General features: G+C 50.4%; 10 protein-coding genes across 11 annotated transcripts in view; 6 read left to right on the forward strand and 4 right to left on the reverse strand.

Annotated features, from left to right (window-relative positions):
- The first annotated feature begins 1,309 nt into the window (after nt 1–1,309).
- On the forward strand, nt 1,310–189,803 carry DIS3L2 (DIS3 like 3'-5' exoribonuclease 2). Its single transcript, XM_032193590.1, has 22 exons — nt 1,310–1,349; nt 3,578–4,287; nt 21,295–21,453; nt 21,752–21,894; nt 27,541–27,594; nt 31,705–31,806; nt 62,554–62,788; nt 75,452–75,558; nt 76,765–77,012; nt 84,518–84,691; nt 99,968–100,047; nt 116,784–116,896; nt 123,734–123,841; nt 128,756–128,989; nt 154,207–154,286; nt 179,344–179,527; nt 180,830–180,916; nt 185,436–185,583; nt 185,838–185,968; nt 186,211–186,315; nt 186,815–186,916; nt 189,293–189,803. The coding sequence occupies exons 2-22, from the start codon at nt 3,597–3,599 to the stop codon at nt 189,389–189,391; spliced, it is 3,384 nt and encodes a 1,127-aa protein (XP_032049481.1). The 5' UTR covers nt 1,310–1,349; nt 3,578–3,596; the 3' UTR covers nt 189,392–189,803.
- A 1,847-nt stretch (nt 189,804–191,650) lies between these two features.
- On the forward strand, nt 191,651–194,284 carry LOC116492509 (intestinal-type alkaline phosphatase-like). The gene is made up of 10 exons (XM_032193278.1): nt 191,651–191,810; nt 192,142–192,257; nt 192,325–192,499; nt 192,590–192,762; nt 192,840–192,974; nt 193,058–193,127; nt 193,214–193,346; nt 193,462–193,655; nt 193,746–193,862; nt 193,998–194,284. Exons 1-10 carry the CDS (start codon nt 191,651–191,653, stop codon nt 194,282–194,284), a joined length of 1,560 nt encoding a protein of 519 aa, XP_032049169.1.
- Nucleotides 194,285–194,921: 637 nt separating this feature from the next.
- Nucleotides 194,922–197,910, forward strand: LOC116492742 (intestinal-type alkaline phosphatase-like). The gene is made up of 11 exons (XM_032193694.1): nt 194,922–194,991; nt 195,513–195,629; nt 195,749–195,864; nt 195,981–196,155; nt 196,263–196,435; nt 196,529–196,663; nt 196,755–196,827; nt 196,915–197,049; nt 197,152–197,343; nt 197,453–197,567; nt 197,652–197,910. Exons 1-11 carry the CDS (start codon nt 194,922–194,924, stop codon nt 197,908–197,910), a joined length of 1,560 nt encoding a protein of 519 aa, XP_032049585.1.
- Nucleotides 197,911–198,176: 266 nt separating this feature from the next.
- On the reverse strand, nt 198,177–207,020 carry ECEL1 (endothelin converting enzyme like 1). The gene is made up of 18 exons (XM_032193693.1): nt 206,939–207,020; nt 204,551–205,404; nt 203,248–203,316; nt 203,066–203,176; nt 202,515–202,607; nt 202,077–202,201; nt 201,539–201,761; nt 201,339–201,437; nt 201,173–201,247; nt 200,657–200,760; nt 200,482–200,540; nt 200,299–200,350; nt 200,108–200,175; nt 199,902–200,026; nt 199,678–199,743; nt 199,426–199,521; nt 198,897–198,973; nt 198,177–198,725 (listed from the first exon to the last, which is right to left on the reverse strand). Exons 2-18 carry the CDS (start codon nt 205,292–205,294, stop codon nt 198,626–198,628), a joined length of 2,286 nt encoding a protein of 761 aa, XP_032049584.1. The 5' UTR covers nt 205,295–205,404; nt 206,939–207,020; the 3' UTR covers nt 198,177–198,625.
- Nucleotides 207,021–212,086: 5,066 nt separating this feature from the next.
- SLC12A9 (solute carrier family 12 member 9) lies at nt 212,087–221,122 on the reverse strand. The gene is made up of 13 exons (XM_032192837.1): nt 220,854–221,122; nt 218,814–218,948; nt 218,557–218,694; nt 218,109–218,408; nt 217,728–217,835; nt 217,513–217,624; nt 217,266–217,423; nt 216,821–216,903; nt 216,568–216,692; nt 214,924–215,116; nt 214,615–214,789; nt 213,650–213,796; nt 212,087–213,280 (listed from the first exon to the last, which is right to left on the reverse strand). The coding sequence occupies exons 1-13, from the start codon at nt 221,083–221,085 to the stop codon at nt 212,442–212,444; spliced, it is 2,745 nt and encodes a 914-aa protein (XP_032048728.1). The 5' UTR covers nt 221,086–221,122; the 3' UTR covers nt 212,087–212,441.
- Nucleotides 221,123–225,781: 4,659 nt separating this feature from the next.
- PRSS56 (serine protease 56) lies at nt 225,782–229,829 on the forward strand. The gene is made up of 10 exons (XM_032193280.1): nt 225,782–225,788; nt 226,072–226,261; nt 226,370–226,478; nt 226,570–226,729; nt 226,922–227,064; nt 227,192–227,351; nt 227,458–227,646; nt 227,755–227,916; nt 229,204–229,310; nt 229,412–229,829. Exons 1-10 carry the CDS (start codon nt 225,782–225,784, stop codon nt 229,583–229,585), a joined length of 1,401 nt encoding a protein of 466 aa, XP_032049171.1. The 3' UTR covers nt 229,586–229,829.
- Nucleotides 229,830–230,374: 545 nt separating this feature from the next.
- On the forward strand, nt 230,375–233,722 carry CHRND (cholinergic receptor nicotinic delta subunit). Its single transcript, XM_032193281.1, has 12 exons — nt 230,375–230,426; nt 230,980–231,125; nt 231,238–231,282; nt 231,424–231,533; nt 231,658–231,813; nt 231,963–232,078; nt 232,199–232,399; nt 232,639–232,750; nt 232,845–232,959; nt 233,056–233,257; nt 233,342–233,454; nt 233,540–233,722. Exons 1-12 carry the CDS (start codon nt 230,375–230,377, stop codon nt 233,720–233,722), a joined length of 1,551 nt encoding a protein of 516 aa, XP_032049172.1.
- Nucleotides 233,723–234,590: 868 nt separating this feature from the next.
- Nucleotides 234,591–238,755, forward strand: CHRNG (cholinergic receptor nicotinic gamma subunit). Its single transcript, XM_032193282.1, has 12 exons — nt 234,591–234,627; nt 234,910–235,049; nt 235,206–235,250; nt 235,413–235,522; nt 235,610–235,765; nt 235,984–236,081; nt 236,845–237,048; nt 237,265–237,379; nt 237,680–237,794; nt 238,077–238,281; nt 238,372–238,505; nt 238,588–238,755. The coding sequence occupies exons 1-12, from the start codon at nt 234,591–234,593 to the stop codon at nt 238,753–238,755; spliced, it is 1,527 nt and encodes a 508-aa protein (XP_032049173.1).
- Nucleotides 238,756–241,961: 3,206 nt separating this feature from the next.
- On the reverse strand, nt 241,962–260,170 carry EIF4E2 (eukaryotic translation initiation factor 4E family member 2). Of its 2 annotated transcripts, XM_032193519.1 has the most exons (8): nt 260,100–260,170; nt 259,521–259,635; nt 258,082–258,216; nt 255,611–255,715; nt 253,001–253,153; nt 252,775–252,911; nt 245,048–245,126; nt 241,962–242,449 (listed from the first exon to the last, which is right to left on the reverse strand). In XM_032193519.1, exons 1-7 carry the CDS (start codon nt 260,117–260,119, stop codon nt 245,081–245,083), a joined length of 711 nt encoding a protein of 236 aa, XP_032049410.1. In that variant the 5' UTR covers nt 260,120–260,170; the 3' UTR covers nt 241,962–242,449; nt 245,048–245,080. The 2 variants fall into 2 exon arrangements, with proteins under 2 accessions (XP_032049410.1, XP_032049411.1); XM_032193520.1 differs by lacking the exon at nt 245,048–245,126.
- A 16,369-nt stretch (nt 260,171–276,539) lies between these two features.
- The window catches only part of LOC116492601 (cytochrome P450 2J6-like), an 8,045-nt gene continuing 4,711 nt past the window's right edge, over nt 276,540–279,873 (reverse strand). Inside the window, exons 7-9 of the mRNA XM_032193425.1 lie at nt 279,395–279,582; nt 278,352–278,493; nt 276,540–277,211 (exon numbers count right to left, since the gene is read on the reverse strand). Coding sequence (XP_032049316.1) covers nt 277,033–277,211; nt 278,352–278,493; nt 279,395–279,582 — 509 coding nt within the window. The 3' untranslated portion in view covers nt 276,540–277,032. The remainder of the gene's footprint in view (nt 277,212–278,351; nt 278,494–279,394; nt 279,583–279,873) is intronic.

The following is a 279,873-nucleotide window of genomic DNA, read 5'->3' on the forward strand; positions in this document are numbered from 1 at the left end:
TCTGGTCCTTCTGAGTGGGATGCTGCCTTTGCTGATGGCATCCCAGCATGTGGGGCGATGTGATGGTCCTACTGAAGGCGTGTTTCTGCCCGCCTCCTGTGGTCCCCACAGCAAAAGCCCTCTGCTTTTGGGCAGCTCCCTCAACCAACCCAATGGCAGGACACAGAGCAGTCTGTGTCTGCGTGACTACCATTGGGGCTTCCCCTTGAGCAGCTCCACCTCAGCGCTATCACCACGGCTTCGTGGGGCTCAGCATGCTGTAAGCAGGGCCTTGGGTGTGGTGTATCTGCAGGAGGAGTGGGACTGGCACTCGTGGGTTGTGCATTGCAATTGGCCTCTAGAGGGGACCAATGCCAGGTGCTGCGGGCACCAGTTGTCCCCTTCCCAAGTGAAGGAGCAGCACGGCCTGCTCAGACCAAGGTTCCTGCTGAAGAGAAGACTGAGCAGAGCCTTTCTACATCAGCCCCTGCTTGCAGACACGCTTGAGGTCCCTTTGGACCACCCTGTGCGTGCTCTAAGGGGCTGCTCCAGGCAGACAGCTCAAACAGCAGGCACTGGGGGTGCCAGTCTTGCTCAGAAAGACTGGTTTCTCTCCAGATTTTCATCGGACTGCAGTTCTCTAGCAAGCCCGGTGTGATTTTCAGGTAACAACAGGATGACCGAATCACCTCTTCCCAGTCAGGGAGACGCTGGCTCTCCCTCTGCTACAAAACCCTGCGGCATCAGGAAGAGGAGGGAAGCGGATGAGCTCCTGGCCTCATCCTTTAAGTGCTTATCCTTGAAGTGCTGCTCCTGGCCTCATCCTTTAAGTGCTGTCCCCCCCCTGCGCGAAGCTCTGCCCCATCCTGGTGAGGTGCCCATTTGCTTGGGTGCTGTGGTGCTGTGGGGCTGGGGGGCTCAAGGACGGTGTGGGGAGCTGGGATCGGCTTCTCCTCACAGATAAATAGTGATAGGGCTACAGGGAATGGCCTCGAGTTGTGTTGGGGGGGGGGGGTCAGGTTGGAAACGAGGAGACATTTATTGTAAAAATGAGCGGCTGGGCACTGAGATGGGTTGCCAGGGGAGCTGGTGGTGGCGTTGCCGACAGCGGGGGCGTTTCGGAACGGCTGGACGCGGTGCTTGGGGCCACGTTTGAGCGGGTGACACTGACACGAGGGGGACACTTGGACCAAATGCTCTGCGAGGCTTCCTGAGGCCCCGTTCCCAAGCCCGCTTCGCTGGGCGAGGCCTTGTGAGCCGCGCCGCGGCCCGTAGGCCGCCTCCGACCCGGAAGAGGACGGCGGGGGAGGGAGGGGAGGGGGGGGGGGCGTCGGGACATTTAAACGGCGCGGAGCGGCGCGGGGCGGCCGGTGAGTGCCGGGAGCGGGCGGGGGGCTCGGGACGGGGCCCCCCTCCTCACCCCGAGGGGCTGGGCACGGAGAAGGGCCCGGAGCCGCTTCCCCGGGGGCTGTCGGGTGCTGCGAGCCCGGTGGCGGAGCCGTCCCGGCCGCCCCCCCCCCCCCCCCCCCAGGTGGCTCCCTCAGGGGTGCGAGGCCGGGCCCTTAAGGGGGGGTCCAGGCAGGGCCCTCAGGAGCCCCCCACCAGGTTTTTGGGGGAGTTGTGGGGATGGGGTCAGCGTGGGGGGGCTCCACAGCCAGCCTGGAGCCCCCCCTGCTGCCCCTATGGGTGCTCCTCGCCCCCCTCTGCCCTCCCTCCCTGCCCTGGGTGGCTGCCCTTGGGAAGCAAATAGCCCAAATGTGATGTGCAGGGGGTGACCCCCCCCCTTTTTTATGTCTGTGCTCCATTTACGTGGCTAACGCTGCGGAGGCGAGAGGCAGGTGTTTGCTCTTTGGTGATAGATAAAGGTGGCAAAGTGCTGTCCGCCCCAGCCTGTGTTTGGAGAGTAGGCTCGCAGGCCCTCGTCAATGTTATCTGCCTCTGCTCGGCTGGCAGCTGGTGAAGGTGACGTTAGAAAGAGGGCCCTGCCGGAGACCTCCCCGCGCGAGGGTTTTGTAACAGCAGGTCAGTCTCTGAGAAGAGTTTAGCTATTGGCCAGCGCCGATGGAAAATCTTAGGAGCGAGAAGCACAAACCACACAAAGAATTTTTCCTATTGATTCAGGGATTTTTAATTTCTGCTTTGTATTGTGAAGGCCATTCACATCCGTGCTCAATTACTTCAGCAAATCGAGGCGTAACTCGCGCTGCTTCGCTGGAAGGGCCAGAGCAGGCAGCGAGGAGGAGGAGGCAGCTCCACAACCCTTCATCTCCGCCAGGTGCCCTGTTCCCAGGCAGTGTGTGTCCACAAGAGGCTGCGTGGGGGCTCGTCCTCCGTGCAACTGCAGCAAAAGGGAGCTGAGAGCTGGCTGAGGGCGAAGAAAAATTCCACCGTGGTGGGAGTAAGGAAGGGAACATAAATTTCTCTTCTGCTGAACTCTGCGTTCTGTCCTGCCAACGCTCCTGTGCTCGGAGAAGTGAAGAAAGAAAGGTTTCATGGGCAGTGTCCTTTAGTTTAGCTCTGAGCCCGGTGCCTTTCAGTTTTGGCATAGAAAAGGTGACAGCGCGGCCTCGAAGTTCTCGCCGTAACAGCTGGGGTGAAATTCAGCTGTTCGGCTTCAAACGTGCCTCGAAGGGAAAAAGGCATTTTTATGGAGCCCTGCAGGAGACAACAGTTGCACTGGTGTACATTAACCGTGTATTTTATATTCCTCTTTGGTGTTAGGTACAGCAGAGATCATTGATATGTCCTATCCGCGCTTATAATTTACATTAATAGGAGCTGAGGACAATTTACTAGATTGTTTCACTCCGAGAGCTTAAAAGCTAAAGCAGCTCAAAGGGGATTGAAAGCCTGATCTACTTAAGCTCCGTACTCATGCTGCAAAGGTGGAGGGCTTAACATCCCCTGCAGGTACGAGAGCTGAGAATCACTGAGAATTATGGGCTCTTGCAAGGTCCTTAGTGGTGTGAGGGAGTTTAGTTTATATCAGTCACAGGGGGAACAAGTTTTTGGCAAGAAAGACAGGCTGAAATGGTCAGTGTTGGTTTTCGGAGCACATGTTCTGTATAATCCACTAGAGTTCCCCACTGTGCAGGTGAGCTAACAAGCGATACCTGATTTTTACCGCAACCTGTAGGTACCTCAGCGAGGCTGCAGTTATTTTCGAAGGCTTCAAGTTGGACATGACAAGGTTTTAGTTCTGACAACCACTGCACTGGCACATCTGGCTGGCTGTCAGTTACTCCCTTAATTTAGCTGGGCTGTTGAAAGGCAAGGAGGGGAGGATTAAAGGAATCAGTCGTATTTGGGGTGTCAGCACTGGGACAAAAGTCCCCGTTTTGTGAGGCTTGTGGGCAGCTATGGCTTGCAGGCTGCGGACACTCAGTTACCAACAGTGGCTTGGTACAGGGCAGGTGTTGGCTGCAGTGTGAAACCCCGTCCCCGCAGCGGAGCAGTTTATCACCCTGTGGGATTTCTGTGAAGGCCAACACGTTCTCACTCACTAAACATTTGCCTCTTATAGCGTAGGCAATTATTTGTCATTCTGTTTCGAGAAAATGACCCTTCTTTTCCCCTGTGTTTGTTTATAACTCTGAAGTCTGGCCCTTTGCTGCGCTATGGATCCTCAGGGGCACGTGCGAAGCGCTTCTGCCCAAGGTGCCAAGGAAGGAGTAAGCAAGCCCGCCGTGCCGCAGAAGAACGCGTACGCTCGGCTCGTGCAGAAGCACCACAGCGGCCGATTCCGGTCTTACATGAATCACGTCGCGCAGAAAATGCAGCTGGAAGACGGCACCTGCAACGACCTCAGCTTGGACCTGGACCCACCCCTGAGGAGAGGACTGGCGAAGGAGAACCTGGCCAGGAACGGGTTGAAAGCGCACAGCTATTCACCAGGCAGAGCGCCTCACCTGGAACAGCCCGGGCCTGGGGGACTGGAGAACGAGAAATCCGTCCTCAACAGGTGTTCTCATCGAAAAAATGCCAACGTTCACCTAGAAGGAGACTTGGAGGCAGAGGAAGACTGCTACGTGCACCAGCGTGGAGCTGCAGGCGACTTGTTAAACGCGAGCGACGCCCCGGGTGGGAGAGCGTCGACCGGCCCGAGGCACGGCGCAGCTCTGCAGAGGTCGTCTGGTTCTGACGAGAAGGATGAGGAGGACACGTGGAGGAAGAAAAACAAGAAACGAGGCAGGTGTCCTGCCAACACGGACCCGGCAGCTGGGCACTCGGGGACTGAGCAGTCTGGCGGGGATGTGCTGGCAGCAAATGCCAGGAAAAGCAGTCACTTGTCTGCAGGCCACGTCCACGGTGAGTTCGATCTAATGACCTGCTTGGTCCGTGTGCTGCAATTACCCTGGAATTGAATGTGATGGTTTAGTCATGAGGGAGTTAACGCGAGCCAGTTGTGCTCTGTCTGAGTTAGTCAGCCCTTAGTTACCTGGGGGTGGCTTCGTCCTGCTTTACAAGTCAGCCATGCTGCATGTGCAAATGGCTTCGCGTGGAGCCAGCCTGGCGCTGGCAGGGCCTGGTCCCCTGGCACAGGCTCTGTGAATGTGGCTGTGCTGCTTCCAGGACCAGCGCAGGACTAGGAGAGCCCAATTTCTGTGGGGCAGGGTCCAAATTAATAAGGCTGCTGGATCTGAGCTGGCTCAAGGCGAAGTCACAGTTCCCTCTGCGTCGCTTCGTTGGATCTGGAGTGCTGCTTAGCCTCTGTAGAGCGTCCAAGCCTGTCTAATACTCAGGGGCTAAGATGCCTGTATAATATCTAATTCCTGATACAGGGTGTTGACTCTAGTAAATTTTACTGGTAGTAACAAAGAGAATACATCTTGCAATCGTACAGCGAGTGCCTCTTAAATGCAACGGTCAGGGCAAAAAGCCAACTTACAGAGATAAAATTCTTTATTAAAAAAAATTCACAGCATTTACAAGCAGCCGAAGCCAGGCAGTTTAAATTTGATCTCCTGATGTAATGGGTTAAAACTTCCTCTGAATGATATTTACGGTGAAATACTTGAAATAGCCTGATCTTATGAACTACTACTGGAGGAACTCATAAATGTCACTGCATTAAATTCTCTGTAACAAGTAGAAGAGATCAATTTCTCAGCTGGGTACGAGGGGCCCGAGGTCTATCACAACGTTTGGATTTGAAATCAAGTAAATGTTTAACTGAATCACTGGCAAATCTGTGCCCCATCAGTCAGGAGTGGCAAGTAATACGCTTTTTACAGGGCTTGCTGTATTTTTGGAGGCTGTGACAGCAGAATTATGTGCTAGATTATGTGCTAAAGTTGGTAAACTTTCATGAGTTCTTTCAAGACGGATCATAATTAGACACTTAACACAAGCAGATTGCTGACATTTATGGAAGAGCCTCATTTTTGGGAGGGTTTTTCTGGTATGTCTCATGGTAACAATTCTGTGCTTGTTATGCTGGCTGTTGTACGGGACTCGGCTGCCTTTTACCCTGCCGCGAACTAGTAGAGACTTACTTTTGGACAGTAGGGAAGAGCAGCTAAGAGATTCCATGCTGATGTTAATTAAGACTAGTTAGTTTGTTGGTGTGAGGTGCTGCACTTCTCAGAAATCGAATTTGACGCTGTGCCAGCTAATTGCACGGGTACGGCCGGTGGCCTGAGGTGCGGTCCCAGAGCTGTCCGAGCTGATCTAAATCAGGGCTGCTGTGGGTCCAGGCTGCTCTTCCTTCCATTCTCTTCCCTCTGCTGGTTCAGGGAATCAAAGCCAGCAGAAAACGACCTGCCAGGAGAAAAGTAAATAGCTTCTGCGGTGAAGCTTGCCTGCTGGTGGCACGGGCTGTCACTTCTGTGGGAAGGCGTGACCTGATGGCACCTTGCCTGGAGTATCCCCCTGATGGAAAGGGTCTGGGCACCTCTGTCCAGCTGTTACTCTGCTGTGAGAGCTGTGTGCTGCAGCCACTCCGTGCTAGATAGACGGGCTGCTCCCTGGAGACAGCCTTGCTTTAGGTGCTGCAGCTTTGAGAAGTGTCCTCAGGCTCGTCTGGTTTTCTTGGTTCCTCATCCAAAGTCAAGCCTGGCCCCTGGAGAGGGCATCAGGTCCTCCTGGAGTAAATGCAGGGCTTATGTCCAACGCATCACCACATGTTGATGCACTAATCCTTGGTGAGGATTTCTGCAGGAATACGTGCATTGTAAATCTCACCAGCCACAAGGTTTTGTATTTTTAGTGTCCTTGCCACCCTGAAGGATCAAAGTAAACTTCTAAACCAACTCTGAAAGTTGGCCCGAATCAAGAAGTGTATTCAATGGGACATGTCTTTCATGGATTCATTCTGTTCAGAGCAAACTTCGGTGGTTTGTGCATTATTTTCTGTGATTCTTTGAAGCTGCTTTTTAAATTTCTGTCTTTCTGCTGTGAGAGAAGTGATGTGATCAACCCTTCCTACCCCTCGGGTATTAAGAAAACAGAAACACCTGTCTAAAGAGGAGAAGCATAAAAAGATATTTCAGTGGATCAGAAAGGCTGCCCACCACAAGTAGAGGAATCCCAAGTCTTAAGAAAATGCTTTTGTAAATCAAAAGTCCAAAAGACTTACAGCTGTAACAAAGAAAATGATAGTCGTCTACGTGGATTTTCATTTAAAATAAAAGTACCCTGGCTTTCCGAAGTCAGCACCTGCAGTTCCCTCCTGCTTTTCTGTAGAGTGAGGTTTACAACCCCTTTGAAAAGCAGCTATTTAGAAACTTGGTGTGGAGACCGAGAGCAGAAAATGTTGGCCATCGTGTGTTTGACCTCTCAGGTGGAAAACTCACACTGCTGGGAAGATTATTGGGAAATTATTTGCTTAAGTGACACCCTTCCTTTTCTTTTCCTTGCGTGCCTCCCGAGCCACCCTCCTGTGTAAGTTGAGACTGGTCACACTCCAGAACACTTGCAGGGGCATGAAAACAGTTTCCTGGGGAGGAAAGAAAGAGGAAAAAATAGATGTAATTTGATTCGGACAGATGTCTTTTCTGCTCAGTGTGAGTATATTTTAGTACTCCCGTTGAAGTGAAATAAAGGTTTAATGCAGGCATTTAAGTAGAAGATCTCACACATCACAGTGCCAGATTAATATTTTCCCACTTCAAAGCTCGTCTGTTTCTCTTGATGCCGATATAAGTCAGATTCCTTTGCAGAGGCAGGTGTCTGGTTTGATCAGTTTAAATCAAGGCTTGTGAAACTCTGGGGGCAAGAATTGCTTCTGTCACAGCAGCGAGGCGTATCACCTTTTCAGCAGTGACATTTCCTCACAAATTAACTCTGCTGGGCTGTAGTAGGCTTACCAAAAGGCTCTTTGAGCTAATCTCAAAGCCAAGCATCCCTCTTTAGATTGCTTTGTTTCATTGTCCTCTTCTTAACAGCTCTTCAGCTCAGGTTTAGCCGTGGCCTAAAACTGAAAGCGCTAAAATTTAAGGAGGAGAAGGGCTGAAAAACCCCTTTGAGTGCTCTGTAGAAGGCTTCAGGCAGCGAGGAGCAGGTCCCTGTTGATGTCCTTCCAGTGGCGCAGCAGTTCCTGCGGCCCTGGGGGCAAGCAGAGAGGTTTGTGCAGCCCCAGCAAATGTCACGGACCCTGGAGCTCGCTGCTGGCGATGTCCCTGCTAATTCCAACACCTTGTCTTATTTGGGGGAAAACCCTGAGGTATAAACTGGTCAGAACTGCTCTCTGGCTCTCCCAGAGGGAGCTTGCCTTGTTTACGATCCCCCTGGTGCTTTTCTCCGCTCGCCCAGAAGCGAAGCCCACGAGTGCCTCTGGAGGGCTGCTTTGCAGGAGGAGCTCATTTGAAATTGCACTTGGTTTTATTCCCTGTCGTGATTGCCGTTGTCATTCCGCACTGTAAGGTCCCCAGCCCTGTCTTGGAGGACAGAAATAATTCTGCAGCAGGTAATTAGGAGGCTGGCCATGGCAGTCCCTCCTGGCGTTGCAGATCGTGCCTGTTTTTACAGAGTGCTGCTCTGTCAGCTGCTCGTCCGGCTGTCCTGACATATCGCCCTTAAAAAGTAATGAATGGTGGGGGAAAAGGCTGACTTGGGAGCTCTGGCTTTGGGTGAACTTGAGGAGCAACATGCTGAAAACTTGCAAATAGCCCTGTCCTGGTGGGAGCTGTAATTAGCAAATGGAACCTGCCACTTATCAGCGAGGATGCTTCGTCACAGCAGGCTGAGACATCCTGTTACTCATGAGGCTGGCTCCTTCTGCACCAGGCCTGCTGTTTTTTCTTCAAATCACTCTTTTCCTCCACCTCGTCTGGTGCTCAGGAGGTGGTTTCCCAGCTGTGGAGCTGGGATGCAGGCTTAGAGAAGCATCATCTGGCTTTGTGCAGTTGTGTGTCCTCAGGATCTGCTGCATAGCTCCTACTGGCGTGTGTGTGTGTATTTGTGTACGGGTCTCCTATAATTGCTGTAAGATGTTGCATTTCTCAGAGCTGCCTGAAAACAAAGCATACTTTGGGCTTTGTAAAAATCCCAAAATAACTTTGTGGGATGAAGCAAGAAATGCAGATTGAAGCAACACACCAAAATGGATGTGGGCACCCCTGCGCCTCGTTTTCGTCTCTGTTCGGAGAAATTCAGGATCCGTCCTCTCCTACATGGCCAATTTATTTTTCCTTGGTTAAGAGATGTCTCTGCTGTGACAGCATGCCCCTTGCCTGCTTTCCTGCTTTTGGGGCTTTCAGCAGAAAGTCCTGCTGAGCTCCCACTGGCTTTGTAGTTTTTAAGCTTCTGTACCAAGAGCTAAACTTTGCTCTTCTTTTGGAGCTTTTCCACCTCTCCCTGCCCCAGCTCCTCAGCGTTGTGCAGAGATTTAGCGGAGGTTGTCACCATCTGGATTGCCCAAAGAGCTTTGCGTTGGGAGCTCTGGGTTTGAACCACCCTTGTCTGAAAGGTGGCACAGCGGTGGAGCTCACCTGGGGTTCACTGTAGGGGACCAGCAGTCTGCCTTGCTGCATGTAGGCACAGATCGCAGCTCCAACCTCTGCGAGCATAATTGCTGTGAAGCCTCCTGTTCTGAAGTTTCTGAAACCATAACGAAGCAGAAAATCAGTCAAAAGCGTCACTTTATATTATGATGCTTATAGATTTTCATCTCATGCGATTTCCCTGCTTTTTTTTTCCCTCAGTCTCCAATCCTTTAGGGTCTTTGGGTGTTAAGATTTCCCTAACAAAAAGTTCCCTTAACAGAACGTCTTTCATGAAGTCCTCTGGGTTGTTTTCTGTTTTTTTGATCAAAGGCTCTAAGGGTTTTCCCACTTCAATCTGGCATTAGTCATCAAAATCTCTTTTCAGACAGACCACTGCCTGATGTTTCTGTCATAAAAGAGCTCAAAACCCCCCTTTTCCTTGAGGACAGAAGCGCTGATTCTTCCTGCAGCATCTGTCTGTCACATGCCGGTGGTTGAGATTTGTATGGCTGCTAAGTGAAACTTCGTCTGAAATACCTGTGATGCATCATGTTATTGGTGAGTCCTTTAGAACAAGCCCTGTTTTAGTAGGGGCAGGAAGGCTGCGGCCGCTTTCTGAGTTCATGTGCTCCTCAGCCTGTTTGTGGGGGAACGCTACTGATAGTCTGCTGGTCTGCTGGAAAAATCCCCCCAAAAAACACACCAAAAATCAAGTGTCTGCGTAAGAGAAGTGCCCTCCGAAGGTGGGTGCAGGGGGATCTTTGGGAACGCCGTCCCCTGACCACGCTCAGTTTCAAAGGACGTCAGGAGCTGCAAGAGCTGAGAGGGGGGCGGCTGTCGGTGCTGAAAGCTGGGGTGGGACAGGACGCTGGTGCTCCTTTGAAGGCTGATCGCTCTGAAATGAGTTCAGATTTTTCAGATACACCGTCTCCAGCTGTACCTGCTGCCGTCCTCCTTGGGAAGAAGACCCCCACCGACCACCAGGTAGCCTCCTGCAGCTGCCCTCACAAAAAGCTTTGATGTAGTAGGCACCTTGCCTGTCTGTCAGCGTCAGCAGCCCCCCGAGAGGGAACAGCCAGCTCCTGGGTCACGGCATGCTTTGTCTGAGACCGTGCAAGATTCCCGTGGCCCCTTCTGATTTACTGTTTGTCTGACGCTTGGCATTTATTTGCCTGGGCTGTGATATTTAACCAGCTTGGGCAGCTTCCACAGAGGAGTGTCTCTGGCAAGCAGGCTGGTGTTTAGCGTCGTAGCTTGAAAAAAAAACCCAACGATTGTTGCTGTTGGATGGAGTTGTTGTGTTTGTGGCTGCAACCCTGACATTTGCAAGGTTCAGCACAGGTGAAGGAAATGTCTTGGAATGGCTTTCCTGCAGGCTCGATGGGCACAGCTGATCAAGAAATACCGGGCTTAATAAGATGCCAAAATCCCAGGGCTTTTGTCTTGCCATCATCCAATGCAGCACATTTTGTATTTGCCTTTGTTTCTCTGCTGGAGCTTTGAAGGAAAAACGATAGCTGGGAAACCTTGCAAGGCAAATTTCAGAGCGTTGCTTTTTAGCGGCGAGCCTTCCAGTTCTTGCGTGGAGAAATTCAGAGCTCAAGAATGCTGCTATCTCCCTGTCTGGCACCCGTAAATGTGAGCCAGCGATGGAGCAAAGGCCGGAGAATCAGCTCAATAAATGGAGAATGCTGGTTGCTGTGGAAATCTCTTAAATGCAGCTAATCTTGCCAAGTCTAATGTAGTGTTTAGGTGATGTTAATCATCGTAATAGGATATGGGAGGGAAGGGAAAGCTGGATTTACGGTATTGCCCCATCTGAGAAGCACTGGAGAGATAGGATGCTCCTTTCTCTAATGGTTCAGCAACGTCATCGCGAACATAAATTTGGGCTGCTTTTGATAGGAAAAATGCTGCATTCCTGAAGCTTGTGCAACGAGCATTTTTGGCTAACATCAGCTCTAGTATGTGAGTTAATATCTGATGCATCCTCTCCTGGGGAGATGAGATCCTGCCGTGTAGAGTCTGTGGGTTTGGGATCCCATCTGATAATCGCTGTCTGTGCCCGTCACCAGAGCCCTGAGCGCGCCGAGCTGCAGCGGGACCAAATTCTGTGGCAGGAGCCCTCGCATCCAGCAGCAAAGCCTTTATCTCCCTGCAGCAGCATCCTTCACATGCCAGTGTTCATCAGCAGAGATGCTTCTTACTGTTGACTTGCTTTTTTAAACTGTTTTTTCCTTCTCTAGCTCCAATCTCTGAAATTAGGTGTCCATCGTGTAGCTCAGACTACTGGGTCTGTCCGCGTGATGTCACTCCCAGGAAAAAAACCCACAGTGGGTGACTCCAGGAACTGATTTTAAATTTTAATTAGTTTTCAAACCGTTATTCAACTTTGTCATCGTTTTCTGTAGCCAAGGTTGTGTTGAGTTCCCTCGGTGTCAGTTCCTTCTGGGCTGGAGCTTGGTAGAATCACAGCCTGGGTGTAATGGCTTGGGAGCTGCTTGGCTGCACTAATTACCAGTTCTCAATTTATAGCCGTGTTTACCAACAGGTGTGGCCGGTTCCTACATGGTCGCGTTCTGCCCTGTGCTGTTTCATACTTCTGTCGATGATCAGGAAGAAACCACGCCAGCATGGCCGAGAGTTTCTTGGGAGCGTTGAGTAATGGGGGCGGTCACTGGCAGCAGGCAGAAGAAAATCCATGTCCCGGGCCTGCGCAGAGCCATGCGAGCGGTGTGAGGAGCCCAGTGTGGGAAGCAACAGCTTGGAAAAAAAAAAAAAAAAAAAAAGAAGTTTGGAGCTTTTTGATGGATTCATCAGCTGAACATCCCCCTCCTGTGAAATGTGGCCAAGAGGGTAATGTACGAGCATGGGAATTGCAAGATGGAGTAGGGGCTGCGTGTGTCTTTGGCACGGCAGCAGCAGCAGCTTCGGGAGCGCTGCGTCCTGTGGTGATGCCCTCTGTTCGGGGAGGATGGTGATGAATTGATGAATACTCCGAGGAGGGCCACGAGGAAGATTAAAACGCCGGGATCACGAGTGACTGATGTGAGGAACCCTGCTTTACTTATCAAAGAGATGCTTGGGGGAAGGGAGCTCTCAGCAAATTGCCTACATGGGGAACAGATGTTCAATAATAGGCTACTCAGTTGAGCGGATTATGATATAATGCATCTGAGGCTAAACAAATCCAGGCTGGAAATAAAGCACAATTTAGCAGGGAGGGTAAATGACCACTGGAACGGTTTTACCAAGGCTTATGCGATGCGGGCTCTTGCTGGCACGTTTAAAAGCCTTGATAAGAAACGCTCCCCACCCACACCCCAAAGCGTGCTGCAGTTCAAACATGACTTAATTTCGGAAAGCCCTCTGTCCTCTGCTATCCATGGGGTCAGCCAGCCACACACCCCAATCAGCTCCGGCCTCTTCAGACCATCTCCAAACCATCTTTACCTCGGGTCCTGAGGCAGGACACGCGCTTTGCAGCAGCCATCAGCAGCTGATTGTGATTCCTCTGCAGGCCCTGCTACTGCCCAGCTCTCCGACCACTGCTTGTGGCTCCCGTGGCCGGCGTGTTGGTGGCCAGCCCTCGCCCTCCCACCTCCAGCCCCTGCTCCGCGAGGTGCTGTGGGCTGCATGTCCCTAACTCCCTCTTGTGGGGAAATCCAGGCTGTGGAGAGCTGTAGCTTGGCTGGGGCAGGATGGAAAAGATGCTGGGATCCACCGCGTAAAATGATGTCTTCAGCGACAAAAATAAAAACTTGCAGGGTGCTGAAGGAAGATGTCAACGCTGCAACCCACAGATGTTTGGGGCAGCTCATGCCTTGGAGACTACGTCCGGCTTTCTATAGATAAAAGCTGGCAGCAATAATGCATTTTGTTCCGTTTGTATGTTTTTTAAACGTTTTTTTCTTCCATAATATTAAGGGCCATGAACTCCGTACCTAATACATCAAGCGGGCAGCACGGGGAATGGTTCCTCAGCAGGTTGTTTTATTCTGCAGCACATACGGTAACCTCGGGATATGCATGGAGCTGAAAGCAGTCCTTTCATTTTCGGCTGTTAACATCTCCTAGTGCATTAGCACCTCCCGACAGGTGCCTTTCAAAGCCTCTTGACTTCTTCTGATCTTCGAGGAGCTCGCTTGAAGCCCGGGGAAATCAAAGGGAGAACTTCCGCGATATTATGTTTTCGAAGCGTTTTTTTTTTTTTTTTCTTGAAGCGTTGAAGGAGCCTGTTCGCGTCGTAGCTGGACGAAACAAAGAGCCAAATGTCTTGTGGAAGACGATTTGGGCGAAGGGGAGGATTGGGGGCCGTGGAAGCAGCCCTGACCCACATCCCGAGGCAGGAGTGGAAGCCTGGAGGAGCGCAGTCATCAGGCGGGGTAAGGTGGTGAGGAGGTCACGGGCAGGGTGGAGCAGGTTCACAGAGAGTCCTGAAAACCAGAAGAGCTGTATCCCCTCCCTGACAACGCCGCTGAGCTGCCGCACACAGCTGGAGCACAGTAACTATTTTGATAAACTTTTAGTCTATTGCTACTAAATGAGTTTCGTCACCAACCCCCAGTTCAGAGCCTGGAATGGTTTCTTTGGCTCTCGCGCTCGTAGTATTCCTACAACACAAACCTCGCTGAGGAATTGGATAAAGCTGCAATTACTGCCTGAGTTACCGAAGGCAGAGTCTTGCAGGCATGAGGATGCTTGGAAGTGTTTTGCGAGAGGAAGCACAGTGTCGCGGGCACATGATCTTGGCAGGCGGGAGCAGTTTCCACAGCATTGTTTTCTGCAGCAGAAAGAATCCATTGTGCATTTTTCTTCACTTCATTTTTTTTTTTTTTTTTTTTTTTTTCCCCCTCAGAGCACGGGCCCTTTCAGAAAGCCAAAGTCAGCAACACCATTTTTCATTTTCCCTAGGTCCATATTGAAACCGAAGGGCGTACAACACAATAGCTGCGACTAAGCCCGTGCAGCTTAAAGCAAAGCAGCGGTGGCAACGGGAGCTTCCCACCACGCAGAGTGAGCTGGGCACGAGTCTGGAAATGGGCTGCTGTCTCTGCTCCTCTCTCCTTCGTATCCATGCATGTGCCACTTCGTTTTTTGCTACCTCCGTCTCTCAGTGGGGATGTTTCATCAACCACAGCCTGTGGTTCTCCAGCCTGTTGGTCACCGGCTGGGGTGCAGGACACTTTGACCCCACGGGGCCAGGATTTGCTTTGTGCTTTTTCCTTCCACCCTTCTGTGCAGATTTTGGCAGACTTCCTGCCGAAAATATTGGGAGAATCACCCTTTCCAGGGAGGCAGGACGAGAGCATGCTCCAGCTTTGTTCCCGGGTGTGCAGATGGCCGATGGTTGGACCACATCCCGGCACGTTAGTGCAGTCGTGCTGGTGGGTGAGCTGCTGGCCAGCACGGCTGGGGCTGCTCTTACTGGTGACCAGTTGGGCTGTTGCTGCAGGAACTGGTTTGCTTTGAATGGCTTCTGAAATCATGTTTCAGAGGTGTGAGCACGGGCTGTCTTCTCGCTTTGTTTTGATTTGTCTAGACTCTGGGAAGCTTGGGTTTCTGCCGTGGCTGGGCCCCAGTGGCCCGTCGTAATGGGTCAATTAGTGCAAACTGGTGGGCATGGGAGCGAGGCCTGGCAGCCGAATTTCAATACATCATCCCCTCAGTTCAGGACATTTGCATATGATTTGCATTTTGGCCGAGCCCACGCATGTAAATGTAGGGCTGCATTGTTTCTCTTCTTTGAATGACTGTTTAATTAACTTTAAACTTAATTATGCAATCCGCCATCTGCCCAAATCCCTATAGTGCTGCTGTGTCACCGTCCTCTTCTGCCACGATACCCCCTTTCCTGGAAATTTACCTACTTTTAAATGAAGATAACATCAGATCTCCTACATCCTCACCACTTTAGGAGGACCTGTGGTCGTGTTGTAGGATCTCCCTTCAGCTCTGTGGCGCAGTCCTGGATTTTTTTGGATTGCAGTGCAGCACGGGAGTGTTGCAGAACCATCAGTTCGGGATTATTTGGGTTTGCTTCATCAGAGATCTTTATTTTTTTGTGGTAAGGAGAACGTGCTCTCAGCCTTTCTCTTAGCCCACAGGTTGAACATTTGACATACTGCCTAGCAGGCTTATCTCCAGAAGGTCTTTGCTGCAACGGAACCTCACCGAACTGATACCGTATCTCCAAGCCTTTCCACTCCTAAATCTCGAATGAATTCTTTCCCATGACATCCTCCTTTCTCCCTATTGCTTTGTCTTTCATCTTGAACCTTGAACCATCGGCTTTATTTAACCTGTTGCTGTAAATGCATCGAGGTGGCTGTGGTTCGAGGCTCTCGGGGAGCTGAGCTCCCTCCGATCCCGAGCACGGGCTGGAGTGGAGCTGAGCTCACGGGGAGCGTGGTGGGTGGGTTTGGGTCCTGTTTGTGTTGCTGGGCCACTCGCTTGGCATTTTGCTCAAGATGCCGTCCAAGGAGTATCCTTTTTCTTCCTGGTACAGAAGTCTTTCTCTGAACAACTACACTAACAGCTGTCTTTGTGTTTTTCCTTCTAAAACGAAACAGAACAAAAAAGTACTTGGCTGTTACCATTCGCGGGACATTTAATCTCTTAAATCCACAAAATATTTTTGAAAACATAAATAGCTGGTTGCTTGTGACCTGTCTGCGACCAGTGTTTTTATTGTTGTAGCTCGCGTTTGAGATCTCTCTGCTGGTGTTTGTTGTTTTTGCCCGTGTGAGGTCATCTGCTCCTGGATGTTGTAGTGGTCATTGAAGTGCCTGGGGTATGAGTTAGTCAGTTCTATGAAATGGCACGTACTGGATGTTGCTGGTGCATTAGAAGCTAAAAACAATTTAACAAATGTGTTTCAGCTTTTGAATGTTGAGAGGGGAGGGAGCTCTTTCGGAGGCCCCGTTGAGCAGCAGAATATATCAAATAGCTTTTACGTTGCCTGTTTACACCTAGGAAAGGGGAAGATGTGGGGATCCTAGCAAAACCTCCCCGATGTTAAGGCACTTTGTACCGACAAAATATGCTTTTGCTGGTAGAATTTGTTTGATTTTGGAGAAAGAAATGAGTAGTTGCCTGGTACAGCTGCATCAGCACTGGGATCTGGGATTTTTGGGTCGCTAGATGTCTTCAAAACCAGGCAGGGTTTCTGTAGGCTGAACTTTCATTCTGGGATTGTTAATGTGCCTGGATACCCATCAGCTTCCATAGTGAAATAAAGTTGCGGGCAGGACTTCCTGGCGAGTAGCAAAAAGCATTCGTTTGCTAAAAGACAGAATTTGGCTTCTAAAACTTGGTTTGCAAGCTCTGCCAGGAGCCCAGGGGCCAGCTTGCACTTGGCAGTTTGTGAGCTGGTGCTTGGGGTTGTGGCGTGGCTGGATTCTTTTCTTGGGGTCCCTACTGGGGATGGGAAGGAACACGCTTTGTTTAGCTTAACTGGGCTGAGACAGGAGCACAGGGTTAGGCAGGGGCTGGCGTTGGAGCAGTTCTCCTTGCCTTTAGTGGGTTAATCCCTGAGTTTTGGGGTGGGCAATGCCTGGGTCACCACGGGTAGCCTCCGTGCCGTGCCTTCTGGCTCATGGGTGTATCCTTCCAGTGGCTTAGTAACTGCATAGCTGGGCTCTCTTGAAGAATTAAATGTCAGGGAACCTCTTGGAAGGTTTGAAGGAAATTGGCTTAAGTCATCCCAACGTGTCAGCTCTGAAGCGAACCATTGGAGGAACACGGACAAATATTTAGTAACCATGTGTTGAGAGCATCTCATTAACTGATAACAGATTGTTCTATTGCATGTTATCAGTTCTGGGCTACGCTTCTGCTTCTTTTCATGCTCATACTGACTGGATAAGCGATGGTATTTGAAAGATTCCTTTGCACATGCAGATGATGATCTAACACCGGGGAGCAATGGAAAATCCCCTTAGCGATGGCAGAGCCAGCAGGAGTGGTGATGCCCACTCCTGGGTGATAACATAAGTAGTAGGCAGAAGTATTTAGTGCTGAAAAAGTTCATAATAATGGGGAATATAGTTCCCTTCAACACCACGTCTTTTTTCTTAAAAAGGGACACATCGAGGTGGCTGTAGGTGGGGTGGGACCCCTGAACCCATGGGGCAGTTTCCAGCTAATGCCGACGTTTTGGCGCTCTCAGGTGCTCCTGTCCTTGCCAGGAGAGCTGGGTTGGGGACAGCTGGATGTGCAACAGGAGGTAAAAATGGCGAGTGAAAGTAGATGCCCTTTGACAGGAGCGGGATTGCCATACAGAGGTGACTATGTTGGGATTTACCTTGGGTTTTCAGGTAAAACCAGTTGATGCTGGATCCTGGCTGAGCTGCATCCGAGGAGTCATGCATGTGCTAATGAAAATTCAGTAAGAAACACTTTCCATCTCTGTTGGCAGTAGTCAAACAGCTTGCCACGTGTTAGAGGGCAGTTGGAAGCGTTTTAGTTTTGGCAAGTCTCATTTAGGATCTTGATTGTTTCTTATAGGAAGTAATATGCAAATTTTAGTATAATAATTAAAGACTCCCTGGCCTTGCTAAGTTCACGTTTAGTTGAACATATCAGTTGATTTAGTTGACCATCTAGTTGATCAACTGACTAATATAGATGTGAAATTAAATGCAGTAATTTCCTAAACCTAAGCTATAGAGCGATTTTGCCAGAATTATGTCAAAATAAGCTAAACTGAACCATCTAACCGCCTCTTTTCCTGTAAGGCTGATCAGATCATTCTGGGAATCTGCCGTGTGCAGTTTTTTCCCCAAGATGAGATGAATAGATAGGCTGAAAGATCAAAAAGCTCTGTTGCACAATGTCGCTGCGCTGAAGTGGAGATGTGGTGAGTGGGGCTTGGGTTCTGGGTCCCAGCTGGAGCCAGCCTCTGGCTCCATCCCTTCTGCTCCTCTTGTGGTGCCTGCATCAGAGTAAAAAGGGAGTCACTGGTTGTGGGCCAGTCTTCAAGCCACCCACTTCTTGTGCCTCTCCTGCCATGAAGGTGGGAGCTGTTTGTTTCTCAGAGTGCTCCCTCTGGGCTAGATTTTGGTGTTTCCTTGCTGTGCGTGTAGAACTGCTGCCTCCTCCTTAGGTGCTCCTCTGCCACCCTTTGTAGGGAGCCTCCGTGCCCGGTATCTAGGCTGTCACAGCTAAAATCTCCCCCCAAGAGGACTTGAGGTAGGGAACAGTCTGTCCCCTTCCCTCAGATTGTAACTCCTGGTAATTCCTGCTGACGGCATCACGCCTCTAGAAGTCCTGGGGACTGCAGCCCCAGAGCAGCTCCGAGCCATCCGCGCAGCCAGAAGCTCGTACCCAACCACCTTGTATTTGCTGTGCTGTGGGGGCATTCGTGTTTTGGGTTAGCACTGCATGCACTCATGCTCTGCACTCCAGCTTTGAGTGGTTCTGCACGTGCACAGTTTGGTGCTTCACCACCCCAGTTGGGATCTATCAACCACCCCCAGCTTCTCCACTTCAGTCTCACTTCTACTGAAGTTTAAAAAAAAAAATTGTATGGTATTTGTTTCCTTATTTTTTAAGCCATCGAATATTTAATGCCTAGAATGCACTACTGCTTCGTGTGACATCTCCTTATCCTAAACTTTATCTTACAAATCACACGACTGTAACAAGGCAGAAAAAGCAGGCATCCTGCCACACCTGCTGCTGGAATAGAGTTGTACCAACTCCATCCCTGCAGTAATTTCGGGAAGGATATTCTCAGTGTACCCCACACTATCTATCGAGTTTTGTCCAGTTACGTTTTGCATTGTAGGATGATGTCTGGTTGTCCATCAGAATATTAATGCTGGGCAGCAGGAAAGCTCATGGTGAGAAATATTTCTAAGTTGCAGTGTGAAGGGACAGGTGTATAAAAGAGGGAAATACTGAGTCTGGTTGAAACAGATGGCAACCTGTGGTTTTCTTTCCCCTTTAAAAGGAGAAACACGAGCAGTGACACTGGTGGGGAATCAGAGGCGTTCCAGTTGAGTGCTAATTGTGACAGTTGTCTGTGGCTTTGTAACAGGGCTGGTTTTGTTTAGCTCTAAATGTCGAGGCCAACGCGGTCAGATATTTATCCAAAGTGGCTGCGTGTGAGCCGGCTTTCAAGCCAGCTCCGTTGAAGCACAACTTGGTCGTTGGAGCACATTTTTTCTCTGGATTCGTGTCCAAGCCTGAGTGAATGAAGAAGAAGACTGCTGAAGAGCAAACCAAAGGCTGAGCGTTGGAAGTGTGCGAGTGCCTCTGGTGTCTCCTCTGGTCTGGTGTTTCCCCTTGGCACAGAGAGGAGCTGCTCCGTGTCTTGCTGTGGTGCACCGCTTGTGGCAGTAGTGGCCCAGGATTTTGGGAAGTGACAATCCTCGGCCACCTCTGGCTCTCAGCTCACTTGCAAACTTACTAGATATTCCTGCATTTTAATTTTCTTGTTTTTTTTTTTTTTTTTTTTTTTTTTTTCTCCAGCTCCTCCATAATTACCTTCTAAGATGTAGCCTTCTCTTTACCCCAAGTTCTCTAATCTGTAATAGTATTTTTGGCGACTCGCTCTCATAGAAACAAGGGCTGGAGAGGACCTTGAGAGCTCGTGTAGCCTCCTACCTCAAGGAAAAAAACGCTCTTTCAGATGGGCTCTGACACACATCTGCCTCACCTATTTTTAAGGACCTCCAGTGGGGCAGGCTGCGTGACCTCGGTGGGTCTAGGGCCTTGCTTTTTTCAGAGTTTGCCTAAGATCCTGCTTCCTGTTCTCTTTGCGGTATTTAGGTGAGGTTCCTTCATCAAAATGTCTCTGAAAAGCTTCTCCAGAGCCAGCCGTGTTGCCAATTCAAATGCTCTTCTCCTCAGATCCCTCCAGCCTCTGCTTTTATTTTAAGTTTCTGTTATTGAACCTAATCCCTTGGCCCTTAGGGCAGCTGCAAATCAGGCGTTTGCAAATCAAATGGTTTTAGTTCCGTGTAACGGGGTCTGCACAGGTAGCATCGCCTCTCGGGCACCCGTTGAAGCCTAAATCTGCAGTTGTGTTCCTGTCCTGTCACAGCTGCGGCCTCCCTCGTGTCCTCTGTGAGAGCACATGCAGGGAGAGTGCAGCGGCTGATCACGTACAGAGACCAGGCTACGCTGCCCTTATCCTTATCCTTACTCAACACGTAGGTTCCCTCTTTATTTCAGCATCCCGTCTGAGCTCCTGCTGTGGCATTTGATCATTTTGGTGGGCTGGCCTGAGCCAGCACCTCACGCTGTCCCGCTTCTTGTCTTGGTCTCTCTTGAGTTAGGAGGATCCCTCCCTCCTCCTGCTGATTTCCCCGTTGTTGTATGTGGAAGTTGCTTTGTCTGTGACCCGGTGAAGTAGCAGATTTCTCTTATTGTGCTGTATATTTAAACCTCTCTGCTGAAGTAGTGTTTTGTTTACCCTTTCTTCCCGCTGCTTCAGCTTAATTCCATAAAGCGATTTCTGGTTTAGTTTTTGAAGGGTATTGTGCGTTTTAAAAAAAAAAAAAAAAAAAAAAAGAAATTAAAATAAATTGCCTTGTAACTTGGCTAGCCCCTTAGCAAATAAGTTGGCATTGCACGTTTTCTGACTTGCAGGTACAAGCTTGGACCCAGGGAGCGTAGCCAGGAGGGGCTGGAAGGCAAAGCTGTGATGACATGTTCAGTATCCAGGTGGAGGGCCAAGAGGGCAGCTGCACGGCGCTGGGTTGCATTCCAATGTGCTGATCCGTGGAACAGCGTTGGCATACGCTTTGGAAGCTGCTGCTTGCTCTCCTGGCTGTAGGGAAGGGTCTGAGGTGATGGCAGGGAAGGAAGGGGTGAGTCTTTGCAGAATATTTTCATACGATCGCGGCCTGTTCTGAGCAGGCTGGGCATTCGGAGCCCTGGCATTTCTTTGCGGTGTCATCGTGTGCATTGCTGCCTCTGGTAGCTCGAAAGTTAATTAGTACAGGGTGGGTTGTTGTGATTTTTTTTTTCTCCTTTTTCCCTGAACTACGTAATTTTAAATGCAAGTTGCAGGGAAGTTGTATTTTCTCACTATTTGGGGGCTTAATGGGGTGGAGGCAGGGGCTTTGGAAACAGTTTAACAATTTCACATTTTATACGCTCTAATGAATTTCCCAGGATTTTGGAAGGGTTGTATCCAACTTGAATATCGTAATTTCCAGAGGTTCGTTTGTGCTAAAGTTGGTGGTGGATTAAGAGGCACGAAGAGCCAACAGATTACAAATGAGCTAATGAAGACATCGTTTCTTTTGGATAAAGAGCATGACTCACAATTGTGACTTGTACTGAAGCACTGCAGACCACGAGGTTCACGAGGACCGTGAGTTGGCAGTGGGCTTCTTCCCTCTGTCCTCTGTTATTTCAAACTTTTGTTTGATTTCAGGTGCAGAAAAGAGAGGGTTTGCAAGGACCAGAAACAACTCTGAATCTGCAAGAGCTCCACAGAACTTCGATAGGAAGAGACAACTCTCTGAATCGCAGACAGAAACAATGAGCAATTCAGACAGCAGAATAAATCCTAGACAACTGGGAACTCCCAGAGGTATTAAAGAGTGCGTACATGCTTCAGGAATAAGCTGCCTTGAAGCATGTGCTAAGCGCTATTAAAAGATGGGCTGGGATGAATGCTCTTAACTCTAAAATGAGCTGTAAAAGGCTTAATTATTTGTAAAATGTGATCATTCCAGGATTTTCGGTGCTCTGAAGTCGGGTGCCAGTATTTCTAGGCAAACCCTTTGCAAAAAAGTTCAAGCTCGAGTACAGAGCCCTTGTACAGCTGCTGTTAAGATACGTAGATAAGTTTGAAGGACAAGATAACTCTTATGAATTTCTGTTTGCAGGAGGATCCTATGCTGCTGCCCCGACATCAAGCGATAGAAAGAATCGAAATAAACCCACCCGAGGGAGGAAGAAGAGTATATTTGAAGCCTACATGTCAAAGGAGGATGTTTCAGCGGGACTGAAAAGGGGAGAGCTAATTCAGGTGCCTAGAACATAGAATGACCATGCTCATGTGATAAGTCTGTGGAAATCACAGGCAATTGTTGGAAGTGAATGCCAGCTAATTGCATGACAGGGAATTGATACACCGCTTGTACCTGCTTTCTCTGGAGGTTCTAGAAATGGGGTGAACCTTTTTATGACCAGCTGCAGTACAGTTTTTGATTTGATTGCAGATGTTCTGTAAAATTCCGGATCCACAGTCTCAATGAATCGGGGGGATGAGCTGCTAGCCACAGTAGTGGTTGTTGTGGAGACTGTTACTTTTACCAATGACAATCAAAAACATAGCAGATGCTCGCAGCCTCTATCTTTGTCAGTGTAAGTGAAAATGAATAGCCTTAGCAAGATACTTCTTGCTGAAATTCCTCACAAAGTCATTAATTAGTCCTTGGCAGTGAGGTGCAGATGCCTTTTCTTCCAGATGTACTCTTGTCAATCTGTTTCTACCAAATCTTCCCAGAAGTCTCCCTCCCACAAAAAAAAGGGAGATATGCAGGTAATGCTGTGGTCCCTGAGGTCTCGTGGGGCTGTACTTACCACAGCATTATGGTAAAGGGTTATAAACTATGATACAGCCGCCTAAATTAATATCAAATGGGCATAATTTCCTATGTGCTCCATTAAGGTCATAGGGCTGCCCCAACCTCTGATGACAGCATGGTTACTGAAGTGAGGCACAGATAGTAGATGAAGCAGAAGAGCACATCACTATTAGAAAATCAGTTGCCTGTGTCGTTTTGGTTCTTTGCCTTGAACAGCTAGCAAGTTCCCATTTTTCAGATTCTGTGCCCATCAAAGATTGGATTTGTTGCTTCCATTTGGAGCAGCACAATTGAAGCCATAAGTAGGCAGCAAAATGTGGGGTTGGACCTGCCATTTCTGTGATCCAGCTTACCCACAAGAGTTTTGCATAAAAGCAGGCAGGACTGAGGTTCACTGAGGTGCAGGAGAAGAGGAGTCTCCTACAACAGCAGCTGTAATGGTCTTCATCATGATGTAATGCTCAAGACACACCCTGCACCCCAGTGAGGTCAGATTGGCTGGGGAAAAGGCAGGTGGAAGTCAGCGAGGGCATGACAGACACTCATGCTGAGGCATCATTTACCCAAACACCCACTGGTGCACTGACATTTAATTTGTGTTGTAATGCTGGTGAGGTTGATATTTTCAGAGCTGCAAATGGCATTACCTACCTTTTTGTTTGATTTCTTATTATAATTGTGTAGTAATTCTTGCATAATAACATAATGGTGTGATTTCTGCTGTGTTTTGAGGATTCCACATTTAAGATAGCCTAATTCCCTCCTGAAGAACAATCTGATCAACTCTTAGCTTTCAGAAAAATGACTACACAGCATATCCCTGCTAATTATCAGTGTGCCCCTCTGGGCTGCCCTGGCCCCAGGTCAGTGCCTTTTAAAAAAATCTTGTGGGCATCCACACTGGGAAGCAAATGGTGAGGGAAGAAATGGCAGCCTTGAGCTGGGACTTCCTCTCATTTGATTTGAGATGGCTGCAGTGGCATACAGCAATGACTAAAGGTTTTGCTTCACCATCAGGAGTGCTTTTGGTACCTGTTTGGTAATGCAGCCTGACAGCATTAAGTGCAAATAAGAGTGTGTAGACTGCTGGGAAGGTCGACTGCAGCTGCAGATGAGGCACATCAGACTATGGCTAGCACCTGAGAATCCCAGCGGGGTACTAGGTCCCATGAGACCTGTGACTGCATGTTATCTGGCAAAAGAATCCCCAATTCTTGGAATTGAGTGGTGTCTACTCCAGGTCATGTGCTGTGTGACTCTAAGAGTCATATGTACTTTCTTAGGCTGTAGCTGTTTTCCTTTCACCCAGTTCCATGTCTCAGGGAAACAGCTGAAGCTCTACGATTTGTATGTAATCATTTAGGGCTGAGTGTCACATCATGGGCATCCCAGCTCTGTATCTCTCATTTTTAACTCATTCATCCTCATCATCTCATCAAGACCATTCATCACTGCCACTCTGAAGAGGATATGTGAGATCTTGAAAGTACTTTTAGTGAATGGACAAATATTCAGCACTGCTCTGTACAGTGGCAAGAGACAGTCAATAAATGCCCGTTGCATTAATCCCCAAATGCAGGGCATTCATCTGGCATGGTAGCCTGCAAAAATGCTCCATGAGAACCTGCAGAAGAAACGAAACCTACTGGCCTGAATATGATGGTCCTGAGCAAGCTTGAGTGCTAGCCAGTCAGAAGCACCACTCTGAGCAGGGGAGTCCCCTGGAACATCCTGGAAACACTGGGTCTGGCTGGTGTGAGAACATCAGAGGTGTCTTAGAGAGGAGAGGCCCTACTGTGAGCTCTGAGGATGCTGCTGTGCCCTGGCAATGGAGCAGTGCAGCTAAATGTGCCTGAAAGCCCAAACTGCTGGCAGATATGGGAGATCTCTTAGATGAAACACAAGTGCCATGAAGATTAAGCAGCCCTAAATAAGGAAGAACAAAAGTGTATCTTTATGGGCACCGATGTCTGTCAATAGTAATAGTCTTAATGACTTCTGGTACCGTATCTGACATAATTCAGTTTTCAGTAAGTTGCACGGAGAATTGTGCCCTGCGGGATTCGTGGATTCATTTAATCAACGGACATGTGCAGAAGTGTCCTTCCACAAGATAAGGGGATCTGAGCACAGGTGCTTAGGAGCGCCTGGACTTCCCACTTCCCTGCCCATAAAGCTGTCTGCAGTGAGCAAACACCAAGCGTATCAGGCTAATTGCAATCACAGAGGCTGCTCTGAAGGCAAACAAGATTGAATAACTTCTGCGTAGTTACGTAAGCGGATGGTGTTGGCCGTGCACAACAGATGAAGTCAAGTTGTGCATTAAGGAACGTTGACCCAAAGGACCGTGATCATCTTGCGATGCGCCAGCCAGAACCTCATGTCTGCTCCACGCCTCCAGTGTCTCCCAGACCCTCCCTGCCGGGCTGCTGGGGTCAGGCGGAGTGAGTACACACCATGCAGAGGCTCTTGGGCTGTGTTGCCATCAAGAGGATGTTTTTTTTCTTGGAGAGCTGTTCCTTTGTGCGTACGGATGCTGGGGTTTCCCTGATTTTTGTGGGTTATTTTTTCCACGTTGGCCTTGGTAGCAGGCAGGTACTTGAACCCTGACTTTTTTTTTTTTTTTTGACACACAAAAAACATTTGAAGCATGTGTGTTACAATACCTCTTACAATCTGCTTGATTTGAGATGCTTGAAGCTTAGTCTGAGTATTGCCTGTCCTGGTTCTAGCAGAGGAACTTGAGAAATCATGACCTTTTTGTATCTTGCTGGAGAAAGTTGAGGTTAGAAACTTTTTTTGGCAACTCTTTGTGAAGCTGACTGGAATCATCAGAAAGTGTTTTAGAAACCTTCCTCCAAACCTTTTTCTTCCTTTTCAAAACAAAGGCCCTACTGACATAAAAACACTGATAAATATAGCAGCTATTATTCGTGAGCTATTGTAAAATAATATAACATTAGTGTGACATCATGAGACTCTGCAGCCAGATCCTCACCCCCGAATACACATATGAGAACAGTTGTTCGTTACAGATGGGGAGAGTGACTGGTTCCAGATATGATATCACAGCGTGAAATGTACAACATTGTAAATAGGATTTTCATAGGCACAGATAATAGGGCCCATCTGCTTTCTAAGATAAATTTTGGGAGTTCCTTGCTTAAAGGAAAGGGCTGAAGTATTTTAATGCTACATGACGTAAGAATTCTAATGCTGATCATAATTAGGCAGTGGTGCATATAAAATACAGAGAAACCCACTAAGCTGTAAGCACGGTAACACATTTTTGTGTGTGTTTGCCTGAGCTGTGCGTCCGTGTTCATGTAGCTCCTTTGGTGCCTTCTGGGCCACGGGCACAAAATGTGATTTTTCACGGGCATAGTGGGCATTTGCACCTGGCTGATTGACAGCTGTCCCAAACTATTCAGCTGGGTTCTCCAGAGTAACACAAGATATCCCCTCGTCTGCTTTGTGCTGTTGGGTAGATGCTGGCGATGGGAATTATTTGACTCACTGTCAAGCAGAGCAACCACCCGTGTTCATTTTCTCCTTTCTCTCCATAGCAGCTTCTGTTACTAAGAGAGTGTTGGTTTTGATAGCTGATTGTGGGAAATAATGGGGGAAAAGACCATGGGGAGATTTTTGTAAAGTATCATGAGGCATCAAGTATCCCCATGGTTGTTCCTAATGTGTTTTTTTTTTTGTTTGGTTGGTTGTTTCTTGTTCTGGGTTGTGCTTGCCATGTGGCTAGTGTGCTCATTAGTATTAGTTACATAAGGCAAAAATTAAAACATCACAGCAAAGTACTCAAATAATGCCTCAAGAATATAGAATATACAGTGCTAGCATTAAAACTTAAGCAAACTTAAGCAAATAAAAACAATTTAACCAAACTTAAGTAAATAAAAACAATGAAAATCTTCCTAAATCTGCAAATTCCTTTTCAAGGCAGCAAAACTTTCACATGTAATCAGTTTTATTTTCCTGTTGTCTGAGTGTTTCCCAGAATAAAAAAAAATAATTCCTGGGAGAGGTTCCTATGATTGCTTAACTCAGAAGCACAAATGGATGGAAACTGCTCATACAACAAATTGGCTGGTGTTATTTCAAATACACAGATGGAGAAAGTTTTAACTTTTCATCACAAAGCAAACACCTGCATGAAGGCAGCTATCTAGTTAACAAAGCTCTATTTCCATAAGAATTAAATACCGTCAGTTTTAACTGCAGCCACCTGAATCTCAGCTCCCAGGACCCTCTTAGGATGGGAATCACACTTGCATAGCTTGTGACTCCTTGTTTGGCTCTCCCTTTCTCTTGGGTGGGCCTGACTGCGAGGAACTGCTTGGTTTACTTTGGAGGGATGATATGAATTTGTTGCAGGTGACTTGAACTTTGAGCTGGAAGGTAATAAAGACAAAATGGACAGATGAGAGTTTCAAATGTGGTTAAGATAGACTGACTTTGAAAGCGTTTAAGCAGAATTTAATGCTCTAGACCTGAAATGTTTGGTTTTAGAAAATTATTTTGATTCATCTATGAAAATGTTCTTTATCATGGAGTTATTGCTAGTGTCTGTCTGCAGGAACTGCCTAAACAGCCAGAGCCTCAGAAGGCTCGCACCTGCTGCCATGCAACCTCAGCAGGTCAGCTTTTCCCTTTACCTCCTATTCTCCAAAAAAAAGCAAAGCCAACGCGCTCCTTTTCCAAAGCAGGGCAAAACAAATGGTTTCGATTGTCTGATTTTAAATGAAGTTGGTGGATGCTTGGCAGAAAATATGTGAAGGGAGCAGGAGGGCTTGGATCCTGAGTTCATCCAGTAGCAGCAACAGCTAATGATTCAACATCTCTTCCATGACAGACTGTAGTAGATCAGCTTAAGCCTATCATGAAACTGCCTTTTGGCTAGAAATTGCTTGGATGCTAAGTTGTCAAGACCTGAAATGTATAATGGAAATTTAGATGTATCTCTCGTGTTTCTCAGTAGATGTATTACCCACAGCTCTCTAATTTAACTGATCTTATATAAAATTAATAAGATTCAGGCATAATCTTTCTCCTTCTCTTTTTTTTTTTTTAAGGGACCCTTGAGAATAAATCCTAAGAAGTACCATGAAGCCTTCATTCCATCTCCAGTAAGTGTAATTTTATAATGCTTTAAAGTTCATAAGTAAAGGTGCATTAATACAGGAGTTATGCTGTGTATGAAAGGTCACTCGGAGGTGAATGTGTTGGAATAAATGAACATGATCTGGATTTTCTTTTAAATCAGATATTCCCAAACAAATTTTGCTTTTTCGTACCTCAAAGAACTACTTACTTGTGCCGAAACTGGGGATACCACTGGGTCCCACAGACACCAGCTGAACTCAGATTTGAGGACCACCACATAGCGTAATTGTAAACCCTCACTTTATGGCTACAGAAGTTTTATAGTCTTTCCACTGATTTAAGTTAATCTTCCCTAAACAAATATGCTCTCCATTTTCGATCTGCTGCATGAGCTAATTTGAAAAGTCATTCCAGAAATAATATGCGTGATTCTCTTTCATGTGCACGCTTTTGCACTAACTGTATATTGGTTGGCTTAGGATGTACTTCTGTCACACGGGACTGGTTTGTGCCTCTTCTCTCTTCTTTCTTTTATTTTTGTTTTTTATTTTTGACAGAAAAGAGGGGCTCTCACAATTTCAAGGACTTCCAGTAAGGAAGGTGACATCACAGCTGGCACAGTCAAAAAGCTTTTTATCTGGAACTGACTTGGTCAAAGTGTTACTATCAACGAGAGAGAGAATTTCATATTAAAATGTTTTGTTGGTGTGGGGGAGAGAAGGCAGGGCCTGCACCAAGGCAGTGAGACACTGACCCTGTTGTTGCCCCTGCTACTGACAGCACTATTGTGCTGGAGCTTGTACTCAAAGCCTTGAAATTTGTGGCAGTGTCAGTTCACTTTATTCATTGGAGATAATGTTTTGGAGCCCCCTGTGTTAGAGAAGAGTGGTGTTACAGAGGTGGAGAAAGGTCAGGGGTGCATGAAGTAGATTAACGTGACCTAGAGGAAGTACGGAGCAGCTCTCTAGTACATCAGTAAAGCAGGACCGAGTGTGTCAGTGAGCAAGGAACTGTGATACTTTCTTTATGGGTGGCCTCAGAGGTGTGATAAGTGTAAGCTGTTAAATATATTCTCTGAAATTACAAAATACTTGGTTCAGTGTGAAATCCAGCTACTCCTGTGAGTTTAATTGCATGTGAAGCTTTACCCTTAATTGCCCCTGGTGCCTTGTGCAGTAAGATTGCCCGCTGTTCTGCAGGGGAAGGTTAGCTGAGGTTATCTCACTTCTCTTTCTACTTTATTTCTCTTTGTGGACCTGGATCCTAGAATCTGCCTTGTCCTGCTAACAAGCAGAATCACACCCAGATAGAGTTGACTGGCTGGTGTGGGCATGGTCCTCTCTTCAGCGGATGCTTTAGGAAGCTTATCGGTCATATAACAGCAGTGGCCAGGGAGGGTAGCAGGAGGGTTTGCAGCCTTAGCATTCTGCAGGACTTCCCATCGTTGCCAGATGCTGCAAGAGCTACAGCTGTGAAAAATCACCCTTTCTCTCCTGCTGTTGACTCGGGCACTGTACCCCTTTCCCTTCAGCTCTCATTTGGCTACGGCTTCATGGAGTTCAAATGCAACAGCTGTTCACCTTTTAACAGCAAAAGTCCCAGGGTATTTCTTGCTGCAAATGTGCTCTGTCCGTCTCATTGTTGTGTGAAGAGTTGAGGCGTAGGTCCAGAGCCTTTCTCTTTAAAAAAAACCTCCTGGAGAATGGGCATGAGCATTTAAATCTCTGCCTCCTATCTTGTGCCATGGTGTGATGTCTGAAATGATGACACTGTCAAGCCAAAGAACGGTACTTCTGAGCACGAGTGGTGGAGTGTATCTTTGGCTGGGCTGTGTTTGTGGAACATTTCTAGAGCAGATGGAAGGGTAGCAGATCTTCCTCTTGTCTGGTGGAGGCAGTGGCACCTGCCACTGATACTCACAGGTGGCCACCGAGTAGTACCAGTGCCCTGCTCCACTGCACCTGGAGGGCGGTTGAGATTTTTGCAAGGGGTTGGGTTCTGATGTAGTGTGGTTCCATCTTAACTTTGTTAGTGATCGGAAGTGCCAGCTGTGTGGAGCTCAAGACAGTAAAGGAAAAAGTGGGATATACAAGGTTCTTGGAGGTATGGAAGTTCATCCGAGTCATGGGCCTGGAGCTACAGGAGTGGTTTTGCCCCGAGGCAAGAAACAAAGCTGATGGCAAATCTAAATACACCTGTTGGTGTAGGCACTGAAATTGACTGCTGTAAAACAGGTGTGTGTATGTATGTGTATATATGTATATTAACTGAGAGTGGCTGTAATTCAAGATCAGGCTTCTGACACAGTATGGAGATGAAGCTTTAAGTGGTGTGATACATCAGGCACTTTTATACAGAGTAGAGGAAAGGCTCTGCCTTCCGTTTTCTTGGACACAGGAGAAAGAAAACAGGAAAAAAGTGTAGAACAATCATCATGAATACCAGCTTGTGTTTGTAGTATAGAGCAGCTGCTTGTACAGACAAAAAAAAAAAAAAAGGCATTTTCCTTAAAAAGTGACTTTGAACTTTTCTTTTTATACGTGTAGTGGATTTAGGTAAGGAGCTTGGGCAGAAAGAAGGGGGTGGGGAGAAATGACGAATAAGACCATGTGTAAAAAATCTGGCTTTTTTGAAAAGAACGGTTTCCAATTTGAATTATGTTGGTCCAAGAGGCTTTGCAATTTTTCTGCATCTTGTCATGGGAGGCAGCTTTCACACAGCTGTTGAGCTGCTGCTGCTTTTCTTTCTAAGAGTAATTTGGTCTCTTGGAGGACGGCCTTAGTTTCACATCATGGCAGGTTTCTGCCGTTTTATTGTTTTGGTATCTAAGCAGAGTAAGATATTTGTGATATTAAGGCTTCATGTTTTCAGGTTATAAAAGAAGTTTTTCTTGGAGACTGAATATACTCGTAGGTCTGATTGGATTTACTTGAGCATTTGAGATTCAGGAGCGTGTATCTGAGAAGGCAGTGAAGTTGTGATGGAGATTTTAATTCCTGTGAGGCTGTTTTTTCATTGAAGGACAATGAAGTTCTAATCTGAAGAAACGCATCCTCTTTTTTGTACTTCAAAATGATGAAAAGTTTTCTCTGTAGAAAAACTGTGGTGACTGCCCACGTTGAAACTAAATGCTCACATTGTTTGACACGTTCATGGTACTGTAAGCAGATGCACGGACTTCTTCATATACTGAATTATGGGGGAATAGGAATGAGAGCAGCAAGAATGCTATAGGTAATAAATCAAAAAGGACAAAATCAGCAAACCTTTAAAAATTAAAACCTCCACATTAGCATCTTTGGAAAACTTCATCTTTATTCACCCCATGAGGAAAATCTTCCAATCCAAATCTAGATGAGCAGAATGCCAAACATGTCTGGCATGGGTAATCAGTGTCTACAATTAGTAGAGGCTCTTGTGCAAGGATGTTAACAAAGAGTTTTGTGAGAAGGTGTCCTAACATGCCTGTTACAGTAAATGATCTTCTGGCTTGCACTTGGCATCTGTAGTCGTAATTTTTTTGAATCTGTTCTAACATTAGTTACACCAAATAATATATGTGGAATATGTGGTGTTAGTTCATTTAAAGAATAAACTACATCCTCAGCCTCTGTCCATGCCACCTTCACAGACTGTTTTGCTTGTCCTGCACTGCTTGTCCTTCCTCCCTTGCTTTCCCATCTCACCCAGGAGAGCAGCAGGCAGCTCTGCACGGGGCACATTGCAGGGACTGTCTTGTAAGCATGTTCTGTGCAATAGCTTTTGCAGTGCTTGAACTGGGAACTTAATACTTGAAGAACTGCGACTGCAGAAAACTCTCTACCCGTTCCCAAGAGTAATTGTAGAGGAACTAAACAGAATTTGCAGACAATACATTTTGAGGGCTTGGCTCTGTCTTGTGTAAATACTGTGCAACTACTGTGCTGGCACATACTTACGAAGGAACTTATTTGCTGAAAGATATTGCATATTGAAGAGCATCTGGTGAATCCATTTCATTTTTGTGCACCACTGCAGGATGTTTGTCTCACCAAGGTGTCTTTTTTTTTTTTTTTTTTTTTTTTGGATGATAGTATTTTAAACCTCATACCAACTCATGTTTTGCTGTGGCATTTTTCTTCCTCTTTGACTAGGATGGGACTCGTGATATCTTTATTGATGGAGTGGTTGCTCGCAACAGAGCCCTGAACGGTGACATCGTGGTAGTGAGACTGCTGCCAAAGGAGCAATGGAAGGTCAGTCCAGTATATTTTTGTGATTTGATGGAAAAAGCTAATTACTGTTTTCACTAAAATTAAGGCCTAAGACTAGAGAACTTCCTATAAATCAGGTTAGCTATATTGTGGTTTATGCTGCTATAGAATAAAATATTGTATTACAACGCTTGGAAGAAGCAACACCTAAAATGGTGAAGCCCCACTCTTTGCATGGATTGTTCTTTATCAATGCATGAAGCTTAATGACGAGGCTGTTTCAAAGCACAATGTTAGAAGTAACTTTTGATATCTGCTATTTAGCTGTCTTCATGCTGTAGTGCTGGATAGCTCTGATTAGGTATTTGCAATTGTTCATGTATTTGACAAGTACTACTCACAAAGCTTTAGTAACGATGACCTCTCTCTACTTTGTGGGTCCTCAGTCCATGGAGAGCTCATCTTGATACAGCTCCAGATTTTGTGGCAATACCTATCTTTGCGTGACTTAGGGTGTAAAATAGCTGGAGCGATTCAAATATGGGAAAATTGTTTTTTCATTTTAATGTTTCAGAATTTCTCTATGCTCTCTTTGTATTTTTTTCTTTCAATGATTAAGGCGAAAGTCCTTTCGAACATCTAAATGATCTTATTTTGTTTGCAGGTAGGTTTTATAACACCTTTATGTAAGGAAAGTTCATACTTTTCTAGAGATGTAGGCTCTGGGATGTGTAAGATACTGTCAGCACTTGTAATTTGGGTTTTTACAAGTGAGCATGACCTAACTGTCAAATTGCTTTCCAGACACACGTTTTCGAATTCTTTGAATGTAAAGACTACTGTATATTGTTTGGACAAAAGTAATAATGAGGGTGATCCAGCAGGGTGGAGACTAGTCTGAACTATTTTGGGCTGGTGCTTTTTGCTCATTCTAGCTAGCTTCTCTGCCTGTTTGAAGCTGAGTTATGATTTTTAGGCTTGCAAATGCAAGGTCTGCAATCTGGTCGTTCATGGAACTTATCTCCTCTGTTTAAATCTACGAGCAATTGGAGTGATGTTTGGAAACCCTTTGAAACTTTTCTGTTCTTTTTAAAGGTGCACACAATGTGTTAATTATGTATTATATATTGACATGCAACTGCAAAACTACCTTCTGCAAAAGGTGATCCTAAGTGGGAACTAAAGCATTACAGGTATATCCACATGCAAACATAGAAAAGAGGTCTGCTGCTATCTGTGCAACCTCTGAAAACCAACACTGAGGATCAAAGCAAAAGTTCTTTGATATCTATTCAAGAGTCCAAATCAGAGTTCAGAAAGGCTGCGATGATTACCGTAAATTTGGAGCACCGAATGCCTATATATAAATTATATTTAGTTTTAGATCGTGTCATATAGTTGCAAAAGTGGAATAGCTTGAGTACTTAGATCCTCTGCCAGGATCTGCCAGCACAAGGGTTTCTTTGTAGTCTTGATACAGGTTGCCTGGACTGGAAGCTTTTTCTGCAGTTGTAGAGTTATATCACTGGCTCTGAAGAAAGATAATGCCCCTCTCTTATATCCTCGTACCCTCATATGTTGAACAGTAATACTCTTTTGTGAATAGGTGAGTGATTTTTATAAGAGGAAGAGTTCAGAATATTCTATCCGTTCTGGGCAAATGCTGAAATAAAACTTCTGGAGAAATGGTGTCTGGAGAATGGTGCGAGGAGGCAATTCAGAAGACTTCAGTGTTTTGTAGTATGGTTGTGATTCTTCTGTGGTGAATTTAACCTTGCCAAATGAAGTAGCTGGAACATGCCAGTCATGTTTTTCAGCCACACAGGTGCTACCCTATGCAGTGTTATTTTTTTTGTTTCTTGCCATCAGCAACTTAATCAGCGATGACATCCCTTTTCCCCTGTTCCCTGAATCTCTCGCTATGCACTCCTGTTTGTATTAGTTCTTTGGGAAAGGTGCCACAAAGTTGCACTGAAAGATACTGCATTCTGCCAAGTAATTCATACTGATTAATGATAAACCGTCGCAAGCTATTTTAGGTTTTTCCATTTGTTTAGTCTCATGCTGCTGCAAAGCTGCCACATAGGTATCTTGAGGGTTTTCTCCTTCCCATTGGGCCTTTGGAGCAAGCTGAACAGCTTCAATTATTTCCTTGAAAAATGTAAATCAGCTGTATGGTATAACTGATGCTCTCTGAAGAGCCTTTATAGACTCTGTACACATTGGCTTGTTAGGATTGAGATGTGCGTGCTGATCATTTTTATGGTTTGCTATTCCCATCCCATTAGTCTGTACTCCACTGAGAACTGAGCTGCCTTTTTTGCTGGTAAACCTGTGTCTTGCACAAAATTACAGGCTGTAAGCCTGACAGGTCTGTGCCTCTCATGTTTTAAGCACCCTGGATGGCCCTTGGATGCTCTGGGGGAGATTTTCCCTTAACTAGTGCAGCTCAGATCTTCTGAGTGCAAAGTTGGTGTGATGCTGTCTCTCAGTAAAGGCAGGGCTTGCCTTACCAAGAACCTCAGTTCAGCTTATGTGTAACCTCGAAAAAGGGGGAAAACCTTGTGGGCTGGTAAAGTGGCAGGTTTTGGCTACGGAAATCTGCGTGTTTGCTTGAAGAGCTGAGAAAGCTGGGAGCTGCCCTGTACCCAGTGAGTCAGTTTTTGTGGGTCAAGTGCCAGTGGGAGGAAAAACTCAGGAGGTAAGTGTCTCTAGGGATGTATTGTGTTCTTCTGAGCCCGTAATGGGTGGTGCCACTGAGAAATGCAAGGGAATGCTGAAGTATTCTAGACGTGTGGTTATACTTTATGCAATACCTTCTTGAGTGGCAAGCGTTATTTTCTTCCTCCAGCCCTCCGCTTCCTGGCTCGGTGGTGGGAAATTTATCAGGCTTGAATTTCTCAACATCGTGTCCTTCCCAGCGCGTGTATCAAGTGGTTGGATGAGCTACCGTGGTCCTCCCCCGTGCTTAATTTGTCTGGTCTGAAAGCTCCTTTTCTTCATACGTCCCCCGGGAGGGCTGCGTGGTGTTCGGTGATGATCCGTTTGTCAGTTCATATTTCTGTGCTCGCTATGAGTTTGGACCAAGAGCCAACAATTTCAGTGGGGCACCGCTTGTTGGGGGAGAGATGTTTTGTCTCAATTTTGGTTATCTTGTGCTCCAGAAAAGAAGGTAGCCGTTGGCTCCGTACCAGGCTAGAGCGGTGTGTGCTGCAGTGACCACATTTGGAGGCGGTATTTCAGAAGTTCCTCTCTTGTCCTCTTGTGTTACATCTTGGGAATATCGAGGTGCTATGGTAACTTTCAAATATTTAGCTGTTGCAAAGTAAGGTATTTGACTTAGACTGTTTTTCCAGGTACTTAACCTACTCTTAGCAAATGAAGTCAGAGTATCATTGCAGTCAGCTAGCCTGTCCCCCTCTTAATTCAGGCTGTAGGGCTTCCCTGAATCTGCGCCTTCAGTCTGTGGAAGAACGTCATGATAAAAGATAACCAGTGATGGAGAACTTACCTCAGACCTTGTCAATTGCTCTGATAAAGAAGAAAAACAGTGCTTTTATTTCTTGACTGATTTTCACTACTTTAAGTTCCACCTGTGGGTTTTTATTATGTTTTATAGGCTTGTGCTTACATCAATTTCAGGAGCTTCAATTATACAGTGACATAATTACTGGAAGGCAAAAAATGTTGATATGATGATTACAGCAATATTTCTCAAGCTCATCAAGGAGGGAAGCAAAGTGTCAGTATAAAGGATAAACCTAACCCATCTTTCCTCACAGCCTCTTTTTGCTCTTTTACCTTCTGCTTAATTGCCAGAGAGAATTTATTCTATTTCGGATATCTGTTTTGGTTTTTCTTGCGAGATGTAATTTCTTTGGTAGAAGGAAATAGCATAATAAGTCACTTGATATCACTTGGGGCTTGGATTCCTGGCCCAATCTCTGGTGCTTTTAGAATAGTAGTTTATAATGTGGAATGTTTTTCATGACAACCGTCTCACGCATTGCATGCTATGGGTGAACTTTTAGAGTCTTAGTCTGAAAATAGCACTCATAAGGACTTTATGCTGCATATTTGACTTGTTCTGCTCAAGACTGTCTGAAAGGAATCTTGGGGGCCAACCTCCTCTTGCTTCCTCCTATCGCTTGCTACAACACACAGGAGAGGTCTCTGGTTCTACATCCTCTTGCAGCAGTGGTATATTCAAATGATAATACATACTACATATATAGAAATGTGTATAAAATAGTATAATAAGAGATTAATCTACCAATTTCTCCAAAAATCAGTGCCTGCACATGGTATCTTTTGTTGCTGTTGTTTCGTGAATTATTTCCTCCTTGGCTTTGCGTTACTTTGTGGTATTTTCAGGTGGTGCATTTGGTCCTGTCAGAAGGTCTCCACGGCCAGGGCTGTAGGACTGCTGGTTTACATACGGTGTATGCTGCTGGGTGGTAGGTCCCGTGTTTTAGTCATGAAGTGTCTGAGGGATGGCAGTAGTCATTCTTTGTAGTTCAGGGGAGTATATTCTGTTCGACGGAAGTGTCAGATGAAATTCAACGCAGCAGGAGATCTTAGAACTGCCTCTTTTAAGGCCGTACATCTGATAAATATTTAAACACCTTCTGTAGAGAAGATATATGCTACAATTCATTTCTCCCAGCTGCGACTGTTGTTGGCATAATTACAAACAAATGGAGAAGGAACAATTTGATTCAAACAAGTCACAAATATCACCGTGTATAACTTGAACAGAGCTACGTATCCTGGCAAGCCACCACCTCCAACTGTTGGTGTAAACCTATGAACCATCAGTTGTTGAGAGGGGATGCTAGCTTTGAATTTGCCCTAGTGAATAATGATTTGTTTCAACCAAATTCTTCTGAGAGTCAGTTTCTTCTCAAAATCTCCCAGCTAATGTAAGGATAACAGTAACTCAGGAGGAGATAGGGTTCTTACAGGGTTATCACAGCAATACTGTTTGAGTCTCAAAGTATGTTGTTTGGAAACATTACATTCATAATAATAAAAAAAAAAGTTCTGGAGAAGTCATTATTGAAATAGTAAGTGTTCTGGCACGCTAAAAGCGTTCAAATGGAATTCATGATATCCAGGAGTAGAGTGGGAAGCTTAAGAAGCCAGCTAGGAAGATGTCCAGAAAAGCAGAGCTTTAACAAATCTGAAAGGTTGATGGATGCTGTAGGGAGAAAGGGCAGCTGTTTTTTTGTTTTGCTGTAGACTTTGCGGAGAGGGCTATAAGCTGATGGCTGTACCTGTGAATGTGCACCCACCTCCCTGGAAAACTGGAGGATGCTGGAGAAGCTTTATTACATAGTTTATGATTGTGCCATTTGTTGGATGACCACGGTTTGTTCCACAATGCTGGGGCTGGTAGACCTTCACTGAGCTGGCATGGCTCTTTCCAGGCTTTGTTTAGCTTTGTTTAGGCTGGGTATGGAACAATAATATTGTAGACTGACAGCAAAAATACTGAGAAAATAGGAAGTGTTGCTCACTGAGAGATACGCAGCATTAAATTTGTTGATCTTCCAGATGTTGCTTTCACAATTTCTTAATCAAATACCACTCGAGGTGAATCAAAGTCTTAATGCAGTGAGTTTTAATAGCAAGATCTGGCATGCTTTTTATGGCGTATAACGATAGAGTTACTAAATTGATATGGGTTGAATGAGATTGCTGTGACCAAGTGCTGATTTTATTCCCTTGCCTCCCCCAAACCTGTAAAACAAGGAGGCAGAAATGCCAGCTTTTGGGATGTTGCAAGCAACCTTACCTTCCTGAGAAAGACTTTTCCTGTCAATACCTGCCTCTGTCTGATGGGAAAGCCAAAACCAGGACCCCAAATAATGAAATCACACAAACAGTTTTGAACACCCTAGTGTCCTTTTAATCCTTCCTCTTTCTGTGCTGGATGAGAGTGATATTAGAATGCAAAATGTTTAGGTAGGGAAGAAGGCAAGCTTCTTGTTATTAACTACATCCTGTTTTACCAGCACAGAATTACATCACAGATGTGGTTTGGCTGCATAGATGCATATAACAGGACAAAAATGTTACCTTTAGGTGAACAGTCAAGCATTAAATAATTATTCACCTCGCATGCAGACAGTTGCTATATTCCCAGTGGAATAAAGGCAGGTAAGCCCCAAGTGATAGGGGTGATTTCAAGCTGAATTAGACACCACAAAATTTCACTGTGCTCCTGGAGGAGCTGCATCTTGAATGGGAGGAAGGGCTCGTGGGAGCATCCGATCTTTAGAACAGGAGTCGAGCCAACGTTTAATACCTGATCTCTTTTACTGCTCTATTTTTTTTTCTCTTGGTCACATGAATATAATCTAGTACAGCAAATTGTTTCCTTTAACAACTAACTTTTCTTCAAATGATTGTTTTAAACTCTATTCTTCCAAGTCTTCTGTAAATATCCACACATCACTGTAGATTATTCTTAATCCAATCTCTTATATAACTACTATCATTTTGGATTTTTCTTAGTCCTTGGTTCCTGTGGAATTAGTATTTCTTAGAACTGTTTGCTTTTTGCCAGTTTGGAGACGTATTTGATGATATCACATGAGTATTTGGAGCCCGCACCTTATAAGAATGTCAGGATACCTGTTGTTGTGATGGTGTTGGTTTTGGGAACGTCACGCACGTTAAACTCACTTAACTTTTTTATAAACGTTCTCTTGAAAGCCTGTCCAGATTTGCAGTAGTCTGGGTTTCTTTCAGTTCCACATAAAAAGACTTAAGTTTAAATAAAGCATAATGATGATAAAAGTCCTATCTGGCCTAAAGTTTGTACAATGAAGAAATTTTTTCTATGAAGAAAGGCCTCGAGCAAACAAGATTTTTTTTTCCTTTTTTTTTTAGGGAGATTGCATCCCCAATTTAATTTGGTAGCCGGAGAAATGAAGAACTTCTATGGCACTTTAAAATATGTTGATTTTTTAAAGTCCCTTAGATGAGGTGCTTTGGACAGTATCCTAGGCTCTGAAGAGAAGGAAGAGTGCTATGTATCTATCTGCATGTTTGTTCTTGTTATTGGCTGGCAGAAAAAAGGCAACTGGCTGCAGTATTTGCATGTGGTCAAAGCTGTTAAGGTTGGCTCATTAACTCTTTTCTCTGATTTCCTTAACTTGTGTTTGTTTTTCTTTAAAGCCATAAATCAGAGGGACAGGGGATCTAAAATAGAGATGATTTATGTAAATGAAGAATTGCAGCAGCCGCCGGTATGGGAGAGAGGGATTTTTCTACAACAGGTTATGTGGGCAAGATGTGGGACCTTGTTTATAACCAAGTGGTTCTTGGAGATAAGGAAGATATTTGTCATCAGGAATGGAATGCCTTAAATTTGTTGACAGAAAGAAATTTGTAACACGCTAGGATGAAGTTATTTCTAGTCTAATAGGTTTAGAATCGGCATGCTGCTAGCTGCAGAGGGCCAGGACGGTTGTGCCTTCCCCAAAACACCATTCCTGTTTTCTTCCAGGTGAGACAAAGTGCAGCCAGGCTGAGGAGAACTCCTGGCCTCCCACTGCTCTGCTACCTCCCTGACATCATTTGCTGTTGGGGGGATTCCCTTCTGCTCAGAGTTTGAAAGCAATGCCCTAACTGTAGGCACGTCACAAGAACAGGGAATGAGTCTGTTCTTGGTGCGCTACCAAACAGTAGGAGGTGGCCACTAAGGCTCGTGCATCAACAGCAGTTTTCTTAAGAGTTTCTGCTAACGCAAGGAGTCTTATTTCAGCAGCTACTTGGGATTATCCTTAATCCAATTAACATACAAATCAATGCCCTGGAGTCTGTATCTGGCAGCATCTTTCTGCAACACCTTTGAAGAATTGCAAGTGATTCTTTTAATCAAATTTCTTGTTGGAGGTGCCACTCAAAACACTGAAAGATAAATTAAAATGCTTCCTGATTATCTCTCCTAACAAATTCCTCACTGCTGCAGTAGTTGTGCACTTGACATCATTTCTCAGCATGTGCTCACTGATAAGACAGCTGGTGTGCATTTTTGAAGGTCCCAGATTCTATCTGAGCTTTGCAGTTTTTGTTCCAGCCTCAACTACACAGAGGCATTAAAAAAGATTTGGTAATGACTCTAGGAAAATATGGCAGGACAGACTGCTCATCTTCTAACTATGCTGGAAAAGGCATCACTTTTGTTTCCTGGCTTTCTCATTGTTTATATAGGTTTATTTTTGTTTTCTCTCAGGTAAGGCAATAAATGGTTCATAAAAGCCAGTCTGTCTTGTTTTGATTTAATTTTTTTTTAAGGTTTCCGGTATGCTAATGGTTCAGCCATATTTGGTTTTATTGTCTCCTGGGGCCGAAGCATTTCTTTGTTTTTTAGCTTTGTCTATATTATTTTAAAACACAAAGCAGTGCCAAAATACATACTGCTTAATTGAGCAGCTTTGGAAGTGTGAGAATGAAGACTTGGCACGATCTAGCTAGCACTTGTGTATTTTGGTTACAAAAGTGACTGAAGAATTCCCCAGACGTCATTCTCGGTTCTGTCTGGAAATATCCTCTTCTGTGTTCTCACATAAAGGTGTATATCCTGCATAGTGCTTGTTGGTGCTTGGAAATCCCAACTGTGATGTTTTGACTAATTAGCTTGCTGTCAGGACATCCCTTCTTGTGGTGTTCTCCTTGCTTTTTGCTCGTTTGTTGGAACGAGCGTTGACCGCTTTGTTTGTACCCTGTGTAGAAATTGGCATCTTTCACTATGGTCTCTAAATCCCTCGTGGCATTGTGTTCGCTGGGTTGTGCCTGGCTGGGGAAAGGAGCTGTGTGCAGTGGGAAGGCCGTGTCAGCAGCTTTTCCCAATTCCTGAAATACTGGCACCAGGGGAGTAGGATGGCGTGGGGGGTTCTGCGTTATAGTACAGTGGCTGCATGCCCACCTCTCAGTTTTCCTCAATTTATTTATTTTCTTTAAAGTGAGTTTCCTCCAAGGCTTTATCACTTCTTTTGAGGTCAGATTGCCGGACTGTCTCTTTTTTTTCTGTGCTGACCACGTCTCTCTTGTAGTAACTACAGCTGGCTTAGCTTCAGGCTCAACTCTTTTCCCCTCAGGCACGAAGACAAGAGGTTTTTCAGTGACAGACATCTTCTCCAAGGGCTCCCATCCACAACAAACCAGGGCAGAGCCCAGCCCTGTGTGACAATCCTATGGGACCCATGGCCTTCATAGTCTGACTGCCTTGGACACAGCTCGATGTCTTTCTAACCAAGTGACATCCCCTCATCTTCAGGCTCGCGGCCTTGGCGGAGTGGCCCAACAATGGCGGAGCTTGGTGAAGGCCTTTCAGCTCAGCCATCGCCTCGCGGCTGCGCCTTGAATGTCTTTGTCCCTTAAATGCCTAATTGGTGGCTGTGTTTAGAGAGGCAGTGTAGGGCCTCCCTGCTAATTTCTTTCAGCCTCTCCATATTCGAGCAGTGCCCAGGCGGCGTAGCAGCGATCCGTTGCAGTGAGTGTGCCCTGCTGCGTCACCCGGCAGCGTGCCTCAGCCACTGACGAGCTGCACAGCATCACCACCCCTGCCTCCTGGGCGAGCAGAATAGTGCTCGTGCCTGGCTCTAGTTTGTTTATCCAGCCCAGAAGGGGCTCTAATGCCATGGGTGAGTGCTGTGTTGGCAAGCCATCTGGTACTTGAGCTCACCTCTTCGGGCCTGTGCTGCACCATGCAGACATACCCAAGTTAAACGCATGGCCATTAGTTTAATCTGATTTAGTTCAGTCGTTGTGCTTCATACATAGCCAGGGCAGTGTTTTGACAGCGTGGCATTACATTATCTACCCTTCCTGTTTTTTCCCCCCATATTCTTGAAGTTTTCTCTAAAGCTGTTTATCCTTTTTAGTTTTTGCACAGTTGTTGAACTATGGGTGTAATGTGTTTATCAGCTTAGATTCACGTCTTGGAAACTTAGTTTACCTTTTTATGTAATGCTTTATCACTAATGCATGGTAATGTTTCCTGGCAGGATATGCATTGTTAAAATTTGTTAGCAGAGGAACAAAAAAAAATAACTGTAGAAGCGGATGGCTACACTTCTGTAAGGTTCAAAAGTTTGTGAAGCAAAAAGGGAAAATGTTCTTCATGGTACCTGACATCATTTTAGTCCCACCGTCCTTCTTTCCCATGGGGGAACTCGTATCAGTGGCTAAGATATAACGGAGCCCAAAGACTAGGTGTGGTGGCAGCCGTAACTGTCAAATAAAGGAAAGACTGGGAGGGGAAGGCTGGCCTTGTCAGGGCAGTGTCTCCATCTGTACAGTAATTTCCTATGAGCTGCCTGAGACCTTGGGCGGACTTTTCGCTAGTGCTAACAAAACCAAGAGCATGCATCAAAATTGATTTTTTTTTTTTTTTCCCCTATTGTTTTTTGTCATTGAAGTGGTTGACGTTGTCCAGTAGGCAGTTATTAGCTGACTGCCCTTCTGCTCCAGCGAAGCCACTTGAGCAGGTTAATGACATGGGGTGCTTGGGACTGAGTGGCAGATCACTAAAACAGCCAACTTTATTGACATGGGAATGGTCCCGGGGCCTGAGGGTTGTCTTTGAGAAATCAGCTGCTATGATCGTAAATAAACTATCATACTGTGCTTCAGAGCTCCAGTTTCCAAGCACTGATTTCTGTTAAGTGCTTTGTGAGAGCAAAAAGAAAAATAATCTGCAGTTAAACTAATCTCCTCTAACAATGTATAATGTATTCTGAGGATCAGTGCTTGAGGGAAGGGCATTGTACAAAACAGAAGACAACAAAATATACATAACTCTGTGCTGGGCTGTTGTGGTAGTAGGAAACGGAGCTTGTGTATCAGCCTCGCTGATTAAACACTGTGGTTTCCCCGGCCAGGGATCGATCACTGTAGAAAGCCAGAAGTATTTGTCAAATATTCTTCATTAAAAAATTTCACATCCTGTTCTTTTTGTCTTTGTGGACTTGCCTCAACACCTCTGTTGCTCAGCAGGCAGGGATTGTTCCCTCCTGCCCCATCTCAGGGATTAAGGGTCATATTGTGTACCTCTTCTTCTTAGCCCTGGCTTCATACAGAAGCAGCTGATTGTATGGTGAGTCTGTGTCGCTTGAGGGAGATGAGGGACCAGGATGAGAATAAATGCTTGGCCTCTACTGAGCAGCTCTGCGTCCTAGTGTCTGTTAAAGAACTTCTCTTCCCTTTGTAGAAGCAGTGTGAAGGAGGTATAGAGAGTGGTTCCTGAGTTGTGGCTGGCAAGAAACCTTAGGAAATGCTCTTTGTTTAGATTGCATTAACCATTTTTAGGGTCAAGTGTTTTTCTAGCTGCATCCATAGTTGGACGTGCTGTACAGTATAGGATTATGATATAAAAAAAGCAATGAAACATCAATGTGGTATTTTATATTTGCTTTGTTCTGCTTTATTAATTGCTACCACCTTTTCAAAATTTTCAAGTCTTTTTCAGAAAGAAGGACATCAGAATAAATGTCTTCCTGCCTGCTTTGCATCCCTTCAGCTCTGAAATGTAAAACAATGCAGGCTTATCAAAAACTCCATTCTTTTCCAGGCCAAAGCCAGGGAAGCTTTAGGTCTTTAGCAATGTATACATAACCTTTTTTTCAGAATAAAAAAGCCCCTATCTCCAAACAGAATGAATTATCTTTGATGCATGTTGTGAAAAAAAAATCTACCCCAGAACAGTGGGATTTTTCTACTCCAATCTTCCTGATATTATGACCGTGACGAAGCAAATATAATGGAGTGAGTTTAAAATGAAAAGCCCAGTTCATGTGTCTTTGATAAATGACAGTGAATACAGACAAGGAGGACTTTTTAAAGCTTTCTCTGAAAAACTGCTTAAATTGTGCCTTAATATATTGCACATTACGTTATATTTACACTTTTGTAAACACTGCAGTTAAAGTTGAGGTTAGTCAACCTTTCTGTGTTACAAGCTTAGAAAATTGAGTGCAACTCTACAGTAAAACTTGATCTGGGCAGAAAACTAGCTTTAGAGGTTTGTTTTGAAGCCAATGCTTTATGGACAAAATTTGGTAAGTCTGTTTAGTGATTTTTTCCAAATTAAAGTAAAATGTGCGTGTCGAAGTGGTTTCATATCACTTTGTACCTGTGGAAGGACTTAACTAAAAGTATTTTCTTCTAGAATGGAGCTGGGTAACTGGTGACTCCAGGATAACAACTCAATGTGTTTGCTGCCATTTGGATACAGGAGGAGGGGAGAGGAAAAATAGGAAAGACCCAGAGTTTTCAGGATACGTTTGAGCTTTTGGTAGTTTGGGGTTTTCTTTGGAAAAGCTAACTATTCATTAAAAGTGAATACCTCTAGAATCTAGTAAATCATACAAGTGCACGTGACTCTTCTGATGTGATAGATGAGCACGTTAGGGCACTGATGGGGAAACTTCATCTTCAGTAGTTGTTGGCTTGTTGGACAGGAATGAGCCGCTCCCTGTGGAGGTCATGAGTACAGTAGTACTTGTGTGGCAATTTTTGACTGTTCAAAAGGAACAAGAGTGCTTTAAATTCCCAAGTAATACGTAGTTACACGAACTGTAGCCTGCGAAGTTTCCAGCTAATAAGTTTGAGTAACTTAGACTTGTAAAAGTTCTGTATTTTATCATTAAAGAAAAATAAGACAGAGTACTTTTTGTATCGGAGGGCTGCAGCATGCTTGTTTCACTGTAGCTGTCATATCCATATGTTTCATGTGACTCGATGCAAAATATTTATACAGGTGAGAACAGTGTCTGTAGTGAGACTGATTTGTATATTAATTTACCTTGATTCCTAATTTCAAACAATCATGGCAACTTGGTTTTTCCTTTAGAGATCTGGTTGATTCTGAGTGCTTGTAGGTCTTGCTGATCCTAGCTCATTCTTTTATATCGTTGGCAATTTACAAATTCATAACTTTCTCCAGTATCATTTGAAGGGGAATTTGATGTGAGCAGCTCCTAAAGCCATGATGAGAAGACAGAATAAGAGATACATGGCTGAATGTGTAAGAACTGAAACTGGTTTTCATCCAGTTCTTGAAGTATTAGCCTTATTTTTAATTTGTCTAGAGTGAGGCTTTGAAAAACTGTGGGTGTACAAATTGTTCTGGGCAAGGAAAGCAAAACTGTTTTAAGACATTATGAAAACCATCCATATGGTAAAGTTTGGGTAGAACATTTTAATGGTACTTGCAGGACTGTGCATAATGCAGTGAAATAACTTCTGGGAGGCTTTAAGACAACTTTACAAAGTGGTCAAATTAGAAAGAAAATTATTAGCTAAGAATTCAGTAACTGAAGTTTTATTATGATGGAGCCTTATAAAGTTTTTACAAGGAAGCAGGTTTGATCGCATACTTGGTTTGAAGTCAAGTTTGCGTTGCACATAATCTTTGTTCTTCAAGAGCCTTTCTCACTTGATATGACTGTGCTCCTGAAAGGAAGGATGCCTTTGGGGGAGGTGACTGGCTGTATTTGCTCATGGCAAGCTGCACAGGTGCATTGGTGTGGAGTGGGGAACGGTCCTTCCACGGAGCTGGAAGAAGTGGTGTGAACCGGTAGGTTATCGATAACCTTTTGTATGTTCAACAAGACAAATCCTTCCGGGCAATTGTTTCACTGTGAGCACACGCTTATCACCGGATGTTTTTGGACTTGTATCCCTTTTAATTTGTTTTGGATCGGGGACTGCAGAAGTCATTTAATCATCTGCCAACAGGCAGCAAAAGCATTAACTTCTGAAAATGGCAGGGCAGGGAGTGGGGGTTTGAGGCGTGCTGCCTCAGCAGTGTGCCCACGGAGCTGTGGATGCCACCGAAAGGTGTGTGTGTGCAGGAGGGTGTCACAGGGCATGGAGCAAGCATCCCCCAGCTTGTTGCAATTCTTAAGCAAGAATCGCAGCTGCTCCTAGTGCATAGTGTGCAGCCTCCTGGTGTCATTTGCCATCCCCTGGTGCTGTACAATTTGGGGGGCTAGGGGTCATAAAGATACTTTTTATTTAGCAGTCTGGGGGTAGAATAGCACAGGAGGGTGTGTGCGTGCTTCAACACTTAGCAGTGCCCCTCTCTGCCCCAAAACCACCTTTGTCATTTACCTTCTCCATATGCACACTCTGTCCCCGCAGTGCCTGGGCCCAACAAAGCCCAGCTGTGGAGGTAGAAATGGTGACTTTGGGTGACAAATGAAGAAGAGGGACTTGGATTCGGATTCCCAGCAGCCCAAGAACAAACTGCTGTGTGAAGTGTTTTCCTCAGATAAAGCTGTGATTGGTAAAATAACACATTAGCTCGAAGGGTGAATAGCCACTGCATTGAATCACAGAATTATATATAATTATTTAGGTTGGAAGAGACTTTCAAGATCATCACGTCCAGCTTTCAAAACATGTTGGAATATTTATGGAGGCATTTAATTAAAAAAAAAAAAAAGTGGAGGACTTCATGTTTCACTTCTGAGGGTATGGCTTTTCACATGTCCCTTGCTTTCCAGACAATGTAGATACTTAGGGCACTAACAGTCTTTGGGATGGCTATCTGATAGTGATAGTATGGGAGCAGGCAAGTGGAAAAATTGCCTTGTCAGAGCCAGCAAATACACTGGTTTTACTGGTGAGAAAGCAAATGGAAGGGGTTTCCTAAAGCTGTGAGCTGCCTGGGTAGGATCTGAGAACTTTGTCCTTCTTCCTTTCCTGTGTTATCAGCTCAAGATGAATGTTGAATCATTGTTAGCTACAAGTCATGTTTCGTTATTGGAGACCTGTCAGAAGATTTGATTAATAACCCAGAGCGTTTGGATTCAGTGTGATAAAACTAATCATAACAAAGGGCTCTCGTGCCTAACTTAAGCTGTGAAGAAAATCCTGGTATCTTAGGAGTGAGTATATATAAAAGGGCTAACTTTTTTTTGCTTTTTTACAACATAAACATAAACTCACTTGGTGAGTTGCAGACTTCTGGTGCTGTTTCTAGAGGCTGTTATCCAAACTTTCCTGCAACGAAGCTGAGATTTAGTCCTACCATTTGTAGAGTTTCAAGAAAAATATTCCTTGAGACCTCTTAGCTTGTACAATGGAAGTTTATATGGAAACAGCCTATTTAATTGATGTAGATAATAGTAATGAACACAAATTTAGTTTCTCCCTAGTTCTATGGAAAGCCCTGACTTTTTGCTGGGTGCAGATCTTTGATTTTTTTTTTATTTTTTAAGTTGCTTAAATATTAGATCAGTAACACATTTTCTATAATACAGTTTCCCTGTGGTGGATATTCTTGAAGTAATTTCTTCTGAAAGCTGTTAAGTGTTATCCCATAGAGACTTTTACCCAGAGAAGAAAATCAATCCAGTGAAGGATGCTTTGAGTTCAGCAGAACCGTACGAAGCAGCTTTGAATTTACCCGGCTTGTTTAACTAGTGTGTTGAAAGACCAATGTGGTTGCCTCTCTGACTCAAAGCAATTCCGTGCAATGTAGTAGAAGGGAGAAATATTTCCTTCCTTTCTGGTAAAAAGGCCTGGCAGGCTGTAATCTTTAATAATGAATGTTTGCAGGTAGCACGGCCCAGATGTCCTGTTTGAGCTGGCTACCTTGCAAAGGTCTGATTTGGTGTCCTTGTTCTGTGATTTCCAGCGTTGAAGTGCGAGCTCTTGTTGGATGACTAACGCATTTCAACAGCGGTCAGTGCTTTTGAAGACCGAGTGTTCTTAATATATTAAATATTTCATTAATGACATAAGCAGGTGTCAAGGCTGGTTCACAGTCACATGTCTTTGAGCCATGCTTCTGAATTTTGTCATTCGCCGATTAATTTTGCAGGAGTGTCAAATGGGGTTAACACTTGACATTGCAGAGCTCAGGCTGTGGCACTTTTCCCACATGGCCTGTTAGCAGCTTGGCTTTGTAGCTCTTAACACAACCAAGCGCATATTTTTTTTCTTGTATTTCTACTTCCCTTTGCATTTTGTTGCAGCGTTTCCTGTGTATGCGTTAAAAGAGGCGGAGGGGTGTTCAAAATATTAAGAGGAGTGCATTGCTACAGGTGGGCACTGCTCCGGTGTTTGAGGTAAATCTCTTCTAGCGACTGTAGCCACACAGCTCATCACCACCTTTATACAGCCTGCGAGATTTGCTTTGTTACAGGATGCAGCCGTGCATTTCTTAGTGGAAAGCCAAGTTTATCTCGAGGGGGAATTTCATGGCAAGTTGCAGTACAGAGGTGTAGGCTGTCAGCAAGAAGGAGCTGGTGTGACCGTATGAGCTGTATCAGCCTGGTGGTGGGCTTCGTCAGACTGAGCCAAAAGGTAAAACAGATGCAGCTGAATATAGATCAGTGTATTAATCATTTCTGGGAATGGCTAAGGTATTGGAATTTGGAAGCATAATTCAAAGATTTGCCAAGTTAGCCTGTGATGATCACTAGGAGAAGAGTTTGCCCAGGAGGAATGAGTTATAAAGTAATTCAGGATGCTCTTAAAAGTAATAATAATAAAAAAAAACACATGCACAAGCAAACTTTAATGACCAAGGTGTAATGGCTTTGTGCTGCCATCAGCAATGTTTAAATCTGCAGGCTTTTTTTGTTTGCACCTGTTTTTTTTTTTCCTGATCTCATAACTGGCCATTGTAACAGAAGTGGAATTTGATTGAGAGACCAACTTTTCCTTTTGGATGGGGTAGGAGCTACCTACCACAATAATGTTTCTGTACTTGTGATCATGGGCACTGTCACTATTTCCATTATAAATTTCTGGATTTTTTTTAAAAGGAGCTTAAAACTCAGTTGTAAAAATTTGTTCTTGGCAGAGGACTTGTATACAAGATCTCAGCTTGAATAAGGCTTTTTAATGAATTTTGGGAGAGAAGGAAAACCTGGACTTCTCTGTAAGTTGAGGTTACAGAAAAGAAACACGCACAGAAATCTCATGTTAGAGGTCATTTGTAGAGAAGTAGAAGAGAAATCCTCCAGCATTTGTCCCTTGCCCTTCATTCAGTTTTAATTTGAATTATAACAATTGGGCTTAACTTCTGGTTCATTCTGTGGAAGAGTTTGCTAGAACAGCATCCACTGCCACGCAGGAAAATCACACCAGAAGGTGCCTGGCATTAAAAAAGTGAACTCTGTGGTGGCTTCTTCATGCTCGCTGTAGGGAAAAGCTATATGAATTGCTGGTCGTGAAGGTGGGATGGGATATATCTTGTTCATGGTAAATCTTGTTTTGAAGGAAAGAAGCAGAACTAGGCTTTTCCTATTTACCAAATTTTTCAGTGCTGTGGGAGTTGCTCTGAGACCACGTTCAGTCAATGTATATTTTCACTGGGTTAAATAAACCTGGATGCTGATGTCATGAAAATTAGCCGAGGAGCCTGGTGGAGGATGCTGATGCATTTTACTCTTCTAATAAACACTGTTTCGAAATGTAATGAAGCATACCATATTGCTAAAGGTAAATGCAAGCAAACTGGCTGTGGGCATTTAGCCTGAAGTGCTTGCTTTTTAATAAGATTCATCGCTCCGTAATTTGAGCAGATCCATATGACGCAAATGCCAGCAGTCGTTTCCCTGTCTCCATTTCAAGAGGAAACCTGGTGATACTGATTGTTTGCACTAGACGGAGAGAAAACACTGCAGCAAGACAGGTCCTCAGCAAAATGCTGAGCATCACCCATTTGAACAAAAATGCTGAGCATCACCCATCTGAGTCGAGAAGTGTCTTTGCTGTACCTTGGGTCCCTGGTTGCAAGCGCAAACTGAAGCGAGTTTGCTTCAGCTCCTGTTAAGGTGGGCTCCTTTCCAAGGCAGTCTGCGCCTAGCCTTATTGTTCTCATCTATTCCCTCCTGTTCATGTGTTTTATCTTTAATAAAAACTCCCTAAAAGTTTTATGTGGCAATGTTGGATGTGTTTTGGTACAGGACCCAGTACGTTGTGTCCCTGGTTCTGCCTGGGGGAACTGAGCACAGCTAGAAAACAAATACCCCTGGGAAGGATGCATTTTGCCAAGGAATAGTGAGAAACCCATGCTTTTAATGGACAGTTCCTTTCCTTCCAAAAGGAAAAGAAAGGTGTACCTATTCCCTGGAGACATACCAGCTACTGTGCTGTTGTGCCACTCCTTGTTTCACGTCTCCTGTTGTGGCAGGCTTTTGTCTCCCTTCTTCGAGAGGTTAGTTCTTTGGTACTTCTGCTCTTGTGTGTGTATAGGTGAAGCTACGTAATAAGGAAAAGCCACAGCAGAACTGAATATCTGGAGAGCACCTTGGTGAACTGGTTTTGTTGCTGTATGTTTGGTGAAGGTGTTGCAACTTCAGTTCTCTTGTATAGGCATTCTCACATTGTAAGAAATTTCAGAATCGGATTTGGTTCTAAACTAGTTGAAGTTTCAGTTTTAAATATCGTGACCAAGGTATGAATTAGTTTTGGATAGATGTGGAGAAACAAATTGTGAAAAATTCTTTTTAGTAAATGCCGGACGCTTATGAACAGGTAGCTGTGCTGTGGTTATAACTGTAGTCATTCATAATTTTGCTTCTGTTTTGCTATTCTAATGATACTCCCAAATGTGATACAATAGAAGGATGTCTCAGGTCAGCTTTAAATAGAAATTCAATAATTGCTCTGAGTGTTAAGCCTCAGAGCACGAGCCTGTTCGCTCTGTGTGTGGAAGTAAGGATCTGCATTCTCCCAAATACAAGAGGTGCTTCTTTTTTTGGAACTGTGGGACATTTCTTTCCATCCTGGTTTACTAATCTCTACTAGCAGCTGTAAAAAAAACTGACAGTGTCCTTCAATCATGTGAGTACCTACTATGAAAGTCTGCTCTGTAGCTGTGAACACCTGGATGCCTTCTGTGGGGTTAAGCCTTAGTCCCTGGAAGCCTCCCTCAGTTAACAGAAAGCCAACTGGTGTGTTAGTGTTTCTGATAAGCCCTAAGCATAACATAATGCTTTGAACCTAGGTGAAGTATTTGGAAACGTTAATCCTCATGCTTGCATGTAAACCAAATTTCATCCCCATTTTCTGAGTGGAGAAATACCCTTCTTGTTTTATCTTGTGACACCTGCCCTACCCAGCTGGCTTAAATGCTTTTCTCTGACTTCTTGTTCTTGCTTTGCCCATGAAGCAGAACAACCCAGGATATTTAATTTATGAAAACTGATCGAGTATTTATATTTGTGGCTTTCCCACGTATCCGTGCAGCTGCTTAGCTATTTTCAACCTTCTTTTTGCACTTGGACTCTGCCTTACTAGCAGTGTGAAATTCAGCTCTAATGTCTTTGGGACAGAATATGCAGATCTGCCCAGCACGATGGCAAGCAGTGCGAAATGGGCAAAATGGTTTGAATGACTTACCCAAAAGACATGGGTAATTGAGAGCAGGATTGCTTTCCTTGTGCACTTCAGTAAGGAACCTGTTGTAAGTGTAAGACAGATACAGAGGTCAGGGCTTTCCTGGCTGCAGTAATGATTTAATGTGAGCGCAGTCAGTCCCGTCTGCACTTTTGAACTAGGCATTGAAAAACTCAGTCATCTGTGTGCTTGGGTGAAATGGTCTCTAAGTCAGGAAGCCCAAAGAAATGGATTTGTTGTAGGTTTAGGTCACAGTCTGAAAACCAACCCTGTGTATTTGCAGGAATCCGTGCTGCTGTCATCATCCTCCTCTTGTCCGCAGGCACTTGGTGCTTTGTGTCGCAGTGAGATGCTGTCCAGAGTCACAATTTGCTGGTATCAGGTGTGAAAGAGTATGTTTGGCTCACAGCTTGTCTTCTGGACGCAGAAAGCTCTCAACATTAGAGGAGGCTGTTATCTTTTTATCCTCATTTAATCATCTGAATTTCCCCCCTCCCTTCTTACCATGCCCACAGGAATTACCTCTTTCAACTCATTTCCTCTGCAGGTGGTTCTCCTCTTCAGCCAGGGCTGTTCCTGTTCTGCCACAGCTGCCTCTGAGCCGGTTCAGTGCCTGTCTGAGGGTGATGGGAAGCGTACTGGATCCACAGTGATCTTGCTGCCATTTCCAGTCATGCACACCAGTGCAGCACGCAGAAACAACTGACCTGGGGCTTGGTTGATGTCTCAACCCATTAATTTCCTAGAGGCTGGAGCTGCTCAGTGAGAAGCCACGCTGGTAGATGGTACCTGCTGACTCCTGTGTAGAAAACAAAGTTAAAGTAGACTTTCAATCTTTTTTAACTAAAAGTCTCTGAGTTTCCTGGGATACCCCTCCAGCACCTGTTCTGAAATGCTTTTACCTTCACACCAAAGAGTGGGTATCTTCATAGGAAGTACTGGCTGCATGCGTGCAGTTTAATAGTATCATACTGGCTCCAGATGAGACTTGTTCTTGGTTGGAGCCCTATTTTGATGTGATTGAAATCTGATTCAGGAATCGATGTAGGTGCCAGTTTCCTTGGTGAGACAGGGTAGAGGCTGTGGGAGTAGGATTTAATTTTGCCATGCTTGTCTGATGGGATTGAGGCAAGCATGGCAGGGTGCAGGCAGCCCCAAGCAGCTGTGTTTTGCCTTCCTTGTCCTCAGAGGAGCGGCTGATGACAATGTATATGCAGGAATGTTTCTGCAGAAAATGAAATGAAACAAAGATGGGGCAGCCAAGCTGTTGACTGAATGCAGCCATAAAGATGAATGACTGAGAAGACGAAGAAGCGAAGAACTATTTGAAGCACTCCTAGAGTGGGAGTCTCGGTGACGCTTCAGTGATGACTTGTTTAGGTTCCTGATGCTCTTCTTCCACTGCATGAATAAATAAGCAGACCTGGGCCGATGGAACACATCAAAGGAGGCTCCCACTGGGACATATATACTCTGAAAACTTCCATAAATTGTTCTGTAATATGACAGTTTCCAATTATGGGTTTTCATAATAAGAGGCTTATTGGCAAACAGTAATGCGAGTTAGCTGTGGAAATTTCTATTGCTTTTCTTGGCCCCGGCGTGCTTCCTGAACAGTGTGTGCTTTGTCCCAGGTGTACCATTCTGGGCTTTGAAAGTGTGTCAAAACATGTGCAGGGCTGAGACCCCTGGGAACTGGCACTCGGAACCCAATCAAAAGGAGTGAAACAAGAAAGTGAGGGGCTTAAGGCACAAGCTCTGACGTGTTAATTCTCGGTTGATTTGTTTCCTGCCGTGATAAGTTAAAGTGCTGATCACCAGTAAGAGATTTTCGTAGACGCGTACGAAATCATTTTTACAGAATTTGGAGAGAAGTTTCAAACCTATATAGCCTTGGGAGGTATAGATATGCAAATATCTTGGATAGCCCTTGCGGTACATTTCGATTAGTTTGCATTGTCAACCTACTTTTCTCTTACGGGCACGTGCGGGTGCAGGCTTGTTCGGTTTGAAATGTTGAATGTGCCTTCAAAGGGTATCATTGTTTCCAGGAAATATGTTTTTCATACATACTTAAAAAAAAGAAAAAAAAAGAAAAAAGGCAGCAGTGGATAATACTTTGGGTTTGTGTGAGCCAGTGGTGTGGATTTGCTTGGCATGGAAGCTCTCAAACGATACACTCGGCACAAGTAGATTCTTTTCTGATTACATGCGAGCACTATGTAATAATTACATCTTTTAAAATATATTGATTCAGGGTATTGTTGTTTTGAAGCTGCAAATGATCCAAAAGCCTGTCTGCTTCTTTACATCAGCTGCAAGCTGGATATCTTTCTGCAACAGTTTGCTGAAAATGCAGTGATTTCAGAGAATCGTATCGTTGAAGATGTAACCTTACGTTGCTCTCTTTCTCTAATCCACCCCTCTTGAGTGATTTATTCGAGGGACTGTGCATCATAGGTTTTGTCCTGGCACCCATTCCTGTAGTGTTGCAGTGCCTGTCCACATTACCAGAAAAAGATGGCTGGGAGACAGTTTTTAAAAAAGAAGTTAAACCAAAAAGAAAAGAACACACACACAAAGAAAAGAAAACCAGTTCCAGTTAGCAGAGAGGGTTTTGCTGCCAGTGTGGATGGGGCATAATTTGATTTAAATGACTTTTGAAAAACAGTTCTCAAAATTGTTCCATGCATTTTCTTCCTGGCTACTGTTGAAAATATGGAGCCGAATATTTTCTGTGATGTTTCAAACCAATATGTTCTGGCAACCTCATAGCTGGGCCCTGTGCATTACACTCTCGTTTCCAGTTCGCTGTGGCCTGGAGTGCAACACACAGCTCATGAGATGCACCAAAGTGGGAGGTCTTGCGAGGAGCAGGCAATACAAAGACCCAAGGTACAAGGAACATTTCGCTGGGGTCCAGCAGGGAGGCTGCCAGCGTGAAGGGCCTCTTTTATGAAAAGAGTTTGTTTGTAGGAGATGGAGGAACTGCGTGTGCCTGGTTGGATTTTGTGAGCCTGACTGTGGGATGAGCGTGTAGGAGAAGGTTGAGTCCTGCGTGTGCTAAAGGTTGGATGCTGAACCAGATCTTCTGCACCTCCCCGGGGTCAAACTTTTCTCACCAGGGAGGCTTGCCATACAGATGAGATGATGGGATATTGCTAAATATTCATCCCTGTTTAAAATGTGACAATACACAGCTGTCCAGGAGAGCGGTGTGTGGGTTGGGAGCCTGCGGCTGGGATATGAGGTGTCTGCTGTATCTCTTCTGCTCCAGGGACTCCTGTGTTTTGGGGAATGTGTGTGGGAAGGTCAGAGCAATAGCCATAGGTATTCTGAAAATAGAGGCTTAGCTTTAAGCCTAGCACCAAATCAAATCCTGGGGGCGGTAGCTGGAGTGGAAAGTGTGGAACAAGTTTGTTGATCCGGCTATAATAATACACAGCTCTTTGTAATGCTGTTGGGAATCCTTCACAGGTTGGCTTGTCTACCGAGGGGATCGTAGTGTTCCCTGCGAGCAGGCACAGGGACGCTTTGCTTCCCCACGTCGTCTCTCTTCTTAACACTCTCACCTCGAGGGGTCTAAATATCACACAGCAGCTGTGACGTGTGAATCCCCTCATGCCCGGAGGTCTCCGTCACAGGTATTCCCAACTAATCCTTGGGGAAGGTTGCACAAGATGTATCATGGGGTCCCCAGGATCTTTAGCAGCTTTGTTTTTAAAGCAGTTTGTGGGTAAGGGGCCTGATATGAGCTTGGATATTTCCTCTGAAGTCCACAGATGAGTTTTTTTCTTGGAGTTTTGGAGTGCTGTGATCCCAGGCGCTGGTGCTGTGGCAGCATGGGGTGCCTGTGCTGTGCAGGGAGAGACTGTTTGGACTTTCCTGCCTTTTTAAGCAAGTGTTAGAGGATGCAAAAGGCAGGAGCATACAGACAGGGCTGTCTAATTTTGTGTTACAGGACAATCAGATGAAGTGAACTTGGGGAACGTGTTCTGATCGTTGGACCCTGCATCCTACTGGCAGGGACACAAGAGCCGGAGCTGGGTGAGGTGGGCCAGGGGAGACCAGAGATGCCACAGGAAGGGGCTGAAGGGCAGGAGTAGCTTCAGGAGAGGCAAGTGTCTCCTGCTTGGTGATAATGAAATGTTGCTGAACACGTGTGGAAGCAGAGCAGAGGTGTGGGACAAGGGCCAGGGCACTGTGAGTGTGGAGCTCTGAGGCAAATGATAGGTCGGAGACCAGGCGGGGAGTGGGGACGCCTGGTGAGGAGGCAGCTCTTGTTTTGGCTCGGGGATTCAGAAAGGTCAGGCTTGAGAATTTTCCCTGTTGATGCTTTTCCACTTGGCACTAGTTATTTGTGCGAGGGGGTAGGAGAAGGACTTGGGGAGGACATGCTAACCTGTGATGTCTAAGTACAGACCGAAGCACAGAGAGAAGACGGGAGACCAGCTCAGGAATAAGGGTTACTAATGGGAACAGGATAAGCAGTGAGGAAAGGTGGCCATTTGGAGATAACGTTCTTTGCAGTTAATTCTGCTCCTTAGGTTATCAGTCGCTTCCTCTGACCAGATTCAGTGCTTGTTTCAGGCAGGGCTGACAAGCTTCCTGGGGTGCTGGAGGCGACGTGGAGGTGCCTTGTAGCACTGCTGGCCTGCCACCTACCACGGTGCGTAGGCTCAAATCCCCTGTGCTGTGCGAGCCATGCTCAGGATAGACAAGCCCTGATTGAACTGTACAGCGGGGCTCTCTTTTGGGGCTGGACTAACCCTGCACACCGTCTGATTTCCTCAATTAACTGCAGCAAGCACTGGCTTTGCTGAGGGTTAGTCTGAGAGGAGAGGATGCAGGATTCTGGGGAGGATGGGAGGAGATGAGCGTATTGCAGAGCCGTCTCTGCATTTTGTTTTGAAAATGCATGTGCTGTATTGCATTTGTTTCTCTCCCACCTCCTGCAGTGGGAACAAGTCAGAGAAGAGCTCTGAAAACGCTCGGTAATTAATCGTGCTGTCTCCCCTCCGCAGCTGGTGTCGGCTGCTTCTAAAAAGCCTCTGCGTACTCGGATAGTTTGCCCCTTTGAATCCACAAGCTGGATGGCTTCTGGGGGACACCTGGTAACAACGGAGCCCACTGGGCAGCGAGTAGCCTTCTGCTAGGCAGGAGGAGAGGTTTTGGTTTGGATGTTTGTACGATTATTGCGTCCAATGTGATGTGTCTGGAATGTAAACTATAACGTGCTGTATAATATAAAATAGCTATCCTGCTGGCTGTTAGCAAGTGTTTCCAGTCACTTAGAATTTAAGATTGTTTTTTTAAAAAAAAAAAAAACTAAAAACACGCACAGCAAAAACACACAAAAAAGCAACCTGAACACTAGCATTATCGCTATTTTAAAAGTAATGCCATGATTGCTCCTACCGAGTTGTCCTTGCCAGAGCTGTTTGATGTGTGTGAGATTACAAAGAGCAGGAGAGGTGGCTGGGACAGGTGGTTTTTCTCTTATTGGAAGTACCATCCTTTCTTTAGCCAAGAAGGAGCTAGAGTGAGCCAGCCTTTGTTGGGTTGCCCTTTTCAGAAAAGCAAAGGTCTTCCTTGTTAATATTTATGGTATCTTGGCTCTAGCATGTATGTATGAGCTGTGACAGCATCCTCATGCTAGCCAGGCTCCATTCCTACTCCCTTGTGAGCGAACATTAGGGAACCAGGTTTAAGTGAAGCCTGTTTAATATGGCAAAAGCTGGGAGGCGAACAGATGCAGGTGTTCGCAGAATTGGTATGAAATGAGGAGTTTGTATTAGTGTTGTGGTGGCAACGGTCTTTTTAAGTGTGAGATTGCAATTTGGTCCAAAGCGCCTGTTTTCAGCTGTCTCCCTTTCAAAATAACCCCTTTCAACCTGTTTCTATTTCTCAAACTTATTGCTTAACCAAGGCTCAGCACCAGAGAAGACCAAGGGCTCTGACCTCAACTTTGCCTCCCTACCCAGCATTGCTCATAACTTGTCTACAGCTAAAGCAGAACTTGTGTTTAACCAGTCTTTATTTTTTGGAAGAAAGGCATCTTGCCTTGATTTGCAGACCTCAGGAGATAGGTTGGGGCTGAAGACCTTATTCTCCTTGTAGCTGTCCCTATGTTTCATCCTCCCTGCTCAAGGCGTTTCCTGCCTGCCGTGAGTCTGTCCTCAGCTCCTGCTTGCTCGTGTATCTGCAGCACCTTGAGGAGCCCCTTTGGACCCGTTTGCCCCACTGGAGGTAGTTACCACAAATGACTCGTCACGTCGGAAATCTTTTGGATAAGTTGCACATTTGGGGTTTGATTACTCATGAGGCGTTTTGCCAGGTTTTGACTGACTTAGTGTAGAAAGCTGTACTATATCGCTTCTGACTTTTCTACAATGTCTTTATGAAAATATGCACTGCACAAGCCTAGTGTCTCCCACTGGTGCAGCGTTACAAACCCAAGATTACTTTTACTGTGTATAATAGCACTCTTTATAACAAAGGGGATCCTCCTGCTGAGATTTTTGTTCATTTAGAAGCCTTTCACATTCCCTTCAGTCAGTGATTTCCAAGGCAGGCCCATTTGCAGGCATGTGTTGCATATTCTTAGATATTTGAGTTTACTTTTGGCTATTCTCAAGCGTCCTGGATTCAGATCAGCCTCGTTCACCAATTGGACTTGACTGCTCCGCCAGTCTTTGTCATCCGTGAGTTTTATTACCAGTGACTTAATATTTAGTTTCCGATTGTTTTGAAGGCTTGGCCTACTGCAGGCCTCTGTGGAATCCCACCAGAAACCGAAATCCCAGTGGGATGTTTTGTGTACTTGTGGGTTTCCTACTGCACGTTCGCGGCAAGGCCTTTGGGGGACTTTGGTGAATTCTGGAGTGGCAGAAAGCTGCCTCCCAGGGCTTCTAAATGACCTACTTGAGCTAATATGATAAATGCCATAAGCGTCCTCCTTCGCTGTCAAATCTAAACACAGTTAAACACTTTACGAATGAGTCATGTATCTATTTGTTGTTGCTTTTTTAAGTGAAAGCAAATGCTGTCTTTGAGTTTTTGAAACAGTTCGGCTGTGGAAAAGGACAGCGATTTTAGAAAACCGAGCACAATTAGATGTTTAAAGAACAATTTAAGGTGTTCTCTGCTTGAAGTAACGGTGATGTCCCAGAGCTTGGTGGACAAGTTTTACCTGAAAAATCTCAACAATAGGGTGCTCTGGTGGAAATGTCTAAAACTTGATATCATAGTCCCTCATTTTAATACAAGCACGTTGAGAGAAATTTCAGTCTTCGATTCTGTGTCCAAAATACCTGTAGTGAAGATTTTCCTACTTCCTTACCTGCAAGACCCTATCAGTGAAGGGGAGCTTTTTGCATGAGCCTCTGTTGAAACCAATGGCCCTATGTGGAAAGCTTTTAGGCATGCAAGGTGTGTACATCCAGCTGTGTCTAGTCTAGCAGTCACCCACATCTCCTGGTCAGTGCGGATCCATGTGTGGCTTGTAAGGATCACAGTTGGGTGAGGAATTAAAACAAATCTATTAGGATCGGGGTTATAAACTTTGAGGGTTTGGTACATCTATCGGAAAAAGCCTGGGGGTTAACAGCTCAAAGGAGATTGCAAGGCCCTGGTCTAGTTCAGTAGTTTGAGAGAGATGAAAGCCCTGTATGAGTTGCTGCTTCCTCAATGGCAACAGTTAACATCAGAAAAACCATACCTGATGTGAGAATAAACAGACCTGGGGTTTGTCCTAGGGTGGATGGGAGGCTTAAGTGGAAAGTCTGTGAAAAGCCTGGAACTAACAGGGCGGAGAGAAGATTGCTTCTGGCAGAGAAAGCAGTTTCTCCTGTAGCTCTGAAGGTAACCCGTGGTGCTTTCAGATGCACGGCTTCCCGGTTCAGTTTTCTGTTGGAACAAATTCCTCCCAAGTAAGGACAATCGTTCATTTGATGGCTACTTCAAGGCTGGGCTGAATGCAGCGAGGTAATCGCTCCGCTGTCCAGATTGTGCAGATTCGTGCCAGGATGCACTTGCCCACTAGCTGTTTTTTATTACGTTTATGGTTGAGATGGGATTTTCATTCAAAGATCTTGTGTTCAGTCAGCTGTGACTTTACAAACCAATCACTGTGGGGCAGAAACTTGATGCTTGTTCAGCTATGGATGTTTGTTTAAAGTTGGAAGAAAATTTATTCAGCCGCTATCTTGAGGATCAGACATTCAAATAAGCAATCGACTTTCAAGAAAATGCTTCCTACGAGGTATTTTTTTGATTAAGGAGCATATGAAAATAATATAACCGTGGGGCTGACATTTGACTTCCCGGGTCAGGAAGCTAAGGTTCTTCAGTGGGCTTTGACCATGCACCCGGGGACGTTTGCACAATAGCAGGGTCACACACGTCATCCATGTGCAGCGATGGGGAATGCCCTCCTTGGTGAGCTGCACTGGCAAAGAGTTGTGCTCTGCACCACACATGACTGTAACAAAATTACATAATTGTGTATTTGATTTGCTCTGCTTTTCTGATTAAATTCTGATATATTTATTCTGTCTGTATGCATCATTTCATGTATGAGCTTCAATTGCACAATAAGAAATAGAGTACAATATCATAAATTTACGTTTTCCAAAATGCTGTGTGTAAGAAAAGGTTAATCTGATGATTCAATACCCTGCTGTTTGATACAGCAGCATCCTGCGTTTGGAATCTGTGTGGTGAGCTCATGTTGGCCAGCACCAAGGAGATCATCTTAACGGGAATAATTGTATCCATTGAGCTCCTGATTTCGTGAATCCTTACGCAGCTTTCCAGTCCTGTGATGTACAGCTTCCCTAGATTCCTGGTGTGATGTAAGCATTTTTGGGTGAAATTCCCTGCTCTGGTATGGATGAGGTCAGCCTAACTGATCGGTCTTGGCCTTGAGAAAAAAGACAAATCCTATCACCCATGCTTGACAGCATCTGGACATCTTGTAGCTCTGCTGTGTGTGGAGGTCGTGATTTCGTGGACTCTGGAAAACTTTACTTAAAAATCCATTTGCAAATCTGTAAGGAAATGTGTGACTGGGGGCTTAGGTAGTCCCAGCTGGCGTATCGTGCTAGCTAGTGGCAGCAGGGTGTATCCTAGCTTGGGGGAAGCATGCTAATTTTATTGCATGGCATTTAAAAAGAAATGAGTATTTGCTGCCTTCTTTAATGCAACATAAACTCTTCAAGCATAAGCTTTTCAGTGCTGCGTCTTTGGAGAAGCGCTTCCTATCATTCAAATATATTTGATGTTGTTAGCTGCATTAGATATAGAAAGATTTGCGATTTAGCACCAGAAACACATCCCACGCTTCCAAAGAACGACTTGAAAAGAAAAAAAAAAATCAGGCAAAGCCTGAAGGGATTGGAGAAAATGAACTCCTGCTGCAGTTGCACACTTGCACACATCTGGTGCAATTGAAATTTAAGAGCTGAATACATCCATATCTGACCATGGGAGGGTCCAAGCATTACTGTTGACACTAGTTTGCTTTTTTGGATAGGCACACTGGCAGAGTCGCTAGCATGTGGAGCCTTGTCAGCTCTCTAATCTAATAGACTGTTCTTGCCCAGACCATCGTGTGTCAGTATTTTATGTACTGAATGTAGCCAGCTTTAATAATCGGCCATTTTCCCACCTTCTGCCAAACTTTTCCCTTTTTTTTTTTCTTCACAATTTAATGTTTGACTCAAAATCTGCTATGGTAACAAATTATATACATATTAAAAGGAAAAGATGGAAAGCAGAGTCACAAAAGGTAACAAGAGTTCAGAATAATGTCATCTCAGGGCTTTTTTTAAAGGCTTGAATTCAACCCGGTGTTAAAATTGATTTTGTTGCGTATTGAGAAGAGATTACAAAGAAGCGGGTACTGCTTGAAAGCACTGATGTAGCTTTGTATGCTTCAAGTTGTGAAATTCTTGCCTGTACAGGTCTGATTTGCTTTTTATTTACAAAAAAAAAAATAAATTATGGAGCCTTTTGAATTGTGTTTTTCCTCCTTTGGAATGGTTGCCTTCAGTGAGGACCTGTCACAGCTACTTATGCTTATTTCTAATGACTCCACCAATCATTTGAAATGCAGTACTGGAAAGGATTTTTTTTTTCTTTCTTTTTTTTTTTTTTTTTTAAGGTCCCTTTGCTTGCCTTTCTGGTGGTGGGAGTTGCAGTGGTCATGTACTGGGGTAGTGATGCTGGGAACCACAGGGGAGCATTTCAAGCAGTGAACACCAGCTGGAGAGGAGCTCAGTCACCAGGAGGGCATTGGAATGGGGTCACCCCACTTCTTTGTGGTTATAGCAGCTGGTGATCTTATCACCTTAACCCATGCTGATCAGTGTCTCACACCAAAGTACTGCAGCTTGAAGGAAACTTAAGCACTGCTTTAGAAACCAAAACCTGGACCTAGGTTCCAGGACCTTGAGGGTGCTTGCAGCTTGCTCTTGGTTGCATGGAAGATGCTTGTAAAAGTGTGTTTATCCAAGGTGTGAGCCATTGTGATCAATACAGCCTGAGATGGAGCCGTTCCCGCGTCTGTCATGTGCGAAGAGGGATGCCATCCAGGTCTGGGCTCTGCTTTATTTGGACAGGGGTTGTGTGTGATTGCATTTGATGTGATTGTGTGTGTGGTTCCTCCTCCTCGTGCCCCATTGCTGCACTAAAACGGGGACGAGTCTGCAGCAATGGTCCGAGGTGCTTGTCTGAACTGGTGTTTATGTACGGAGTTTCTACTTCTCAGTAACTCATTTGGGAGGTTTACGTAGGTAGCAGCAATAACTGTGTGCCTTTAACAAACAGAAGCCTAAAATAAATGTAGACATCGGTGCCTTACCAAGCTGCCCCAGTCCGGTTCCTCCTCGGATCACAGGGTGCAGCGTTCTCTGGTCTGAACTTGTTCAGTCCATTCCCAACAGTGATGTTGGGAATGAGATGTGCTTTGAGATGATCTTGGCATTCACTGGGACTCCTGGAGTTCGGGACTCCCCAGGATGGCTCAGTGCGTGGCAGCAAACAACGGCCTCGGCAGCTCGCTAGGCTGTGGGGTGTCCTCCTCCATCCCTCTGCTTACTCCCAACTTCTGGAGAGCTGATTAGAGGCTTGGCAGGAGCAGTCTGGTTATGCTCTAGATACGCTTTGGATACATTTATTGTCACAGTTGAGGTACTGCAAAAGCCATGCTGTTCCCATCGTTATCCTAGCGAGGTACTTCTTTTGATTGTGCAATATCTGTGGCTAATTACATGGCAATTGAAGTGTGCCACCAGCCACCCACAATTCATTGTCAGCTCCTGGGGGATGCAGATGAAAACAGAAAGATAACGTTTTCATTCTTCAGTCCAGCGATTTAGCTTGCCTCTTTTTTTTAATTCCTTGCTCCTTCAGGTAATAAAGCCAGATGGTAGTGACAAAGAAACAGAAGCCACGCGTGAATCAGATGTCCCTGAGGATATGCTGGGGACTTGCGTTCCTCGAGAGACGGCAAAAGACGATGCTAAAAGTCCGGATGTCATTATAGAAGCTCAGTTTGATGATAATGAGGCAGAGCATGGACAAGACCACTTGCAGGATATGTTGGCTGATGACATTAAGAAACTTTCCCTGGATGCTGGCGAAAAGGGTGAGTAGATCAGAGTGTTGATTTAAACCTTTATTTGAGCAAACCATCGAAGTATTACTTTGTTGCCTTGCTTTGCTGCAAGATATAAAATACAAGCATAAAAGCTTAATGCCTTATCGCTTCTATCCCTTTCTGCTAAACTGCCTTCGTAGTTCTGAATGGATATTAAGGACTGGGTTTTATGTAGTTTTGATTGATGCAAAGTAAATCTGTGAAACAGGAGTCACACCTTTTAGATTTGCAATTCTCAGGGCTGTCTGGGGACTGCTGGTTGCTGTTTTCTTCAAAATGCTGCTGTAGCAGTTTCCTTCATCGCAGCTTGGCTGGCCAATCTATGCGTCTCAGTTTGGGGATAGGAATATATTTCCTTGGGGGCAGTTAGGTTTGTTGCTGTTTTCAAACAGTTGAGTTATGAGCAACTTAAAGATTTGGTCCATTTAAAAAGAAAATTGCTCTAAAACCTAAAGCCAATTATGTGATCTGTTTTGAAGGCAAACCTATTTCATTCCGAATCTGAATTCCATCCAAACCATCAAGTGTTGCTTAAGGCAAAATAAAATAGGCTCCCCTGTTCCAGACTATACTATGCTGCTCTTCACATGTCCTTTCTGGTACTAAATCTCCTAAGATTTCCTCTCCTGAAGAACCGTGCGTTGAAAGGATTCTGACAATTGGAGCATTTAACGTGTGCCTTCAGCTGCTGGTGAAAGATTTGCCAGGACAGATATTCTGGTGCATTCCTGATGCATGTCCCAGTCATCCAGAAAAGACAGCAGCAACTTAGGATATAAGTAGTTGTTGGTCTCTGACGAATCATGGCGGTGGTTGTAAAGCTGCTCTGTTTAATACCTCGTATTTTCCTGAGGGATTGCTTTTGAGGATGTACAGACCTCTGCCTATACTGTTGGTAGATTTCCATTTTTCACACCCATCTATTAATAAAAATGGAAATAGCACTTGTGTAGAAGTGTTGTAGCTTTTATGACAAAACGTTGGTTTCAGTTCATGAATGGATTCGCCACCTCACCAGTTCATGATGCTATTTCCTTCTGGTACCTCCACTGTCTTTGAGTTACTGCCAAGGTACATGAACCAACTTCCATCTTGTTCTGTTACTTTCCAATGTAAGGAAATGTTGGGAGTTATTTGTGTTGCCCACAGATGTTTTATGTAGCTAGTAATTAACCCCATCTTTTTTTTTTTTTTTTTTTTCGGTCTTGGACACCATGTTATAGCTGCATGCTGTCAAGCTGCTGCTTTGGCTTGGCAATTCTAAATCTCCTAATGTGCTCCTGAGTCACGTGTCTGTAGCATCTCTATTTTCTGCTTCTCATAGCAATGGCAAATTAAAAGTCAGAGGAATACACTCTAGTTTGACACCAGCAGTTAAAATAAATACAGATCTGTATAACTGTGCTTTCGTGTGAAGGCTTGATGGGAGTTACTTCTCTTGGTGTATCAGTTCCTCAAGATGCTCTGGAGTGACCTGTGTTGGAGGCTCTCAAATCATCTCTTAAAATCTGTGCCATCTGAGTGGTTTTTGCCATTTAGCTCTGTCTTTGGAGAATACTTGTATGGCAAATGTTAGACCAGCTTGCTGTCTACATGGTGGAAATCCAACTTATTTCTCCATTGCAGTTGTGTTAGCCAACTGTTTTCTTTTATTTCCGAGGCCTTTCCTTGTTCATCCTGCACAGGCCTTGTGGCTGGTGTGATTGTGCCAGTTAGATTTCTGCTGAGTTTGTATTTTGCTATCAACTCTTTCAATAGCTGCTTCAGCTTCTTTGGCTATACAATTCACATGGATTTTTCTCCAGTTTCTTCTTGCTCTGCTGCTTAATGCCCTCCTTTCTTTACACATATAAACTTTATGATGCTGCATTTTCTTAAGGTGTTTTTGAGCAGCTGATGATTGCTTTGGCTTGTTTCCTGTCTTTCATACCATTTTTCATATCATCGCTTATCCAGATTTTTAAGACTTGCCTGGAAAATAGCAATAGTTGCTCTAGCATCAGTGATAACTGTCATGAAAAAAGAAGAGATCCTGCCAAATTCTGCCCTCAGGACGGCCAGGTGTGGCTCAAAATGCTTTTTGAAAGGACCGAATGTGCACTTTTTCACAGAATTCAGCCTCAGGGGGTAATACCCGATGCACTTCCTAGGGCATCCACTGGAACAGGACATCAGGAGGCAGAGTGCTTGGCAGCGGGTGGAAGTGGCCTTCCCTGCATGATGTGGGCCTCCCCTGGCAGCACTGCTTGGCTGCTGCTGCCCGCTGTGCTTGTTTCAAGCTAAATGTCTGAGAGCCTTTAGGTTACATCCCTTCTGCTGGAAACAGCTGCCGCAGCAAAACAGAATTGGATGGGAGATGAGACCCTACACTGGGGGAATTTCTTGCTGACACACCAAAACCGGTGCTTTATTTACTTTCTATGAGAATGTTGCATTGTGGGATTTATTAAACTGTAGGATTTATTACACAGTCATTGCGTGGCCTCATGTGAAGAAGGGAGCAGGAGAAATAATTTGTGGCCAGTGCAACTTTGAAACGAACACTTGCAGGCTTTCCTCTTTTCCCCCAACACAGGGAAGTCGGAAGGCTTCAAGCTGAACAAAGATGCCATCAAAGATACTGTGTAATAAAATCAAGAACTATTCCACTGTGTTCTCATGTGTACTTCTATGTATGTGTGTATATATACATACATAAAAAGTCCCATTTATCTATGGGACTTATATGTAAATAAATAAAAAAATAAAAAATCCAAACCAAACAAACCCACAGGTTTCTAGAGGTGAAATATAACCAGAACTACCTTACTACAATAAAAAACACTTTTTAATCGCCTGGGGCAGGGAGGGGGGAGGAAGGTCTGGTGGGAAATGGCAAAGCCACAGTAGCTCTGCACGTTACTAGTGATTGCTCAGCTCTCCGTGCACACACAGAAGCTCTGCAGATTGCTGCTTCTCAGTTGCAAGACATCTTTCTTCCTTTCTGACGGCAGAGTAGAATTACACAACATCTCTGTTGGCTCACTTACTCTGCTGCTGCTGATCAGAATGAACCATGAAGAATAGAAGTAGACGAGTCGTTCAAATTAGAGCACTCTGGGTCATGCTGGAAGTGCGGGCTAGTTTTGATATCTTTTCTTCACTGGCCTGGGTCCCATCCCTTACTGTGGCTCTGCTCTTCTTCAGAGCTCAGTCCCCTGTCCATCTCTAATTACCATCACTAATTACACGCTGGGGTAAAGAATTTTGGCTTGGCCCTTGCTGTCAGAAGCTCTGAAGCGTGAAGCTTTACGTGCGTTGATTGTGGCCCAGGTCTGAGTGGGCTGAATTCCTTGAAGGTGTTGTGCTTGGGGCTTACTGCGCTTCCACGGGACTTACCCCAAGCTGGTAGGAAGGGTTAGGCATGGTGTGCTGCAGGCTGAGAGCCGGGTGTTGGGTCTGTCTCCCTGGAGTGCTGCAGGGCTGTGCTTGCTGCCCTTCCCACCCGAAGACTCAAGAAGGGATGGGATGAACAATAGGGAAGTGCACAGGACTGAAGAGATGATCGCATTCAGCCTGTCAGCCTGCCTAATTTCTGAATGTTCTCATGCTCATAAAAGCGTCTCGGTATTGCCTCGCTCAAGGATCTTTAAATAAAAGTTCATAACCGGTGTCGCTGTGCCAGAAGCTGTCCTGGTTAAACTAGTTCACGCTGCTTTTCTGAACCTTTCTTGCTGAGAAGTTGGGTTAAAGATTATCTTCAGAAAGGTCTCTGATCGGGGAAGTGATGAGCCCTTTTCCTCTCCTGCAAGCTGTTCCACACAAAAAGCAATATTACTTTGTTCCAAAGTTAGATTTTCTTAATGTTAAGTTCTGGTAGTTGGATGTAGATCTTTTTTAGCAAAGATGGAAATCCCTTTCCTCTAGCACATTACAATTTCAACTGTATTTCCACAGCAATAATACTTTTACATGCTGAAAAAAAAGAGTTCTCTTTGTTCTTTCCTTACAAAGACAGCAAGAACGAGCACCCTGAGTGTCAAATCTGAAGAAGGTTTCTCAGCTCACTCACTAGTGTCCTTTAAACCCTCTCTGGAGTTCCTGTGTCCTCTTGAAATGCAGGCAAAGAGCAAGGCATAATATCCTGGCACGAGTCTGAACAATGCTGTATACAGAGAAAACATTAATTCTCCGTGCTGCTTGGTATCTCCTGACATGTGAGTCCTTTGTGTTTTATCCTGAGACCTCAGCTTGTTCTGTGTCGCTGCTATCCAAAGAAGTCAGCCACCAGCGGGCACAGCCTCTGCCAGATCTGTAATTCTTTTCCTTAATCGTCATTCTCATTCCCTACTGGAACAGAGGTAGTGTAACTTTTATTCCAGCCCGGTGCTAAATGATAGGTTATTTCTATGACTTTTCACCGCTGTAAAAGGATTTTCCTTGTGCTGCATGTCAATACGTAATAAAAAATAGAAACTTTTCTGTATCCTCCCAGCCCAGGAAAAGTGCAAGATGTTCTGTACAGAATACTTTATGATGGTGTATCCCTATATAGACCTGTGTCACATGAGTTTCGTACAAACGTGAGCTGTCTCTTGTTAAATATTGGAATTGGTTCACTCTGATAAAGAGAAATCAGCAACTGAACAGTAGCAACTACTCGTCCTCTGGAGAATGGCAGCTGTGCTCATAAAAGCGCTTCAGCCTTTCTTTCTGAAAGGATATTCAAATAAAAGTTTGTAAAACTGTGTCACTGTGCCAAAAGCTATCTTTGTCAAACTAGTTTGCTTAGCTTTTTTTTTTTTTTTTCAGCTCTTCTCATGAGAGATCTTACTTTACCAGATACACAGAATATCCTGCTTCCCACGGGGTGGCTCGCAGCGGTAATCAGGTTGGGGGACTGGCTGCCCTGGCAGTAATCAGCGAGCTGTGTTTGTTCAGGATTTCCCCTCGCAGCTACACTTCTGCAGATCAGGGTTTGAATGTGTGAATGTCCGAGGCTCGCTCGCTGCCTTGACGTAACGAAGCTTGAATAGAAAGAGCTCGTTTATGGGCAGAGTGAACTGACAGCTGACTCGACCAATTGTGCGATGGAAAATGGAATCAAATAGCTGGTGGTTAATAAGTAGGGTCAACAGAATTTGGGTTGTAGCTGCTACACAGCCCAGTTCTGGCTCCCTGCGTGTTCAGCGCTGGCCAGGTGAGCTCTGGTCAGTCCCTTTTCAAGTCAAATGTGACTGATCAGTCACTGGTAAGCTTGGTAAGGTTAGACGTAACCTAAAATTGTGCCTTCCTCTTGCAGCCTGGAGCCTTTGTGCAGTTAATGCTGTCTCCTGTTGGTGTAGGAGTTTAGGTGATATTGCTATTTCTTTACTTGGCCAAGCCTGATGGTAAGGACTGGATGATGGTGACGAGAATCTGGACAGTCTGCTTGTCCTGCCACTCTGCTCGGGTCCCCCTTCTTTCAGTTTTGCTGCCATGAATTTTGTGACAGACTTGGAGCCTCCCAACCTCACTGGCTGCTAGAAGGAATAAATGTCCTCCCTCCTCTTCAGAGGCTCCTGTTTACTCTGAGCGCTCTTGAAGAGACTTCATGCTTCTTTCCTAGCCTGCAGCTTTCTGGAGACGGATCGTCTCCACTGCATAGCTCTCAACATTTCTAGGCCACAGCAGAGTGAAAGCTCACCAGGAAATCTTCTCAGTTACACGGCTTTTAATAGAAATCCTTGAGGTGGAACTGTCAAAAATCAGATCAGTTTCACTCTGCTGAAGTCTGGAAAACCAGCAGAGAAGCTGGAGCTGTTTCAGCTGCTCAAGACAGCTCTGTATTCGTTTATCCTAAGTTCACGTTTGTGGGTCTCTGGATCTATAACTTTTTGTAAATGAGAGCATAGATTTCTTGAAGAATAAACAGTACGACTTCAGAAAAGTGTTCAATCGGTGTTGAACAAATTGGGCTTTATGGTAGCATTGATTAAATGATACAGGCTGACTAAGCCTCAGTTATTCTTTTGTTGCACAGCTGAAGCCTGCAATGGAAGTTAATGTTGTGAAAGCTTCGTATACTGTTCTTTCCTAGTAAGTTATCTTGACCCCCAAATGACTTCTTAAGCAAGGAAAAGAAAAAAAAAAAAACAAAACACACAAAACCACAACACTTATGCAATTGCGTAAGCTGAATTAGATTAAGTTCAGCATATTACCATATGTTCCTGAATTCACCTGTGTTTCTCCTTTGAGTTACAAGTTTAGGTCAAGTAAAGTGAGAGGGCATGATACTGAGAATGAATGGTGGGTGTGAAGATAAACATATTAGAGTATGGTCATTGTTAGCAGCAAGATTTCCAGGATGAATCAGATTAGGATTCATTCAGCTAACATATTTTCCATGCAATAGTAAAATTGGACACACACACTTTAGGAACAAATGCACATGCAGGAAGGAAGAACATTAAGTAGGCAAAACGGTTAATGGAAATGTTTTTGTAACTTTTTAATTTTACTTTTAATAATATAATAAAACCGCATTTGTGTAGACTGCAACACTACCTGATTTTTTGGATATTTATTTCTGTTGCAATAAAGCTTTCAGCCCCCTTGTTGACTGGCAGCTTCTCAAGGATGGAAGGGGGTCAGAGGTCCGAACAGCAGTGCTGTGGTTGTAGGAATGTTTCACGGCTGCAGAGACAGATACGATTTGATCTGTTGGGGTAGATGGCAGCTTCCCAAAATGATGCTGTCTTTGTTGGTCAGGCTTGGAGGGTTCTGAGGAACAGTGATAATTCTGTCTCGTCATTCTGCCACCTCCCCCGTCCTCCCTTGTGGAGGTGGCTAAATACAAGTAAAGAGTTACGTGCTTGGCTGCATTGCATGTGTAAGGAAGCCAGCTACACTCACCTCTTTGCATTGCCTTTGCTCTGTGTTATTGCAGATGCTTGTGTTTTTGTTGTACACATCTGTTATTGTGCCTTTCCTTTCCCTCTCTGAGGGTCTCCTCCCATCTGTGCGTCTTCAAAAATCTCCCTGCTAATCATCTGAGTCTCCCGGTCCTTGCCTTCAGTGAGCCATTGGGCGTGCAGATGTGTGAGTTCAGGTGTTTAGACATGAACAGCTGTGGCAGGGTGAGTCGTCGTACTCAAAACATCTCCGAGAAGTTACTCTTGTTCCTTTGTCACGCAGTTCTGTGATGAGACTGCTCGGCCGTGCCGTGTGGTTTGGGGCTGCTCTGCTCTTATACCTGCGGAGCCTTCTTGCATTGCACACGGGAGCTGCTAGGCTGATTTTGGACAGGCTGCACTTGTTGAATTCCAAAGCTGTTGGCTTACCAGGCGTGTCACAGTCAACTGTGCTCCCTCCAGCACAGGTGGAAAGCTCTGTGTGTGTAATGCTCACAGGATACCGCTTCGTGTGTGGTATTTTCCCGGCCTATTTAAAGCAAGTTCTAGTTCTGGATAGTGTTGGGTGCCAAGTGAAATGGCCCTTTCGCTGCCCGAGTAGTAAGAGGGTTTCAGGTCAAACAGTGTTGTGCTGGTGCTGTTCCTGCTGAGCTGCTAACGCTGAGCACACCTCTAACCTCAAACAGAGGAGGTACAGCTGAAGAGGGCACCTTGTCACCTAAAGTACACGTGGCTTGTGTGATAATGCTGGCTGGCCCTCTCTCTCAACTTCTGAACCCGTTGTTGCTTTTAAATTGAAATTCAAATTGTGTAGAAGAGAAGCAGCCTCAGAGAAGGGGCAGCGGGTGGTTGGGAGGGTGAAGAGGCTTTGCAGTCTGCTGGGCAAGACTTCAGAGAGGTCTCGTACCTGTGGGCTGCAGGCTTCACGCAGGAGAAATCTGCCGGGATCAGGAGGAGCTCAGAGCTCCTACCTCTGTAGGTACTGAAATAACTTTTTAGGAGCTGAAGTCATCTGACCAGGGACAGGTGTTTTTAAGAAACTGGATTCTTTTGCTTGTCTCTCAGAAAATTACATTTTGGTTTATCTGGTGATGGAGTATGCATGTGAACCATTAGTTAGTACCAGTAATTTTGCATTCTGGAGGAAGAACCTGTTCTGAGCCAATAAATAATCAGTGACACAATGCAAAGAGCCCACATACCATCTTCAGGAGCAACATGTTTTATTCTTGTTATTGCTCAAATTAAGATCATGCCACAATAGCTCTGTGCATGTAGGGTAAACACGCGCGGGTGTTTGAATGTGTTCCTTTTTGGTTTAAGGGAGTTTTCATTTCCATACGTCTCCTGTGTTGGTATAGAGAAGTTCCAAGAACACACCCTGTTGAGTGTGACGCACAACCTTTGAGATGATATTTTTAATCAATTGAATTGTCTTACATTGTTTTCTGCGTGCTTGGTACTACAACATAATCTGCTGAAAACTGCTTATTGAAGACAACCTAGGTGTTGTTGCTTGGTTAGGAATAGGCTTTGCTCTTCAAAGGTTTACAGTTGTTCTGGTACTTGAGCACTAAACTGAAAAGTAGCATTTTATTTTTTTAAAAAAGCTTCATACCACTAACATTGCCTGATTTTTTTTTTTTTTTCAGAAATGCCCATGTAGAGTAAGCCAACTAACTTCTCAAGTAGATTTTTTTCTAGCTGAAGTAGCAAGCTTTGAACTTTTTTTTTTTTTTTTAAATTGTTTCTTTCCATCCAGGGAGAGAAGATTTTTTTCCAGTGAGTTGTTTTTGAGATCTGAAACTGTGATATATTTTCATTTTCAAGTGGATATTGCATCTTTAATTATATTCTTTTTGGACAGAATTGCACATTTCCACAGTGACCAATGCAAACCCAGTGAAAATAATTTTGCATCTGTCACAAGTAATCAGAATTGTAGTTTGAATTTTGGTCACCTTTTAATGTCATGGTAATTTAATTGTAAAAGGAAATTTGGGGGGCTTTAGAAAAAAAAAGTTTGACTAGGAAAGCCTGTCAGAAAATGTAACTGTGTTGAAGCTGCCTCAACTGATCTCTTACAGAGGGAGGCAAATTCCACAATGTTCTGGATCTACTTTGTTGGTAATAACATAACTAATTTGAGTTACTTTTTGTATCTAGTGCCTATTTTTTTTTTTTTGAAAGTAAGACTATTACCGTTTTGGTTTGTCAGATAATCGCTGAAAGGAAAACACTGAGATTATAATGCAGTTTCACTGGATCCTAGTTGCTGAAGTGTTTTCACTGTAAGATAAGCTTATGAAGTATTGCCCAAGCTAACATAGTAAATCTTTCTCAGAAAACATGTCTTTGCCCAGGGTGGAAATATTGAATGGTCATTGGATAACCACTACGGTAAAGGGGTCAGAATAATTCATTTTTAGTTTGGCGTAATGCAAGGAGTTTCTTCCCACCTCCCCTGCTCAAAACCCTGCTCCTCTCTCAAGTCAGCTCTCCTTCAGGACTGCCTGCGTGGCTCTGCCCATTGTGGGAGATGTTTGTGTCTTCCAGCTCAGATCTTCTAGACCACCGGCATCTGCAGGGGCCCTGCCACCTCGACTCTGCACCCACCTACACATCAAATTCCAGCTTCACTGAGGATCAGGCAGATGTGCAGTGAAGGAGAGGCACTTTCAGACCGCTTTTAGGAGACTCAGGTGGCAGACTTGTGGCAGCTTCTCTGTCATGATACTTCAGTTGAGACTGAGGTCTCTGTGCAGTAACTTCACAACTGAGCCAGGAGGCTTTTGTGGATATGGGTAGTTCTTTCTGAGCAGAGGGGTTTGTCACAGGGAGCCCTCACTGCTGATGGAGACCTTCATTAGATGCAGCCCTGGTACCAACAGAATTTTGACCTCAAAAAGAGCAGCTGCAAGCTATAAGAAAAGTCCACCTCTCTTGGCCCCAAAAGTAGAGTTCCTTGGGTGTCTGCTTTCCTGTCCCTAGTTTCAGGAGCGTTGCCCGTCAGTAAATGTATGTGATGACCTTTTAGATACTAAAGTTGATGAAGAAAGATGGGTAGGAATAAGTAGATGGCTGGGATTTACTTTCTTTTCTTTCTGTTGATGGTATAGTTGTAGATCCCAGCCTCTGTCTGATGGAGTTAGTAGAAACTCCAGGATTTTTTGGGAGGGATGCTGAAATTGGAGAGACCCCTGAGGAAGAAGGTATTCTCCAGTCAGCCAAAAAAGGCCCGTGGTTGATTTTGGCTGTGAAGGAAAAAGGCAAGCTCTACCATGTGTTGCAGCGAGACTTCAGATGCCTTCTGGTACCTGTCCTGAGTTCACATGGGGCTCAGCTTCAGCCCAGCAGGGTGAAATGCTGCCTGCTCTTTGTCCTGAGCAAAAGACACGCCGGTGACCCATTTGTGGTGCTCCCAGCGACAGCCCCTCCTGGTGGTTCTGCGCTTTTGTATGCGTGTATGTGATACCTCCCAAGGATGCAGCTGCTGGCTCCTTTTTTGACTGCTTCTGTGAAAAAAAATGCAAGCAACTTTCTGGAGAGATGGGAATTGGAAGGAAAAGTGGAAAGAAGTCAGTGTTAATAAGGCCGTATTCCTCGAGCATGGTGCTTTTCTCATTCTTGTCTGTTGTGCCTCGAGTCGGTGCTGTCATTCTGCTGGGCTGGGAAAGCAGTGAGTGCAAGTCTTGCTTTTTCCAGACACGTTTAGATCTGGTTCCTCTCCCAACCAGTATGTGCCGTGCAGTGGGGCAGTTCATTCCAGTAAAGCCCTGGGCTTGTGTCAGGTGTGTCTGCGTGCCCGGCCTTTGGAAGGCTACCAAGCTCTCATTGCCCTCTGTGCCTGCCAATGTTTCTTTGTCTCAGATCGTCCCGTTCTTTGTCCGAGCTCTCTTTATGGCTGGCACACCATAAACCCTTGACTAGTAACTGATGGCTTGAAAATTTTTAAGAAAACAGAACGGCTCCTTGCTCTTTATTTTTTACTAACCAGTTTCCTGGTACAACCTTTAGCTGACAGTGATCTTAGAGGAGGTAAGCAATGAGGTGTGTAACTTGGATATCTCCGCTTTTTAAACTGTTTATAATTGTCCAAACAATTTTATTTCCATCTTGTTTGTCACTGTGAAACTCTGTGGGGGATTTATCCCTTAGTAACCCCCGTTTTGGCAAACCTGAGTTCATTCCAGCAGGAAGAGTGCGAGAGAAAGGGGTTTGCTGCTGTTACTGCTCCTTGCTTTTGGGGAAAGTAGATTTTTATTTTAAAACCGCTGAAATATCTGCCTGCTCTCTTCTCATCCTTGCCAGAAAGACAGTAAAGATGAAATAAATATAAACAGAGTCACTCAGATACTTCATAAAAAGATGATCTCAGAGGAGAGCCCGAGTCTGAGGAGCTCCACATCAGAAGGCAAGGCTGGGGGTAATTAGCAGCATATGAGAACCGGAGTTTGTCATTAGTGCGGTAGCTGTCGCTGTCAACCGACTGCTGCTGCAGCATTGCCCCAAGGCAATCCAGGCCGTCCATGACGGCGGGACCATCTGCGAGCGTGCCCTCGTGAGGGGGCTCCGCAGCCGTCCCCCTCGGGGCTCCACACGGGCCCCTAGTGCTGCCGGCAGCTGCTCCTTCCCCTCCCGGAGCCATGAGGCCTTCATCCGTCATGTCACCGGCAGCTCCCCGCCAGGGTCCCTGCGGGACAGATGGGCGTCATCTGGGGGCCTGGGTGTCACCGCTGCTCTCCTCGAGGCCTTCTGGCGTGCGTGTGGTACGCGGTCTTCAGCGAAAGCTTGCTTTATCTCGTGGCTTCTGAGGGAAGCAGTGACAGCTACGTCCCTTGAAACTCGCAGCTGGTGACGCTTTTTAAGAAAGCGAGCTTCTTCTGAACGCTCGGGGCCTGATTTTAGCACGTGCGTGCACCGCATCTGCCTCGAGCACAAGTGGAAAATGGCAGCCATCCTCCAGGAGCCCTCCAGAGAAGAGCACGTCTTAAAACCACTGCCAGACCAGTAACAACCATGGGCTCTCAGAAGTCATTTGGCTCACACAGGGCTGGTTCCAGCCCTCTCCGTGGCGAAGATCGCTTTGGCTGTTTGTAAATACAAAAAGCATTCGGTGTGCCAGCAGCCAGATACTCTCATTGTGAAAATTGTGAGCTACAATTTAGTTGGCAGTTGATTTAAATACTCCTGGTATCTGCTGAGGGAGTTTCAGGGGGAAGGAGTGTGGCTGTTTATCATACACAGCAATTACTTTCGTAAGACTTTATAATAATCCTGTTCCACAGCTGCAGAGGGGCAGCTTCGTAGATGTGGCTTCAGCTTCTAAGATAAACATGCACTTTATAACCTTGCATAACATTTGTTAAGGAAATTAAATATTAAATGAATGTATGTACTTAAAGGACTATTTATATAACGTTAATGACTCCAACTAAGAAATGCCAGGAAATTAATACAGTTCTTAGTATTTAAGAAATAGAATGACTTTTTCCGCCATTTTCTTTATTATGGCTGATATATTATGTTTGTGAAGTTTGGGTTTGTTTTGAATCTTGTTTTTCAGCAGATCTGCATGATAAGTGAACATATATCTATTTTTTTTCTAGTCTGGAGATATAATTGCTTAATCCTCAGTTATTCAAGCACTTAAGATCTTTCTCCTTTCAGATGAGTCTAATGCATGCACCTTGTATTGTAATTTAAAGAAAAAGTCTAATGTAAATGTATGAAGGAAATGTTCTACAGTAACTGTTGTGTTTCTAATTTGATGCAGTGAAGGCTGTTGGGATTGGTGCTGTGCAGAAAACAAAACAAGATGATGCACCCAAGGTGAATGATCCCAGGCTCCTCCCGGATAAGTTTCTTCAAAGGACAGCTAAGGTAACTCCGTGGGGAGTGGCAAGCATATGTGTGTGCTCCCAAAGCCTGAAGGAGACCAGCATTGGCCTCCCTGTAGCCTCCATTTGTTGATCTTTGAATCACATTCTCTGTTTCAAAGAGAGTAATTGTCCAATCTGATAAAACTCAAATGTCTTGTTATTTTTACTGATTATGCTAGTTTAAATTCCCTTTGTTTGTTAGGCAAAATTACTTAGCAAGATTCAGGAAAAAAAAAAAAAAAATTGGATACTAATATGAGTGTCAGAATATCCAGAGTTGTCAGAACTAATTCTTACAGACTTTGGAAAGGCTGTTAGTGCTGTTGGTTCAAGATTTGAGCCAATCTTTGAATGTTAAGAGACCAGAAAAAGACTACTGGGTCAGGTTGGGTCAGGTCTTTTCCACGTCTTGTGCTTTCCTTTGCAGCTTCTCATTCTGGTCCCTGTTCTGGGCTGGGCTGCCCGCTGGTCTCATCCAGCGTGGCAATTCCAGTGCTCAGAATTGCACAGAGGTGCAGCTCCTGTAACCTTCTGGAAGGACTCATCTGTATAAGTTTAGGAAATCAGCTATAATATTTCTGTTATCCAGTGATTTATTATGGTCTACAAAAATATAGCCTGGATGAACACCTCTCTGGAACAATTATTTAATGATATTGTAATTTATTATTCTTTTCAAAGCTGTCTTGTATAAAGGTAAAATAACCCCTAACTTCAGAAAGCACAGAGGAGAGAACTGCCAAATTCCCCACAGCACATCCTTTCCTGTGGTTAGCATTGGATCCGCCAGAGGCACCGTTTTTGGACTGGCCTGTTCTGCACTGAATGTTGAAATCACAGGCCGAGGATACAAATGAAAGATTTTACAGGAGTTGCTTGTATGTTGTGGCTAATTCCCTGCATTTGGAAGCATCTGCTTCGTGTCTGGTTTTGTTCTGTAATCAAGAAAATTGCTGTGGAGAGCTAGCACTTGGAAGGCACTTAGCTCTTCTATAGCCATGAGCAAGATAGCAAGGAAAATACATTGTAAATAGGGGCTCAATTAAAAAAATGCATGCACGCACATACACACAGACAGTGAAATATAGGATATAGGCCATGTGATTTCTTTTCCAGCTATGCTGCTGAGGCTCTGTGTATTCCTATTGTGCTGCAGAAAGTAAGTTTCTCTGAACGTACTAACTATAGAAAGCTTTGTCTCTTCCAGGTGGTCTATATTTTAGAAAAGAAGCATTCCCGAGCAGCTACAGGTTTCATCAAGCTTCTGGCAGACAAGAATAGCGAACTCTTCAGGAAGTGTGCCATGTTCTCACCTGTGGACCACAGAGTGCCAAGGGCCTACGTGTCTTTAGCTGATTGCCCTTCAGACTTTGTGGCCAGACCTGAGGACTATTCAAATATGCTCTTCATCTGCCGGATAGTGGACTGGAAAGAAGACAGCAACTTCGCAACAGGGTATGTCACTGCCGTTGGAAGTAGACATAAATGAGATTTTTAGTCAAGAGTTCTTGGTCTCACTTACTTTACATACAATAGAGACATGAATCTGTTAACAAGATACTTGTGTGTCTCTTGTAGTTAGTGGACGAGCTCAGATGAGGCTAAGGATAGCTTGTTGCTAGTTATGTCTCATGGCTATGTAACATTAACTTCTTTCAGTGCTTGCTTCAGTGTGTTGGCACGTCACAGCAGTAATGAGTTGTATGGTCTTTGCTCAGACAGCTTGCAGACTAAAGGGAGCACACTCAGGTACTTAGCTTGACCGGCACAAGCTTTGTAGGGTGCTGGCATCCTTTCAGTTTTTCATGCTTTATATAAGAAGAGTACAAAGTGTATAAGCATTTCACTGCCAGAGCAAGAAGGTCAGTAGCAGCAAGGCTCATCTGTTTTTCAAGCCTTTGCTGTTAAATAGAAAAGTCCCAAATTTTGTGGTATTTTAATTTGCATTGCTTCAAGGAACGGTGTTAGAAATCAAGAATCTTATCTGCTCCTGAAGAACTCTGTGCTTTTCAGGAGGCACTGTAAAGCCATTGCTGTCAAGAGTTCAAAACACAGGCACTGCTGTGAAGGAGGAGGTTTTAAGCCAGGTTACTCAAATAGCCTGTGCTGAGCTGGATCCAGATTGCAAGTTCATTTTGTCTTTCCTTCATGAAGACTGTGTAGTTCTCAACTTTTTTACTCTTTCTTGGGAACAGCTGCTGTGTGCCAAGCACCCACCTGGAGCAGCCACACAGTTTCCTATTGAGAGGGCCTCAATAAGTAATGGTGGACATTAATAAATCTTTTCAGTTATCTTGGAAAAAAACTGATTTAGTTGGTGATCCAGAGTAGTTAGCTCTGACCTGTGGCAGTGCTGTGGCCAAATTTTAAAGGTGGTTGAGATCTGGATGTAATCTGGAATATATACAGTAGTGGGAGTTGGGCATAAAGCCACTTTCTCTTCCTCTTGCAAAACTGTTGTGACGGGGTAGCACAGATGATGTACAGTGTCAGCACAGTAGTGTTTAGAGTCCTCAACTCAAACTGCTGGTAAAACTTAAAACTTACATAAAGCTTCTTTTTTTTTTTTTTTTTTAATTAACTGTGTTGGCAGGGACCTATCAGCCCTAAGACGAAAAGTAAAGTAAACTAAACTGAAGTCCCTGTTTCCCCGAGGGTTGTTTTTGTTTTGTTTTTTGAGTTCGTTATCATTTGTGGCTGCTTTGTGTGCCCAGTAATAGCAAGTTTCACATGTGCTTCTTGAGAGCCACATGAGCGGTTAGGTCACTCCGTATTTCCTAGCTAAACTGCTGTGCATGAACTGAAGTGGCCTCCCTTTCAGCCCCACTTAACTCGGGGCTGGCTGTGCTGTGAACTTCACTGTGACTAAGTTTCATACTGGCAGAGGTTTTTTGTCGTCTGACTCCAACGGAGAAAAGGCTGGAGGGTGATTGTACTGCTTGACATCTTGTCATGAACAACCCCCTTTTCTAGCAGAAACAGGGGAAATTAGGAGGATGGGCTAATGTCTTTCTTCTTTGGCTAACATGCGTTTCTTTATTTTGAGCTTCTGACAGCATCGTATATTCTCATCTGGATGTTTTGGTAGTTTCCAAGATGTAAAGGGTGTTGTCAGGAAAAAAAACTTCCATGATTGTCTTCATACATAGTCGTTTCCTTTGGGACTCAGTTGCACTCCAGTAAGTGCCTTGTCGAGATGGGAGCATAAAACCTTGGTGACCCGTTTTGTTTTTTTCTTTAAGCTGTAAACATGTGCTTGTGTAGACACTGCAACACAAGGAAACCTCTTGAAGGTCCCAAAAGTTCATGTTTGTTTTTTGAGCTCATTTATAAGCTGGCTGTCTTGCAACTCACGGCCCACCTGAAGGAGAAGTGAGCAGGTGACCAGCAGCTCATTGCATGCTTGGTTTTCTGAACTTTCATGGCCTGGTGGCTAGGTAAGGAAGCTGAAGCCCCAGCCTCAGTTTTGTTGACTGGAGAGCTGTCACCACATCCTCCTGGGTCTGTTTCTTCTTCTCTGATACAGGCACAGCCAATTCTGCAAAGTTGTTATGGCTTGTTTGATAGAATGGGCCATTAACATAATGGTTCCTGAGCAGGCAGTCAAGTGAGTTTTCCTTCCTGTTCTTGTTGCCCCTTGTAGCACTGTCATGCTGTTTGGGTTCAAATGCTCCTATCCCCACTGTCTGCACTAGGGGAATTGGAAGGATGAGGCACTTGTAGCTCCTTGTAGCTCTGGGGACAGTCCCTGCTGTGACAGTGTGCCCCTTAGTTCTGCCCACAGACTTCATGTTATGCCTTTGGTGGTACCACCATGGTTTTGAAGGTGTCTGGACTAAAGGAGCCTGTGGATCTTCATGCTGTGCCATGGAAGTCTACTGGCAGTGCAACAAGGAAAACTCCCGCTGAAGTTGGCAGTAATTTCTCCTGGATGTTTTGGGTGTTTTCAGGTACTTTCCATCCTGCAGCTGAATTCCCACAGGCTGGTTGTGCACCTTCCTCGCTTTCCTTTTCCCTTGGGAACTTGAGCTGTGTTTCCATACACATACTGTCTGTGTCCTAGTCTTCAATTTGGCCGTGTGTGGCTGGAGTAGTGGGTTGGCCTAGCCAAGGGCTTCCATGACACTGGCCACCCCAGGGGGGTCACCTGCACAGGGGGAAACCTGGCAGCCCCTTGGAGGTCCCCTTGGGGAGGGGGTGTGTTTCTGTGTCGTGATTGCCACCTGGTGGTCACCAGTGAGACATGGTCCCCTCTGAAGGCCACCCTGTCACCCTGACCACGCTGTGGGAAGGAGCAGGGAGGACCCAGTGGCTCCATGTCCCGCTGGCGATGCCATGAGCATGTGCTGCCGTGCTCCTTTCTGCATGCGATGTGATTTTACTGTGTCTGTGAAATGCCATTTAACTCTACCTGCCTCAGGTAGCAGATAAAGCAGAACAGCTCCAAAATAGTCTCCTTTTTCAGATAAATATTACAGGTACTGCCACATACAGTTGTTTTTCTGGGAACCTTTTGTCAGTGATGGAGTCCAAGGCTGTTTGGAGTGTTAGTCCAGACATCTCCACACTTTTGGAGATGGCTAAGGTAGAGTCTTTACTTCTCGCCACCACGGTATGATGATGGATTAAACTATTTAAAAATAAATAAAAAATTGGATCACAGACTCCCTTTGTGTAGCTTTTCATCAAAGTGATGCATGGGTTTCGTGGCTGCTCTTGCTCAGGGCCTTGGATATTGGTCTGTCAAGGTGACATGATTTGTCACGGGATTTGCAATAAAATGAAACATTGCAGGATGCTGTTTCACTCATTGCTCTTCCCAAAACCATCCAGGCAGCTTCAATTCCCTCCATTTCTGGGCATTTTATTCCATTCTTTTTGAAATCCAGAAGGATTTTGCTGTGAGGGGCAATGACTAGATACCTTGGGCAGCTCACGGTGAGGCAGGAGCGAAGGTGTGACCCCTGAGCAGTATAGCTCTGTTGGAAAAACACCTTTCAGAAGTGGGTTGTCTGTGAGGAAAGCTGTTCCCTTGGGGCAGCTGATCACCACCCTGATCTGCAGCGTGGGACGATGGCCCTGCCAGTGTGGGGAGCACGATGCCGCTCTGGTGGCGGGTGGCCTGGTGGCTGAAGTGGAGCTGGAGGTGCTGACAGCTTGGGGACACAGCTCTGTAGCTCCATCACCCTGCAGCCACCTTCGACTGGGAGCTTAGGGCTTTCTCAGCCCTGTGCAGCTCAGCCTGTGAGCGCCGGGACCTGGAGGGCCTTCCTTGGTGGCCTTTCTTGCTGTCCTCTCTCCCACACAAAACTACCCATAGGAGTGATGACTTACTGACATGTGGGATGTTCAGAGGGCTGGAGCACCTCTCCTTTGATGACATGTTGAGAGAGCTGGGGTTGTTCAGCCTGGAGAAGGGAAAACTCTAGGGAGACCTCACTGTGGCCTTTGGGTTCCTAACGGGGGCCTACAGGAAAGATAGGGGTGTGTAGGATAGGAGGTGATGGTTTTAAACTGGAAAAAAAAAAAAAAAAAGCAGATTTAGATGAGATAAAAAGAAGAAGTTCTTTACTCAGAGGGTGGTGAGGCACTGGGACAGGCTGCCAGAGAAGCTGTGGATGCCCCATCCCTGGAGGTGCTCAGGACCAGGCTGGATGGGGCTTTGGGCAGCCTGGTGGGAGGCGTTAGAACTGGGTGGTCTTTAAGGTCCCTTCCAACCCATTCCATGATTCTGTGATTCTCCCAGTGCTGAAAGAAGCCCTCTGTGTACGATGACTGTGGACAAGTGTGCTCTAGGGACAGACTCAGTAAGGTTTTTAAATCGTTACTGAAGTTATTCTCTCCCGTTTGGGAGCCTGCCTGGCTTTCAGAAAGAATCAAACCTTATATAATTACGTGTGGTCTTTTTGGAGAGTTCTTATCACGTAACCTTTGACCACATTGGCAAGTTTCAGCAGAATCTGGGGAACGGAGAGGGCTCAAATGGACGTTTGTGGCAAGGGCTGGCTGCATAGACTCCATCGGTGTCACCGCTCAGGGGCAGATGGCAGTGGGAGGGTGGCTCTGCCCCAGGCGTACTCCCAAGGGAGATCAAGCTGTGGTGAGCTGGCAGCTCAGAGCAGCTCATTGAGCTTGCAGATACAGCTGGTACCCTTCACTTCATGCCTCCCAAAGCCCCAACTGCAGCACGTTCCTGTCGGTGCTTTCCCTGCCTGCGTACTACCTGTGCCTGACGTCAGCACGAGGGTATTAAAGCGGCCCTCCAGGGTGCTCTAATACCCTCCCATCAACGTCAAAGAAAAAGAAATGTTTACGTCTGTAACCATCATCATTTTTTTTACATTCTAACATTTTGGAGAAGAAAAAACACACTCAGGCCTGGGGTGTCGCAGACACCGTGACTCCTGGGGAGTGAGTGTCTGACCGCCCCTGGGCCCTGTGCCTCTTGTTGTTTATAAGCCTCTTGAACTATTCTTGCTACCCTTGGTGGCCGCAGAGCCCCATGAGCGAGCCTGGCTGTTACTCCGGGGCCGTCGATGATCCTATATGCGTTACCTTTGATCACATGCTATCCTGTCAGCTTTTTGCTCTGATGCAAGTCATCATGTCTGTGTGACTGTAACATGGCCCCAATTAAAGTCTGCTGTACACTTCTTGTTTCAAGGCACTTGGGAAATGTTCCCTGGAACACTGTAAATCAAATGTTAATTACTATTAAACAATATTAGTCCTATATCAAACCTCTGGGTAAACCCCTTATGGTTCATAATCTAATTTCAGTAAACGGATCAAGAGAACATGGGTTTCAAAACTGAGCTGGAAAGCACTCTGGCGTTAAAAGGCGCTTTCCATGACTTGTTGTATGGACCTCCAGCCACCCTCTGAGTGTGCTGCCCTTCCGAGAGAAGGGGCACCCAGAGTTCAAGCATATGCCATTTCTTTTTGATAGGGCACTGTGTCCTTTTTTTTTTTTTCTTTCCAAAAATTAATAATAATAATAAAAAATCTGATCCATCTGGTCAGGGAAGTTTTCTGAGTCAAATTTCTTCTTTTGCATTATGGAGTTTGGTGCAAGGCACGAGGTTGAAGCGCAGGCCCCGTGCTCGTGGTGCTGGTGAGGGTGCTCCTGGGGGGCAGCAGACTCATCCTTCCAAAGTCTCCCAGCTCTGCATTAAAAGTTGGAAATGAAGTGGTAATTTCTCTGGTTTATTGTTACTGCTGAGAGAGAGGGAGATAAAACTGATGCCTCGTTTATTTACATTAAAATAAGGATCAGACTGGGACCGAGCTGGAGAAACGGAGAATTAAGCCTGGATGCCAAATGCGCACGTATTTCTGCCATACAGTTTGTACATAAAATTGAAACAATGGAGGGAAATATCTTTTATCCTTGTTTTCATTTTTATTTTAAAGCTGGGCAATGTGAACTCTACAATTTACCACACCACAAAGCGCACAATCCTTTTCAGCATATTACCCAACGTGACAGGTTTATTACGCAGCCCTTCCCGGCGTGAAGAGAGATAGCTTTGCTCCCATAAAGAAGATGGGCTTGCTTGCGCTGCACGGATGGGGTTTGTTCTGTGGCTTTATGGCACATTTGAAGCCCTGAGAGCATCTTGCTCGTCCAAATGACAAGCACACTGTTTTGGCCCCAATTTTGGAAAGCAATTAGTGCCTGTTCTCACTCATTAGAATTAAAGCAGAAGGATCAATATCATGATTGTGTATTTTATGCAGTGGAAAAACACTTATTAGAGTGGCTGTGTTTGCACTGTGTTATTACCCCTCTCTTTTGTCATATTTTGATGGATTTGCCTTAATTTCAGTTGTAATTTTCTCGGACCAGGAGCATTATCTCTATTGCCTGTAATGTGCCATTCACCCTAATGGAAGTATATTTAAGAAAAAAACTGTTAAAAAAAAATAAAAAATCATTACCTCTGTGTACTGTAGAGCAATCTGGGGATGAGAAAGGGGAGAAGAACCACCATGGGATAGGTTCTCCTGCAATGCTTGTAACCAGGAAGGGAAGGAGCAAATGCCCCACTCCTTGGTAGCCCAGGTTTGCACGGTGCATCCAGAACCAAACGCTTGTCAGACACCAGAGCTCGCAGGGAGATGAGTAGTGGGGTCTGCACTGGGCCAGATGGGAACTTTCTGTGAGCATCACAGAGCAGCAGAAGCATCTGCACACATGCAGAATACTGCAGCAAAGGCTGTCAGCACGTGGGACAGTTTCCCTTGTCTACGACTTGCTTCTAAATCGTTGTCTCCTCTACAGTTTGATAGTGATTCAGAGGCTTCTGCTTAGCTAGGAGCCAAGGAACGAACTACAAAGAGCATTTAGGTCCTGAAAAGAGACTGGAAATGGATGGAATGACAAACTGGGGACATGTCCGCTTGCATGGGTTCTTCACGCCTCTGTCTTCACAGGGCATCTCTTTGCCTAGGCAGGGCAATGTTTCTTTTGGGATGGAGAGCAGCAAGCGGAGCTCCCCAGCAGCTCTCTTCTGCAGAGCTGTCTGGGGTTGGGTGGGAACCTGTTCTCCATCGCAGGTGGTGGGGCTCAGCCACGTTTAAAGTGGTGAGGGAAGGAAGATCTCAAGGGAAGAAGCCTTTGTAAAGCCAGAGCTGCACTTTTCTTGTCCCTGTTGAATGTGGTTGTTTTCTAAAATTTGACACTTTTACCTCTGCGAGAACCTGGTAATGTAAAACATCTCCTTAAAATGAAATACACAAAACAGTCCAGGGTACTGTCTGGCTCATGTTTTGCATCTCCAGCAGACGTAAGTCATGGTATGGTCTGAATTCCTGCCAAGTCCTCTGCCAAAACAAAGGGAGAAGCGAATGGGTGAAGGAGCATGTTTTAGGGCTCGGCAACCTCTCTGCAGAGATGGTAACAATGCAAGAGTTGTGATTACACACTTAAAAAAGCAACCCTTTCCTTCTTTTTGCAGGCAGCTGGCCAAAAGTCTTGGTCAAGCAGGGGAGATCGAGCCGGAAACAGAAGGAATCCTGACAGAGTACGGAGTGGATTTCTCGGACTTTTCCCCCGAAGCCCTGGAATGTCTTCCCCAAAGCCTTCCCTGGTCTATCTCACCAAGAGAGCTGGCCAAAAGAAGAGATTTAAGGTAACAGCAAAAAGCCTGGTCTGTCAATCTTCCTTGGGTTGTTGCAGCATTCTTTTGTTTTGATTTGTTTTGATTTCATCACACTTTGGAGAGGCACAGACTTTATTACATGTACTGTGTTACGTGTTACCTGTGCTAACTTGGAAAAAAATGCTTTTGAAACTACCTACAAACCCCCAGAATCAGTTGTTTGAAGAAGTATTTTTTGAGGGAAAGAGACTTTTTCTCAAAAAGAACTATTGAAAACTGAAAATTTGGTGTTTGGCACCTAATCTGAAAGCTTTATGTTTTTGTCTGGAATGTATTATGTATTTTAGTGGTCGTTTTATAGCAGATATTTTCTGAATGCCTGGCAGATCGAATGACTTTGGGCATTGTTACTTTGAAACTTAAGCACAGGTAGAGACTGTCCTGCGTTTTCCTGTCTAGTCTCCGCATTGTTCTCTGTTTTGAAGAGCTGGTGTCACGGGGAGCTTGATGGCTCTTGATCAGGTTAGCAGCTGGCAGACTTAGTCCTGGCATCTTCATGCTGTGCACCCACCTCACATTACCCATCCCTGCAACTTTGTGATGCTCCCGTTGGCTTTTGGAAACTCCACGGCGGTGGATGCTGTGACATTGATGGTCTGCTCAAATAATAATACTAATAATTTGTTGTGCTCAGAGACCTCTCTGCTAGAAAAGATTTAAAGACAAAAGAAGAGTAGTTTGTTTCAAACCTCCATTTGCAGTAAAGGAAGGAAGCTGCAAGAAAGCAAAACAATAAATGTGTTATTAGGATGATACGGTGTGTTCCACTCCCACACGGATAATTGAGCATCCTGTCTCGGTTGGCAGGTCTCATTGTGTCATGGCTAACAGATTCAGCAGCTCAGGATAATGTTGCTTTCTTGCATGTCCTCAGGGTGAAACAAGCCCATGAGCATGACCCCTCAAGACACTGTGTGCAGTGGTTAAAGCTCTTCTCCTTACTTTATCTGTTGTTGGCATGGGAGCTAGCAATTGGAGTGGGTAAGCTGATCAGCTGCAGCCGTTTGTGTCTGTACCTGGACTCCAGATGTTACTTTGGACCTAATCCTGCACTGCGGCCTGTGACCTTCCCACTGCTTCAGCTTCACTGGAGTTCACTTGCCAAACAGTGGAATAATTCAAGGGAGGATTGTGTTCCTGATGGACTAGTGGCCACACTCAGGTACCAGATCCAGACTGGAGACTCCAACTAGCTTAAAAAAAAAAAAAAAAAAAAGATACTGAAAGCTGCAGTTCAGAAGCCACTGGAAAGTGCTTATTTTTATATTCTTGACTACATTTCAGTAGCTTTCGCTGTTTCTTCTGACCAAGTTCTTTCAAGCAAATAAAGAGCTTGACTTGTCTCCAGTCAGACAATCATTTTTGGAAACAAATTCCAAGTGCATTTGTTCCTTTTATTGCTGAATTATTGCACTGGGACTTATCAAGGTGATAACAGTTTTGCAGTTAAGCCATTTAAATCCCTTTCTGCCCCTTCCCGACCGCAGTGCACACTACAAAGAAGATTGCCTTTTGATCCTCTCAAATATAAACATTTAACAGTCAAGATTTTTAAGACAATTATTTGAGCTTAGTGTACTAATCCTTTTCATGTCAACTGCCCCACTGCTGACTAACTAGTTTGTGGTGTAAACACATAGGAAGATAACATGAGGCTTCTAGCTATGAAAAGTAAAATACAGATGGATCTTACTTGTTTCATGATAGGGAGAGGTTTGTCTACCCAGAAAAGCTGAGTTTTATGAGTAGATGTAGCGTGAACTGAGTGGAGCCCTGCAGCTGGAGACCTCGCTGCCTTCTCTTCTGGTCTCTCCCATGAGATGTTGAGAGACTTCCTGACACATCTAAGTGCTCAGCTTTACCTTGGTATTAAATGTTAGCGTTCATATTGTTGTCAGTAAGTGCCTTGTGGTCTGTGGTGTGGTACAAATGGCTGCTACACGCTGGCCCAAGACAGCATCCAGAGGCCAGGCACCTGAGCTGGATGTACGTGGGAGCTGTGCCTTGCTTTCCAGGGGTGCTCATGCACTGCTCAACACCACCTGCCTCTGAGCGCCCAGCTTTACTTCGTGCATGTTGATCTCCCAGGCTACTGTACAGCACTGTAAATATTCTGAGAGGATATTATTAGATAAATTATAGTGAAGTAAAGGCCTCCTGAAATGGTCATGTTAACACTTCTAAATAGCTCGTCCTAATCCAGTTTACACGTTGTTCACCTGACTACGGTAAACATAAATTTGACTTTGGCTTAAAATACTCTTGTTCGTAGTAAATCCTTTCTGGTTTTGTAAAACAGTAATGTAAATTTTCTAACGTTATTAATTAAGCCTTTGGGATATGGAGCTGAGACCTGAGCAAAGTTTCAGGTTGTTGGTATTCCCTCTTCCTGAGATAAATTTTTGTAGTTTCTTTTCACCACGTGAAATGACTCTCTCCTCCTCGAAAGGCAATTTCTGTGTTCTGCTGAGCCGTGTCCTTGGTGTGGTCAGGTCTGCGTGCGAGCCAGCGTGCAGAGCACTGAGGCAGAGGTTCTGTACCAGAGGCATTCATGAGAGTGGTTTTAGATGAAAGCAAGGCAATGTGTTTCACTGATCTGCTGAGGCTGGGCAAGAGGAGGGAAGGATATTTTGGCCATGCCATCTTGTAAATACGTTCCTTGATCTTCTGCAAGTCTTTCAGTTTTACAGGAAGCGTGTTCTTGCCATGCATAGTCTGTTTGGATAGCAACTGTGATCTCACCTACATAGCCTCTGCAGAACTGCTTCCAGGAGATCTTTTTTTCATCGTTTCTCCAGTAATGGCTCACAAAGAAAGGTTTACATAATATTTTAATATTACTTAAGGCAGAAAAGATCCAAACCTCGTGGATGGCTTTGAAACCTTTCCGCTGATTTAACTCTCTGCTCTGCCAGTTATGCTCACTTTTGTCATGGACATCTGCTTTTTACCTGGATGGTTTTATCTATTTGTGAAATGAGGCAGGTATTTCATGGGCACTCCCAGCTTAATTGTTTGTAAGGAACACTGAAAATTTCTAATGAAGAGCACCAGGCAAATATTAGATATCTCTATTACATACCACAGTTGTATTGTACAGAGAGCGTGAAGTTTCATTGAAGTATCAGAATGGCCTGGTTGAGGAAACTTGCCTTCCAGAGACATTAAATGTGATAATACAGATGGGACTGGACTATCTTATTATTCAGGTTGACCGGAGTTGGTATTCTTCTCATTAGAAGTGTGAGAAATGTTTGGTTTCTGCTTTTAGAGAAATGCTGGAGGATTAGTGTTACAGGGACAAATTTTGATGGGTGCAAAGTTTCGACCATTTTCCCATCGTTTCCAGTGTTTCAACATGTAATATTCATTTCCTTGTTTGCTTTGCTTTGCACTTAGTGTTTCAGTGGTACGGGACAAAGCACAGCCTGTGAACAGAAGAGGGTCAGTGCAAAGGAGGAAATGCAAATTTCAGAGGTGGGCGCAGCAGATGGGGGACTGGAGGAGGAAGCCACTTGAAGAGGTGTAGCCAGGAATCCAAGAAACCCAAAAGCTATTTCTAAGACTTGTTCCAAATGTTTCTAATTTCATTCATATCTTTTTGTTTCCTTTACTGCTTAACTGGGACAAGAAACTAAAGCCAGGAAAGTCCGATCATAGTGGGAAACAAAAACCTAAATATTGGAGAGAGAAAAAAGGCCGTTCTTTGCAAAGCAGTTCTGCCTTTTTGCATGTCTCCCATTGTTGGTGTTACTGTGGAAAATGTATAACATCACTCTTTTGGAAAGCACTAGAGCCTGTTCAAGTGGAGATGGTTTATATAGTCTAACATGGAAGAACTTGAGGATATCTATTTCTTTACCATTTGCCTAATAATAAGTGAGCCTGTTGACCTCCGCTGGACTATTACAAATGTGAAACTTGGCACTCAAAATTGCTTGCTCTAAATTTTCCAGTTGCTTTCTCTTTTTCCATTTGATGTCATCCTGCCAACTAGTGATTTTATTATTATAAACAGGACATTGTATTCACTTTTAAGAAGAAATATGAAGCTGAAGGTAAAATTACAAACTGCAGTTTCTCAGCTGGCAAAATACAAAACAATGAGCTAAAAATACTGAGCAGAGAAAGGGTGCTGTGGCAAGAAACTCTGAAATATCTACAAGATGGATGTGGTCTGAGGAGCAGAAACTGATTGACTTCAGATGAAAGGCTCTGAACTTTAAGAACTCATGAGAATCACTGGTGATGGGGGTCAGAAGGAACCTCTGGAGATCATCTACTGCAACCCTGGTTGCTCAAGGCTGTGTCAAGCTTGTTTCTGAGTATTTCCAGAGATGGAGATTCTACAACCTCTCTGAACAACTTATTCTGAGGTTTGAGCATGTTTATGGTAAAAAGGTGTTTTTTTTTTTTTTTTTTTTTTTCCAATTCTGTGTTTTGTGCCCATTGCCTCTCATCCTGTCGCTAGATACACTGAGAAGAATTGGGCTCTGTTTACTTAGTCATCTGTGCTCCTTCTCATCAAATATTTCTTGACATGGGTAAGATGTCCCCACCTGAGCTTTCTCTTCTCGAAGCTGAGCAGTCCCAGCTCTCAGCCTGTCCTCTGAAGTCGCACACTCCAATCCAGTGATCATCACTGAGGCCCTTCAGCAGACTTGCTCCAGTATTTTGATGTCTTCCTGGTACTGGTGAGCCCCGAAATTGCCAGCCAGGCAGCCCCCAGCCTATACTGGTGTGTGGTGTTATCCCTCCCCAGGTGCAGGACTTTGCTTTTCCCTTTGAGCTTTGTGACATTCCCATCAACATATTTCTCTACTGAGATCTCTGAAAAGCAGCAAAACTCTATTCCTCCTGTATGGAGCATGAGCTGTTTTTATTTAGCAGCCTTCTGGCTGCTGACAGGCCTGGAGGGCATCACACTGGGGCTCAGCAAGGATCCACAGCATTGGCAGGGGACAATTAATGCTCACTTGCTTCCTTGCTAGTGCAGAGTTAATGAACTTTGCTTTTGCAGACAAAGAGTGCAATGAAGCTTTCAGCTAAAGTTTGCATCTTGATATTTCAATACGCCGTGACCTAAATTGCAACTGACCTAAAGCTATCAAAGCTATTAAAGGCTAAATGGTAATTTGGGCTGCCCATTCAGAAATGTAGCATCCTTCCTTTGGTTGATAAGGGGGGAAAAGCGCTGGGCTGTGTCTCTGCGTCCTGCTGCGGGGGGAAGCTCGGTGGTTGGCACTGTTTGTCAGGGGGAAGCTCTGGCAGCAGGGCAGTACCTGCACCGTGGTTCTTCCTGCCAATTCTTCCTCGAGGTGTGGTGCAGCTATTAACAGGGATTAGCCCTGCTTATAGGAAAGGGTTGACAGCGTGTTCTTTGCTGTAGTTACCCAAGCAGGTTATTGGCTGATAAAATGAGAGGTGCTGGTTAAATAAATAAAAATAAAAAATGGCAGCCTTGAGCTGAGCAAGGAGTTGGAGGAAAGCAATCAGCCTCTGAAACAGATGTCTTTGCAAGGCAGGTGGAATACTTTAGTTTGAAATGAGTGCAAGTCAGATAAAACGTCATTAAACAGCTTGTTTCCTGGAGATTTTCCACTACAAAAAGCTAGTGTTAAGTAGAGCAAGACTTACTCAGCTATAATAGGATATGTAAAAATGCTCTGGTTTCTGATGGAAACTGAGAAATGGCTTGTTTAGCAAATGTATAAGCAACATTGCTGCAGACCTGACTGTTATCTTGGCGTGGAGCAGAGCCACAAACAGGGCCAGATTATGATCTCTGCCCTCTCGCTGGGCACCGAGCTGTTCTGTGACTAATTCAATGTTCTCCATAGGGAGAAAGAAGGCACACAAAGGATTACTCAGCGGTGTCTAAGGATGTCAGATCTAGTCCCTCTCTAGCAGGACCGAGTCCAGAAGTGTGACGATGTCCGTACCTGCTCTGGTACTTCTGCTGTCCGGGCAGCCGGGGGAACAGAGCCCTTGGATCGGTGAGGAGAGCTAGCGTTAGCACAGTACTCACCCATTAGCTGAGTAAGTAAATCCGAACAAAACAGCGCTCCTGTCAGAGTGATGTGATTCAGCTCCCTGCTCCTGACACTCAGTTGGCTTCCTCAGGTCCTCCGCTCTGTTTTCATAACATTTTCTACTACACTATAGCTACAGCAATTGTGGTGACACTGTTTTGTGCAAAATGATGCATGGTGTTTGCTGTCAGATGCTGCTGTTACCAGTGGCTGGTGTGCAGACACACTGGCAACACCACGGGTGTTTTTCCTTACAGGAAGGCGCGTGTGGTCATTGGAAGCGCAGCTTGAAGTGGAATCAGTGGTGTGCAGTTGGACAGGGTTCTTGTGTGCTGATATTGCAGGCCATCAAAACCAAGCTTGCTTAGTTAAGAGTGTTTCGCTGTGGAAAACAGTAATAACTTTTGCAACTAGGCTGCTATATATACAGTCTTGTTCCTGTCTGGCTGCTTATTTTATAGAGGGAATAACAGGGAGAAGAGGATAAAAAGCTTAAATCAGTTTGGGAACATGTCCATTTCTTGTTGGATTTTAGTGGGTCACAAGGTGGGCTTTAAGTGCATGCAGTTTGCAGAAGAGTGCCCCATCCTGTCACATTTTCTAATTCTGTGATTAGAAATTCTGTGATTTGTCTGTGTGAGGTGGCCTGCCCAGTTCAGAGGTACTGGATACTGCCACTTTCCCTGATCCCACAGATGCTGTTCTCTCACTACAGGTCGGATACCACGTACATAGACACAAGTAGAGAGATCCAAGACTTGCTGTCAGCCAGGGCATGTCTCTGGTGCTGTAGATGAAGAACTGAAGTAGGTGAGGCTGTATATCCCATCGTGGTATTTCAGGGCCAGTCACTGATACTAGAACAGTCTGGTCATTACAAGGAACAACGTTTTCTTCATGGCTTCATTCTGATCCCAGATACTAGGAGACGTATTTACACCTTTACAGAACGTGGTGTTCGCAGTGGGGTCTCATCTCAGCCCTCCTTTCATGTCTTTGCAGAGCTCTTTCTTTCCACATCTTGTCTGGCCTTTGTGAGCGGGGTTTTGTCATCTGTATAGGAAATGGTGCCTGTAAGACAGCGTACCATAGTCATTGTCCCAGTTTCATGGTTCATAGAGTGGCTCAGGTTTGAAGGGACCTTAAAAATCATCTAGCTCCAGCTCCCCTGGTTCCTTGTGCTTCAGGAGAGAAGGACACTTTTGTCATCAAAGCTGAGAAAACATTTGTTTTCTTGAAAAATAAATCCTTTTTTTTTCAAGGTCTGTGCTGTAAGCTGTTGAGTGAGCAATGTATGCTCTCTGACCTGTCTGCCCTGAAGGTTTTGGTTGATGGATCCTTGTTCCCAGGTTATTCTCAGATCCTCACTCTCCAAAAAGACAGAAACAAGCATAATGCAGGTGGCACACCTGAAGGTATTTTCTGTGTGAAGCAGAATTGTCCTGGAGACATCACAGCACGGTTAAGAAGTGGGGCAGTCCAGAGAAGACTAACTAAGGTATTTTGGGAGCTGAGGGACTGGCTTGAAAGGAAGGATTAACCGCACAGTGTCTGTTTGCCAACACTGAAACTAGAAGTTTGTGAAAGACGTAGTTAACGGTTAAAATACGTGGACGAAAAAGAAGCGAGAATCACTCAAGGTGGTGGGAGGACACAAAGGGGTGTTATGAGGACAACTAAGGTAAGACAAAGAGGAAACCTTTCCTGTCCAACCTAAAATAGAATGTAGCTTGCAGTGCTAAAGAAAGTACTGGAAACTCCATCACGAAAGATGCTTAATACTATACTGGAGAAAGTTCTCGCAAATGTATTGTCAAGTGTAGCCCAGCTCTGACCTATGGGGGTTGGATGACCTAACGTCTCTTCCATTTCTAGCTCGGTGCATCTATGATTAAGGTAGTTTATATAATGCAAGTGCATTTTCAATTACACTCCACCTTCTTGCGTGGGATAGTGGTGGTGCAGAGACCTCATTATATTTGTGGCACAATTACAGCATGACTTGTAGGAAGTATTGCTGGTGCTAGGTCTCTCAGACACTCTGATCTCTGTTATATATATGTTGGCTTTTCAAACCATTTTGTTATGTTCCAAGACTGCAGTGCTCTTTTTTTACCTTCTTCCTCCTTACTTTGAGGCCGTAAATACACAGGAGGAATAATTGATTCCGGTTCGGCAATCCAGCGAGCAGCCCTTGGTGAAAATGTAAATGTTTATTGTTGTAGAAGCACAATACATCAGGAGCCATTGTTAGCCGCTCTCTTGGACCAAGGTCTGTTTGCTGAACCAGAACAAGATGTTAGCTAAAACATAAACACAGAGAAATTAAAAAGAACAGCACAGGTTTGATGTATAAAGTTGGGCTTTTGATGCATTTTATGGTGTGCTGGAGTTCTGTGGGATTTGTATAATTAGTGTTTGGAGGGGGCAGTTTTTGCTTCCAATTATTTTATAATTTCACTTTGTTTTGAAATTTATGCTCCCTGCAAAGAGAGTTTTGTGGTGCGTCATGTGTCTTTGTCAGCGTGTTGCAGGGCACTCAGAGTGCCTTCAGAGATTTGTCAGGGCAATTCTACTGCGTGCGTATTTTTTAATATATTCCTTTTAAGCATTCATCTTGGAAGCAGCCACTCCAGGGCTTTAACTGAAATATCCACATCAAGTGTGACAAATGTGGTAGACACCACACGTAATAGATGACTTTGGGAGTGGGATGTCGAAATCCCGATGTTCAGGCACTGATTGTTCTCTGTGATTTCTCTCTGCAAATTGTTTCATACCCATCTGAGTGATGAACATCGGTGGAACGGGTCCCATGCTTATTGGCACTTCATAGCGAACCTGCGCAGACAGCGTGGTCAAGTTGGGTTTACTTGGGATTGAGGAATGAGATTTGATTTTTGCAGTTGCCATAACAATTGGGCTGTTGTGTGAAAAAACGTTTGTAGCTCTCGCTGGAGTGAGTTGACAGCTCTAGGATGCCTATTTCCAAATTAAAACAACTCTTTCCAGCTCTGAGAAATGATGTCTGTTTAGCTTTTCCATGATAGAGCTCAGCAGCTTCTTAGAAATGACCTGAAGAGCCTAAGGACTCTAAAAGTGCCTTCGTTGCTTAATTCTAAAAAGCCAGCTTCGAGGTGAAGTTAATAAGGGTAAACCAGGCTGTGGAGCTCTCGGTCCCACCCAGCTATTGTCTGCACTCACAAAGTGAAGCGAACAGGACAATCTGAAGAGGCCCTAGAAGAATGTAAATGCATTGCAAGTGTCTAGACGTGCAGTCACTCTTACTGTAAATGTCTCAGCACTGACATAGTCAACTTGAAAGGAGGCTCGTGATGCTCGTAATGCCTCTAAACAATAAACAAAACGCTGGTCATTGCCGTCTCCTCTCCAGCTGCAGCAGCGTGGGTGCTGGAAATCGGGTGATGCTTCTGCGAAAGATTTCAGGAGGTGCTTCAGGAGCAAGTGGTGGGACTGCGGGCTGGCAGCAGGAGCCGGGGCAGGACGGGAGGTCAGCATTTGGTGGTCACCCAGCTGGTTGAATCTGCAGCCACGCGCTGTTTGCCTGTCGGGGATTCACAGCCAGCAGGTTGCAGCCACCTTCTCCCTGCTAGCGGATGCTGTGGCTTCTGGTGGATTCCTTGTCTTTTGTAGTCATTTCGGATGCTTTACTTTTGGTGAATGACCCCTGATCGCTGCACGAGGCTGCCTCAGGGAGACAGTCAGGGCAGGGAGGTAAGTAAGGTGTTTAGGCATCTTAATTCCACCTCAGCCTCTTTGTCCTGTTGGGAGAAAATTGATGGTTCCCTGCTCAGCCCCTTCCTTAGGTGCTCGGGCTTGCTGTCAGAGGCACCAGCCCTCCCTGGATCCCGAACAGCCGGTGTCTGCTCCCTTCTTTAGGGCTCTGCCTCCTGAGAAAGGACAATTTGTCTGGTAAGGGCAACATCTTGCTTCATCGAGGGCTTTCCGATGTCCCGGCGGGTACACGCAGTTCCCTGAACTGTTTCACGGTTTGTTGGCGTCTGTTAGCGTGGTGCAGATCTGGGCTCAGCATCTCCGCTGGCACGCCGCTGCCTGGGGAGGCCGTCCAGTTGTGCTAGCAGGGTTTGCACGGCTGCTTGGCGCTGCTTTGTGCACAAACCATCGCTCTCCTGCATTAGCAGCATCGAGCTGCTTTCACCAAAAATCACACAGGTAACCCCCAGCCTTCACCCAACCACCGGCCACACGGGGAACCTCGCCTCTGCTGCAGCTTACAAATGCAGTGCTTCGTCGTGGGGCAAGCAGGCTTCCACTCGAGCGACGATGGAGCACTGACCACTGGGACTTGTGAGCTCCTTGTGCTGTATTTTACGGCGAGCTCCAACTGATTCATTGACTTTTTGAATGATTTCAGCTGGCAAAAAGCTGTACTGATGTATTGTAGCTAACCTTGCAGCACCGACTGTACGCTGTTTTCTCTGCTGACTCTCGTGAATACCTTTGCATGGATGGACTTATTTACACAGAGAAAAACAAACTGCCGTTGCAGTCCTGTGACCTGCGAGCATTTTAATTACCGTGATGGTAATTCTAGCTCACTAACAGACTGTTTGTCTTACCTCTCCTGCTGCAATAGCCATTTATTTTAGGTTCTGTTAAAGGTAAGAAGACCAACTGCTCTGCAGATACGCTCGTCCACTTTAATTAGGCTTCCTTAAGGTGTACAAAGAGAAACGGCACTTAATTAGCTTTCCTTAAATTAGGATTGATATTCCAGCTTGTAGATGTGCACGCTGTCGTCGCCGTCTAATAAACGGAGCACTTTGCTCTGCACATTTTTTCCCCAGAGGGTCGATTTGAAAGATGGCAGCCGGGGCCAGCGTGCGAGCTGTGCCTGCAGCGGTGCTGAAGGGGCTTCTGCAGGGTGTGGGCAGCAGGAGAGGCATGTGCGGGTCCACTGCGCTCCGTGCGAGCCATTCCCCCAAAACTCTCCTAGGCGCAGCCCAGATCCAGTGCACAAATCCTCTGGCCACCAGGAGGAGGGAGAAGAAGATTTTCTTCTTCCATCAGCAGAAACTCCATGCCAGAGCAAGTGCACCTCTGCAGACCCGCGTTAACCATGGGTTTCGGACAAAGAAGCTCCTGTAAGAAGTGGAAGTTTGCACACTGAAATGTTTCCTTTTGATTAGCGTGCGGAGGCTGGGGGTTTCTTACAGGACACACCTTTATCTCCAGCCCTTTTCAGCATGAAGACCGGAAAATCTCTTAACTCTGTGTGCGTCTCTATCTCCTAAACCAGTTTCCTTTCACTAACCAACTCGTGTGTTTGTTGGAACGAACGGACTTGGAACATCTCATTACTTTTACAAAGTATGTTTTGACAATTTTAAATGAATAAAACAGATTTTTATTAGGTGCAATGACAATGAGAGATGGCTCCTACGGGGCTTTTAAAGCAAGGGGGGGGGAGAGGAATGATCGGGCTGCTTAATCCACAAGGTCACCTTGGCAGCCCTCCAGAAGCCGGCGACAGCTGCCAATTTGTATTTACCTGTGGTCAATGCAAATATGCCTGCGTGCAGCCGGGATATTTGCTTGTGCTTAAGCAACGTCTTTGTTAGCAGGTGCATGAGAAGTGCTGTTGCCTCGAGGTTCAGCCATACAACCCACGGCAGGTTGGGTTTGTTATTGGTTACGCTCAGAAATGTGGTCTGATCTCCCCTGGATCTTTGTGTAGCCTTTGGGGTATTGTGCAGCCGGGCAGCATGGCCAGTGGAGGAATTTGAGTGGCTCCTTCCTCCTCTCTGAGCACACTTGCAGCATAGCCGGGAGCAATGTTATTTCTTCACCCAGCTGGGTTTTGTCAGCCTGCCTCTGGGGTGCACCCAGGGGACCTGGGCTGGAGCAGGTGCCAAGGGAAAGGGACAATTTGTGGGGCAGGGGGCGGCTGCGCTGCCCACCCCCAGCCTTTCCTCCTGTCCCTTGTCTCTGCCTGCTGCTGGTGTGCCCTGGGACTGGAGGAGGCTCTGAAGACGTCCAGAGATAAAAGGTGACAGTGGCAGGGCTGGAGGAAAAGCAAGAGGTGACAGCTGAGCCCTGGGCCTTCCTGAGAGCTTGCCTGGAGGAGCACACGTGGGGGTGCTGCACTCGTGCCCGGCGCTGCAGTCCCGTTGCTCGTCGGATTGTTTTCTTTCCCACATGCCAGCCCCGGTTCCTGTAGCCATCTGAAACCTCTCCAGTAATAAAAGCTGAAAACCAGAAATATAATTCATCACACTTAATAATGCAATTACTGGTAAGCAGAATTCACTTAGAAAATTTTAGTCAGGTGTACTCCTTTGTGCCAGAATTATCTCGCTGCCACGGATTTTCAGCTCTGCTTGCAAATCAGCGTCTCTTGTCCCACCGACTACCTGGCCTGCAACGTTTCTGCAGGGCCCTTGTGCCAAGGAGTATCGTTCCCTGTGTTACTTGCTCAGTGACTTTCTTACCTCACCTTGCAGTCTGTGCCCAGAATAAGCTGCCCGTGACAAGCTACAAGTTCAAGTCCCTCGAGCGGTTTGAAAGGAGAAGCGGATCTGAGCCTGGTGGTAAAACACGTCCCAGCTGTGCTGCACGTAGAGGTGCTGCTGAGAAATGCTAATTCACTGTTTGCCTGGACCCCTCTTCAACTCTGCATCTGTGAGCTTAAATATCCCAGCTGAGAGCTGTGCCTGCACGCGAAGGGGCTGCGGGAGCCCGGCCAGCACACCCCGAGCGGCAACGAGCCCCACACCAGGCATTGCCCAGGGGTCTGGGGCCACCCCCAGCCCTGCTCTGTGTGCTCTGAACCGGGGCCACCGACCTCTGCAGCAGCCTTCCCCGGCCAAACACATCTCGGCAAAGCAGCCCTGCTCGTTGCTACCATTGTCTAAATGTGTTTGGGATTTGGCACCCGCCTTTTTCTGTTCGCTTCTTTCCAGGGCAGGCTGCAAATATGCACGTTGTTGAAACCAATCTGCTAATCTTTAAACTGCCTGCAGCTACGATTCGCAATGGGTGGCAGAGGCTTGCGGTTGCGGGCCCCGAACATCTGGGCTCAGCTATCTCTTCCCGTGCCACGGGAACCCGCCTTCTCTTTGAAGAAGCTCTTTTAACCTTTTTCTTGGTCACTCGTCAGCGGAAATCAAGCCATTAGGCTCTGCTCGATGCTGTTTGCTCTTTTAAATTAAGGAGCTTGAAGGGAGATTTACTCGAGGTGGCTGGGGGGCAGCCACGGTGCAGGGACGCGTGCCTGCCTACAAGCTGCTTGTGGTGGCTCTGTACCTGTGCACACAGCTCCCTGAGGTGCAGTACCCTGGGGAGGAGAGATCCTGCAATTCCAGCCCTAGGTGGATTTGGGACTTTAAGGGCTCCGTATTTCTGGAAGCAAGGATGCTTGCAAGCCTTTACAAATTAGTTGGTTCCTGCTGCCGGATGGCTAGACACCAACAGATCAAAGCCGCCGTGTAGTTGAAAAGATTTGATATCTTTCAGTGTCACGATCTGTAATTTGTTTGGATGCATGTGAAGGCTCAGAAACTAACGTGCATCGAGGGATTAAGGCGGCTTTGCTGTCCAATCTGAAAGCGAGCATATTCTAAAAGATTTTCAAAGTCTCGGAAGGGAGTGAAGTGCTTTAGTGATTTTTATGTCTTTGAAAATCTCTATTTAGTGTGCCTGGTGGAGTTATATAAATACACGCTGCCAGCTGTCTGACACCAACAGATACCACCCAGAGCATTTAAGCACTGAAGTGATAGGCCTGCAAAGACAGAGCCGTCGCTCTCGCTGTGCAAGCACCCGTGCAAAAAGACGGAGGCTTGCTGATTCCGTGCGACGCTTGCTCATTTAAAGGTTCGCTGTGATTTTTCCCCTCCCACCTCTGCTACCCCAGGAGGATATCAGTGGCTGTGTGGTAAGAAAAACAAATGTGCTCTCGTTTAGACATCTCCAGAAGGGAGGTGCCACCGTGATCCGAGTCGTTCTGCGGCGAGAAGAAAAGCAGCTGGCTGATCTCCTCCTTGGCAGCCTGGGCCTGTACCATTGTGCTTGGGGATCTTTGACCTTGGGAGGGGCCGAATTTGTTCCAAATGTTAAGATAAAAGCAAAATAAACCAGCAAACCCATTCCTTTGCTGTATTCACCACTCTTTTGGGTCTAGCCTCACATTCCCCACCGTGCTTGGGAGCACCCTCCTGTAGGCCCAGAGTAAAGGGAGGCCCTAAGCAGGAGTTTCAGAAGGGCTTTTGTATTTTTTTTCCTGAGTACTCCATATTTTAGGTCTCTGTGCTTTGAAAACGATGATGCCTGAGGTCAGATGCTATATTTTGTCTTGTCTCTGTGGCCATAGACCGTAACTCTGGTCTATCTCGATATGTTCCCAGTGTCCCTGCCACCCACTGCTGGGGGACACAAATTCTGTAAGGTGTCCAGGGCAAGGCTGGTTATTCCGGGTACCCCCTATTGCAGCACATGTGGAGGGGTGTTCAGCTTTTCCTAAGCACCACATTGATTTGCTCAATCTAATTAGCTAATTGGGAGCTCTTTTATTCTTTAACTTGCTTAGTGTTTTGTATTGAACCTGATTTTCCCTTTGGTGCATGATCTGCAACATTGATGTTAAAAATTACCGCAACCCTTCAGCATCTGCATTGAGAATTGAAGACTCACCCCTGCTTTAGTTATCACACAGCCTGGTTTGTGAGTGTTTCACTGCCTCTGCTCCACTCTAGCTGTGCTCATGGAGTGACAGATGCTCCAGTACATGCTCTTATGCATGGGGCTGTGGGTTATTCGTGGTTAATTTAGCTCTACAATTAGGGACCGTATCTTTTTCCTCTATCTGCAAGGCATCGAGACTTTTCCTTGCTTGTTTCTTTAGAGTGAACTTGATGGGATCACTTGTTTAGTTTTTGTGGAGGAAAATGAGCAATGAGATGAAAGCTGTTAAAAACAATCAGTTCTACCCAAAAAAATAAAGAAAACAGCAACAAAAAAACTGACATAAAGGAATTTCACTTCTCCAGAACTATTTTTTTTTTTTTTTACATTTGATTTAGGCTTTCAGATTAGTTTGGAAGATGTTTCAACAGCCTGAGTCTTCTGAAAACATTGTTATTGTTGTCTGGATGTCTCTGGTCTATGTGTTTTGATGCCTTCTTCATGACTGGAAGATAAATTTTCCTTTTTTTTTTTTTTTTTTCTTGGATAGGAAAGAATGCATTTTCACCATCGACCCATCAACTGCCAAAGATCTTGATGATGCTTTGTCCTGTAAACAACTCCCTGACGGTATGAGATATATTTTACAAAATACTGCTCAGTGTTTATGTTCAGCAGTTGACATGTCCATATATATATAATTTGTCATGTAGTATTCTTTACCAAATATGAGTAAGTGATAAGTTTTATACCTGCTTTAATTGCCTGTTTTCAGAAATCGCAGAGCAGATACCTTCAAGCTGCAGCCTGAAATAATGCTGGTGTCAGGAAATGCAGAACCACAGTATTTTGCATAACTGGAACTGTAATTTGATTTGAGCAGATCTCAGCTGTCCCCTGTTGTTAAAGGACTTACAGTTGAATAGCTAATATACCACTCTCGTATACTGAAGTCTAGTAAAACTTTGACCTCGAGCACGTAGTCCCTGGGTAAAGGAACCTGGTTTTTGAAGGTCACTGGGTGAATGCTTCTTGGTCTTTGCTTATGGGACGCTGGGAGTAGTCAGATGAGCAGAGTGTGCCTTATAAGCTGTGTTCCTCTTCTCATTGCCTTTTAAGCTTTCTGTTCTGCCTTATTTGTACTTTTACTATGCCATAGGCCAGCAGAACAGAAAGTAAAGCTCCAGAAGCCAAGTCTTGATGATTCTGACTAAAGGAACTTCACTCTTGTAAGCTTACTGTGCTATCCAAGTTCTGCTCATTTAGTTTGATGAAATCCAGTAACAGGCTTGGTTTAGAAATAGTACACGATTTGATTAACATATCCACAACTAATAAAGAAGATAAAGTGATTTTTCTTTGTGTTTAGTTTTACTTGTTCTTATTAGTCATCACAATGTGATAATATCAAAGACATGATTCCCTGTTTTTGGTTGATTTCATTCTGTGTAACGTGGCCAATGAATTGAGTCACTTAGACGCAGGTACAGAATAGTATTACAGGGCTATAGAAATGATTAAAACAAACACACACAGAATAAAGCCAGATGCAAGAAAATTTGAGGCCAATAACATTATTTCTGGTTATACTGATATATCAATTTTGAGACAAGGTTAAGGAAAAATTGCTGTTCTGTCTCACAGAAAATTTAAACAGTCTTCTTGAGAGATCCTGAACTTAACTCTGTTTTCCCTCTTTGAGCTTCATCATGTGAATTATTGGTCCTTGTAGATTTATGAGTGCTGTGATCCCACAGTCACTCAGAACTAAGGTGTTGAAACTCTGGCATCTGAACCTCTGCTGATCAACATGTGCATGGATTTCAGACGCTGCCATTCACCGAACTCATTAGTGGTGCATTTTTCTCTTATCCATAAGCCATTTGGAGAATATGTTCAAGGAAAATACATGAGCAGGATTTTTTCATTCCCAGAGACAGTATTGCTCATGCCTAGGACTTGGTGTATCTGCCAGGCAGTCATGAGCATGTTTTCTCTCTCATACTGCAGAAAATGCTGTATGAGGCCTCTTCCTGCAACCTGGAAGGAAGGAAAAATGTCAGTGCATAGAGGATCCTCTCTACCTGTAATGTCCAGCCAAGAGCCTTCTAGACATCACCAGGCTGTCGCTGAAGCTCTGTAGCCTGATGGCAAAATGCCCCCTTGTGAGGCAGAGGTGGGATCGCAGCAGTGCTGCCCCACGTGCCCTGTTGGAACAAGTCCTTCTCATGCAACTAAACTGAGGGGGGAAAACCCAAAAAACCACCCAAGTCTTCTTGGCCTGTTTTTTTTTTTTTTCGTTTTTTTTTTTTTTTTCCCTGACTCCTCCCTCTCCCAGGGGCTGTGTTAAGGCCTGTGCTGGCTTCTTGGATTCCCCAGATGAATATTTTCCATGCCCTTTCCTGATCTTCAGTGAAGGCTAAGGAATACGTGAGAGGGTCAAGTCAAAGCCATGCTTCCAGGGAATGAGTGTACTTGTACGTGACCAGGAGCAGGCACCGTTCCCCCTCCCAGCATACCCTGTTATTTCAAAGGTGATCTCTGATGTACTTATCCTGAGTGGACAGAGGATGCTTCTGCAGTCAGGTACTACTTCATCTTCTCAGGAAAATGAGGCGGTTGGGAAAGAAAGGTAAAATGGACTGGGCTACAGGCTCACTCTGCACAGGGAGGGTTTGCAAAGCTCAGCTTTTAAAATAAAACAAGTGGAAGGTACAGGAACCTTTCTCTTCTCTCAGTTCCCCAAAATAAACTTTGCTAGTGTGATTTAGAAGAGACATGAAGAAACTTTGAAAGACTCAGGGACTGACAGGGCATGGCTGACTTCCTGAGAGTAAAAGTTAAGGTTTCTGTGGCTTGTATCCAAAACTTATGGAGTGGGAAATCCAGCATGGACTTACGGCTTTTGGAAGTTTGCGTCCTTCTTGGGAGCATTGTGCGTGTTCCTCATTCCTCCAGATGAGCCTCAGATGAGCAAATCCAAGAGGCGCTGTAAAAGCAGGCAAGTGAATGCACCCACTGGGGGCTGTCCCAGCCCTCAGGCCTTTGTTCGCCCCCACATATCATTTTCCATGAATCACAAAGCGTGATTAAGAGCCTGCTCGCAGCAGCCCTTTGTGTAGGACCTCTGCCTTTTGGCTGGAGCCATACATTTTCCAGCAGGCTCGTTCCGCCCTGGACTCCTCTCGATGAGCAGACGCTGAGCTGGAGCCTCCTTTAAGAGCGATCTTATCTGTGCCCACCCTGGGCACTGAGTCCCCTGCCTCTCCTGCCAGCCTCAGCCCCACTGTGGGAGCAGCACCCTTGCTCCAGCAGGGCTTAGGCCAAGGAACATCACCCCCTTTGACACTCAGTATGACACCTTTCGTGGCTGCTGAGTGTCCCAAGGACCAGATTTTACATCGGTGTGGAAGGAACCACCATGGAAACGGCCTTTCTTTATATTAGAAATGTCTCATTTATTCTAAGGAGACCCTGTGGCTCAGAAGGAAATACGGACAAGAAAACCAAATCTTCGTGGTCTTTGGTGAGTTCTGAGCGCTCCAGGAAGGTGCTGAGGAGCCAAGCGGGAGTGAGGGGCACAAAAAGCAGGAGAGAGACTGCAGGAAACCTTCTGCAGCCAATGCTTAAATACTCATTTAAAACAGGAGATTTATCTAAAGCAAAGATATCCAGTCTGGAATCATGTCCAATGACTGATGTTGTGCAAACATCTCCTTGCATGATTTTTTTTATGTGTAGATGAGTAATAAAAGCAACTAAGAACCATCCTGGGGGACTCTCGTCCATTCTCCTCCCAATGCGCTGCTGTTTGAAGCCCAAATTTCCTTCAGCATTTCCCGAACCTTTTTTTTTTCTGACAATTTTGGCTTCACTGCTGAAACGCTGAATTCCAAAGGTGAAATTTTTCAAACACTTGATGATCTGAAAACCCCGATCTAAATACTGTTTTGTGAGCCTCCTGTAAGAGTATGTTTCCCATCCATTTGCCATATTGCCTATATCCTGTGCCCCTTTCTGAGGTATTTCCCACTGTGCAGCTATAGCCTTGGTCATCATCTGCCTGGGGTCCATCAACTGCTACAGGAAAACAAGGCCTAGTGTTACAGGCCCGTGAAGTGTGGATGGCAAAAGCAAAGGTATAAAGCCATCAGCATACATGATTTATTTTTTTTTTTTTTGACATCTGTGCTTTCACTGAAAATTTTCAGGAGCTTGTGATCTAGAAGGGTTGAAAACCAGTGCTAGGGGTCCCTTGGGTTTCCTTGCTTGCAAAGCTGTTTCTGTTTGCAACCCTTCTGCGTTAAGGAGAGCTCTTATGGGAATATTAATCTTGCACTTACTGGATCTCCTTGATATATTTTGGAGGTACCCTGAGGGATTTCTGGCTTTAAAAGTTGCTATACTAGCTGCAATTATTATGACAAAGAGTTGTTTTAGAGGTTAAAGAGCTTATCCAGGGCTGGCAAGACTTCATGTCTCATGAGGACAAAGTTGTGTTAAGAGTTAACACATCTTTTATTCCAAACGTAAACCCAGTTACAAGAAATTATTATTTTTTCCATCTTTTTTGCCCATATGTTAAACACTTTAAAAAAAGAAAAAAAAAAAGCCGGCATGAGCAAACCACATATCTGGCATCCTCATGATGTCAGGAGTTCTCCAAAAATCAACAGAGAACGCAGTACCCAATTCAGAAAATGTCCATTTCTCTCAGTTTATTAGCACCTATTTAAAGTACAAAAAAAAAAACCAACACCCATTGCTCACACTTTGCCCATTAGACACCTCGATCAGTGCATTTCAGAAGATTTTGAAGAATGAAATTGTCTTCGTCCTCAAACATTCATTGCTAATTTATTCAGGATTGTGGCAATTTCTTTGCCACGAAGGCAAGCAGAGAGATGGGGGACTGTGTTTGCACCTTTGCTAAATTTTAAAACTTCTCAGCATAACCTTTATCTGCTCCAGTCACTGGACGGAGGACTCGCCTATGCTACGTACTCTGTAAAAAAAAAGGTGATTTTTTTTTTCTAGAAGTAATCCATAAGTCTGTCGTAAGGAACTATCCAGTAGCAGGGTGTCACTAGAAAAGGAAGCAAGGGATGATTGTGGGAAGAGCTTTATTTTTAATGGAGCTCACAGCAAGACCTTGCAGCAGTTGGAAACTGTACAGGGATATATGTCTTAAGTGGGCCAGCCTGGTTTTGAGAGGATTTTCTATTGGAGTCTGCTTTTGATTAACTGTCGTGCTCCTCTTTATTGTTTAATGATAGCAGTAGGGAGGTAAGCTTGCTGTTTGCATTTGTCAGTGTATATTTTAAGAGATCAGCTCCAATAAAGCATGAAAACAGGGTTATTTATGTAACAGCTTTAGAAATATGAACGAACTGTACTCCGTTTCGATGACTCAGCATCATCTCGGAGTAAAAGATGGGTCTGGACTGCAGCTCGCTTCTACGGCGTGTGTTGAGTTGTTTCAGGGTAGCTTAAGGTTTTAAGCGAGTTCATTTCAGTCAATGCTCTTTTTGTGATCCTTTCTTTCCGCACGTATCCCGGCGAACGGCTGCAGCCAGGAGCGTCCAGCGGCGCAGTGTTCACAGGCAGCAAGCTCACAACTTTCAAGCCTGAGCGCTTTCCTCCGGGGTGCAGACGTTTAAAGATTTGCTCTGATCTCCGCGTGTAAGAGCTCGCCACGTGAGCTGCACGTCCCAGCGGAACCAGGCGAATTTCGTGCACTTGCCAGACTTCTTCTGGGAATGATCTGCAAGTGTCGTGTGATACGTTTCTGGTAATGCACACAGCTGAAGCAGTTGTGCTGCGTTTGAAAGCTACTCGCTAGTAGGAAGAGAGGTGAAATTTAACCACTTTAAAGGCAGATAATTCCATCTGCTGAAATTTCAGGCTGTGACAGGAAAGGAGTTACCAGGAATTATTGGGGTCCATTTTGGAGGGGTTGTCTCACCTCTGTGCAGATCTTTGGATGCTGATTTCGAAGAACTACTTCAGGCTACACTGTCAGGGTCTCTGTACATCTCCTTGTGTGTTTATTGATGACTAACATGGTTCTTGCCATTCTTTCATTCCCGTATCCCTCAATTTCAAAGAGTAATTCAAGTTTAGGTACTTTAAATTTTACTCTAGGAGGAATTGTTGTAATGCAGAACAGAAACACATCCTGCAGGTTGGTTGCCCTGTTTTTTTTTTTTTCCTTAGTGACATTGGTTTTCTGTATGTGGAAGTGAGGTCATATATAGATACATTCATCAAATCTTCCTGGTTTTTACCTGAGGATCTAATCAAATAAGATATCTGCAGTGTGCTGCTCCCCTGCTTTTTCCCTTCCTTATAAATTTGTTCATCCTGTTGGTGAATTTATATCAAATATACCTAAGGGGAATGCTCAGTTAAGTGTCCTGAAAAGAGGAGAGATTCTCTTAGTGACCCAAATCTGGGAAAAATGCAGCGTGATCTTTCTCCTTAGCTGACATGTGTGAGTCCACTGTGGGGTGAGGATTTCAGAAAGATGTGTAGAGCGAGAGGCCTTGCATCTCTGTTCCAGGAGTCTTCCATACATGTTGGTAAAAACCAACCAATGTTGGTAAAGTCATCCCTTGTTTGCTGCAGGCCTGCAGACACTGGGACTGCTAGTTGTTTTTGTTCTGTAAAGTTGTGTATGCTTTATTATTATTATTTATTTTTTAAAGACAAAAAATCCTTCTATTCAGCTTTGTCTCCCTTGCCACTTCAGGACTGTAGGGTAGAATTTGCTGTAGCAACACTTGATATGAGACCTTTCAGCTAATCCATTTGGTTCCTGCTGCACAGACTATAGTAAGAATTTGTAATTAGAGTCTTGCTGGGCTGATTTGCTTAAGATAAACACTGAAGAATGGACTAGTGTTGAATCAAAAGTTACATTATGAAATTACCATGCTTCCTTCTTTGTAAGGTAAGAGTATAAGATGAGTGGGTACCAGGCATGGTTTAGAGAGAAAATGACAGAAACGTCAATGTATGAGTTAAATATAAAATGACCATAAACTGCAATTTACGTAAATTTATTGCAGGAGTCAGATGTGGGAAAAATAAAGAAGACATACAAGGAACAGGATTGTGCGTAACATTTGGGCAGTTTTTCCTTTGATATCAGACAGAATTAGCTCAGCTCTCCTGTTACCTGCTGATTAGTCTGGTGAGTTTTTGTTAAGGATCTATGGTGTGCCACTAGAAAAGTGGACAAGACATATTGCAGTGATTAGAAACAGGTACGTTCCTCTTTTTTTTTTTTTTTCTTCCCATCAAGGATCTGTGGTTGCAGATTCTTTGAAATACGCAAAATACTCTCGGGTCTCTGCCAAATCCAGATCAATGCTGTGGCCCACAACGTGCTCCCGTGTGATGCCGGGGAAATTGCAGCACGTACAGTGTGCTTTGCCTCTTTCAACGTAACGTGGCGTTGTCTCTGCGGAAACACACATCACTTCCAATTTCCAAGGCCAGAGTTGAATGGAATCAGAGGGCTGGATTGCGTCACCCTTCCACTTCTGAACATCGCTTTGGAAATCAGTGAGACAAGGGAACAGCCTAGCGCTCCCCTTAGCTTGGCCTAGAAAAAGCGGAGCTTGCTCCAAACTGACGGTGGTTGAAAGGGGAACAGAGGGAGCCTAATCCCCAGACAAGTGCATTAAACAGATAAAGCATAGGGAAGCGAAATAAGAAAGTTTGGAATTAAAAATGGATATGTTTTCCTGCAGTGAGGAAAGGTGCTCTGGGTGAATCACTTTTTGGATCGTTTCAGCTCATAAATTCAGGACCTGGGACAATTCCCCAAGGATTTAGAGGTGCGAGTTTTCCTGGATTGGCAGATATCACTCTCATGCGTAGATATTAACTTAAAAAACAGTGCCCAACTGTGTATCGAAGAAAAAATATACAGAATTCATTTATGGATGTGGATAAAGGGGAAGGGATCCAGAAATTCCTGTACAAACAGATCTGAAAGCAATCTGTCTAGGATTTCCTTTTCACTGAAAAGGACCTCAGGGACCAGGAGGGTGTTTAGAGGAGAACTGCAAATGACAGGTGGTGACCAGCTAGAACTAGAGAAAGCAGGATTGCCCAGTAAATCAAGCAGATAAAAATCCAAAGATGTGTGAGGAAGATAAAAAGGGTGCAAATAACTGTGTGAGAACCTATTCCTAACTAACTTCAGTCATATTCTGTTGCATGCAGGCGACAAAGATGTTATTGCTGCACATATTCTGTTACCAACTTCTTAAAATGGGAGGATCCCTCCCAACCAAGGGACTATTGTCTTAACTTTTAGTTTATTGCAGTGCAGGGGTTTGTTTAAGGATCCAGCTGACCAGAAAGAATGTCTTCTTACAGGGCAATTCACTACAGTTTTTCTTGATTGTTGACTATTATGCTAGTTACACAAAGTGTAAAATAAGGTGCAGATGGAAGTATTTTGGAAATCCTTCCAAAAATAAACCGAAAGTTGGATGGCTAAGAGTGAAATCTCAGCAGCTGCCTTCTGTTCTTAAAGAAGTTGAAATGTCAAGGCTGCTCAGTGGGGAAGTACCTTGTACGTGTTTGGCCTAGCTCTGAATCCCAAGGTCTCTTTGAATGCCTGGGAATATTCCCTCAGCCTTGGATTACACTGGTTCAGTAGAGATATCACAAAAGAGATTGACCTAACAGTAGAGAGAGGCAGGTCCCTCCCCACTCTAAACCTTCACTTCAGGAACAGGACACCATCCTACACCCCAAATGATTGTAATTCATCTTGAAAGCTGCTGGGTGCCACTTCCCATCTCTTAAAATTCAGTGACTGCTGGTTTCCTGATGGAGTTAACCTCTTGAATGGGATTTGGAATAGAGATATAAACAAAACACAGCGCAAATGCCAGAAATTGTCCTTTTGCCTTCATCTTGTTGGCTGGAAATCTAGCTGTTAAGGAGGTGTTTGAAAGAGCTGAGTGCAGTCTCCCTTGGTAACTCCTATCTACCAGCAACAAGTGCTCTCTAAGCTAGGAATTTGAGTTCACAGAAACACATTTGCCTTGGTGATCTGCTTGACAGCTTGTCTTGGTGAGAGGGAAAAGATCCATCTGCCAAGTGCCTGCATTAGACTCCGAGTAGCAAAGATTTGTGGTGGGCCTAAGTCACGAGCAGTCCTCTGGAGGTTCTCCCAGGGATGGCCATGTAGCAAGCCCTGGCATTCCGTGGGGAAATTGAATGTATTTGAGGTCCTTACGCCCCTTCATTTTACTCATTGCACTCAAATCGTGCAAAGAAGTCAATATAATGTTTCAAACCTCTCTTGCTGTTTTAGCACCTCACAAAGACCTCTAGGCATTCGTGCAGGCATGGAGGAAACCAGCTTACCTGTGACCCTCTGTACTGTGAACAGATACCGACATAGGAGTGGGGAGAAATCCTGCACGGGCAAAAAAAGGTCGGGCATAGGCATCAGCACATAAGGACACACGTCTGAGTTTTCTAATGCTGGCCAGAGTTGATGCATCACAGAAATCACAGAATCATTAAGGTTGGAAAAGATTTCCAAGGGCCTCTGGTCCAAATGGCACAATCTCTTCGTTTCCCATCATTATGCTTTGTGTCCCCAACTGTCCCGTGGTCTGGCCTGACTTTTACTGTTAAGATACTTGTGCTTCTCTTTCATCTGTATTTTACTCCTGGTTTCTTGTTCAGCAGTGTGAACAAATCTTTCTGCTGCATGCTTATTCTGTTAGATATCGTTCCCTGTGTCCTTCAGTCTGCAATTAAATATTTTATCTGGTGCATGCTACGTAAATTCTGTCCTTCTGACTATTTAGTGCTTTTCGCCCAGGAGAATCCCTTCTTTGTGAAAGTATCCAGCTTAATGGTGCGGTGGTAACATTTGCACAGAAGAGCTCTTCTGTTCTCTTAGCTTATTGCATCAGGTTTGAAGGCAGTTTTCAGGAATGGTGTAGGCAGCGGGTGCGTTCTGGCTGGCAGCATCTCCTGTCACAAGGTGAGGAACTGACATGGGTTTGCTGGCAGGAGAGGCCACTTGGGTCTTGGGTTTCTCTGCCTTGATACCATGGTATATTCAGTGAGGTCTGGAGACCCGACTTCTGATCCATCACCAGCTTGTTTCCACCTCGTGGAAGGTGGTGGTTTGGAGAACACAACCAGCATGAAGATCTACCCCATGTTCCCATGGGAGGCTTGACCTCCCACTCTCCTAAGAGGCTGGGAATACTTTGCTGGCCAAGAGCCTTCTCTGAAGTACTCCTCAGGGCTGGGCAGCGTGGGGAAGCATGTGCCTCACAGAGGATTTCGTGCTAACCATAGTGAAAGCATTTAAAACAGCACTGAACTGGTTTGGGCTGTGCTGGTTTGTGTATAAAACTCAGAGCTCTGTAACACACTACGAGTGAAGTGCCCAGCTACGGGCTTGTACTGGTTTTGTTTTGCAGTATAAAAGGTAGCTTTTAAATTCTATTACCAAGTGGGTTTAGGGCATTGCTGAATTTATTAGCTGCTACAGACAAAAACTGTATGCAGTTCACATGGAAGACCTGCTCCCAGCATTTAATTCAGTAATAGATAGTCTCCTCATAATTCTGAAACTATTTAAGGAATTGCCGATGGGCTCATGGAAAAAAAGTGTTCAGGAACAGCTTAGGAACGGCTCCTTTCCTAGAACAGTTTTTCTGCTTTTCATCTTCACTTGTCCTTCATCGCTACAGGCACCGAATGAGCACGAGTTCTGTGTTGTGCCGTACCTGGAGCCAATCCCAAGCTGGTTTGTGAAATCACAGTCATCTCCGTAACAGGCAGCCGGTGCCAGAGACAAAAGTACCAAAGGTTGGAGTAGTTACAAGAGCTGACTAAAACCGTGCTTTAAAAGTCACTACAGTGCAGATAGGAATCATTCTGGAGTTTAGACTCATTGAAGTCCCACCCTAACCTTTTAACTTATTTTTTTTTGTGCGTGTATGGTGTCATTCTCCCCTTTCCCCCATCTATTTTTAAGAAATGCTCTGAACGTTCCCCGGTTCAGGATCACTGAGAGCATTGCCCCTTGCAACATCACCGTTTGTATCAGTGGCTTCTCAGATACTTTCAGAAATCCTGGAAGTGCCAAAACTTTTGATATGGGAGGAGTAACTAAAGATTGTTTCCCTTTAACCTGTGATCTCATCCTGTGTCTCAGCTTGGAAGAACTAGGGGCAATTTCAGTTCTACTGATTTTGAGGAGTTGGCCCGTCTCGCAGCTCCTGAATTTGTGTGATCAAATGAGCAAAATCTCAGCTTTCCTCGTCCCCAACTCCCGAAGAAAACGAGGTAAATGTGATCCGTAAAGGCTAAAGTGGTCGAGATAGAAAGGAAGCAATTTTAACTGTTTTCAAGAAGCAAAGCAGAAGCCAAGACCCAGCCCTTTTGCTGTTTCCAGTCTGGTTCAGACACGTGGAGCGGGCGCGCTGCCGCGCCGCGTGAGCTGCTGCTCCCTCTCCCTTTGCATGGGAATGTGCAGCCCACGGAGCTGGGGGCCTGACCTTGGCTGCGTCTCCAGGTGCTACAAACCTCGAAAAAAAGTGACTAAGCAGGCTTTAAAGAAGAGGTCAAATGCCTTGAAAGGCGTAGGGGGATGTTTCCGTGGGACGTTTCACATGCAAACCAGCAGCAGAGGGGCTTGGACAGGTTCTGGAGGCCAAGCTGGCAGCAGAGCCTGGGAGTACGTAGTATTTTGTGGATCGTTACCCTTTAGAGGTGCTTATTGTTTGTTTGGGCAGACGATTTTTCCTATTTTCAAGTCATTGCAACATTTACTAAAGTCATGTTTATGCTTGGTTGGGAAAGTTGCTGCTCTGTGCCCTGGGGACTTGTCCCGCTCTCTTGAGATGCGGAATTCTGATCCCTTTTGCCAGAGTCTTTTCATGGGGTTGTGTCAAGGAAGAGACCTTTTCAGAATGAAAAAGCAATTAATTGCTTTTAAAAAAGGTGTAATTAGTTGCATTTCGGTTAGATAAAGCAACATCATGTGATAATTTTAAAACTTGGGTTTCCTGATAAACAAGTTAATGGATTTATGCTCAGTTGCACTGTGCTTTCAAAAAGCAAAATGGCCCTAGGGCACACAAGTAAAATTTAAGCACTTTCCTTGTTATTTTAAAATAAGTAAAATAAAAATAAAGCACACTGTCTGATTTTCTGAACAATAGCTTGGCTTCCTGCGGTGGAAAAGTAACCTCAGCCGAGAATTAAAGCCACCCACCTATGTCTTCAAACTGCAGAGAAGACAAATAGCTTGCTCTTTCCACAGTCCCACTTTAATTTTTGTATTAATCTGTTCTATGTCTTGCTCTTTTATTTTTTTTTTCTTTCCCTCCTGCTCTTTTCTCCCACTCGGGCAGTCACTCTCTTCTCTTTGTCTCTGCCTCCATGCCCAGAGGGGCGCATCTGTATTCCTGGGCTGTCAGTGTACCGGTGTAGTACATACACATGGGAAGGGAAATAGAGGTGTTTGGGTCAGGTCCTTCATTTAAAGGCTCGTATTCAACATCTGTGATGATCCCTAGTTACCTCCAGCAGCTTCCTCAGTTGTCAGTGCCATTTTCTGCCTCCGTGCAAGTCGTGTTTGTTTTGGGTGCACCCCTCTTACCGCCTGCAGCCCCTGCTGTCTGGCTGAGCCTCTCCTGCAGAGACTGCCCTTGCCCCTGTGCCCAACAGCCACAGAGGAGAACCTCAGCCCTGATGAGATCCTGTTCAACACTTCAAACAGCAGCAAAATGCTCATGTAGGTGGAAGGCCTCGTCTGTCTCTCTTTGTACAAGTTTTTCGTACTTCTGCAAGGCACTAAATACTGCTTCGCAGGTAAGTGAGCAGCAGCAGCCCCCCCCCCCAGGGCAGGGGAACGGGGAAGAGCTGTAATTATTTGCTGCCAGAGTTGGTGTAGCCAGGGAACAGCCAGCTACCTTCAGTTGCTGGCAGCAGCTGGGTGGTTGGCTGTTTTCTGGCTGGAGCAAACACTTTGCAATTGGCTTTGAACTTTCCTATGGATCCCTTACTGAGGGGTAACAGACAGCTTGAGAAATACCGGCTAATACAAAAATTTGGTCTTAAATTTTAAGTTGACTTAACACTCTATTAGTGCTTGTCCTCTCTCCTGAGAATGATGATGTGTGAAGGTGAGATGGAAATGAAGGGGAGTGTGTCTGCATGGTAGAGAATTACCTTTTGCTGTTTTATCCTTGAGGAGTTGCATTTTTAAGTTCCATGCTCCTAAAATCTGCATATACCGAGGTATGATGTGAGCTTGCTTGGTCTTTCTTGCTGCATATGTACTAGGATTGACGAGGGTTGCTGAAGATGGAGAAGGATTTGCTGCCATTGTGTTAACTTGCATGCTGTTCAAATAAATTCAGCTCAACTGTCTAATTCCTGGGGCAAATACTTGATACAACTTGCTGGGCTGGCAGTTTTTACGGAGCATTTACAGACTGAAAGGTCTTTTTCCTTTTCCTCCAGCTCTTCCTTGCTAATCCTTTTTGTTTATAATTTTTTTTTTCAGTAAAGAAGGAAAAAAGTTCTTTGAACTGTTTTGTCCTAAAGGATGAGATCATCAGTGGAAAAAAAAAGGGAACAGCTTGTTCTTTGTTCTCAAAGGTGCCACACTTGAACCATTCTCCTTTGATTTTAGCATCGTATCAGTGTTACGTACACAAGCTTTTGGAGTGGGTTCAAATAAACCAGATTCTCGGATCAAGGAGCTGAACTTTCTCTAAAACTGCTGTGTGCCTGGGGCAGCTTTGTGCCGGGGAGGCCTGCCATGAGCAGCTCGATCATTTGGTAAGCTTCTAGAGGAAAAAACAGGCTTCTAGAAGCTTGGAGAAACACAGATCCATTTTATTCTGCTGTTCCAGCAACCTGTGTCATGGTGAAGTTGAAAAGGGAAATTGTCCTCTCTGTGTCCTTTCCCCCATCCATCTCTGTTTGCAGAGAGTAGGGTACAGCTGGCTAATAAAGCAGGTGTTGCTTGATTCTAAACTGCATTCCCTGTTCCTAAACATCTCCCACATAGCAGCTTCGTAGTGATGGAGTTTGGGATGACAATTTTGCACCCACTTTTCCACCCTGAATGAAAGGAGCCATCCAAGTGCCTTCAGCGTTTTTCATTGCAATACACATTTCCTTCAGCTCTTGCTTAAATATCAGCTGTATGAAGTGCTATGCTTAATCCCCTGTATATTTTTATGTAGACACCTTTTAAAAAATAACCTTTAAAGTAGTAGTGTGGCTTTAGGGCTTGTAGGTTCATTGTAGGAGAATTGTAAATTTGGGTTGAAGCAAGTCTGTGGCTTGTAAAGTACTCTTCTCTGCAAGAATTTCAGGGAACGAAGTCTATCAAAACAGGGAGCTACATGCCAAGGCTTGAAGTCTCTGCTGGAGACGTCGATTTTGTCATCAAAATGAACGTGGAGTAGGCAGTGTGTAGCAGAGTGTGGTGTGTGGTCCGTGTGTTGTCCACCATTCCTCTTCTCTGCTCTCTCTGACAAAGCTTTTTGGGTAAAGGAATGGTGCTTTAACTCTTTTTTCCTTTCATTCAGGCCACATACTTCTTTTTTTCCTTGGGAAATAGCACAAGACTCACAACGTGAAATGTTCCTTTTGTGACTGTCATAAAAAATTAATGAGACTAGAAAAACTGTTTGTGGATCTGGAAGAGAATGCCAGGGAAAGAACTTTGTGGCTAGAGAAACACTTTTCATTTCAATTGGCAAATAAACCAGGGGAGAGCAGCAGGCAGGTATTTCAGTGCAGGCTTAGGCTGGCATTTTGCACAGCACATTCAGAAGTAGAGATTTGAGAGAAATCAGCTGGGTTGATTGCTGCCTGTATCTTCAAGTTCTCTTGGCCTGAATTTTTTGGGGGTGAGGGAGATAGGGTGATTCATGCTCAAGCAAGACAAACCCAAGAGCTGCCAGTTTGCATTATGTCAATGGATATAACAAAATATTTAGATAGAACTTCTATTAAAAGTTCAAAAGCAGGGGGCTCATGCTGACCCCAGCTTTTAGAACCTCTGGTGGGAAACCTGAGTGAAATTTAATTCCTCTCAATGTGTTTTCATTGGCGAACTCCACGTTTTATTATCTCATGCAATGAGATCTTTCTTGGTTTGTCGATTTTCTACCGAGGACAAAAAGTTCATGTATGTAACAGTGCACATATTGAATTAAAGTGCGATTAAAGGCATGATGTAATGACCCCCTCTCCTTTTCCTTTAGTCAATATTTGCCTGCGGGGTCAATACATTACAATATTGACTTCAAAGTGTTCAATATTTTTTTACCTTCTGAGTGCGTTGGCTTCGAGTGCGTGTAATATTAAACCTGTTGGTTGAACTGTTGGTCTAAGACTTACTGTCTAAGTAGTTTCAGGCTTGGATGCCTAATCCATGTAGAGCAGCTTTCAAGGCATCTGATAATATCACAACACAGCTGTAGGCAGCTTTCCGAGCTGAAGCATCGAATCTGCAGCCTTTTCTCCCAGCTTTCCAAGTGGTGGAGTTCAGCCCTGGGTGTGCGATGGGATTGTTGCCTTCTCCCCCTGCTGCCACGGTATTTGCTCTCCGCAGGACTTTCCAGTTGACTGTAGGTTATGTGGACAAACCTAAACCCCAGTGCTCCTGTCTTCCCTGTGAATTTTTTGCTGCCTGTACATCTGTGCTCTATCAGGTATACAAAAAGCAAGATAATACTTTCCAGACTCAAAATTCTGTGCAAACACGGCTTGGTACAACCGGCTGGATGAGCTGTTACACATTCAGCCTGTCACACACGGCGTTACCTGCACTCCCAGGCGGCGGTGGCACAGTTTGCTGGGTGGCTCTCCTGCTACGAACTTGAACCTTCTCCTGCTTCCTCTTCACCTGTAGAAATTTCCATTCCTGCTCTGCTGAAATCGAGCACCGTTACCCGTCCGTCAGCTGGGCACCCAGGCAGATAGGCTGTGTAGTGACAGCAGCTGTTAATATTTCGTCCTTCAAAAATGTGACGCTCAGGGCTTTGATAATACTCCACGCGAGGTGTATAAACAAACAGGATTATAACCGGTGTGGTATCTTATTATGTTGTCTTTCTGAAAAAATAAAGGAAAGGGAAAATATTTATAGATACCATGAGGTGAGTGAATTCCTCTAAAGAACCAACTGTTATAATTAGGAACCCGCTGCACTTAGAACTACTCTACAAATAAGCACCTCAAATCTAGGCTAGCCCTTCCAGAGAAAACAAAGGTCACCAGGCTTCTTTGAGGATTAGCAAACCAGAATTTCCTGGACCAAGGTACTAATTACTTCCAAAGCTGAGGATGATCGCTCCTTCCAAATTCAAATTACTGCCAAAACCTCACGATAATCCTCAGTAACACTCCTCTCCAGCCTAACTTTGGAATTAAGGTGCTTTTAGGCTAGACTCTAATTTGAGGATAAAAAGCCTAATCCAAGGATAAGGCAGGTATCAGAGTATTCCTATGGAAAGCTGTATTTCTGCATAGCCTGATGCTAAATCATTTAAGACTTTTTAGGACACCAGCAGGAGTTTGGGCTTGACTCAGAGTGAGGTGGAAGCAAGCGCAGCTCGGAGAGCCCCAAAGCCGGCCTAGAAATTGTGTCCTGTACTGGAATTGTGTCTGTTTGCAAGTGGGGGGCCCATATTTCTTGCTTGCTGTTGTCTGACAGCAAAGGGATGAAAATTGGGCTCACTATTACAAGCTCCTAGCTGGGAAGATGTAGCCACGTGGCTTTTAAGGGATTTCACGTAGCCACCACTGAGATTCACACCTACATGTGAGGATGAGGTAAGTTGTAGCCACAGTGGTTGTGAATTTGGTGGCGTCTTGAGAGTCCACAATTTTCGTCTCAGAAGGGAAGAGATGGAGAGAAATATCATTTTTTTGAGTTCTAGGCATAAGGTAAAAGGGTTGTGGGAGCACTGGGAGAAGGGGCGAAGGGGACAGAGTTAAATATACGAGTAATTACACAGAATACGTCAGAGGGATCTATACACAAAAGCATTCAGACCTGTCAGAATGAGAAAAGATTTGTGAAAATCACTTGTTGTCAGTTTCTTATCCATTTCCTTGCTGTCTCCCTAGCCCTGGCTCTGTGGTAGCTCACAGGACTCATACATCACAGAAAATTGCTCTGCCAGAAGTGGCCCAGCAGAAAATGTGCAGATCATAAAACTGTATTTTTTTTCTTTTTTTTTCTTTGAAAAGTGACTTCTGGATGGAATTATTTCCTCCTGCCCCCTAAATTCCTTCATTTCTACCTGCAGCCTACTGACTTCTTTGTGCAATTTCAGGGAACTTTGAGGTGGGTGTTCACATTGCGGATGTAAGCTACTTCGTACTGGAAGAAACAGCGCTGGATAAAGTGGCAAGCGAAAGGGCAACCAGCGTCTACTTAGTGCAAAAGGTAAGAACAACTTGTCCTTTTTTCTTCTGAGCACTGTCTTCCTTTTACCATAAATTCATTTTCAAGGTTAATTTTCAGGTGCCATTGATCAAAACGGGGTCATTATTGCAGCAAACCTACAGAAATGAGCAAACTGATGCAGACAAACGCAAGAGTTAACAAAGCTGGACTTACGAAGACAGCACTGGGTGAAGCAGCAGCTCATGCCTGTGTGTCTGTGGGCAGAAACCTGGGAATGCCAGGGCTTGTTAGCTCAGGAGCATCTCTGCTCACCTGCAGCTAGTTCAGGTCCCAAAGCCATATGGCTGTGTTTGCACTGTCCTGAGACTCAGATGAGCTCGACAGATCCTACTTGGCTTCTCTGCTTTGCTGTTGCAGGCTTGAAATTTGCTGATATGGTGGTGGTGTAGATTGTCATTTTTGTCTTCATTGCAGAAGGACTAGCCAAGCCCTTCCAGATGTGGATGCATAGCAGAGTGTGGTGTAAAACACCCTGTGCCATCTTGCATCTTGAGAGACCACAGTATTTCACAGACTGTTTCTTTTATCTGGGTATCCCAAATACTGCAAAGTGATGCTTTCTCTTCATACACTGAAGAGATATTTAAAACTGTAGAGATTTTAGGGTAACAGAACCAAACGTTAAACACGATTTTTGAACTTTAGAAATGACCAAGTTCAAGTTTAACATTATTGGAAAGGAAACACCCAAGTTTCATCTGTGCATGATTTTTTTTTTTTGGTCTGATTTTAAGTTGAATGTGCAGAATCACTTCCTATATTGCAGGCACTGTGTGTGAAAGGAAGCCAGGAAGCTTGGCTTTTGGCTTCCTGTGCTGGCTTGAAACATCAGCTGCATGAAGAGGAGTATTGAGACAGTCTCTTAAGGGCAGGTTTTTCTTTCTCTCCCTACACTTCCTTTCCGTCAGGTTGTAGAAGTCCTTGACTCTTCAGCCCTTTCCCAGATGGCAGGGCATCTGTGGTGTAATAAACACATCCTTGGTACTCAGGGTTGTGGGTGATTCTTCTCCCTTCCTGGGTGTTCCCAGGGTTGCTCTCTGGGGAGGGTCTCGTAATAATGCTTGTTCTGTTAGCTTCCTGTGCTTTATCCATTCTTTCCAGATCATAAATTATTTTGCCTTTACTCCATTGAAATCAAATTAGTGGTTTGATATCAAGCTGTTAACCTTTAGTAGCTGTTTCAGGACTATTTTTGGGTAGACGTGGTGAGGCACAACCTCAGGGTGTCTCAGCAGGTCCGTGGGTTTTACGTCTTTGAGGGCACGGGTTGCGTGGAGTAGCCGTGAGAGCGATGCAGAGGGGACCGAGGAGTGGCCTGGCTGGAAAACACCGCTTACCAGTGAGTGTTCTCCAGGAGCTGGAAGCTCATATCTCATGGAAACAGCAGTCCTGGCACAGGAGTCTTCCCAACCCTGTGGTCTCTGCAGCGATAAGCCCTTGGCGCTGCGATGCTCTGCCTCCACCTCCGACGGGTGACTCGGCAGCCACCGCTCCCCGGGGGAGACGTGGGCTGGCCCTGGGGGAACGTCACTGCGGGGCAGCGAAGCTGTAATCCTGGGAGATGCCGTGGCAGTATTTTCGAGTCAAAATACCGTGGCTTGAAGGCATGTAGCTTTTTAACGAAGGGAGAAGGAAATTTTTTTTGTATGTAGATTTTTTTTCATGAAAATTTAGCTGAATTCAAAAGGTAATTGAATGTTCTTTCAAAGTGCCTTTTTCCCCCCAGCACCAGTCAGTCATGTGTAATGCCAACTAAGTTATTTATTGCCTTTTCACAGCCATAATCTCCCATTGCTCTTCAACTGCCATGGCCTAGCAGTCAGGATTAGTGTTTTACCCACACTTCTGCCCTGGAGAGAATACGTTTTCAGAGTACAAAGTAGGTTAGATGGTGAAAACACGGTGTTGGTCAGTATTTTAATTACAAGAGATGAAAAGGAGAGAGGGGATGGGCAAAGGAAAGCAGCCAGGCTGTCTGAAACAAGATGGTAGCGTGACTCTTGTCGAAAATATGCTTTCCTTTGATGGAATTGTTTCCTAAGACAGCTGTGATTCTGCTAGAGGTTAGCACCACGCTAATCCTCCCAAAGAAGTTAAATAAAGCCACATATTTAATTTTCCTGAACCATGTATCCAGAAGGGGAGTTATTGTGTAATTGCTAGCAGTCTATTTAATAAAAGTCAAAAGTTTTTGAAATACGAGTGTATCAGGTTTTAAGAAGCGAGAAAACCTAAACAGTTTCCTCTTTTTTGGCACATCCCGGAGTGTTATTTTAGGTGTGAAGCAGCTCAAGGGAGAGGTCAGCCATAAATCCGTATGATATTTTATTGGTCCTATTTTATACTTGAGATCAAAGATTTGATCTGTAAGCCTATCTTCACGTCGAGTCCAAGGACTTCGAGACATTCACTCTTGACACCAGCAGGTTGTCAGGGTGTTGATATTTTGATAATCTCCGGCTGAGTAACAAAGAGTTGCTCGAAATGTGAATTCATGGAAGTGTTGATACAACTCTCGGGCAGAAATCTTGGCTCGCAAACAAATTGCCTATTTCCTCTGAGTGTCTTGTAGCGGGTAAGCAATAGCCTTGCTGAGCCCACCCCATTGTTAGACCTTGGCGCCCTCCTCCCGGCTCCGGGGAGAGCAGCCGATGGAAACCCTTGGCTAAAACAATCCTTCCCCATCAAATTGGTGGAGGGAGACGGGGTCATCCCGGGAGTCAGTGGTGGTCGAAATCCATCTGAGCCCAGCCTCAGAGTGGGGTTATCTGATGGGAGCGAAACCATCCATGCAACTCGGTGAAACTAAGCGGTAGGCTTAGCCAGAGTTTGTTCCCTTTTTCCTTTATCTGTTATCTGATTTTTTTCCTCCCCATCTGCTCCTTGAAAAGCTCCTGCAGCAAGCCCATTGATCAGAGCCACCCCGCTCTGCTCCTGGCCAGTGAGTCCGTCGTGGCTGCGGCAGATGTTTCTGATTTTAAAGGGAACGGGAGTTTTATCATCCCAAGGTGCCTGTGCTCCCTCCCACTGCCCAGCTCCCGAGGAATGAGGCTGAGGCTGGAAACTCACACTTGGATGCTGGAAGCGCTTTGCTAGCCCAAGAGGCAAAAGGAAAAAAACCCAAAGGGCTCCCACAAGCAGGAGGTAGGACATTGCTGCGTCTGAAGGGAATTCACCATCCAAGAGCCAGGTTTAAACAGCGCTGCAAGCCGTGGTAAGAAGCCTGCGTGTCCTATAACCCTGGGACGAGGATGTAGGAGCCCCCCAGCCCCAGAGGAACCTACTCTTCCTTGGGCATTTCCTTGCTGCCCAGGTCTCTGGTGCTGTGTGGCAGCAGGAGCGCTGCGTCTGCAGCCAGCTTCAGCAGCACCGGCCCTAAGAAGATTTCGCATGTGGCACTTGGAAGTACGGAGAGAGAAATCTGCTGCCTGTAAGCTGATTTGAAATGCAGACCCACAGCTGCAAGCGCTGTGGATGTCAGCCTTCTGCTCAAAGTGCCCTTTCCAGTATCTCTTGGGCCCTACTGGGCTGGTGGGGAGAGATGATGATGCCTTTTATTAGTCTGGCCGAGAGAAAGGCTTGGAAACCAGACAAGCTCTCACCACCCAAGCCTTTCTTCAGCCCTGCTTTCTGTGATAGAAAGGATTTCTTAGGGCTTGTAGGTCTTTTTTTTCTCCATTGTGAAAAGTTTTTTCCATTGCCCTGCTGAATGCACCCCCTGTTCCCAGCCTTACAATCCCTGTACGAGCACCGGTGACCTTATTTCTGGCTACACCAAAACCAAGCTGAAGGATGTGTTCCCTACTACAGGCACCTGAAGAAGAAGAAAAGCACTTCCCACAGGAGATAGTATCCTTCAGCAGTGGCTCAGCGAGCTGGGTTTCTGCACGCTGTGGCACTCCGCAGGGCAGCTGGCAGGCTCTGCTGGCTCTTGGCAGACAGTCATGGAAAGGGCAAAGTATTTAAAGGATGCTGGGCAACCTCTGGATTATTTGAGGTGATGCTATGCAACCCTGATATTTTGTAAAGCTTCGCTGGGCATTAAAAACGTACTTAGGGAAATCTCCTCTCATCCTGCGTCTCCTTGAAAAAGAGATGAAAATAATCCTATTGCACAAGTTCCTTGTGGGCAGCCCCTGGGATAACTCCCCGAACATCTCACTCTCCCAATTTGACACAGTTGTGACATCTTTGTATGTGAAATGCTTGGCTTGCAACTGCTAGGAATCCTTTCAGACTGCGACCGAATCGTCTGAAGGATCAGACCAGAAGAGGAAATTTAGGACTTAGAAACTTCTGTGCTTTGTGACAGCTGCTTTATTCTCCACGTAGAGCATGAAGGGGGTTGCGATGTTAAAGCAGAGGGAAGCAGTTAGCCAGGACTGTCATGATGCTGAAAACAGGTTTCCTCCTTTAATTCAGTAAGGTGGGTAAAATGGAAATACCTTCACTGCAAGGTCACGTTGTCTTACGATATGTGTGTATTCGCTGAGCCCAGAAAAAGCCAGACTGAATTCTTGCTCTCCTGTGAGATTTCTTGTGTGGCTTGGGTTAAGTTGCTTTGCCTAAAGTTTCTCTCCTGTGGAACAAGGGTACCGGGGGTTGATGCTTCCCTATTTAACAGTAGGTTTGTTACAGCTAATTGCTTGGTGAGTGTTTAGTGCTGTAATTACGAGCTGAGTTAAAGCTTTGCTTGTGTTTCACATCATTGAAAGCCCTTCCATAGAATTATAGCCTCTTGAATCGGATATTAATCCTGCTCAAGTACACTTAAAACAAGCATCCTGTTGTTTCGTTCGGGCTATTCTTTGTGGATGGGCTTTCATGTTTCATGTAGGCGTTGTGCTAGCAGATTGTTATTGCTCCAGGAGATGTGAAGGGAGAGGATGTGCTAAGGCGCAGAAATACTCCGTAAGTACAGAACATTATCGGTTACAACCAAAAAATCAATCACAGGGTGACGGCGAGGGGAGAGAGAGGCTGGTAACCGCAGCTTTTAATTCAGATAGAAAAGAGTTTGGGAGCTTTTTTATTAAAGTGCCAGCACTTTGTTGATACTGACCTGAACCATGGGGGTCTCGCGGTGGTCATTGGCGATCAGAGGCAGGCAGGGATTTCCGATAGTCTATAAACCCATTTTCTCTCCTTTCTGGCAGGGGTTGGCACCCTTCATGCTAAGTCTATAACCTCGTGGCGCGGGCCCTTCCAGGCAGCGAGGCAGACCTCACGTACTGTATCTGTGAGTTATGAATGTATGAGCATTGTTCGTGGGCTTCTCACAACTGGAATAACAGAGGCGACGGCCTTTGTGTTGCGGGAAACAGCTTATCGTAATCTGTGCCCTCGTGCCCTTCCAGCTGAAGCAGTGCTGCTGATTCATGTTGAAAGTGACTCCTTGACAGGCAGGGGCCGTACAGTTAACCTTTTGGCATTAATATGCAGTGCAATTAGAATGGATTTATAGCCATCATCTGGTGCCAAACCGCAAATGTGATTAAATATTTTAAGAGCCTTCCCTTCAAAGCAAAAGGTAAATAAGAAGTGTGCGCACTTGAGGAGAACGTGGACACCTGAGACTTTTTTTTTTCCTTGCTGTTTGGAAGAACAGTCATTCCCTTGGTGCCCTGATGGAAAATGTTATCTCTAAAATCACCAAATTGGTGCGAGGGAGTTTGGAAGAGCTGGGGTTGCTGCTGCTCTTCTGTTTGCTGGGTGGCACAGGAGAGCAATCAAAATGGAAACTAAATTAAATACCCGAAATATTTTGATGGCAAGCTCAACTAAGCAGGGCATTTCTCTTCTGAGCTTTTCTGGAAAGCGCCAGCCCAAATTACCACTCGGAATAAACAAGAAGAAGAAGTTATTTCTTTGAGGGCAGTTACTGCTTGTTCACTGAGGTTAATAACGAGTAGAGAAATAAGCATCTGAAACTCTAAATGATTAGCCTTGCTTCGTTAAACAGCTTCTAAATATTAGCTTTACTGCTGGCTTCACCTGGGAAATAACTCAGGGATGGTAGAAACACTTGGAGCTGCTCAGCCTTGCTATAGTGTGAATGCGCTCCAAGCTTTTGTTCTGGTGCTCTAGTCAGGTGAGTAATACGTGGTTTGGTAATTCGGTGATCAACAGCTGAAAAATTGATTAATTGTAAGGAATTAGGGCACAGGCTAAAAAATCCCTGCCAACGAGATTTCTCCTGGCTGACATTTTGTTCAAACAGAGCTAAGCTTAGTAAAATAATCATTGTTCTCCCTCTGTTTGCAAACACCCGGTTCAACAGTCATAAAACAGGTGCTTTTGTTTGTCTCACCATCTACACATTCCTGTCTGTGCTGCAAAGCGTGCCTTAATCTTTATTAAAGCTGTGCACCGCCCCTGTGATGCGTAGGAGAAGTTTCATTTATGCTTTGCAGGGAGCAGCCCCACACTTGCATTATTTGCCTGGTTACAGGCGTTGGTGGCAAAGCAAGGACAGTTCCCAGATCCATGCTCCCAGCTCCCGGCTGCCAGGACCGTGTCTCTTCAGCACCGAGTTTCCTTTATTTGCTGAGCCTTCCTCATTCCTCCCAGTGCCAAAAAAGCAATGCAAAAGAAGTAGAAAGCAGAGCAAGCAGGATGGAGCTCTGGCATGGGTGATGGGTCCCAGAGTTAGGATATTGCATTCCCTGTGGCAGGAACACCTCTCCTGGAAGTTTAATGCATTTTCTCCTTCCATGTGTTGTTGAACCTCTCTTTTACCAGCTGGCAAGGGAAGCTTGGCCAGAGGCATGTCTCTGCTAAAAGCCTACAGCTCACTGAGGCTCTCTTCTCTTCCAGGTGATCCCGATGCTTCCCAAGCTGCTCTGTGAGGAGTTATGCAGTCTCAATCCCATGCAAGACAGGCTGACGTTCTCTGTGATGTGGAAGGTGACTCCAGAAGGCAAGGTAACTCCCAGCAGGCAGTCAGTCATTCTGCTAATCAGCCCTGCCTCAGTGCTCAGACCCTGCCATTGCAAACAAATGGTAAAAATGCCATTCCACAACAGCTGGCTGGACTGCAAAGAACATGTTGGTGAACAGTAAGAGAGTGTGTAGGACTGTGTCTTGTCTTACCGATGGCTGGAGTGATCTAACATGGTGGGGAAAGGAAGGATATTTGTAGGAATGTTAGAAATGGAGGATTTTCCCTTGCCAGGGGACACCCATGCATTTAATGTCTTAATTCCAGCAGCAATTCACAGCTAGTAGTGTGGGACGAGATGTTTCTCCCTGACTCCAACCTTGCATTGTGCTCATGGGCAGTTGTGCAATGCAGTGGATGAGGATTCCTCTGTGGTCTCCCTGATAAACAGGCTTTCATTCTTCTTCAGTGCTGCAAATAACATCGATCCATGCAAAGTGTGATAGCCCTTCAGCAAAGGCACAGCTCCATCCTCTGCATACTTCAGCCTCCATGCCTACACAAACATTGTGTTGTTCCCAGGGACCAGTTGTGATGTCTATCAGTGCAGCAAGCCGTCTTCAGCTGCCTGCTGCTCTCCCCAGGTCTTGATTTCTCTCCCTGTTCCTCTCCTACACTCTTAGTAGCAATTCCAGCAATCTCCTCTTTGGTGATCATTGGGGTCCTCCCTGTAATCTAAGAGAGCTAAAGCCTGCCTGTCCCAGAGGGCTCTGGCAAATAGCCTGTGCCAAGGACACTTTTTGTACTCAGATTTATTTTTTTACCAGTGTTGTGTTGATGCACAACTTTCTCCGTTAAGTATTTCTTGTGCCAATCTGGTAATTTCTCACAAAAATGTACTTTATTTCCTTATTATTGTCCATGCTGCCCTAAAGGATACTGAGGCTCGGTTTGTGCTTTAACACCATGTAGTCACAGTCCTATATCTGTATTTTTCCAGCTTGTCCCTGCTCTGGCTCTGAGGTGAGTTTTATTTCTTCAATGTGAAAAACATCCCATTTCCTGGAGCAGCAGCGTGCTTACTCGTGCCTTCTGGTTGTAGCTACTTGGTGGGCCTTTTATTGACTCTGAACAATCTTTGAACAGTTAATAACCAAGTCTTAATTAAAATAAGCTTTTAATTAAATCTTATCTCTCGTTCCCTGCAATATACCCATTATTTGCTTTTCGAACAGCATTCAGACTGACCCTGCCTGGCCAGCGAGGAGGCAGAGGAACCGCAGCACCAACCTGGTGCCTGCTCGGGGCGCTGATCCCTGCAGGAGCAGGGATATCTCAGGGACATCCCCACGGGAAGCAGGCTGCCTGCGGGCATCGCAGCAAGCAGGTTTCTCCTGGGAAGCCTTTTGGGATGGCAGTCCTGGGTGAAATGGGTGAAAGGAGGTGAGTCAAAGACCCCCACCTGACCTCCCTGAACCCCCGCCGGTGGTGGAGATCGGCGAGAGCCCTGATGTGGACAACCAGAGCCCGACAGCACTGCTAGAAGCAAGCACCACCGCGAGCTCCCGCTGTTACTGCTCCAAAGCAGACCTGTCTGCAGCTAATGCCTCGCTCAAGGAAAAGCCACAGAGATTCCTCACTAGACTGCGATGTTGACGAGTTGTTGGGGGTTTTTATTTCTTGTTTCTTTCAGAAAAATAATGCCAGGCTCAGCCCTCCTCGGAGACAGGCACTTTCTTGTTTTTGTTGCTTTTGCATTCTGGAGTTTTTAATCTCCTCGTTTTCTGTGAGCATAACAAGATGTTGCCTGAGCAGTGCTGCACAGACCCCGGTGGGATATGGTGACATGATGTCTCCACGATGACTTTCCCAGGGCAGAGGCGTTAACCGTGTTGTTGTATCTGTGCTGTTCTCCAGAAGCAGAGCTGGGCGTTTATAGGAACAACGCAGCACGTTCGTGTTCAGATGCAGTCAACAGAAAGATATTTGAAAACAAACGATGCAACTCTTCTTTTTGTTATTGCTTGGTGGTGTGCTTGAAGCACAGCCCTGCTGGTCCCTTCTACCAGAGAGGAAGAGAAATTGCCTCAGCCTGAAACAACCTAGACAGACAAACATCTTTTCCAGGCTCAGAACTGCTGTCATCAGCCAGGACGTGCTACACTCACCCCCCTGAAACACTGCTCCTTTGCACTGCTCTGCCCATCCCGTGTGGCTTTCCCTGCAGGAGCAGAGCCTGCCCGTTCTTCTGGTTGGGTTTCCAAACCAGGGACGCGAGGCTGTGGTTACCCTGAGGCTGCTCGGATGGCCGCTGAAGGCAGAAATTGAGGGTTTTTCCAGGAGGCACTTGGATGTTGGGTAGAGTGAAGTGAGCCTGCTAGAGCAGGGCTCAGCCTGGCAGCTCTGCTCGCTGCACGCAGGAATTACTGGACGGCACAGGGCAGGATGCATCCAAAACTCCATTCCTTGCCTGCAAGAGGCGTGTGTAATGCGTCCAGGCAACCTTGGTGAGAAGTGGGTTATTGGGTTCATTAATAAAAGTCCTCCCATAGGGTTGTCCCTGTCTAATTTACACCTGTGAGAGCCGTTGCAGGAACAGAGATTGCATCACGCTGTTTGATTGCCTTCGAGGGACCAAGAACAGAAAAAGGAGTTGAGGAAACAGAGAAGTGAAGGAATTTTAATGTCTGCTAGTATTGGGCTGCTTGTCCTGACGCTTTGCCCTGAGTGTAGCCTGCCTGAGATTTGACATTCTAGTTCTATTCCTGGGGCCCAACTCGCTGCATCTCTCATCTTACAAGGAAGTGAGTGGAGCTCTGAAATATTTGGCCTCTTCTGAGCAAGCAGAAAAATAAGATTTTGTTGAAAGCTTCAAGTTCAGACAGCAAAGTGGAAATCCGGTCTGTTGCCTCCTGCAAAGGACAGAACGAGCTCTTGGAAACCAGTGGCAGAAAGCACCGTGTAGCCTCAGACCTGGCTGTCGGTGCTAGCCCAGGCACTGGAGAAAGTGCTCGTCCTCAGAATTACCCTCTGCTCTGTGCCCAGTCCTTTCAACCATGCGTGTGTGGGATGGAATTGACTCACCTGCATTGTAAAGCGAAATGAGAGCGCTTTCCAAACATAAAATATTTAGTTTGGGAGCATAAAGTAGTGAGAGCCAGGATTGTTAGTGACCTTCGATGCAGGAATTAACAGCGGGAGCTGGAGGAACTGCCTATTACAGTTGGAGGGCCTGTGGAAGTGCTCAGCTCATGTGAAGGCTGCTCAGCCTTGCTTAACGAAGAACAGCACCTTTTTGGCACCTGAGCACCATCCACACCTTGCTAAAGTCTGAATTATCCATTTTCAACCATCTAATAGTTTTGGAAGTCAGTCTTTTAAGGAGCAGCACAGCCTCTTCCACATCAGAGGTCTTGCTTAGTACCAGGAGCTTTTTTTGGGTCCAGCAGATGTCATCAGATTTGCTGACCCGGTGGATGTGGATCCCATACCATGACAAGAAGCTGAACCACATTTAACAGGGTGCAGCAGAGCACAGGGCAGGTGCTGCCAGCAATCTTACATCATCTCTTTTCCCACCTTTTTGCCTTTTTCTTCTTTTTTTTCCTTGTTTGTAGGTAGAGGGGCACACAATAACCAAGAGCCGAGAGTCTGAGCACTTTACATTCCGAGCCATCCCGTGCTGCATCCCATCTGTTAGGACACTTTCTAATTGAAAATGAGCTTAAATAACACAGAAGCTGTAACTTTCAGAGGTCTGAGCTGCTGAGTTATACCCTACTGATGTTGTGGGGCACAGGGGAGGGAGACAGCAAAGGTATCTTGGGGTTCAATCCTTTCCTTTTAAGAAGAGGATTTGCCTTACTGAAGAAATATCCTTGTCTTAGAGGTGGCTGTTCTCCACAGACACTGTCACTTGCAGGCTTTACCTCGTCCCTGATGAAGATGGCACTTGTAACTAAGGTAGAATTATTATTCTCCATTCTCTGAGCACTTGTGCTTTGAAGGGGTTATCACAGGCTGCATCCCTCTCCAGAGCCCTCATGCCAGTGCTCTTCACTTTTCTGAAGAGCCTTCTGCCCCTTGCATTTGCTCGCTGGCTAGATGAGCTGTTGGACTCTTACATATCTCACCTGAAAATATGCAAAATCCTTTCTGCTTTAAGGAATAATTTTGAATTGCTACTTCTACATCAATATTCTGTTATGCAGTTTAAAATGGGAATGGCTTCTGATTTAATTAATAATTTCATTGGAGATTTACCCATGATTTTCCTGTAGATTCCAAAGTAATTTTGTAGCTCAGAATGCTTTCTGGCTTGAGTTGGGGCCTCACACTACAGGCTTGATTAGAGAAAAAGGGGTCAGTGACAGGCCATTTCTCCTCCAGGCCCATCCAAATCTTTCTCAGGCACTTTCACAAGTGCTCATCAGACACTGGGGTCTCTACAGCTTTCTCCCTGTTATGCTCCAAACAGGACATCACTGCAAGGCAGTATTGCAGAGCCAGCCCCTTGTGCCCTGCTGTTTAGACTTTAGTTGAAGAGGTGGATTGCAGTCTGCTGTGTTTTAGGTACAAGAGCCTTCTCTGTGTATACATATCTCTGTCTGTTGCCACTCCTGCACCTATTAAGCTCTGAGTCAGTTGACTGACTTCAGCTCCCAGATGGGCTGTAGTTCTTATGAGCTTTATAAAAGAGTGAAGTCAGGCAGAGGAGGGAGAATGAAGCAGTTTCCTATATGAAGGAAAGATTTTATTGTGCCTATGCACCTTATTAGACACTAGAGAATCTATGTGGGCAAAAGGTCTTCTGATGGCCTCAGTATGAGAAGATATTTCCTCAAAGATGACAGTCAGTGTTGAGGTCTGTTGTCATTCTTTACAATATTTTTACAACCTCCCAAGCTTTTGGGAGTAAAGTAAGTCCTCAGATCTCCCTCTGCTTTCGTGTTTTGCAGATCCTGGACGAATGGTTTGGGCGGACAGTCATCTGCTCCTGCGTGAAGCTAAGCTACGACCATGCACAGAGTATGATTGAAAACCCTGGGAAGGTGTTCTCACCTGAAGAGCTACCCCCTGTCTCCCCTCAGCACTCAGTAGCCGAGGTCCAGCAAGCTGTGCTGAACCTGCACCGGATTGCCCAGCACCTCCGCAAACAGCGCTTCATTGATGGTGCTCTGCGCCTCGACCAGGTGAGTAAATCCAGCCCCTTAGAGGCTTTCAGTCCACCGAAGCAATTCCCTGTTGCACTCCCTTAGGACTTCCTGATCAATCCAAAAACTCAAGGGGAGAGTCAGGCTGGAATAGAAAGGCAGGTGTGCGTGCCAAAGTCATCTTAAAAATGGCATCAAATTATGTACCAAAAGCACTAAGTAAAGTAGAATCTAAAGAAAAATAATCCTGTTTTTTAAGGAGTGGTCCATCTTCCAGCATTTTTCAAAATCCCGAAACTGTAGTAAACTGGGTAAGTAACTTACACAGTGAAATAAGTCATGACGGTGTCATTCATCATCAAGCATTCCAGATATCCTTAACGCACATTACACTGCAAAGGGCTTATCCTCCACATTTATTCTTGTGCCTGCAATACTCATGTTTTCCGTCACTTTCATAGGAGTTCTCTGGGCAGGGAAAATGACTAAAATGTAATCTAAGCTAATATTTATAAGTGGGTGTGTTTTAGGAAGAAATGCGAGTGAAGAGGTTTTCTGTCTGGGGCAATTTAAATAATCTGGTATCAATTGTTGTCTGTGTCATTTCTACTTAATAAGTAGACCCAGATATTTTAGATTGCTGCAGCAAAAATACTTTTCCATTTGAGATTCAGCTGCTGCAAGGTGCCTTCTGACAGGTTTTGTGGATAGCAGGTTCTGGTAATTTATAGAACCCAGTGGCCTTCCTGACCAGGAGACTGTTTGATGGAGGAAGCTCTGTTGTTACTTATTGCAAAACAAGAATGAGTCAACATAATCATATTGCTGAGAAAGGAGCTAGCGTACCGAGATGTATAAACAGGACTATTGTATGTAAGAGGTATGTTGCAATTCTGCCATTTTATTCTGTGCTGCAGTATTGTCTCCAGTTGCAGGGAAACGTGGTCTGATTGTACAGAGGGAGCAACCAGTGTCTGTAAGCAGCGACCTTCCCTGGCAGAGCACGTGGCTTAGCCTGGTGAAGCTGTTTTGAAGAGAAGGCAATTTGATGTGCCCCATGTGTAAGACAGGCAGAATGAGACATCTGTATCTTGAACTGCAGTAGGGGAGGTTGGGGTTATATGATTATACTTTAGGATAAATGTTCTGGTGTAGGAATTGTGGTGGCTGAGGCTATCTTGCCTGAATCTGTTGAAGGACTTAAAGGACTGGCTAGGCATACATAAATAAGCCTGGAGCCAAGGGCTTTTGCTCAAGGTCCCCTTTTCTCATTTGATCTTTCCCTCTCATAGGAAATGGTCCCTTCTTAAATCAGATTCAAGTAATTTTTGGAAACCAGACTCCCAGTTTGAACTCCTACAGAATTTGCTTAACCTTCTTGTGGAACAGAGGCTTCCCTCATTAATGTTTATCGCACAGTGGTTAATAAGCTGGGCTTTTGTTTCCAAGCACAGTGAATGCTAGAGAAACATTAAAACAAACAAAACCACCAGCCTTTGCACTTCATATTGATGAACTAATGGGGAAGCCTTGGTGATGTCTGCACTGGAACAACAACCCATGGTGACTGGAAGCTGTGCTCCAGAAAGGCCAACCTCTGGTTGCGGTACACAAGTCACATTGTGTTGCGCTGAATGGACACCAGATGTGTCTGAGTTCAGTACCTGTTATCAAAATATCCTCAGGGAGAATATTTTTAAAACACTTGTGACATTTTAGATGGCAGGATTTGGCCAGGGAAGCCTCCTGTTCCAGTAATACTCTGTAAAATATCAGTGGTGGTTTGTTTTGCTCTGTGCTGTTATGATGGAGCCGTTAAGGATGTGATACTGGAGCATCGGTGGTGAGATCTGGGTTAAAAGCTGCCTCTAAGGGCATCACAAGGGACTGCTTCCTAGCCAGCCTGCTGCATAGCCAAATGATAAACTGGATTGCATTTCTCAAGTGGCATTTCATGCCGCGTGGAATCTGTCTCCTCTGGCAAAAGTGTCAGAGTGAAAGTAATGGTCTTTGAGAAGGAAGTGTGTTTTAGTACAAGGGACACTTTCACCATACTTATTCTTTTCAAGTACTGCCTTGAGAGCTGCATTTTGATAAACTACACCCTCCCCAAGGCATGGAGAAAGCCGTTACAATAAGGCCTGAATGCAAACAGTATTTGAGGGGGGTGCGTGTGTGTGGACATGTTCAGCGTATGTGGCAGGACAAAGCAGTCTGCAGCTTTTAATAGAACGAGATTAGTCCCTCTGCCTTTGTTCCCCCACTTCCTTGAGTTCCCATGGATGCAGTTCTGCGCCGGGTCTGACTTCCAGCCCCAGGCAGGCAAGCAAGGGTGGGCCCGAATGGGAAACACACCTTTCTAATCACTGGACCTCTCGCTGATTTCCTGTTGAGTAATGCACATCCTGAACAATGGAAGACAAACTCCAGCAGGAAACTAGGGGCAATGAATTATCAGACTCCAAATAAATATGTGAGTGAAGGAAATGGTCATCCCACAGTATTAAGGGAGGGGGTAGCTGGGCATGGATGATTCCCGTGCTTTTTTTTCCAAGGGATATGAGCCCTTTTCCTATATATTGCGTTATGTTTGAGTTCTGCCTCGGGGTCACTCCTGATTGAACGGTGATGAGGGTTTTTCTGACTTCCACCCTGCCATTTTTCACTGTGACGTGCTCTCGTGCTTCCTGTTAGTATTAGGAAAATCATTAGGGGACGAATTTCCCTTCCTGCTTTGCCACTGGCCATGGTGGCCTTGGGCTGGTGCTCTCCCTGCCTGCCTCAGTTTCCCCTTTGGGATGATATTTATCTCCCCTATAGCATCCTTATAATTTAGGATTGATTCCCAAAAATGAAAAACATCTCTCTTTTGAAGCCATTCATGGGCATACCTGTATAACAGCAGAAGTCCTGGTTGGCCAGGGAACCCCTTGCACCCGACAGGGCTCTGGTAAGACGCAGCAGTGTCAGCCTGGATGTGTTGTGGTGAGGGGAAGGTTTCCTGCCCGAGTATTGCTGCTGGATTTTTATGACCTAGTGTGAGAGCAGCATTTGCTTGCCCACGGTTTTCTTTCTAGCGGTAATTTTAGAAGCAGGAATCTCTAGCTCAACTGTTGAAGAATACTTGTTCGGAAAATTTGGGAATAGGATATCTGGGTCACACAGAAAACCCTGAGACAAATTACAGAGGTAGTGCATGCTCGTGAAAGCTAAGGATTTGTGGATTCAGTATCACTATATATGTGTGCCTTTAGGGCTGTGAAATTTTTTAATTCCTGCCCCAGTTTGGTGGCGACCTACATACCTGCCACTCTTTTTCCCCCATTTCCTTCCATGCCCCTGCAGAGGTTTGTAGGAGGGGAATCCTGCTCCTCGAGTCTGAGGACCTTCTTTGCAACCCTTTGCTTCTTTGCCTGTTCCTCCATGGGATCTTGCTGATCCCATAGCCCCCTTCTGGGGCTTTTTCCCTAGAATATGTTTTCCTGTGCTGCCTTCCAGCTTGCTAGCTCCAGAAGGCTGCTGAGCACTAAGTTTTAAAGGTTTAAAGTCTTTGCACCTTCAGCTGCTAAGGAGCTTATGAAACTTTGTCCACACAGACAGAGATTAATGTACTTCTTTGCCTTCTCAATTGGACCTGCGGCTTTGAGAAGTAAAGGCAAGAGGTGCCTTCTGCTGTGGCTTTGAGGAAAAACCAGTCAGATATTTACACTATTGTCTGCACCCTGTCTCCCTCCGGCTCCAGACCATGCAATGCCACCCTGCTGCTCTCCTTGCAGCCCTTGGAGTACCCACGTTATAACTGGAGTGGGGATCTGACCTGGTTTAAAAACCAAAGTGAGCACTCCCCACAACTTTTTTTTTTCCTGGCCATGTTACTTTGAAGCTGGCTCACTTCCCCAGACCACAGCTTTTACAAACACTAGCCAGAGATCAGATAGAAACCTGCTTTTAAAGAACCATCAAGTTTGCAGAAAAACTCCTCAGCTCGAGGAGCTTGCGTAGAGGAGACGTGCTGATAAATGGTTCTCTTTTTTGGCCTCAGCAGTTTATAAATGAATCACCAGGACAGATGCCTACAAAGAGACAGGTTAACAAGGATTTCAATGTGTATTTAAAATAAGAATACCCCAGGATGCTGATCTATCTCTATGACAACTGGGTGAGCTGCGTGGTGCTTTTGGTTGTGCCCGTGATTCTGCCTTTGCCAGTGCACTTACACCTGCGTGCCCAAAACACTGGCTTGGGCCAAAATTATTGGGAGAACAACCCAAAGTGCATTCACATTTGCTAGTGGCATCAAGTTGTTCGCTAGAACAGAATCGTAGTTTCCTTGTTTGCTGCACAACAGGTGTTCAGCTTTGTGGGTGAATGCAAAAAAAAAAGAAAAAAAAAAAAAAAGGATAAAGATGGCAACGATGATACTGTTATGCAAATTTAAGGACTGAATTGCTAGTGAAGTGGTCTCACTTCTGCTTGCTCTCAGTCTGCGTGCTGTGCCATCTCGTCATGCTTTTCCCTGTGGGTTTCTTATCGTTTTGAATAACTTAAAGGTTAGTAGAAATTGTACCGGTGTACCTCTGCGTGTGCTGGAGACCTTGCCTGTGGTCCTATCCAGTGGTCGCTGCGCATAAGGTAATAAGTGATCTTTGAGAATAGCTGTGTTTAATTAAAATTGGTGGGACTCCTGAAGTAATAGAGCATTGCTGCTGCAGGAAGCAGAAAAACAAGCGTAAACACCCCAAATACAAGAACGTGTGCTAGCAGCAGGCCAGCTGCAAAATGCTCTGTCATATGTCACACGAGCTCTCAGAATAGACGTCACGTACTGGATGCCAACAGTTCTGAGAAGTTGGCTCAAGCCATCCACACGTAGAAAATAAAGAGGAAGAGGTACATTGTACGTGCAGGATGTGACATTGTATGCTGGGAAATTTTGTGTTTAGTTGTGGCTAATGGGATAGGACAGGAGCACAATTTTAGACAGTAGCTCCTGCTAATGCTGTTTGATTGGAAATCTCAAGAGTCAGAGATTAATTACTACCACCATTAAAATTTTCCAATAAGAATGACTGCTGGAAATAATTATGGGAAATTGTTTATGTCATATTTCCAGTCTCGTATCTGTTTGATAAGCATACAGATCTTCTTTTCTTTTTGCTATAAGGAAGCAGTAAATGTTTCTACCGTGGTTAAGCAGTCATGGTGCTCTAAATTCGGCATATCCGTATATCAACGGGAGGCACTTTGGGTCAGAACTGATGTTTAGTTCCAGTGAGAATGCTGGGCAATGGGACAGCAAAGGTCTCTAATGTTGTGTGGACCTCAGTTAACTAAAGGCACCTGTGTTTTCCTGACAGTGTGATCTGAATCACGTATTAAAATAGGGCAGGAAGGCCGTCCTGGCTAGAGCACTCCCTGATGTGATGCTGAGTTTCTCCAGCCACAGCTGCTGCCTGTACCTTCCTGCACGCTCCCAGCGCACACACCTTTTTGCAGAGGAGGAAGTGTCTTTGCTCAGCAACTGCCTCCTGGCTGTCCTTGCATCTTTCTTGGTAAAGAAGCTGCTACAACAACAGTGCATGAGGCAGGATGAGCTGTTCATACAGCACTGCAAGATAAATGGAAATACGGACTGACAAGGAGCTTTCACTGCTCACTTCCTATCACAATTCCACCATTGTCTGCTGCTTTTCTTTGATGTCTGGCTAAAGAGACATCGCTGATGCACAGAATGGGGACAGCAGGTGCTACACGATCATTACGGACAGTTGCTTAGACTGTGTGATACATTAGGCAGCTGGGGAGATGTTAGATATATTTGGAGGTTAATTTCCTTTGGGGATTTTAAGTCTTTTGCATAGCCCCAGTTAATAAACCAAAACGAGCATCTAAGGCCACAGCTATCTTCTGGGCGATCCTGCTCTTCTCTGCAGGAGTAATCAAAATGCATTTGCAAAGGTGCATTAGCGAGGTAGAAATGTTTTTCAAAACGTCTTTCCTCCAATACCAGAGGGGATCGTGGTGCTTTGCAGGCCAACATGAAATGTCATCGTTGTCGTCAGGAGCAGCGAGTGGCTCGGGTCAGGCAATTTGCGCACACACTGAGGAGACACGCAGGAGGGAGGCATTGCGGGATCATGTTAGGGAGTTGGGTCTGTGCTGGCTGAGCATCTTCCTGCTCGCATGGAGATGGTTGGGGTGCCGGTAGGTTTTAAGATATTTCGATTCAATCAGGATTTTGAGTAGAAAGCCCTCGGAATCTAATTGTGGTGGGTCTTTTGCCCTGGGATTTTAATGAAGTCCTCCCAGGGGTGTGAGCAGGATTGATGTCCTTGCACATATCCTGCCGTTCCCTGATCGTTCTTTTAGAGCTGAGCAGCTGTGTCGCAGCAGGAGCAGGTGGTGAAGTGGCTGAGCTGGCTCCGGCAGGAGTGGGGAGCTGAGCGCTGGAGCGCAGGGCTCGGCTGTAGAGCATTGTGCTGGGAGCCACCACAGCCAGATGCCTGGGCAAGTACGTTTGGGAAGGAGCTCCCCACACAGTAGTGCTCTGGCCTTGATTTACCATCCGTAATGCAAGTTTGAGTTGTGACCTTCTCTATTCTTGCTAGAGTTTCTCAGCCACTAGCTCAGATATTCAAGTTCTCTCTTCATGTACAAGTGGTTTTCTCATAAACAAACACAGCTTAACCCATTAGTTTTACCAAATCCATGATATACCTGAAAACTCGGAAGCTCCTCAAAAAAAAAAAGGAGTCTTATGCTTTAATTTTGATACGCTATCTGTCACAGCAATAGCTTCATAGATTCTGCCAGCAGCAGCAGAGCAGGTATCAGAGGGGGGGCTGGCTCCATCCTCCCAGGCGATGGGAAAGGCACGGAGGTGAAGCAGTGCCTGAGCTGACGCAGTGAGTCAGTGGCAGAGCTGGCAGCACGGCCTTTTCCTGATTCCCAGGCTAAATCCGGTGCCTCAGGCCAGAGCTGATCATTCTCATCCGCTCATGTTTATTCCTGCCAGTTTATTTCTATTAAATAAAAAACGTTGGGTTTTTGTTTGTTCCCGTTGCTGGCACTGTTAAGGTCAGTCTTTCATCCTAGCTCCCCAGCAGGTACTTCTCAGCCCAGAGCAGGGCAAAAAGCCACATCAATGTGAAGGTGTTAACGGTGGCCAGCACTTCTCTGCAACCCAGAATTGAGCAGTGGTCTCTCAAGTGATCTCACTCTCCCCACCCCTTTTAGTTCTTGAGCTTTGGTGGTGCAGAGCTTGCCTACGTGTGTCAGCTGGTGTGCTGCTGTCCCGTGGAGGTCTGTTGTGCTTAAACAGGACAGTTCAGTGGGCACTGCTTCATCACACTTTGCAATTTGCTTGGCTTCTTCCATCAGGCGAATCCAGTTGCTGCTAAGCTATGAAAAGGGGATGAGCTGGCAGTCATCACGTGCTGCTTGCTGGTAAGGCTGGAAGTATTCACACGAGAAGTAGACACCTCTTGGTTTCCTGGACTAGCCAGAATAGGAGGGTCTTGCCCATGCTTGTGTGATAGGCAGCATGGGGTCAATTGCTCACAGGGACCCCAGGTAGTGCCCAATGTCTCTAGGGGATAAAGGGGGCATCTGTAGCAGGTGCTTAATGTGAAGGAATGTGTCTTAAAAATGAAGCTGTTAGCTAATGTGAACAGAGAATTCAGTGCTTCATCCACCTGAGCAGATCTCTTTGGTATTTTTGAAGGTGGTAGGAAGAGGAAGTTTCTTCTACTGATTATATTCAAAAGGGAAGGAAAAAGGGCGGAGAAACTGGTTCTCAATGAAGTAAAAACAAACTGGGTTCTCCAGTATCTCCAACAGCAAGACAGATAACACAAAACCCAGGAAAACATGTGTTTGTGTAGAGGTGCACGTGGGGTGAGTGTTGGAACAAAGTTCTGATTTTGCCTTTTCTATTGAGGAAGCAATCTTTGCCCCAGAGTGTCCTGCCTTCCAGTTGATGTTTTTCTTACTAGCGATGAACAGACGTCATCAGAAAGTCTTCAGTTGTTTCAGTTTCCATTTATCACATATTTGAACGGAGACTTGACAAGGGTTTTTTTTTCCTAGGTATTAATTATTGCTGACTGCGTGGCTAATCCATCATTCTTTCAGATGGACTCAGCGTGTGTTGAGTGATGCAACTTCAAATGTGATCAGTCTGCCATAGGTGAAGATGCAGCAGCTCTTTGTCAGAGCCAGCTCTGTTTCACCTAACAGTAAATGGAAGAAAGGCTGATTGTATAATGACAAAGGACAACATTTGGAACGAGATGAAAGATTCGGACATTGCAGTTCTGTGACTTCTCATTTCAATTCCAAAGTGAGAGCAGGGGTGGGGTGGGGGGGATTCTTGCTTTCCATGACCACAGCTCATTTTATAAAGTGTCTCTGGGCATGGCCACTCCTTCTAAATACTGGGACACTCTATCTTTCCTCATCTGTTACATACAGATGCTGAAGTACAAAGAAGCTCAGAGAGCACCTGTGGCTTCCAGAGCCCTCTGAAATGAGACTGCCAGAGTCGTAGCCAAGATCCCAGCAGCCGAGTTGAGGATGGAGCCCATTTTGACTATTTTGAAGAAGCCAGTGCCTGCTCAAGCCCATTTTGGGGTTTATCTTCGGGTTTATCTTTTAACATTCCAAGTCCAAGCCCATGCCTCCTGAAACGATAAGCCCTGCTAAAGTTTGCAGTGATTCACTGGGACTGCATTTTGTTGAGCAACCCGTTGCTTTCGCTTTGAAAGCAAATGACTGTGAATCTGTCTTCAGTAGTCTAGGTCATTTATCTTGCGCTTCTCCCCATCTTCGTACAGTAATAAGGAAGTTCTTCTAGCATGTGAGCATAATTCAGTGGAGATTTCCCCTGAATACGTAATTGCATAAAATGGGACCATGAGGCATGACATCTCAGATAAGGTTGCTGGTCCGTGTTGCACTTTGTTTTCAGGATTTGTCAATAGTTGGGATTTCATAAAAACCTGCCTGCCTGTGCTCCTCTGTGCGGTGCTGTGTTTGGCTGTAAATGAGGCACGGTGCTCGCCGTCGCTGCCTTCTCCCACCTCGAGACACAGCTTCTGATTCCTCCCCAGTGATCAGTATTCACAAGGTGTTGCATTGTCCATGCCTGAAAACTTGATGGAGGTATTAAACTATACTCTCTGAAGGCAGTGCCTTCTTCTGTTTGGATTTGGGCTGGTGGGAGATGTGTTGCCAATTAATTACCAGCTGGGTCGGTTGCAGTCCGTTTCCCATCTGAGACGGGTTCCTGTTAAACTGCTGGTCACTTGAAAATGAAGCAAGAGGCGGTGAGAAAGGAGTCTCGAGAGTGTGCTGAGCCCGAGTGGCTTGAGAGACTTCAGACAGCTGGAAGAAACCACCCGTGCAAAATGACAGCGAAGGGTTTTTGTGGTAATGCCTTTAACTGGACTTAAACTTGTTCTTGTCACAGCAATACAAACTAACCAAGCAGTCACTTTTGTCTGTTTGTTTTAAAAACCAATCTAGCCGGAATGAAACAAAATGTAATTTGGGCCTTCCTTGACAAGTGAAATAAAGTAGCTGCGCCGTGGGGCTTGAGCCCTCTGATCCTGCTTCCCTTGGGGGACTGCGGAGCTGCAGCTTATTGGGTGTCTGGTGGCAGTGCCGAGATCAGCCCTCTGATTGAGACATTCTCACTCCCATGAATCAACAGGAGGTTTTGCATTAGCTTTAAGGCTGCAGTTTCACCTCAATTTCAAGGTCTCTGTTTTAATCTCAAGCCTCTCCTTTCTTTCCGGAGAGAATTCCATTGATCCAGCGAGCGCTTTGCTTTTAATTAGCATGGTAGAGTAGAGGCTCACCCACAATACTAGGAAATAAAATGCTTAAATGGCTAAAAAGGGATTTAAAAAAATGCAATTTATTAAATGATTTCTCTCAGTGATGTGTTTAACAGGTATAGAAGACAGAATGAACTAAACCAGGCTTTGGCATTTAGGAAAGTGAGTCATTTTTTCTGTTGCATCATGTATAAACTTTTCCCTTCTCATGTATGTATGGTTGAAATTACTTTGAGGTTTTGAATTTTCACTTCAACTCTCTGTTTTTTATTATTTTCAAACATTACTGAAAGTGATGGTTGATAGTCTTTAATACTGTGCTCACATCTCCTTGCTCTTTTTTTTTTTTGTCATTGTTTTTTCTGTTTTTTTTTGAAATAAGCCAGTGCGTAATGTATAGGTGATTAAATGAGCTGGAGATTTAGTGGTTTCTCATGTTTAGGTAGGAGTGAGAGGTAGGTGTGTGGATGGATCCATAACACGGTGCCAAGGGGTGCTGCTGTCAAATAAACTTTACTTGGGGGACCAACCTGAGGCTCTTCGTGCATCATGGTTCTCTCTTTTCAAATTCTCAAGCGTTTGTACAGGTTCCTTGAAATCAGTTTAAAGATCACGAACATGGTGCTGTTGCAGCCTACTGAGGCAGCAGACAGGTGAGTTTTTTCTTAAAAGAATGCAAAACAATATAAAACCCTGTGGGATGAACATCACCCACAGGGAGTTCTTGCTTGGGATTGTTCGGTCCTTATCCAATTTGAGCTCTGAGGTTCTCCATGCAGGAGTAACGCTATTGTTCAGTGCCCAAGGACTTTTCAAGCATCTCTCTGGGAGCTTTCCCATCCTCTTTTATCAGTCATCTTGGTTCAGGGCAGGGCTTGCTGTGGCTGCTTTTACCCAAAAAGCTGGGTAAAGTCTTGAGCAGACAATAAACACTAAGAGAGGCTGGGACCAACAAAATGATGTGCAGGCTTCTTGGCATGAAGACATTCAGCAGATGGAAGTGTGAAACGTGCCCTCATCTGCCCGTTTTGTAGGGAGAAACAACAGAACTTGATGACCTTCTTTCTGAGCACTGCAGCAGAGAGGGAACCTGCCTCAACCCCTAGGTAGCTGGGCAAAGTAACATCATCTGGGCCTCAACCCGCCAGGAAAATGGTTGAAGAAAAGGCAGCTCTTAACCAAATTCTTTGAGTTAGTGTTTGTTTGTTTGTTGTTTTGCTTTGTACAGCTTTGGCTCAGTGTGCACCTGGGCCTGGTTTATCCTTGCTCTTACTGTTTGTATTTTTCTTCGGACTGAGCTCCGAGGGTCAGTATTTCGTACAAAATAGCATTTGTGATAGGGATTACAGTGATGAGTACAAAATGAAATTCAAAGGGGGAAGACTTGCTAGGAAGAGCTGAAGCAGCCAAAAAAGGGTGCGACCACAGCTACATCACCCAGCCATGGTTAATTTTTGTCTTGAAGAGCTGCATTTGAGGAGGATATTATTTTTCTTTGTCCAAAAGCAAAGCTCTTACCCTCCTTTATGGAAATGCTACCCCAAATGTTGTTAGAACTAGCATACAACCCAGTGTACCTTGTCTCATTGGAAATACGTTGATAGATCTTGTCAAAGGCTGCGTGGTCCTCCTCTATTAGATCTATTAGAAGGATCCTTGGCGACTCTTCCTTCTGCCAGGGAGGGATTTCACAGCATGCTGAATGTCAGCCGTGACTGTGTGCTGCTGCCTGGAACGTGCTTTGCCAAGGGTTGAGCTGCAGCTATGGCATCCTGGAAATGTAAATCTAGAAAGGGCTTTAGGAGAGGATCCTTTCTTTTTCCTGGCAATAGCAGGAGCTCAGCTGGCAATGGTCCTGTGCTGTGTTTGTCATTGCTTTGTCACTGCACTTTGGGACCTGCGTAATTGGAGCGAGTCTCTCGTGGGGTTGTCTCCATGCCTTTCACCCACCTAGCCATGCATATACAAAATACGTGGAAGAAATTTGCCCTTGGGCCCATTTCTCACGTGTCCCCGATTAGTCATTGCCTGGAATCTGAAAGACCAAAGGCCTGCAGGAACCTCATGACCTCCGACAAGTCCGCCAAGGTCCACTGGGGAAGAGTTCAGCAGTCTGAAGGGCTCACCTGATTACAGCGCGGCGCTCAGGCAAAGGGACTCGCGCAAGGTTATCTTGAATCTCATTGAGCATTTCTTCTCATTACAGTCCACAAGACAACCTGCTATCTTGCTGTAATGGGGTTTTACGGGACCTAGCTGCAGCGTTGCACCACGTGGAGAAATGCCAGGGTGCCAGATGCCCTCTAGTGCAGTCGCGGCAGCATCGCTCCCCGCTCCCAATGCCAGTGGCACCCATGTCCCCATGCAGTGTGGCAGCAGCTGGGCGATAACTGGAGTGAGCAGAGCTGAGCAGGGACCTTTATTTTCAGCTTTAAGGGGGGATTTCAGCCATAGGTTGAGTCTAGGGAAAGCAGTGTGAGGCTAGATTTAGGGAAGAAAAAAAAAAAGAGTCCGCAAAGCAATTTGTTTCTGCTTTCCGTGAGCAAGACTTCCAAAGGAACTCAGTCAATTCTGCAGTACAATCAACAGGACTGGAAAAAAATACCAAGTGAAGTAACACAGTGGCTGTGGTAAACATGAACTGAAGCCTTGGAAGTAGCTAATGGCATACCACAAAAGAGTCTCCTTTCACCCACCGCGGGCCGTGCCAGCAGCAAGCGCTGCCAGCGCTGGCTTCTCGCAGAGGAAAGCATCATTTGGCTCCCTTTTGGGTTTCATTACTCTTCCTGCGCTCCCTCCTGCTCGCAGCAGCAGCCTTTCCAGTTGTAAAGGAGTGAATTAACTCCCTTCGTGTCAGTGATGGATGAGGCGCTTTCTCCCCCTTCAAAGGGGCGAGCCGTGCCGGCGGATGCGGTGCCAGCCGAGGTGAAAAGTCCAAGCGGGACGAGGGAGCCCGCGGGGTGACCCGGCTGTCACTCGGGACACCCCGGGGACAGCTCCCGCTGGTGCCCTGGTTTTGTCCCCCTTTCAATGGCCTTGGGCACGTCCCTTAACACGCAGCAGCCGTCGGTGCGGGATTCGGGGCCTCAAAGGCTTTCGGGGGTGCTTGGCGGCCCCGCGCAGTGGGGGTCAGCACGCTGGTACTTGGGGAGAGCTCGTTCCGGGCGTCCATGGCTAATCACATTAAAGGTGACCTCATGGGCAGCACTTTCCATTGTTGCCATATGTTTTGTCCAGCGCTTGAGTGATGTTGTGCATTGGAATGTATTCATGCGTCGCCTAATTTAATCACCAGGCTTAATCCCTTCTCCTGTTCTACACTCTTAGAATTTACTGGCTCCTTTCTGGCCTCCTGTGCATTGTCTGGGGCTCCTTCAGAAGCTAAGGCAGACCCCTGGAGATATTTTTATTTATTTACTTCCAGAATGTATTTAAAACAGAAATCCCAGCAACAAGCCCGGCAAGCTCTCCAAAGAGCAAGCGGTGCAGTGGATGCTCTAGGAGGCTGATCCTTCATCCCTGTGATCTTTTTCTTCCATCCTTTCCACAGAGAAATTAAGGATTAGGCTCCTGGGTTTAAAAAAACAAAACAAAATACTACGAATGGAAAAACGACCGAGAAAGCTGCGTGTCTCCTTTTAATATTGTTGGAATAAATAACTAATTTTACAGAGGCTGTCTCTGTAAAATATGGTGTTGGTTTCTGCCTTTCAAGCTTACTGCTTTGGTACGGACAACTCCAATGCCAGGACTGACCGGACAAAATTAACCCAACAAAGCCACGAGTCCGTCAAGCTGGGAAGCTGGAAACTCTGATTTATGCAGAAGTGCTGCAAAAAAGCAGAGAGCTCTCTGCAAGAGCTGACACGGTCCACAGAAGTCAGGCATTTCTGGGGAGTGGGGCTTTAAGGATGATTTCTAAAGATTTTTCTGTGCCCCAGCTGGCTCTGCAGGGTAGAGGTATAGGTTAAAAATTGGAATTAGAGATTCAGCTGTCTTGTGACTCGCTGGGGATGGGGTCAGTCCTGGCAAGGGAAGGCAGTGATGAGATTTTAGAATGATACCCGATCAGGTTGCTGCTGTGCTCAACTCCCAGAGGCAGGAAACCTTTTAGTTTTCTTACACTTGCTGAAGCAGATCGTTGAATAAATACCTCCCAGGGTGGCTCAGTTCTTCGATTCTCCCTCCCCGTGTGCTGGTACCCACAACTCCGAGCAGTGCAATGCATCCCGGATGGCTTTGAAACCTTAAACATGGCTTGTCCCGACTGAACTGAATCGCAGTCTTGAGCTTTCGTGTGTGTGTCTCTGTGTTAGCATGCAGGGTTTCTTGCAGCTGAGCTCCCATGTGTGAGCTTGCCGATACCCTGCGAATGTGTGTTACGCTCTGGGTTTGATAGGAGGAAGGAGGGATGACGTAGAAGATTGCAGATTTGCGACCGGCTTTAAAAATAGTTTTAAAATGTTATGGATCTTCATTTTGAAGAAATGCAATACTGCTTGGAAACCACAACTACTGAACATAAACCATGTCGAGGCCCTTCCATATGTTAAATAACAGTGCGGAATAGAGGGTTGTGAACAGCCTGCTGTGCAGGCGGGCTGGAAGAAGATCACTGATCTTGCCCCCCGCGCTCCAACCCGGTGATCGACAGCGCCGTCGCGGGCTCTGACATCAACTTGGCTGCGCAGCAACGCTTTACATTTTATACCGCACCTTTTCAGAGAGAACCTTGCCAGAGCCCTTTCCGAGGCGTGCACACGCCGAAATCGCTTCCCCGCTGAAGCGCAGCCGCGTCCAGACCAGAGCCGGAGCCGCCCGGAGGGAAGCGGCCGCGGGTTAGCGGGAGGGCAGGGTGCCCACCCCGCTCCCAACGCCTCGCTGGGACAAATCTCCTGGCCCTCGTCCCTTCCCGCTTCCGTCTTTTCCCAGGCTGTGACAGAGGAGCTGTGAGGTCCCTAGGAAAGAGCGAGCGGGAGCAGGTCACTGCCTGCCAGAGGAATTCTACCGGAGCCCTGGAGCCAGCGGTGGTTGCGCGAGCAGCAGCAGCAGCCTGCTCTCGCCATCCGTGGGAACGGGCAGGGATGTCCTCGGAGAGCTCGGGATCTCCTACAAGCACGTGGCACGTCCTGAAGTTTGGTGAAGGAACCGGGAAGAGGAGAGAGCTGGCGCTGCGGGATGCCAGGAGGCGTTTCGTGGCGTGCGGAGGAGATGCTCCGTGGGATGCAGGGGGCTGAGCGGGTGCGGCCGGGGCTCTCTTCTCATCCCACGCTGCGAGCAGGGTTGGGGCGAGAAGTTTTGGCCGAGGATGCAGAGCAGCTGCCTGCTATTTTGTGAATGACGGCTCGTGCTCTAGGAGTGCGTGGAACAAGCAAGTCCTGGCAGGCTGCAGCAAGCAGCGAGGGAGCACAGATCGCTCCCAGGGAAGGAGCAGGGCTCGAGTCAGCAGGGCTAGGGCCGGGCTTTGGGTCCACCAGATGTTCACAGCAGCACCCCAAAGGATGGGGAAGGACAGTGGGGCTCCTCGGCAGAAATCAGCACGGTGCGATCAGCGCGTTCTGCATCTTCCCTGTCCCCGCTCCACTTTAACGACTTGCCAAAATAACTCAACTTGGAAACACTGTTGTGATCTCTCTTTGTTACCTGGCAGAGCTCTTATCGTGTCGGCACAGGGGCTGTTCATATTTTAATGGGTTTATCTCTTCTATGGAGGGTATTACAAGCTTTCGTCTGTCTTCCAGTGCGGCTCTACGGAAATCCCTCCAGGCACAAGATAGTACCTGGACGCCGAATTAATCTGCGCTCCTGGGTTCTCACAGCTCCATTAGGGGCTTAGCAGGGGAAGCAGTTAGCATTAACAAACTTAAGAAAATAGGATTTGCTGGGTTTGATCTGCCCTCGGCTCCTCGTATCCTCCCAACAGCAATGACAAAGACTGGGCACATTACGGGAAGACACAAAGTGGTGTCAGGGCTGATTTGGAAAATGTGTATCAGCATTCCCCAAGGGGAAAAACCTTGGGGGGGGAGGGGGAAAGTTCTTCTATATTCAGGTGCAATAAGAGAAACCAAATCATTTATCCTCCTGCCACATTCCCCAACACTTCTGCACCCCCAGCTCTTACCTTGTGTTTCCACATGGCTTGGGCTATCAGCACATCCAGGGCAGTGTCCCATCCTCCTGCCTGCTTCACCTAGCCACTGCTTTGTGTTTTCTCTGGCAGGAGGTTGCATCAGCTCTTGGAAACCAGCACGCATCAGGCACTTTGCGCAGGGTGCTTTGTCCTGTTGCTCTCCATCGAATCCATGTTGTCTTTCTTTCATCTTGAACTTTTACCTTTGCTGGTGTTCTTGGTTTTTTTTGTTTTTTTTTTTTTTTTTCCATGAAACGAACTGCCTGCGAGCCTTGCTGTGTTTTATTCATGGTGTTAGCTCCTGAGCAGGGCTGGGTATCAATCAGTGTCTGAAGCTGTTGCCTCTCCGGGAGCTGTTCCCTCCAGACTTCGGGCTCTCGCAGAGTAGCAGTGCCAATTGCAAAGGTAATTGAGCCCCGCGTTCAGGGATGACTGTCAGGTGTACAAAACAGAGCATTTGGGGATAATGACCTGCTACGTGCAGTACCCACGAGTAGCAGCATACCGAGCAGCGAGTTGAGGGAGGTTTCCACTCGGTTGTGTCACTTCTCATCTAAAGCAAACAGAGAGCGCGTCGACTGCTTTTCTTGAGTTTTTCAGGCTCTCCTATATCCTTTGGGGATGGGAATGCCTTAGTGATGCCTTTCTGCTCAGGCTTTGCTCTTCATCAGATCAGAATGACATATATGTGGGTTTTAGTACTGCCCTCCATGCGAGAAAGCTGTGGTTGTGGCAGCGGGATGGCTCCGGTCCTGGGCACGAGTGGCCCTCAGGCCACAGATACCCCATACAGAAACACGTGTCCGCTCTGCTGACACTCCTCATCTTAAGGAAAATTTTACATCAGTTGTATGCTTGAAGTTTCTCTCCTTGTTAACAGTGAGAAATATTCCCTTTTTTTCATGGTTACTTTAACCCCTTTGGCTGACCCGTTTGCTTTGGGATTTTCAGGCCAGCGAATGTATTTGCTGTTCTGCCAGCCTCGGCCATACAGCGAGCTTTCCTATGAACCAGGGATTAGGATGCCGATGGATTCTTTCCATCCTAGCACCTACTTTGTGCTGGAGGAGCAGCGCTGGGTGCAGGCTGACCAGGTGCTGTGGTGCTGGGCTCCAGCCACGGGTGCTCGTGGGCTCGGCGCTGCGGTGTCAGCGTTGCGTTTCCCGTCTCGCTTCTCACGAGGTCTGACCTGTTCCCGTTCATACCCCTTGTAGGTCCCAGCAGCTCAGCTGACCTCTGGCTTTTTGCTCTTGCTGTTGGCCTCTGGTCTCTCCTGGGGGATTTCCCCTCTCTGATGAGGTGCGTGGTGTCAGAGCGCTGCCCTCCGGCCATCGGCTTCTTCATCTTCAGGGCGCTGTTACTTAACAGCAAGCTGTTTGCTTGGAGAAGGGTCAGTGATGCCTTCCTAGCAGCCCGTAGGGTTGTTTCAAGTTCCTGATTGCACTCAAGCCTCCTATTAGAGTCTTCATCCTCCTCCTCTGCCAAATGCCTGCTTTCCCAAGTGAACTTCTGTAGCTCACAGTGAAGAAGAGGCCGTTTGGACGGGCAGGACCCAACTCTTCCCTGGTGGAAAAGCCAGGGAGGCATCGTCAATCTTCAAAGCACAACACTTTTCTGCAGCCACAAAACCCTATCGAGGCAGGTAAAGCCCAGCTTGTGAAGGACCTGTTATGTTATTAAGCGAGAAGTTCCTTCACACGATGAATCCAATTGTCTGTTGTTGTTTCAGAGCACCAGCAGGGCTGGAAAAAGTGCTGGGAGCTCAGCAAGAGCCGGGAGCGCTTTATAGAGTCTGGGAGACAGGCTCTGAGTAACATGAAGCGGCCAAGCAGTGAAATTTGGCACGCATCTTGTTGGTGTCACAGTTTTTTATGTGGCATTTCCTAGGCATGTTTTGCTTTTATTTTAAAATTGATGTATGTGTAGAAAATACTTTAACTTCATTGACAGTTCCCTAGTGGTCTAGAGCATGCGGTGCTGTGTCAGAACTCGTTAGTTTCTGAAGAAGATATTTTTAATCCACCAATGTAAACCCTTTTGCAATTGTATAATCTTTATTTTAGTCGTGTGGTTTCCTAATCATGCATCTAAAGAATGAGCTCATCCAGTTTATAAATTACAAAGAACGTGAATGGAAGTGTTCAGTTCTCCTTTCTATATAAATCTGGTTTTATTTCTCCGCCTATTGCGTGCTGTGTTCTAAACCTCCAGTGCCGGCAAAGTGTGAGCGTTTAAAAATAAACTCATTAGAAGTTTATATTAGTGCCAAGTGCTGAAAGTTGTCTCCTGCCCCATCTTCCCAGAAGGGCTCTTCAGCTTCGAGTTGCAGCTGCGAAATAAAAGCCAAGGGTACAATGCCAGCTTGCCTTCGGCTGACAGCATCCGTGTGTCTTTGCAGAGGATCCAGTAAAAGCTGCTTGCTGGTATTTCTGTGCTACCTGCAGCAGAGGTTTGGGGGGCTATGAGACAACAAAGCAGCACCTGTGTGTGCTAGGGAATGTGAATTGGTGTCTGCTCCTGGGAGGGGGAGACCCTGGAGTCCTCGCTGGGTCCCAGGGGAGATACTTGGAGAGCAAGATCTGCTGCAGCCTGAGGAATAATTTAGTAATAACTCGTTGTGCCTTTGGGTCCCAGGCTGGTCAAGTAGGTCGGTTAGTTTAAGGGGAGAAGCAAGAGAAATGCTATCTTCCATCTTACTATCTGCTAGGGATTCGCTGGCTGTAGATGTGTTTTATGTGCTTGTGTTTGCCTGGGTGGACTGCAGGCAGCAGCAGGGATTCAGGCCAGAAGTAAAGCCCCATATGAGTTTCAGCTCCTTTTCCTAGGTTTGACTGAGTTTCAGGTTGACATTTTCCTTTAGCCCCATGCATGGATCTTGGAGCCTGTTAATAGATGCAGCTCGCTGGCTAATGCCTTGTGACAGAAGGGACGTGAGAGAGATGTGGAGCTTGGTGGTGCAGAGTGAGAAAAACCCGAGGTGATGTGTTGTACTGCAGCAAGAGAGAACCTGCCTGTACGAGAGACCTCGAGACTGGAAAGCAAAGCAGGGACGGAGAGGAATTGCTGTAAGTCACCCTGTGCTGTGCTGTCCATGAACACCCAGGTGTTCTTCTGCCCCGTGAAAGGGGAGAAATTAGCTTAAGCTGACAAGGAGTTTGTCATCTCAGCTCTGTTGTCTCATGCACAGGAGCTCTGGGAGGTGCGTTGGCTTGTTGTAGAGCATGCTAGGTGCAGCATGATCATTGCTGATCCCTTCCTGTGCTCACTGTGCACTGCAGGGCGAGGGTTGGGATGTCTCCAGTGGATGACTGGAGTAGGAAGAGGGAGGAAGAGCAGCTGACAGAGATGTCCCCTCTAGAGCACACTTTCCCCAAGGAGCAGGCTCATGGGACAGCTGGTTTTGCCTTTATGTTTGTGCTCAGGTGCTGAGACTGGCCAAATTTTCGCTGCCTGCAAAGCCAGAAGGGAAGAACCACACCAACCCAACGTGACAGGTCATTAGTTGAGCTGGCAGCAAGCTTCCCTGCCTTGCCTTTATCCACTGGAGGACTTCTGAGGTCTCCTTTGCTACCCCATCCTGTCCTTCCTCCATTGCTTCTAGAGAAAGGGGCAACCAAGGAGAAGTGCAACCTCTACCCAGGGTCTTTCTGCAGCAATTTTGATCTGCAGTGCAAATCGAAAAGCGACCCAGAGGGAGAAGTGCTCAAGAGCAGCTTCTTTAAGTGAAAACACAGCTGTGAGGTTTGCAGGCTGTGCTTCTGTAAGGGCTCATCCAGTCAGCACAGCCAGCACCGCTGCAGCCCTTCCAGCACGCAGGAATTGGGAAATCCATTGTGAACAAGATTGAGTTTGATGGCCTGTGTGCAGGCAGATGGATGTATTTTTAAGGGACGAGGTGCCAGAAAGCTCTGTGATTACGTTACTGGAGCACGGCTCGTTTTTTGTGGTTTGAAAAGTGAGTGTCAGGACTTCAGGGTTATTTTTTTTTTCTTCGGGTCAAAACCAAAGTTTGGGAGGGGCATAAAAACCTGCTCGATGACTAAGTTTATTCTTAAAAAGCTTTCTAGAGCTTGCTGGAGAGGGGAGCCTTTATTCTGAGAGGGAGCCCATACCAGTCTTTTCAGACCTCTGTGCAGACGGGGTTATAACTGTGTGAGTGCCAAGGGAAGGTGAGACCCCCTGCCTCTCAGGAGAATGTTTTCAGTATAATCTTTAGATCCAGTCCCCTGGGTTTTGTTGTGCAGGCTCGTGTTCTGCTTCACCTCCTTGCCCTGGGTGCTCTCTTTCTGCTTGAATACCACTCCGTTGGAGGAATTACCTCGAACAGTAGAACCAAGGCTGGCAGCAGCACGATGCCCTCGTGTTGACCCGAACCCGGGACGTTTGAAACCGTTGACCTGGTTATTCGGCTGAACTGATAATACCTCTGAAACCCTGCATGTGCAGAGAAAACTTTCAGTCTAATGACGGAGGTTTGGTGCTCAGAGCCAAGGGGGGGATCCGAGCCAAACCATTTACTCAAGGGGCATGCAGAATTTGCCCAGCCGAGTCAATATAGGTACTGGCAGCGTTTCAGCAGCCAGAAGGCTGCTCCTCGCGCTCTCTCCTTGTTGGAGCTACCAGGCTTTATCGCATGACTGGGCCCCTAATTGCTGCAGGTCTGAAACTTTCTTTAAAACGAGGATGGCTGCTGGCTGCACCAAAGCCCAGGCAAGCCTGGAGGTCCAAGGCAGAGTAGAGAGCACCGTTCCCCCTTTCTGGCCTCTGTGGTAATGGAGAATCCCCAAAATACAGCCAGCTTGCCTTACAACCCCACCAAGACCTGGCTGCTCAGTGGGGCACCGGGTCCCTGCAGGGACCAGGAAGCCCAGAGCTGTCCGTGCAGCGTGGGGCAGCTGCCTGGAGCCTTTCTGCTTTCCCTGATGTCTTCTGGCTATGTGGGAGGGAGCGTGTGGAAACCCTCAGCACATCGGTGCCTGATGGATGGAGGAGCAAGGGCTGTCCCACCGCCAGCCAGCTGCATCCCCTGCTGGATTTTGGGATGTAGCAAGTGGGAGGATGTTGCCAACGTAGACTGGAGCCATTGCCCTCTGTGCCCAGCACCACCAGGGGCAGGAGGTGACTTTCCTCAAGGAGGTGGCACCACCCTCACCTCGAGCCTGCACCAAATGTTGCAGGGATCGGCCACATTGCTGTAAATACTTTCTCTTGCTCTGTCCACCAGTGGCCAGGCTGTGTGCCCACTCCTGTTTGGTTCCATGGGTGCAATGCTCTCCTTCACTGAGGGAACTACATCCAGCCCATCAAACTGCCTGCCCCCGTGAATTTCGGCGCCCTGCTCCTCTTCAATTTGGGTGTATTGCAATTGCGCCTGGTAGCGAGCGAGCCTATCCATCACCGTATCCTCGCAGATCCCAATTACTCCTTCTGACAGCTCTTATTCGCGCACCTCCCTACGCCTCTGACATCTCAATTATTGATGGGGCTCGCCTGGGAGGCAGCGGCTCTGTTCGCAGCGTGGCTCCGTTCCAGCTCCCCTTCCCATCGAGTCCTCGCACACACCACGCCGGGCGTCTCTTTATGTGCAGAGCTATCGGAGTGGAAAGGGATCTTTATTAGCGTGCGAGAGCTTCGGGGCGACGCTACTGAAGGGGGCAGTGCAAGCCCAGTCGCACACAGCGCTGGGAGATTTCCTCTCCCCCTCCTCTCCCAGCGAAGCCCAGCAGTGTCCTGGAAAATGAAATGATCTCCTGCGTTTAATGCTGACCAGCCTTCCTCGTGACGGGGTCACTCTGCACTTGTTTCTGCAGGAAAACTGAGTTCCCTCATTGTCCCTGCAGGCACCAAATCCTATGTTTTGAACAACAGTGGCCTTTCCTTTGTCCTGGTATTTATTCGCTGGCTTCACGGCAAGTCTTTGCATTCTGACACACACGAGAAAAGGAGCTTCAAAGCAGCCTGCAGTGCTGGAGCAATGCTGTCAAGTTGGTTAAGAGTTAGAGCTGTGCCAGAGGGAGTATTGCAAAAGCTTGTTTGGTTTGTAGGTCTCTGCCTGTCTGGGGGGCTCGGGATGTCTCGTGACATTGCTGCAGTGGAAGTCAGATCAGAGGAAGGATAAAGTGGTCGATCGGCTCCTGACATCTCTCCAATCCCCAGCCTTGCCCTGCAACCTTCCTTGGTTCAGAAGCGAGCAGAGGTTTGGTGATGTGCTTAGGGAACAAAGGCAGGAGGAAAGGGCGGCTGCTGGAGGAGATGGGGCCAGAAAGGAGCAGCAGCGCTGGGCGTGCAGAGAGCTGGGAGGGGGCTGGCAGGAAAAGATAATTGAGTTTTGCTCTCGGGGATCTGTGGTAGCAAGAAAAACCCATGGAGTAGATCTTCCAAAGCACCGAGATGCTGGGACCATGAGCACCCTTGTAGCTGAACACGACAACACAGACGTGGCCACGTGGCCAAGGGTAGTCCAAGCAGGGCTCAGCCTTCGGTGGCTCCAACAGCAGAGGGGACCCAACAGCACCGTGCTGGGTGGGTATGGACAGCTTTAAGCTTAGGAAGCAGTCTCTGCATCCCAGCTTGCCTCCTGGCAGTGCTCAGCTTGTCCTTTCCTACCTGCCTCAACTGCTCTGTTTCATTTCTCTGCTGCTCTTGTCGCTGCAGGTGACAGCAGCATCCACCTGCCTGGCAGCAGTGCCCCGGGCGGGCACATTTGGTCCCCGTTACGCAGCCCTCAGCCCTTCCTGGCACGGGTGGGTAAGCAGAGAAGACGGAGCCTGCCAAGCAGGGTGTGTTGTGTTTGTCTCGAATGCCACAGCCAGAGAGAGAAGGGTTAAAATAACAGAAAGCTGAAAACGCATTATCTTAGGGAACTGTGATCTTTTCTTTCTGGCTAGGCAGGATCCACGGGACCCTGTCCCCTCCAGATAGCGAGAAGGTCACCCTCCCATACCTGGTTCCCCCGGAGCTTTCCCATTCAGGCTGTCCAAACAAGGCTGTTTTCCTTCCCAGCCCTTTTCCTTCCTTCCCATCCCCTGCACTTGCCTCCTCGCACAGAGCTGCCTCTGGCCCTGAGTGCTGCAGGGGGCACGGGGCCCAGGTGGGCTGTAACCAACGGCGTGTGGCTAGCGCAAGCCCAAAGGCCACTAAGCTGAGAGAGCTGTAAAGGAAAGTCTCAGGCAGTCCTCGGTCTGTCCCAGTCAGATTTATTGATAAAAGTAGCCAAAGTGTCCTGATTTTGGGCTTTCTTTTGTTTTTTTTTTTTCTCTGCGGTGATGCCCTTCCCTCAGAGTACCAGGGTGTGTGGAGCTGTGGCTGTGATAACTGCTGTCCCTTTTGGCTCAGACCTTCCTTCTGATGTTCTGGCAGGAAAGCTTTGGAAAACCTGGCCCAGGAAAATGGCCTTGGGGAGTTCCCAGTCCTTCCTTCAGTTCCTTGACCCAGGGGGACTCAGGTTGTAGCCAAGTGACCTCTGCCTCTGTCAAAGCAAGGTGATCGCTCGCCTCTCTGGGGGAAGTTGCTTGTTTCTTACTGACCTCCTGCTCCTGTGGGGCATCTGTTGTGCACCGTCGGAGCATCTGGAGAGGCTGGAGCTGCTGCCTGGCTGCAGAGATGTCAAGTAAGACGAAACGTCCCCAGCTGGCCCTGCTAGTCCTGCCTCAAACACCCCTCTCAGAGGTGGGACTGAGCAATACGCCAAGCTGCAGAAGGGCAGAGCCTACAGAAAGCCATAGATTGTGATACTTCTGTCCTGGACACACGCAAAGTGCAGACACATCTTACGTGCTGCTGCAGGGGCGTGTTTTTTGGGATGGTTTACAGGGTTAAGGGCATGGAAGTCCCAGGAGATCAGCTGGGTTTGGCCTCAGCCTTTGTACTTGGATATTAAGGCAGTGACCAAGATGGTGAAGTTTTCCGTGATTTCATGGTATGCAGTTTTATTTGGGTCAACGAGAGCGCAGCGTATGACTTTGCTACCCTGTAGGGAAGGGAAAATTGGTGCACCATCTAATGATTCAGCACATGGGGTTTCTTAACAGCCTACGGGAGAAAGATGCTTTAATTCTGTGTTCATTCCTGAATAGGCTGTTAATTTGAGTTAGCAATTTCCTTGGACCCCAGAGGAGAGAGTCTGCGATCAAAAGGAGTGGCTCAATGCCGCTCCCTCCTCCTTCCCCTGTTTAGGAAGGCCAGGCTCATGCTAACAAACCTCTTTTGACTTTTGGCCTTTGCTGTGGTCTTCCCAGACCTGCACAAGTCCTGAAATGATCCAGCACGATCCAGCAGGGGTTACAGCCCTGCCGTTAATAGTCTGTCCCCCCAAAAAGCTCCGGCACTCAGTGCGTAAAAACTGCAGCAATCCCCTCCGAAGGATGCTGCCCCTCTTCCCCCACCTGCTCTCTCCTCCTGAGGGTCTGTAACCCTTCTGTAGAGGGCAGGGGCTGCACCTTGGGGCTGCAGGAGCAGCCTCCCCTCCTCTCCCCTGGGGCCCAGCAGCATTCCCCTGGGGAAAGAGGCTCTGCTCCGCTGTGCCCCCTCCTGCAGATCAGCCCCGAGCTGTTTTCCGGGCAGTCCAGCGTGTAAAAACCTGAAGAAAAAGCCTCCCTGCAGAGCTGCCCTGTGGAGAGAGGATTCATTTTTCCCCCTTAAATAAAAGGAGCCGAGGCCGAGCTTGAAATCCGAAAGCCCTTGCCGAACGCCTCCTTGGAGTCGCTTCCAGGTCCCATCACAGCCTCCTGCCGGACGCGGGGCCAAGCTGCAAACCCTTCTAACAGCTCTTTAATAACTCCGCGCAGGAGGAAAAATCTGTCACCTTTCCCTCTGTGGTTTCTCCTCTGTTCTAATGCGCTGGGGGAGCGGGATGGAGCCGGGAAGGTTTTCAGAGAAAGGCTCGTGGGAACTGCAGCTGCCGATGGCGAGCGCTCGCTTCTCTGGTGTCTGAGGGCAACCGCAGCCGCTTTGGTGAGGGGCGGTGTGTGTGGGTGGGTTTGGAGGGGCGAGCCGCTATGACCCATGCATTTCAGAAGAACCACAAACACTTTAGAGTAACAAAGGGTGGAAAAAGCGAGAGGTTTCTGCAACGCATGTGACTTCGCCCTGAGGTTTGGAACCCCGCGCTATGTTCCAGGCCGCGGTGTTTGCGTGTCAGTCTCGGCGAGTGAGCTCTCTCCCACAAGCCTCGCTCGCAGTTGCTGTGATGACTGAGAACACAGCCTAAAACCTTGCTTTTTTTTTTTTTTTTTTTTCTCTCTCTCTCTCTCTCTCCTCGCTCCCCTCACCCCCTCTCTCTGCAGCTGAAGCTCTCGTTTACCTTGGACCAGGAGAGCGGGATGCCTCAAGGCTGTTATATCTATCAGTACCGGGACAGCAACAAGTAAGTCCCACGGCAGATTGCACGCAGCAGATAGGGGAAGGTGCACCGAAAGGAATCTGCCCCGTGTTCTGGCACAGGGAGCACAGCTGCTTGTACCACTTAAAAGTAGATTAAAGCAGGCTTCGGGCTTGACCTGAAGCTGGGAACAGCTCCTGTAAAACCAGCACCTATAAAACGCACAAGGCTCTGCAGCCCCTCCGTCCTGCAGCGTCTGAAAAAGCTGGTCACTCCTTTTATTTGCTTAAAAGGCCAACATTTGGGTATGGAGGGCTCTGGCACTCAGCCAGCCTCTGCCCCGGGGGTGTTTGCAACTGAAATCCACCCTTGTTTTGTGCAGGGGTGACACTGGGGGAGCGGGCTGGGGGTCAGCATCCACACCTGAGCAGCCCTCACCTCTGCCCAGAGAGATGCAGCAGCCTGTCCTCTCTGCTCAAGCTCATCTGTGGGGTTGCCTTTTGTTTGTGGGCACTACAGCCCAAGTGCAGCCATCCCCTCTACTTTTATACGATACTTTATGAAGATATTCAAGCATTGGATGTGTTTGGAGCTGAGTCCTCCTTTTCGAGGTATTCTGCCTATTTTTGCTAGCCGCCATAGCAAGTTGGCACCCACGACGTTTTTATTTCAAATCACATTCTCATTATCAAATCGATGGCAGCAGCACAGTTCAGGACATTTCTGTGTTCGTGCTGGGTTTCTCTGCATGAATACCAGCATAAATCCATACCCGGTTACCTCCACCTATGCAGTTGTGCGGCTTGCCAGTTATTGCAGGCTAGCCCAAACCAGGTTGGTATATGAATTTGTCAATGAGTGCAATGCCCTGTAATTAGATCTGCTCTGAAACGCTGAGAAGAACAGCCCCGACAAGGAAGAAATAAATCTGCATGCGGCACCTAGCTCTTCCTAAGCTGAGAAATGTGTGTTTAAAAAAGAAAGGGGATCTTTTTCTGGGAGAAGAGCACAGAGCCCTTCCTTACCACCTGTGAGCTGGCAATTAACCCACGGTACCCGGTCCCCATCCTGACCGTTTTGGCCCCACAGGCACGAAGGAAAAGAGCTGCTATCTCCAGCACCACGAAGCCAGCAGGGAGACGTGCAGTTAAGTGCAAAAGCATAAAACCAACACGAGAAGAGCATTCGATTTCGAGTGTTTAAAAGGCAATGGCACACAATGGGCAGCGAGGAAAAGAAACCCCTCAGACCTGTTGGGTTTTGTTAAGGATATTTATAAATCCCACGTTTCTAATTGTGCGGGGTATATCTCAAAAATCAGCAGCCGTGTTTTCTGCCACAGACCCTCCTCTCCCCAGGCTTGTGTGCGCGTTTTGTGCCATTGTTTGAGGAAACCCCTGGGCTGGGAGTGGAGCTGTTTTGTTTAAGCGCTAAGGCCAATAGCAATTCAGTTGGAGACGTTGATTTTAGCCCTGAGTGGTCCAGCATGAGACAAAGTAGCTGCAGCGTGTTGGCAGCTGTCGATGTAGAGATGTATGGCTGTGACCTGCACTTCTGGCAAGCGGGGGAGCCAAGGCACCAGAGCGATGCCAGCCGGGATCGTGCGTTTGCAAAGCACGGTGCAGGCAGGACGAGTGCAATTGCCAGCAAACCCAGACCTTGTGCGTGTCTGACAAATCCAAATCATCATTACACCTCCCTGCAAGGTCCTGTGCGTTGTGTTTTATAGCTGGCTCAACAAACCGGGGGCCTGGGGAGCAGGATATCCATTGCCAGGGGGAACCTTGCTGAATCTGAGCCCAGGCTTATCCCCTGTGCCCTGTGCTTGCAGCCCTGGGGCTCGGAGGCTGCTCGTCCGACAGACTGAAGCGTGAAGGTCTGTGCTACAGCTGACGTATTCTTGCAGGTAAAACGCCCTTGAGCCAAACGTGTGCTCGGCTCCAGTTGTACCCTCGGTGATTTTGGAGGAGTTCACGTGCGCTGCACCTTTATGGCCAGCAGAGCACTGCATTTAGGAACCTGACAGCGTAACAAAGCATCGACTCGGTGCTGCTTTCCTGTCTCTCAGCCCAGCAGAGACCGTGCTTCTCCAGCACCGGGACTTTTACAGGGCTAATTTGCTATCCGCAGAGCAGCGTGGCAGTTGTCATGATACTTTTTCCTTAGCAATTTCCCAGGGTAAATTGTAGGGTTTGCGTTCTCACCAGCCTAGCGAGGACTGAACAGCACTGATCAGGACCCGAGGGGATAAGAGCTCTTCTGCGCTCTTTAAAAGATGCCCCTGGAAGTTAAAGCACCACATTTGTGCCTGCTCCACGTCTTGGAGCTGTGTCCAGCCCAGAGAAGACTCGCTTGGTGACATGCTGTGCATCCCTGCATGGCGAGGCTCTGTGCCACCACGGTCACCAGAGGAGTGTCCCTTCCCCTCCAGGTGGCAAATGCTGTTCCAAGCTGCAGCCAGACGGGGCCACCGGAGAACAGCGAATGCTGGCCTCTGCTCCCCGAACAAAGGGCCGGAGGTTGCTGAAAGCGTAATTACGAGAGCAATTAAAATTTCTATCGCTTAGGCTAGCAGTGCAAGTGCCATTCAGGCTCTTACAAGGGCAATCAATTGGAGTTTGTTCTCTTTGAAATGAAACCCTATCAAGGAATTTGTGCCTGCTCCCGGCAGCTTTTCATCCCCCGCCTACCTGTAGCGCTACGGCACTGGGGAGACTGGTGTCAGTGGAGCCTTCACCTGCTCTGCTCCCCTGTCCCCTGCTGGGATATATTGGGATGTGATGGCAATAAATAGTCCCGGCGGAGGTGAAGGTGCAGTGCTTGGTCCTGTTTGAGGAGAGAGGTCGTCGCTGCCCACCCTGCAGGCACGGGGAGAGCAGGGGACATCTTTTCTCCCTGTGCTTCCTGCTCGGACCCAGCCACTTCCCTCTCCTTGGCTGCCAGCCCTATCAGCCTGCCTGGCCCTGGAGGAAATTACTTGACCTCACGCAGATGAAAGCTGTCTCCGTTCGGGTTTTAAGCCACGTTACTTAAATTCTCCTTAACGGGGATCAATCAGGATAATCTACAGAGGACAGGGCTGCCGTACCTGGCTGCTTTGGGCAGGCTGCGTCAAGGGGGACAGCCTGGTGACATGTGCACGGTGACACGCTGAACAAGAGCATGCTGTCAGCTGTCACGTTGCCCCAGAACAGTCACAGGCAGGGAAGGCCAGCCCGGCCAGCCTTCCCGCAGCGTGACTGCAGCACGGATTTGGTGTTTGGGCTGGGGCTGGCTCTGCTGCTGCTCCCTCCTGCTGGATCCAGCAGCAGAACCCACCCAGGCAGTAAAAGGTCATCAAGGCCATTTGCATCCACTTTGGCTCAGGAATCCTGTCTTACGACACACAAACTCACTGATCCCTGCTTTAGGATTGCGATGCCAGCTGTGCTGAAGCAGTGCCTGGCACCTGAGCGTGGCCGATCCTGCTCTTGTAGGTTGCCAGGCAGTGGGAAGGATGAGATCAAGAAAGGTTACGGGTAATGGTGGAAGATTTCTTCCATCCCAAGTACAAAAACCAACTCATGAACACCGAAAACCAACTTGAGAACCCCCTAGAAGTCTTCTGCCTGTATCTAATAAATAGAAAATGTCATCTCTTCTGCATTCACCATCGCTATCCAGATGCTTCTCTGGATCCCATCTCACCTCTGCTCACCTACCCACAGCAAGCCTGACTCTTCAAGTGCCTTTGTCTGCCCCCCAAGACTCTCTGATTGCTGCCACCTTCCTCAGATGATGCAGTGCTCATGGCCCCTGCCATCCCAGACACAGCAAGGAGCTGCAAATCCCTGTCAAGATTCATCCCGTTACGTGGGCCATATTTGCACAACATTGTAATGCTTCCTCGTCCCCCGCTGGTTCTCCTCTAGCATGGTTTTCGTGCTCCCTGAGCCTCCAGGTATTGTTTTCTTCTTCAGGTCTCTTCCCATGGCAGGAGTGCCGTTGTTGCCGATGCACCAGCCTGCGCTTCAACAACGAATTTCATTTTAATTCCTCGCTGCAGCTGGTTTTGTGCGTGTGTGTGTCAGGATTATGAATTCGCAGCGGGGGCTTTCATGTTCTCTTCGGAGTAATTTCTAAACCCAGAGGAGCAGCATCTTGCGTGGAACCACTTAGAGACCTCTTACAAAGGCAGCCTGGGAGTATTGATCATTTTTCCTCTCCAGGGACCCGGAGCGTTACGGATAGAGCTGCTGTGTGGTGTAGCCACTTGCGGGCAGCACCACACAGCTCTTCAGGATGAGAAGTGAAAAATAGCTCCAGTTGAAAGGAAAAGTGGTGCCCCCTTTTATATAGAGATCAATGATGCCTGGTACATTGGATTATCACTTAAAACACCAGGACTTCAAATGCCAGGGTGCATGCACTCCTGCTGCTGACAGGTTAGTGATATATAATGTTGTTTGGGTTACCAACCGAGCTCCTCTCTGCAATCTTTTCCTAAGGTGAATATAATATCTGCAGTGATGTACCCAACGTTACATCAGGAGAGCCAGCCTATAATTATGCTTGAATTGTTTGAACGGGTTATTTGTCACTAGCACATTAGCTCACTCCATTTAGTGCTACCAGCCAGGGCTGCGGCAGGCTTGGTGTAAACAGAGCTTGGGTGGAGGTTTTGGTGTTTGTTTGTTTGTTTTAATACAGAAAAGCAGAATTTATTTGGGTTTATTATTTTTTTTTTGTTTGGAGAGCTATTCAGTAGGAGTGCTAGGTACAAAATCTGTAAAGGAGCTGACACAGCACAACTGATTTGTTTTCAGATGTAGCTCCCAGGTGCACTCCTCATGTTGGACTTTAGCATGGACCTGTTGGGTTTGCAGTGAGCTGGCAGGTTTTTCCCAAGATGTTTTGTGGTTTTGTTTGTTTGTTTGTTTGTTTTCTGAGAAATTGAGGCTTGCAGAGTGGGTTTTCCACGCAAACAACTGCTGCATAGTTCACACAGTCATTGGGTACCCCACTGCCTTGTTGCACGTTTTTTTTTTCGTGGCATGCATCCCTGCAAAGCAGCACTTGTGAAGGAAGCAGCTGTCTCTCCTGTTGGCACCTGATTTTCTCCTTAGTGATATGTACACTGCCCTGCTCTGACCTGCGTGGCTCAGGGAAGTCTCTGAAGGCTGCATCTTGTCTTGTTTGTCTTGTTGCAGGCAGGGTTTTTGTGGGGGAAATCCACGTACGTGTAATCCCTTGACATCTCGGGCTTGGATGGATGCCGTCCAGTACCAATTATTCACCTGAAGCTTATGAAATGCCTTGTTTAGATTTCAGATCAAAATAAGATTAATTCAATTACTCGATGTCGCTCTGCCAGCTAATGACAAATTCTCTGTGGTGGAAATTTCACCTTAGGGTGCCCTGCTGGACAAGCTGGCTTAGCTGGGCAAGGCACGTCCTGCTGCCATGCACTTCTCTGCCTGGCCCTGGCCTCAACTCCGCACATCACTAGGATTTTGCAACCATTTCCCAAGATTTATTGTGTTGCAGGTAGCTGCGCTGCCCTGTGACTCTTTCCTGGCAAGCTGTGGCAGGGTTTAGCTGTGTTTGGAGGCCATGAGAAAGCATCAGAGGCAGCTGGAGTTCAGTAAGCCCGTATTTTCTTTGCTGAGAAGGAAGAATACCACTTGGGTTGTAATTAGCCCCTGTGTTTAAGACTAAGCCAGCCTGCTCTGGGCTTACAGCACTACCAAGATGTAGTGGAAGGTGTCTCGGTGTGGATAAGCATGGGAATGGAAGCAAAATGCAAACCAGGCCATGAGTTAGCACTGCGGAGAAGATAGACTGTACCGAGCTGATGACTAAGCAGGATGGAGTTTTTCTTTTGATATCGTGGCTTGTTATTTGTTTGACTTTTCGGTGCCAAACTTTGTCCGAGTCAGCAGGTGATGTGGGTGCTTCACCTGCCAAAGAGTAAACACTGGAGCTGGCCAGGCAAGGCTGGGAAATGAGCGTGTCACCAAATGTGGAGATCAACCACGTGTTTTGGCGTAGGTCCAGCGTGGGCTAAATCGTCCAGGAGAGCCAGTCTGCACGTTGACCTTTAAAACTCCTAAAGATACGTAATCCTTCCTGCCTCAAATATACGTGCCTGGCTTCCTCTATGCCACAGCTGCAGACTGCTGGGGCATGCTGCGAAATTGCGTTTGTCACCCGAGGCGTTGAGCTGAAGGGAGTTGTTCTTTCCCTGCAGAAGGGACCCTATGGACATTTCGAGGTGGAAGAAGGGTTCTTACAAAGGGCTCTGCCCAAGGTATTACTTAGCTGCTTTTCTCAACGCAGACCTGTCTCCTCCTCCTCCTGCCACCCAGCTACTTTAATAACGGGTTGCCAGCCCTTCAGTGCTGTGGAAATAGTAACTGCCAGCTCCCCGGCGTGCTGCTGTGGTGTGGGGGCTGCAGACGGCAAAGGTGGCCAAGGAAACCTGCCTTTCCCCCGTGTGGGCAGGTGGGATTTGAAGATGATGTGGCCCCTTCCAAACGAGCACGTGAGGCTTTCCCTGATGCCACAAAGCCCACGTGTACCAGCAGATGTCTCTCTAAATCCCCATGGGGTACCAGGACGGTTGGTGTGTTCTCCTGTTCTCCAGGTAGGGCTTCTAAACCCCAGGCAGGGTGTGTAAGCTCCCTGCTCTCTCCCTGGTTTAACCAGGAGTCTTTTTTTTTTTCACCTGTGTCAGTGTGCTCACTTGGTGAGGAGCTGCAAAACCTCCCTGTCAGTGGTAGGTGTCTGGGTATTCGGTGGCAGTCAAGTAGGTGAGAAAATCGGCTGCAATTGCGACTGAGTCAGAGATGCTGTCTCCGTGTGTCATCCCTGGAGATCTGTTTACATAGCCATTTGCTTAACAATATGTTTGGAAGCCCTCGGTACCATCTTGGCACCATTTCCCTGGCCTATATATGTCTGTTTAGTGCCCAAGGCAGTGAGCTATATCTGAGCTAGGCTTGCTAACCTATAAAAAATGTGGATTTTTTTCAGTAGCGCTGTATCGGACAAGTCCCTGATTAGCCCTTAGGTATGTGGCAGAGGGCAGGGTGTGGGGAAGAGCAAACGTCCTTCTTCCACAAGAAGCCCCTCTGACTTTTACCTTGAACCCGAGTTGCTGGATCGACTTTGTGTCCAGGAAGGTCCTGCCCTGAGCTGTGATCTGGCTGGAGAACCACCAGACACCGTAACCATCCCTCTCCCAGCAGGGTTTCTAGGCATATCTTCAATTACAGATTCAGAAAAGGAGCCCCTTTTTTGGCTTAGTCTGTGTCCTTGAATGCACAGTCATGGTACAGAGCGGCTTCCCTGGGTCTGGGTTTTGCTGTGCACTCCCCTCTGTGACATTACAAGCTGGGAGCAGCAGGCAGGGGCACGTGCTGTGCCTTCTCCTGTTGCTTAGGATGTGCTTTAGGTCCAAGTGATGCGAAGCTGCATGTAGTGTCGGGCAGTGAAGTAAGAACAAGGACAATGAATAGGATGCTGAGCACACAGAGCACACGTTGTGCTGGCAGTGCTGATGCTCTGTTCGGAGAGACCTTCCCGTCCCGCTCGCCAGCCTGCTGTTTAATCTCTGCTTTCTGCCTCAAGAAAGCAAGGGCTTTTGGTTTGCCGCGGGCAGGACCTCTCCGGTCTGTTCAGCACTAAGCTCTGCCGTCCCTCGGGGGATCCGCAGTGTGAGCTGGAGCAACTGGGTGGATTGTCGGCCAGCTGGGATTGCTCTCTCTCAAAGAGCAACTGGCTGTAAGCTGGAGCATTCAGTCTAGAAGTAAAGCACACAATAAAGGCAAGAGGGATTAACCCCTGGCAAAGCGTCGCAGGAGAACACCAGGGAATTCTCCCTCTCTCAAGGACAAGCGTGCGCCTCTGGAAGATGTTTTAGACACTACAGGCCAGTGGATTTCCCAGAGCAGCAGTGACCTGAAGCCCTCCAAGCTCTGCAGGTCAGCTTCTGTCATATTCTTCCCCGTCTTAAAATCCTGGCACACCACTGCAGTCAGGGGAAGGGACCAGCTTTGCACTGATACTGCTCGCTCCTTTGCAGAGCTGGGTTTTGCCAGCTGCTGTGTCTGGAAGAACAGAGTTTGCTTTGGGTCCTGGTCCCTCCCCATGTAGTCTGCCAAGCTGGCATCCAACATAACCTTACTGCTTGGAATGACGTCCTTGCAAATCAAAAGGTGAGCGAGGAGGCCTCTCTCCTTACCTCCTCCCGAGCAGCAGGGGTGAGTGGTTTTACTTTACTGCCATCCTTTGCTCTGGATCATGCTGCTTTTTCAACTTTTTTTTCTTTTTTTTTTTTTTTTTTTCCAATCAATCCATTGATGAACTCTGTTCCCTCCACACCTTCATGCTTCTGCATCCAAAAAAAAAAAAAGAGCTTCATATCTTAAGGATATTTTGTGTGCTGTGTCGAGGTCACCCTGAATGGGGTTCCCATTACAGCTCAGCACTTTCACCTCTTCCAATTAGCCATGCATTAGGCAAGCTGGAGCCTAATGGGTTTGGCTTTGCCAGTACTGTCTGAAATGTTCACAGCGATGTAAGAGGATTTGGGCACAACTTCCTTTCAAGTTAATGGAAAGATCTTGCTTGGAAGGAACCTGCTTGAGGATCGGCGTGTACTTTGCATTAATGTTTCCATTAATTTTAATGGGAGATGGTTCTAAATTCCTCGGATCAGCTTTGAGCATCTTAAATTTTGTGTCCTTCACCTGCCTCATCTAAAATGGGGCTGATGAGCAGAAATGCTCTTAACTGAGCAGTATCATTATTGGCCAAGGTGTCCTGCAAGTTTTTCTGCCTCTGCCTTCTCTGGAAATGTCCCGTTGTTTGGTGACCCCACTGGGCTGCTCACAGCTCAGCGCACACAGCTGAGCTCCAGGAGCTGCTCCCAGCACAGAGGCTTTCTCCTGGCTCTGATCTCATGAGCAGAGCAACTCCACGTCCCCTGCTTCCCCTCCTTCTCTCCTTGCTCTCTGCCCTCCTGCTCCTCTGAGCACAGCAGTGGTTAACTGCTACTGAGCATCTCTTGCTGGTCAGCTCACTGCTCTTTAAACAGCCTCATTTAGGAGAGGAGTAGATGCAGACCCCAATCACCTCAGTGTAATCGGGTTAGCAAGCAGCTGCACATGCACTTGTCCTGGCAGCTAAGAAAGGCCCCACTGGCGGAGCCCTGCTGTCTGCACAGCCCGACATCATCCCAGCAGCAGGCAGGAATGGCTGGCTGAGGCAGGTGTGTAAGGACTGATCCTTCCCCAGGGTCTGCCCTGGGGACATCCAGAGGTGCTTTATACTGAAGAGTGATCTGCAGGCAGGTAAGGAGCCAACTGTCAGGGCATGGGGATGTGCAGCAGCCCCCAGGGCAGCAAACAGCACATGAATTGCCCTTGGCACCCGCACTGATGGGGTGTTTGAAGAGCTGCAGTCATCAACGTGCTCCTGATACAGGTAAACACGAGGGTGTCCAGGGCATGGAAGTGTCCTTTGGAAGAACCACGTGCACCCAGAGAAGCGGAGAGGCAGCTCTGTTGCAGTGTAGGGCTGGGCACACGTTTGCAGGGTTAAGGATGAGCTGGCAGGGTCCGTGCTACCCGAAGAGATCTGCTGTGAACTGCTGGCAGGGTAGAGCTGCGAGGCTGTGCAGAGGGCTGCCCGTCACTCCCCCCTCGGCCAGCCCAGGGTCAGCTCCAGCCCCCAGCAATTAGCGAGACGGATTGAATTGAGATTGATCTGTCTACTTGCGCAGAGCGAGGCGACTCCAGCAAGAAATTTCTCCTCTCCCTCTGTCTCCACGTTAAAAGGAAGGAGACCTTGTCAGATTTCTGGATAAATGGGGAGCGCGGGGCAGGATGGAAATAAACGTTGTGCTAATGCGTAGGAAGAATCATTTGGACAGAGAGACATCATTGATATGGCCGGGCTGCAGCTGATCTGCATCACTCTGCTGGAAATTGTGCCTTGTGGTACAGCTGCTGCAAAAAGCAGCGTTCAGTGAGGTCTCTGCTATTCACTGTGTGCTTGCAGCACGTTGCAGGGGAGAGCAGAGATGCAGGGGCTGGTTCAGAGCAGGACTTTAAAGCATTTGTAGCAGGCTGGACCAGCGCAGAGATGCCTGCTGCAGGGGATTCATCAGAGTTGCCTCCTGGGCCACTTGGATTCAGCTGGAAAACTGGGCAGGGTGTTTTGAAGCAGGGCTGTTAGCCCTGAAGAGTTCAGTGGTCTGAGTCCCAGCACGGCTCCTCGAGCTGTTCCGCTCACCAAGGAGCAGCTCTTGTACCCGGAGAGCTCGCTGTTTGAAGGACCCCCCAGCAGGCAGCCTGCAGGGTAAGGCTGAGCACAGCCCCTCTGGAGAGCAGACAGCGAGGAAGGATGCTTGTCCCAAGATCCCTGGTGGGTGCAGCCATCCCAGGGCTCCCAACCACGCACGGGGATGCTCTCCTAGCTGGCAGTGATGCTGCTTCGTGTGTGTTTACCCAGGGCTTTCATCTGCACCGTGCCAGCACGAGAGCCGCTGCTTGTTCTTGACAGCTCAGCTATTGTTGCAAAGTATGATTTAATAGCAAGACTTGATTACAACATGCAAATGTAGCTGCTGGGGGACTATCTCAGAGGTTTGTGGAGATTAGCTGTTAAATTGGCCAGTGCAAAAACATTATTAAGCAGAGAATATAATTACTCATCTTGTGCTTCTGTATTGTATGGAAGAGACAGATTTGTTTAAAAGCCAGCAAGTCCTATACAGAGAAAAGACTTGTGTAAATGCCACATCATGTACTGCTGCACGTTGCAGCGTATTTTATTAGAGAAGCAATCCTTAATAACAACATTTGGGAACATGTGGAAAGAATCCATTATATTATCCTGCGTCGTAAAAGCAAACCTAATGCCTGTTCTGGGCGAGGGCAGTGCAGATATTGAAACATCTCCTTTCGGTGGTGGTTGATTGCTTTTATGGAGATTGTATCGTATGGATATAAACAAATCCAGCACTTGATGTGGAATCTAGGAGCAGGGTTTTACACTCAGGCATCTATCTTCTCTCTGTGTGTGTTCCCTCTGAAATGCATCAAGGTTCCCATTAACACCTTAAACGGGGGAAGTAGGATTAAAGGGAGACTGTCAGCACGTGGGAAATGAGAATCGAGGTGTGTGCTTGCTGTCACTTCTTACCTTTCAGTCCTAGGGTAGCATACAGGGCTCCTAGAATAAAAGCTCACGTGTGTGGGAGGATGTGGAGGGAGAATTGAGGCATGTGGGGGGGTTGTTAGTGCTGCAGACCTGGTTTTCAGGGCAGGTTGGGCTCTGGGGATTTCCTCCTGGCCCTTGGGTGCCAGTGGCAGGGGCTGGGCTCGCAGGGAGAGCTGTGGTGGCAGTGCTGTGTCCCTGGCAGCCGGGTGTCCTGCTCGGGGATGTGGCTGCAAACAGCTTTGGTGGGGACAGGGTGGTTTTTGGCAGCTGAGGGCAGGTCCTGAGCCTCTACACACGTGAACAAGGAAGCCCGTGCGCGGCAGCTGGATTTAAAAACACAATTGGTTGCTCAAAGTTCCAGACAATTTCGGGATAAATCTGTACCAGAGGAGCGAGGAGGGCTGAGTTAGAGGAACAGCTGGTTGGTAATGGAGCATGCTTTCTGCCAGTCACAAGTGCTGATTCGGGGAGCAGGGGGATGCTCGTGGGGCAATCCCGCTGTGCCCCGGCGGTGGCTGCTCGCTGCTGATTGATGTCGCTGGACGTTTCCCCTCCGGCATCTCGTGCCTCTCACCAGATGTTCTGCCCAGGCTTCGCCTGTCTAAGCAGGAGGAAGCCCCCTGCTTAGATGAAGACTTCCAGGGGTTCTGATGGGAAACTCGTCTCCGTCCTTTTGTCGCAGCTCAAGAGCGTTTTGTACCCCGGTAATTGCTCCCCAGGCTGGTTCCTGTGTGGCTCGGAGCAGAATGCAGAGCTGCCACGGGCTGCTGGTGCGTGAATCGCAGCATCCCAGCACAATCTGTCCAAATCGCTGCAGATTTGAATTTGCAGCCAGCCCTGCTTTCTCCTTCACTTCTTGTCTGTGCGCACACACAGGCACGCTGCCGTGTTCCTTACCTGCTGTATACAATATGTTTGCTGTGGTCGGAGCTGTCAGCTCTTCCAGGCAGCGCAGTGGGGGAACGACTGCCCTGCCTGTGACTGGGTTGGGTTTGGCTGGGAGCCACAAAGCACCTGAAGCAGGATCCTGCATCTCCTCCGTGCTCCGAGATCAGCTGAGGTTGGCTCAGCCCTGCTGGCAGCGGAGCAGGAGCGAACGGGGTCAATGGGTGCCAAGTCCGGGAGCACAGGGTGTGGGCTGAAACGCTAATCTAGGGCACACTTAGTCCCCGTGCAGGCACCTCTTGTCTACAGTAGATTTCTTACAGTGATCTTTGACAGTTTGTCCCGAAGCCAAACAGTGGGAGACACTTTATAGCAATATTTCACAACGCTGGCCCAGCTACATGAGGGCTGAGTGTACGCAAGCTGCTCTTATCTCCCCAACCAACACATGCACGCTTCTAAGATGCAGATCTGATCAGCGATCGGTCTTCATAACGGCAATAAACTTCCTGTGGTGGTAGCCTTATGGTAGCGCTCCCTGATAGCCAGACAGAGAAAACAGAAGCCGTGTATTCACCTGTTAAGCTCCTGTTTTCGTGTGTGCACAGCTTGGAGGTACAACAGATGTGTCTGTTTGGTGGTCGTTAACCAGATCTCAGAGCCTGGATTGCAAGAAGTCATTTGTGTAATCCTCTTTGTCAGCGTTGATACTGCCTGTGCAAGGGGGCTCTTAGCTGGAGACCAGGGTGCTGTAGGAAGAGTGGCACTAGGTCTTTAGGAACGATGGAGTTTTACTGCGTTGAGCTGAACAGCACAATCTGAGGCAAAACCTGCCCGTAACAGGTCCTAAGAGTTCGCCACTGCTTCTCTGAAACCCTGGGCTGGAATAGGGCTGTGATAATTAATGGAGGTTAAAGTCCTCCTGCTGTCTGGGAGCTGGTTGGAAATGGAAAAGAAGAACCTGTCACAATTGTGACTGGCTCTAAACTGCCGTCAGGCTCTCCTCCTTCCCTTCCCCTGCCCCAAGTGGAAAATCGCATTGGAAAGCAGCAGTGAGAGCACTTAAATCTTTCCACAGTTCATTTCAAGCTCCCTTTCTTCTTCCCAGCCATTCCCAGGCCAGTTTGGGGCGCGGATGGGAGACTGCGCCTCTGGCTGCAACGTGCAGGATGTTAAATAACAATGGGAGAGTGGCTTTCACAGGCCATGCGGTGTGCCTGAGCTGCACGTACCAGCAGCTGCGTTTCCCATGCCTTGACGTTCAGCCCGTCCACGCATCACTTCTTTCAGCACAAGCTCTGTCTTGGTGTGTTGTGGAGCGAGCCAAAACAGGGTTGGTGCCACTCCTGCTGCAGAAGGGCGCACTTGGAAGCTGCTGGGCAATAGAAGATACTGTTGTACCCCCTGAGGTGGATTACCAGGTTCAGGTAATCCCTGCCCTTTCCTGGGTACTTGGGTTGTGTGCGTTAACTGCCCCGAGACCCCTTTCTCTTGACACCTCTTGGCCCAGTCACATTGGTGCCGCAGGCAGCGTTTGTTGGTGGTTTTGTCCCCTGCTGAAACTGGCCAGGGAAGAGCGTCTGATGGAGCTTCACTGGCCTCCTCCTGAATTGACTTATCGATCAGTTGTGAGCCATCCTCACAATTCCAGCAGCGGGGTCTTCGCAGGTGACTTTCCATGGTGATTCCCAGTGTGGACTGGCACATCCAGGCTCTGGAAAAGGGGAGGGCGGTGCCATCCAATGCAGGATGGTGGCATAGAAACAAAAGGCAGATTTAACATTGTGCTTCCTTCTTCCAGACATACAGATATACCCTGTTCGTTCAAGGGTTAAGCTGTCTTGAGAGATGCAGCACCCAGGGCCAGGTATCTGTCAGGCCTGGACTGGAGGCTCGCCAAGACATGGGGATATATGGTTTTATTTCTGTTTTGTCATGTGGAGATTACTATGCAATGTCTGTAGGACAAGAAAGCTCTGGGGCATCTTAGGATATGCCCCGTGCTCCAAAAGAGCTTGTTGATTTGGCTTTGCAACACTCATATGCAAAGGCAAGATTTGATGCCTGAAGTGCTCCTTTTCCGAGGATTAAAAGGCACTGGCAAGGCTCTGCAAGATGACTATTGCAAATCTTATCATGATCCAGTGCTGAGATCCGTTGGTTTCAGCAGCACAAATGTGCTGACAGATCTGTGTGTCTGCTTCTTGGTGATGATGGATTTTTACAGAAGGTTGATCTGTGCCGCTGAACCCTGGTTGTAGCTCCCAAGCTCCCAACTCTGCAGCCTGGAAGGTGGCATTGCAAGGGCTCCTCTTCATCACACCTGTGTCCTTCATTTTAACCAAACTTCCTTTGATCTGATAAAACCCTGGCCCAAAGGAGCAGTTTCAGAGTGTTGTCAGGGACTTAGCTTTGGTTGCTTTGCCCTTAGATGCAGCCGAGTGACCCACATGAAGCAGTGAAGGAAGCAGCAGGAGTAACCAGGTTAGCTCTCCTGTTGTGCCAGCCAGGGGCTGAGACATTTGCTGTCTTCACCCAGCAGCGTGTGAGGTTTTGCAGATCTCGGTGTGAACAGAGCTTGTTCTCTCTTTGATATGATCTCAAGAGAGTGTGAAATAAAGTCCTTCCTTACCCATCCAGCTCTGCAGAGTTGTCATATCCATCTCTGGCCTTTGAGGAGATGATTCTTCCTTGCGTACAGCAACAGGTCCCAGTCCAACCTTCTTGAAGCTGTTGTGGTCTCATTGAAGCTACTTCATCTATCTGTGTCTGTACATAGCTCTAGCTGGAGAAGAGCAGACCCCTGTCACTACAACCGTGCACCCTCCTCTCACACTTCTCTGGCATCAAGCGTGCTGTTAAACGCCTGCTCCCATGCTGCTTGGCTTGCTCTGTTTGCCGAACTTCAGGAGGACGTTTAGCCCTTTCTTCTCAACCCCATTGCGTAAATGAGGCTAATTTCAGCCTGCCCTGATGTGTGGGCTCGCTGGAGCGTGACTGTAAATCCAGGCCTGAACATTTTCATGTAATGGACAGGGTGGCGATATTGCATTGCTGCCTTTAACCTCAGGTTGTTCTGAGACCAAGCCAGCCTCTTCACAACCCCATGCCAGTAAATCAAGTAGGTTTTGAATCAATGCACATAAAAGTCGAGGGAGAGAAGTTACAGATGGAAAAGACCTATCCTACCTTGAGCCTGTCCCGCTGCAGAGGGGATGAGGCACTGTCAGGAATTTGCAGCACTGAGGCCAGGCAGGGTGAGAGCCGTGCCTGGGGGAGATGTGGGGTCGGGGGAGATTGCCTGAATTTCCTGCAGCTTTTCCATCCTGCTCATCTCTTTGCATTTCATTCCCTTGGCTTTCTTTTTGGGAAAGAAAACTGTTGTTGGTTGTATGTTCAATAAACCTGATATGTTAGTTCTCCTGCTCATTGTTTTTCACTCAGGGCTATGCCTGACTTTTCTTTAGAAGCATGTTTTTCTCACCTAATATTTAGTTTAAGATTGTAGGAGCTGGATGTAAAACCTTCTGGGATGTTTTAATCTGCCAAGAGGCTGCATGAAAGCAGAAGTTATCCAGAGTATTTCAGTAGTCCCTGTTTAGAAAGCAGCACCCCCAAATCCTGTGTTGCCCCTTTGCCTTTCATCCCCTTGCCAACTACTGTCGGTTGTTTTAACCCCGATCTGGTGTCCGTGTCCCGTGTACCTTGCTCCCCTCCCCTTAGGGTTTCCATGTCTTTGAAAGTCTTGGTAACCAGAGCGTTCGTGTGTTGTGCTTTGCGATCGTTTCAGACCAAGAATAATACGCCCGGAGCCAGCTGGATCCCTCAGTCCATATTGATACAACTATTCCCCTTAACCTGCCCACACTCAGTGCTACAACTGCAAATCTGAGGTCGGGAAGGAGCAGTGATGGACAGCACTGCGAGCCCCGCTGCATGGCCACGGCCCTGCCTGGAAAGCAGCCCCAGCAGCGCGCCCCACAGCCCTCAGCAGATGTATCTGGGTGCCCACTGGGGACCTCGTGAGGTTGAACATGTTTTCCTGACATGGATCTTCTCAGAACTGGTGGTCCTGGTGGTTGCTTTAATTCCCTTGATCTGCAGCCAGTCTCTCCTGAGAAATCCTCTCCAGCAAGGCCCTTGCTAAAGGCTGGCCAGTCTGGGTGATGGCTCCTCCTGGAGTTTTTTACCTATAAGCCCAAACAGCACTTAGAAGCGTGGTTAAGAGCTGGATCAAGGACCCAGAAGGGCTGTGAGGTAGTTATCCTTGGAGATTGCTAGAACTCAAGTGGAAAAAGCCGATCCGATCCAACTTTGAAGTTAGCCTGCATTGAACAGGAGGTTGGACCAGAGATGCAGAACAAAGAGAGGATATTTAGCAAGTCACTGCCTGGTTTTCACTTCACAATCATCAGGGGAGACACATTGGGTCGTTGTGTCACCACTGCCTTTGGCTGCCAGATTATTTAGGTTACTGTGCATGATTTTGGTCTTCTACATATTTATTTTTTTTTGGCTTGCTTTTGTTGTTCAGTTCTTCATGAGCTTTTGCAGACTCCTGGGTCACATCCAGGTTGGTAGATGGATACTCCCCCCAGTCATGGGCCATCTCTGGGTATGCTTCCAATCTGGGATGTTCATCCCAACTTTATTTCCCACTTGTCCATAAGTTTGCTTCATGCTTTGGAAGTAATCAACTCTTTAGTGTCAGGTAAGGTTGGGAAAAAAGCATAGCCAAAGACTCAAAGGAGAAATACATGCAGGGTCTAAGTCTCCTTAGCTGCAATGGCTGGGTGAGCATCAGGTGAGACATGGGGGGACATGGTACAGGGAGGCCAGTTCTAGCAGTCTGTGACTCCCTGGGGCACTATCAGTTCACCAGGTGATTAACTGTTTGTTTCTCCCTTAACGAAAATTTGTCTCGGATTAAAGCACTGTAATAGAAAGCTCAGGTTCTGGAGCAGTCACAAGTGTAGGTTAATATTTACAAGCTATCAGCTTCTGGTTTTATCTCCAACCCTTGGTAGCACAGAGATAAAATCCTTTTAAAAATTGCTTTTGATCTTTCTAGTTCATGACATGGCATTAGTAAGACAGTTTCCTTATGAAACTGGTAAATGTCTTGATGGAAATGTAAGTTTTTCTCATCCTTTCAGGGGCCAGTAACAGATGAGGAGCCCCCTACATACAAGGGCCATGGCTTTATAATGGAGCATAAGTGATGGACGGTATCTCTGCAGGATAGGCATGCTAGGAAATGTCAGAATGTTATTTCTGCCTCAGTGGCTTAAGATCATCTGTTTACCTAATGGACTTACATTTGCATTTTGCAGGTGTTGTGTTAATATTAATGTGTTGTCTGAATTGTTAATATTCCTTCACTTCAGTGTTACATTAATGAAGGCTGCAGAGGATGGAAAAAAAGACCCGACTAATTAATTAAATGGGCAAAAAGCATCTTTAACTTTCCATCGCGCTGCCCTTTGCTTCCACCTAATGGGTCTTGGCATTTCTGGTCAGCAGCCATGTAACACATGCCGCTGTATGGAGCACTCAGCAACGGACTTGCTAATTTTTCTGACCCATAAATCACTTGCAAAAACTTTTAACTGCGAGGAAAAGTGCCTTTCATTCCTGCTTCCTTGTTTCAGTGGGAAATGCAGCCTGATAACAGGCGCTGCTGGGCTGATGTGTGGGGCCGGAGACTTTCACGTCAGGAGAGGGGCTGTCTGCATTTCTTCAGGAATTCTTTCCATTCCCCTCTTAGCCGGACTCTGGATGACATTAATATTATGTGTCTATGAAAGTATTCTTGTCATAAGGTCTGCTTTCAGAGCCAGTCACCTATCAAGCTGTACGTCTCAGGAATGTGGACTGCCAGCCCTCAGTCCTGCTTCTGTGGGGTATTTTCCTTCTCCTGATTGCTGTCCCAGACCTGACTTTGCTTAGTTTTTTTTTTTTTGCCCACCTCCAATTCCTTTGGGTTGGAGAAAACTGTCTCGGGTCCCTGCTCAGGCTCTGGGTGGCTGGGCAGCATCCTAAAGTATTCCTGAAAATGCGGTTATCCAGCCCAGGTGGTGATTGCCCCTGCGAGACCCATTAGAGAGAGACCCATTAGAGAACATTAAATGCTGAACACAGCATTTAGTTGTGTGCATTAGTGGTCACCAGTTATCCCCCTCTGCGGAGGGCGAGCAAAGCCCTAACCATCCTTCTGGGGTTCCTCTGGGAGATGAGATCTCCATCAGCCAGTGGCTCTCTGGATCCGATAGGGATCCTTGGGAAGCTGGGCTGGGAACCTGAGCTGCACAGGGACGTGCTTAGGCACAGTGACCTCAAAAATCTGGTAGTCCTGAGAAAAATTTGGAGAAGGCTGCAGCTGGGGCCAAGGGAGCTGCTGAAGCCGGGCCTCCACGTGCTGTGTGGCTGAGCATGTGGGTGCTGTTCTACACTTTCCTCCCTGGCCTGTGGCAGCAGAAGATGCTGCTTTGGCACAGAGGGGCACTTCAGCTTCATGCCAGGAGTCTGAAGGTTGTCTCCAATTTGCATGAAAAGGAGCAGACTGCAGTCATATTAACATTTAATGAAGAGGCACAGCCTGCAGAGACCGCGTCCTCTGCGAGTCTCGTTTCGGTTAGACGCCGTTCCCTTCACCACTTAGGCCAAGATGGGACCGGGAGGCTTTGGGACAGGGGTAGGCTTTGCCCGTATCCCCTTCACACAGATCTCAAGCGAGGTTGAGGAGCACGAGGCCAGGAGGAGAGCGGTTGCCATCGGTGTGGCCTAGTACCAAGAGGCGCTGTAGGCCCAACGGCCGCTTCAGCGCTCCGACGTCTGGCCTGACGCTGTGCTGCCAGATGAAGTCAGCTCTTCTGTGTAAAGCCCTGTCAATAATTTCAAAGGAAATAAGGCAAATGGTTGAGGTTTTGCCTTGCGGTCTAAATCCCCGTGTGCAAACCCGGTACATCAGGCTTTAAGCAATTAATTCCTAATCGTGCCAAATGCCTTCAGTGGCCCAGCGTCAGGATTGGGAGCTTAAAGTTTTCCACTGTAGCACACTTAATTTGGTTAAAGTGAAGGGAGTGGTATCGTGCTATTACCAGTCTAAAGGTGCGAGAGTGGCCAGTAAATGGCATTTGTATTCAGAAAGCCCTCCTGTACATTTGTGTTCTAGGCATCCATTATGGGGAAGGCACCATAGCTAATAAAAAGGACATTCATTATACCCCGGAAAGGGAGTTCATTAGAGGGAAAAGCCATTCTAGCTTAGTAAGAAATGAATCTGAAACTGCCTCAGAGCTGCTATTGTCATCAAGTTTCAATGTTAACAGTTTTAACCAAGAGCTAATTGAGCAATCTCAGAAAGTGGAGTAATTCCATTATTCAGCTCTGCTTTGTTCAAGGCTACTGCTAGCTGTGAAAGGAGCACAAATGACTTTAATCAGGCCAGGAACCACTGGTGTTCTTGCCTTTTACTCCTTTTTCTTTCAAAAATGTAGGGCTTTTGGTCTTTTGGCCATTGTCCTTGGCAAAGTGATCTCCACACCAACATTGCAAGGCTCATGTATAATGCTGCGATCCAATTCTTGGAAAATGGGATTTAATTTTCATAACTCTTGAAGCAGCAGTGCACGGCTGAAGATGCTTCTGTTTGTTGGGTAGGCTGAGTGTCACCAGGAGGACGGTACACTATACTTGCTGGATTTTGCATGGAAAAGGGCCATCGCAAGCTGCAGTCTGGCTACTAGCCAAAGAGCATGATTCTGTCAGGCTGCACTCTCAGGAGATGCAGGCTTAGCTGATGTTCCTCTCAGAAGGGCTTTTATAGGAACCTTTCGAGTCTCTTTGCTTTGTGGAAGAGCTGTAATCAAACATAAATGTACGTGATTTAAAGAAAAGAAGAAAAAGTCATGCTGTACTCAGCATCTTTGGACTGAACGCTCTGGAGAAGACGTGTTGGAGAACTGTGATGCTGTTTGTTTACCACTTTCCTTCGGCAGCTGCTGCTGCTGTTGGGTGCGTTGCGGTGCGCAGCGCTGCTCGCAGCCTTTTGCGGAAGGTGACTTTCCCTTGGTGAGCACAGCAGGATTTAGAGTCACATTCCCAGGAGGTGGCTGTAGATCTGTTTGTTATGAGATTGCGCTGCTGCGATAATCCCCTGCAAGCCAGCAGAGAGGGAGGGCTCCCTCTCTGTACTGCCCTCGGTAAGGGATGTACATCCATCAGTGTCTCCAGAGCCTGCTCAGATACGCGTGAACAGGCCAGGCCTTCCTTTTCTGTGCACCAGCTTCCCATGGCACTGTTCGATTCAAACACAAACCAAGCGTGATGCCTTCACAGCTCTTCTGCTCTCTCCCTGTTTGGATCCGGCATGGAGCTGGCAAGCAGACACTTAGATGTAGGCTGGGAAACAAGAGGCCCTGATGTCTGGCCAAAGCACAGAGCAGGGACAGAAATCTCATCTGCACAGTCGCCCAGAGCTTGGGAAGGAGTTTGGACAGCGAAAGTTTTGTTCCCTGTGCAGGGGTGAACAAACGCTTTGAGGAGCAGACAGGATGGAAATGAACAGATGGGGTTTTGTAGTGGGATAGGGAAAAGAAATTTGGTAACCTGGGGAAATGATCCAATCACATTTGACCCGAGTCCGTGATGCTGGGGGGATGCTGGGGTTTACCTGGTGGCAGAACACCTGAGTGGCTGGACTCCAGCTCAGCACGGTTCAGTTCTGTCCCTTTGGGAGCACTTTGCCCCAGTGAGCTACGTGTGGAGAGGGGACCAACTTCTCCAAAAAGCCTGCCAAAAGCAAGAAAAACCCTACGGTGGGAGAGGTAGGTGGTGATTTGGGTTGTCTCTGTGTCTGTGCCTCAGCTACGAGAACACTTCCACAGAACACGCCTGGGATGCAGCCAGCGGTTACATCTTGTGGGAGGACAGGGAGGTGAAAGAGAAGGCACAGGGGAAGAGCTGGGCTCATTTGTGCAGCCGTACCTCTCTGTCATTTGCTCTGAAGCCTGCGGGTCCGTTAGGCTGGCTGGTGGAAGGGGCAGATGTTTTAATGTCGCTTCGCTTTAATCAAGCTGCCTGCCTTGTTCCTGCACTTACTGGATTGCAAACAAAGTACTTCTTGTCTCTTAGATGTGGCGAACACTGCTTAGCTAATGTCATTTGTCAAGTTAATCAGGGAGAGTGGGCACTTCGATGGCTGCTGGATAGCCTGGCCACATTGCCATGGAAGCAAGCAGCCCAACAGTTACTTGCCCTGTTTTGCTCTGCAGAAATTTGGCATGAGAAGCCAATGTTTTATTTGCCGTCAACAAAACAACTCGCTGAGGATGCGAGTAGTTTTTCAGGGTTGACGTCAAGGGATTGGAAAGGGTCTCGCTAACCTTTTGCAGAGCAGATAATAGCCCTGGTACTAAAGCAGCTCCAGTGCCTGAATGTACAGCTCCTCACCCCATGTCCCACAGATGCTTGGCTCTGGCAGGAGCTGTGCGAGAAGAGTTACAGCCCAGCAGCTTGGCTCTGGGGCTGCTGTCGAGGTGTCATCGGTCCTTCTCAGCTGGGTGGTTTCATAGGTGCTTATTTGCCTTGCACGAGCCACTGCCATCATAATGTGCTTTGAAAAGCACCATGTCCTGTGTTTTCAGACCATCTCCGAAACCTGCAGCCTCGGTGGATTGTAGGGGCTGGCACGCTTTGCTCACGTTTGAGACTCGAAGGCGAGTTCTTTTGAAACCCATACACTCCGGCTGACCTCTTGCATAAGGCAGGGGATAGAGTTTCACCCACCAGCTCCTGCACCGAGCCCATAATTCACGAGCAAAATCTGGGTATTGAAAGAGCCGGCAGAAGATGCTTACGTACGTTGCAGAGCTCTCGAGCCGTCCCACCCCTCCCTCCCCTCCCTCTCACATGTGCACGAGCTAAATGATGCACGGAACAGGTTGGGAAACGCTCCCTCCTGCAGCCGGGGCGAGCGGGACGGCTGGGATCTGCAGGCACCTCCGCGAGGGACAGCCACCTGCCAGCCCCCGGCCTGCTCCGCGGGACGGCGGAGGAAACCTCGCATGAGCACGGAAAGGGCAAAAGTTCAGATCAGATTGTTTATGGGATTTTATGGAGGCGGGAGCCAAGGATAGCTCAGCTAATCCAGAGGAAACTGTAGCGATGGCGTTAGGCTGCATTTCACATGGGATTCATTCGGTGCGCATTCAGATGGACTAGCCTTTCTGTCTCCATTTTTTTTAGCCGTGAAATATTTTTCTTTGCGCTCCTGTCTGCCAGCCGCGCCGAGCCAAGCTCCGAGCTCGGCTGTTCTAAGAAAAAAAAGAAGAGAAAGAAGAAGAAGAAAAAAAAGAAAACCCTCTTGTCATTGAGCTCCAGACAAGTTACAGGGTGGCAGCGTGGCTGCTGGTGCAGGTGGCACCCGGTGCTGGTCCCTGTATGATCTAGAGCTGGGAAGGGTCCTCTGTGTTACACCTCACCTGTGTTCTCTGCTCCTCGCAAGGGCAAACCCCAAATGTGTCACCCAAAACCTGTCCCTGCCTTGGGAAGTGAACAAGACGAGGAGCTTTTTAACCCTGAATCTCTGTGGTCATCTCCTGCACCCTGCCGTGGGTGCAAAGCTCGTGGATGCTTCCCAGTAAGGTTTTTCTGCCCGTGTTGTCAATCCAACCATGCGCCGGGTACCTTGTCTCGATGCAGGCTGTCTTTGATGCTGTCTGGGGGCTGATTCTCCAGGTATGGAGGTGCAGAACAGAGAGGGAGGGATTTTGCAGAGCAAAAATCTCTTTCAGTTTTCCTTTGGGTGTAAAAGCATCTCTGACAGGAGGGCTCTCAGGTATTAGCTTCAATTCAGAAGATGCAATGTCAGAATGAGGATATGCCCGGAAGATTTTAAAGCCCAAAGCCCTAAAATGGTAAAACAAAACTTATTAATCAGGTGAAAATTGCTTCCAGCCCTAAGTGTCGCTGGGGGTAGGAGGTAAAGGCTTCACACTTAGGAGCAACAGGAGGAAGAAGAACCAGGGGAGCTGCCTGAGCACTTGCTGGTGGAGCTTATCTCCAGGACATGAGATAAGCACATTGTGCAAAGAGGAAATGCTGTTCACAGGTGTTTATTGCTTTGCCTTCAGAAATGGTTTTGCAACTCGTTCCTTCGAGGCCGCATTTTGAGGAAGGCGCAGGGACCCCGTGGGCAGCTTTTGCCCACGCGTGCGTCTGTTCGCAGCCCGTGCTATTTGCTGCTATGAGCTGGGTCGAGGCAGAAAGGCCTCCCCAGGTCTGAGCGTGGGCTGGCACAGCCCTGCACATCCCCTTGGGCTCTGCAAGCGTGTGCACGGCCCCTACTGCTGTCTGCGAGCGTGGTGGCTGGGTGAGAGCCACCAGATTCACCCCCACCTGCGAGATGGGGATGCTGCAGCCTCCTGGCCACCCACCCCTGGTGGTGCCCAGCGGGGTGGTGCCCAGCACCCTTGGGCCATGCTGTCCCACAGCCCCCAGGCGCCGGTGACCATAGAGGGACCGATGTTGCCATCTGCTGGCTTAGCTGCACAGGAGCAGCAAGAGCTTTGCTCGGCCCTCTTGGAAGTCTCCCATCCCAAGCACGCACGGCCCCAGCACTCCTGCACGCTGACCGTGCTGCCCCATCCCGTGAGCTTCTGGGAGCATCTGCCGTTCAGCTGGTGCTTTAGGGGATGGGCTCGGTCCCTTCCCATTTAGGTTGTGCCTCCCCACGCTGCCCGTGCCACAGCCTGTCCCTGCTGCCCTCCCAAAAGGCGTTGAAACGTCGGCCTCTCGGCAGCAATAAGCTTCCCAGCGCTGGGAGAGCTCGCAAAGCTCTTGTTAAGGGAGCTCCTTCCCATTAAAGACAAGCATTTCCACTGCTGATTACAAGCAGCGTGTGCTAATTCCTCCGCTGGGCTCGTCTTTAATTATTTCCTTTCTCTTTCGAGTCTTTGGCACGTTCTCCCGGGCTGGGAGCGCATCGCAGCTGGAGCACGTACCCTGGGAGCGCAGCGCCCTGCACATCCCACCCGGGTGATGCCCCGGGCAGGAGCAGGGGGCTGCAGGACACCGGCTCCATCCCAGATGCCCTAAGGCAGCCCTACAAAACTGCTGCGTGGCGGCAGCAGGGCTGAGCCAGCGTCGGCAGTAATAGCTCGCTTGGGCATTGCGTGGAGCCTGAGGTTACTTCTGGAAATCTATTATCTTTTTTGGCAATGAGGACCGGTTAGGAGCCTTGGGAATACGTGCAGCAAATAGCAGGAAGCCCGGTGAAGCACATCTCGTTGCTTCTCTGAGCCCAGTTAAAACAAGTCTCCCGTGGCACGGCCCTACAGCGGGCAGCAAAGCCCGTACTGCTCCCCAAAACCATCCCCGGCGCCGGGGCTGCTTCTCTTTGCAGCGTGCAGCCCTGGGGATTTCCACTCGCTGAGTCCGGAGGCAGAAGGGGGGAGCTCACCCAGCCTGGGCAACCCCCAGGAGGTCCTAAAAGAAGCACCCAGGGTCCTGGCACCGCCGGGATGCTGGAGGCAGGGCTGCGTGGCGGGCCCCGACCACACACGTCGGTCTTGGGATGGAAACAACGAGACGCTGTTTTCTCTGGACCGAGAAGAGAGCGGCGCCTGTTTGTTTTCCGTGCTATCTCTTGCACGGCGTTTGTTTTGCTTGTCGAGTGTTTCAGGGGATAAAATGACCTAAAGGGAGATTATTTTACCCTAATTTAAGCTGTCAATTTATCGCCAGCTTCTGCCTGCCTGTACCACTAAGACAGGCTGCTCCGAGTCCCTGGGGAAACCTCCGCTAGAAAGTGAGAATTTGGGGGGGGATTTGCTGCAGTCTCGCATCTAATCTTCCTTTCTAACAGCCACTGCAAGCTGCTCCCTCATCCCCCCGTGTCCTGTTAGTCCCCGTCGCTCTGGACTGGCCAGGAGCTAATAAATGGCTTCGCTTCCCAGGGGAACCCCCTCTCTAACCGGGACCCGGGCTTGTGTTTCTCCTGCTGCAGGCTGGTGGAGGAGTTCATGCTGCTGGCGAACATGGCCGTGGCCCATCAGATCTACCGCTCCTTCCCCGAGCAGGCCCTGCTTCGCCGTCACCCCCCGCCCCAGACCAAGCTGCTGAAAGACCTGATGGAGTTCTGCAACCAAGTCGGCCTCGACATCGACTTCAGCACTGCGGGGACCCTGCACGTGAGTGCGCTGGGCTGGCGGGGACTGCAGGGGAGAAGGGGGGTGGTTGTGTGGCGGTGTGGTTGCGGCGTGTGGTTTATCCCCTGCCCTGTCTCTCCCTGCTCCTCCTCGAGGCAGCGGTGTGAGGAGCACTGAGGCCACCATCCCTCCAGCTCCTGCAGCGCTGCTGAGCGAAGGGGAGGAAGGAGGGCTAGGGCCAGGCAGGGCTTTCAGGACAAAAAGCACCCGTGCAGTCACCCCAGGATGAGTCCAAGCTGAGGCAGTAGCTATTCCATGCTGAAACAAAACGCCTCCTTCACTCCCTCATGACCCCACCAGTGCTGAGCAGGGGTGGCCCAGCTTGTCCTGCTCAGGCAGTGCTGTGCTCAGAGCTTGGAGCAGGGTGAGAAGACCTTGTAAGTGCCCAAGTTCTTCCTCTCTGTGCAAAGCAGGGCAATAGGAAGGATGCCTCGGTGCAGGAGCACCCAGATTTCCTTTCTTTGCCTTCTTGGGAGATCCTGGGTGGGTTACTTGCTCTGTACCACAAGGGAGGTGGCTCTGAAGGGAGGTGTTTCTGTCTGGACTGCTGAAGATCTCAGGGAGGGGAGGGAACGGGGAATGGGAAGGACCAGAGAGCAGTGCTGGGAAAGGTCAGGAGCAGCCAGCATGGGAAGGATCGGAGCGATCCTCTGTCCTGAGGCTGAACTCCAGCTGAACAGCGCAGCTTCCAAGCTTTTCTTTCCTCGTTGCAACTGGACTGTGGATAATCCTCTGTTAATCACATCCCCGCTGGCCTCCCTCACACCCCTCCATCGGCTGGGACTGCTTTCCCCGCTCGCTGGCTGTGACCAAGCTATGTCAGCAGACACGGGGCTGCGCGCTCAGCTCCTCTTCCACGCTCTCAACTCTCCCAGCCCCTTCCTTGCTGGTAGCCCCAGGTGGTGACCTCCCACCCCACGTCTCCCCAGGGTCCCATTAGTGCCTGTGATGAAGCTCTCGGTGTCTGGATGGGAGCCAGACACAGGTCAGGAGAGGGGTTACGAGCGCTCTCGCATGCTGCACGGCAGCCAGTGGTCCCTGTGCTCCCTGTCTGCAGCCCCGAGAGGGGGCTCAGTGCTCAGAAGCCCTGTGTGCAGTCCTGGGGGGGCTGTGCTTGCCTGATGGGACTAGAGCAAACCCCAGCTTTCCTTGGGCTCTTTGTTTGACAAGGGGACTTGCAGGGAAAAGAGGAATGTGGCTCGGATGAGCTGCTGTTCTCCCCAGTACGATCCATCTGATTCCTCCTATTGCCTGCACTGAAAACTGTCTCTTCTTCTCCTCCAGAAAAGCTTAAATGAAACATTTGGGGCTGACAAGTACTCCGAAGCCAGGAAAGAAGTGCTGACCAACATGTTCTCCAGGCCCATGCAGGTAAGACCCACACCGTGCTGTCAGACACATCTGCTGTAGCTCTCTGCCGTGGCTCCATCTTCACCCTGGCCCTTTCTGCATTTCTGTAGCTCATCATTTCATAGCGGGAGAGCAAATGGATGCCGAGCTCAGTGCTTTCAGCCCCGTGGAGCTGGCATTGTGGATATTCCCCGGGCAGCAGAGCTTTACTGGATGGCAGGGTCAGGCTGAGCCTTTCCTTGTGCCCCGCAGTGCCCCTGTGGGGTTGCAGCATTGCACACTTGGAAGTCACATGCAGGACACAAGCAGACTCACAAGGACTCAGTGGGCACCATGAGGAGCTGGCTCGTGTTTGTGGCAGCTCCTCACGTCATGGTATCCAAACTGGCTTCTTGTCCACAGAAAGAATCAGGAGCCAGGACAAAGCAGTGCTGTGGGGTTGGTCACAGATCACCGTTTGGTACCCAGACAGGTTCTCTTAGAAGCAAGAAAGCTCTGGAAACCCTTTGGTCTCCCTCCAGGCCAAGAAACCTTCTGTAAAGGCCTGTGCAGGGGAGGTTTGTTGTGCTGCTCCCACTGATTGTCGTGTTTGATGCATCTGCAGCTCAGGACACTTACTTGGGTGCTTATCACCATCCAAATAAAAGTTTTTATGAAGCATCTGCCCTTCTGTGTTTGCAGCTGGGCATAGTGCAGCCTCTTCTGAGGGAAGTCCTACCCCACAGGGAAAAGGGGCATGCTGCTGGAACGGTCTCTCTGCTGTGGCCTGCTGATCGCCGCAGGAATGAATCATCTTCCCAACATCGCTCATTTCACTGTCACTCTTCTAATTAGCTCATTTGCTCCATTTACTCATTAGCAGTTGCCTGAAGTCCTGCTGTACTTTAGTGACTTAACGCTTGCAAGCGGAATTGGGGACCAAAGGCATTCAGTAAATCACCTCCTCGTGGGTGTGTTCAGCTCAGGAGTGCTGCTTCGTAGGTGGAGTCCTCTGGAACTGGCTCTGTTGTCCCAAATCCCGTGTCCTGCTTTGGTTTGTCCTGGTCCCTTCTGTCACGTCTTCCTTTTCTTGTGGAAAGTGCTAACAGGTGACGTGCATTCCCTGGGGTCCCTCCGTGGTCCTGCTGACTGGTGCAAACCTGGAGCAAGCCCAGCTGCCGGCTGGGAGGGATGAGCAAGGCAGGAGGAACTTGGCTGTGCGCTGACATGGAGGAGGAGATGAGCTTTTTGGGACCCACTGACTTGCTCAGTTCTCCTTGTGGTCAGAGAGGTGGCAGGTCTCTGAAATACCTCCCGGTGGCTATTGCATTCACAGGGCTACATCTCAACAAGTTAAAGCAGTATGTGAAGACATGAAGGCTCAGTAAATGAAGTCTTCTGGGGAGTAGATAACAGTTTGGGCAAGAAGAAGAAATAAAGAGAGGGAGCTTTTAGAGGAGATTTTCCACAAGACACAGGATTTTGGCAGGAACTAGGCTCACAACCTCCTCGGAAGATGAAGGTGCCCTTGCGTTCAGGTGTGCTGCGCAGTCCCCTCTCTCCTGGCAGGCCTGCTGTCTGGCACACTTGCATAATAGCCAAAATTCAGTTTGCAGCTGAGCCCGCTGGCCCTGCAGGACAGCCTCTGTGTGGTGAGTGCTGTTCCTGCCTGCCCGCATCCCCAGCAAGGTGGCACTGACGTGCACTGGGATGCTCTTCTTGCTGAAAGCTGTGCGTGAGCCAGAAGGAGTGCAAATCTGTCCTGATCCTGGGATGAGCACGTTCACCTGGCCGTTAGCTGAGCCGTTGTTTGGTTTGTAAATGGAGTCTCAGGCTTGCCCAAAGCCATCAGCCAGGTTATCAGACGCTCCCCTCCCATCTTCAGGGCCATTCCCAATCTGATCCAGGACGTGCGTGCAGCGGTGTGTGTGTAGGATCTCTGCTCTGTAAAGGACTGTAGAGCTGCTGGGTGACAGACACGGCGTTGTCCTCTGCACTCCCTGTTCCCTGACCACACTCACTGTGGGCTGGACTGGTGGGCGAGTGGTCCCAGTTCCCCAAAACCCCAAGCAATTCAGATCCCCACTATTGTTCCTCCTGCTACGTGCAGAGGATGGGCAGTGCAAAGCCGTGTCGGTGCCCCTCGGAAGGGGCAGGCAGCCGCCAAGTGGAAGCTTTCCTTGGGAGGAGGACTTTTTGCTGCCTACCCCTGATACTGGAGCAGATGGGAAGGAAAACCAGCCCCATCCTGCCCATCTCCGTGGCCTCTAATGGGGTTGAGCAGAGATCTGCGTGCTGGCAGCTGCAGAGCGTGGAGATGCCGAGCCCGTGCCGGTGTCGAGAGCTGAGCCATCGCCGTGACAGATGGCGTGGAGGGGCCCAGGGCGCCGAGGGGTGACCCATGGCCCTGCGCACGTCTCAGCCCCCAGTGATGAAGCTGGCGTTTCAGGGACAAGGCTACAGCCACATCAGCCGTAACAGGCAGCCCACAGGTTGAACCCGTGCTCACGCCACCCTAAATCTTCCGTCTTTGCTGCGTGCTGGTGGTCAAGGCATCGGCCTCGTGGAGGAGGAGGAGATGGGGAGCAACCGGTAACGTGTGTGTCTGCGGGAGCGCCTGGATTGCCACGCCAGGAGGCTCGTAACAGATGAAAGAGCAGCGACATATAATTTTTCAGGGGCTCAGTCACTCGGGGATTCAATCTGTCCATAAGAGCAAAGCCTCCCCTGGTTGGCTGGGGCTGATTTATTTCACGGTTCTCCCGGGACCTCAGCAATCAGACCCCCGGCTTGGAGACCACTGGCGAGTCAAATCCGTTAATGGGAACACATCTGCTTTGTGTCGGGCTGCTGTCACCGGATAGCTCTGTCGTGGGGCTGAGGACAGGTATCAGACAAGTGTCAGACTGGGCTCCCTGCGGTGCGTAACCTTGCTGCAGCTCAGAGGAGTGCTTTTGGTGCGATTCCCAAGCTGTTCGTAGCCTCGGTGAGGGTCGTGAGCTGTCAGCAGGGTGCCAGAAACAGTCCTGGCCCCAGCAGCAGCGGGGTTTGGCCAGCACATCTCTCGGGAAGAAGCAAGCAGCATCTTTTCCAGCTTGAAATGAGGCAGAGGGTGCCGTGCTCTGCTGGGTGCAGGGCAGGGGTGGGTGCTTCTCAGTGGTTTCTCATAGCAAAAATTTCAACCTGTGCTATCAGCCAGGTGCATTCTGCCTTCTGGGCACCCCTCCCTGCCTGCCTGGCGTCGTGGGGAGCTTCCTCCCTTTTCCCCTGGAGCCTGGCAGCAGTGGCTGTAACCCCCCCGGATCGCCGAGCTGTCTGTCAGGCAGCACAAGGGCACTTGTCTTCCCCCGCAGCAGCCTCCAGAGCCTAGCGTGTGTCCCTGCCCGACCACGCACAGCCTCGTTTGGAGGGAGCCGAGCTAATTGAGTGGAGACCATCCTTCGTGGAGTCCATCAGAAACAATTTAATTCGGGGTTGTGGAAATTGGCAGCCATCTCAGCTCCTATCCCAGCTCTCGGGTCTCATAATAAGGCCGGGACCGATGCTGCTTTTTTTAACCTGCTTTATTTGCTTGCCCGGATCAGCGCGGAGCTGCTCAGCAGGAGCTGGCTGCGCCGCTGGGCTGGAGAACGGAGGATGCAGCTGCCCAAACCCTGGATCCCAGGACGGCTCTGTAATCAGAGCTGGCTACTCCTGTTTTTTTTTAAATCACTTGCTCTGATTTTGAAACGGGTTCGTTCCGTCGCCACTGTGCCGTGACCCCTCCGCAACCCCCCTGACCCCGTGCAGCCTCCCCTCCCCGCCTGGGCTCGGCCCCGTTGTTTTCCCAGCCCCGAGGGCTGGGGTTTCACAGATGTGAAAATAAAAGCTGCAACGTGTGTGATAACAGGGGCGGTGCAGCCGGGTTTGGTTTAGCTGGGCAGTCTAGCCGCTCGGCTTCCCAGCTGTCATCGTGGGATGAAGCAGCAGGGATCACAGCGGGGCCGTCTTCTCCTCCTCCTCTTCCTCCTCCTCCTCCTCCTCGGGCAGCAGAGCTGCTCACTGCATCCCCTGGGGCTCTCTGAGCAGGGGAGATGGGTGTGCAGAGCCAGACCCAGAACCAAAGAGGCTGGCACGGAGCTGCTCGGGGGAGAGCATCTGCTGCAGGCACAGGATGAGCTGTGCTGTCCCCTTCCAGTCTGCTCCTCGGCACACACGGGGTTTGTGAAACAGCCCCACGGCCTGAGTCAAAGCAGGAGGCTGCTTAAACCCACGTGTGGCTTGAAAATCAATGCAATCCTTGGGGCGAGCCAGGGTGAACCCCCGCAGGGTGCCAGGTGCTGCAAGAGGAGTGCAGGGAACATGGGTCCACCAGCAGCCACTGGTTGCTGGGGCTTCATCCCTTTTGCTACTCAGCTCCTGCACCACCCGCCTTGTTTGTGCAGCCCAAACGGAGCAGCAGGTGAGGGACCATCAGCAGCTCAGGCTCTGTCTCACAGCCTGAGACCCCTCCAGCCTCACTCAGGGTCCCTCCACCACCCCTCACTCCCCCCCCCCTTCCCTCTCTTCTCGCCCCTTCCAGATGGCCCTGTACTTCTGCACCGGCGTCCTGAAGGACGAGACCCTCTTCCGCCACTACGCCCTGAACGTGCCCTTCTACACCCACTTCACCTCGCCCATCCGCCGCTACGCCGATGTCCTCGTGCACCGTCTGCTCTCCGCCTCGCTCGGTGGGTGCCACGGTGCTCTGGGTGCTGCCAGGGGAGGAGGGGGCTGCCCCCGCACAGCCAGGGTTCCTGGGTCCCTGCCTCGCCTGCCCATGGATGCAGGGTGCTTGGGGTCTGCGTCCCACCGGGCAGCTCCCTGGCACAGGGGTGTCCTCGGCGAGCGGGGATGTAAAAAATGGGTATTTGGGTCCAGGCTGCTCTGGGGAATCACTGGAGGAGGAATATGGGCCTGACGTTGTCGCTTGTTTCCTTCTCAGGTGCCAGCGCCCCCATCAAGCTGGAGAAAGATGCCCTCCAGAGGCAAGCAGACCACTGCAACGACCGCAAGATGGCCTCCAAGAGGGTGCAGGAGCTCAGCGCTGACCTCTTCTTTGCCATCTTCGTCAGGGTAGGAGCCGGGAACGTCTTCCCCTGGGGTGTTTGTTGAATTATCCCCACGAAGGCTCAGCCTAAACCGCCAGAGCAGAGGGCTGCCTGGCTCCCCAGCTGGGCAGGAGGAAGGCAAACAGAGAGGGCACACGCTGAGTGAGCATCGCTCAGCTCCCCCAGACACCGCACAGTGAGGTGGGGCTCCCCGTGGAGACACCCAGGTGGGGACGTGGTGTAGTGACCAGCACGGTCTCTCGGCAGGAGTGCGGTCCTCTGGAGTCCGAGGCCATGGTGATGGGCGTGCTGAACGAGGCCTTCGACGTCCTGGTGCTGAAGTTTGGAGTCCAGAAGCGCATCTACTGCAACGTAAGTGCCTCGCCGCCTCGCCGGAGAACGGCTGCAGCGTGCTGCGGGTGATCTAGGCTTGTTAAAAGGGGATAAAGGCAGATTTGTGAGGACAGAGAGCAACGTGGGGCTGAAGGGAGGGAAGGGAAGAGAGGCTGATTTTCCTTTTCTTTAATCACGCGGTATATCTGGGGCTGTGACAGCGCTGCTGTAGGCCAGCACCTGCGGTTAGTGACAGCAGCTTCTCTTAATAACCTGGTTATACGGCTGGCAATGACATCTTTAAACAGGACATATAGCGTGATCTATGGGCTGTTTGTGTATCGCAGCAGCTTCTGATTTACGTGCTGAGCTCAGACTCAGGGGCTGCTGCATCCCGGCTGTTACAGAGCTGCAGAGGACTTTATGTAGCGTGCTGGGCAAAAGCAGCACCCTTCCCATCGCAGCTGCAGTCGAGGGGGAAGCGGGGCTGAGGGTTCTGGGGGCCACAGGCAGCTCTCAACGTGCTCCCTCCCTGCAGGCACTGCCCCTGCTGGGCTTCCACTTCCAGAAGGTGGGGAGGAAGCCGGAGCTGACGCTCATGTGGGAGCCAGAGAAGCCAGAGCAAGAATCTGTGTCCCAGGTAAGACCCCGCAGCACAGGACAGCCTCATAAGACCATGGGGCAGGTGTGGAAGCTGTGTGCAACTCATGGACCCCATGAGCTTCACAAGGAGACGTGACTGCCCTGTAGGGAGTCAGGTCCTGCTGTCCCTCATGTCCCCATCCCAGTGAGCCCAACCTCAGCCTCCTTCTCCTCTCCCAGCAGGGCTTCCACCCAGCCCCCTCCACCCCATCACTGCCCCTGCGTTTGACCCCACCACTGCCTTCAGACTCTGCCCCATCTACGCTGTGTGTTGCCTCCCAGTCCAGTTTCCTCCATTAATTTAATTACCATGCTGTTTACTTCCTTCTTCCAAATGATCAATTAAGATGTTAAGTAAAATCAGCTCCCGTCTAGACCCTGCCCCCTTACTGGCACAGCCTTGCCATCAGGTTTCTGCCCATGTGATAGGGCTGAGACCCAATTAGGAGCATTTTTTTTTTAAGTCAGACTTCATGAGATGCAGTGTCAAATGGCTTAACAACATCTAGAAATCTCTCTCTTGTGTCCCTGTCATCTATTAACTTGGTGACTCAATCAAAGGGAGCAATCGCATTTGTCTGGCTTGATTAAGTGGTGCCTCTCTGCCAACTTTTGTCTGGCATAACTATAAAGTCACAGCTGTGTTGATTGCCTTGATCTTTGCCTGGGTGGGGATGGGAGGACTGAATTCAACCCTGTCCTGCACTGAGGGCTCTGGGCTGGCTGGAGAGGACTCCCCATGCAGGGCCAGGACCAGGGGTCCTCCAGCTGACACGATGCATGTCCTGGAAGATCCTTTCCCTCCCAGGGGAGATGTTGCCAGCTCGGGAGGGTCAGAGTCAGCGGAGCTCCCCGGCGCTCACAGCCTTTCTTCAGGACTGCCCTCCTCTTGAGCTGCGCTTTCATTTCTCAGCTTGGCTCAGAGAAGCCCCTGGATATGTCTGAAGTGGCCTCAGCTCCTCCTGTCCTACAGGAGCGGGTATCACTTACACCCTAGCAGGAACCCACAAGAAAAAAAAGATGTCCCTGCATGAGCCAGGCCCGTTTTGGTAAACAAACACTTAGCAATAGGGGAAACTCCTCCAGGAATCCTCCACGCCTCCTAGGAAAACACCAGAGCCTCCCTGGGGAGCATGCTCTGAGCTCTCCTCTGAGCCAGCAGATCCCCAAGTCAATAAACCCGCAGCCCTGTGATGAGCCAGACTGCCCAGGAGCCGCATTGAAGGGCAGGAGCCATCACCCTGGCACCGTGGCACTGAGCTCATCCCTGCTCCAGCCTGGCCCCAGCCCTGGACACCTGCTTCCCAGTTTGGCTCACCCCAGGCACGGGAAGGCTGCTGCAGGAAGCTGGGCAGGGGTCTGGGCTGGCTGCCCCACTGCCGAGGGGAGACGTGAGCCCCCACCCCACACATCACCTCCTTCTGCCCCCGGACTTCAGGAGATCACCAGGGCTTGAGTACGAGGCAGAGCTAAGACTGGGATTTTGGTGGTGAGGTTCTCCTGCTTGGAATGATGAATCGGGAGCAGCAGGCGCTGGATGAGCGGGGAGGACAAGGTTACCTCGGGTGGCCTCGTGCCTGCTCCTCCACCCTAAAAGCCGGGAGCGATGGCCCCGCTGGACCCTGGGGACGTGGCAGGCAGCGAGCGAGGGCTGAGCCCACACACTCCAGGGCACGGCCTCACGGTGGTCACACAAATCCCCAGCCCGCTGTCCCAGCCAGCCCGTTATCCCCGCTCTGGGAGCAGAGCTGATCGATGATTTACGTTTCTAATCTGCACAATTGCATGAAGAGATTGATTTTTGGGGGGGGGGGCGGGGAGGCGGCGGCAGGCAGCGGCGCATTCCTGAGCAGGAGGAATCGATTTTCTCCAGTCTTCATTCCCTCGCATCCCTCTCAACCAATATGCTCCCTTCCCGGGTCTTCTCTCGCTGCACAGGCACGGGCGGGTCATTCCCTCGTTATGGGATGATGAGAAAATGTTTGGTGTCCTTTGGGAACACCGCAGCTCGCCTTTGGCACCTGGCCAGGCCCCTGCATTTGGCGATGCCGTGCGCTCTGCAGCGAGATGCGGGCGGGCGTTAGGGAGATGGGGACCCAAAATCAAGGGCACAGCCACCCGTGCTCCTGCCCCGAGCACGCAGAGGACAAGTCGGGGCCTGACCAGGCTGGGCTAATTGAAGATGTGTTTTTGGGAGGCTCATTTGGGTTCCTTTGGGTTCCCCAACTGGCTCTGCAGCACTGCTGTGGTGCTCTCGGAGCTGCTGCGTGTGACCCCGTGCTGGCACAAAAGCCAGCGCGACTCAAACCAAACCCTGGTCTGATGCCAACCCGCTGAGAAACCCTCTCTCTTTCTCTCTTTCCCCTTTCTGAAGGTGATCACCATTTTCACGCTGGTGGAGGTCGTGCTGAAGTCAGAGGGCGTCCCCCTCAAGTACAGCGCCCTGCTCAAGAGACCCAGCTCGGAGAAATGAGTGTGCCCGGCCTCGCTGCTCCTGCTGCAGCCTTCATCCCCACCACCGCACCGGCACCCGCGGGGGACAGAGGGGACCCACAAGGAATCTGGGGATTAGATTTTTAAAACCGTTGTCGTTTTATTTCTGGTTTGGATTTTAACCCAGCCTGGCGGGCTGGGAGCAGGGTCCAGGGCTTTCCCCAGACAGAGTATTTCTACTCAAAAAATATTTTTAGCTTTTTTTTTCTTTTTTTTTAAAGGCAGTGGGTGCCCAGCCTTTACCACTGCGGGTGCCTGAGGTGAGGGTCCGGTGTCCCCAAGAGTGGAAGAGCTGCTTTAGACTGGGTGCTCGTCCCCGGGCGGGCTGATGGGGAGGGAGCCGAGGGGCTGCACAGGAGGGTTCCTGGCTGGGCTGTGTATCAGGAAATAAAGCCAGGTCAGCAGCCGTGCTGGGACTGTGTGCAGGTTTCATTTTGCCTCGTTTTCCAGCCAGGAATGCTGCCGTAACTTATCTCCTGGGGATTCCTGTCCCCCTGTCGCATCCCAGAGCCTTGCGAAATCCAAGCCCTGCTGTTTGCTCAGCTGGAGGCGGGGATCGGGGTTACGCTGCGTGCTCCCGGCCCGCGCTGCGGTGGCTAATCCCTCAGTCTGAGCCCTCACCGGCAGTCACTGGGCGTCTGCTCCAGCCTCCTGCACCCTGGCCTCCAGCCTAATCCCACACGGGACCCTTCGGCTCGAGCCGGGGCTGTCCCGGGCTCTGCGCCTGCCCGAGGCTGCGCTGTGCCTGCTGCTGGCACAGCTGGATCGTCCCAGGACTCCGAGGAACACGCCCCGTGTCCCAGCTTCTCCCTGCCGAGTGGGAGAGAAGCGCCCAGCTCTCACAGCCCAGCTCCAATGTCTCTTGGTCCCGGTGTCCCCAACCCACGCGGTTCCACGCCAGCCCCCCGGAGCCGATGCTCCCCGCGACCGCAGGTTGGCACCGGGCTGCAGGACGGTTTAGGTTCATGGGTGAAAGCAGCTGCATCCTTCCTAACACACACACAGCCCTTCAGCTGCCTTCCTCCCCCGTCGGGGACATCCCAGGCACTCGAGGCAGCCCAGGGAGCCACAGCTGCATCTGCTGAGGACGGCTCTGTGGGGCGCTTCATCCGTCTGCCACACCATCCCCGTGGTGCTCGCTGCGCCCTCAGCCTCCGTGTCATCACCCCGTGGGCCAGGCAGCGACCGATGGAGGGATCGATTTCTGGGAGAGGGAGCGGCTGCATGGTGCCAGGCAGGGAAGGAGCACAGGCACCGCACTTTGCTCCGCATCATCAGTGGTGACAGATGAGGCCCTGGCACGGGCACAAGCGCCTCTTGCCGCAGCAGGGATCTGGCTGAGCACAGGTTACCCGCGGCAGGATGGGTGATTGGGCCCTGGGGTGGATCAGGGCTGGGTACAGCACGTGCCTAGAGAGCTGTCACGGTGCCTTGTGATACCAGGGGCTGGAATAAAGGGTGCATCCGTGTGCCACGACCCTGGCATCCCTGTGTCTCCTCTCCCAAAATGCTGACAAGGGTTGGGGGTCACAGCAGTCCGTTCCTCTGCGGGTTTTCTGCTCTCCTGCCCCACCGAGCTGTGCCTCTGGCACCACGGGATGGTTTTTCCCCAGGGAGAGGGAACCTGAGGACACTGACACCGACAGCAAGGTGTCCTCCCCTACCCTTCAGTCCAGCGTCCCCTCCTCGGGCTGTCTCTCTGGGAAACGAGACCAATCCAGCCCAGCCCAGCGTGTCTGCAAAAACAGCCCTTTGCCCTGCCTGTCCCAGGGTCCCCTCCTCCCTGCTCCTTGCTGGGGATCCCCAGGTACTCGCCCAGGGAACCAAAAATTGGATAATAAAGAAATCGGCAGGGGACCCCTCCTGCCCCAGGGCCACCCAGCTCCCCGGGGGCAGGTTGGAGGTCCTGCCTCGCCAGGGGGGCAACGGGTGCCCCCAGGGAAGGCTGGGGACACGGGGGAGGGCAGGGCTGGGAGCTGTCCCTGAATGTTATCAGCCCATCGGCTCACCCGCAGCAGGGGGCTCAGCCCTCCGGCGGGACAGGGCAGGGCCATAAAGGGCTGTCCCCCCCCTGCCCTGGACACAGGTGGCCTTCAGGGAGGGACCCGGGGTGGGCAGCATGGGACGGCCGCTGTCCCCTGGGACCTGCCTCCTCCTCCTCCTCCTCCTCCTCGCCCCGCTCGCTGCCGCGGCCTCAGGTGAGAGCTTGAAGGGGGCTGTGAGGGATGGGGTTGGGAACATGGGGGGGCCCTGCAAGTCCCCAGCTCTGCTCTTGCCTCCAGACGCCGAGAAGACCCCGGGCTACTGGAACGAAGGAGCCAGGAGGAGGCTGGAGGCAGCTCTGGCTTTGCAGCCGGCTGCCCAGAGAGCCAAAAACATCATCCTCTTCGTGGGTGACGGTGAGTGCCCGGGGCTGGGGGCTTGCAGGACGTGTGCCCTCCCGTGAATGCAGCATTTTCCCATCTGTCATCTTCCCCTCGGCTGTCCCAGGGCCACCACGGCCTCTCCCAGAGCCTTGGGGACGGTGACACCAGGACACCGGGTGGTGTGACCCCCATGGGGCTGGGCTCAGCAGCACCCGGAGGACAAAGCTGTCCTCAAGCTGCTGGCGAGAGGACGGGGCTGGCAGGTCACCTCCTCCCAAAATGGGTGGCCGTGGCCAACCCTGGGCATTTTCTGGGGAGGAGGGGACTGTCCCCAGCCCCAGCCCTTTGTCACCCGCACCCGCAGGCATGGGGCTGCCCACGGTGTCGGCAGCTCGGATCTACAAGGGGCAGCTGGCCGGCGGCTCGGGCGAGGAGAGCGTCTTGGCCATGGAGACCTTTCCCCACGTGGCCTTAGCCAAGGTGAGAGGGGCAGCGCCGGGGGGCAGCCGTGCTTCCCCAGTCCCTGCTCACCCCCGCTTTCCTACAGACCTACACCATCGACCGGCAGGTGCCCGACAGCGCCGGCACGGGCACTGCCTACCTCTGCGGGGTGAAGACCAACGCTAAGACGCTGGGGCTGAGCGGGGCGGCCGCCTACGGCAAATGCCGCACCACTTTTGGCAACGAGGTGGACTCCGTCCTGCACCGGGCCAGGCTGGCGGGTACGGGGGGGGGGACGGGACAATCCCATCACAGAGCCCTGCACGGCACGGACAGGGTTCCCTCCCTTTCAACCCTGTCCCGTGCTGCAGGCAAGTCCGTAGGCATCGTGACGACCACGCGGGTGCAGCACGCGTCCCCCGGGGCAGCCTACGCGCACTCGGTCAGCCGGAGCTGGTACGCCGACGCCGACATGCCCAAGGAGGCGTTGCGGGACGGCTGCAAGGACATCGCCCACCAGCTGGTGCACAACACGGACATCAATGTGAGCGATAGCAGGAGGGGGCTGTGCTCCTCGATGCTCTGCCCCCAGTGCCGTTGGCAGCTCCCCGCTCCCTGCAGGTGATCCTGGGTGGCGGGCGGGCGTATATGACACCCAGAGGGACCCCAGACCCCGAATACCCGGAGGACCCGGCTCAGAACGGCACCAGGAGGGACGGGCGCGACTTGGTGGCCGAGTGGCTCAGCACCAAGCAGGTACCGTGGAGGGGACGCGGTGCCATCACCATCGTTGGGCACGGAGCTCGTGCCATCGCCATCAGCTCTCCTCTCGCTGCCAGGGCGCCCGCTACGTCTGGGACAAGAAGGGCCTGGATGCGGTCGATGAGGACTCCGTGAGCCACCTCATGGGTAAGAGCATCTCTGCCTTCACCGCTGACAACGTCACCCTGGCGTGGGCACAAAGCAGCCCCTGGTCCTGCTCTCCCCCCTTCCAGGCCTCTTCGAGCCCAAGGACATGAAGTTCGAGCTGAACCGCAACGCCTCCACGGACCCCTCCATCGTGGAGATGACTGACAAAGCCATCCGCATCCTGCGCAGGAACCCCAACGGCTTCTTCCTCTTCGTGGAAGATGAGTCCGGGCACCCTGGGTGGGGGGCAGGAGAGGGGCCCGGCAGCGGGCGGGTGCTCCAGGGGACCGGGACGGGGGTGGTGGTGAGGCGGTGACGGCCCCGTTCCCCGTGCAGGCGGCAGGATCGACCACGGCCACCACAGCGGCCGGGCCAAGCAGGCGCTGATGGAGGCCGTCATGCTGGACCGGGCGGTGGCGCGGGCCGGGGAGCTGACGGCGCCCTCCGACACCCTGACCGTGGTGACAGCCGATCACTCCCACGTCTTCAGCTTCGGGGGCAACACCCTGCGCGGCTCCTCCATCTTCGGTGGGACCCGGGGACAAGCGCCGGGCATCCCTGCTCCCACCGGGGGCTGAGCCTGAGGGTGACAGTGCCCTTTCCTGCTCCCTGTGCCAGGGCTGGCCCCCAAGAAGGCCAAGGACAAGCGAGCCTACACCAGCATCCTCTACGGCAATGGGCCAGGATACAGCATCCGTGACGGGGGCCGCCCAGCCGCCAGCCTCCCCGCTGTGGGTAGGGGCCTGCTGGGGGATAACGGGGTGGGGGGCAACGTCCTATGGGCACCGGTGCCACCACGTGGCTCGGGTGTCACTGGGGTGTCACTGCAGCTGCCCCCAGCCCCATTTCTCCTGCTCCCCTCCCCAACAGAGGACAAGGACTACAGGCAGCAGGCGGCCGTGCCCCTCGACTTGGAGACCCACAGCGGGGAGGACGTGGTGGTGCTGGCCCAGGGCCCCATGGCCCACCTCTTCCACGGGGTGCAGGAGCAGCACTACATCGCCCACGCCATGGCCTACGCCGCCTGCCTCGAGCCCTACTCCGCTGAGCCCCGGTGCAGGGCACCCCGCAGGGCCTCCCGCGGCACCCAGGGCTCCCCCCAGTCCCTGTTCGCCCTCCTGGCCCTCTGCGTGGCTGCCCACATGGCGGGGGGCTGAGAGACCCCCACCGAGCCCTGCTTCAACCCGGGCTGCCCGGTCCCTGCTGTGGCTGGGCTCGAGGGATGCAATAAAACACGGGCTGTTTGTCTTCATCTGCCTTGTGAGGGTTTGCAGCTGTGGCTGCCTCCTAAGGAGCTGCCCCCTGCCTCAGTTTCCCCAGGTTGCGGCCCCTTATTCCCCCTGGGACTGGCATTGAGGGTGAAGGAGGAGATGAAGCAAGGGTGAGGGGCTGCCACGTCCCCCTAGGGATGAAGGAGGGAGTCTGCACAGCTTCGAGATGCTAAGGCACAGCCCGGCACAAGGTCCTGTCCCAGCAAAGGTTGCGTGGGGAATTTCAGTCCTCATCCGTGAATTTATTGCTCTGGGAAGTGCTGGCCAAGAGCGGAGCTGCCAGGAGCACCGCGAGTCCCTCTGGTTGCACTCGGTGTCCCCCCGCCCCAGCAATAAGGTAGGGTGACAATGAGGTGCCGGTGGCCCATCCCCACGGCCTTTGTGCCAACCAGCTGGCAGGGTGCCAGGCTATATGAGAAAGGCTGAACCTCACCAAGATTGACCCTAGTCCAAAGTCCCTTCCCCAAAGTCTACAAGAAAGGCAGGCTCCGACCGTGAGGGTTGCAGGTGCCCAGATCCCACCATGAGGCTCCTGGCCCCCCTTGCCCTCTGCCTGGGGCTCTGGGCAGAGCTCGGTGCTGCTGTCATCCCAGGTAGGGACAGGGACAAGGATGGGGACAGGGACAGGGATGGGGACAGGCAGCTGGCTGGCTGCAGCGGGTGTCCCGGGATGTGTGGTGCCATCCTGTCTGCCCTGGTGCTGGCCAAAGTGCAGGGTTTGTGGAGGGGAGCTGGGAGGCTTAGCAGGGGTTCTCTCTGCTTTTTGGGGGACCTTGAGCTGGTTTCCCCCTGTGGGGTTAGGGTCCTGCTGGTTTTGGGCCAAGGAGGGGCTGTGTGAGGTGCCTGTAGCCCCTTTACCCCTGTGTATTTGTCCCCATCCCACTTGGCAGCCGGTTCCTCCCATTGCATCCCTTTTTCTTGGCACCCCGCCGCCTTCCTGGGTGGGTGCAGCCTGCGTGGGCTCCCCCCACCTTTACCAGCACCCTGACCCATGGGATTCGTGCACCCTCTCCTCCGTGGGGGTCTTTCTATGGGTGGGAACCCAGCAGAGACCCCAGCACGGGGACGCCCAGGACTGGGTGCCCTGGGGCTGACGGGTGCTGCCCCCTCCCAGCCGAGGAGGAGGACCCATCCTTCTGGAACAAGCAGGCAGCCGCGGCCATCGAGGCCAGCTTCAAGATCCAGCCCAGGACAAACGAAGCCAAAAACCTCATCATCTTCCTCGGGGATGGTGAGTCCTGCTGGCACCGCCATCGGGCAGGCTGCCACCACAGCCGGCACACCACGGAGCGGGGAGCAGGGGGGGGAGCCTGGTCTGGAGGCTGACCACATCCCTCCCCGCTCACCCAGGTTTCGGGATCCCCAGCATCACAGCCGCCCGGATCCTAAACGGGCAGTTGCAGGGGAAGCTGGGTCCTGAGACCCCCCTTTTCCTGGATTCTTTCCCCTACACGGCTCTCTCCAAGGTAAGTCCCGTGGGTGCGGAGTGTGGGGCCACAGTGATGCCCATGGGTGCAGGAGCACACCTTGGGCACACGAGCGAGTACAAGGGGTGCCAGCGAGCTCTGCGTGTCCTTTGCAGACGTACAGCGTGGACCGGCAGGTCCCCGACAGCGCAGCCACGGCCACAGCCTACCTGTGCGGGGTGAAGACCAACTACAATACAATAGGGGTGAGCGCCGCTGCCCGCCACAACCAGTGCAACACCACGAAGGGCAACGAGGTGATCTCGGTGCTGGAGCGAGCCCGCAATGCTGGTACCGTGGGGGCACGGGGCGGTGGGGAGAAGGGACGTCACGCCGGGGGCTGCCCGCGGCGAGCATCCCGATGGTGTGGGGCTCCATGGTGGGGTCTGGTGGGACAGGGAAGTCGGTGGGCATTGTGACGACCACGCGGGTGCAGCACGCGTCGCCCTCGGGGACCTACGCGCACGTGGTGGACCGCAACTGGTACGCGGATGCCAGCATGCCCCCGGAGGCCATCAATCAGGGCTGCAAGGACATCGCCTGGCAGCTGGTGCACAACGTGGACATCCATGTGAGTGCCCAGCCACGAGGGGGAAGTAGGGGAAGATCCCCCCCCCCGCTCCGGACATTGCTGTGAACATTGTGCCTGTCTCGTCCCCTCCAGGTGATCCTGGGGGGCGGTCGGAAATACATGACCCCCGCGGGGACGCCAGACCCTGAGTATCCCACTGAAGAAAGTGAAAGGGGGATGCGCAATGACACGGAGAACCTCATCAACACGTGGCTGAAAGAACGGCAGGTGGGTGACGTGGAGGGGGACAGTCCTCTGCCCACCGCCCCCTCCAGGCATGGGGCCAGGCATCACTGATCCCTCCGGGACTCACCCGCAGGGCGCCCGCTACGTCTGGAACAGGACGGAGCTGATGGAGGCTGTTGCGGACCCCAACGTGAATTATTTGATGGGTAACACATATCCCCTGCGCCAGGACGTGGCAGCCACTGGGACACTGTAAGGTGCCGAGGCTGTTCCAACCGTGTCCCCGTTGCCAGGTCTCTTCGAGCCCATGGACATGAAGTATGAGCCGTTGCGCAACAAAACCCTGGACCCATCGCTCAGCGAGATGACAGAGGCGGCGATCACCATCCTGAGCAGGAACCCCAAGGGCTTCTACCTCTTCGTGGAAGGTCAGTCGGGGCTGGGATTCCCCAGGTGGGTAGCAGGGCCCACCTTGCGGGGTGCTGCGGGGTTGTGGTGGTTCCTGATCCCCCACGGGCACCCGTCTGCAGGCGGCAGGATCGACCACGGGCACCACGAAGGCATGGCCAAGAGGGCGCTGATGGAAGCGGTGGAGTTTGACCACGCCATCAGCAAGGCGAGCAGCCTGACCGACGAGGCAGACACTCTCACCGTGGTCACCGCCGACCACTCGCACGTCTTCTCCTTCGGTGGCTACCTCCTGCGTGGCACCTCCATCTTCGGTAGGGCACCGAGAGCAGGGACAGCCCCGCGCCGGGTGCTGTCTGCTCCGGGGTGGTGATGTGGGGAGTTTCAGGGCTGAAAACCCGCTCCCCGTTTTCCTCTCCCCAGGCCTGGCCCCCCTAAAAGCCACTGACTCGAAGAGCTACACGTCCATCCTCTATGGGAACGGGCCGGGCTACTTGGGCGGCAACAGGACTGAACTGAATGACACCATCATCGGTGAGCACTCGGGGCCGTGGTGGGGTTGTAGGGTGGGGATGGGGCCCACCACCCCGCTCACCCCCTTTCTCCACCCCCCTTCAGAGAGTTACGACTACAAGCAGGAGTCCGCTGTGCCCCTCTCCTCGGAGTCCCACGGGGGCGAGGACGTGGCCATCATGGCCAAGGGCCCCATGGCCCACCTCTTCCACGGGGTGCAGGAGCAGACCTACATCGCCCACGTCATGGCCTACGCCGCCTGCCTCGAGCCCTACACCGACTGCCGCCAGCGCAATGCCGCGCCCACAGCCCACGCCACCCCCCTGGCCATGCTCCTTCCTGCCCTGTTCCTGCCCCTCTTCTACTGACCCCGTGGCCCTGTGGTGCCCGCGGGCTCTGCCAGACCCACAGCCTCCCATCCCCGTGCCCTGGGGCTCTTTGGTGGCTGCAGGGTGCCAAATCCCCGTGCTTGATGTTTAATAAAGGCAGGAGGTGGTAGGAGATGCGGCGGAAAATCATGCAGGTGTCTGCACCATGAGGGTGCTGTGAGTTTGGGGAGGATGCTCCTGCCCCCTGCATCTCCCCACCATGGTCGGTGCCCACTGCCACCCGTCCCCATCCACGGCCCCGTGCACCCCTGGCATATCCAGTGCTTTATTGACCAGAAACAGCAGTGAAAAATACAGCGCGTGTCCATGTCCCCATGCCCCCAGGCAGGCTGGCATCGCCCCGGCCCCCAGCCCACCCCGGTGGTGGGGCTGATGGGGATGGGACGGGGCTGGCACAGGGACAAGCACTGAGTGGGGGACTTTTGGCATGGGACAGCCCCGCAGCACCCCTGGGTCACCCTCCCTGCCCTGAGCAGCTGGGTGTGGGGAAGGGTTTGGGGAGGCGGACGAGAGGGTCCCGTGGGTGGGGAGCTCATACTCCCAACCCAAGGGGGCTCCTCTGCCTTGGCACCCCCTGTGGCAGGTGAATATTTTGGGGGTGCCCCAAAATGTGCCTGGAGAGGGGGGCAGGCAGAGGGTGGCACCCGGGCAGGGATGGGGACCGGGAGGGTGCCAGCCCGCGGGGACAGCGGCCTCACCACACCGAGCACTTGTGCGCCGGGTTCATGGGCGAGTTCTTGGGGCAGTGGAAAACGCGGCCAAACTCCTCAAACTGCGAGACGCTGCCCAGGACCCTGCCGGGGCCAAATGGGGGAGGGGGACACAGCTCAGAGCTGGGCACCCCCACAATGGGGATGCCCACCGAGGACCCTGCCCCTCACCCCAGCACCCCCAGCCCTGCCCGCCCCAGCTGGCAGCCACCAGGAGGGCTGGCGCCCACCGTGCCCCCGTTTTGGGGCCGGTACCTGTAGTGCTCCGGGGCGTGCTTGTCTGTCAGCACCTGCAGGTAGATGGACTGGGATCGCCGCTTGATGCACCAGTTCTGGGGGGAGGAAGGTCCCATGGGTGAGACCAGGGGGACACCCTGGGTTCTGGCACCCGCTGGGAACCCCAGGGCCCTGGGCACCCGCCGGGGTGGCCCTTCTGGCTGCTGGGGGTGAGGGCAGGGGTGCCCTGGTGGTGTTTGTTGTTGTGGGGTCTCCCTGAGCCTACATATGAGGTATGGATGGGCTGGGCGAGCATAGGGGCATGTTTGTTATTGAACAGGCACGCTTGTTTTTGTAGGGTTCCCTGAGGCTGTGGGCTGCCTGATTGTGGGGTGCCCTGAAGCTCACATCCATTTGTTAATGGGGGGCACGTGGCTGTCACTGTAGGGTTCCCAAGAGCACAGGGACGGTGTGGGGTGGTCCTGTGGGGCTGAGCCCTGCACCGGGGGCACCCACAGAGCCCAGGACCCAGGCGGGGACCCGCTGGTGGCCGTGGGCACCGGCTCACCTGGGCGAAGGCGATGAAGAAGAGCTGGTCGTGGGTGTACTTCAGGTGGTGCAGGGGGTGCTCGGGGCCGTGCTCCCGCACCCACTTCTGGTAGGCCTGCAGGACACGGGGTGCCCTCAGCATGGCTGGGGGGCGGGCTCCAAAAAAGCCCCGTGCCCCCCAGCAGGCACGGCCACCCTCGGTATCGGTGGCATCCGCAGCAGCCCCGTGGCCCTGCGGGGGCTGTGACACCCCGGGGTGGGGGACACTCACGTAGTAGGCGAGCTTGAGCCCCCCCATGTCAGCGATGTTCTCCCCCAGCGTGTGTTTGCCGTTCACCTGCCCAAAGAGGAGCAGCACGGCGTAAGCAGCGATGTCCCCGCGGGGGCACCAAGGCTGCTGTGCCTCGGTGTCCCCCACCCAGGGCCCCGGGGGTGTTCCCAGATGAGGTGTGAGGAGTTTTTTGGGCTCTGTCACTTCTGGGGGGGGGATCTCACCCGCTGGTTGTAGACAGTGAAGTTGTCGTAGAGGTTGACGATGCACTGCGCCTTCTTCAGGAACTTGCTGTAGGACGTCTCCGTCCACCAGTGCACCAGGTTCCCGTGCCGGTCGTACTGCCCCCCTGCAGGCAGCGCCACCCGTGGTGCCCCCAGTGTCCCCAGTACCCCCCCCCAGTACCCCCAGCAGGTTGGGGGTCACTCACCCCAGTCGTCGTAGCCGTGGGTCAGCTCGTGCCCGATGATGGTGCCGATCCCACCGTAGTTCAGTGACCTGTCGGGGGGACAAAATTGGGGGTGAACACAATGCTGGCAGGGGTGGCGGTCACCCCAAGACCTGTCCCATTCCCCAAACCCATCCATGTTTCCTCCCCCCCGCCCCCAGCCCCACACTCACTGTGGGAACTCGGGGTCGTAGAGAGTCGGCTGCAGGATGCCGGCGGGGAACACTGGGGACACAGGACAGCATTGCAGGGAGGGGACAATCCGGCCCCAATCCCACCCCCTCAGCACCCCCTGGCACCAGGGGACCCCACATCATGCCCCCTAAACCCATTCTCCCCCCCAGGCAATGCCTCACCCATCTGGTTCTTGTTGGGCAGGTAGTAGGCATTGAGTGCCTGGGGGGGCAGCAGCCACCTGCAAGGAGAGATGGAAGTGCTGGGGACACGTAAGGACGGGGAAATGCCACCCCCTCGCACAGCCGGGGGCACCCCAATGTCCCCGTGTCCCCCCCCAGGTGAAGCAATACCCACGCGGACTTGTCCACCTCCTGGCGGATCTTCTTCACCGAGAGCCTGATGCTGAAGGCGATGCTGTTGAGGATGTTCTTGAAGTAGGTCTTCTCGTCCACCTCAAACTGGGGGGGGGGACACGGCCACGTCGAGGGGGACACCAGCCCCCAAAATCCATCCCCCTGAGGCTGGGGAGCAGTGCCGGGGCGTCGTCCCACCCCCATGAGCCGTGGGGACGGAGGATGTGGGGTTGTGGCCAGGGGCTGGATGTGGCCCCTCACACTGGGGTGGGGGGTCTGCAGGGGTCACCGTGTCCCCGTTACCTCTTTGGGGACCCCAGACCATCAGGGGTAGGGTGAGGGAGCAATGTGGGGATGGGACAGCGTGGCTCTGCCCACGTGGCTGTGCCCATGCAAGCGGTGGGCTTGTGTCCTGGCTCCTTTTGGGGTGGTGTCTCCCCACCATGATCTACCTGGAGCCCTAATGAGGTGTAGGGCTCATCACCCCCTCACCACACGGCCCCGGGCCCCCCCTTGCCTCATACTCCTTGTCGATGGCCTCTGGTTTCAGCAGGAAGTCGGGGTACCCGATCATCACCATCATGTACTGGAGCTGGGGGCAGAGCAGGCAGCGGGGTCAGGGTCCCCGTGCCCCGTTCCCCCACACGGGGACAAGGCCCGGGGGGCACGCTGGGGGCTGCCACCTTGGCCCTGGCCGCTCTCCGCGTCTCCTCGTCCATCCAGTCCAGCTCATCCAGGCGCTGGTCCAGGATGTATTTGATGTCCTCCACCAGCTGCTGCACCTACAGCGGGGCACCGCTGATGCTACCACGGCGTCCTGGCCACCCTCCAGCCCTCAGGGGTGCAGGGGAGCACCCGGGAAAGGGGCCGGGAGGGCGCCTACCTTGGCCTTGCTGGCGGAGGAGAAGTACTCCTCGACGAAGAGGGCGCCCAGGGCCATGCCGAAGTGCTTGTTGGCCTGGCTCAGGCAGACCTTGCCCGGCTCCAGCTGCTTCTCGTTGCCCTCCATCTCCTTGGAGAGCTCGTGGATGGCGTCGCGGAACGGGGTGGAGAGGTGCTCGCTCAGCACCACCACGATGCGCCACAGCATGTAGTTGTGGAGGATCCTGGTGACGTGGGGCAGGATCAGGCCCCTCCTGGGCACCTCCCTGCTCGTGCCAGGCTTGGGGTGGCCGCATCCCGTGGGGCCCAGGGATGGAGGGGGTGGTGGCACCGTGCACGTCCCCGCAGCAGGCACGGTGATGGGTCTCTTGGGGACCCAGGAGCTTGGTGGTGCCCTCCAGCAGGAGCTTCCCCAGGGCTCGCCATGTCCTGCCTGGCCTCGTGGGGCATTTTGGGGGGTCCTTCCACAGCTCCCCTCCGTACCTACCCCATCACCACCCCTTTCCAAAGCTGGGCACGGAGGTGCCAGCCCCCCTCACCTGCTGGGCGTCACGCGGATGAGGTCGGACACCTTGTGCATGTAGTCGGTGGCCAGCAGCACCACCTCCTCATCCTCCGAGAAGTTGTCGTGGAAGATGCGGTCCAGCAAGCGCTTCCACTTGAGCTGGCAGGGTGGGCACGTCACCCCCGTGCCACCAGGCTTTCAGCCTCCCCCCTCCCCTTCCCATGGGGTCACACCTGCTCCTGGTGCTGCCCCCAGCAGCCAGGGCAGTACAGGATGGAGCCGTCGCCATCCGGAGCACATTTATCCATGGGGTCAGTGGGGGATGTTTCTTGGGATACTGGGGCATGGCACTACGGGGTTGTGCTTCTTATAGGGGATACAGGACAGCCCTGGGGACATGGGACAGGGACAAACACGGGGCGCAGGGCAGGTGGGAGATGGGGGTGGCAGGGGGTGGGCAGGGGGGACGCACCGTGGGGGTGATGCGCTGCAGCTCGCCCAGGGTGACTTTGTGGTACATGGAGCTGACATCCCTCCGCACGTCGTCGTACTCGGACACCGTGATCTGCACGGGGTGGGCACGGCTGTCACCTCCCTACTGTCACCTCCCCATTGTCACCTCCCCACTACCCCCCCCAGGGGTGGCACGGGGATGGGCACAGCACTAGGGCATGAGGGGCTGCTGGTCCACATCCTTTGTGGGGCTGGGCATGAGGACCCTAAGGAGCTGAGGTACCAAGGACCATGCATGGAGGTCCCCCAAGCCTGGGATTGGGGTTCCCCAAGATTTGGGCACGGTGTCCTCAAGGGCCTGGAGCAAGTTCCCAAGGATGGGGAATGGGGGTCCCCAAGTGGTTATCCCGTGGGTGTCCCCAAGGTGATGAGGTCCCTGGGGCCCTGCCTCAAGGTGTTGGGATCGGGAAGGTCCCCAGGGGCTGGGATTGAAGGTTCCCAAGGGGATGGGGTCCCTCAGGGCTGGGAAGGGGCACCCCAAAGCCTGGGACAGGCACCCCCCCCCCTCACGTTGGCGAGGTGCTGCTCCAGCTGGAGGATCTCCTGCGCCTTCTGCTCCACTTGCTCGGCCCCCAGGAGGGTGAGCAGCCGCTCCATGAAGACCCGGTATGCAGCCAGGATCTGTGCCAAGGGACAGCTCCGTGAGTGCCACCAGCACCGCCCCCCGGTCCCCCAGCCCCCCAGCTCCTCACCTTCTCGCTCTCCTCATCCTGCCCCAGGTAGAGGGTCCGCTCGGGCAGCGTCAGCCCATCCTGGTCAATCTGGGGGGAGATGGGGGCAAGGGGTGAGCAGAGGGTGGGGAGAGAGGCGCCCCCAGCCCTGTCCTGGCTGCACACACCCCCAATCTCCCCCAAATGGTGGCCCCACACCCACCCCATAGCCGGTCCCAGTCCTGTGTGCAGGATGCTCCACGGGGATGAGCGGTGCCGCACGGACACCCCCATTAACCCACAGGCACGTGCACCCATCTGCACATTTCTGCCCCGTGTCACACCCCACAGCACCCCATTCATGCACACACCCCCCCCCACATCACACCCACAGCCCTTCTCTCGCACACCCCTCGGTGGTGCACGCACACATTCGAATTTTCACCAAACGTGCTGTACCCCCCCACCAAACACCCTTCAGCCTCCTCTCGCAGCACACACACACACAAAAAACCCGTCCCACCCACCGTGCACACTTGTCACGCTCCTGTCACACCCATCCACACGCACACGCGAGGCGTTGGAGCCACCTCGCTCCCCCCCCCTCCACCCCACACCTCGCCGTGGCACCCCACCCTTGGCACACCCGCGCCTTCCCCATCACACCCGTCGGAGCCGAAGCCTTTCTCCGTGACACACGCTCCCTCTAGTGTACACACGCACAGCCGGCCTCCTGCCCTGTCCCCCGGCTCGCACGCTCACACTCATGCTCGCACACTCACACCCATACCCCTTGGTGCCAGCCCCACCAGCTCACGGGGACCCAGGAGGCTCCGTGCTCCCATTGTGCCCAACGCCTTGTCCCCACCGTGCCACCGCCATCCTCGCCGTGTCCCTGTTGTGCCTACCCCGTGTCCCTTCTGTGCCCACCACCGTGCCATCGCTGTGCTCACTGCTGTGCCATTACCATGCCCGCTTGGTGCCCCCCATGGTGTCCCCACCATTGCCACTGCTGTGCCCCCGCTGTGCCCACCCGGGGTGCTCGAGGTTTGGCCACCCAGAAGCAGCCCCCAAAATGCCCTGGTGGCACCACAGGGCGAGGGACGTGGGTGACAGGGCTGGGGATGGCCCACAAAGCCACGGACACCCAGCGCAGAGCCAGCACCGCCCCGTCCTGCGCAGACAGCAGCCAGGACGCCAGGGTGATGGGCTCAGATGGCACAGGAGGGGGGGACCCCATCACCACCTCATCCCTTCCCGCATCCTCCCCACCCTAAAGGTTCCACCCCAGCCCCAGGGTGCCGGCTGGGGGACGTCCCACGGGGGGGTGTCAGGGTGCCCTCACCCGGATGACGTAGCGGGAGGTGTTCCTGTCGTCCAGGCTGACGGTGAGCGAGAAGAGCACGGCGGCGCTGTAGACCCCCTGCGTCTTGTAGAGCAGCTCGTTGAGGTCCCCGCGGCCCGGCGAGGCATCCCAGCCGCCGCACTCCCCGATCACCTCCAGCATGGGCCGCGGACCCAGCCGGTCGATCTCAGCCCGGTCCAAGCAGGAGCGGAAAAACTCCTTCACCTTCCTCTCGGCCGAGGCCGGGGCTCGGCGGCGCACGGGGCGGCTCAGCAGCGCCCGCAGCTTGGCCTCGTTCTGCTCGGCGATGGCCCCGATGGTGCCGTACACCAGCTTGTCCTCGGGGATGCCGTGCCGCCGGAGCCACCCGCCGCAGGCGAAGGAGTAGAAATCCTGGCAGGGGTCGATGGTGGCGTCCATGTTAGCGCTGAGGAAGCGGGACGCCCGCAGGAAGGCCTTCTTCTCCTGGCAGCCCTCCAGGCAGTAGCTGTCCCCTTCGGCCGCCAGGTATTTGAGGACCAACATGCACGTCAGGATGACGCAGAGCCCGGCGGCGAACACCAGCCCCGAGAGCAGGCAGATCTCCCGGCGGCTCCAGCGTGGCAGCCCCCCGCCCCGTTTTTTGGCCCCGGCACCCAGCTGGAGGGCGAAGCCGTTGGGCAGCGTGCCGCTCTGGTACCGGCTCACGTACTTCACCTCCTGGAACTCGTCGTAGTGGGCCGTCAGCGAGTAGGTTTTCTCCATGGCCGGGGCTGCCCGCAGGCGCGGGGGGCTCAGGGAAGGCAGGGGACGGGTGCCGGTGCTCCCCGGTTCATGCTGGAGGCGGTGGAGGTGCCCGGAGAGTCAGGCTGCTCCTGGAAAAGGCAGAGGAGGTGGTTGAGGGGTGTTTGGGGAGGAGCGAGGGGATCGCTTCGTGCCGTCATCATCGCCCACGTCGCCGTCCCCGCTGGTGGCACTGGTGGCGCTGGTGCCGGGAGCTCGGGGGCAGCCCAACCCCGTGGCTGTCCCCTCGGTCCCCCACCTGGTGATGGGGCAGGGTCCCACCTGCACGATCCCACCCAGCCCCTGGCAATGCTTTATCCCCCTGACGTGGGGACAGCACCCGCTCCAAGTGGGTGCCCGGGGTGGTTTGGGGAGCACCACACCGCACCTGATGGGCTGAGGGGGGCACGGGGCTGCCAGCCCCTCTGTGTGGGGTGAGCAGCGAGGGTAAGCGGGTCCCTGGGGATTTTTTTTGGGGGGAGAAGGCATTGTATGGGGTTGGTTTGGGCTGTTGCACGCCGGGTTGTGCTGTCTCGCCCTGCGCCGTGCCGCGTTGCACTGGGTTGGGGTGGGTCGTGTTGCATTGCGTTGCCTCCAAGTGTGTTGCAGCGCGGTGTGCACGCGAAGTTCGCTCCAGTCTGGGGGGGTCTGGCCCCTATGGACACCTCACAGCACCCCCCTCACCCCAATCCCCCTCCCCAGTACCTCACCCCTAGCCGGTGCCCAGCGGTCGCTGCTCTGGGGAGGGGGGAGCTCTGCCCGTGAGAAGAGGGTGGAGGCATTGGGGTGGGGGGGGGGGCTTCAAAAGGAGCCCCCACTCCTCGCTCAGCGCAGATCTGCACATGGATTTGCAGGTGTGGGGAGGACACGCTGAGGACAAAGAGCCGCTCGGGGAGGAGGGGGGGGGGGGGGCGATATCCCTACGGCAGGGTCCCCCGGCCCCCCAGCACCCTGCAGACCCCGCTCCCTCCGCAAAACTTGGGTGAAGTTGTGCCCCGGTGCCGCAGCCTGGCGGTGCCCGTGCCGGAGAGCAGCCGCGCTGCTGCCACCACCGGAAAGTTTGCGGGGTGGGTGGCGGGCACGGCAAGGTGGGGGGGCTCGGGGTGCTGGGGGGAGCTGCAAGAGCTGCTCGGGGGACGGTCCCCGGGGTGGTCCCCAGGGTGCTGGGAGGATGCTCCGGGGATGCTCCGGGGATGCTCGGGCGTGCCCGGGGCGCGCTGCCCAGGATGCTCGGGGGATGCTCGGCGGGATGCTGCCCGCGGTGCTCCTCGAGGGTCGCTCGAGGGATGCTCGGGAAGTGCTCCCCGGGAATAACGCCTGGATCACTCGGGGGATGCTCGCGGGATGCTCGCTGCCAGCCTCGGGGGGTGGTGGTGGTGGGGAGGGGGGAGTCTTCCCCGTGCTGCTCCCCGGGGCTGCTCGCCGAGGGATGTTCCCCGGGATGTCCGGGGGCGCTCGGGGGTGCCCAGCTCCTGCTCCCCGCCCCACCGGGGGGGCTGCTCCGGGCTGCGCTCGGGGAAAACGCCGCCGGGGGGATGCCGCTTGGGGGATGCCGCCCGGGATGCTCGGGGGGACGCTGCCCGGGGATGCTCGGGGGATGCTCGGGGGGTGCTCGGGGGTGCTCACCGGCTTGCCGGGGGGATGTCAGGAGGCTGCCCGGGGCTGCTGGAGGGCTGGCCCGGCGGTGGCCGTCCGGCTGCGCGCCCCGCGCTCCGCTCCGAGCCCCGCGCCGCGGCTGGAGGAGCGGCGGGGCCGGAGGGAGGCAGCGGGGCGGGGAGGGGGTGGCGTCTCCAGCCCGGCTCTCCCGCAGGCCAGGCTCCATTAACGAGATTATTATGCAAATGGAGCAGCCCTGTGCCACCCGCCAGCCTTACCTCATCCCCGCCGGCGGGGAGGAAGGGTAAGGAGGGAGGAAAGGGGGGGGGGTCCCCAGGACCCCCTGCCCCGGGGGGGGGTGCTGGCACAAGGCTGGCAGTGCCACCAAGCTTGGCACCCACCGGCCGGGGACCCTGCTGCCACCCCCTGGCAGGTTGGCACCCAGGAAGGGCAAGGGTGGGCACGGCTGGGGGGGCTGTGCTGGCTGCATCCCAGCCGCTCGGACACCCCCCAGCCATGTCCGTGCACCCCAGGGTGCTCATCCTGGCCTGCCAGGGTGGGTGCAAGGCGGGGAGAGATGGAGGTGGGAGACAGGGGGAGCCCAGGAGGCTCCAGGTGAGAGGGTGGGCATGGGGGTGGCATGGGGCGGCATGGGGAGGGGGCCACGCACACTCGTACACACGCACACACACGCAAAGGTCTGGGAATATTAAACTGCATTGCAGATAAATCCCCAACATATATATCGTGAGCCGCTCTGCCACGGGGGGGCCCAGCAAGGAGATTTATAACCCATCAAATCCCACTGCCCACAGCGGCCCCGCGCAGCAGCCAGGGACCCCGTCCCCGCTCAGCCATCCCGCTGGCCGTGCTCCTGGGCACCCTGGCACCCCCATCCCACATGGCCCTGGGTGCTGGGTGGGGGCCTGGGTCTTCCTGGGCACTGGGGTGGGAGTTTTGGGGTGTGGGTAATGTGCTACACGCACCACGTGGCATGGGGACGCTGCGTGGCATGGGGACGGGTGGCTCAGCTGGTGTGGGACCCACTGGGTCTGTCCTGCCCCGCGAGCACCACGGGCTGGCCCTGGGCACACAATAACATGTGCTAGCACCAGTGCACACGCTTGTGCACGCTGACACACGCACCAGTACAGGCACACGCACGCTGTGCCACACACACGGCGTCCAACAAGTGGTGCCGTACAGCTCCCGTTACAGCCAGGCGTGCCCTGCCACACTCACACACACCCCAAAATACACACACACACACACCCCGACACACATCCACAGCCTCACGACATTGCAGCAGACCTTTCCCCGGGCACACACCGTGCTCCAGGAACCCCATCAGGTGCCTCCAGCTTGGGCACGCCGAGCAGCACCAGCAGGGTGCAGGAGCACCCAGCCCCAGGACGCTTCGTGGGTGGGTAACGGGGTGCCCAGCTTGCTGGGGGAGGCTGAAGGGTGGGGGCACAGCACCAGGTGCCACCACGATGGCATCCCCATGCCCGTACTTTCCCAGCCCCCCTGCCCAGACCCACCTTGGTGGGAGCATGATGGATGCGTGCGGGAAAGGGGGGGGGGGGGCAGCGTTATTAACAGCCTGGGTATTGCTCCAACAGGGCTGTAAAAATTAAAGGCGTGTGGATATAAAATAATGGATAAATCTGAGCCGGCCGCAGAGTTGCTGCGGCGTCCCAGGGGAGCTGGCAGCTGCAGGAGGGAGGGTGCAGCAAACCTGGGATGGGGACCTGTGGGTGGGCACGGGGGGGTCAGGCAGCACCTGCACCAAGCACAGTTTTCCAGAGTAAATGTCCCAAGTGCCCCGAGGAGCTGCAATGCCAACCTGTGGAGCTGGCACCGCGAGAAGCTGCTCTTGAAGCTGGGCTAGAAGAAAAAAGGGGCTGAGCATCGGCAGGCTGGGCTGGTGAGGGCACGGGGAGTTTGTTCCAGGATGCCCACAAGCGCTACCCAGCCCCGAAAGCAGCAGCAGTGCCCTGTGCCCTGGTGACAACGCACCCAGTTTTGGCCAGGGCCAGGCTGGTGGGACCCCCCCCAGGTCCTGCCCGCCCTGCAGCCCCCAACCCTGACCCCCAGCAGCCCCCTCCTCGCCAGCCCCACGGGCCACCCCGCCGGCATCCTCATTTTCCCCGAGATTAGCCGCGGCGCGGGAGCCTCCGCGCACCGCCAGCAGGTGACAAATAAGATTTTTCCACTCTCCCGAGCACCCGGCATGGGTCTGTCATTGAAAATGCAAAGCAGCGCGGTGCCAACCTCCGCCACCCGCCCTCCCCTCTGCCAGCCCCTCGGTGCTGAGCGCCCGCTGGCCGAAGCCCCCGTCGTTGGACCCCCAAAATGCCACCCGCTCCCCGATGGCGGTGCCAGGCGTGAGCCATGGGTGTCCTCCTGCCCGGTGTGGAAAGGTCCTTGGGGGGGGGTTAAAGGGTGTGAGTTTGGGGTGTCAGCCTTGGTGGGGCATCAGTGTCCCTTTGGTGGGGGAGCAGTGCTGGGGGTCCCCACCACGCTGGGTGTTTGTGCCCCACCTGTGGTGCTAAGCTCACCCTAGTGATGGCAGGGTGAGGGCTTGTCCCTGCTGGAAGCATTTGGCCCAAGACATGTCCATTGGGGTGAGATCTGCCCCCACAAACCCCACCCCAAGTGATCCCAATCCCAGCTGCCAAAGGAGGAGGACGGGAACAATGCCCCCAACCCCAGAGCTGGGCACGTCCACCCCACATCCACTGCCCAATCCTCCCAAACCTCCTCGGTCCCCCAACCCCCTTGGTCCCCACAAAACCCCTCGGCCCCCCTCAGACCCAGCCCTCGCACCCCATTATCCAGCCCTGCTGCACCCCCCAGGCTGGACACATCCCCAGGCAGCCCCCGGCCCCGCTCCCCACCGGCTCCTCATCTCCCCCTCCGCTATTGTTACAGGGTTGCCTCTGCCTCTGTCTGCGAAATTAATTCGGAGGTGGAGAGGGAGAATTATGTAAAGTGTGGTTATTCTGGAGCGGCGGGGGAAGCGCGGCTGATGGCAAAGTGCCTTTTTGTGTGTTTAATATGCATTTTTTTCCAGCGGTGCATTTTCAGGCGGGTAATTTGCTGTCTTTTCAGACCCCGATCAGTATCATTTCTCCAGCAATGACAGCTTTTATTTGCTCTGAAATGAATGCTGCGAAATTTCCAAGAAATAGCCGAGGCCCCGTTGTCTGCCCACCCCCGCGGGCTGGGGTGCGGGCACCCACCAGCCCCTTGCCCCCCTGCAGCCCCAGTCAGTGGCAGTGCCGGGCACACGTGTGTGCAAGCCTGCACACCTCGTGTGTGTGTGTGTGTGTGTGTGCACCCAGGTGTGTGCTCTCACACCTCAGGTGTGCACGTCAATGCACCGTGCACACACCCCGCAGTGCACGTGAACACATCCCCCTGCACACATACACCCCTCGCCAGCACAGCACCACACTTGTGCACACACACACACACTCCTAGTGCATGCACAGCCCTCACCAGCACCCCCATAGCCCACTTGGCACCTGGTGATAGTCACCGTGGTCTCGGTGTTGACACACGCATGGGGGACTTGGTTGTGCCAAGGTGACCGTGGCACAAAGCTGGCACCTGCCTGGGGAGCACCCAGAGGGAAGCAGAGGGCTGCGGGTGCCACCCTGCTGGGGGCTGCCACTGGCAGGGAGTGTGAGGGGCACCAGGACTGGGTGCAGGGGGCACCCCTGGGCGGGTTTTAGGCACCAGGAGAATGGGCACGGGCAGCAGGAGCGGGCGCAGAGGGTGTGCGTGCGTGAAGAGGGAAAGAAATGCTGTTTGTGTAGGTGTGCGCTGAGTGGGCGCTGTGTGCCGGAGCTGGTGTGCGAGGCTGGCCATGCAGCGGCTGCGTGCGTGCGTGCACATCTCCGTGTGCACGTGTGTGCCCGTGCCAGCCCCCCCTACCCACGTCCCGCTGTGTGTGGCAGTGTGCCCGCAGGTGCAGAGTGTGCACACACGGTGCCATGCTCCCTCAGTGCGTGTGCACAAGCCCAGTTGTGATAAAAAGTGATATTGGGGTGTATGAGTAAGGCTTCACCCCAAAAAAACACCGCACGGGGTCGTACACCCCCGGCTGGGGGTCCCCACCTCTCCGCTGCCCCAGCTGTGGCAGTGCCGGGGCCTGGCACGGCCAAGGTTAACTCCGCCAGAGCCCAGCGGCACGGTGCAGGGAAGCTTTAATTTAATGAAGTGTGAGGCTTTTTTATGGGCTTTTAATTACGTGGTGATAATTAACATTATAGGCCGCCGGGTCCCGGTGGTGCCCGGCTGCCCTGTGCCAGCTCCCGCCTGTTTGTAAATAAACCCAGCGGGCAGCCGGGGCCGGGGGCTGCGCCGTGCCCACCCTGGGGTGCCCAATTTCCTGCCGCCGGCAGCAGCTCCAGCCCCAAATCCTCTTCTGGGGGGGGAGATTTGGGTTCAAACTTGGGCACAAACCCCTGCAAGAGGTGGGGAACAACAGAGCCCCCCCAGCAGCACCCAGCTCCCCAAGGCTTTTCCATGCCTCTGGCCAAGCAGAGCTGCCTGCTAGCACCATGGTGACAAGGGGGGGGGCACAGGGAACTGTGCCATGCTGTGTGTCCCCCCCCCCAGCCCCAACCTGGCCCCAAGCAGCCCCCCCTGCATCAGGGCTAATAGGAAGTGATCCATCAGGCAGCTCCCGGGCGCACTGCCCGCCTGCCAGGCACCTAATAGATTTATTGCCAGTCACCCAGGCAATTTCCTGCCCTCCCCTAATCAATACAGCGGGGCAAGGGGAGGGGGGGGGCATCATAAGGAGCTGGGGAAGGGGACGAGGAGGGTGTCAGGGCACTATCAGCCCCCCCAGTGGCTGAATGGGGGCACAGGGCCACGATGGGAAGGTGATGCCCCATGGGACCAACCCCTCCTGGTATCACCTCCCCATCTTGCTGGCAGGACCCCCCCATGCAGCAGCTGGGGGTGCCGTATAGCCATAAAGGGCTGCCATACAGCCATAAGGGGCTGCCCCCCCCTTTCTCCAGCTCGAGGCAGGGAGCCCAGGCACCTAAGGCTCCCCTCCCCCAGCCCCTTCCCATTTAATTTTCCCTAATGAAAGGCACAGAGGATGGCGGGTCGAGGCTGCCTTTAATCAATCCCCGCTGCTGGCCGGGTGCCCGGAGGAGAGGCTGGGGGGTGGCGGTGCAAGAGGAGAGCACTGGGAGGGGGGGGATGGCTGGGGGTGAGGGGCTCCCAGTAACAAACTGGGACAGCCCCAGGACCCCACCACCTCCCCATACAAAAGGCACAGTGAACGCACCGAGCACCCGGATCCTGCCAGGGCAGCTTTAACCCTGCGCCTCCCCAAAAGCACCCCAAAACCCTCCACCCTCTCTCCTCCCAGCCCCACGGGGCCGGAATCACCGCCCAGCAGTTTGGGGACAGCAGGAGGGGACACAGGTCCCCAACTCTGGCCGTGGGGCTGTAAGGCACTGGCCACAGAAGGGTGAGGGGACACGGGGAGAGGGGGGGGGCCACCCTAAAGCTGGGTGCTGGTGACGGCGCTCACCCCGTGCACCAGCACGGTGGGGCCCAGGCCACGGGTGAGCAGCTCCAGCTGCCGCAGGTAGAGCGGGTACAGGCTGGTGTCGGCCGGCGGCCGCGGCAGGTAGAGGAAACGGACGGCGGGCGCCGGGCCCTGCTCCAGCACCAGCTTGTTGGCAGCACGGACGTACTCATCCGACACCCGGGTGGCGTTGGCCGGGAAGTTCACAGCCGCCCCTTCCTCCTCATCCTCATCCTCAGCCGGCGTCCCCGGGGTCCCCCGCTGAGCCTGCCAGTGCAGGCGGACGACGGCGTCCCAGGGCACCAGCTGGATCTGGGCCTGGATGCGCAGGTCCTTGAGGAGCTGGCGGAGCTTGTCCTCCTGGGCGCCGGGCATGGCGCCGGCCTCCACGCAGAGGAAAAGGAGCAGGCGGGCCCGGCGCCAGGCCCGGGCCATGTTGAGCACGCAGGCCATCTGCAGCAGGAAGAGGCTGCAGGTGTCGGCGTAGCGGGCGCTGTCGGGCCGCAGCAAGTTGACGGGCCAGACGTGGATGGTGGGCGGGGGGCTGGCGGCACGCCGCAGCTCCCAGGCCTTGTCCAGGCTCTCCAGCTGCCGGGCCAGCAGGACGTTGCGCAGCATCTTCAAGGCGTCGGCCACGATGCCCACGTACTCCCGCGGCGACAGCAGTTTGGGGGCGGCGGGCGCCCGCAGCGGGGGGAAGCCCAAAGGCAGCTCCTCGCGGGCGCTGGTGAAGGCGGGGTGGCGGGCCAGGCCGTCCTGAGGCGCTGCGTCGTCGTAGAAGCCCAGCACCAGGGTGTTGGGGCGCATGCCGCCTGCCGAAAAACCACCATGGGTGGTCGTGACGGGAAGGAGAGGGCCCTGCCAGTACCACCAGCACCATGGGTGCCACCAAACCCAACTGGCTTTGATGCAGGCGGTTCCAACTCCCTTGGGAATCGCCCATCCTGGTGCCTCCAAGACCCAGCTTGGCTCTGGCACTACCCACAAAGGTGCCTCCAAAACCCAGCTTGGCTTTGGCACCGCTCACCCAGGTGCCTCCAAGACACAACTTGGCTTTGGCACCTCCAAACCCCTCAGCACTGCCCACCTGGGTGCCTCCAAGCCCCATTCTGGCTTTGGAGCTGACAAAGGGGCCAAAGGCCCTCAAGTTGGACCCCCTTCCGTGCCCGGACCCCGCTCACCAAGGCCAGAGGTGAAGAGGAGCTGCCGGACGCCGTGCCGCACCGAGGGCGCGAGGGTGAGGCTGACGAAGGCCTTGACGTTCAGCTTGTCCACCAAGCCCAGCCACGAGTCCTGCTGGGGCTGCAGCGGGTCCGAGGGCAGAGCGTCTGGGTGGGGAGAGGAGACCAGCATCAGGCAGGGGTCACCCCATAACTGGGGGGCTCCCCGGTGTCCGCTCAGCACCCCAGCACCTTCTCCTTGTCCCCCCAAACCAGCCCCCACGCACCCACAAGCATGGGGAAGGTGAAAGCAGGTGCTTCCAGCCGGAGATATGAAATTATCCATAAATATATAAAAAAAAATAGCAGGCAGCCCCATCCCCCCTCCCCAATTTCAGGCCATTAGTCACCACGGCAACGGCGAGGGGAGGTGGGGGGGAGCAGAGCCAGGCATCCGCTGGGGGTGGGGATGGCCACAGCGGGGCGAGCGCGCGTGCGAGGGAGCACACGTGTGTGCAAACCACCACGCAGCGGGGGCGGACACACCTGAAGCGTGTGGGTGTCCAGCAGCGGGCACGAGATGAGGCTGGACACAGGAACACCCGTGGGCAAGGTTGTGCCAAGGGTGTTGGAAACGGGCATGCGTAGGTGTGCACGGGATTGTGGTGCACGTGGGTCCATAGGAGCCTGGGTGCTACGTGTGTTTGTGTGGATGTGAGTGAGCACAAGCATTGTGAAAGCCTCCAGGACACACGTGTGCACGCGAGATATGGGATGGACGTAAGCCAGCTACATCCCCTGCACCATGCAAAATTCCACAGTGCCACCAGGGTGCCCAAAATGCTGGTATTTCCTTCCTTGTGCCCAACGTGCCCAGCTGGGAGATGGTGTCACACCAGCCAGGGGCTCTGGGAATGATGTCTCAGGTCCGTGGCACCTCAGAAAGGGGCAGAGGCCCCCAGCGCTGGGACAGGGCAGACCCTCACCCAAGTCCTGCAGCTCCACGTGGCCCAGGACGTAGAGGCCGCTCTTCTTGAGGTCGTTGACGAAGTCGATGAGGCGGGGGCTGCTGCGTGGGTTCTGCACCATCAGCAGCATCTGCGGGCGCCAGAACTTGACGTGGTCCTTCCGCACGTCCAGCATCAGCAGGTACTTCCTCACCTGGGTGGGGGGACGGCAGGTGAGGAGCCCACCTTCCTTCAACACGCCGCCCCTCGAGGGGACGCCAGCCCCAAGGCCGTCAGCTCCCCGCCCCACGACGGGATTCGGGGCCAGGTGAGGAGAACAGGGCTCACCTGGTGGAAGATGAGGGCCTGGCTGATGTAGCCCCACGTGCTGCTGGGCGAGAGGTAGTGGAGGGCGAGGAGGAGGAGGAGGAGGAAGCCCAGGCTCGCCGAGGCCGAGACAGGGCTGATGAGGAACATCATGACGCAGCAGCCGGCGATGCCCAGCAGGCACGTGTGCCAGCTGAAGTAGCGGAAGGTGGGCCTGGAACGGGGAGAAAGGGGCATGGATTGGGCACCAGCTGTGCAGAAAGCATCTGGGAAAGGGCCTGATGCCTCGTTAGCAGAGCAGGGGGCACAGCTCCTGGGCTCCTTGCAGCAGGGAGCTCAGCCCAAACGAAGCCTGGCCTGGGGTTTTGTGCCACCCGCTTCATGCCAGCCATGCGGACAGGATACAGGCGCCAGCAGCTGGCATCACCTCTGTCCTCGTCAGCGTGGCACCAGCAGGCACACAGCCCCTGGTATTCAGCTGTGCTCATCTGGCCCAGGAAAATCCCAACAAGAGGCAACAGGCATGTGCCAGGCTGCTGAAGGGATCGTCTGCTCATTACACTGAGGGTGACAGCAGGGAAACGCTCCCTGGCACCACAAAAACAGCAATTTCCATTTCCATCAGCCCCTTCCATGGCCTGAGGGACAGGCAGCCTGGAAATGCCACCGTGGGGCTCCCACCTCGCTCAGCAAGGGCACCTGGTGCCCCCCCATCTCTCCATGGGACAGGGTTGGTGGCACAGGGTACAGGGGCACAGGGAGGGGACAGGGCACCCCTCTGTGGCAGGGGAAATGCTTCGCACACGGAGGGGAGATGGCACTTGGGCAGCCCCACGCTGCAGAAAGGGGTGACCCGAGGGGCTCAGGAGCGACAGGGGCCCCCCAGCAGCACCAGCAGCCGTGGCACCCGCTCATCCTGGCTCACGGAGGCGGAGGCGGGGAGGCGAGAGGCTGTTATTTTCTCTAATTGTTGTTTTCGCTGAAAGGTAATTAAAATCCTTTTCCGCTGCGCTTGATGGAGACCTCGGCACGGGGAAGGGGGGGGCATCAGAGTGCGGGCTGGGTGAGGGGCCCTCTGCCACCTGGCCCCAGCAGCTTCCACCAGGCACCAGTCCGTGCCCCATAGCACTCATCCGTGCCCCAAAATCCCTCAGCACAGGGAAGGCAGGACACGGGCACGATGGGCGGCTGTACCCAACCCTACAGCAAAGGGTGCAAGGCACATCAGCCCCCCCCCAAACCACCCCGCTGTGCCCCCCAGCTCTGGGCAGCCCTGCCATGAACTCGTCCTTCCTGGAAGAAGATCTTCTCCTCCCCCCAAGGCAGGATCCCCCCTCCCTCCCTCCCCTTTCCCCGTTAGTTTAATTAGCGCTAATGGAAAGTGGGCTCCATCACCGCTTGGCGAGCTGCCTGGGGGATGCCGGGCGGGTGCAGGCTATAAATTACCTCTGGAAAGCCTCAGGGGAGGGGGCACTGGATAAATCCAGTGGCCTGGATCTCTCTCTACCCACTCAGTATCACGGTGCCAGGGCACGGGGGCTGTCCCCTTCTCCCTCCTGAGGGATGGGGGTGTTTTTCCCCCCCTAATTCCTTGCAGACAGAGGGATGAGCGGTGGCCGCCCGGCATCCCAAAGCAGCCTCCCTCTCCCCCGGGCCAGCAGGTACCTGAAGTTGGGGGCCGATGCCCACTCCAGCGCCAGGCAGGCCAGGTTGACGGTGGCGTAAACCAGCAGGAAGAAAGTGGTGACCACCCCCGCGATGGTGTTGAGCTTCCCGGAGAAGAGCACCAGCTGCGGAGAGCACGGGGAACGCAGCGTGAACCGGAGCCAGGGGCGTCCCATGAAAGGGCACCCAGTGTGGGGCACAAATCCCTGTCCCCGGACAAGCCCAGGAGGGACAGAAGCATCCCCAAACTCACCTGCACCACCAGCCAGGAGAGGATCACTGCCATGATGGGGTTCCCGCTCGCAGATGTCTTCTTGGCAAGCGCCAGCGCCCGGCCTGTGGGCAGAGCGGGGAGGTTGGGCTGGCACGAGGCAGCCCAAAGGCCACCAGCAGGCTGATGTGCGGGGCTGTCCCCAGAATGGGGACATCAGGGTGTGCTCTACGGGCTGATGGGGAGGGAAACAGGCACCCCTACATCACCCCAGTAGGGACAGGCTGCTGTGCCATGGGGTACCAGTGCCTCCGATGCGCTCAGGCACTGCCAACCCAGCCAGGGTGGACTGGGCATCACTGGGGGGAGCAGAACAACCTCATGGCCCCAAACCTGACGCGCACCAACCCATAAAACGTCACCCCAAGCCAGGAAGGGGATTCCCTAGTGCCAGGGCTGGTCTCCAGCTCTGGCTCCAGGCACTCACCAAAGAGATCATCCCGGGCCAAGGCGTAGAGGATGCGGGACGCCCCGATGAGGTTGCTCATGGCCGCGGAGAGGGTGGCAGCGTAGATGCCCACCGTGACCAGGGGTGGGAAGATGCTGATGTCACGCAGGAAGCCATAATCCTTCTGCAGGAGGGTCCTGGAGAGGGACACACACACACACGGGGACGCTCAGCGTGGCTCAGGGCAGCGCGCCCTGGCACCAGTAACCCCAGCACGGGGACGCACCTGCTGCAGGTGGCACACATGAGGAAGGCCAGCAGGTTGTAGACGAGGTAGGTGAAGAGCACGGCGGAGATGGTGCCCCGCGGGATGGAGTAGCTCGGGCGCTTCAGGTCCCCTGCGGGCAGAAGGGGCCGGTGTCACCTCCCCGCGGGCACAGCGCCCTCTGCTCCCCTCCCGCCTCGTCCCAGTGCCTCCCAGTCCGGCAGCCCGGTCCCTACCTGACATGTTGGAGCCTGCCATGATGCCGGTGCAGCCGTTGAACATCACCGCGAAGACGGAGCTGAAGCTCATCATCTGCCCCGTGGTGTAGTCCACCCCGTACCCGCCTGCAAGGCATGGGGGCGCGGGCTGTGACGGGCTGCCCGGGGTGGCACCGCGCTGCCACGCGCCCTCTCCTCAACACCCCTGTCCCCAGACGAGTGCCACCACGGGACAAACCACCCCACGCCACTTGCTTTGTGCCTGCGAGCTCCCTACACCCTCCAGCAAGCCCCTGTTGGCACCGAGGTGTCCGTGCCACCCCTCTCCAGCCCAGCAGGTAGGGCTGGGAGATGGCTGCCAAGCTGGGGACCACAAATAGGGCTGGAGGAAGCCCTCACCTCCCAGGTTTTCCCGCAGGGTGGCGAGTGAGAAGCCCGTGAAGTTGCCATTCTCGGTCTCGGAGCTGTTGTGGTGCGGCATGCGGATGGGCACCCCGAGGGGCCGCGTGGCGAAGAAGCTGACGAGGATGGTGCCCAGCACGGCCGCGACGATGAGGAAGATGAGGAAGGTGGCCTTGGCGTAGATGGAGGCCCCCACGAGGCACACGACGAGGCAGAGGGCCAGCAGGATGGTGCCGTAGAGCAGCTCGTACCAGTAGCTCTGGGGCAGGACGTGGACGCCCGTACCCGATTTTTGCCCTGGGCAGAGACACGTGGGATTCAACAGGGCTCAGAGCAGGCACCAGATCACAAGGCAGGGGGTGGCAGAGCTGTGCCAGCCACGCCAGGGACACTTAGGGTGCTCAGGGAGGGGACAGTCGACGTCCCATCCCCACAGGGTACTCACCGGGTGGGATCCCGAAGCTGTCCACCACCGCCTCCACCAGCCCTAGCACGTAGAGGGCACTGCCGCACACGTTGGCCAGGAAAAACATGATCCCGATGCTGCCCCCGAACTCCGGGCCCAGGGCACGGCTGATCATATCTTACTCAGGTCAAGGAAAAGTGCCAAAACCCCAAACCAACTCCCCAGCAGCACCGCCGGGCGCCCCACCGCCCATGCAGCCCGGTGCCACCCGAATTTGCCCACAGGGTGAAGGATACAGTAGGCTCCCCCGGCATCCAGCGCCCCGTTGGTGGCGATGGCACACACGGACAGCACCGTCATGCCGATGATGAAGTACGCCACGGCGAACATGGCCAGAGCTTGGTACAAGCCGGCGTGGCCCACCACGAACCCTGCCGAGGCCGGCGTGACGTTAGCCGGGTACGGACCTCACCGTGGGGCTCACACCGTGCCACTCCCTGCCCTGCCTGGGGGGGGCATAAACGGTGCCCCCCCGGCCTCGGGGCATCCTCCTGCCGTGCCAGGATCGGGCCCAAGCAGCTCAGGCCAAAAAAAAAACAGGGAGGGAGGGGACAGGGGGACACCAGGACCCTCCAGTCTTGCTGCCAGGGGGTGCCTGGCACCACTTTGGGCAATGGGAGGTGATGGGAGGGGGGTGGGGGAAAAAGCAGGACCCCCATTAAGGGATCCCAAGGGGGAAGGGGGGCGCACAGCACACAGGGACCCGCAGGCGCCGAGCCCCACGGGTGCTCCGTGCGCTCTGTTTGCGTTCCCACCCCATTCACCCGCTGCAAACCAGGAAGCAAAAGCAGCCCTGGGACATCCCCGTCATCAGCACCGTCCCCAGCACCTCCCCTGCCCCCTGGATCCCCCCCAAATCCCCCCCAAATCCCTCCCCAGTGCACGGCCAGACTGCCAGCGGGGTTGGCGAGGCTGTGGTCAGGAAGGGGCTGCCCACAGCGGCGGCGAGATGCCCTATCTCGGCCACAAGATCGGCCGCAGAGATGCCCCGGGGCGGGGAGGAACTGAGGGAGGCAAACAGCAAGGAGGATTCGGGGGGGGCAGGCTGGGTTTTGGGGCCCCCCCCACCCTGCAATCCTCAGGGTGCCCCAGTGGCAGAAGCAGAGGGGAGGAAGCAAAGGGGTGCCAGGATTTGGGGGCAGCCGGGAGGGGCTCCAGGGTTTTGGAGGCCCAGGGGGGAGCTTGAAGAAGAGGGGGGGCTGCCCCGGGACAGCCCATAACAGGATGGTTCCTCTTCCATGCAGCTCCACCCTGTCCGGCCCCAAACTTCCCCTCGGCCCCCCAGAAAGTAACGCCAACCCCATGGGGGTCTGGGCACAGGGGGGGGGCCACCATGGGGCAGAGGCTGGGTGTGTGGGTAAGGGGGGGGGGGGTCAGGGCTTGTACAAAGCCCCCAGCTGAGGGGTGGGAAGGGATGGGTGAGCAATGGGGGCTGAGCCCCCACCCTACACCCCAGGATGTCCCCAGGGCAGGGGATGGAGCTCAGGGCCCCCCCCGGGCCCCCCGGCACGCAGCCAACTCCCGCCCAGGGTTTCCCGTGGGCGGAAAGTGAAAGAGGAAAAGCCTTCCCTGTTCCTGTCCGGGCCTCTGCCGGCCCCAGGCCAGGCCAGGGGCATCCCAAAGCCAGGGTTCCCCAAAGGGCTGTGCCCAGCCTGACCCCTCTCCCCCCCAGGTCTCCCAGTAACAGGCTCAGAACTCAAACTGGGAGCAGACTGGGAAGTAATCGGTGCCCTCTGAACAGCGTAGAGATGGGGGGGAGGCCTGGTCCCTGGATGGGGACAGCACAGGGGCTGGGGAGAGCGTTGGGGTGCAACGTTAGGGGATGCCCAAAGCAGTGGGGTGCTGGGGCTGGAGGGTGGGGGGACACCAAGGGGTGTTTGGGGAAGGTGCTGGCGTCCTGCTTTGGGGGCGCTGGGGGTTTGGAGGGGGTTCCTGCCCTATAAATAGTGGGGTCACAGCCTGGAGGGGGCACGAGGGGCCGCACAGCACCGGGACCCCAGAATGGGGGAGGCAATGGGGGGGTGCTGGGGCTCCAGCCTGGGGATGAGGGGGGTATGGAGAGCACTGGGAGGCCTCTGGGACCCCAAACTGGGAGGGCACTGGGACTCCAGCACGGGATGCTCAGGACAGGGCCCTGGGGGGGGGCAGCGAGACCCCAGCCCGGGAGAGGGGCTCGGGGGCAACACGGGGACCCCAGCCCAGGGAGGGGAGGAGGGCGCTGGGGTCTCAGGGTGGTCGCAGGGTGGGGGGGGGGGGGTCAGGATGCCGGCACTCACCGAGGCGCAGGAAGAGGACGACGCTGAACATGGAGAGCAGCGTGGGCACCACGACGCCCAGGAAGGTGGGCAGCTTGCGGGGGGCGGCGGCGGAGGAAGAGAAGGACGAGGAAGAGGAGGAGGAGGCGGCGGCGGCGGCGGCGGCCCGGCCGCGCTCCCGGCCCCGCTCCTCCTCGGCCGAGCCGCCGCACAGGCGGTAGGTGAGCAGCGCGCTGCGCTCCGAGCTCGCCATGGCCCGGCCCGGCCCGGTTCGGTTCAGCCCAGCCCGGCTCGGCTCGGCTCGGCTCGGCCCGCACCGGCCCCGCAGCGCGCCCGCGCCCCGGCCCCGCGCCACGCCCCCTGCTGGCCCCGCCCCCTCGTTGCCACGCCCCTTTTATGGGCACGCCCGTCGCACAAGCCACGCCCTCCCTAGGGTCAAGCCACGCCCCCCCTTCGGACACTCCCCGTATTGTAGGCTCCGCCCCTCCCCGTGTGTGGCCACGCCCTCCCCGTCTGTGGCCACGCCCCCTTGTGTGGTCACGCCCCCCTATGTGGCCACGCCCCCAACCCCAAATGCCCCCCACCCCCAGGGCATCCCCAGGACCCCCATGGCCAGAGGGTGTCCCCAGTGTCCCCAGTGTCCCATCCCCAGTGGCCCCAGTGGCCCCCCAGTGTCGCCCCCGGTGTCCCCAGTGTCCCCAGTGTCCCCCCAGAGTCCCCAGTGTCCTTCCAGTGTCCTCCCAGTGTTCCCCCAGTGTCCCCCCAGTGTCCCCAGTCCCCCCAGTGTTCCCCCAGTGTCTTCCCAGTGTCCCCAGTGTCCCCAGTGTCCCCAGTGTTCCCAGTGTCCCCCCAGTGTTCCCAGTGTCCCCCAGTGTCCCCAGTGTGCCCAGTGTCCTCCCAGTGTGCCCAGTGTCCCCAGTGTCCTCCCAGTGTCCCCAGTGTCCCCCCAGTGTCCCCAGTATCCCATCCCCAGTGTCCCCCCACAATATCTCCCTCAGTGTCCCCAGTGTGCCCATTGTCCCCCCAGCATCCCCCCAGTGTCCTCCCAGAGTCCCCAGTGTCCCCCCAGTGTTCCCAGTGTGCCCAGTGTCCCCCCAATATCTCCCCCAGTGTCCCCAGTGTCCCCAGAGTCTCCAGTGTCCCCCCAGAGTCCCCACCAGTGTCACCCCCATGTGCCCTCCCCATGTGACCCCAATGTCCCCATCACATGTCCCCACCCATATCCCCCCCATATATCCCCCCATGTGTCCCCAGTGTCCCCATCATGCGTCCCCCAAGGCTGCCCCCCCCGTGTCCGCCCCGTGTCCCCCCAGTGTCCCCCCAGTGTCCCCAGTGTCCCCCCAGTGTTCCCAGTATCCCCAGTGTCCCCCCTGTGTCCCCCCACCCAGGGCACGCCGCCAGGGTGGCGGCCGGGCTCTGCTGCCCACGCCAATTACCGGACAATAATCGGGGCTGGGGGCAGCTCGGGGGGCACCATCCCATATCCCCGTCCCCGTGTGTGTCCCCCGTCCCCCCCCCCCTTAACCCCCGGGGTCCCACCGCCACCAATTAGGTGCCAATTAGGTTAATGGGGTTGGCAGCGGGCACGGGGCTGAGCGGGGGCGCACGGCGGCGGTGCCGTGGGACCGGGGGTGGGGGCCACCAAACCTTGACCCCATAGAGCGACCCCGCGCCACCTGGGCCAAAAGGGGACGGGGACGGGTTCGGGTAGGGCCCTAGGGGATGGGGTATTGGGGACGGTCCCCGCTGGTAAAGGGGGGACAGGGAATGGGGCCCCCGAGGTGGGAGCCGGGGGGGGGGACACTTTCACGTGGGGTTGTCGCGGTGCCAGCGCCGCGCCTTTGATGTGCCACTGAGGCGGCATTGTGGGCGCCCCGCTGGCACAATTAGGGCCGGGGGGGGTTGGGGGGAGCGGGAGGGGGGCACGGCACGGCCGGGGCTGCGGGCACGGAGGCACCCCTGGCCCTAATGGGGCACCCCTGGTCACCCCAAGTGGACACGGGGACATGGGCACCCCCAAACTGCCCCCAACAGGGACAAACTGTCCTAATAGGGGCAGGGGTGGGGGCATGGGAACGCTATGATCACCCCAAGTGGGCACAGGGACCCCCAAACGGCCCCAGGAAGCTGGGCACCCCCTTCCCCTAACAGGGGCGGGTTTGGGGTCACGGGCACCCCGTGCGCCCCAACGAGGTGACAGCCCCGTGACCGTCCCTGTCCCTACAAAGGACACCGCCAGCAAACGGGGCACGGGGACACCCCAAAAACATGGGGCACGCACCGAACCAACTCACAGACATGGGGGGGGGGGGGGGCAATCCCACATCCCAGCACCCCACTCCCGGGGGACAAACCCCCCCCCCAATCCCTCTGTTCCCCTAAATGCCCCCATCTCCCGCAGCCCCCGCTCCCCTTTGAAGCGCCCGCCGCCGCCGCGTTCCCACCCCACCTCCCACCCCCGGCACCCCGACCCCCTCCAAACTCCCCGAGCTCCCAGCTGCCCCCTTCCCAGGGTTTGGGGCCGGATTTGGGGTTGCGGGTGGTTCGGGTGGTTCGGGGAAGGGGGGGGCACCGTTGGCGGGGCCGAGCTTGGCGTGAAAATGATCAAGGGCCGCGGGCAGCGCCGGGAGCGCAGCGCCCGTCTGATGCTGCCCGCCCCGAAGGCCCCCGTCGAACAAAGGCGGCATTGAGGCCCCGAGCTGCGTCCCCAAACCCCGGACCCCCCCCCCCGGGATGGGATCTTGGCGCGACATTAATGAACTCGCCTTCTTTGTGCCCCCCTGGCCCCTCTCTCTCCTCCCACCCCCCCCCCCGGGGGGCACCGTCTATAAATCCGCGCGCCTCCTCTGGCTCCTCGGGCGCTTTTGGGGCTCCCCCCCCTTTTTTTTTTTTTTTTTTAAAAAAAATCCCCCAAATTTCCCCATTCCTAGCCGGGATGGAGCGAGGAGGGAAGAGGTTGTGGGGTGGTGGATCCTGGGTTTGTCTGGCCCCCCCCGTGCTGCTGCTGCTGCTCCTGCAGCCGGCCGGGGGGGCCCCCCAAGGACAGGGGCTGTACCCCATGCCGGCCGGTGTCCTACAAGGTGAGCGCACGGGGAGGGGGCTTTGGGATGCTTAACGGGGGATGCTGGAGGAGATGGGATCCGCTTTTTGGGGCCGAGGGGCACCACGATGGGTCACTTGTCCTGTGCCAGCCCTGGGGACAGCCACATGGGGACACGGGAGGGGGGCACACCTGCCCGCGCTCACGCCCCGCTGTGTGCCCCCGTTGTGCCCAGCCTGACACCAGCATGGAAAACACAGGGCAGGGGGGTCCCGGGTGGGTTGGGGGCGATGTGGGGGGGTCCTATGGGGTGGGGCTGAGCACCCCGATGCGCCCCGGCAGCGCTGTCGAGCCGGGGGACGCTGGTGCTGGAGGCGGCGCTGAGGAGCGCGCTGCTGGCGCTGGAGAGGGCCCGGGCGGAGCAGCAGCGGCAGCGGGGGGGCTGCGGGCTCTGCGCCCCCTGCCTCTTCCCCCCCTGCGCCAACCGCACCCGCCGCTGCCCACGTGAGTCCCGGCCCCCGTGGTCCTACCCAAATAGCACCCCATTCCCTAGAGACCCTACCCAAACGTTGCCCTATGTATCCCCTAGAGACCCCAAACACCCCAAGACCCCAAAGACCTTACCCATCCCAAGACCCTACCCAAACCGTATCCCCCCCATAAGTGTTCGCCCCCATAGTCTTCCCCAAAGCAGCGCCCAGACTCCCCAAACCCATCCATATCACCCAGAGACCCTACAAAAACACCACCCTACCCAAACACTTCCCCACCCTCTCGAGTTTTTACCCAACCTGAAGCCCTACCCCAAATACCTCTTGATAAGAGCAAAATCCTTCCCAAAACATACCCCGGCACCCAGGAGACCCTACAAAAACAACCCAACGCAGCCCCCCACCGTTCCCCCTTCCCACCCGCCCCGGGGTGAGCCGGGTGGAGGCGGGCAGGGTGCGGGGGTGACGTGGGGACACCAACGACCCCGTTGTCCCCGCAGCCCCCGCTGTGCCCCCCGGGGTGCCCCCCAGCTGCCAGGCCCTGCTGGATGCCCAGGAGCACCCCGAGGTGCCCCAGCGCAACTGGGCGCTGAGCCAGGCCTGCGCCCCCTACCAGCTCCTGTGCCCCCCCCGGGGGGCTCAGCCCCACTGCGCCCTGCTCAGCGCCCAGCGCTGCCGCCGCCGCCTCCAGGAGTGCCGTGAGTGGGGACCCCCTTCCCGGAGAGAGGAGACCCTACAAAAACAAACAGGAGTCATCCAGGAGTGCCTGGAGGGGATATGGGGTGGGGGGTGCTGCTGGGGTGGGATGAGGGTGGGGGATTTGGGGAGGGGAGGGGTTGGAGGATGGAGCGCGGTGATGGGGGTCTCTGGTGGGATGGGAAGGTTGGGGGGGCAGGAAAATGGGGGGGGAAGGAGGATCTGGGGTGAGATGTGGAGATTTGGGGGGTGGAGGATTTGGGAGCGATGGGGAACTTGGGATGGGGCAGCAAGGGGTGGTGGAGGAGCTGGAGTGGGGTGGGAGGTTGGGGGCACTGGGATATTGGGGGATCTGGAGGGGGATGGAGCATTAGGGGGGGGTCACAGAGGGATCGAGGTGGGATGGGGAGATATGGGGTGGAACAGAGGACACAGGTGTATTGAGGGGTGCAGAATCTGGGGTGGGACAATGGGGAATGGGGGAACGGGGCACTGGGGGGGGGGGACAGGGAGATCGGGGACACAGCCACTGGGGGTGACGGGGCCACCTGGGGAGGGACAGCGGTGTTTGTTTGGGACGCACAGCTTCGGGGGGGCACTGGGAGGAACGGGGACAAACTGGGGACACGGTGCCAACATCCCCAAACACCCACACACTGCCACAACCTGTCCCCGCAGGGCTGGCAGCCACCACCCCGAGCGATGCCCCGGCAGAGGCGGCGATGCCAGGTGAGCCGGGGTGACCCCCCCCCGAATCCCCCAGCCCCATCCCCGGCTGCCCGCTGTGCCGGGGGGCAGAGGTTAGCGTCGGCAGCTGCCGGCCCGCGGGGTGCCCCCCGCCCTCCGCCCCCTCGCCTCCGTGAGCACGATGAGGCTTGACAGCGCGCCCCGTGCGGCGTGACCCCCCCGGGGGCCGCCCGCCACCCCCCCCTCCTCGGCCACTTCGGTGACCGTGGAGGAAAAGGGGGACGTCGGAGGGACCCCCACCGCTCACCCTAATTTTATCCGCCAGGGAGCTGCGGGCGCCGCGCGGGTCCCCCCGTCAACGCCACGGCCCCTCGAGGACGGATCATGGGGGGCAGCGTGGCCCCCCCGGGGGCCTGGCCCTGGCTGGTGTCGGTGCGGCTGCACGGGGAGCTGATGTGCGGAGGGGTGCTGGTGGGGCGCGCCTGGGTGCTCACTGCTGCCCACTGCTTCGCCGGGTACATGGGGGCACGGGGACGTGGTGTCCTTGCAGAAGTGGGCACAGGGTGGCACCGATGTCCCCCCCTCCTAAATCTTTGTCCCTTCCCCGTCCCCTCCCTGGACAGGACCCAGAACGAGCTGGCGTGGACGGTGGTGGTGGGCGACCACGAGCTGGGCAAGCAGGACCCTGGCGAGCAGGCAGTGCCCGTCAGGCGCATCGTGCCTCACCCCAAGGTCAGTGGAGGTGGAGGTGGAGGTGGGCACCCCCAAACCAGTCCTGCACGCCCCAGGATCCCCCCCACGCTCCCCCCCTTTTTCCTTCCAGTTCAACCCCAAGACGTTCCACGGGGACCTGGCGTTGCTGGAGCTGGCGGTGCCGCTGGCCCCATCGGCCACCGTCAGCCCCGTGTGCCTGCCCAGCGGCCCCACAGAGCCCAGCCCCGGCACCCCCTGCTACATCGCGGGCTGGGGGTCCCTCTATGAAGGTAGGTGCCCCCCGGCACCCACGGGGTCAGCGGGGCGTCCCCCTTGGCAGAGAGGTTGGGCGCTGAACTCCGGTGCCACCCCCTCCCCAGCGCCTGGTTCCAAGCCAAGGGCGCAAAAGAGGGGAGCGCGTGGGCACCCCAAAAGAAGGGGCTGTGTATAGGGGACCCCATAACGGGTGCCTTGCCCGGCAGAGGGGCCGTCAGCCGAGGTGGTGATGGAGGCACAGGTGCCCCTGCTCAGCCAGGAGACGTGCCAGGGCGCCCTGGGCAGGGAGCTGCTCACCAGCACCATGTTCTGTGCCGGGTACCTGTCCGGGGGCATCGACTCCTGCCAGGTAATTCCCCCCCCCAGCTCCGCAACCCCTCTGGTTGGGCACGGGGGGAGCACACGGCGCTGGCACGGCACCGCCAGGCTCCCAGCGCGCTCGGTGCTCCCCACTGATGTACGGACATCCCCTGCAGGGCGATTCGGGGGGCCCGTTGGTGTGCCAGGACCCCTCCTCGCGCCGCTTTGTCCTCTACGGCATCACCTCGTGGGGTGATGGGTGCGGTGAGAGGGGCAAACCCGGCGTCTACACCCGTATTGCTGCCTTTGCGGACTGGCTCAACCTCCAGATGGACCGTGAGTGGCCGAGGGGCACGGGATGGCCGTGGGAAGGGGTGCCACGGGGGTCCCACAAGGTGATGGGGGGGCTCAGCAGCTTATGGCAGCCCCGCTGTCCTCGCAGCCACCCCTGGCAGCCGGGAACCGAGCTGCTTCGAGCTGCTGGCCCTGTCGCAGCTGCCCCCCGAGGGGCAGCCCCCCGAGCGCACCCGCCTCTGCTCCTTCTACGCGGGGTCCTGCCGGGCACCCCGGGGCCAGGCCGCCTGCGCACGCCTTGCTGAGGACACCTGCCGTGCCCGGGCGAGGCGATGCGGTGAGACAACGCCAGGGCACGGGGGCTGTGTCTGGATGGGGTCGGTTTGGGGACATGCCGTGCCGGCACGGTGCCAGGGACGTGGTTCTCTCGCTGCGCCCCCCCCAGAGCTGCACTCCTACGCCCAGACACTGGTGGGGCTCCTGCGTCGGGCCGGGGATTTCATCCGGAACCAGGTGGATTTCTCCTTCCTCACCCGGGCTCTGCCCCAGCTCCTGGGCAAGATCTACAGGCACCTCTTCCCTGCCCGTGTCCGCAGGGACGCCCCAGGTACCCACCCGCCCGGGCTGTGCCACCCCGTGGCCCTGTGGGGACACGCCACCCTCGTGCTGGTGGCTCGGGCACCCCTACGCCGTGTCCCTCCTGTCCCCTTCTTGTCCCCACAGACGTGGCTGTGGGAGGGGAGCAGTCTAACCCCAAGGCAGAGGGACCCCGGAGACCCCCCACCAGGTAAAGGGGGACGCAAGGGCATGGTGGGTTATGGGGGCTGTAGGTTTTGGGGAGGCGGGCGAGATACCCATGGGCACTGATAGGGCTTTTTGGGGACAGCTCAAGGCAGTGGGGTCCTGCTCTTCCTATAATCAGGTCCCAAGAGGGGTGTACAGGGGGTGGCAGTGCCCAAGGGACAGGTGCCTGGCTGAGCTGTCCCTGCTGTACTTGCAGGCAGGGGTCCAGGCAGCCACCCCCATTTGTGGGGCTCTTTGGGGCCGTGGGGCCCCAGCTGCAGGACTGGGTGCAGGCGCTGAGGGCCATGGATGGGGGCAGCCCCCTGGAACCCACCCCAGACGGGCAGCGGCTCCCCGGGGAGACGTGGCTCTTCTTGCAGGTATTTGGGATGGGATGGGATGGGATGGGATGGGATGGGATGGGATGGGATGGGATGGGATGGGATGGGATGGGATGGGATGGGATGGGATGGGATGGGATGGGATGGGATGGGATGGGATGGGGGGAACCCCTGCTGCTCCAGTGACAGTGCCAGCAGGGACCAAACCCCACTGCCTACCCTGTCCCCCTTCTTCCCTTCCCCGCAGCAGGGCGAGGAGGAGGTGGAGGAGCTGGTGGGACAGGGCAGAGCTTTCCTCACCCAGCTCCGGGCAGAGCTGGACCTCAACACCCCCCTGGAAGCCACGCAGCAGCAGCAGGCACCCGGAGAGCTATCGGGGACCCCCACACCAAACCGTGAGCCCTGGGGGGGCATCGGGGTTGTCATTTCCACCCGGCTTTGTGCCCAAGCAGTGGCCACCGACGGCGTCCCCAATGGGGTTTCCACGCAGGGTTGGTGCCGAGGGAGAAACGTGAGCTGGTGCCCACACAGCCTGGGCTGGAGGAGGAGGAGGAAGAGGAGGAAGAGGAGGAAGAGGAGGAGGAGGAGGCAGGTGAGGGCAGAGGTAAGCACCCCCCAGCCCCCAGGTGCTGCGGGATGCCACAGGGATGCCGGAGATGGCAAACCCAGCCTCGGCTTTGCACCCTGGGGCTGGTGACAGCGCGGTGACCCCACACACTCCCTGACCCCATTTCCATCTCTCTCCTGTCCCCCTCCCCGGGGTCCTGCAGCCTGCCCTGGCCTCAACGCCTCGGCGCTGCGGGTGGGCGCGGTGCAGGAGCTGTACTCATGGGTGCTGCGGGTGCCGGAGCCGGACCTGGCCATGACCTTCCAGGAGGTGCGTGGGGCAGCCACCCCTCCCCGGCACCTCGCCGTCCCCAGCTCGCCAGCAGCGTGTCCCCTCGCCCCGGGGCTGACGGTGTTTTCCTCCCCTGGCAGATCCTGGTGGACCTGGGCTCCAAAAACGCCAAGGGGCTGTACCGGGCGCAGGTGAGGGCCACGGTGGGCGGCCGCCCCACGGCTTTCGCCGGCCTCGTGGGGCTGGAGAGCGACTCGCTGGCCCGCAGCATGCCCGGCCTCGTCGCTTTGGCCCTCGAGGCTTTGAAAACCTAGGGGAGCTCAGGGTGTCCCGCTCCTTTGTCCCCCATTTTGCCTCAGTTTCCCTCCCCCCACCAACCTCCCGGGGCAATGGGGGGCACCTGGAACATCCCAGCTGGGGTCCTCAGCCCTCCTCTCCCTGGTACCCCCACCTTAGCAAGCCCCCCGCACCCCGTATTCCCCGCAGGCACCCGGGCTGTTATTTATTTGTACAGAGAAAGGTTTATTTTTCAATAAAGAAGGGCTCTATTTTCCGGTAGAATTTGGTTTTTCCTCTCTTTTTTCACCCTCCCCATCACCTCACACCCCCAAGCGATGCCCCCATCCTCAGGTCCTGCTCCCATTATCAGGGGGGAGAGGGACCCCAATAGGGTCAGGCAGCCCCTGCCCACCTCAGCACCCTTTTCCTTAGAGTCCAGCACCGGTGCCCACCCCACATGAAACCCCCCTCCCAGGGGACGTGCCTCCGGTGGGTGCCAACACCTCCAGCTCATGGGGCAGCACAAAACTGCCCTCGAGCAGCATCCCTGGGGCTGCTGGGTGGTGGGGAAGGGTCTGCTCCTCCCTGCTCCGGGGTGACGAGGTGGCACCGTGGGGTGGCGAGGCCAGCTGTGCCTGCCCGTCTCCCTTCTCCCAGCACGGGGGTGCCGGAAACAAGGGGGCCACGGGGGGGGTATCCGGTGCCGGCACCCTTCCCCCTCAGCACCTGGCACCGTCCATCCCGGTGGCCGGACATCCGCCGGGCCAGGCCAAGCGGGGAGGTGGCGAGGAGCTGGCACGGCGCGAAGGCACCGCGGGCACCGCATGGGGGACCTGCTGCTGTGGCTGGCCCTGCTTGGGGCACTGGTGGTGTGGGGTGAGCGGGGCCCCGGGGACTGGGAGGTGGGGGTGCTGGGGGTTCCCCCAAGGCTGTGTTTTGGGAACTGGCTGGCAGGGATCTGTCGCCGAGCATCCCTTGTGCCGCCGTACCCAGCGCTGTGTCCTCACCGTGCGTCTGTCCGTGTGCACTGTCCCTGTGTCTGTGTCCCTGCATGTGTGCAGGTGTCTGTGTGTGTGTGCACGCTGCTGCCGCCTCCGTGTGTGTGTCTGTGTGCCCCTGTGTGAGCACAGCAGCTCTGCATCCTTCAACATCTCCCTACACATCCTGGTCCGTGTCCGTGTGTCCATGCGTGCACGTGCTGGGTCTGTGTCCAGGTGTCTGTACGTCCCTGTGTCCATGCGTGTCCATGTGTCCCCACGTGTGTGCCATCCCTGCACACCCTGTGCCCCACATGGCACCAGCGTGCAGCATCCTGGCCAGCTCCTGTCCCCTCCATCCTCGCCCTTCCCTGCCCTCGCTGGGCATCCCTGCTGGGGGTGAGCAGCAACCCCCATCCCCCTGTGGCTCTGCCTGACCCCGCACCCCCCAGGCGGGCTCTGCGTTAACCAGGAGGAGCGGCTCATCCACCACCTCTTCGAGGAGAGGGGCTACAACAAGGATCTGCGCCCCGTCGTCTCCACCGACCAGGTGGTGGACGTCTACCTGGCCCTCACCCTCTCCAACCTCATCTCGCTGGTGAGCCCCAACAGGCAGCAGCAGGCTGGCTGCACCCCAAAAAGGCTGGTTTGGGTTGGGGGGGTCCTGGGGAGAGCTGTGGCATCTCCGTGCCCCCCCGCTGTTGTTGCAGAAAGAGGTGGACGAGACGCTCACCACCAATGTGTGGCTCGAACAAGTGAGTAGGGACAGGAGGGGAAAGAGGACAGGGACCAGTGCTATGGTCCCTGTCCCCGTGCTGTCACCCTGGGTGTCACAGCATCAGCTGTGGGGTGGCCTGGTGTGGTGAGGGGGTGACCCAGGGGTTGTCCTCCACCAGGGCTGGACGGATTACCGCCTACAGTGGAACAAATCCGAGTTTGGGGACATCGAGGTGCTCCGCCTGCGGCCAGAAATGCTGTGGCTGCCTGAGATAGTCCTGGAGAACAAGTGAGCCCTGCCTCAGTTTCCCCTCCCCAACCTTCCCGGGCGAGCAGCCTCATCCAGAGCCGTCCCCAAGCACCCAGGGCTCTCCCTCGCCCTGCTACCACCTCGTTTTTTTCCCCCCTCGCAGCAACGACGGGCTCTTCGAGGTCGCCTACTACTGCAACGTGCTGGTCTACAACACCGGCTACGTCTACTGGCTGCCGCCTGCCATCTTCCGCAGCGCCTGCCCCATCAACGTCGACTTCTTCCCCTTCGACTGGCAGAACTGCACCCTCAAGTTCAGGTGCCGGGGGCAGGAGGGTGGCCAAGGAGCCGGGTCCCCAACCCCGCAGTGCCCATTGCTGTTGGGTGCAGCACGGGGAGGGATCCAGGACCCCCCTGATGGAGGATGGAGCTGGTGGGTGCAGCCCCTCACCGCCTGTCCCCCCCCAGCTCGCTGGCGTACAACGCGCAGGAGATCAGCATGCACCTGAAGGAGGAGAGCGACCCGGAGACGGACAAGTATTACCGCGTGGAGTGGATCATCATCGACCCCGAAGGCTTCACAGGTAGCGTTGGTGCTCTCCGCCATGTCCCGTGGCAGTTGGGGACACCCCAGACAGGGCTCAGGACACCCAGGTAGCTGGGGACTGCTGGGGGTGGTGAGGATGGCCCAAATGTCCCAACAGAGAACGGCGAGTGGGAAATCATCCACCGCCCGGCCCGCAAGAACATCCACCCCAGCTACCCCCCGGAGAGCAGCGAGCACCAGGACATCACCTTCTACCTCATCATCAAGCGCAAGCCGCTCTTCTACGTCATCAACATCGTCACCCCCTGCGTCCTCATCGCCTTCATGGCCATCCTCGTCTTCTACCTGCCCGCTGACAGTGAGTGGCCCCGTGGCACCTGCCCTGGGTCATGGGGACACCCCGATGCCCAACGTGGGGACATCCTGGCACCAGGACACCCCGGTGTAGGACCCTGTCATCCCTGAGCAGGGTGTAGGATCACCCAAGTGGGTCCTTGTGCTACTCCTACAACAGAAAACCCCACATGGGGCCCTTTAGGGTGGGACACTGGGAGGGGGACCTGCGGCAGGCTCGCCCCGAGCTCACCTGCTCTCCAGGTGGTGAGAAGATGACCCTGGTGATCTCGGTGCTCCTGGCCCAGTCCGTCTTCCTCCTGCTCGTCTCCCAGCGCCTCCCCGAGACCTCCCACGCCATCCCCCTCATCGGCAAGTGAGTCCTGGGCACCGCCGGGCACAGCGAGGGCATTTCGGGGTCCCCGGGGTGGCTTTGCACATCCCCACCCCCTGTGCCAACGCCACCCCAGGTACCTGCTTTTCATCATGCTGCTGGTGACGGCCGTGGTGGTGATCTGCGTCGTGGTCCTCAACTTCCATTTCCGCACCCCCAGCACCCACATCATGTCCGACTGGGTCAGAGAGGTGAGGGGGGGGAACCCCGGGGGTGCCCCATCTGGGCCAGGTGCGCCCGGCTTTTGGGGACAGAAAGCGGGGACACGGCGACGTCCTGTGCCCAAGGTGTTCCTGGAGAGCCTGCCCCGCTTGCTGCGCATGTCGCAGCCGGCGGGGAGCGCGGCGGGCGCCCCGTGCATCCGGCGCTGCAGCTCGGCCGGCTACATCGCCAAGGCGGAGGAGTACTACAGCGTCAAGTCCCGCAGCGAGCTCATGTTCGAGAAGCAATCGGAGAGGCACGGGCTGGCCAGCCGCGTCACCCCTGCCCGTGAGCCTCAGCCCCCTCTCCGTGGGGATAGGGGGGGACACGGGGAGGGTGGCTGTGCCCTCTGAGGGGTCTCGTGCCCCCCAGGCTTGGCACCAGCGGGGACGAGCGAGGAGCAGCTCTATGAGCAGCTGAAACCTGCTGTTGATGGTGCCAACTTCATCGTCAAGCACATGCGGGAGAAAAACAGCTACAATGAGGTGGGGGCCGTGGGCACGGCAGGGTGGAGGGGGGCTCCCCATGCCCACCGTGCCCCCGCTGCCCTGCTCCTGGCTCCCTCCCCAGGAGAAGGACAACTGGAACCGCGTGGCCCGGACCTTGGACCGCCTCTGCCTGTTCCTCATCACCCCGATGCTGGTGGTGGGCACGCTCTGGATCTTCCTCATGGGCATCTACAACCACCCGCCACCGCTGCCCTTCTCCGGAGACCCCTACGACTACCGGGAGGAGAACAAGCGCTACATTTAGGGTGGCCGGGGGGAAGGGGGGGTCCTCTCTGCTCACCCCGCTGTGGCTCGGGGAAATAAAGCTGGGTGCTTCTCGCCGCGGGGCGCAGAGCTGGTGCCTGCTCTCGGTGTCCCACCCAAAACGCCGAGCACTGGTGTGTGCCAGGGGGGTGATGCCCACCCAGGGGATGGGTGCTGCTGCGTGTTCTGGTGCTACAAGGGGGCCAAGACCCCCAGCCAGACCCCCAAAGTTCTCCCCCATCCCGCAGTGCGTGGCTGGGGCCCAGGGGGTGTCTCCTTCCCCGGCTCAGCAGGAGCAGGCCAGGGCTCCGGTTTCAGGGGGCACAGCTGACGTCCCCCCTGCCGGTGGTGGCCTGGGACAGCTGCCACATCCTCTCCACCGAGCCAGGAATGTGCTGCTCCCCCTGATGTGGGGCCGGGCAGGATTCAGACCCTTGAGGCGGGACCTGCCTGCCCTGGGGACCACCGGTCACTGCTGGGGGGGGGACACAGGGCACCGCTGGAGGTGTTTGCAGGGGGACACCCCCTTTCCATAACCCACGGCCACATGGCTTTCCACTATGGGGCCATACATCCTTTTCTGGGGGATATGGAGGAACAGAGGCAATCATTTTTCCCCCAACCCCACTTCCACACCCCACCAACAGCACAAAACACCATGGGAGCCGCCCAGCACACCGCCACCACTCCGCTGGTGGTGGAGGGAGGGGGACAGGATGGGACGCGGGCTGCCTCCCACCCCTCCCTGCCCCACAGGAGCAGCTGACGGGGTCAGGGACAGCTGTCCCATCCCGCCGGGCGCCAGGCCCAGAAGCTCGGCGTGCAGGCGGCCGAGCGGAGCCCCAGCCCCTGCGCCCCACGGCTCCGCCATGCGCGGCCTCCTCCTCGCCCTCTGCGCCCTGGCAGGTAAGGGGTGCCCACCCCGCGGTGTGGGGGGAGCGCTGGGGGTCCCCCCTTCCACTGTCTTTGTCCTTGGGGGCTTGTCACCCATGGGTGCACGACTTCGTGCACCGTCCCCCTGGGTGTCCCCATGCCCTGTTTGCGCACCGCCAGGCACCTTCAGCAGTGCGTGCGCCCCCTCCCCATGCACGACCCCCCCCCAGCCATGCCAGCAGCCCCTTGGGGCATCACCGGCCCCCTCATCCCCACCCTGGGGTGCCCCCACGGCGCTGCGTGCCCCCCCCCCAGGCGTGAGCTGCAGGAACCAGGAGGAGAAGCTGCTCCAGGACCTGATGACCAACTACAACCGGCACCTGCGCCCGGCCCTGCGCGGGGACCAAGTCATCGATGTCACCCTCAAGCTCACCCTCACCAACCTCATCTCCCTGGTGAGACCCCCCCCCAGCCCCCAGCAGCGGGTGGGAGCAGGGACCTGGGGTGCTGGGGTGATGCTGCAGGGGCCCAGGTGGCCCTGGTGGGATGGGATCTGTCCCCATGCAGGGGACAGATGGCTAAAGCCACCTCCCCCCTTCCGTGCTTGCCAGAATGAGCGGGAGGAGACCCTCACCACCAACGTCTGGATCGAGATGGTGAGACCTCAGACAGTCCCTTTGCACCTCGTGGTGGGCTGGCACCGTAACCCACCCCCCCCTTTTGTGGGTGCCCCTTGCTGTGCCCGTTTTGGGGACAACACGAGACAGGCAGCCCCGGGGAGCACCGTGACCCCCCTTCTCTTTGCTCCCCTTGCCCAGCAATGGTCCGATTACCGCCTGCGGTGGGACCCCAAGGACTACGACAACATCCAGCTGCTGCGGGTGCCCTCCACCATGGTCTGGCTGCCCGACATCGTCCTGGAGAACAAGTGAGCCCACTCCGGGGTGCAGCAGGGTCACCTCCCCACGCGCGGGGTGACAGCCTGGGGCTGAGCCCACCCTTTTTTCCCCCCCAGCATTGACGGGACATTCGAGATCACGCTCTACACCAACGTGCTGGTGTCCCCCGACGGCAGCATCTACTGGCTGCCCCCCGCCATCTACCGCAGCTCCTGCTCCATCCACGTCACCTACTTCCCCTTCGACTGGCAGAACTGCACCATGGTCTTCCAGTGAGCACCTTATGGTGGGGTGGGGGGGCTCCAGGGGGACAGGGTCCCCCCTTGTCCCCAAAACCTCATTGTCTTGCAATGAGTCCCACTTGCAAAGTGCCACCAAGCTGTCCCCTGGCACCCCGTGACCACCAGGAGGTGAAGGGCTCCTGAGCCAAGCCAAGTGGCCAAAAAAAAAGCAGGAGGTGGCCTGCTGCATGCCGCCTGTCCCTCCCCAGGTCCCAGACCTACAGTGCCAACGAAATCAACCTGCTGCTGACGGTGGAGGAAGGCCAGACCGTGGAGTGGATCTCCATCGACCCCGAAGCCTTCACAGGTAGCCCCACGCCCCCCAAAAACACGAGCAGCCCACCCTGGGGGCACCCAGAAACCTGCCGCAACGCCGCTGGCTGCCAAAATCAGGGCGGTGGGGAGCGGGGGGAGAGGCTATTAGCAGCCCTTGCCATTACATGGGTACTTAAGTTATTAGTGGAAGCGGGAGCCGGGGAGAGATTTGTTTTTCCAGCCCCCCCGGCTCGCCGCTCTCACCGCCTGGCAGTCCCTCCCGGAGAGCGCTGCTCCCGGCAGCTTGATTGATGTTGGGAACGTAGCTGTCACGGCCAAACGATGACGTTTTCCATCACATTTTAATTGCATAGTGAAGGAACAAAATGCTTTTCGGGCGGAGAGATTTATTTTTTCATTACCGGCCCGAGCTGCGATCTTGATTGGGAAAAATCTATCGCTCCCGCAGACGGCGGGGGAAAACAACGCGCCTTAATAAAGCGTCACGCTTGGCTTCCCCCACGGCTCCCCGCTGGCAGGGCGCTGGGGGGGACTCCCGGCCCCACACGTAACTCATCCTGGGAGCCCCTGTCCCCAAGGGACCCCCGGTGCCCCAGCGGTTCCCCCTCCTGTAGCTTTCAGGGGTATTTTGGAGCACCCCTCGGTGCACATCGCCCTCCTCTGCCCCCTCATCGTGGCCCTAGCACCTCTCCCCGCACCGTGCCCAGCCCTCCTCATCCTCCCACCCATGCTGGGGGCTGGCAGTGTCCCCAAAAGGACACGAGGACTCACCTGGTGGCATCCCTGCGTGGCAGAGAACGGCGAGTGGGCCATCAAGCACCGCCCCGCGCGGAAAATCATCAATTCGGGGCACTTCACCCCGGACGACACCCAGTACCAGCAGGTGGTCTTCTACCTCATCATCCAGCGCAAGCCCCTCTTCTACATCATCAACATCATCGTGCCCTGCGTCCTCATCTCCTCCATGGCCGTGCTTGTCTACTTTCTGCCTGCCAAAGGTATGCTGGTGCTGTGCCCGTGGTGTGCGCCGGGATGTTCATCCCCAGCTGCTCTATTTCTGAGATATTTGGGGTTTGGGGTGAATTTTTGGGTACCCTTGGGTTAAGCTGCCACGCAGGACTTGGTGGGTTCGTTGCTGGGGCAATTTTGCCGAAGCGGTGCCGTGCCCACACCGCTGCCCCCTGCCAAGCCTCCCCTTTGCCCCTCCTCGGCAGCGGGCGGGCAGAAATGCACCGTCTCCATCAACGTGCTCCTGGCCCAGACCGTCTTCCTCTTCCTCATCGCCCAGAAGGTGCCCGAAACCTCCCAGGCGGTGCCGCTCATCGGGAAGTAAGTGACACGAGGGGATGGGGTCACACTGGGCCAGCGGGGGTGTCCGGGTGCCAGTGCCCGTGGACAGGACCCAGGCACGGATATCTGCCCTATCTGCTCATATCCTGGGCAAGCTGCCACGGCAGGAAGGGGAGAGGGAGCCAAGGCTCCCAGGCAGGACGTTCCAACCCTCCACGTGCAGGGTGACACGGGGTTACCGCGTGCCCATGTCCCACTGCTGGTCCCCAGTTTCCACCCCAAAATTCCCACTACCGTAGCTCGTAGTGTGGCAGCTGAGGCCCCGTGCTTCCTTCGCAGGTACCTGACCTTCCTCATGGTGGTGACGGTGGTGATCGTGGTGAACGCCGTCATCGTCCTCAACGTCTCGCTGAGAACGCCCAACACTCACTCCATGTCCCAGAGGGTGCGCCAGGTACCTGCTTCCAGCCCCCTGCCCCTGTGGGGATTAGGGGGGGTGTCTGGGGTCTGCCCTACTCTGTAGGCATGCCATAACCCGTGGTAGGGACCCCCAGATGTCCCCAAGGCACCATGCTGTGCCGCGGACCCCTCTAAGCCGCTGCTGAGCCCTGGGGAGCAGCGGGTGCCCGGTGACACAAGGGTGCTCCAGGGATGATGCGCTGGGACCCAACTGCACCCACGGGGTGCCCTGGGTGGTGTCGGGGGGACCAGGACCCCGTGGTGACGCTGTGCCCAGGTGTGGCTGCACCTCCTGCCCCGTTACCTGGGCATGCACATGCCGGAGGAGGCACCGGGGCCGCCGCGAGCCTCCCGGCGACGCAGCTCCCTGGGGCTGATGGTGAAAGCCGACGAGTACATGCTGTGGAAAGCCCGGACCGAGCTGCTCTTCGAGAAGCAGAAGGAGAGGGACGGGCTGATGAAAACCGTGCTGGAGAAGATCGGTGAGTGCCCCAGGCGGGCTGGCGTTTCCCCTGGGTGATGCGCCGGGCTGCCCGGGGTGCTCACCGGTGCCTCGGGCTGTGCGCCCGCAGGCCGCGGGCTGGATAGTGGCTACGCTCAGGACTTCTGCCAGAGCCTGGAGGAGGCAGGCCCCGAGATCCGGGCTTGTGTCGACGCCTGCAACCACATCGCCAACGCCACGCGGGAGCAGAACGATTTCAGCAGCGTGAGTCGGGGCTGGGGCGGCACAGCAGGGGCTGGGGGTGGCGAGGACAAGCCCTCAGCACCCCCTCGATGTGTGCCCACAGGAGAACGAGGAGTGGATCCTGGTGGGGCGGGTGATCGACCGCGTCTGCTTCTTCATCATGGCCTCCCTCTTCGTCTGCGGCACCGTCGGCATCTTCCTCATGGCTCACTTCAACCAGGCGCCCGCCCTGCCCTTCCCCGGGGATCCCAAACCGTACCTGCCCCAGTGACACCCGCCAGGTGATGCCAGGGGGTTGGATGTCCCCAAAATCTCCGTGTCCAGCTTCCTGGGGACCAGGGTGGCAGGGCTCTGTCACCCCCCTGCTGTGGGGGTGATGGGGAGCACGGGGCGGCTGTGGTTGTGCCGAACGTGGAAGTAAACCTCGTGGCAGTCTTGTGGGCTCCCGTGGCTTCTTTGTGCCTTACTGCTGGGGTTATCCCCGTGGGATGACCCCCCCGAGGGCTGGCACCCAGCTGGGGACAGACACAACAGGGTGGGGGTCCCAGCTCTGTGCCCCCCTTGCTGCTTACCTCGTGGTGGGGGCCAGCTGCCTGCGTCTGCTCCTCCGTGCTGCAGCTCGTGCTGCCCGCAGGCAGCTCCGGGATGTGCTGTGCCTCCACCAGCCCGGCCCCAGCTGCCTCTGCTGCTGCTGGAGATGAGCTGGATGCTGCCAGCAACCGGCTGCTGGCACTGCCAGAGGTGAGGGCACGGATGGGAGGGGGAGAAGCAAACCCCCAGCAGCTGAGACGTGCCTCTCTTGGCTGCTCACAGCCTGGTCACGGCCAGGAGCCATCCGTCCGGCTGTGCCAGCCTGCCCCGTGCCCTCTGCAAGGTGACTTTCCCTGCCCCGTCCCCAGAGATGCGTGATGCCCGTGGCACGGAGACCAGGCGGATCCAGAGCTCTAAGCTGGCCCCTCAGAGCAGCAGGGATGGCTCCCACCCACCTGGGCTCGGGCACAGCCCCCTGGCCGTGATCTGGGTGAGGTGACCAGGTCCTGGGGCACGAAACTCCTCCAGGACATGGCCATCGCGCTGGTGGGTGGCAGCACCACGCTCCTGTCCCCCCACAGCCACACACAGTCGTGTCCTGTCCCCAGTCCCACAGTGGCTGAAGGGACAGGAGGCCCTGGTTTGGAGTCCCCAGCCCTGCGAGCTTCCTCACCATCAATCCCTGAACCAGACAACCCCAGCCCAGCCGTCAGCTCCTGCTGGACCAGCAGACAGGCAGGGCTCACAAACCTGCCACAGCCCAGCAACCCCTGGGGAAAGCAAAGCCCTGGGGATGGGTTCTGTGGCTTGAAGGGGTTCAACGTGCTGCTGGTTTCCTCAAAAGAAGCTACATGCGGATCTGAGTAAGTTTAAGGGTGGACAAAGCCTTTTTGGGATGAAGAGAACAGGGAAGGTCAAGGCTCACCGCAGATTTGGGGCTCCTGCTCAGGCTTGCTATCTGAAGAGGATCTGAAACCTCCTCCTAGGGTGCAACAGAGGCTGCTTCCCCTCCCAGACAACCCCGTGGCTATCTTTTCATCACTTACTAGCAGGACACGGTAGATCACAACCCAAAAGCACAGCTCAGAAACCAATCTGGCTCCATCCCTCCCCAACCCAGTGGAAGCACCAAATCCAGTGCTTCACACCGATCAAAGAACACCACCTTTCTTCTGCCCTCACGAATCCTCGTAACATTTAAGAGGGCAAACTCCAGGTCCCAGCCAGCTCGCTCCCTGAGCAAGAGGAACTGGTGCCGAGTTCCTCCAAATCTCAACCACAGCGGCAGCGGGAGGCACAGCCTCAGGGGAAGGGCTCTTCTGCATCTCTCTCGCAATGAGTATTTAAGGGCGAGCACAGCAGGACTGCAGCATTTTCCGATTTAATAGCAAGCCTGCGCTCATCAGCACCAGCTTAGGCGCAGGGCATGAGAAGCAAGAAGTGGGCGAGTACATGAAATAGCAGAGGTGGACGCGACGCGCAGCTGGGCACAACAACAGGACTAAAACCCTAAGTGATGTCATCTGCAAGAAGCTAAATGCGCTGTGGATAAAAGGAGCCTGCAGCTAGTATTTCAGCCTTGCCTTGCTAGGCTATTTTTGCTTAGATTGCCAAAATGTAATTACAACTAAATCCCCCTAACAAATACCAGAGAGCAGCAGGGGAGGGTTGTATTTAAAAGGAATTTTAAGTAGCAGCCGTAGTAGTACCTGATCACAGCAGGGAAAACAAACTGCGCCTGGGAAAGAGCATTTGGTTGAAAGCTGGTGGCAAACAAGTGGCAGGAGCAGGAACGGGACCGTGGGGTCTCGAGAAACACTAAGAGTGATGCTACAGCCAGGGAAACTGCCCTGCCCTCCTGCCCAGCCAGGTGCCAGCAGGCACAAGCTGCGTGGCCACGGGGAGCAGGCAGTCATCAGTCACTGCGCTACTGCCTCGGACTGAAACCTTCAACGTGGAAAACAAACCCCTCGGAAGAATACTTGAGGCTGTCTTCTCTGCCAGTCCTGGCTGCTTTCAGTCTAGACTTCAATAACAACACCAGGAATTTGTGATTGGAGCCATAAGGCTGGAGGTCTCCTGGTCCCCAAGGCTGGTATCTCTCCCCCACGGGCTACTGGTCCTGTGGTCACTACCAAACTGGTCCCAGCAGCCCCTTCGCCCTGGGACTGAGTGCCCAGGGCAGGAGGTGTGCCCCAGCTCTGGCCAGAGCCTCCCCCTCAGGCCCGATGCAAAGGCTCTATTCAAAATGAAAGGCAATTGTGCTATTCCCCAAGGAAGAGGGGAAAGGCTAAAGCTGTTAATGAGCACAATTAGTGTTGTACTCAAGCAGCATCAGAGGAAATAATTAGCTCCTGTTGTTTCTGTGGCATCTGAACTGCAGCCTTGCTGTCTTTCCAAGCAACAACCGATCAGTCCAGCCTCACCCCAGAGGACAGAAGACAAGGGGTCACCCTCAGTCCCTCTTCTGGTCACAGCTTCCACACAGCAGCCATCATCCAAGCCATCACCCTCTTTTGCTACAGCCACTGGGGTCCAATTTCCCAGAGGGCTGGAGAGTTGCAGACCTCAGCCACCCACAGAAGCACGCACAGCCCTGCACTCAGCTTTTCCTGATGGTTCTCCACTGAGACAGTTGGAATAAAGCAACTAAGTGACACCAGACATCTCTTTGTCCTAGTTTAAGGGCAGCTTGCAGCCCTCTCCCCAGCAGGGAAGGCTGGGTGCAAGGCACTGCTGACCAGGGAGTATGAAGAAGATGCAAAGACAAAGCAACCTAATTTTTTGAAGTTATATCTGTAGCTCCAGATCATGAAGGTCACGCAGGTAGGTAGCTGAGAGGAAGTTGCCCTATGGAACCCACAGAAGCAGGTCTGTGGTCTTACCACAGACTAGGGCAATACCACCCCACCACTTTCAGACCAAAAAAAATAAAAATAAAAAGACTGAAAGAAACAAAGAGACCCAATAATTTATTGGCAGAGCTGAAAGTGGGCATTTGAAAACCATAGGGCTGACTCTCAACTGGGAAGCTCCTCCCAGCTGCAGAGAGATTTTTTTAATACTGGTATCCCTCAGCAAAAGGCTCCGACGTCAAGGCAGAATCCCAGAGATCCTGCATGCCGTGTACAGAAAGAGAGGAAAGTGCTGCAAGATGCGGCCCCGAGGGCACGCTGCTAATTGAAAGGTTGGCCTCCCGCCCCACTGCTAAAAAAGTTTGTGTATGACAAAATCAGCCTCTATTATCACCGCTGCTGGAGGGCTTCAGATGGATCCTTCCTCCAAGGAGGAGTGCGAGAGTGGCCCATGAGTCCCTTCAGAGGTCGGAGGGCACTGGTGGAGACCTCTCAGTGCTTTCAACACGGAGAGAGGAGCTTAGTGCCAACTCTTGTTCTCACAATGTGATTTTTGTGTTTCGAAAGCTTGAATTATCCCTGGAAAACAGAGGGAAAAAAAAAAGGTTAAAGATACGCATTGTTCAGATCACAGCACCCCAAGGTTCCACCCACCGTGGCTATCAGTGCTGCCATCCCAGCAATGTGTTGTCACCCAAAACAATGCTCGTTAAACCTCCTAAGCAGAACTTGCTAACTACAGACTTCCTGCTAAGCCAACCTGCTGCTCCAGAACACCTCAACACAAGCTCTTGGTTTGCTCCCATTCAGCAGGAATCAAAAAAGTGGTATCTCCCGTGAACAAAGCACGACAGGCACTGCAAACTTCCCTGACAGATTTTGGGAGTTAAATTTGCAAGATCCCTTCCTTCCTAAATGTTTGTCCTCAGGGATTCTGCTTGAAGCACAAATATACTGGCAGTGAAGCCTTCTCCTGCCTCGGTGCCTCATAGCTAGTTCCTTTTTTCCCCACTATCAACAAGTTTAGGCCTCTGGTCTTTCCTGCCTTGAAAGAATATTTAATCCAAAGAGGACATTCTCCAAAGTTTAAATAGCAGAGCTTCTTCAGCAGCTTTTACTCACGTGAGTACAGCCATGGGACTACTGCCAAAGAAAGGACTGCTGGTCCACAACCTTCGTTTGTGTCATCTTGCAGCACAAGGCAGCAATTGAAGATGGGGCAGGTTACAGAAACCTGTGTTAATGCTTACTGCTGGCCTGTGAGCAGCAGCAACAGGCAAACCATATTTACTCATTAATAAAAAGGTTGGGGAGTTGTTGTTGGTTTTTTACTCTTTTTTTCTTATTCAAAGGCAATTAAACGAGATGACAATTACTTGGAGAGGACGGGTTTGGTGCCCCTTCCCCTAAGAGGGCAGGACAGTAAGATGCCCAAACCAAGCACCTAGGGATAACCCAGCACACATCACAAAAAATTGGCAGAGCCGTGTTGAAGAGTGAAGGCAGCTCACGGCTTCAGAAGCAAGGTGCTTTGCAGGGCTGTAAAACCCCGTTTCAACCCTTGAGCTAGCTCTGTGTGCTGCTAAAAGCCACGTGGTAGCTGTAACATCACAGTACAGTGCATGCTGGAACAGCTCCAGGAGGCAAGCTGGAGAGCTGGAGGAGCAGAAGGAAGTCAAAAACACTCTTTAGGAGAGTTAAACAAGTTACTCTGCTATTACATGACAGCACAAAACCATGCTGGAGGCCATCTGTAGGAGACTGGGGTTCACCTTTGTACTTGCAAACAAAGCAGGCTGTGCTGCCATCTGGGAACATGATTCAGGATTCATTAACTGGATTCCAGTTAATTTGCAACAGCAATTAGACTTTCCGTCCCATTCAGTACTTTCACCCGTGTCATCTACCTCAGGAGGATGGCAGAGTTTAGTTCTTTCTTGGGCAGGTTCCTACAGCTCCCCTCTTTTCACCCCTATCGTGGTGCCCTGGCCCTCTGCTCACCGCTGCTCTCCCTGGTGGGTAGCTCACTACAGTCGAGAGCTAAACCAACTCTGTCACTGTTTTCCTACCCACTTGGCACATGTTCTGCCTTCTGAGCCTGGTGTTTCGTGAAGTGAGCTTGTTTTCTCTTCTGGAAGGTCACTTGAATGTCCTCTCAACAATAAAAACACTCCTATGTGCCTGCGTGATGTTTTGTAAACATCGATCCTCACAAAAAGCCAAATCGGTGAGGAAAGGTTATTTCAGCCGTGACTTCAGAGCAGGCCATGAGAGCACTGCTTGCCCAAAGCTGCGGAAGGAGGGCTTGGGAGCAGAGGGATTCCCAGTGACCCCTCGATGCTCGGCTGCACTGGAGCAGCTACACTCCACCACAGGGTGGGAATTGGGCTGGGGAATGTTCCTTCCAGCAGATTGCTCTACTCTGGCACTCAGCAGTGCAGCAATCCCACTTGGCTACAGCCAAACACAACCCTCCTCACCAGGCCTTGTGCTAGACCTTTTTTTAGGAAAGGGCCTGCTGTCGGGGAAGCAGGGTTAGAGGGGAAACCAATCTGAGCTGCAAGGCTCACAACGGCACCGAGCTCACCTTGCTGTTTTCCCTGCACGTGGTCGGTTGCCGTTACCAGAAGTAGCAGGCGGTTTCATCTCATTAGCCACAGCGTTATTATTTCTAAATACAGTAGCTCCTGCGTGTCCTTCCTGAACAAGCTTTTATTGACAGACTAATTTATTCTGCCCCAGCCCACTGTCAGGAGCAGAGGCGTGTATGCCAAGCTCCGGGCGCCTCTCGCGGTGTCCATCCGAGGGATGTGCTCAGCATTCATTTACCACTAACAGTCAGCCCTAGGCAGCAGACCCAAGCTGAAGACGTACCTCTCAGCCTCCTGGGACTAGGTCTGGGATACAACCGGCTCGCACAGAGGAAGGACACATTAGCAAAACAGCACGCAGCATTGTATCAGAAAATGCTGAGTGAATGCAGACCACTGTGAATGTCGGTGCCTTTGGTTGGGGGGGGGGGGAAAAAATGTTTTGACCTTTAGGAAAGAGCCAGTAGTGGGATGAGGCCACCATCAGGCCCACGAGGCAAGAGGAAAACATGCCAGCCCACGGGAAGAGGGTTGGAAGCTGAGAGGTATGCCGTGAAGTCACATAGGAAGAAAGATGAGGCCCTACCCTGCGTGTGACAGAGGGAGGGGGAGCGTTCGATCAGCGGCCACTGCTGTTCACCAGGCCATGAAACTCCTCCCAGGCCCTGGCAAGCCAGAGGGAAAAAAAAAAAATGAAACAAAAAAACAAAAAAAAACAGCACTTCAGATCAAAGGCTTCTTAACTTTTAACGAGAGCAGAAACATTCAATGGTGTTTGAAAGGCACTTGTCTTCAGAGAGCAAGGCAATATTCTCTGATAGCCCTAGTGGATAGAAGCATCCTTAAAACCCAGCCAAACATCTGACAGCGCGAGGCAGCTTTTACGTTCTGCACAGCCATGAAGCGTTCCCACCGGCTGCTGGCGATACAGCCACATTAATACCCAGGGACAGGTACGACCTTCCCAGTCGCACACGGAAGATCCGTTTCCTACCAGTGATAGAACAGCCCACGTTACGTGTTTCTGGAGGATTGTCACGCTTCTTGGCTGGTTAAACCCAGCCGGTTACTGGCCTCATGCTTCACCACGTATCTGAGTATGTAGCAATCCCTCCAACAGGGTGTTTTTACTGCCACGTGGCTTAGTTATCATCCTTCCATCAGGCGGCAGAATCCCATCGTTACTAGAAAGTCTCACTTCCTACTGTAAACCTGCATTGTTAACGACAGCCCAGTAAAAACACCAGAGCTCTTTGAAACGAAAACGTTTTCAGACAAGTCAGAGGGACAGGCCTAACGCTGCATTCCCTGGTGGAGGATGCTACTGACGGACAAAGCTAGCAGACTGAAAAATTGCTGTCTGTTTTATGAAGGCAGAATACTGAAAGCCCTCTCAGGGAAAAGATGCTGAGGTTAACGTGAGCATGACTATTATCTGCTGGGATGAGAGATGCCAAAGAACCTCATTGTTCTCCAGGCCCAGCAAAACAGTGTTGATGCCTACAGCACATGCCAAGCCATTTACCAACCCCAAAGTCCCATGGAGCAGGAGGGACCTTAAAGGGAACCCAGGTCAGCCATAAACCCAAGCTGTTCCGCAGACCTTGTCGCTGGTACTTTGCTGCAGCTACCTCATATCTTGTTCTCTGCATTACCTCACCTTGTCATCAACATTACAGGGGAGTACAGAAACGGAAATTCTCTATTAGTCAGCATCCGTGCCCAAAACAGACCCACAGGCTCCTACACCTGAACCTCACACAATCAAGCTCCCAGTCAGCAACTGCAAAAGCACCTCAGTTGTCACATGCTCTTTCCCAGCAAAGTCACAGCCCAAATTAACAGAAAATAACAGCAAGAATGGGCCACTGTGATGCCCATCTTGGATCTGTGACACTACCTTCCCATAAGACAGGACAGCAAATCCTTCTTTTGAGGGGACAAAAACCATCTTCTGAGCACCCATGGGAGCACAAAACCTTTCTGATCTTGAGGAGGAGGGACAAGTAACAGTCATCCACAGAAGTCCCAAAGCTACTTGGAATCTCTGAGCTGATCCTCAGACACCAACCCTTGAAGCCACGGTACCAGACACTGGGGGTACAACTGCCTCCCTCCAGAAGAAAGTTAGGGGAAAGACAAACTTTTGACCTGAATTCCTCCTCGCTGCTGAATGCTGTTGGAAAGCTAGCTACATCTCCAGCTTCGTCTCTAGCTTCATGGCTTCCCTTCTGCCTCCCATGCTCCCATTTCTACCACATTTCCATCACCCCCGATCACATCTTCTCTTTCTTCTCTTGCAGTTCTACCCAAATTGATAACTTTTCTCTACAAAAGGGACACAAGGTTATTTGTCAACATAATTGATGATGTACTGGCCCTTTCAAACCAAGGAGTCCCCTGTTCCAACATCACATAACATCACGCACATAGTCCTTCAGCTGCCAAGTCCTTCTCGCAGACAGAGAAAAAGATCTCCTAGCCAAGAATTTTTAAGTTTAGACCCTCATGCATATTATAGCACTAATTATTCCAACTATCTGCTGACTTGACTGAAAAAATCCACTAAGATGTGTCTGCCCTAATGTACCTAAGCTATGCTAGCAGAGCAAACTGCTCTCCATTTCGTACCGAACGAGGCTGCCAGTTAATTTCATCTGGCAGAATCTTTATGGCCTGTGATGTGCCAAAGGCACGGTGCCAGAGAGTCTAAGAGGTTATTTTTATGTATAGACATTTTTAGTACCTCGGTGCTATACTGTCTGCGCAGCGATCAGATACTCAGTGAATTGATCCCCAACACTTGGGTTATTCCCATTGAACAGATGGGAAATGGAAACATTAGCAGGCTAAATAAAGCCAGCCAGAGCTGGTCCTCCACGCTCATTCCTGACCCACAACTGATGAAACTTCCCACTCTCCCCCCCACTACCCAGAGTGGGGATGCAAGCAGGGCTCCCTTTATCCTCAGCAAGTTGGAGGAAAAAAAATAATGCAAAAAAGGAGCCACCAGCAGAGCAAAAAGAGGAAGAGCAACCACAGCAGCTTCAAGGGACTTTCCAAATCACAATTGTGCAAGTAGTGCCGGCAGCTCTCCCCACAGCACCCTCAAAGTCCTAGCAGTTCCCCTTGGTATTTTTCTGTGCGGCCCTGCCTCCCTTCCATCTGCTTCCGTAGCTAAAAACAGAGGTGGGGAGCTCATAGCACATGCTACCTTCAGAACACTCCCCAGAGACCGTCCCTCTCCTCATGCTCTTCAGAGTGGTTAAAGGGTTTGCCCAAAGCCACCAGGAACCTTGTGACAAGCCTACAGACCAACAGCTTTAAAAAAAATCTGGTATTCTTGTAGCCTGAAATAATCCTTTCCTATATCTGGCAATCTGTAGCACAGGCTAAGAAGGAAGCCATCACAGCTTTGAAACGTATACATCTGAACTGACCTCCTTGAAAAGAAACATGGAATAGATTACAGTGGCTTCTTTGGTAAGAGACAGGCCACCATGATATGGGAACCTCGTACGAAGAGACCTTTCTGAATAAAATATACAAAGGTGATCAAGAACAAGTCAGTGAACCCATCATGTCAAAGCCCAAGTCTAAGGAAGTGCTCTTAGACTTCCAGCACCTGGAAGTGTTACTGGAATTGAAGAAAGGAGCAATAAACAAATGAAGCCAGTATTGCAGGGCCTCAGGTCTGGAACCTCACTACCCTCCTCTAGCTTTTATTCCTCTTGTCAGACTGGATGGAATGAGGGTGAAGCAACGCAGCTCTCTAGAGCTGGCAAGACCCAGGGCAACCTGCCCTGCCGCTGACAGGCAGCAGTGTTAGGGCCCCACGTGGAAGCCGTGTAACTTTAAACGAGGTTAACCCTGCACACACCATCTGAACAGCCAAAGGCAAAGCTGGTACAAACAGGACGGCAGCACCGAAGAGTATCAACTCCTAACGTCCTTGGAAATCAGCAGGCAAACGAAAACCAACGCTACAAAAACATAACAGAGTTAACACAATAATTAAAGCACTGGCTGAACTCCGATGCAACAAAGGAGACTTCTCCCCAGCCCGCCACCTCCAGCCTACTGGCTCAGGGGCACTGACGTTGCCAAACACTTCCCCCTTCCATGAGGATTTCTCCTGTCATATTTCCCTTGGATTCAAGACCTCATTCCCTGCCTCCCCTTTTTATTTTTGGCACGAGAACGTTGCCCCTGCACTCTTCTTGCAGCGCATACCCTTTCTCCCTCCTTAGGATATCTGCTTGTTTCCTAGCCAAAATATAGTCCAAGGCCGTTTCCTCCAACTGCCTGCAGTGAAACGAACCCGGTGCCAGCCCTATTAAGATCAACTATTCTTCTCATTTACTCGAGCCGTCCCATTAGTTATCAGTGGTGACTTTGAAAGGAAGGGAGAGTTTTATACGCTGCTCAGCTCTCACTGCAGCAGGCACTTACAAATAACTGAAGCTTTGTTTTCAGAAAAAAGCAGCCTTGCTTTAGAGCTGACAGGACGATCCATAAAGTCACCCAGCGACCAAAACACTTCCGACCCAGGCGGCTCAGGGGAAGCCAGCAGCATGGCCACACTGAGAAGGTCTGGTCTCTCCTGTCACACGAAGCAGCGCTGCTGAACTTGCCTGGGCCTCCTGGATGGTTCTGTAGGTGGGAGCTCTCAGCACAGGAGACCACCAACCCCACAGTTAGGAGAACGGGAAAAAAAAGGCTGATAACCCCAGGCAGAGCAAGGGTGTATGCAGGACAGCCAAGCCCTTTACACTACACACCTGAAAAAAAACTGAAATCAAACCTTACGGTGATCATTTCCCCACCACCACACTCCTGACTGCAGTTCACCCACTACAGACACCTGCCTGAATAATTTCAGTGGCTTCACCGAGACTTGAGTAGGTTGTGGTTAGCAACACTGCTTTCAAAAAAAAAAAAAATCAACAACATTACACCTCCTGTGACAGCAAAACAGACTTTTTTCTTCCTTTTTTTCCTTAATTTCAAACCATAGAGTACTGCTGTCTGTAACCTGCTGGACGCTGTCACCACCGAGGTTAACAACACTGATGAACAGGACCTATGAAGTGGCTCACTTCAGGTGAGTGCACCTCTTCATCCACCTCTGAGAGAACAAAGAAGTGCTTTCTCTCCAGCTGCTGAAACAAAGTAGCCCAAAAAGTGTCACAGGTTCTTTTCAGGTGCTCAGCACTGTAACGCCTAAGGTACTATAAATCCCCTGGAATTAAGCAGAGTCCAACAGATTTCTCTAGCTCTTCCAACAAGATTGGAAATTAATACAGACTAGGCTGACCCTTCCACTTGCTGGGAGTTAGGCAGCTTGTCAATATTGCAAGCAAGAGAAAGGACGAACATGGGAAAACTGCAATGAAAGATCTGCTTATCTAGCTAAATGCACAAGCCCCACCGCTGAGAGCTGAAGGGATGGAATGCAGAATAGGTCCTTGGAATAGCTGTGAAGCAACAGATACTTTTCCAAAGCAGCTTGGCAGCACCACCGCCTTCTGAAACAAAGGGGGCTGCAGCCTCACTGACAACTCATGAAAAATGGTGCCTAAAAATGAGTTAATATGAAATGCAACATCACAAAAGGAATATATAAAACCTGAAACACAGTGCTCAGGTTCCACAGCGAGGGGCATGCTACCAATTTCTACAGAAGCATTCATTTACAGTGTGTCAAAAGCTAATCCAGGTCAATTCACTACCTAGAAGTCAAGGTTTTGAGAAACGCCTGTTCTTTTCTTGCTAAGCGTGCTCCCTTCCCTGAAGCACAATCAATGCCAATCAAACCCTGCACATGAGCAGAGCTCTAGTGGAGAGATGCAGCCCATACAAATGAAAAATGCCACGAGCCCCCCTAGAAAGGCAGCCCTGACAAAGCCTACAGCACAGCTCTTCCATTAGAGCCTTTCATAAAACACAGCCAGAGTGTGAATATAGAGTGCTGGCTAGAAAGCCCTCCCGAGTCATAAATCACATGGTACATGCACAGCATAAGTGGAGTTTATTCATGACGGACAGTATTTCAACAGGGCTTGATGGATGGGTGAGGAAAAGGAGCCAGACTTTATGGAGGATAGAACTAGTTACACAAGAGATTCTTCATTAGTGAGAAAACCTTAATGATGCGAGGCACAGCCAAGCAGAGGCAGGCTGAGAGCTGGGGCTGTCCTGCTCTCCTCTGGCAACAAAGCAGGCACCATCACCGCCCCGCTGCCACTGCAGCTGGCTGCCTGCAGCTCCTCCCTCCGTGCTAGAGCTGGTACCAGGCGAGAAAAGCACAATAAGTCGGTCCGTGCAGCACCACACAAACCCCCCTGACAAGCAGCTCTGCTCTGAATTACACCAGTGCCATTAGGAGATGTGGGACGGCACTGAAATCACACTGCTGCAGCTCAAGTGAGGCCGTGGAAAGAAGAGCTCTCGTGATACCAGACATGATGGAAGTTTAACTGCTCAGACCTACCTCGCTAGGACACCAGCAAACCAAACTTCTCCCTATCACTCCTGCCCACAGGAGAGTAAGTGGGAGACAAGTCAGTCTGCTATTTAACAACTGTTCCTGACCATCATCCGAACTACTAAGCCTGGCTCCTCCAACACCTGTTGTTCTTGGACAAGCTTCTCTTGCAGCACACATCAGAAGAGTAAAATGAAACTTTGATGCTATGCAGCAAGAGAGGGCAGCAAACAGGGTCTGTTACACTATTGTAGGGAAATCAGACCACCAGGCTGGATGCACTGCTCAAGGACTGGCACCTGCCAGAGCAAAACCAGTTACAAACATGGCGACAGCAGCATTCTGTGGCTTCATAGGACGTGCTGGTGGGGAGAGCTTGTTAAGGAAAAGCCACATCACTTCAATCCTAAACTTGCTACACAAACAAACATCTCAGCTGGAACACAACTTTCCTTACAGAGTCAGGGAGAACATAAACATCTCCCCTCTTACACCACAAAGCCACATTACCACAGGCTGCAGCCTGCTGCTGCTGAACAGAAGCAAAATATCCTGGAATGTGTCCACATGAGCACTTTGCTATCTCCTAACACAGACAGACAGCTGATAGTGCCCTCTCCTGGCAATAAGCACATGAGAAATGTTACCAGCAAAACCACGAGTAGGAGGTTTCAACAGAAGTGGGAACTTTCAGAAACCAAAAAGCTGCCTGGAAAATACTCTGTCAATAATAATAATTTCCCCTTCCCTTCTCTTTCCCACACACACAGGCAGGAGGGCTGTGTGGAGCACTAGATGCCTAAAAGGCAGTTTAAGCAGACCTGCGTGTTATTGCTAGTGACCCACACCCAAAACTGGATGCAACCAGAAGCTAGCTTTCTGCTAAAATCAGGACTAAGCCCACCAAACTCTCCTCGGCGTGCTATCTAGGAAGGTGTTTCTATGGAAAGGACAAGCTAACAATGAAATAGGTCACGAATGGTACTTGGACCCTGATTAAGGGTTGGATTAGAAAGCTTGCTACTCTATCAATGTCTTATTAATTTGTTTCACTTCTTTTTCTGGTTGCACCTTTCCAAGTGTTAATTTAACCCATATGACCTAATTGGTGTATTGGTTCATAATATACTTAAGAAAAAATTACATTATTCACCTACAACTAATACCTATATGTGCAAGTCTTTGTCACGTTGTGGGAATAAAAGTCACCCTGAATGGCCTGGTATGGTAAGCTGTAATAGGTTTATTTAAAAATACAGCTGTCCTCTCTGTGTACTGTGATCTTCCAGTCTTGTTAAAGAGCCTCTGTCACCAGGGCCTGGAAGACTTAATATACGACGTTTATTATGATTAGAAATCATTTGTACAGCACTGTAAATTCACACAGCACTTTCCCAAGAACATTTATAAGTCTAATGGCACTATAAATCCCTTTAGCTTCCGCACTTTATTCCCCTGAATCTCTATTTATTCAAATGATCTCGTCCCCCCCACTGCACACGTCTCTGAATGCATCAAGCCGCAGCCCCACACTGGGCTGCCCATCTCCGAAGTGACAGGCTGGGTGGATTGCTAACAAAACCCAGAACTACACGCTCAAAAAGAATAAGGTCTTACTATTAGAACCAAATGTCCCTGAGAACAACACAACAACGATACAGATATTTGGCTTTCAAAGCGCACTGGCAACAATTGCTGCTGTTTGTCTTGCTGTCTGCAAGAACCACAATGCACGTGAGCGCTCCCCTCGATTCTTGCGACCTGCATTAAATTGCTCAAGCACGCATGCAACCAGCAGCGGGCCCTCCCCCTGCCACCGCACGTACTTGATGCTGTCGGTGTGTGTTTTATATTCCATGATGGTGTTGGGAGGTAGGTTGAGCACTCTTCGTAACGTGTCGCGTATCCGGGCTGTCGTGGCCTGGTCGCTGGCTGTCTTGTTCCATATCGAGATAATATCCTCCTACGGAACAGTACGGAAGGGGTAAGCAGATGGGGGCTTTTTGTAGCCCTGCCCAATGGAAGTGCAGGCCGGTTCTCAGAGCAGCTTACCTGGAATCGGACAGAGACGACTGCCCCACAGATTTCTTCCCCCACCATGAACTGTTCTCCCAACATTGCCAGAATGAGATTCTCCCAGCATCGCGATGCTAAGCCCTTTCGCAGACGGATAATCCATTTACCACCATTTTTGTTGGCATCGTCCTAGGAAGACGGGCAAGAAATCGATTTGTTTCGCTCAAGCAATTTTTCTCCTTCCCACAAGACAGCAGAGCCACTGACAGGACCACGTATTGATTGGGTGGTTGGTATTTGGAGGTACTTTCAAGCAAAGGCATTTCACTTCTCCCCCATACCAGCAGAGTATACCCCCATACCAAGAGCCGCTGACATTATCACACATACAGCTGAATTCACGATCCAGTCCGTGTTGACCCACAGAAATACCCAAAAATCAGGGGAGAGAAGAAAGGAAATACTTATGCTGAGCACGCAGTCTGTCACCTCAATATTGCAACTCCATATGTTGTACTGAAAACTGCTACAGACTCCCCTGCTTCAGGGAACACACGCCTACATCTAAGAGCAGCTCATCCTCTGTGCAGAATGCTCACTGTGGCATTCCCTTGTATGACACTAGCTGGCAACGCTTACAAGGTGAGAGGGGAACAAATTCCATCCAAAGCCAAAGAGAGAAGTAGGAAAAAGTATAAGAGGTGGCAATTAGGAAGGGAAGGAGAAGGGAGGTCTAGGACAGAAACAGAGAACTCATGGGGAACTGTAAACACAGGACATCCCTGGCCAAATCACTTGCAATTCCCTCTGGGTCACACCTTGTAGATGCTAGGCAATGCAGCCCGATCCATCTTCATGTAACAAAGCTCACTTTATTTTAGCCTTAGAGCTTCGTTAGGGCTTCAAAAAACTAAACGTTTGTGTGCTCTCAGAGACAGCAAGTGCTAATGAAGCAATCCTGACCAAACGTGGAAACGGCAGCACAACATCAGCATTCAGCAGATCCCCAGTTTTCATGTATGTGCTGAAGCCCGTGCTGAAAGGGGGAGGTGTCAGCTCCAGACAAACCTCAAAACGTGACAGCAGCCACATGCAAGGTGAAAAATCCCATTCGGCACAAATCCTAGGAATGTGGCATACTCCTATGAAACGCAAAATGCTTTTTGACTGAGCATCCTTGTTTGCCACGTTGTAAACATTCCACTCTAAGAATTAAGCTGTCTACACCTCAGCCTTTATAAACAGAGAGTTGAGGTTAGCTCCTCAAATGTTACACACTGCCTAATGGGGATCAGAAAATAAAGTGGTATTGCTCAAAATACTTCAAATGTGGTCTAAGCAGGTTCAAGGCTAGAAAGAGAACAATGATTGGGAGGCAGATGCTGTATTGTGTGTTTTATGGTTATCATTAGTTTTCTTTCAGGTTAAACAAGCTTCGGTTCAGTCAAGCATTTGATTTCCCTTTACCAGAATAATAATGATCTGCAGCCCAGAAAATCACAAGGGAACATTACGCTTACTGCTCCTGACTTTACCCAGAAAAGGCACAGATGGATCCTGAAAGAGATCAGAGCTACAGGCACATATATGTGCTTACGAAAATTGCAGCATGTAAGGATTAATTTGAAAGAGAAAGGAACATAAACAAAGCCCTGCAGAGCAAGCAGCAAAGAGAAGGGCAGCAGCAAGGATCCTCTTCTAGAAATACAAGAAGGCATTGTGGCCAGAAGTAAAAAAAAAAAAAAAAAAAAAAAAAAAAAAAACACAAAGAACCTCTCCACCTCCTACTTAAAATGGCTACAGGGAAATGCTTTATAGGAATTCTGTTAACTTGTGGTCTCTCTGGTTGACACATTATGAGAGCAGCTAGCTCGCTGGAAGCCCAAAGAGGGTTAAGCGTTTTATATAAATTGTATTTGCAGTAACTGGCTATAAAACACCTTGCTTAAAATAATTGCCAACCAGGGTCACATATAAATTTCTCAGGACCAAGCAGCATAATTAGGTACTGCAAAGCAACACATAAAATTCTCATGCTGCGAATGGTATTGGTCAGTCCTGGAAGCCAGCTAGGAATTGGACAAAAAATACATTTTTGTATTTTGCTGGGCAAAAATGTATTATTTTTTTTTTTAAACAGATTTGGATAGGAATGAACACAAGCGAACTGAGTACTTTGGAAAGAAAAAAAGCAAATGAAGGGCTAAGTTTTCTTCCCACCTCCAGCTCTGCACAGCTGTAGGCTTTTAACCATGTGTGTTCCTTCTTCCTTGTCTGAAAAAGGAGGTTTGGTTTCCATCTTTGTTGGACTCTACTTACAGAGGTTGAGCCCATTTAGAGAAAAGCCCCACACCCCACAGTGCTGTCACTGGACAAAGATGTAATAAAGGGAAAATGTCAACATGTAGGAGGCACAGAGGTTTGTTGATGCCCTCCTCACTGGGTTCCAGGCAACGCAGTCCAGCCCTCCTCTGCCAGAGGATCACAGGACTACCAGGTTACAAGGACAGGGTTCTGAGAACTTTACAGGAAACCCAGACGAAAGGGCTGCACCCAAGAGAAGCCTGGAGTGCCCTTTAGTGACAAGAGTCCACCGTAGAAGCACTCTGGTATAATACTGAGGCAGAAATGAGAGTTCCAACTCACCTCCCACATGGGTTTGATCCCCTCTTTGAAAAGATGGAAGTCACTGTGGCCTGTCAGGTCCCCAGGACGTACCATGTGACTGTAAAACCGCCAGAACTGCTCCACCTGCAATGACACAAACCACACAATGAGGCTGCCCAAACAGATCAGAGCCAAGATTCCTACAGGAAGAGGCTTCCCCTTCTATACCAGCTAGCCAGAGCCACCTTCCCTCTTCTCTTCTACCTTCTTGGCACAAGGGTGGTGGTTAGGATACCCATAAGGCAGCAGTAGGATCAGAGCTTGGTGGCCTGTTTTTGATTGCTTCTATCAGCAGATGACCACTTGAAATATTCAACAAGTACCTGCAAAAAATACTTGGTGTTTGTCCGAGGAAATCTAGGCTAAGATCGCATCTGCTCTAGACAACAGTTGCCAGACATCTCGTGTAAATCCTAACGCCCAAACTTTAATTAGTGGATGTGTGTCAGGAGCAAACAAAGCCAAGCCTCCCTATACAAGACCACATCATCCCTGCTTCAACCACTGCTCGCTGGGCTACTGGAGACTGCAGGAGCCTCCAAACGAGACATATTTTGTATTTAATTTTGCCTTGTCCAGATTTTAAGACAACAGAGGCATTCTGGTGCTGTTTTAAAATCTTAAGGCACCACTCAGAGCTTTTATTTAAATTTTTAGTTCCCTTTACAGCCTCCTATGGTACACTTTGACCACTTGAAAAATACCAGTTTCTATCATGACAGCCCCCGTGTCTACTTCAGTCTGGTGTGCATTTTTAATTCTTAAAAATAAAATATTTATCCTTTGAGATCCTCTGAAAGGATTTTAGAGAGGCTGGACCTTTAAAACAAAACAAGGCACTAGAAGAGGTTACACCAATTTCCACATTTGAAGAGAACTCTACTCAGTAAGACAAGAGCTATTAAACAGGTCAGCAGCGAAGCTGGAGAGGTTAGGCATCAACCCAAGTACTTCAACAGAAACCTTGATGACTTGGTCAGCCCTTGGAATTCTGCTCCAACCTCCAATCTCAGCCACCCAAGCAGGAATTTGCTTTTATAGCCAATATAATTATGAAACAAAACTGAGGTGGGGCCGGATACAATTTATTTTTGTTCGACACATCCAAACGCAGTGTGGAAATCAAAATCTTACACTAAGTGCATATGCCCTCTAGTGGTTAGCACTTAAAAGCTTTCAGAGCTTTCTACTGAAAAGCAAAGAATAAACCCAAACCTAGATTTTGGCTCAGACAATTCTTCCTGCAGCTTGTTCTCTCTAACAGAATTTGGAAACAAACACATCAGCAGATCTTCTGGCCAACACCCTTCCATCCTAGCTGAACTCTAGCATTCCCAGCAACTCCTTGCAAAAAAGAGTAGACAACAGAACACGTGAAGTTCTTCCTCTAAGGAGCTATTAAGTCTACACTGATTCAAGAAACTGCAAAGTTATTGCCAGATCACCACGCAGTAGCCAAAAGTACTTGACCACACAGGGGAACAGTAGCTCCCCACGACCCAACATGCTCAGAGCAATTCCTCCCACCTTTACCCTGTGTGGTTGCAGTAACACGACCAAGCTGCCTAGACAGGCATATTTTTGCGGCCTCCAGAAGAGATGAAAGGGTATTTTTGTATTCTTTTCTTTTACAAATTCCCACATCACAGCAGATAGTTTTACTGGTAGGAAGAACTCATTTTTGCATGGGCCTTTGAAATATCTGGGGAAACGACTAGATTAAAAACAAACAAACAAAGCAACCACCAGGCAGTACACTTCCCAGCCGTGAGAATGATTTTATTTGTGGTGTCTGTAACACCGAGGACCTATTTTACTTGTGTACCTTGGCATCTTAATGATGGTTTTACACTGCCAGCACCATGAAACAACCCAACGCTGCCCGCCCTTCCAGCACTTCCTTCATTCTAGGAATAAACAACCGTAAACAGCAAAAGGTAAAAGGGAGAGGAGCTTGCTTTTGTTAACTACTTCACTGCAGCACCAAATGCACCTCACTCATCACTTCCAGAAAGGCAACAGACACCAGGCCAACAGCTGCTTGCATATACAGCCACCTGATGCCTGTTCATTATTCTCTGTGATGGAAACACTTGGCACAGCATCGGGAGGGACTGTACTGTCTGCTTCACGGCTACATGGCATCCAGAAGAGCTGTTGCTTTCTTGTCTCTTGCTTACCTGTCCAGATTTGCTGCAGCTAGCAGAAGCTACATGTGACTTCTTTTTATTTCTATCGTTATTATTCCAGCTGTCTAGCACAGGGCAAAGAACTGCTTAGGACATGTCCCATGCTGTATGGTTCAAGAACTCACCTGTAAGTCACGGCACATCACACTCAGCTCTGTTCCTGACAGCAGAAGCACAGCGTCCACGTGCACACACTCAGCAAGCCAGCGACGACGGCCACATCACGCTCACGAGACACAAGCACAACAGGGATATACTCACTGAGGCAAAGGTGCCAATCTGTTTGATGTTCTGTTCGTAACTCTGCGAGCTGGTAGGCCTCCCAGGTGTTCGTCTGGAGTACCAGAACGTGTAATTATACTGCAAGGGGTGCTCAGCTGGCCCTGGGACAACTGCCTGCAGAACAGAAAACTTTGCTTATCCCTTATAAACTCCTCAGAAGCAGGAATGGAAATAATTATATTCACAGCATCGAAAGACCACACGTTCCTGCCCTCACGGATTATAAAACAAACATCTGATCCTTATTTTCACAGAAAAAAAATAAATACCATCTGTGTTAGTTGTCTGACATGGAACATTAGGCTAACAGCAGCTGACTATTCCTAAGAATATTAGAAATTTGCAGTGCAGGGATGGCTAAGGAAATAATAACATGCTCAGGGAAGTGTCACAAAAAAGCATCTCTCATGAGAGCTAAAAGGAAAATTTAGTGGTGCTGTTTTAAATTAACTGTGATTGTCTCAAAAAAAAAAAAAAAGTGCCAACTAAAAATGGCAATACGAAAGTTTAGCTTTCCTGAATTAAGAAGTCATTCATCTCTGGGAAGAGTAAAACTCATTTATGCTAAACCATGATTCAAAAGCAATTACAACTCTTTGGTGACAACAACTCCCTTAAGCAACCAACACCCCGCCACTCCGGGAGGATTAGTCTGTCTCAGAACTTGTTATGGCAGCTTCGGCAGAACCCATCGCTAGCAGTCAGCAGAGAGGTCTTTTCAATTTCCAAAACATCCACTTCCAATTTAAAAAGCCTTCTAATACACATAAAAGAGGTTAACAAGAACTCAATAGCTAAGAGTCAAAACTGACAGGGAAAAAAAGCCTCAAAGCCCCCATCATGCATCCCTAGATACTGCTGCAGGAGTAACTAGGGCTTAAGTCTCTATTCTCTTCTCAACTACAGTAAGTTTATAATGATTGTATTACTACAGACACAACAGTATTAAGTACAAGACTTAAAAAAAACAAACAAAAAAAAAAACAACACATATATATATCCACTTTCTTAACAAAGCTATGTGACACTCAGAGATTCCATCTTGAATCATTTTATCAGTGGCACAAACACAGCCTGGTAAACCAACTGCAAACCTCTGTCAATCTGTCCTTCCCACGTCCTCTTCCAAAAAAAAAGTTTTTTTTGGGGAAAACAAAGCTTTATACTAATTTCTACTCAAAAGCTTGGCTGTGCCTAGCTGCGACTGTGAATGGAGCTTTCGCTCCTCAGATTACATATCTTTGAAAACTAAATCAAATTATCCAAATGCTAGCACAGCCCCTCTGCTGTCACTAGCGCAGTAACAGCACGTGAAGTGACCACAGCTCTTTAAGACATCTCCCTTATCCTAGGACTGAGGGCTCTCCAACCCTCCCACCTCACGCCCTACTGAGGGAAAGCAGGTGCCAGCACCTTACCTTCCTCTTGGTAGTACTCTGGGGTTTCTCTCGGTCGTTCTTTTCCTTCTCACCGTCTTTCTGTGTGTTATTCTCCTCGTTCTGGTCATGGTCTCCGCTATCATCATCTTTCAATCTGACAGGGAGAAGGCACGCAGGAAGCAGGCGTCACACCTCGCAGCCTAAACCTTTCACGCCGAACCCAGCCGCTCTGCGCTCCCCAGCTCCCCACACGGCACGAGGTCACAAACCTCGGGCTGGCAGCCCACGCGGCCAGCACCACACGCGGCGTTCCCCATGCCCAGCACCCGGGGCAGCCACCTCAGGCACAACACCAGGGCCTGCAGCCAGCTCCCTGCCCCCCAGCACCTCACGGCCGCGGCCCCTTCCCCACCGAGGGCGGCCTCGCCACAACCGGGGGCTGCAGCGGCCGGGCCCGGGCCCGCTCCCCGAGGCCAGGCGGGAACCCCCGAGCCAGCCCGGGAGCTTTGAGGGCCCGGTGACTCGTAGCCAAGCCCGGGGCGGCCCCGGGTGTCGGAGCGGGGCCGTGAGCAGGGCCGGGTCCCGTCAGGCCCGGGGCAGGCCGCGCCGCCGACTCACGCGTCGAATTTGTTGTTCATCGTCGCTCGCTGCCGCCACCTCCGTCCGCTCCGCCACTTCCGCCCCGCCGGGTCCGCCGCCCAAAGCCTTCCGCCGACTTCCGGCCGCGAGCCCCCAGCCGCCGCTTCGCTGCCTTCACCTCCGCCCCCCCCCCCTCTTTCCCCGCCGCTCCTCGGCCCGGCGCCGTGAGCGCGGAGAGCGTCGGAAGCGGAAAAGCGACGCACCCGGCCGCCATCTTGAGTGTGGCGGAGGGTGGCGGGCGCCATGTTGGGTGTGGCGCTAGGGCCAGCCCCGTGGGGCAAGGGAAAGAAGGGGAAGTTTACGTGGCTTTATTACATTATGTGGCTTTATTTTAACTCAAAATGCCCCAAACACGTTACACTGCAGGATTAGGACCCCTGACTCAATGGCATTTTGCCTAGTACTGTGGCACAAGCAGGGACAGTGACATTTATAGTATCACAGAATCACAGAATCACAGAATTTCTAGGTTGGAAGAGACCTCAAGATCATCGAGTCCAACCTCTGACCTAACACTAACAGTCCCCACTAAACCATATCCCTAAGCTCTACATCTAAACGTCTTTTAAAGACTTCCAGGGATGGTGACTCCACCACTTCCCTGGGCAGCCTGTTCCAATGTCTAACAACCCATCATTTCTCACCTTGTACTTCAAACACACCATCACGCAGAGGAGAGGCCACCATAAAGTATCAGTGGTGATGTCTGAGCCTCCCGAAAGAGATCCGTGATCACCTGGGTCATGGTGATCTCTGAATACAAAGCGTGGGTCATCCTTTGCCTGTAGATGTAAATGGATGATGGGATTTAAGAGTGTCTTAATAAATAACATAGCAAATTTCCAGCAAAAGGGCTTGTTGCATCACAAAATCCATACTAAGTTGATAAGACAGCAGCCTTGTAGCTCTATTAAAAAATAATCTTACTGACTGAGGAAGACAGTGTACAATAAGGCTTGTTTCAGTCTAGGGTGGAACAACATTACTGCCTCTGTGGTGACTGCCAAGGAACGTCCTCAAGTACTTAGACAAAGTATTTTGCTTTTGAGGTTGAATTAAAAGAAATAAATAGGTCAACAGTCTCTCAGAAGAAAAAGGAGGAGGAGGTAGGAGGGCAGCTGGAAATATCTGAGCTGCAGGCATTTTAAATATGTTGCAGCTGTACAGGGGACAAATACTTATTACCCTTAATTTTCTGAGCCAAGTATGTATCAGTGAGGTCTCGTGGCTCTCCAGGCACCCAGCTCTTCTGGTGGTTCCTGATCTCGTCCTTAATAAGTGTTTTTAGATCCTGCAAGTGTGTTAGTGCCTCCACTGGTCTGATTAACACAGGGTTTAAGTGCTTCAACAGTGATGGCAAAGTTTCTTAGAGCTGCACATGGAAACACAAGTACAAGGAACACCATGACATCTTGTCTGTGTACGACATTTAAAGCCTGAGTGTGCACAGCTGAACCATGTCTAACCGTGGCTATGATCCAGGTTTATTATTGCACTGAGTATAGGAAATAAATGACCACTTAATTTCTTTAAAGTTGATTTTGGAGGCCAGATGTGTGAAGGATGACCATTAATATACTGTTACATTTCAGACTGACTGCTCTCCCCTACTAACCTTCAGAATTGTGGCATTTAAATACCCTTGAATACAGTTTTTCTTATGTTTTCTAAGTGAAGCCTTGCCCAAAATGACCTGTTTCCTCCTACACCTTAGGTCAACACTTGGCTGTAGTTCTCAAAGCCATGACCACGTTAGCTTGTCCTGTTTTTTCTGGGTGATCATTGCAGATTTCTTTATTACACTTTTACTGTAAAGACTTCTTGAGATACCTTGGTATCATGCTCAGCAACTAAGAATCGTGTAGGCTAGGCTAGTACATGAATGGGAAACTCATTAATTTTGTGTATTGAGTGTATATTTGGGACCCAGCGTTTGAGAAGGACATGGAGCAGTGGTTCTACAGCATTCCCCTTGCTGCCAAGAGCAACTCATCTTGAAAAGAGGCATTAAAAGTAGATGCAGGCATTGTACCAAACTCTGCTCTCTGAACAGCTCGATCTGCTAAAAATATTTCAGTATACGCAACAGAAAGTCCCACAGGGACCTCCTGTGACATCCCTAAAACAAGTACATGCCCAGTCAAGGCATTCTTCACCGATTTGAATCCATTTAATACAGTCACTGGAGCCTTTCCTAGCCATGGTGTGTATACGTTTCTGTAGAGCCCAGCCCCCTAGGACAACAAAACACACAATGACATAAAGATACAAGACATTTACAGAGAGGCTGTGCCTGCCTTCTGCATCGTAGTGGTACTCTTAGACCAGAGCTCAAAGACCATTTCTATTATGTAGGGCTGTTTTGCAGTCCTTGCCATTGCATGAGAAAGGAACAGGAGCCACTTCATCCTGCTCTAAGGAAATAAAAGAGATTGGGATCGTGTTTCACTGTTAAAATGTTAGAGGGCTTTCACTATTAATGTTAGAGGGCTTTCACTATTATTAATATATACATTACTATTTATGACTGTTATTTTTCATGTATCTGCAGTTTATATAGCTAACAAAGCAACTGTGTCATGTTACCCAGAAACAGTTCAATGGGATTTTTTTTCCATTTACATTGCCCCACCAGAGATGATTGATGGATACAGCAAAATCATAAACATTGCTTTTATTACCTTTCCATGTTCATTTGTTTTCCAGTCATACAGTGTTTTCAGAGTACCCGTGCTTAGACAAGGAACAGCCTTCATTGTTAAAACAGAAATTATAGCTGTAATTAACACCAGCAGCCATTAGATGGTAATGTTTGCTCACCGTTGCACAGAGCAGTGTGCATGTCAGGTCTCACACAGTGAAGCAATTGAGCCAAACTTTTCAAACACTGCCACTGATGCGGGGCATCTCATTTGAGATGTGTTGGGAATCGTGAGTGGCCTGCGAACCATGAGTGGCCAGCCATCCGATCCTACTGGTGGCTGCTGGAGCTTGGGGTCTCACTAGTTCCTCACATCAAGGCTCTGGCACCCATAAATCAGAGACCAGTTTTGAACTCTTCAACCCTGGGTAGTTGAGAAAGACTTAATTGCACAGAGGGAGGGAAGAGGTGGTGTTATCTCACTCAAAGCATTAGGAGTTCAAATAACAACAACGACAGCTAGAGTTTGCTACTGTATGGGATAGGAGGTAAGGATTTCTGAACATCTGTTTCAAGGATTTTGAAGTATGAAGCAGGGTGATGAATAAAGATCATGCCTGCACATGATTTTCATTTTACATATACATATACATGTATATGCAATACCAAGCCATATGTAACTATATATATAAAAGTGTGACCTTTTTTTTATGAACACTTGTAGCACTTCATATGATGGACAGATGAAAGACGAAAAGGCATATCTCTGTCCTTAGGGGGTCAGGGAACTGGTGAAGACAGGCTATTCATAAAGCTGTTACAAGTTTTACTACACAGTTTCCACGTGTCCTGGCTTCTGCAAAGTGCCCTTAGGAATCCACTGGTAATGGTGTATTGCTGATCTCAAATATGTTGCTCAGGAACATCTGTAGGCAGGACTGCATCTCTCTGGAGGTGGGCGCAGGCCTCCTCCTTTGTGGGAAACAAAGATGTTGCCAGGGATTCTGAAATATGCTGACCATAGTGAAAACACATGCAAATATAATGAGGTGCCTAGCTGCTGCCACTTGTTGTGAGCAAAGGCTGTTTTCTGCAGGGGAGAGTAATTTGAAGAATGGTTTTCACAGCAGTGGGAAGTCCAGACTTTTAATTAATAGCTCAAGTAAGGTGGAGAGGAAAGAAAAAAACAAGTGCTTGAATTCCTGAATTGGATTCCATCTAGTACCCAAAGGAACTGCAGAATCTGTGTTTTCTTTTGTGCACACAGGAAAGCAGGGAGCCTCAACGATGCATCATCTTGCACAGCTCCCAGATTTAATGATGCTCCTTGTTCCAAGACTGCTGCAGAGAGGAGAGCCAGGGATGGAGACATGGCATGAATCCTGAGCATGAATCCTCCCTGGTTTTTCCTCCAGCAGCACATGGAGAAAGGAAAGAGTTCTGTGGGTCTCGTTTGGCAGCTGCAGTGTGTAGACCACATTAAGGTAACATTACTAATGTATTCCTTCCAAGTCTGTGCACTGTCCAAGAAAAGAAAGAAAAAAAAAAAGAAGGCCAGAAAGCAATGTGTTGATATACTGCCATATCAAATAGTACATAGAATGTAACCTACTTGCAGTTCTGTGCAGCTGTTTGCTTACACAGTCAAACTCATACTGAGATTCTAATCTACCCGCTTGGTTGTGTTGCAGTGCCTATCAGCTCTGATAACAACTGACACTCACAACGCCCTTCCAAAACAAGCTGAACTCTGTGCGAGAAAAACTATTGTCAGCCCGACCTTCAAAATCTTAAAATCACAGGTAATAAAGCTTTTCTTTGTCTTTTCCCCAAAAAGGAAGATTAATTCATTTCCACCCCCAACAGCAAGAGCTGGCCTGGGGCAGTAACATCGCCAGCATGCTGCAGCCTCTCCCACTTTGCTGCTCCTGCGATGGCCAGGCCAGGCCAGGCCTCTAAGGAAGTCTTCCAGGGCCTCGCTGTGCCAAGAAATAACCAGCCAATAGCAACATTACCAAAATAAGGGCTACAGGATTCAGTTGCCAAGCAAATAAGCTTTGCTGCCTCGTTTTAGTAAGTTTTACTTATTCTTCATGTTTCCTTTCCTCCCACCCCATAGCTTGTACTAAAATAACAGTCCTCCCTAGGTGCTATTTTTGATGGCGTGACTGTTCAGTGTTTTTCAGCATTTGCAACTGTTGCTGAAGTCCCTTTCCATTTATTGCTAATCCTCTCTAAATTCCCACAGGGAGATGCATGGCTTGTAGCTCCACTTAGAAAGCTCAGAGGTCAGATTGAATCTGGGAAAGAGCAGAAAGATGCTTTTACCTTCTAGCCAAGGATACATTAGAAGTCTGCACCTGAACTATTTACAAAACTATATTAAAAATAAAAAAATAAAAAAAAATAATAAATAAATCAGTACATTCAAGAGTGTTTCATGGTGAGTTTGGAAACTCAGCATTCACAGATTGCCAATGAAGGGGAGAGGTGTAGGTCCTGGAGAAAGATTTCTTTGGGCCCTCTGGATGTTCAGGAACATCAGAGAAATCTGGACAAAAAGAAAGACAAGAACACCCACAAAAATTCAACATTGCTCTCATCTCCCTCCTCACCCAGCTGGTGCCAGGGCCCTCTGCCCCCATGTCCACTCCCCTACAGGCATCAGCCCTATTGGAGCACTTTGACAGCACAGGCAGATTCACCATGCCTAGTCCCAAACAAATGTACCTGGGCTTCAGTGGAGAGTGTCCCTTGAACCATAAACAGACTGAGCAGGAAAAATGGAAGGGGTGAACCGAGGTGAGCCACTTTTCAGCTGTCACAGCAAGGACAGGACTAGTAGCCTGGTCTGGACATGAGCTTAGACTTCAGAGACCTGGTTCAGTTCCCTGCTGTGCTGCAGATCTCCTGCATGATTCTGGGCAAGCTGCTTCATGTAGTTTCATGTTATAACCTGTCTGTAACCTACCTAGAAGCAAGATGCCTTGAAAACGAATAGTCCCATGTTTCCCTTTCACTAAGGCTGCATCTAGTGACCACAGAGCCATAAAGTGAGTAATTTGGCTGATCTCATGGAAAACTTTTCATTTTTAGGTGCAGTACTAGTTTCCTGCTAGCTCAGCAGTCTGAACACACTCACCTCCTGGCTGCTGTCTCACTGATGCAGCAGATGCAGCAAGAACATGGCCAAGGACAAAGGGGACAGGACCACCCCTTTTGGCAGATTCTGACTGGTGGTTTTAGCTGCAGCACGAATCTTCGTCTGAATTCCTTCTGCCTCACAGTCCCTCCTGCATGAACTCGTAGGGCTGTTGCTGTCCCAAATACATTCCCAGTTAACCACTCCAGTGACAGGAGACAGAGAATTACCCTTTACACAAATTATATTAAGCTCTCTGATGATTGTTTTTTTCTAGTGCAATAAACATTCTCAACTAATCACCTAATAAGATTTCATAGGCAGTGAATGTATGGATGGCCCAGTAATGGGGAGACATAATAATGGGAGGAATTTATGGAAGGCTGAAAACAAATCTAAAAAATGTGTCCTTCTTCATAAACATTGTGAAAAACCATGAATCACTGTATAACACTTCAAGAAACCATGCAAAAGAGCCTAGCAATTGCCAGCACTGTTTTCCTCCCCCAGTCAAACCCTTCCCTGAGAGGTTCAGTTTTGTCTGTCTTTTGTCAGTCTTCAGCATCAGCAATTTGAATTCCCCTCTGTAGATCTTCACAGCAATTAGAGGGGAAGGAAAATGACTTCCCTTATAGTCTTACCCCATTCTAAGTACTATCATTATTATTTTCTCCTTGTTTTCAACATGCCTGCCAAAGCTCAAATAATTGGTAACCCTGCTAATTAGTGGAGATAGTTTGTTATAAAGCCTTGTTCTCACTTAACTACTTTACTTAACCACTGACAAGTAACACCTCCTCATGATCAACAAGAAGATTCCTCCTGTGGGCTCTCCCTACAGTGGTCCCCACATGGTGCATCCTAGCCACATAATGGAAAAATCACTCTTCTTGTACAAGTGATGCGTCTTTCTTCAATCATATTCAATAAAACAGACCACTTCTCACCAGAAAATGAGCTGGAGACAGCTGTCAGAAACAGCATTAATGTCACTTTACCTGTGACTGTTTCTGAATGAAGTGAGTTTTTTTTTTTTTTTTATCGCCAGCTGGTATATGAATGCAAATTTTTTGCTAATTCATACTGTAAAACTCAGGACACATCAATACAGGTGTCAAATGAGTGAGAAACTAGCACAAGCTTTCACAGACCAAATTGACTTATTCTAGTCAGTATAATTATAAATTAAAATATATAAAAAGAATTTAGAATTGAAAATAGTTAACATACTGAGACTGATTGCTGATGAAATGACCTTGGAGGATTTTAGAAACAGGAAATTTCTGCCATTTTTAACTAACATGGGACTTTCAAGATGTCTTCTACTGCTCAGGGAGACAGAAGAAGCTACGCTGGGAGAGAACAGTGGTGGTCTTCACAGGAAAAAATAGTTTTGATCCCATGTTGCTGCCAGATGTTAAAGATGGGAGTTTTGCCTCTCTTATTAAATGCCTATCTGGCAGCACTGTTGTCTCTTCAGGACCACCCTAGGAGAAGCCAGGGCAGCTGGCTGTGCTCAGCAGCACTGTTACGGGGACGTTGTGCTCTCTGCTGTGTCTGACATGCTTGTTACATGCTCTTTGCTTTCATTTTGACTCTCAGGGAATGGAAAAAAGAAAGAGTGAATACTCATGCCAAGGCAGCAAGGTGAAGCTAATGGGCCTGGATGTATCTGTGATTCTTAATAAATCAAAGATGTGTTTGTCAGCTCACCAAGAGTGTGAAATGCCATTTGGATGCAGTCTCACAAGTTTTTACCTTTGCACTTCCATCCTAATGATATCTTTGTGCTGACCTCCGTGTGTTCTTTGGGAAAGCACAGTCCAAATGGTTTTACATGGGACTTCATTAGTCTCCCCTCTTGTCTTGGCTAAGTCTAAACATGGAGCAGTGCCCAGTGCAAAGTGCTCGCTGTAGTTTCTGTTCCCAACAAAAAGAGGTTGCGGAGAACCCAGAGCAGGTTGTCTTCATCAAATCACAGAGCTGGGATTGCCTTTAATCTTCAGGCAGGAGAGGGGTAAGATTAGAGCACAGCAGACCTTCCAGCACATGCAGCCATTAACATAATTCCAGATGACTTCAGCAAACCACACTTTGCAGAATCTGTGATTTCCCAAACCAAAAAAATGTGAAGAGCAGTAAGAAAGAGTAAAAGATCTCAAGTCTCTGTTTCTTCATGTTTGAACAAAGTCCCCTGTCTTTTAGGCAGATTTAAGAAGTGCATTGCTGGAAGTTTTTTCAATGGCAGATGTTTCTTTCAGAGATTTGATGCATTCAGAACTCTCCATGTGATTTCCTTATTTCAATGAAAATTTTAGAACAAGTTTGTAGAGTCCCACTCCCCCACCAGTGTCCTCCCGTGTGCAGCATCCATGCACCACATTCAGTGTGTCTAAGTCAGGTACAAGTCAGTAAAACCCTGTGTTTCTTCTGCTTCCTTAGTCTCTCCGTAGGTCTTGATTTCCAGCTTTACCAAAGAATGTGCAAAGTGTGAAATCTCTTGGCAAGCAAATACCTTATTGTGAAGATCTGGGAGATGGTTTGGGAGCCAGGGCAAAACGTCACGGATCAGTAGGAAACAGAGCAGATTTGCCTTTATTCTTTCTACTTAAATTCCTAATAGTTCTCTCAACATATTAAAATATCCAAGACAAATTTTGGCAGCAAGATCTGCTATTTAATTATACCAAGAGATGTATTTTGGTACTGCGAGGGTGGTTCAGTTTTAGGACTCTAAGTAGGAGTATCTAAAACATATGGTTAGAGCACTGATAGAAAACATCTGAAAGATCTATCTAACCCAAAAGACTACCAAAAAAAAAAAAAAAAAAATTTAGAGAAGGCAAAACCTCGAGAAATAGTTTCTTGCCATCTGACAAGCTCTCTGGGTACTTTCACCACAGTGTCATACTGTCAGCTGGGATCTGATTGCTGCTGTAGCTGGCTTGCAGCCTTTTTTGCTTTCCATGTTCTGTGCTGTGGCTCATACCTGGTTTCTTTGCATTGTTTAATTGCTTTGTATTGATCGTATTCTGCTTGTGGTGTTCATATTTTTATTTTTCTTCTTCTTGCAGGACTCCTCTATCTCAGCCTTTCTCCATCTGCAGGACACGATCTTCAAGCAGTTTTTTAACTGGTTCTCCTGGAAACAGCTACATACAACCAAAGATACTTACAGAAGGCTGGGAGATGTTATCCAAATTAAAAACATCATTCACTGTTCTTCTGAATCCTGTTCACTACATGGTACTCATAGAGAAATAACTGCTGTGAGCCCAGCAAGAAGACTGAGTAATCAGTATTTTTCAGGCTATGCTATGCAAGGTTGTACCAATGTCTCTTCTGAGGTTAATAACAGAAAAAAAGCAACCCAAATCCAGTGAAGGTGTACAATAGAAGTGGTAGTACTGATGGTAAGAAGATAGGTAATCCTCTGTAATACCATGTCCTGCCCAAGACACTAATCATGAAGAAGTAGAATTGAAGCTTAATAAAGCAGAGAAGAAATTGTGCCCTTTAATCCCCTTCCTTATAATCTTGCCATATTATTGCAGTCACTATTGTCAAGAAAGCTTACTTTCTTATTCTTATTTCTTGTATAGTAAAGTGATTGACTCTGCATGTTCTGCTACACAGCAGTGTATCAGAAGAGATTACACACAACAAACCTCTGCAGGAATTCTGAGTGCTGCTATATGACAGTACAGGTTGTTCCCAGGTTCACAAACACTCATCTGTTCACACTGAACAGTACAGGAACTGAATCATCTTCTCAAGTCTTCCTGGAACTTGATGATAAAACCTCTGACAACTCCTTGTAATTTAGTACAGCCTCATGGATCCCCAGACTTGGCCTACTGGCATCTCACGGTGCTTATATTTAATGTGGCAACCCCCAAACTTGGCCTGAGAAAATACTGCCTGTATAACACATCTGATTAATTCTTACTCAGGATGCTGGATTTTGTCCTTGAAGACAAAACACATGCATTTTTGAATGGCAATTGCAAGACGGTCTCCCTTCCTCTAGCAATGTGAGGACCCAGGTCAGTCCTTGACAACTTTAAGTCATCCGTCTGCTTTTGCCTGGCTCTGGAGAGAATTTTTTACTTGGAATTTCTTGTTTGTGAGGTCACATTGGAGAGCAGTAAGTCTTAAGGGATAATGGGCTGGGGAAGAGTGAGTCCTTAACTGAAATACACAAGTGACTGTATTGATTACCATTGAATATGAGGGGGAAAAAAAATAAAAATAAATTAAAAAAAAAAAAAAAGTAGGCTGGTGTGATTTAGGCTAGTATCTCTTAATAAATCCATACATACAGATGTCTTTGGAAGTTCAGTACCACTAAATTACCTCTGTAACTTTGTGTGAACCTGGAAATCTCTCCTTTAGTCTGCCCATGTTTGCAACAATAAACTAAAGGTTTTCGAATTGACTTAATTGTTTCCCTGAGGGTGAAAATACTGCTTTATTCACTGGCTTTGTCTGAGTCACAGACACTGCATTTTCATTCCCTCTAAGGCTCAGAAGGCTCCCCTAAATCCATGTTTTTTTCCCATGGATTCTGGTAGCAACATCAGTTTTTGCAGGAGTAAACTACAGACACAGCATTGCTCAGTGTATAACACACCTTATTTACATGGCATCGTTTGATCATTTTTATATATTTCAAATTAGCTAGCAGATAATGTACAAGTTGTGTAACTCCTCCAGGAGAGGGCTGTGTCACAATCTGAAACCTACACACAACCTGTTTTGAGTGGTGAGTGTTTTGCTCTTCGTCCATTCCTAGGCTTGACTGCAAATCCGCAGACATCACTTCAGCACTGTCCAGATTCTGCTTAGGCAGTCCTTGATGCACACCAAGAAAATAATGCATTGCAGAGACCCCTCAGAGCCAAAGAGTGATGCAGTTGTCAGTTTTAGCCACTGCTCACATTCAAAATGATCGGTGCTATGTAACACAAACTCCTGCTCAGGTTGTGGTTGTCCTTTTTGAAAAACAGCTACCCACATCTCCCTTCTCTGGGCAAACACAGCAGCCCTAACAATTAAACAACATTAATACCGTCCAGTTAAATTTGAGCTCTGTTATACCACTGCTGGGCAGTGGAAGTGGGTTAATAGATGGGATCAGAAAGTTAAGGCTATTGATCCCTATTAATCCCTATTGAAAGGATAAAACAAAGATTAAAAATTGACAGTTTGTTTATAATTACACTGATACCTGAGTTACATGAACCTTACCTCTTAGAAAGTTCACTCATCTTTTTCCGCTGGTAGGTACGGAAAACAATTGAATCCTGGCATGCTGTCTTGTAATTAGTCCACAGTCATGTAGGGACATTGTTTAGCATGCACTGAAGAGCATGAATGATGTTTTCGGGTACTGGCACTCCTGAATGAATCTGTACTTCAAATCCTGGCTAGTGTTTGTTGCCCTGAACAAGCTTTTGCAGCTGGCTAGTTGTGTACTGGCTCTGTGCTCCTAGAACAACTACAGAATCATAAAATCATCCCTTGCTATTCCTTTGTAAATCATGACTGTGAACTGGATTGAACTCAAACTGGGGAAAAAAAAAAGTATGCAAAAACTGTTGCCTTTGTAAGATTTGATCTCAGAGAAGGCACCTTGGTATAGCTGATTAGATGCATTCCACAGTATGAAGTACATTGACCTCCTGTGCTGAGCTACCATTAAAAGGCAAAAAGGCATCGTCGTGTAATTTGCCTCAACAAATGAGAACAATTCCTAGCAGTGTGATTTAAATCTAGAGAGACATCTCACAGGGCTAGGGCAGAAGGATGAATGAAACTTACCTGTGCATGCTGGAAAAAGGTTAAAGAGATGACATTTCTTTTCTTGGGTACGATTTTTATCTACAAATCTAATCTAACAAAATGACTTGCTGATTCAAATTATAGTACCCATATCTCCAACCATTTGATCTGCACATGAAGCTGCATTGGCCATAATGCTTCAAGATGGCAAAGCTGCTCTTCCCTTGTTCTCCATCACTGTATCATATGGCTTGTCTGATCTGCCTGACCTATAGCATACTCTGTAACAGGCACACAGAAGTAAACTCAATATTCCTTACACAGTCATACTCACAAACAGATGCCTTTGTTTTATTCTGCAGTGGTTTTTCTACATATGCAGCCATAGACACCCCTCCCTCTCTCTTCCACTGAATATTTCAGCTCAGGGTGATTTTTGCAGGTATGTTAACTGTACTTTTCCCACATTGAAACTCAACTATTTTAATGCTTCATCCATCTCCATCTCCCCATAAATTAGTTCCTTCATGACACCGAAGCTTGTTGTTCCTTTCAATTCAAGTCAGCTGCAAATGTTATTAATGTGATATTTCACAATGGTAAAAAAATATCAGGCGTAACGAGGACGAAAAGGAGAGGTGGTATGATAATGACATTTACAGCATCAGAATTTTATGGGGAGGGATTTCCTCATCCCAGGTTACTCACAATTCCCAGTTCAGGCTGCTCTGACAGTGCAGGCTCAAATGCAGATTTCAGGTCTGATGATATGTGGCTGCTTTACAATGCATTAAAGGAAATGTGTGCAACCCCCATTCAATTAGCATATTATCTCTTGTTTTGACCAGAAATTTCATTCTAGTACTGAATAAAATCTGATTTACTGTTCACAATGCATTTTTATCACCTGAAGACATCTAGAAAATGAATAAATTAAGCTCTGGAAAGAGCCAGCAGCGAGACTTTTAATCAAAGGAAAATGAATAACACTAAGTGCATTTTGGCTCCTGCTTCAGGATTACAGGTTGCTTGGATGAACATCTCTTTCCAGTCTCAGTTATGTCTCAGCAGGCACCTGGTCAGGGTCTAGTCTGGAAGTAAGAGGAAATTCTTCAAATGGAAAATATAAGATTATGACAATAAACACTCAAACTGAAGCATGATATATCGATCCATTTTAATTCTGAGTAAATGGCATAACAGCCATGCTCTTCAAGATGAAAGTTCAACTAATCTAATGTTCCTTTTTTGACAGCACATGGTAGCAGAGGCCTTAGGAAAGGTTATAAGAACAGGAAAAATGAGAAACACTGTATTGGTATTAAATAACCCAAAAGGAATTTTCTTGCTGAAAATTTATCCAGCAAGGAAATGTTTAATACAACATCCAGTGGCAAGGAGTCACACAGCTTACCAGCAAGGTATGTGTAGTACCATCCCTTCTGGCTCTTTTGAAAAATCTCTGGTTTTGTTGCATTTGACACCTGCCAGTCCTTCCATTGGAGAGATGTTTTTTTTCTTTTCTGTTGGCTCTCATCTGTTCAGGATTTTCCAGGTCTCCTCAAAACTATAGAAATAGTTTTTCCAGATGTGCTATGCTGGTGCAACAGACTATTTAAAATATGTAATACCATCAAGTTGGTTTCCCCACTACAAGTAGTTGATTCACTGTTTCACACACCGGAACATCAGCAGAGACAAATAAGCTCAAGCCTTTGACACACACCAGTTTCCTAAACAACATGTTTGAACGGAAGAGCAAACATGATGCAAAAATCTACCAGACTTTTGCACAATGCTTTCTTTTTCTCTGCTTCCTGCTTTCTCCTTCTGACAGGGTAAATAGTTTCCCTGAAGTCTGGCACACAACTTGCCACGTGGTTGTTATGCTAATATTGCTGTCTAGGAGAGCCTTATCATGAAACAGAAAAACATGAGAGAAAAATAAAAAAAATAATAATAACAATAATTAAAAAAAAAAGAGTTGAGGATCTTGGTATCAGACAACCTGGCAATATTTTCCTTAACTGTAACCTTAGAAGAGCTGGGCACCATATAACGCTAGGCAGCTCTTTCCTCTCATGTCCAGCAATTTTAAATGCTGTAAGCTTTCTGCATCCACAGACTCCTGCCATCCTGCAAACAGTAAGCAGAGCAGCCACCTCTGCGATTCTCCGGCATGAACTGAGTTTTCCCTGAAGGAATGGCAATGCTTTAAGAAGTAATACATCCAGCTGGGGATCTTTCCCTTGAATAAACACCTGCAAACTGTTTTCAAACCTTTGTAAACCTTTTTATTAAGGATGACAAGTCTACCACAACTCAGAGACCTGAGGCTGTGGTTGACACTGTTTATAAAAAAAAGATAAAATAGATGGAGTGGAGGGTTAGTCCCTTCACTTAACCAAATGTTACATCATGCCAGTCATTAGCACCAAGGCGTGCACCTTTTCATCCGGCAGCTCTGATGGCGTAATGCAGATGTGCCTAGGGGCTGTAACCAGCAGGCAGCTCAGTGGTGACAAGGTAAGCAGGACAGCAGCACTTGAAGGGGCAGAAGGAGAATGAAAAGGGATGTGGGCAGGGGATGAGGGAAGCCAGCCAGGTTTCCTTAAGATTGGCCTTGGACTCTTTTTGATAATGAGGGCAGCAAGGCACTAAGCATAGCAACTATTTCCATGATCCCACCACTCTCTGCTGTCTTCCCCCATCAGCATCTGGCCCAGGATTACTTCAGCTGTCTCCCCATAGCCTGCAAATCTTCCAGCTGCCAGAGGTCAGCCAGTCTGGGAGCTGGGTGTCTGTAACCCTGTACAAGTGCTGGAAGAATGATCCCTGGGAGGGAAGCAAGGCTGTTCTCTATCCCAGAGGCACTTCCAGGAGGCATGGGACAATTTATCAGCTTCCAGTGAGAGCCCAGAAAGAGCAAAATTAATTTGATCAGATTTCCTGAGTTTCTGTTTGCCTTCCACATCATTCTTCTCAAGCCTGGCAAGACTGCCAGCTTCCTGCCTCCAGAATGTAGAGCTGGGGGGCTCCTGCCCCTCAGCCAAGCTTTTAGGAGATTCTCCAAAAGTGAAACGTGCTTCTTTGTAGTGCCTTATAAGGGTTTGGTGGACACAGTCCCTGAGGGGCTGAAACAAGCAGTAAATTACCAAATCTTTCCATGTTGTGCCACTCCTAAGGCATGCCTAATCACAGAGAAGCTGATCTATCAGCTTGCACCGAGTACAGCTGCAGTCTCAATGGACATAATGTTCCAGACTTCGAGCACAATCAGCTTGTAACACATCTTCTCACTAAGCCTCTTCAGCGAGTGGCAAGATGACAAGAGGAGTGGGCAAAGGCAGCAAGAGATGCCATCGCCAGCAGGGTTCATGCGGAGGAGGAGGTGTGGGAGGGTGGGGTGGGGGAGAAGTGCAGATAAAGCTGGAAAGGAGGCTGAGCAGAAGTGTGTAGGCCCTGGAACAGTATTTGATATAGTCTCTGTAGTCAACAGGAGAGATTACTCACAGCAGTTATTGCTATTGTGAACCCTCCCCCCCACTGTTCTGCTTTCCCTTCCAGCCCAGCAAGCCTGCAGATGCTGGGTTGTGATACAACAGACGCTGTCAGGGCTACACTTTCTGAAAGTCAGTGTGACTTTCAGTAGTTATCACTTCTTTTTAGTGACATGTTCCTGCATTTTAAATTAGGAAGTTCAGATGCACCACAATGATTTAATTACAAACAGATTATATCCCAGTATAAAAACACTTTTGGTACTCATACAAATTCAGTCCTAAGTTTGCATCAGTGCTTACAGCTTTACTGAACTCCAACATCTGAATCTTTTCCAAAAGTGTTTTGGACCCAGGAATACTACAGCACTTTGATTTATCATAGCTATAGATGAACTTGGCTATCATCTCCAGCTGTATGCTTAAACCGTCTCTGTCTTGAGTTGAATCTGTGCCAGTAAACAGCTACATTAAGTAACAGATATTTTAGGATTCCTGCATCAAGTCTTCATTTAGCTTTTCTTACACTGATCTACCCCCAGTGCATCCTCTGTAGTTACTGTGCTCTTCTTTTTATGGTCTAGAACCTCAAAGGAGAAATAAATGAAATCTTCCAAGCTCCCTCTTGAATACTCACTGATCATTGTTTTCAGCTCAACACTTGTTGATTCCTCTGCTAATACTCCGAGTCAGAGGAGACAGAAATTTGATATGTTGAAAGGATGTAAGTGGTGGGAAACCAAAAGGGAAGGTGAATCCTGAAACAGAGTTTATATGAATATGGAGTGGATGGGAGTAGGAACGGAAAATGGGGAAGGACAGATTGAAAAGAGATTGAATGGAGGGCAGGAAGTATAGTCTGAGTTATAATGAAGTATGGTATGACTTATAATGAAGAAAAGGTCCCAGAGAAGATGAGGTACATCTCAGCATTCAAAAAGTCCCTATATGCTGCTTTTCAAAGTCTTTACGTGCCTGTGCTGCAAACAGGTAGCAGTGAAATCCACTGGCAAAGTGAGTATCTCACCCCACATTCATGTTTCTTCCAGGCAGAATTGGTAACGAGCTCCTACTGCTACCAGTTACTGTGTTCATCTGACAAGCAGAAGGCCTGATTAGATCTTAAAGTCCCAACCTCTTAGTGACTAATGTCAGCATGATTCTACATCATAGAAAATGGATTTTAAAAATAATAATAAAACTGTCAATACATCATAGCAATGATCACACTGCCAAGCAACACGTTCATATTGTTAGTAAATACGAAATTTAAGTTTATTCAAGTTCAAATTGACTCATCATCTTCCACATGGGAGAGATGCTTACCTCAAACTCATACATCAATGCACCCATATTCTAGTGTGTTTCCCTTTTTCTTTTATTCGTACCTCTCAACAAATTAGAGTGCCTAAGTTCAGAACAGTAAAGCAAAAGTAGAACTTTAAAGTCAAATGACTTCAGGTCATCAAAGCACTCACAGAAATGAAGCCTACTTAGCTCTTGCTGAGGTCCTCTGTTGAGTTTTACTGAGGTTTGCTCCATAGTGATCACCACAATGTTCCTTCTTGGCCGGGACAGGGAGGCACAGCAGGCTGTCTTCACAACTGGGAACCACAGCATCTTGCTCAGGTGCTCTCCAAGAGGAAAAAACAAGTTAAGATCCTTGCAAGATTTTCTGGGACCAACCCAAAAGTTGCCTGGATCTTGGCTTATGTCCGCTTTCTGGATAGTCCTGGGATAGACTAATACCAATATACTGGCTGGTAGAGGAAGGTTTTTACATTTGAGAGGAAGTTCACTGAGGTAAAGGTGGCTGCTTCACACCGATCTGTGATGTGCTGCATCCTAGCGTGGAATGGCACAAACCTTGTATGGGTGGGGCTGCAGCGTGGCCCCAAAAATAGGCTCTGTGTTGATCTTTGTCACTCCCTCAGGAAGGCGGAAGGTGAATGCCCGGAGCAGGTTGGCAAAGAAAATGAAGAGCTCAGTCCTTGCTAGGTGCTCCCCCAAACACACTCGGTGCCCTGCAGAAGGAAGAGGGAAAGGACAGTGAGTATCTAGGATTTTTTTTTTTTAGTTTTGTCATCACTTTGTTCATTCTTGCCATAAGCAGAGGGGACTCTTGTTCAGGGCCAGGATCCTGAAAACCACAGAAATAAAACTTCCTGAATTCTTTCTCAGAAAGATCCCATCCCTCCAATGTCACAGGTTAGGAGACACCAAACAAAAAGCCCAGTGCAAATCCCTGATGTACTACCATCTTTCTTTCTTGACCAGGCGGAAAATTATTTTCCTTTTATAGGAGATCTTGAGCTTCAGGGTCAGACATGAAGAATCTGCCAGCTGTTTACACATGCTTTCTTAGTGAGTTAAGTCGGCAGATCAAAATTACTCGGCAATGGCCTTTGCAACTGAGCAAAGGCTTGGTCACTTTACAGGCAATCAAGAAGCCTACTGTTAATCTCCAAGTGTTCCTCACTGGAACCAATGGCACACACAGCACAGAAACAAAAACTAAAGAAAACAAGTTAATAATATATTCACATTTCCAGATTAGCAGACAAGTTAAAGGAAAGCAAAAGCCAGCTATTCCATTTGCACTAAGAAACTGCTCCTGGATGGACATCTAAGTGACTACCCTGCTGCATCAGCAGAGATACTAAAACAGAGTAAGAACTTTACTGCTGAATATGGTCACAAACTGTGCTATGTTATCTTAATTCCCTTCTTTTGCAACTGGCTTTTCAGTTCTGTACCCAAGAACTTTGTGTATCAGGATGCATTTCTTCTCTTCTTTCAGCTCATTCCTATAAGAGGGACTGCAAGCAACTCCAGCATACAAAAGGTACATCACTTCTCAGTGGAAAAAAAAAATTAAAAAAAATATGAAGGATACTACAGGAAAAAAAAATGTGGATGAATGCAATATTTAACAAGCCTAGGAGGTTCAGGAATTCAAGTGGGATTCCTATTGCATTGTACTAAGAGCAGGTTGGTGCCAGAGAGCACAGAAGTGTCTGTCTCGGCAGATACAAGCCAGTACTATTATTTAAAAGAAGCAAACAGTGGTGACATGAGGTGTTATCTGAAGAAATATCACAGTCTCAAACTTCTGTATTCTTCATGTAATCTGTTGGGACTGTTCAAACTGCCAGTGTGCTTACCTGCTGAGAATGGTAAGAAGGCTTCTCGATTTTTAAAGTTTCCATCTTTATCCAGGAAATGGCCAGGGTTGAACTCCCGAGGTGTCTCCCAGTGCTCAGGATCATACAGAACAGATGCTATATTTGGCAAAACAATGGTGCCCTGCAAGGAAGAAACCACTGGTACAGTTCTATCAACTAACCTCTCACCTCAGTTTCTGCCCGGTGGATAAGACTTCTGTTTGTTGCCATTGCTTTCTAATGTGCAGATATCAAGTGGTTAGAGGAGTATCTTGCTAGAAAACAGGAGTTGTTAGTCATTTTCTTAGCTGGAAATTATCAGTTCCCAGCCTTGCGACCATGCCAGTGGGTGTTATTAGCGTTAGTAATGTTTGTACAACTATATTGTGGTGCCCACTTCTACTGATAGTTTTAATGACATTTGTAGTAGGCCTCTTTTGTTGATATTCAGGTCCCAGTCTTGGAAACCTTCTTTTGGGTTTGAGAGAGAAAAAAATGCTTTTAGGTTTGAGAGAGAGAAAAAGTTTTGTCTTTACTGGTAAAGAGCACGTTGTTCCCAGCAGACCAGCTCGTGTGCCTTAGGGTACCTGACTGTCAGATCCAGCCAGAACAGAGACTGAAGCCTTCACCACAAAGTGAGTTAGGTGGGGCCAAACATGGAAGCCAGTAATGGTACTGGCCTCTCCCATCTCTCTTGCAATAAAAGCAACTGATGCTTGCTAGGGTTTTACAGTGAGAACTGGCACTCAGCATAGCTTATGTCACTTTACAAAATTATTTAGTGGCTGTGAACACCTGTCTCAGGCTTTATTTTGGAGCAACTCCCTTGCTGTCAGCTGTACAGATTCAGGCAGGTCATTGCACTTGTCTCAGCTCATGGAGCTATTACCATCCCCTTACAAGTCTTCCTCCATCCCAGCAGTGCTAGCAGTGCCAAGCTGGGCAAAAATGTCTTAACAAGTGCTTTGATAAACATTTCTCCTCTCAGTCTATATCCCCAGCCAAGTACAGCTGGTCTTTGCTGTTGTGTCATTTGTCTGTACCTTTTTGACAGGGAAACCTAGCAGTTCTGTATTCCTCACACACACTCTGGGCATGCCAACAAAGACAATGTTGCTGAAGCGCTGGATCTCATGAACCACAGCATTCGTGTAGGGCAGCTTTTTCCGATCCTCATAGCAGATTAACTGGGCAGGACCCAGAACCGCATCCAGCTCCTTCTGCACTTTCTCTGTGGAGAAATATTCATCACTTCAGATGGGAAAAATGCATCAAATATTTCAACTGGTCTCTTTTCCTTAGAGCAATAGGAAAAAGTAGTATTTCAGCATAGTACATAAAGTCTTTATGATTTAGCTTCATATGTTAAATTCGGACGTTAAAAGTCAATAGCAAAACAAACAAACAAAAAAGCAGTGTGGTCCAGAACTAAACAAGGACTCATAAACAAGGACTATACTGTACTTATTTCAGCTTTGACATTTATCTCACAGTATGCTTGGTGGGTGTAGGGTGAGTCACT

This window comes from Aythya fuligula, chromosome 9 (genome assembly GCF_009819795.1).
Source record: "Aythya fuligula isolate bAytFul2 chromosome 9, bAytFul2.pri, whole genome shotgun sequence".
Classification (NCBI taxonomy): domain Eukaryota; kingdom Metazoa; phylum Chordata; class Aves; order Anseriformes; family Anatidae; genus Aythya; species Aythya fuligula.

Bases quoted from the DNA above. Each gene is read 5' to 3' on its own strand.
- DIS3L2 (XM_032193590.1), top strand. From the start codon at position 3,597: ATGGATCCTCAGGGGCACGTGCGAAGCGCTTCTGCCCAAGGTGCCAAG. The intron at 31,807-62,553 runs GTCAGTCCAGTA...TTGCTCCTTCAG, and splicing joins TGCCAAAGGAGCAATGGAAG to GTAATAAAGCCAGATGGTAG. The intron at 62,789-75,451 runs GTGAGTAGATCA...AATTTGATGCAG, and splicing joins CCTGGATGCTGGCGAAAAGG to TGAAGGCTGTTGGGATTGGT.
- LOC116492509 (XM_032193278.1), top strand. From the start codon at position 191,651: ATGGGGGGGCCCTGCAAGTCCCCAGCTCTGCTCTTGCCTCCAGACGCC. The intron at 192,763-192,839 runs GTGAGCGATAGC...CGCTCCCTGCAG, and splicing joins TGCACAACACGGACATCAAT to GTGATCCTGGGTGGCGGGCG. The intron at 193,128-193,213 runs GTAAGAGCATCT...CCCCCCTTCCAG, and splicing joins CTCCGTGAGCCACCTCATGG to GCCTCTTCGAGCCCAAGGAC.
- LOC116492742 (XM_032193694.1), top strand. From the start codon at position 194,922: ATGAGGCTCCTGGCCCCCCTTGCCCTCTGCCTGGGGCTCTGGGCAGAG. The intron at 195,630-195,748 runs GTGAGTCCTGCT...CCGCTCACCCAG, and splicing joins CATCATCTTCCTCGGGGATG to GTTTCGGGATCCCCAGCATC. The intron at 197,050-197,151 runs GTCAGTCGGGGC...ACCCGTCTGCAG, and splicing joins CTTCTACCTCTTCGTGGAAG to GCGGCAGGATCGACCACGGG.
- ECEL1 (XM_032193693.1), bottom strand. From the start codon at position 205,294: ATGGAGAAAACCTACTCGCTGACGGCCCACTACGACGAGTTCCAGGAG. The intron at 201,762-202,076 runs GTGAGGGGGGCT...CCACGTCACCAG, and splicing joins ATCCGCGTGACGCCCAGCAG to GATCCTCCACAACTACATGC. The intron at 198,974-199,425 runs GTGAGCCGGTGC...TCCTCCCCCCAG, and splicing joins TCTTCATCGCCTTCGCCCAG to AACTGGTGCATCAAGCGGCG.
- SLC12A9 (XM_032192837.1), bottom strand. From the start codon at position 221,085: ATGGCGAGCTCGGAGCGCAGCGCGCTGCTCACCTACCGCCTGTGCGGC. The intron at 218,695-218,813 runs GTATCCTTCACC...GACCTGAGTAAG, and splicing joins GGATGCCGGGGGAGCCTACT to ATATGATCAGCCGTGCCCTG. The intron at 218,409-218,556 runs GTGAGTACCCTG...GTCTCTGCCCAG, and splicing joins CAGCTTCGGGATCCCACCCG to GGCAAAAATCGGGTACGGGC.
- PRSS56 (XM_032193280.1), top strand. The intron at 227,352-227,457 runs GTGAGTGGCCGA...CTGTCCTCGCAG, and splicing joins GCTCAACCTCCAGATGGACC to CCACCCCTGGCAGCCGGGAA. The intron at 227,647-227,754 runs GTGAGACAACGC...CGCCCCCCCCAG, and splicing joins TGCCCGGGCGAGGCGATGCG to AGCTGCACTCCTACGCCCAG.
- CHRND (XM_032193281.1), top strand. From the start codon at position 230,375: ATGGGGGACCTGCTGCTGTGGCTGGCCCTGCTTGGGGCACTGGTGGTG. The intron at 231,283-231,423 runs GTGAGTAGGGAC...GTCCTCCACCAG, and splicing joins CCAATGTGTGGCTCGAACAA to GGCTGGACGGATTACCGCCT. The intron at 232,960-233,055 runs GTGAGGGGGGGG...CCTGTGCCCAAG, and splicing joins TGTCCGACTGGGTCAGAGAG to GTGTTCCTGGAGAGCCTGCC.
- CHRNG (XM_032193282.1), top strand. From the start codon at position 234,591: ATGCGCGGCCTCCTCCTCGCCCTCTGCGCCCTGGCAG. The intron at 235,766-235,983 runs GTGAGCACCTTA...GTCCCTCCCCAG, and splicing joins AACTGCACCATGGTCTTCCA to GTCCCAGACCTACAGTGCCA. The intron at 237,795-238,076 runs GTACCTGCTTCC...CGCTGTGCCCAG, and splicing joins TGTCCCAGAGGGTGCGCCAG to GTGTGGCTGCACCTCCTGCC.
- EIF4E2 (XM_032193519.1), bottom strand. From the start codon at position 260,119: ATGAACAACAAATTCGACGC. The intron at 259,636-260,099 runs GTGAGTCGGCGG...TCTCCCTGTCAG, and splicing joins ATGAACAACAAATTCGACGC to ATTGAAAGATGATGATAGCG. The intron at 252,912-253,000 runs GTAAGCTGCTCT...ACTGTTCCGTAG, and splicing joins TCGTCTCTGTCCGATTCCAG to GAGGATATTATCTCGATATG.